This window comes from Anomalospiza imberbis, chromosome 2 (assembly GCF_031753505.1).
Source record: "Anomalospiza imberbis isolate Cuckoo-Finch-1a 21T00152 chromosome 2, ASM3175350v1, whole genome shotgun sequence".
In the NCBI taxonomy this organism is placed as follows: domain Eukaryota; kingdom Metazoa; phylum Chordata; class Aves; order Passeriformes; family Viduidae; genus Anomalospiza; species Anomalospiza imberbis.
This window is the reverse complement of record NC_089682.1, coordinates 18,198,619-18,478,291: the sequence shown is the minus strand read 5'-3', so window position 1 is coordinate 18,478,291 and position 279,673 is coordinate 18,198,619. Positions and strand designations below refer to the sequence as shown.

The 279,673-nt window shown below is 40.2% G+C and overlaps 6 protein-coding genes across 22 annotated transcripts; 3 read left to right on the top strand and 3 right to left on the bottom strand.

Annotated features, from left to right (window-relative positions):
• Positions 1 to 9,593: 9,593 nt before the first annotated feature.
• TCEANC (transcription elongation factor A N-terminal and central domain containing) lies at positions 9,594 to 23,249 on the top strand. 4 transcript variants are annotated; one of them, XM_068180037.1, is made up of 2 exons: positions 9,594 to 9,727; positions 21,688 to 23,249. In XM_068180037.1, the coding sequence occupies exons 1-2, from the start codon at positions 9,673 to 9,675 to the stop codon at positions 22,776 to 22,778; spliced, it is 1,146 nt and encodes a 381-aa protein (XP_068036138.1). In that variant the 5' UTR covers positions 9,594 to 9,672; the 3' UTR covers positions 22,779 to 23,249. The 4 variants fall into 4 exon arrangements, with proteins under 4 accessions (XP_068036138.1, XP_068036141.1, XP_068036142.1 ...); XM_068180040.1 differs by lacking the exon at positions 9,594 to 9,727 and adding an exon at positions 9,734 to 9,863; XM_068180041.1 differs by lacking the exon at positions 9,594 to 9,727 and adding an exon at positions 10,534 to 10,762.
• A 5,394-nt stretch (positions 23,250 to 28,643) lies between these two features.
• On the top strand, positions 28,644 to 37,859 carry RAB9A (RAB9A, member RAS oncogene family). 3 transcript variants are annotated; one of them, XM_068180050.1, is made up of 3 exons: positions 28,670 to 28,810; positions 32,028 to 32,115; positions 36,781 to 37,859. In XM_068180050.1, the coding sequence occupies exon 3, from the start codon at positions 36,815 to 36,817 to the stop codon at positions 37,418 to 37,420; it is 606 nt and encodes a 201-aa protein (XP_068036151.1). In that variant the 5' UTR covers positions 28,670 to 28,810; positions 32,028 to 32,115; positions 36,781 to 36,814; the 3' UTR covers positions 37,421 to 37,859. The 3 variants fall into 3 exon arrangements, with proteins under 3 accessions (XP_068036153.1, XP_068036151.1, XP_068036152.1); XM_068180052.1 differs by lacking the exon at positions 32,028 to 32,115 and having other exon boundaries at positions 28,644 to 28,810; XM_068180051.1 differs by lacking the exons at positions 28,670 to 28,810; positions 32,028 to 32,115 and adding an exon at positions 34,022 to 34,052.
• A 4,639-nt stretch (positions 37,860 to 42,498) lies between these two features.
• Positions 42,499 to 47,368, bottom strand: TRAPPC2 (trafficking protein particle complex subunit 2). The gene is made up of 5 exons (XM_068180053.1): positions 47,243 to 47,368; positions 46,276 to 46,386; positions 44,513 to 44,655; positions 43,674 to 43,761; positions 42,499 to 42,814 (listed from the first exon to the last, which is right to left on the bottom strand). Exons 2-5 carry the CDS (start codon positions 46,366 to 46,368, stop codon positions 42,716 to 42,718), a joined length of 423 nt encoding a protein of 140 aa, XP_068036154.1. The 5' UTR covers positions 46,369 to 46,386; positions 47,243 to 47,368; the 3' UTR covers positions 42,499 to 42,715.
• OFD1 (OFD1 centriole and centriolar satellite protein) lies at positions 46,698 to 84,817 on the top strand. Of its 3 annotated transcripts, XM_068180034.1 has the most exons (23): positions 46,698 to 46,832; positions 47,552 to 47,653; positions 49,474 to 49,674; positions 50,448 to 50,516; positions 50,602 to 50,629; positions 51,395 to 51,502; positions 52,259 to 52,395; positions 54,399 to 54,572; positions 56,502 to 56,608; positions 57,501 to 57,620; positions 59,878 to 59,951; positions 60,618 to 60,709; positions 60,855 to 61,044; positions 61,745 to 61,875; positions 62,243 to 62,354; positions 63,805 to 64,426; positions 66,657 to 66,779; positions 69,488 to 69,588; positions 72,947 to 73,066; positions 74,184 to 74,338; positions 74,922 to 75,092; positions 75,729 to 75,799; positions 76,786 to 76,967. In XM_068180034.1, the coding sequence occupies exons 2-23, from the start codon at positions 47,558 to 47,560 to the stop codon at positions 76,829 to 76,831; spliced, it is 3,048 nt and encodes a 1,015-aa protein (XP_068036135.1). In that variant the 5' UTR covers positions 46,698 to 46,832; positions 47,552 to 47,557; the 3' UTR covers positions 76,832 to 76,967. The 3 variants fall into 3 exon arrangements, with proteins under 3 accessions (XP_068036135.1, XP_068036136.1, XP_068036137.1); XM_068180035.1 differs by lacking the exons at positions 46,698 to 46,832; positions 76,786 to 76,967 and adding an exon at positions 81,723 to 84,817 and having other exon boundaries at positions 47,406 to 47,653; XM_068180036.1 differs by lacking the exons at positions 46,698 to 46,832; positions 47,552 to 47,653; positions 49,474 to 49,674 and adding an exon at positions 50,275 to 50,338.
• Positions 77,404 to 184,917, bottom strand: GPM6B (glycoprotein M6B). Of its 7 annotated transcripts, none has more exons than XM_068180043.1 (8): positions 184,717 to 184,917; positions 102,290 to 102,409; positions 91,451 to 91,637; positions 87,910 to 88,066; positions 84,645 to 84,816; positions 82,678 to 82,751; positions 82,304 to 82,369; positions 77,404 to 79,978 (listed from the first exon to the last, which is right to left on the bottom strand). In XM_068180043.1, the coding sequence occupies exons 1-8, from the start codon at positions 184,718 to 184,720 to the stop codon at positions 79,829 to 79,831; spliced, it is 930 nt and encodes a 309-aa protein (XP_068036144.1). In that variant the 5' UTR covers positions 184,721 to 184,917; the 3' UTR covers positions 77,404 to 79,828. The 7 variants fall into 7 exon arrangements, with proteins under 7 accessions (XP_068036144.1, XP_068036145.1, XP_068036143.1 ...); XM_068180044.1 differs by lacking the exon at positions 184,717 to 184,917 and adding an exon at positions 109,800 to 110,127 and having other exon boundaries at positions 77,404 to 81,609; XM_068180042.1 differs by lacking the exon at positions 184,717 to 184,917 and adding an exon at positions 109,800 to 110,117.
• Positions 184,918 to 193,286: 8,369 nt separating this feature from the next.
• GEMIN8 (gem nuclear organelle associated protein 8) lies at positions 193,287 to 227,798 on the bottom strand. Of its 4 annotated transcripts, XM_068180033.1 has the most exons (6): positions 227,705 to 227,798; positions 226,883 to 226,932; positions 223,661 to 223,700; positions 220,331 to 220,796; positions 201,768 to 202,014; positions 193,287 to 193,566 (listed from the first exon to the last, which is right to left on the bottom strand). In XM_068180033.1, the coding sequence occupies exons 3-6, from the start codon at positions 223,661 to 223,663 to the stop codon at positions 193,455 to 193,457; spliced, it is 828 nt and encodes a 275-aa protein (XP_068036134.1). In that variant the 5' UTR covers positions 223,664 to 223,700; positions 226,883 to 226,932; positions 227,705 to 227,798; the 3' UTR covers positions 193,287 to 193,454. The 4 variants fall into 4 exon arrangements, with proteins under 4 accessions (XP_068036134.1, XP_068036133.1, XP_068036132.1 ...); XM_068180032.1 differs by lacking the exons at positions 193,287 to 193,566; positions 227,705 to 227,798 and adding an exon at positions 227,510 to 227,597 and having other exon boundaries at positions 200,049 to 202,014; XM_068180031.1 differs by lacking the exons at positions 193,287 to 193,566; positions 227,705 to 227,798 and adding an exon at positions 227,272 to 227,320 and having other exon boundaries at positions 200,049 to 202,014.
• Positions 227,799 to 279,673: the final 51,875 nt, after the last annotated feature.

The following is a 279,673-nucleotide window of genomic DNA, read 5'->3' as shown; positions in this document are numbered from 1 at the left end:
AAATCCACAGAGTCAGCCCACCAAGCAGAAATGATGACCACTATTTATATGTTTTGAATCTTGATATATTCCACTTATCTAGAATATATTCAGTGTTTAATACTCCACTGTTGCTGAGTTGTGCTGAGCTGGCTTCTTATCTTGGGCAGCCTGGTGGCGTTCAGTGTTTACTATTGTATTATTGCTGAGCTGTGCTGATGTGGCTTAGTTAATTTCTTCTTATCTTGGATGTCCTGCAGTAGCCTTCCTCTCAAATTTTGTTACCCCTCTGGGTCTGTGATCTTTGAAGCATGTCAAGCCCTAAACTTTAATAAAGTAATTCTATTGACAAATAATTTATCTTAGCTATAAGGTAAATATTCAATCTATTGAACAAGTAGGAAGAAAGTGAAGACCTTCATTTCCTTTTTGATGGAGCTAAGCAAGTTGATTCATGTTTTTGAGGAATATTTTTGTTACCAATAAAATATGTAAAATTTCTTCATTGTCATCAGTGTCTTTGAGTCACACAAATCAATGTTAAGAAATGATCCCTTTATAGTTTTATAAGCATTGAATGTTCACCATTAACAGATGATGTTACCAACTGGCACAGAAATACAAGAGCAAAAAGAATGACCCATTATTAATGTTTAAGAATCTTCACATTATGTACTGAACAAAAGGCTCCTGCTGGATTGCAGGCCTACTTTACCCCATTAGAGGTGAGAAAGAATGATTTTCATTGTCCAGGACACAGTATGACCTAGTGGCCACAAAATAAGGCTCCTCTTACACAACTGAAAAAAATAATCTTTGTTGTGAGTTCCTTCATGACCCTTTAAACATCAACAAAAAGGGTGGGGATTATCTACCATCCCCAGGAACAGGAAGGTAAGCAGTACTTTCCCCCACAGAGTAGGAGCTGCCACCCTCTGCCATGCTTGCCCATGCACACAAGTGCATGTCAATGTACACATACATATTTGAGGGACCAGAATCCAGGTTACATCTTTTCTGAAAGGAAGTCAAATGACAATGCTGGGAAAGATAAGAACATTATTTTTGTCTTGTGATCTCTGTGGTATCAATGTACCTAATGGTCTGGATTCGAAGAGAACAGAGAAGCCCATGGAAAACCCCTGGTTCAGACAATGTTCTGTTAAATTCATGTGCATGTATTTTCCTCTTGGTTAGTTCTGTTTATCCCCTTCCACGCTGGCTGCTCACTGTTTATTATTAGTGGCCCTCTTATTTTAGTTTTTATATGAAGAAGGATACATCCAAAATGACTGAATGGAATTTTGAACTCTAACACTGAAGAATTTTGAAGAATTCAGCCTGTAAGAATCTAAGCTTTTTAACAAAAACACTACACCAGTTCAAACACCTTGAACTGCACCCATAAAGCAAGTCAGGAATGCTTCAGAGATTTCTTGTTGAAACACAGTATTTTTGCACTGTGCACACAGCTGAGGAAAGGGTAGGCAAAACTGAAATATCTGGCAAGTTTACAATGGCTATGCAACAAGAAAATGCAGCTTGTTAGAACTGGTTTGTGTTACAAAACAGATGCTCTGGGAAGTGTACACGGACTTTAGATTAGACATGGGAACCTGTTTCCTTGTGTCTTTGGAGTTGCTGTGGAAATTGCAGAAAAAGGACTTGGATAAAGTAAACTCTTTATTTTAAGGGCAAAGATTCTGGTACCTTCAAAATGAGGGCAAAGTTCCTCCAGTATCAAATTGGATGCTGACTGATTATATCAGGAGGCCTGAATAACCTGGTCACAGTGAGGCAGAAAAGTGAAACAAGTATTTTTCTGGATTCACTCCTCCTTGTCTGACTGAAGTTGAACTATTCTTACTGAAGATCAAAACAACCTGAAAGTTCAATTTTACTGAAGTAAAATTCTGTGTCCAGCTTCAAACAGCAATAACTTATGCAGCATCTATAAATACTAAGAAGCCTAAGAATCATTACAGTCTTGAGTGCTGCAGTGTTTGAGGAGCAAATGATGCATATATATAGAGAGAGAGAGCAAACTGAGTCCACCTAAAAAAGTGCATCTGGGCATTTCTTGCATGTGCAGTTACTGGGCACAGAAAGATAAATACTGCTTGTGGATGGCATGATACCTAAAGGGTATTCGCTCACTACACAAACAACAGAGAATAAACACAATAAATATGGAGCTAATATTTATTTATTGTTGGATGAATCATAGCCCACCATGAATCATTTCTGGGACCAATATTTTAGTGGTAGAATTCTATCCAAAAGTCAAGTCAAAAATATTTTTTATTTCATGGAACGAGTAAGAAAATTATTTGCACAGATCAGTACCAACTAACTGCAATAGCTGCCATAAGGCTTTCTGCAGTAGTAGTTTCCCATTTGTTTGCAATGGTTTATCATACACAAGATAACTTGCATCATAGCATAATTCTAGCATAATAAGATCTGAATAGAAAAACTGAAACTTTTTTTGTTGTGAATAAATTCAAACATAGCTTCTGCAGAAGCAACAAAATAAATCCATTCTGTACAGACAGTCATATAAACCATATCAGTGCATTAGCAAATTAACTGGTAGTGTTTGCAACATTCATTCTGAATGAACTGCTATGGGCAAAACCTACATGTTTCTCTTTCAGATAAAAAGAGTAAAAGGATGTATTATGCCTATAGTCATTAATGCCTCAAAATGTTCCTGACAGTTTTCCATTACTGTGAAATCCATTATCTGCTTGATTATTTTAGACAGCACAGAAACTGCACTGGGAGTATTTGAGGAAGATAAAGTTATGCTGTAATCAAGTGGCTTGAACTTTAATAATATCATTTGTAACTCTTAAGTCTGATAACACACTTTAGAGACTACCCTGCCTGCAAGTTAATGAAAAAAAAGAGCTTCTAGCTAATTGCCCAAATCTATACTGCATCCTTCAAAAGCTACTCAACAGATGTGATCACTTAATCTTGAATGTTGTAACAAAAGGTTTGAATCACTTTTCTTCAGCTGCCAAAAGAACTAACAGAGGCATTTCATTTTGACCACGGTGAATACATGGAAATGCTGAGGCATGTTCCCAAAAGATGGTTATCTTTTAACCTGCAGTTGAAAGGAACTTAAAACATTTTTCCAGCTATTAGATGTTATTTTATATATTAAAAAATTATTCCCAAATGCAATTTTTTTCAGGATCAAAAAGATCAAGATAATGAGGAGAGCTTTTCAATGACTGCTGCTCATATTTACTTCATAATTGGTATATTGTTAATGACAGATTCATACAACTGCATGTACTGGAGGTATTGTAACTCATGACAATATATCAATGAAAAGGTAAATAGCAATGAAGTGTGAGTAATTTACTTGGTCATATGTGCAACTGTTACACTAAATCTCATCACAGCAAAAGATTTTTAATAGAAAATAATTTCTAATTTTAACAGTTACTAACCTCTTAAATACCTGACTTTAAAGTTTGATTTCAACAAAATTAGACATACACTCTCTTGGACCCTCCCCAGTTCTTCAGGAAGGGTACACTATACAACTGTTGAGAGAACTGATTATTAATTTTTTATTTGGGAAATACTAAGCTGGGGAATATTTAGCCTTCTGTGATTCAGTGATTTTTTTTAAATAGCCTGATACCCTGAAAACCTCTCAATTTCTCAATATCTCTGTAATGCCTTATACCAATTTCTATTTCAGATACTCGTGAGCAGAAACTTTTCTTTCAATGGATTTGAGAAATCATTTTAAAAGTGATCCTTTTAGGTCCTCAGCTAAAAGCTAACTTCAATCACACATTTAGAGTGTTTTATTAATTAATCTAAAATGAAAGGGAAATATTTCAAAGTTAACACTATGTAAAATAATACAATAATTAATGTATATAAATAAACAATTAATGTAATAATCTATCAATGTATTTAATTCTAAAGGAAATAAGATCTGGGTTAAAGAAAACAGGATGTCCTTAGACATGCATTAAAACAGCATTTAATTCTTTTCTTTCATATGCTTCCTTTTTCTTCCATGAAAAGACAGTGCTTCTCCAAGATGTAGGATGGTTTGCAGAAGCAAATAGCTCCTCAGGTATGTTCTGTCAGGGCCCAAGCTGCAGCTCTCCCTCTAATGATTCCCATGAAGAGCTTGGGAGTCAAAATGCCCCAATAATCACTCCCTGAAGGCAGTTCATGTGCAGAAGTGCCACTTTTTTGTTGTGTAGAGGAGGTGCCGTGTTTATTTTTCTGCTGTTTGCTCTTTAGAAAGACAGTAGCAAAGTTAGCAGCTCATTCAGACACTTGAAATCTTTGTCCAGAGCTGACCGCCCTGCTCCATTGCTTTCTGCTGCTGTACAGTGCTTACATTTGATGCCCAAAATCTGCTTGCTGAACTGGACACCTCTGGGGAGCGCTCAGTAAATCTGACTTAGGCAGATAAAGCAATCAACCAGAGTCTGGCTTTGATTTCAGGCTGATAGCAGTTTAATGTTATATCCCTGGGGTTTGATTCACTGCAGGTTATTACAGTTATTGCAATCTCTGTGCTTTGACTCACTGCAGTATTATATTTTCTTGCTATATTTGATATCTTAATTCATGGTATTTTTGTGTACTGCACGAGGATTTGTCTTCCCACTTGAAAAATGACTCAATTTACAGTTATAAAATACCATAAAAAACAGAAGACATAAACATGATAAAATGGTACAAAAAATGATAAAAGCTTTTAGAAATACACACCATAAAGTAATCAGAAACAATGTATTTAAAAATCATACCCAAAAATCTATCATCCCCTCAAGCATTAATTTTATTCTAAACTAAATAATGTTAACTGCTGATTTTAAAAGTGCTAGAACAGATACTGTACTGAATAAAGCCACGTGTTCACTTACAGTGAGTTAATCATTAGCATCACCTTCCTGCCCAGGATGCAAATATATGGGAGTCCTAATTTTCTTTGAAATTGCCAGGATTTTAAAATAGTCACCCTTTGTAGAGGCAAGAGGGCATTTGTAGACTGGCTCAAGTATGTGCACTATTGAAAATGCATGTGAAGGTGTGAATAACAAGATAATAATGCTTGCCTTTATGGTTCAAGAGCGTTAAATTGATAGGTGGCTGCAAAGAGTCTTATGATACTGAGTGACTGTGCAAGCAAAAGGGATATGAAAATTAACTGCAGGTTTCCACAAGTAATGGAATAAGAAAAAAATAATCACTCTTCTTTACATTGATATAGTCAGTGGCTCCAAATTAGCTAATACCTCTAAGAAAAATGATCTGAGAATGACTGCATTTTCTTCTAGAAACTCACTTGCACTGAAAATGATCCAATATATTTTTCTCATCTTTCCTGTACTGGCATTGCAGTCCACCAAGCTGTGTAGTGGTGGAACACAGGATCACTTTGTAGTTGATCTACTTGCTGGTTCCTTCAGAAGTAACTGTTTCAAGAGCACTGTGTGTATATAAACACCCCAAGGGCTGCCACAACAAATTCATACTTGACTCATCAACACCAGACTGGTTCATTGCCTATGCATAGCAGAAAAGGAGACACAGAGAGAGCTCCTTATCTCAATTTCCCTCATATGAAGAATTCTTCAGTGCTTAACTAAGCAAGTTACTCAGATGGCTTCATAACACTCCACTGACTCTGGCAGAATTTCTTCATAATCCTCCTGGCAATTCAATTTCAGGTCTTCCAGGTGGTATGATACCTCTACCATGTACTGGAACTCCTGGCAGGAGGAAGAGCCAGGAAACACATGGGAAATATCTCTCATCAACACTACCCAGTTAACTTTATGTGCATCATCCTCATAATCCTAAATTCAACACATTCCAGTGTTAAAGAAAATGCACAGGAATCTCAAGACATGGAAATAAATAGTATGGACTGCCTTATCAGGAGAGCTGAGCAGCATCAGTGCCAAGCTCATCCACTGCTCAGTGATGGAGGCTTTATCTCATCACAAAGAAGCAGCATCAGTTCAACACCAGCCTAAGGAAATCCAGGGCCTCATCCACCTCCCTCTCAGAACTGGATCAGAGGCTGAAAATGTGAAAGTGTCTCTGGAAATGAACAGCCACCCCACTCGTTGTGTGTATCAACAAACTTCAAATGCTGTGATTGAAAGTGCTCTCACGGAATGAAATCTGAGTCCCAAAGTATGACCCAATTCTTGGATTTTCAGAGTCTATGAATATGACATTTATATAGGATTCCCTTCTGCATATCATTAAGGACAGAGGGAGATGACTGTTCAAAACACTTTGGTCCCAATTTAATTTAATTTAATTTAATTTAATTATAATGCTTTGCTTCATGGTTCATATTGTGGTTTTTGGGTTTTTTTTCCTCACTTGCTAGTAGAAGGTAGGGAGCCTTTTTAAGAACAGAAACACATTTCCACATTTTGGCTTTTTTTATAGGAACTCTAAAATCAATACAAATTCAGGCTTATTGACAGGATAACATTTAAACAAAGAAACATTAAACTGAAGAAAGCTCTTCAGGAAGAATTACAGTGGTGGACTACAAAATGAATGTCATGGATCCTATTATGACATTAAGATAGGACACAATTTTAAAAATAAAGTAAAAATATATTTTAAAAACTTATGAATAAATTATATCCATGCATTTGGTTTTGTTGGGGTTTTTTTCTTTAAAAATAGCAATTGTTTTAAAAAAAACCCAAATTACAGAGGCTTATTTGAAGCGTATAGTATTCTCTACAGAAACCTTATGACAGATCAACATTTTTCCAAATAGGTCTCTGCATACTGAATATTTTACCAGCCGGCAGAATATTTCCATCTTTTGAACAGAAGCCTATGTTTCTAGAAATGCAGATACTTATTACAGCCAATACTGAAGTTTCAAGGAAGTTATCACTGGTACAGTAGCACTGATACTATCCTGGAAAACCATTCAAACACAAAGACATACACATATATCATTACACATGTATACATGTATGTATGAATTTACCGAGTGTGTAATTTTAATTTTTTTTTAAATTTGCTTTAATTCAAAGGTAATTGAGAAAGAATTATTGCATCTGTTCTATAAATGGGAAACCAGAATAATGATCTCCTATTCATTAGATCAAAGACAATTTAATGGAGATGCCCAAACAGTCCTTTGAGTGAGAAACCAGTCTCCAGGAGGAGCACCCTCAGTTTTGATCCCATCTAAAAGGAGGGCAAATCACGAGGTAAAAGCCATGCTCCCTTTTTGCCTTCCTGCTAAGGGAGCTCTGTGCCTCTGTAGTAGGCACTTTCAGCTGAGGACTTAAGGAATCCAGTATGTACTGTTCTCACAATCACACAGGTACAGAAAGACTAAAGAAAAGTGGCATTTAAAGCCTTGGAGCCCCAAACTGAAATGAAACTGCAAACTCCTGGATATTGCAATGAGAGCTGCTGCTGAATTGCTGACATATGTAGCCTACAGAAATACTTCAAAATATGTAACACAGGCCCCTGCATGACATGCCACATTTGAATCTGGAAGGTTCTGATCCTGTTCTGCTAGTATGTTACTGTGCCATTTCTGGACAGTCATGCTTCAAACTCTTGATCTCATGTTTCATAAAACTCTTTGGCATAGGTTTTGTCCCACACTTTTTTTTTTTTTTTTTGCTGTGTGAGACACAAAGACAAGGCAGAATTGAAGCCTGATTTCAACTGTGGCATTCAGCAACTCATTGTATCACATGTTCAATCACTGATGAATTCATGAGTGTGGCACAAATACACTGTGAGTGAAGAATTTAACAGCATTAGCAATCAGTGTATAATGCAACCACTGCAGCACTAGCAAGGAAAGGTTTGAGATCTTTCAGTGACGAGCACTGATGAACTGGTTCACTATAATAATTTAATAAATTGTTTATCTAGTTTTTTACATCCTCTACAACAATGCAAAGATTTTTTCCCTGTGTGGTGAGTAATGGTGAGTCAAAATAAAGAAAAAGAGGTCTGCAGTACATGATATTCTTACCAAAACATATTTGGTGCCTTCAGGTAGGTAAAATCAGATTACTGACAGCAGAGGGCAACACAGGCCTCATTAGTGAATAAACCAAAAAACATGGATCAAAAAATCATACAGCTTTTTACTGTATTGGAGTATAAACCCCAGCATCATCTACAGATTTGCTGTAGAGCCAAAATTTTGGAAGCAGTAATCTCTTAAAAAATAATTTTGAACACCTATGTGAAGTACATGAAAAAGAAAATACATGTGAAAGAGGAAAGCACTACAACAATGGCAATGACAAATACCTTTACTTCCACTAAACTACATTCACTTTTAGACATTTACTGCATAACCAGGCATGTCCAGCAGACTTTTGATCATATCAAAAAGCTGTTACCTTATGAAATTTTATATTTATTTTCTTTAACTCTGTGTATACCAATAGCTCCATTTAGTATCCAAAATATTAGTTGGTTATAGCAAAAGTAACACAGTACTATATTTAAAAAAGGAAGTTTTACAACTTTTTGCTGTTGTTCTCTGTTAGCCTTGGGTCTGATACTCATTTACCTTGTGTGTCAGACTGCCTTTCCAAGCCATGTTTGCTGGAGAAGGACCATATCATGACTGAGGTTAAAGTTTAAAATCACATGAATGTCATTTATTTTTCATTCATTTTAGGGCTGAGAGGACATGGTGTGGCTCCCTCAGCCATGCAGACAGATACCAAAGGAGGGCCATGCCCTGCACAGGGGCCACAGGGCAGCATCATGGTGTCCCTTTCGCCCCACAGCCACGTCATGTACCAGACCATGCCCGAAAGAGCCGGCAGCCTCAGCAGAAACTGTGCCCTCACACCTGAGGCTGCATGGGACAGCAAGTTATTTCCACGGCTGCTGCCCTCTCGGGAGTGCTTCCACCCTGCAGTAGCCACGGGGACAGCACAGGAGCCCAGAGGGAATGCACCTGCCACAGTCATCCCACAGCAGATTCACAGGATCAGTTAGCTTGGAAAAGACCTCCGAGAGCAGCAAGTCCAGCCCCTGACCCAACACCACCCTGTCAGCCAGACCACGGCACTGAGTGCCACGTCCAGACTTTCCTTAAACACCTCCAGGGACGGTGACTCTGCCACCTGCTTGGGCAGTCCATTCCAGCATCTAATCACTCCTTCTGGGAAGAAATTCCCCCTAATGTCCACTCTGAACCTCTGCTGGCACAGCTTGACGCTCTATCCGCTCATCCTGTCGCTAGCTGCGTGGGAGAAGAGGCCGACCCACAGCTGGCTACCATCTCCTGTCAGGTGGTTGTAGACACAGATGAGGTCACCCCTAAGCCTCCTCTTCTCTCGGCTAAACAACCCCCGCTCCCTCGGCCGCTTCTCATGGGACATATGCTCCCAACCCTTCTCTGGACACGCTCCAGCACCTCAGTGTCCTCCCTGGAGAGAGGCGCCCAGAAGTGGGCACAGTACTCGAGGCGGCCTTAGCGGTGCTGAGTACAGGGGAAGAATCGCTTCCCTAGTCCTGCTGGCCACACTGTTTCTGGTACAACGAGACGTGGTTTCTCTTTCCTGAGACACCCCGCGCCGGCAGCGGCGCTGCCCAAGCCGGGCGTCCGCCAGCGCCCCGGCGGCCACAGGAGCAGCGCGCAGCCGCCTGGGCCGCAGCCGCGCGGAGATGGCGCCGGAGCAGGAAGCGGGCGGGCGGCGCCACGGCGGGCCCCGCTGCGCAGGTGAGGGCGCCAGCCCGGCTGCCGGGGCTCGGGGCGTGCGGGAGCAGCGCTGTGTGTTTCACCGGGGGCAGCAGGAGTGTGGCTTCTCCGCCTCACTAGTGTCCAGGGAGCCGCCGCCCTTGCCTTGGCGCTGGCGGTGAGGCCGGAGGGGGAAATCGCAGGAGGCACGAACCGCCCAGCTGCTCCGCAGCCCTGGTTTGCCCTTCAGCGCGGTGCAAGCCCCGGCTGGCCCTCGGGACCGAGGGGAACGGGGAACAGCGCCCTGAGAAGTGGGGTTTGGTAGGTAGGGCTGTGCTTGCTTTTCCTCCTGCCCCGGCTGTGCGGGACAGCATTTCGCCCCTGAGCAGGACAGCAGTGGGGCAGAATTAAGCTAGATTGGTCCGGGGATGTGTCGTGGGAACGGATATGAGGAGCCAGGGGAGGTTTGAGTTGGACATTAGAAAGAATTTGTTCATCAAGGTGATTAGATGCTGGGATGGACTGCCCAGGGAGGTGGTGGAGTCACCGTTCCTGCAGGTGTTTGAGGACGTGGCGCTCAGTGCCGTGGTCTGGTTGACATGGCAGGTGATGTTCAGTCATAGGTTGGACTCCATGATCTCAGATCTTTTCCAGCCTAATTAGTGCTATGGTTTTGTGAAGTTTTAATGGAGAATTTGGAGAAAACCCCACAGAGTTAGCGTGCCCCTGGCAGTCTGGATCACGGTTAGAGCGTGCGCGGGCCCACCCGTTTCCTGGGAAGCGAACACAGGCGGCTTTGCAGGCTGATCTCCCCCAAGTTTCGTGGGCTGGTGACCGAGAGGAAGGTTCCAGTGGCGATTCTCAGCCGCTGGTGGCATGAGCCTGACCCCAAATCTCGGCCAGACAAGCTGTCACCTGTGGCTGGCTTCGACGCCACGCGAATGTGAGCTGCTTCCAAATGCACACGGCTGGGCTACTGCTCCCGGCTGCCGTAACTTCCCTTCTGACTTCTGTCGAAAGTGGCTGTGCTTCCACTCGCAGAAGAGGCTGACCTTGGAAGCTGCAGGAGGGATGTCTGTAATGGTGCTGTTATGGGAATTCTTTATGTGTTTTTTATATTGGTCTCCATGCAGCATTGATGTCTTGAAATAAGATATCTGTGGGTATAAATATAGAAAGGAGCTAGAGCTCACGCTTTTAAATGTAGTATTATTTTAATAGTTAAATATATAAAAATCTATTTCATTTCAAGTGTATTTCACCCTTTGCTTAAACCAGTACATCACGGGTCTTTGATCAAGACTCTAAAGTATTAAGAAATTATGTACTTTCACTTTTAAGTGTTCATATTTTAGCATAAGGAATGTCAGCAGACATTCCTGACTAATAATATTTTACAAATACCATTTGTTTAAATCATATTCTTTATCCATTCAGAATGGATGGCCTTTTCAGGAGCATATGCACTCTCCTGCATACTAAGGATTTATTTTTAAAGGAAAAAAGTTTTATAATTTTTCAGTGGAAAACCTGTAAAACAACAACAAAGTGATACCTAATCTAAGTATGGCCCTGGCAATGGAATGACAAATAGTATACAGCCAAGACTTAACTAAAAAAAAGAAAGTTAAAGCAATGAAAAGACAGTGTTCATCTGACAAATGATGAAAAGCTTGCAGAAGTTCATAAAGCATGTTTTTATTACTTACATGTTCCATTTTTATATTAATTTGTCAGCACAATTTTCCATAAAAAGACTTTGGAAACTAAACATTTACCTTTGCTTGGAGTGTGCTAGAATTTAATTCCTTGGTAGCTGTGTATGATTAAGAATAATCTTTAAAGCTATTTTGTCAAGGAAATGTGTTCAAGAGAAAGCATTGCTTATTTCTCTCCAAAATTATTCATATTTTCATTCTGAAATATTAAGTTAACAAATGTACTTTGGATAGATATGTCTTAAGTACATTTTTACTTACTGATTTAGGCTTCTGTTTTCAAGACAGTCTTTTTTGTTGGACTGCTGTGCCAATGCAGAGCTCAGTGAAAGAAGGAAATGTGATTCACCTCAGGAAAGATTTGTTTAGATTGAGGTTGTCCAGGTTTCAAATGGGTACATCTGCAAAAGGATATAAACAGTATTTGTGGAGACTGAAAAATAGATGGACACATAAGAAAATATGATGAGATCTTTCACTTAAAAGCCAATGTTATACCTGCAGCTCACAACATGTTCTTCTTTTCTGTATGTTTAAAAAGTTCTAGTTCTCCTTGGGTAAATGAACAAGAAATTTAAGATGAAATTACAAAATAGTGGAGGAAAGCTGTAAAACCAAGAATGAGCATGAAAGGTAACATCTTTACCAGTGAACAGGGAAAGAATTTTCAGTCTTTTGTAGTTTTGTAGAAGACAATTTATTTATACATAATTTTTTAGTTATAATAGAACATGCAAAAGTCTGAATTTTTTTTTTCAAGTACTGGCTGCTGGACCCATGTTGTGCATAATACTGTAACCTTTCCTTTTTAAAAGAGGTGTAAATTCCCAATCATTCTGTCTGAGGTGGAAAGATGGGAAGACTAGAGGCTTACAACTTCAAAAGAAATGCAGAACAATTCCCATTTTTTTACTTCTAAGAGCATTGTAGTGTATAAGCCAATCTCAATGTACCAAGGATTTTGAATTATGATTTCCCAGTCTTTGGGGGACAGTGTTATGAATGCTTCTTGTGCACAGAGATTGAGTAGAGGGAGGAGAGCCACTGATACAATCCCAGTGGTATTGAAACAGCACCAAAACATAAAATGAACTGAAACTGTTACCTGTATAAGGCAATACAGTTAAACTGTGTTGAAGAAACTGGCTTCTACTTGGAGATACCACAGCCTTCCTGATTTTTTTTTTTTTGGCTGGTTTGCTGTCTGAAGTGATTGGAAATATGAATATGAACATTTGCATCCATCCAGATGAACAGTTAGGAGACTAAACTACATTGCATAAAAGTAGATATTTAATAAACGATGACACTAATCCACTTAGAACATATTTCTATTGCCAGGTATGTTTCTTGAGTGAGGGAGAATGTTTATAATATCCTCTTGCTGTGGGAAAATATTGAAACATTGTTCATGTTGTCTGTCAGATGTAACAGCAGTTCTTTTTTGTTATAAAATCTGTTACTGTTGAGAAAAAAGAATGTTAAGAAATGAAGCAGTAATTTCACAAAGTGCAAAAACCTCTTTTTCACACAGTGAAGTTTTGGTTCAGTACTGAGGCAGGTGATGTTAAAGGATTGATATTAGCATTTTCTGCTTGGCTCAGCTTAAGTTTTGCTCTTCATGATAGAGACGTGTTGGGAAAATGCCAGATGTATTTCTAACCAGCTTGGATTTTAATGCCATAATAAGCTGTACTCTTTAGCTAGCAGGAGACTCTGTTAATATATAATCACAAAAGTTACTGTATGGTTTGTGGAAAACTGTGTGCAGGTGCACCAAAAGCCTGAATCTCATTATAAACTTTACTGTAGCAGCTTTAAGTCATGTCTGAGTCATCTGCTGAAGTTCCGTTCAACGCTCTTCTTATTCTATGTATTGTCACTTGAGGCCAAAATGGGAGTTCATGTTTAGAAAATGTGCCCTGCATGTCAAAAGCCTGACTTTTGACCTGCTTGAAGCCCCAGCTAGTACCTCATACTGACAAGTAGTGGAAAGTGGCTGAGAGAAAAGAGATTACTCTTCCAGCTTTGACAAGGCTTTGTCATGAAAATTTGAAAAACCATAGAGTCCATGGAACATTTCTGTGACCTTGTGTCCAAACTAGGAAGTGGATTTTAGAATAAAATTAGTTAATGTTGAAAAAATAATCTGGTCATACCTTAGAGAAACCCCACAAGTGTTTCTTTATGTGAAATGGTACAAATTTTAAAGCAAGTAGACACCTACTTTATTTATACATAATTGCCAATAAAACTGTTGATGACAATTCTCTCAGAACATCTCTCAGCAAACATTTTATTATTGCCCCCTGAATCATAATGTATTAGAATGTATTGTGAGTCTGTATATCTGTCCAATTGTGGAAGAGATTAGCTAATATCTCCACTTGACACTTGTAACCTGTAACTTGTTAAAAGTAAATTTCGTAATTTTTTTAAACTCCATAAAATTATTTTATTAACAAGGTCAACAATATCAGTAAAAATAAAAGATTTCCTATCAGTGGAATAATGCATTACTTATAACATTTCAGTGTTTCGAGTAGTTAATTACTTCAGTAGAAAAATTTGCCTGGTTAAGGAAGACAGGATATAGGAAAAGCTGAAATATCTTCCAGTGTGAATCAGTTTGACTGTAAATGAAGTTATTAAAAGGAGCCATTAGCAAGGTAATGTCTCTGCTGGGATGTGCATCCTCTCTAACATCAGCGGAGCATCCTAGAATTCGAAACAGCTGTAGCTGTTGAATTTGTAAAGTATTTTCTTATTTTGTTTTTGCCATGGAACAAGTCAGGGTTTACTTTATCTGGTGTAGCTGTAATGTATTGAACCTTTTCATGAGCTCTGGCTTACATACTGCTATCAAACGAAGCCAGTGGCTAAGCAGTCTGGTAAGGACAACAGCTTTTCCTGTCTCATTAAATCCATGCGTGTTTGATCTTAGAAAAATTTGCTGACAGCTCTAGATTGAGATTGATCCCTGAGGCTTGAGAATTTCATTATGTGCTCTATTGATTGGTTTTGTTTATTTTTTTTAAAGAATATAAGAATTCTATTTTAATTAAAAATTGAGGGGTCTAGTAGAAGCAACTCCAAATAAGGATTAAAAATTGCCCTTGTAAAAGAGGATACTCTATGCATCTTCACATGAATGTAATACACTCTGCCATCTCTCCTCTTCAAACTTGCTAATTTGGGAAGAAAGTTGTGGGAGAATGATTTCACTGGGAGAAGCATAGGGTTGAGACAGTATTGCTCCAGATTATTTGAGTGCTGTAGTTCAAGCAGTCACTGATGTAAAAGATGCAGAACAAAGCTACTTCTCCATATTAGTACTGGCTACTCCAGTGCTTCTGGATCTGTGACTGAGAGGTGACTCTTGGTCAGTGAGGTGTCAGCGGTCATGGACAACTGGAAATTATACTGTTGTATTGGCTCAGTTCTCATTGCATTCATTTAGCTTTGTTCATGTGGCTCTTTGAAGATGAACTTCTGTCTAGTTCTGAATTTTTTAGGTGTGGGAGGCAGTCCTGTGGAGAGGCAGGAAGAGCTCTGTTTTTTGCCAAGGTAAAATAAAAGCTCCAGTAAATGGTTTCTTGATGACATCATTGATATCTGCTCTGTCACTGTAGATAGGATGAAGAAATGTTTTTGGGGTTGGAGACTGGCTGTGAGAATTCTGATTTCTGCTTAGGCTCTTGAACTTAAAATAGCATTTGGTAATTTTCATTGTTTATATGGGATTTAGGTTGCCCAAAGAAAGCTGTGTTTCCAGGACTATGCTGTGCACCACCTCTGCTATAGCATTAACATTTTTTAACACAACATTTGCAGAACATTTATTACCCTGTGTCATTGTTTAACCCCAAGCCTCACGGAGCCTCTCACTCAGGGCCTCAGCAGCAGGACTGGGGAGAGAATCAGAAGGATAAAAACCAGAAAACTCATGGGTTGAGACAAACACAGTTTAACAGGAAAAGTAAAAGCTGCACACATAAGCAAAGCAAAACTAGGAGTTCATTCACTGCTTCCCATGGGCAGGCAAGTGTTCAGACATCTCCAGGAGAGCGTACCATATGTCACAATGACTTGGGAAGACAAACTCCACTCTGAATGTCCCCCCCTTCCTTTTTCTTCCCCCCACTTTATATACTGAGCATGATGTCAGATGGTCTGAAACGTCCTTCAGTCAGTTGGAGTCACCTGTCCTGGCTGTGTCTCTCCTCCCAGTCTCCCCTGCACCCCCAACTTCCTTGCCAGCATGGCAGTAGGAAAGGCAGGGCTCTGTGTAAGCCCTGCTCAGCAATAATAAAAACATCTCCATATTTTCAGCCTGTGTTCAGCACAAATCCAGAACACAGCCCCATACCAGCCACTGTGAGGGAAATTAACTCTACCCCAAATGAAACCAGGACACAATCTTAGGAGTATTTGACTTCTGATCCTTGTCTGGGCTGTGGTCTGGATTTTTTTTCCAGTTACATAGAATTTCTTGGAGAAAAGTTCACCCACAATGGAGGTTGGGATGAGGGAGAAAAGGACAAGTATTCACCCTTGGAAGACATTCATACACTCTTGCTTGGAGTCATTCTGAGTTTGTCTTGGTTTTTCAGGGTTAAGACAAAATGGACTAATGGCTTTGTACAAGATAAGGTGTAAAGCAAAGACAAAGCATTTATCCCAAATGCTTTTGGGGAGGGCAGTGTTTTTCCTGGGGACTGAATTTGCACTTAATAGCAAGTGTCTCAGGCTGGGTTTTTTTTTGTTTTTTTAGTGGGGGGGAGGGTTTTGTTTGTTGGTTTTCTCTTACTTAGTCATTTTACTGTTTAAAAATTTTCTGATTCAACTTGGCATTATTACAGGATGACCATATTTTAAACCTGAGATAGCCTGAAGTTTAGGGGTTTTTTTGGAAGCAGACTGGCTTGCAAGGTTTTTATTGATTGTCATCATTTATTCTTGTACACACAAGTGACTCATTAGAGCTTGTAATGATTTGGCAAGAAAGTGCCTCATCAGCACAGCATTACAGAGTCTCATTGTAAATACGAGCCTTGTAACCTTCAGTGTACGCTTGGAATTCAAACAGATGTTCTCATGTATATTTGGAAAGTCATGGTGGTTGGGTGAAGTCCCTGCTGACTGGAAAAAGGGAAACATCACTTCCATTTTTAAAAGGAAGAGAAAGAAAGATCCAGGGAACTACAGACCAGTGAGGCTCGCCTCTGTGCCTCAGAAGAGCCTCCTAGAAGATGTGCTATGGCACATAAGAGACAGGAGGGTAATTCAAGGTAGGCAGCATGGCTTGACTAATGGCAAGTCATCTGGTGGCATTCTATGATAGAGTGACAGCAGGGTTGACAAGGGAAGACTGACCAGTGAAATCTGTCTAGACTTCTGTAAGGCCTTTATTATAGTCCCACATGACATCCTTATCTCCAGATTGGAGAGACATGGGTTTGATGGATGGACTCATTCAGTGAATAAGGAGTTTGCTGAATGGATGCAGCCAGAGAGTTGTGGTCAGTGGCTCTGTGTCCAGGTAGAAGCTGGTGGTGAGTGATGACTCTTGTGGGACTGGCACCCTTTAGCATCTTCATCAGTGACATGGGCAGTGGGATCAGTGCACCCTCAGCAAGTTTGCAGATGACACCACAGCAAGACAAGATGCCATCCAGGGGGCTCTGGACAAACTTGAGTAGTGGGCCCATGAACACCTCCTGAGGTACAACAAATCCAAGTGCAAGGTGCTGCACCTGAGTCAGGGCGATCCCAGACATGAGCACAGACTGGAAGAAGAAGTCACTGAGAGCGACCCTGCAGAGAAGGACTTGGGGGCTCCTGTGGATGAAAAGCTGGACATGAGCCCACAGTGTGCGCTTGCAGCCCAGAAGGCCCATGACACCCTGGGCTGCATCCAAAGCAGCCCAGCCAGCGGGTCAAGGGAGGGGATTCTCCCCCTCTACTTTGCCCTCATGAGACCCCAGCAGGAGTGCTGCATCCAGCTGTGGGGTCCTCAGCACCAGAAAAACTTGGACTTGTTAGAGCAGGTGCAGAGGAGGACCACAAAGGTGCTCAGAGAGCTGAAGCACCTCTCCCATGAAGACAGGCTGAGAGAGCTGGACTTGTTCAGCCTGGAGAAGAGGAGGCTTTAGAGAGGCCTTACTGTGGTCTTCCAGTACCTTAGGGTGCTTATAAAAAGGAAGGAGAGAGACTTCTTGTATGAGCAGATCGTTCCAGACCAAATGTCAGTGGAGTTAGATTGAAAGAGGGCAGGTTTATATTAGATGTTAGGAAGAAATTCTTTACACAGAGGGTGGTGAGGCACTAGAACAGGTTGCCCTGAGAAGTTTTGGCTGCCCCATTCTTGGGAGTATTCAAGGTCAGGTTAGATGGGTCTCTGAGCAACCAAGTCTAGTAAAAGACATCCCTGCCCATTGCAGGGGGGTTGGAATTAGGTGTTCTTTAAGGTCTCTTCCAGTCCAAACCATTCTGTGATTCTGTCATTGCTAAACTGAAATGCCCTGTGCAGTTGTGGGAGGGTTGAGGATGTTTGTTTTCTATTGCACAAAATTGTGACACTATCATTTGTTCATTCTTTTTCTTACAGCTCCACCTTAACAAAGATGCACGATTCATTTTGTAACTTAAGAAAAAAACTAGTCTGTCTCAGATTTCTTGTCTCTTAGAATTAGGAACACAGCTGAACAGTGCTGACTGAGTTCGATTCAGTTAATTTTATAAATATTTGCTCAGCAGCATTTGTCAAATTGCATTAAATCAGGTAGAAAAGCGGTCAAATTCCAAATAAAAAAAAAAGCGCAGTGTACAGACAATAACTGGATAAGGGATATACTCTTTCCCTCCTGCGTGTATCCCAGCATCTATGGACTCTGCAGGGTTTGTTTGCCAAAATTAGGCAAATATGTACCTTAAAAATTTGAAGTCTCCTAAAGTTCATAGCATAATTATTTTATCTTTTTTCTTCACAGCTGGAGTTTCTCGTGCACTTTTAAAAACATTCCATGAGTTTGCTATGCCACAGCTCCCTCAAGTGGTAGAATAATTTTCCATTTGGAATTGCAGCTTGATTTCTGTGACACATTTGCATTCTCTTCAAAAGGTTTTGGGTCTTCTCCCAACTTACTGTTCTATCTTATTTATAACAGAAACATCAAAGAACAGGAGTCTGAGCAGGGAAGAACTTAGTCTTGCTATACTTGGGTTCCCAGTGAACTTTGGCTAGAAAATACACTGCAGTATTACCATGGCATCAGTAATTTCAAGTTTCTCCCTACAAGAATATGAAAAACATGTTTTCTACAGTTGTCTGACATAATCATGTTGTGCCTTGATTAGGAAGGCAGAAAAGGTGCTTGGCATTCAGACTTGATATGAATGCAACGCAGATTCCCCAGTATTAATGGGCTTTGCTTCATCCTTTGAAAGATACCATGGTAGTAAAATGAAATGTTGAATTACTTTATTTGTTCCTTATAAGTTTAGGAATCTCAATTTCTGCTTGTGTAAAACCATGGGGTCTGTGTCAACCTTGGTGATAAATCTGGTCCTTACTTAATTTATAGGGCAACAAACATACAAACAACTTTTTATTGTTTTCATCACACTTCTTTTTAATTTGGAAACCGAGATTAAATTTATGCTTGAGTAGCTAGTGTAATATTTCAGTAGTTAGTGTAGTATTTCAGAAGTATATGTTGCTTTTCACCTTGAAAGATTTTGAAATTTATTGCAAACTAGGCACACACAAAGCCAGGACCATTTCAAGACCATTTTGCCCTGCAGAAACCTCTCTGATGTCACTGATTATTACCTTTATTCAGCGTTTTTTTTAATGCTTTTTCTTATGCTTCTCCCAATTACCAGTGAATATCTGTCTCCATTAAAATATTTAAGTACTTTTCCTGTTATTTTTGCCTAACTTTGCTTGTTACATTTGAAGGGAGTCATTCCATCCTGCCTCGTCGCTATAACTTGTACATATTGAGAAAAGCATATCCTTAGAAGTGATTGTTTTGACTTAAATATTAGTAGTCTATTAGGTGGTTTAATTTCCAAAATTATTTTAAAATAACCGTATATAATTTGATGTCCATATTGTGATTTCAGTTTGTTTATTTAACTGCTGCCAAAACATTTACAAACTTGAAATTAATGTTGCATGAACTTGAAAAAGTCAGTGCAGGACTGAGAAAATTTTAAATTTTCTAACTTATTTATTGCCTTAGTGTAACTAAGTTACTAAGATAACTAAGCTAACTAAGATACTAAGATAACTAAATTACTAAGATAACTAAGTAAACTAAGATTACTAATTTATTGCCTTAGTGTAAGAGTCCTAAGGTAGAGCCTTACCATGCTGGGGGGCTGGGTAGGGTCAGCTTGATAATGATGAGCAAGGACCTCTAGCATGAAGCTGGTGATACCCACAGACTCTGTGTACAGTTCTTGCATACAGATTTCTTACACACAGATCTTCAACCCGCAGTATTAGAGAGGGAGCCTTCTATGATGCATAATCCTAAATGAAAATACCTCACTTTTGCCACAGGATAGAAGTATATGCACTGACAAATTAGCAGCGGAGGTTTGTGTATGATAATTTCTTTGTATGTCCATGGTCCTATAAGCTAAATGTTGAGAGTTCATGATTTCATCTTGCATTTAGATACATTTATTTTATGGCGTGTGAGCATAATACAACACATACATAGACACAAGATCTGAAGAAAATGTGGAGTATGCTGGAAGAAGCAGAACTGATTCTAAGGCATAGGACAGTCATACTGGCTTAACATACAGCTGTCGCCAACTCTGCCCTGGATTGCAAACAGTAAATCGGCAGATAATAATTTTCTAAGGTCCACTTCTTGGTATTCTGGAGACAGGGAAGTGTTCTTGCTTTGTGATGGCTCTCCTACATGACAAAGCTCTTCTTTCTGTTCACAGCCTCTGTGTTCCTGTAGAAGAAAAGAGGAGTGGATGCACTCACATTCTTTTTAGTATGATGATGCAGAGGGCTCAACTGAAGTATGTGAAAACTGCATCCTTTTTCTCTGAGTTTGAAACTTCTTGAGTAATAAATTGGTTTCTGAAATCGCAATTATTGAGGTTTTGCAGGACTTCAAAATGTAAGACAAGAGTATTCAAATACAGCTTAAGGGAATGCTAAGAACATTTTTTGTGGAGGATGGGTTGGTTCTGTTTCTATAGAAAAAAGTAAAGTCTTATACTCTCTGTCCTTTTCTTTTGTGGAGCTCTGGGGTCCTACCTAAAATTTGAACTTGTTTCTGTCATGTAAAAGACAAGTTAGTGGGTGGTGGTCATAGAAACAGTAGGGTGCAAATTACCCAGCTGTATCTTTTGTCCCTTCTCTGCCCCTGTTCTCTGCAAGAAACCAGCTTATGACTTCTTCCCATACGGATGTGTGTAGCCAGCCTTGTCTCTGTCAGGTAGAGGAGTTTTTGTGGAGTAGAATCAGGATGGTTGCAATTTCAGACAAAACACTGATTTTGTGCATAAACTTAGAAGGCTAACAGCAGAAATTAAGAACACAACACAACATACCATTCATTTCTGCATTCTACATTTAATTCTCCTTTTCAGCAAGAATAATGTTAAGAATATATTTTTTTTGCATGTGAATTTGCAATAATGATGCACTGAACATTTTCTGATCAAAGGGCTTAATGAAAAGGAATCAAAAGGAAATACTATTGAAACCATGAGATTCTGCATTCCGAAGACCCCCTTTGATTTTCCTTTATGCCTGAGAATATATGGGAGCATGCTTTAATAATGCTACAGCTGCAAGAAAATATAGAGGGATCTGTCTTTAACCTTTGAGAATTTTCAAAATTTGTAAATGTCAGTGTTTTGAAACACTGCAGGTGTCATTGTTTTTGAGCTGCCCCATCTTGATAATCCATCTGTAATACGATGCCAGAGCTAGCAAGGAGAAGGGCAACAGTGGGACCTCAGGTAAAAGTCATGACTCTGACTGGCTTCTCTGATAGCTGTAAGGAGAAACTTCTGAAAGAGATGCAGCATGATCTCTTGTATAGCAAGTGAAAAGCTGAGGGTCATGTAGGAACCAGAATGGTGTTTTGGGCTTCTGTACACCATTTCAAGAAAATGGTGGGAAACCCAGTGATATATACAAATAAAATAACATAAAAGGAAAAGAAGACCTTGTGTGAGTATACAGAAGATTGAATTAATGTCATAACTGGGAAAGGTGATGATCTTTTCTTTTGTTTCCAGGTTTAAAAATGTCTGATCTGAAAAATATTGTACACAGAACCCATTGTATTGAAAAACTGCTGTCTGAGAACAATTTGCAAGATATTGAGGATCATCTTAAAGAACTTGAAGATGTTGATATTACTGTAGAATATCTTCAGGAGACAGAAGTTACCAAGGCTGTATATAGAGTACTCAAGAACTGCCCTTCAGGAGGGTTGAAAAAGAAAGCAAAGCAGTTATTGTCAAGGTGGAAAACACTTTACAAGAATAACTGTGCTCAGTCAATGCCAGTTAAAAAGTCAGTTTCTGTGTGTGTGAAAGAAGAAATTGAGCATCTCAGTGTAGTTCCTAGAGAGCAATCGCTGTCTGAAGAACCATGTCAGCAGGAGGCATTAGATGGTACTAGTTCCAACAGTTTGATCCCATCACAAACTGTTAAAAATGTGGTATGTAACAATGCAGAAGACAGTATGAATCAGCTTTCTTCTTTTGAGGAACAACACACTGTTCATGAAGATTCTAAATCTGCTGTTAGCGAAGCAAGTCTGCAACAGGATCTGATGGGAGCTCTGAGGTGTAAATGTGTGGATCTTCTTTACAAAGCTTTGATTGATTCTGGCAAAGATGAAGAAGAAACTGTTAAATGGCTAGAGTTAGCTAAAGAAATTGAAGAACATATTTTTGCTCTTCATGCTAAAAATGGTAAAAAGTATAAAAATTGTATCAGAAGTAAAATCTCTAACCTTAAGAACCCTAAAAGTTGCCACTTAAAGCATAACCTTTTTTCAGGAACTTTGAGCCCAAAGGCTTTTGCTGAGATGACAGTGATGGAAATGGCCAGCGATGAACTGAAACAGCTCAGGGCCCTGTACACAAAATCATCTGTTCAGGAACATCAGCTTCCACAGGTTATTAATGGCACACATACAAAGAAAATAAAGTGCAGACGCTGTGAAAAATTTGATTGCACTGTCACTATGATTGCCAGAGGAACTCTCTTTCTTCCAGCTTGGGTGCGAAACACAAATCCGGATGAACAAATGTTGACGTACGTTATTTGTAATGAATGTGGAGAACAGTGGTATCACAGCAGATGGATTTGTTTGTAAAGTGATCCCTGTAGAATAAGGGACTTGGAAACGTGTATGAGAACTTACCTCTGTTGAAACTCTGTAATTTTAAATTCTATGCTGATATTATGTGGGTGCTGCCACTAAAAACTGCAAAATCAGTTTTTAAAAACTGCTAATGTATTTTTAAAGATGGCTTGAATGAATCTTACATGTTTTTAAATAACGTCAATATGTAAAGAAATAAAGGGTAAAAGGAAAAAATAGTTACACTATCTGAGTGGAATGTTTGCTAGTAAATCCGTTAAAATTATTCCAAGTGCTGAGTTTTTTCCTGAAGGGACTGGATACTTGGAAATTTTTTTTAGCTTCAGGCGGAGTTCTTTCACAGAATATAAGTTTCATTTACATTAAACAAACTGTTTCCAAAACTGCAGTTCACGTACTTGTGTGCATTGCAGAATGTTCAGCATGGATTCACTCCTTAATTAAATCACTTTTTGCAAGCAAGTGTTAGATTATTAAGTTGGTTTGAGAGGTGATTTCTAACAGGGAAAAAGAAACTAAAAGTAGAGCATTAAAGGGGTTAGAAGGCAGCTAGCAAAGGAAAGCAAGAATGAGATTCTGCTTTATGTTTTTAGCTATTAGAAGGAAAACAGGACTTGTGACAGTCTATCAGTATGCTGGCCAGATTTACAATGTAAGATGGTGTGTCCTGCTACTGCAAAGAAATTAATGCAGGATCAGACAATGGGTTCAGAAAATTATGTAAATATATTCTTGGGTGTATGTTTATTTAATAAATAAAATTAATAGGAGTTAATAACTTTCTTGAGTGGATATCCTCTCTGGAACTGGGACATCTGTCCTGAACTGAGAAAACTAATGTTTCTATATAGTGCACATTGCCCACAAACAATGAATAGAAGGAAATCCAATAGCAGAAGTTTTTATACATATTTTTGTTCCAGAGTCAACAGCATTCTCACTCATTGTTCACTAGAATTATTTATTAAAAAAAAAAAAAAAAAAACTTCTCACTAAAGTAAGTGACCTGTATCTTTTACAAATGCACAACAGGCATTTAGCACTTCAAGGTTAAAATATATCAGCAGAGTAGAGAAACCTGCTGAGTATTTGCTGGAGGAATTGAGGACAGTTCTGTACCCATCTGACTGTGACACAGCTGGGGCTGGTCAGCTCCTCTGGGCTGAGCTGCATGACCTCTCAGAGAAAGGAATTGGGGGCATGAGATGAGAAAATAGGTATTGGTGAACTAAATGCCAGCCAGGACTGAAAGACAGGCCTTTATCTGTATATGGGGAAATTTATGTGTAACCTGATCTTGCAAAGAGACACTTAAACTATTCTACTGAAAAAAAAGAAAAATCTTTCTGTTCTGTGAAAGGCTAACAATTACCTTTCAGCAGTATTACTTAGATTTTTAACATGTAAAAATGTGTGTTTTAGGGGAATTGCACTGATGTAAAATAGACATTAAGGTTTTCAGCCAGACCCCCAGTGTTCAGCTGTGTAACCATGGAGTTACTATCTGGCCTTCCTTCCCAGCCCTTCCTTGTGTGCTGGAATTGATGCTCATGAGTAGTCCTGCTTAAGTACTTTTGTGTAAAGTATTATTGTTACCTTTCAGTGAAACTACAGGAAAGCAAACACTCCTCCGTTAGTGGATCACAGCAAGCACAGGACTGTGTGCAGTCATTTTGAAGGTCACAGTCCTGTTGAGGAGAGCTTTATGCCAGCGTTGTGCTGTGTCAGAACACCATGTAGCAGAAGACTTTATTTTAGCTCTGAACAACTTATAAATAATTTCTGCTTACAGTTGGTTTTGAAGCCATTCCAGTAATGTACAGTTCATCCAAGTTTTATCTTGGCAAAGGGAAATATTACACGGCATGAAGGGTGTTTCTGACAGGATATATTTAAAGGGTAAAATTTGTATCTGTAACACTGACCACATTTGTGACATTATATGTAACATCTTTTTTTTTTTTTAACTGCCCATCACTAGATGTGTAACTGTGCAGGCTTAAAATATTTGGCTGGCTAAGATGATATGCTATATTATATGCTTTGTCTTGAAATGTCTTTAAAAAGCCAACTTGCAACTACACAGTGTGTACAACAGCAGGAGGGTGTAGATCACTGGAATACAGGAAGTAGAGTCCAGAAACAAAAGCTTTGAAAAATTAGATTCTTTTATATTGTTGAAGTTTTTTTTTCAGTTCATTCTGGGTGAGAAAAAGATCTCTGAACTTTTTTAAGCAGAGACCATTAATTAGAGTATGATGTTTAGCATGTCTGTGCTGCTACTCCTACAAGGAGTGTGTTGGTAGAGGTGATCCCCACAAACACAGGACAAATATATTCTGAGCAAGGCTAAAGTCTGTATTTATCTCTATGAAGTTTTCCAGAAATGCTATAAATTCAACTCCTTGAATCCTGTGATTTAACAGCAGCAATAATGTCTTAAACATAAATTGCTCTCAAAGATCAAGCAGCCTGTAGCTGCAGAACTTGTGATACATATCTTAAGAAGATGAGAGCTGAATTAACAAAGAATTTCACACAATTTTCAAAGTAAAAACAAAGACACTATCTATCAGAAGTACTTTATTAATTGTAGTCGATGTCGCTCCCTTAAGACCAGTAACAAAACTCCTTCTGGTTCCTGGAGATCCACTGCCAGATCCACTTCTATGTGTTCTGTCGAGTGCTTTTTCTATCTCTGTCATATTCCTCTTACTGTGCACTTTTTAGGGAGGTACTCAGCTGCCATTTGTTGTTTATAACTCTTTCTTCTTTTCAAAACCAAAAGGAAATTTGTGCTGTTTATTTTGCATTTAAAGTGTATTCCTTTCCATCTGCTGTGCTATCTACATTTGCTACTAAAGCAAAGAGCTGCAGCTCTTTAAACAAAAAACAGCTATTTTTTTGTGCCAAGAAGGAAAGTTAGCTGGAAACAGGCTGTGGTTAAGGAGCAAATATGTTGAATTACAGTCCTTCAGGGAATCTTCAGGGTGTAATGGTCCAATTCACTGACTGCCTAGAAGATAAGGAAAGAAACAAGAGCACTTTGATAATTTCTTGGATTGCTTGGGAGCTGGCTTGCTGCATTCTGGTATTAAGAGAGCCATAAATGACTTCATATCCCCTTATTTTGAACTGTTGTAATTCAGCCAAGAGGTGACAAAGTCATGTTTTACTGAGGCCATGTCATCTCTTGCCAGGATGGGACATAGTCTCCTTGCCAGCTACAGATGGTAAAAAGTATTATTCACAAGCTCTTATTATTAGAGAGCTTTCCTAATACAGAATTTCCTCCTATTCACAAAAAAGTTGCCCTTTATTTGCCATTGCATGTTTTTTGTGCTGTTCTCTCTGACATAGCATAACAACTTGAATACACCTCTGTGAACAAAATCCTTTGAAGTGCAAAGTCAGCTTTCAGATGAAGGTGCATGCAAGGGAGCAGCAAGGGTGGGTTGTTGCACAGGGGACCAGCAAGGGTGGGTTGCTGCACAGGGGGAGGCGAGCCAGGGGAGGATGGTGGGTGACAAGGCATGCAGGGACAGTGGCTTCAGTTGTAAGGGTCACTGTCCAGCAGCACCCAGACAAGAGCAAGGCAGGTCTGGTGACAATGGTCTGCCAAAACTCCAGTGAGAACTGGGCAAGTCTGGGGACATCCTGTCAGATGGATTGGTGCACAAGGTGGGGCGCAGGAACGGGGCCACCAGGCTTGTACAGTGAGTCAAAATGAGCTATCTGCACAAGCTGAAGAACTGGGTTCAAGTGGATCCTCATGAGGCTCAATGAGGCCAGGTACAAGATGCTGTACCGGGGTCAGGGCAACCCCTGGTGTCAATACAGGCTGGGAATTGAATGGATTGAGAACAGCCCTGAGGAGAAGGACTTGGGGGTGCTGGTGGATGAGAGGCTGGACATGAGCTGGCAATGTGAACTTGCAGCCCAGAAAGAATCAAAAGCAGCGTGGGCAGCAGGTTGAGGGAGTTGGTTCTGCTCCAGAACTTTGCGCTCAGGAGATTCTACCTGCATCCAGCTCTGGGGTGTCCAGCACAGGAAGGACATGGACCTGTTGGAATAGGTCCAGAGGAGGCCACCAAGATGATCAGAGGGCTGGAGAACCTCTTCTATGGGGAAAGGATGAGACAGCTAGGGTGGTCAGCCTGGAGAAGAGAGGACTGTGAAGACCTCATTGAAGCCTTCCAGGACCTAAAAAGGGGCTTATATGAAAGATGGGTCAGACTTCTTAGCAGGGCCTGTTCCAGTAGGATGAGAAAGGAGCACAGGTCCAGACTGGTCAGACTGACTATAGTCAGGCTAGGAATTGGTTTTTTACAAGGGTGATGAAACCTTGTAACAGGTTGCCCAGATTGATGGTGGCAGGGCTCTGAGCAATCTGATCTAGTTGAAGATGTCCCTGCTCATTGCAGGTGATTGGACTAGATGACGTTTAAAGATCACTTCCAAGCCAAACTATCCTGCAATTCTAAATTTCCTCACATGTATCCAATGTGTTTCAAAAGAAAATCCAGTGTTTTTTCAAAAGAAAAACATGGTAGCTTCTCCCCAAAAGGTATTAAGTGCAAAATAGAGTAATTATTTCCTCCAATTCTAAATGCAGCTTTTTCTTTATAAATAATAAAATAATGATTCTTTTAGAATTATCATAATTTAAAGTCCACTTTCCTACCCCTCCAAGCACTTGCTTGTATTTTATTCTAGAATTGGATGAAAGCAGATTCCAGGAAAAAAGCACTTAAAAATTTTTGAAATCCAGCTTTGTTAGATAAAAATGGGTCTGGTATCATCAAATTTGCCTCTAGCATGGCCTGCCTTTAATCCTGTTCCTGTCAGTAGAAGACATCTTCTTTTGATGATACTGAGATCTTGTTTTGCATTCCTTGGGCCGTGTTGATGTCTGATCCAAAACAAGACAACTCTACAAGTGGCAATTCCAGTCTGGTTGCATCTGCCTTATGATCAGAAGCATGTGATGACTGCTTGAGCAAATGGGTGTGCTTATGCCTGTCATCACCTATTCCTCCTGATGGTGTGGGAACCTCTTTAGTTTTTTGGTTTTTTTTCATTTTAATGATACTTTGCCCTTGTGAGGAGGTTGTAAGAGCACAGAAAAGACTCTTATCGCTGTCTCCTTTAGCTTTTTATCCTGTGATCTTGTTTTAACAGTCAAGTTGGTGTTATTCTGAATTAGTACAGGAAAAAAGTGCCTGGCTACTTTTAAAAGATAGCGTGCTTTGTATTTCGATGAATTTCTTCATTGACACATTAAACGTTTCTACTTGTAAAGTGAAGCTGCTTTACAATTGTGAGTTGGCATACCTGGGGCCCTTAGTGTGGAGCACGGTGAGACTACTGCCTTTAATAAATATCTCTGACCGGCAGATACTTTATAAAGGCATTTTCGGGCTTAATAATGCAGGGCAGTCTAGAGCAAGTAGAAGTGTTATCTTTTCCGGTGGAACGCTCTCAGACGGCGCACGATAGTGCTCGATGAGAGATGGCCCCCGCTGGGCCTTTCCGGCCCTGGTTTGGCTGTGGGCACAGTCTTTCCCGTTGCCGGCTGTCCCGCTGTTCCCGCTGTCCCGCTGCTCCCGCTGCTCCCGCTGCTCCCGCTGCTCCCGCTGCTCCCGCTGCTCCCGCTGCTCCCGCTGCTCCCGCTGCTCCCGCTGCTCCCGCTGCTCCCGCTGCTCCCGCTGCTCCCGCTGCTCCCGCTGCTCCCGCTGCTCCCGCTGCTCCGTTCCGCAGCTCCGGGCTGAGCGCCTGCCCCCGTTCCCGTCGGGGCGTGGCCTCTGCCCGGTGGGCGGGGCCAGGCTCACGTGGTGCCCGGTCCCGCCCCCGGCCTGTCCGCCATGTTCGTTCCTTCCGCAGCGCCTGGCGGCGGTGGCGCAGCCCGGGACCGACACCGGCGGCAGGAGCGGCCACAGCCCCTTCCCGCGGGCAGGGATCGGCTTCCCCAGCGCGCCCGGGAACGGCGACAGTTCCCTTCCCGCGGCCTGGAGCCGAGTCAGGTTGCGTTATTTTCCTTTCCCTGGTTGGCGCGTTCCCCGCTCGCTCCCCCGCCGCTGTCCGAGATCCCAGGCGCGCTCCCCGGCGTTCCCTGGCGCAGCCTCCAGGGAGCGGGAGGGCAGCCCCGGCCGGGCCCGCGGTGGGAAGGGGCCCCGGGCGCTCCCCAGAGCCGGTGCGGGTGGCGGGGAATGTGGCGTGATCCGGGATCCCGTGACTCCGGGGCAGGCGGCGGCTCCTTTGGGAAGCGGCTCCAGCTGGCGTGTGGCCGGTCGCCGAGCCCGGAGCGCTTCCTCACGTCTGAAGAGATCACTGGTCTGTCAGGGTGAAACGCGGCTTCGTATCTGTGTCCTCAGCGCGTTTCAGACTGGGAGCGGAGGAAGTAGAAAAGCTCCTTTTATCTCCTTTTCCTCGTTGCTTTGTGCTTGGGACGGGCTGCCCAGGGTGGAGTGGACTCGCCGTCCCCGGAGGTGTTAAAGGAAAGACTGGACGTGGCACTCGGTGCCGTGGGCTGCTTCACAGGGTGCTGCTGTTCGGCCCTAGGTTGGTCTCGCTGATCTCAGCGGTCTTTTCCAGCCCAGTGGGTTCTGTGCTGGAGCGGGGCCGCCTGCCCAGCACGCCCTGGGTTTCAGTTCTTCTTTTTTGAAGCAGACACTGGGCTCAGCCCCTCTGCAGGGCCGGGGGAGTTCCCCGTGGCGGCAGGTGGCTCTGCGGGCTCAGGTGTGGGCAGGGGTAGGGATGGGCCAGGACTGGGAATTCCTTACGTCTGGGTGGTTAATGGGGTGATCTCGGTGTAAGTAAAGCCGTGTTACATATAACTTCTTCAAAACAATTTAGTGGATAACAGGATTAAAAAACCTCCATTAGTGCCTTTATAGCAAGGTTACATATAATTAGATACATGGAGAGTATTTAAGTTTTATTAACTTGGGTGGGACAGTTAAGTAGGGAACTTGGCTAAGTTTTGTTCAGGAATTGAAATACTTGTCTGGAGATAGCTGTCATGCAGCCTCCCATCCTACGTGTTGTTTTCTTGTCCATAATAATTTACAGCTACACTAAATAAGCATGTGGGTTTTATTTGTCTTTACTTTTAATGCGTTGTGCAACACTGAAGTTGACAGTGCTAGCTTTTTTTAGAGCAAGGGTGGCTGTGTGTGACTGGGGTTTTTTTGGTTCTTTTGTTTGTTTGTTTTTTCAGAGTGTTTTTCCATTACTTTTAGTAGCTTTGAAGATAACAAGCTGTAATGGTAGACTGGAGGGAGAGCGCACATACCCAAAATAAATCCGAAACATTTTTTTTTCTTAGCACTTTTATTTTCAGAGAAACCTAACCAAAGGATGGTACAGCTCTATCTGTCTTTCATACCAACATCAAATTTATAATGAACTGTTACTTTTCTCTGTCTTCATTCAGGTTGTATGGAGCTGTCTTTGCTGTCTTAATTTTAGTAAAGCCTTTTCCATAAAGTTAAAAAGAGACAGTGTGTATTAACAAAAACCAAAAAAAAAACTGCTCTAGCAGTCCTTGTTTTACTTTTGAGTGCTCAAACACCATCAGTTTCCTTAAATTGAAAGTATGTGTAAAAAAAGAATTGCAGAGGGTCAAAATAAGATATTTAGATTTCAAGTTTTGTTTTATTTTGTGTCTATTTGGTAATAAAATATGGGAAACAGATCTTCCAGCTCCTTAGGATTGGAATTTTACATAAATGTTTCGCAATGAATAAAAACTTCCCAGCAAAAAGGCTTGTTAGAAGTCCTTAAGGTTTGATGTTTTGTTTTTTTTTTTTTTAATAGTGTTCATTCTCCTCTGTGTTTTGTTTTTGTTTTCATTCTGAGCACAGCAGACAAGTGTGTTAGCCTGGTACAGTGTAACCCACTTAATGCCTTAGGGATGGGCTTTCATCACAAGGGTTACGCTGGGAAGAATATGAATGTACAAGGTAGCCTTGAACCAATAGAGGCTGCTATTACTAAGACTCCCTGAAGGGAAGCTAATGCAAGGAAGAAGGATGAGCACATTTGGGCAGAAATTATTGCTGGATAAGTTATTGAAAGGGTGGAAGCAGTAATAGAGAAGTAGGTTGCAAGGAGAATGTCAACTAGCTCAGGCATTGTCAGCAGTGTTGGACCAGGAGCAGCAGCACCAAAGGGTTTTTTAAAGTTGGCTGAAAGTAATAGAATATCTAAGCTGGAAGATGTTTAACTGTGAACTGCTGAGAAATGTCAACTCTGATTAAATTGGAACAAATAAGTTTGCTCATTCTGCTTGAATTTGGGGAATGAGGTTGGAGGTGAAGGTTAGGCTTATGCAAGATGAAACTGGGAGAGATAAAAATGTAGGTGTTTCTTCTGACAAATTTTGCTAATTGACTTTGTGTCTAGCTAGAAGTTAGAATAAACGAAGTGATTCTGGCAGTAGGTACTGAAATGATTTAATAATCCAAGAGGTATGTGAACTTCAGGATTCATTCCCTTGGCCACTGATTCTTTCATAGTCCTGAATCATGCCAGGCAACTGTTTGAACTAGAATCCTGAGCTTCAAAGGAGTCAAAAACAACCTTACAAAGAAATCTTCAAATAAAACTTTTTTGGTATCCAAATGAGTGGCAACAGCTGAATGACAGTTCATTTTGGGTTGGGTTCATATAAGAAATTACAAGTAAATTCTAGTGATATTCTGGTTTTAGATCAAGGCTGCTTACAACTAGAGGCAATTTCAAATAGTCTGTTTTCTTTTGGATACATGTTTAATAATTCGCTGACAGGTTATCTTCTAATAGTGCAGTGGTGAAATCACAGATACAGGAAGGAAGACTTGGGAGGAGATTAGGACTTTGGTAGGTCGAGCTGTATGACTGAAGGGCTTTGAGGCAGCTGACAAGAGACTATCAGTAAAGGGGTGTTCCTGATCCACAGCTCTTATGTCAGTGCCCCATGGAGGGGAGGGTCAGTTTGGAGGCTGACTGATGTCTCTGCTTGTTACACGTTCGAGAGTACAAAGCCTGTAGCATCTTGGCTTCATATCTGGCTGTTTTCCTTTGAATTGAGAAAGAAGTCTTTCAAGGTCAAACATGTTTGTGGCCTCTTATGCACTAAAAAAGCATTCTTGTGCCACTTAATTGACCAGGGTATAAACCACTAGCTCCCAAATACAAGAACAAGGATTGACTAAGGGGAGAAAAGTGAGAAAATGTGCTTCTGTCCTTTCTTTTCAGCTTTTTGGAAACTTGCAGATCTGCTATAGGCAACAAGTTTAACCACTGTAGTGATTGAGGGCTGAGAAATGTAAATCCTCCACAAACAGTAAGTGTTGAAAACTATGTAGTTTTGGATTCTGCCCTTTCTGCTGCAACTCTTGTAGTTCTTGGGACTTCTTTTCAGACCATTCACAGAGAAGCAATTAATGTAATTCTTTGATGTAACTAACAAATTACGCTATGCTAGCCTGGTAATTATTGTCAAATGCTTTGTTTGTGTGAAAAAAAACCCAACTACTAATGAGAGAGGGAGTTTACATTTCTGTTGAAAGGCAAGTGTTTTTTTCAGTCAAAATACTTGCAATGGCGTGCCTTTTAAATCTTCTAATTTGATACCAGTGGCGTAACAAAATACGGTGACTTAGTAAATAAAATTGTGGATAAGCTGAAATGGATGTGCTTATATGTGTAAATTTGAAGCTAAGAAGTTGTGAAACATGGTCAGTGTTATGCTCTTAGAACTGCTAATTCTGCTTGTCCATAACTTTATTGTGTTTTCTTAAATCAAAGATGGGCCCTTTTTGGCTGATGGCTTACTAGGTTGTAAGTAAACATGATTACTTACACGATGGGAACAAACTTGAGTCTGTTTTACATTTAACAGCTTCACTTAAAGAACAGTGTATTACATATCCTCAAGAAAACCTTTAGCTTTAGTCTTGGTTTTGTATAGCAGGTGGTTCACCAGTGACCACTGAATGATAGTGATAAGTGAAATAAATTTTCTTGCCTGTTTACAAGTTAGAAAGTAAATACAAGTGGAGAAGCAATTGTCTGGAAATTAGAAGTGTCCCTTACATCTGTTTCTTCAAAATTGCTAAGGCAGTTCAGTGGTGGTATTACAATAGGTCCAGGTTTTGGTGCCCTATTAAAAACGGGGAGTGGAGGTGAGATTTCAGTTGCTGTGTGTGTTTTTTTTGTTTGGGTTTTTAATGGTGTGCTGCAGTGGCTGGTGTCAGCATGGGAAAAATGAAACTGTACATAGGTCCAATTGCCTTGGTTTGCTGAATAGTTTACGTGGGGTTTGCAGCTTGCTGACATTATAGATGCAGTGCAGTTACTGTGTTGCCTAGCACTGCTTATCCCATAGAACTTGAGTTAGCATTTGTCTTCAGCATTCAGTACACTGGTGTGAGTGGGTCCTCCTTAATCTTTGAAATTATTTTTATAGGAAAAAAGGACAGATTCCTAGACTTGAGTTCACATGTTGCTGCTATGATTTTCTAGACCAAAAATCTTACTTTTCTTTGGGTGCTGCCTCAGTACCTAAGCAAGAGAGGTCTTTGCTCTCAAAAAAAAAGACAGGTATTAAGCTGACATATGGAAGTGAGACAATCTAGATGGATAGTCTGGACAAGGCAGTGGTATTTCATTAAGCTTTGCAGGACTGGATTTTGTAATACAAACTGATTTTTCTGAGGTTGCTTAGCTGTTTGTCTTTCGTTGTGACAGCAAATATTTGGACTGATAGTGGAAACATTTGACTTGCAATTCATTTTACTGTTTAAAAGGGACATCCTGAAAGGTAACAATAAATTTACTTTTTTGTGTTATGGTATATGATCATGTTATAAATTATATTTAGTAGAAAACGTTCCCTGCTTTCAACAGGAATATTTAAGTCAGTGATTTAAGCACTATAATCCTTTTAAGTTAGGGGAAGCAATTCAGAAATGGCTATCAAAATGAACCAGAGTGGGGCTGCTTTTTATTTATTTGCTCTGACTTTACTTGAATATTGAAATTCTTGAAGAACATGAGGAAAATTATTCTTGTTACAGGCTCTTTGTCTACTAGGTTGAGATTATTTTTATGTTAACTAATTCTGTAGCTCACTAAGAAATAACTAGAGCAAACAGTTACATGTAATTCTATACTGTCTTGTAATTCCTGATGCTGGGTAAAACAATTAGATGCACATTAGGAATTAAGCTTTTGTTTTGTTTTCAGATGATGAATGATGATTTAAACTGAAAAATTAAGGTAATAAATCTTCGGAAACATCATATTGTATGTTAACCATCCCTTCCAAAAACACTCAAAATGCACATTATACAGATAAATTGTATAATAGGAGAAATGACATTAATTCTTGTGGTGTCTTAAGTATTTTATCATTGTATTATTTCTTGGAGTGTTAAGGCTTCATAACTTTAGAAAAAACAATTACAAAAATTGAGTTCTTTAAAAGTCTTAACTTATTTAAAGATGCACAATCAGAAAATAAATGCAGCAGTCTGCTGTCCTGAAAAATACAACTCTGATTCAGCAGATACTCTAAATCACATTATCAGTGTGGCTGCAGATGAGTCCCTTATATAGTAATAAAACTGTAAATGTATAAAGTTTTAGCTGCTTTCAAACAAAAATACTTATTAATATTTTCAGACATGCTTCTTTGGTGCTTCAGATACAGCTTGTCAGCGTCTATTTAAATGATTGAACATATATTGCATTATTTTGGATTAAAAACTTTACAGAAACTTAATTCTAGCCTTGCATGGCAGCTGTGGAAACTGAATGTCCTGAAAAGCAATATTGCCTGCAACATCATGGAAGACTTTCTGTAGCTTTTGTGTGAAAGGACCAGTTTGGGCTGCTTTTGATAGTTTGTGGTTGGTCTGTAATTGTCTTCCCAGTAAAACTAATTTTATGGTCATCAGTCTCTTAGACCTCACTGGAACGGCCCACATAGTTGAGATTGTGCAAATTAACTTAGCAGGTTCTAGATGCACAAAGTAGTAGATACTGTTAACACTTTCCCTATGTGTATTTTGTTTAAAATGTGGCCTTGTGGACAATTTCATGATAATAACTGCCATTGATAAAAATGCAGATGCTCAAGAAACAAGTGCATAGTACCAGTCAGAACTACTTAAGCCAGTTATTTATGCACATTGTGTCTTTCTCGGAACTTCCAATTTCTGCAGGACTGGAAAAATAAATTATAACTTGTTCCCTGCAGTGGTAGGGAAGAACAGGAGAACATTCAGTACCCTGTGTTCCCACGAAAGCATTATTTATTAAGAAGCAGCTCCTATCTATTGATGTAGAAACTGGAGACATAGATAATTACCCTGGACCATTTTCAGAGTTAAGCATAAACCTGCAACTCTTATGCAAGTACTCCAGTGACTCTAATGAGGCTTTTCACATGCACTAAAATGTATGTGTTCATAACCTGAGCCAAAGCCATTATCCTGTAGCTCTCTGAAGGGTAAATGAACTATCTTATTGTAGCTTCTAAGAAGTTTATTATCATACAAACCTGTACAGAATTAAGGTTTTATAAATATTGCTGTTAATGATGCAGTCTGAATGAATTAAATTACTTGCTCTGAAAAAAATTTTAATGGAAGCAGTCAGTTCCTTGTATTTTGACTTTTTTTGTATTGAGGCTTCAAACTACTCCTTCTGTCTTACTGTAGATTGTGTCTAGCAAGTAAATATTCAAAGATGGAAAGTACTGATAAAAAAAAATTCCTGAAATTTCTTGCTCCTACTGTAGGCCTTGATTGTAAGGCAGCACAGAGTCATATGACTCTCACACCAGCTTGTATCAGGTACTAATTCTGCAGCCACACTGTGGGTGATGTATATGCCAGTAATGCTAATTACAACTAGCAAGACCACATTCCTTCCTTCAAAGAAAGAGAGGGACTAGGCAACTTATGACCCATTTCCATTTTAAATAGATGCTATTTTCAGAGAAGCCTGTTAGGGCTGAAGCCCAAACTGTCAGGCAGGTTTAGGAATACAGTTCTCCTCATACAGAAACTTCAGTTTGGGCTTGATAACATGAAACTTTACTCCCAAGCAATTAAAACACCATTTTACAGTATTAGATGACACTACAGTTGCGAGGGCAAAGGTTGGGTACAAAGCACTAATGAACAAACTACTTTAGTGCTAAAGGATTTTTTTTTAAATTTCTTTTTAAGTCTAACAGTTAAAAAGCCTTCTTTGGTGTCACTAATTTGCCATCCCCATGCTGGTAGCCAGACTATTCACTAGCACTTCCAGTATTTTTGACAGTTTTACTATGGGAAGTTGACACCTGCTAACTGAACTATCATTGTAAGCTTGGGCTCAGTATGTGACATTTTGAGTATCATTGAAGTAGCAACAGCAAATTTTCTTTTGTGGTAGTTTTAATAGTATTCTGTTCATCAATGCTGTTCTGCAAGGAGTAAACTATAAACTATTGAATGCTCATCTAAATAAAATTACAGCATTTGCATTTGTTCCATAGATAACTGTGTTCCTAGTCCTTTGAAAGGTTTAAAAAATAACTTTGGTAATAAAATACAGCACTGAAGTGACTAGTTCAAGGCACATGCTCTGTAAAATTCTCTCACTACGCTTTTTTCCATGAACCTTTTCCAGTGAACATAAATGAATTATAGCACTTGTTGAATGTGATGTGATAGCCCTTCAGTACAAAGTGGGGGGGTTTAAAATAGTTCTGAGTGACAGACTAATAATTTATGCAGCATACTGCTTAGATGCAGACTGCAGTCTGTGGAAGAGACACCTCTTAAATTTTATATTCTTGAGTGGGTACTCATACTCGAATGTATCTACAGTTTGCCTGTTTAGTGGAGTCCTGTTTTTGTACATTAAATTTGATGTTGGTGGAATTTAAAACACATTCTAGATATTTATGTGTGCAAAAGTTGGTGCTCACAACTATTTTCCTTAATCTTTACAGGTCTAGGAAAACAGGAGGATCTTTTCCTGTAACAATGGCAGCAAAATCATCACTCCTTAAAGTAATACTGCTAGGAGATGGTGGAGTTGGGAAGAGTTCCCTTATGAACAGATACGTCACCAACAAGTTCGATGCACAGCTGTTTCATACAATAGGTGTGGAATTCTTAAATAAAGAGTTGGAAGTTGATGGACATTTTGTTACAATGCAGATATGGGACACAGCAGGTCAGGAACGGTTTAGGAGCTTGCGGACTCCTTTCTATAGAGGTTCTGACTGTTGCCTGCTAACCTTCAGCGTGGATGACTCTCAAAGCTTCCAAAACTTAAGCAACTGGAAGAAAGAATTCATTTATTATGCAGATGTCAAGGAGCCTGAAAGTTTTCCATTTGTGATACTGGGTAACAAAGTTGATATTGATGAAAGGCAAGTGTCTACAGAAGAAGCCCAAGACTGGTGCAGGAATAATGGCAACCATCCCTATTTTGAAACCAGTGCAAAAGATGCCACTAACGTTGCAGCAGCCTTTGAAGAAGCTGTTAGAAGAGTTCTAGCCTCTGAAGATAGATCAGATCACTTTATTCAAACAGATACAGTAAACCTTCATCGGAAACCGAAGCCCAGCTCATCTTGTTGTTGACTTAAATTTCTTTTTGCCAAATCACTGTCGACTAGCTTGCTCTATAAAAGAATGGAGAAGGTGTAGTAGATAGAATAACAAATGGGTTTCATTCTAATATTAAAATCGTAATATTCTGCTGCTTTCATGGGGGAGAAAAAGAAAAATCTCCATTCATGAGGGACCTGTTATTGAATTAGTGATGCTTTCTGTTCAGGAAGATATCAAGGAAGAAAATAATATAAGAATGTAATTTGCCAACTTTATTGAAATGATAAATACTTTGAATATAATTAAAACTTGAAAGTTCTAGAAGCACTACTTTGGAGAAGCTGTTCTGGAATTCAGGCACAAAGATACTTTTATATGTGTATATTTTTATGAAATCGGCATTCCACTTTTGTTTTGTTAGATGTCAGTTTCTTAACAATGCTAGATATTAAACTTCAGTCTCACTACATTCCTTTTGCTGTGAGTGGTACTTCATCTCTAATGTGGTTATTATAAGTTAATATAAATAACATCCAGGTCTTCTAATTGCCTAATGTTGCTGTAAATTGTGTAGGTTTGTAAGTAGGAAGTAAATTTCCTATGTATTTAATGTCCATTTTCCCCAAATACTATTCTAATGCTGCACTAATTTTTCCAGTGGTTTAATGCAAAATACTGATCATTTTTAAAATTGTGTGTCCTTGCCTTAAGTCCATTCTAGCATGTTTCTGATCAATAAGGTGAGAAATCTGAGTAACTGAAGTATAACCATTTTTTAAAAAATAAATGCTTTATTCAGTCAGCTTTAAAAGCACTTGAAAGGATCCACATTGTGACATTTTTTTAAGGAAAACTCCTTGTGTACAGCCTTAGAAGTTCCAAACTTCTTGTTCCTCTTAAGCTGATTTACAAATGTGTTTACCAGTAATATCTGCACTGTGATATTAAGGATTGGCAATACGTAGAGAACTCAGGAATCTCTTGACTTACAGTAGATTTGACAGCTTTCAGCCCTAATACAGGTATATAACTATAGATGGTGTTTGAGCTGAATTTGATCATTATTAAAACTGCTGTTTTAGGATATGGACTTGTACCTTTAAGAGATAATGTCTTTTATATTACTGAATTCATTTCATAATTATGAACCAGAGCAAATTCTGTATTTGTTGGACAGTTTTTTGCAGTCAGGCAGACAAAACTACAGGTGTTTTTGAGGCTTTCATGTGCAGTTTAAGTGGTAGAATACTTGTATGAGAAGTTGTTCATTATTGGCTCTCAGAGTAACCACTGTCCTTGCAATAGCAAAATTGCTAGTGCACTAGCAATTGCTTCCATCAGTAATTGCTAACAGGCACACCATGTGCATGTGGTCTGAGAGAAGTCATCTGATGCTGCAGGACAGGCCATGTTATTCATTAAACAACTGCTTTCTGTACAGAAATTTTTTTGTTTCAATGGAAAAGCCTTTCTTGAGAGTACATTACCAGCAAGCACTTTATCTTAAAAGTATCTACTCAATCTGTCCCAGGTGTAATTATTTGGAAGTAAAGCTTGCAAAAACAAACCCTTCTTGTTGCTCTTAGTACACTTTTCTGAATGTAATTTACTCTTGCTTGAACCTGTCTAGGATAACGTTAGTCTGCAGATCTGCTACTTCTGCTGAAAATGTCCATATTTTTATCTTTTGTGCATTCCTAAGTCTGATTCATTCCTGCAGTCTTGCATCTACACCAACAGAACTGTATTTTAAACTTCAGTCTCTAAGCAGTTAAATACAGGTTGAACTGCTAATTATGTTTAATTTCTAGTCAATGAATGAAAAGATCTGTGAAGAAAATCTTAGCTAAATTCCTCCTAATCTTAGGATGAGAGAGCAAAAAACTTTAGAAATTAAGATTGCTTGTGTTAGGGGCTCCTAAGCTAGTGACATGAAATTGTTGTAAAACTACTACCTTACTACTTTAAACTTCCTTTAACATTCATTTTAGCAGAGATTAAGGCTGAAACAAAACAGGAGCTGAAGATACTGTGACTAGAATACTATAGATACCATTCAAGTAAGATTGCTAAAAAGGAAAAATGAAGGATGAGAACCACTGTGGTCTTTCTTCTGTGCAGGCATCTGTGTTTTCCCATCTGTCCCCTTTCCATTTAACATCATCAGAAGTAGGTTTAATAAAGTTAAAACATAATCCCATAGAAGTGTATTACTCATGCCCTGGGAGCTGCTGTACCACAACTGTACACTAATCACAAAAGTGGCCAGTAAAGATAAACAGGTGTGTACATGCTGTAGTAAATAAGACAGTATAGGAATTAGGTTTAGGTCAGGAATTGGTCTCAGAGAGAAACTACTGAGTGCCTACAGAATCAAAAATCTTTTGACAAGCAATTATAGGTGACAGGTGTAAAATCATAATGCTTAATAGCACACATTAATTTTGTATTTTGTAAAGCTAGGTATCATTCCATATGGATGTAAGGTAGGCATTTGTAGCCTACGTTTTAATTCACTGATTGTTTCAAGAGCTAACACACCCCAAATATTACAGGGTCCTGCTAGCAGTAGATTGACAGAGCATACTGTGTAACGTGCATGCAAAGTTCCATGTGTCCTTTAAAGAGGAAAAAAACCTACTGTTGTGGCAGGTTGGTGGGACTGCTGAAAGCTGCGCTTGTTAGAGAGCAGAATGGGAAGGGGCAGAAGAAGCTACCTAGGACAGCTGACAGCTCATGTCACAACAAACACTATCAATGCTTACATAAGCTGCTTTAATAGCTGCTCCATACCTCAAGTGGATCTTACTTTAAGTCACCTGACAGGTTACCTAAACAGTAATAGAACCTTGTAGAAAGTGGAGTCTGAGTTGCATTTCCAGCCCGGATTTACTGAGGTTGATTGATGTTAGCTTGTGCTAATGTTCTCATCTCCTTATGCTTGATTTCTGAATGACTTAGGGTTATTCTAGTCCCTTTAGCTCATAAACTTTTTATTGCCTTTATTGCATAATGCAGATGATCTCTGTTTTGTTGTACTGCAACAGACTTTATTTTGAATTCTTACTGTTAAGCCCCTGAGAGGGTAGGAACATAATCCTTGCAAAGGAGGTGTCTCTTCACTGAGAAACTGTTCACTGAAGCATGCTAGAACTGCAGCCTTCAGGCCTAAAGCAGATTTGTGACTTTAGTTGACCACAAGATAATTTTTACCCATCACTTCAGCTAGTGGTCTTTCAACTGACTGTGAAGAGTCACAAACTAAAGCATAAACAAGTGTTTGTCCATATACAGAGAACTTGGAGCTACCTTGCCAAGGCCTTCAAAGTTCTGTCACAAGACAATGCTCCTGAACCACAAACTCCAGGACAAAGGTGATGAGTTAGGACATAATTCTTCCATTCCTGTGGCCAGTAACAATCTTTACATAAAGCCTAGGTGGACCTGAGTCTGCATTTCCCATCTACAATTCCTATATTCAGAGGAAAAAGGGAAAGATGTAGGGGAGGCATAAGAACGGGCACCATTTGGCTGACTGCCTTAAGAAATCAGGCAAGAAAGAAAATGCTTTCATTTTACTTAATGTCCTACTGCAGCAGCAAATGCAGTTTTAAAAAATGTAGCTTCTAAAAGTGGTAGAAACTGTTAGCATTAATCCTTCATATTTGCCAAGCCTTTTCTTCCTGCTAAGTACATGATGATTTAATTAAAGTATTTCCTCAGTGAATCTTAACTGTTAGGATTTTTCTAGCCATCATGCTACAGGGGAGGAGGTGGAAAACTGCAGCTCAGTGGCTCCTTATCACATGATCAAGAATGATTTACCTCAAGTGTGTTTGTTATTTCCATGTATACAGAAAAGAAATTGATTTATATAAAATTACATGACAATATTGAAGTGCTGTACAATGCAGGTTGTATGCAAAGACAGATATTCCCATCTTCATTGGCCACCCCACCAGGTATACTGTTACTGTGGTTATCTAGTTTTCTTCTAAATCACTTCAAGTATACTCAACAGGCATCCATACTACAACATTTCATGTTTTATTTAAGGTAAATATTGCAACCTCTTATCATGTTCCTTTTTCTCATGGAACATTTTACAGTGACAGCTTAGCAGTAAGTGCAGAAATAATGACTGACTTTACAGAACATAAACACGTGGTCCCCTTAATTATACAGACTATGCAAAATACTTCTTAGAACAGCACGCCACTTCCTTTGGAAATTACTTTTCAGACATTGAAAAAAAAAAGTACAAGATAGCTTATACAGATTTGCTGCATAAAGAAACAGAATACCTAAGATTTTAAACCCAAGCAAAGCATTAGGTACATATATGCCAAATGATCTATTTAAAAATTACTGGTTTGGAATGATGTTAAGTTTTGCAAAATGGTTCCTAAAAGATTTTACAGTGGAATAGGAGCCAGGTGAAATAATGCCTTTCTGAAACCTCAACAAATACAGTTTCATGGTTCAAAGATCCTCCTCTAAATTTATTTACAATAAGAAAGTTTCAGCAGTTCCAGAAATAATGGGAAAAAACCCATGGGTTTAAACATGTAAATTTAGTTTGGGTTTTTTTCATGTGTGAATTAGAATTAATGTCAGGGCAGATCTGGCTGTTCTGGTCTACTTCATTCATTGATGCAACACTGCAGCTAAATGTGTATTGCACTAAATGCACAGAAAATTTGAAATTACACACTTTTAAACTTCAGGGGTTTTCCTCAAAATTTCTTGAAGTACTGGAGACAGCTTTTCTATCAATTTTTTTATTGAGTACTTTATTTATATACAATTACACATTAATAAATAGAGGCTTGATTTACTACCACAGAGTGTAATGTTAGTCTGGTTAGTCTGCAGAGTGAGTTCTCTACTGAAGGAATACAACTAGGAAAGTTTGTCATAAAATTAAGCAGTTAGGCCAAACAGTCAAGAATTCCCTTTTGCTCATATTAAGCCAGATGACTGGTGACATCTTTTGCACTTAGGTCTGATTTCCTCCCACCTTACGTCATTACACTTTGCATATGCATTAACACATAATGCCCCAGTTTCTTCTTTTGTACCTCTGTAGCCTGTGACAGTTTAAAACATCATATCACATAAAAGGAAACTTCTTGAGAAAGACCTTTTTAACTAGAGAAGCTTGGCTGTTCTTATCTTTATCAGCAAAAGAAAAAGCTGCTTCAGCATCCAATTAGTCAGTCTTCAGAAGATCAATGTAAAACATGTAGGGGACTAACCAGACGAAGTACAGTTCAAACAATCAGGAAAGCAGGGAAAAAGCACTCACTCAGGAGATATATTTATTCAGCTTAAAAGGTGTTTCTTCCCAAGGAACTGGACTTTCCTTTCAAAGGCAGTGGATCGAATAGGAGTATTGAGTTCATAAAATGGATTCATTGCAAACTGGGGAAAGAACAAATATGTATCAATAAGCACAATACCCAGCCCTGGAAAATGTCACTTCAAGTGACATCTACTACTAGCTTTCAGCCTATTTAGAGCCACTAAGAGCACAGACCCCCTGAACAGACCTTGCTTTCCAGGCCCTTGCATTCTCCCCATACATGTGCAGAGCCATCCCAGAGCACCAGTTCCTCAGAACAAACCCCTCACACTGGTGGAAATTAGGATCATTTGAGTGCCTGTGGGAGGCTGAAATGGTGATGCTTCCCATGACTGTTTGCCATGACCCTGTCTAGTGGAAGTACTACCAGGATTTGAGAACAAGGGCTATGTGTTCCAAGAGCAAAGCTACTGGGCACTATAGAACAGTCCTTTCATTATCATCATTAATAATACCAAACTACCACAAAATGCATCAGAAGAAGTTGCCCCACAAGTTTTCTGTTGCCCAGAGAAACTGTTGATGCCTCACCCCTGGAGTTGTTCAAGGCCAGGTTGGATGGGGCTTTGACCAATCTGGTCTAGTTGAAGGTTTCCCTGCCTGTGGCAGGGTAGTTGTAACTAGATGATTTTTAAGGTCCTTTCCTACCTAAACCATTCTAATCTATTCTACAAAAAAATCACTGGACTAAAGTGAAGAAGTCTAAAAGAGCGCAGTTTATAACAATTTCAAAAAATCTATTCTGTTTAATGAAAATACAGCCTTTGTGTCACACATTACCAGCTCTGGCTGATGTGGACTGCACAGGTGCTTATACAGGCGTCCAAAAGAAAACATGCTAATACAGCTGTGCCTGGGCACAAACAGCAGAACATGCTTAAAAGTAGTGCAGCAAGACCATAAAAAATGACTTCTTACCTTTATATACAACTCATATACATCAGTAAAGAAGTTCTTAATTCCATCTTCTTGCCTTACATCATGAAGCATTATAAATCTCATATGTACAGTAATTAAGGACAAAAAAACTTTTACAAAGAAAAGAGACATTATCCTGAGATAAGCATTTACACCTAATTCAACATATAGCAAAAACGTTTAGCTGTACACGACACAGCAGTGACTCATAGGAGAAAGCATTTAAAAAAATAATTGAGGCAATGACATTTGGAAAGCATTACATTTATATTTTAACATGTCCCTACTTGAAAATAATCACCTCTCTATCCAAGGTTTCTTTTTTAAAACAAGGTAATTCCGAACGTGGATGATACCCCCTGCACTTCAGCCATGTACCCCTAAAGTTAAAATGTCATTCAATGTTACTTGCTATGTGTAACAAATGTTTCTCAACAAACAGTTCTAGGACTACCTGTACATAGTATCAAGCCTCACTGCACTTTCACCATTGGAGTGACTGACACCAGGCACGTTCACTGCCACTTCTCCTCTCCAGCAAGGTCAAAGGGGTGGGAACAGACAATCATAAAAGCTTGCTCAGAGCCTCTCATGGCTCTTTACTCCATGCACCACATTTCATTATGCTGTTTTGGCTCCTACAAAGGTAAAAATCCATCTTTCCAACTGTTCCCAGCTGCTGTGCCTCCCAATACAGTTTTTCCTGAAGCTGATGACTCTAACAATAACAGCAAATAGCCAGAGAAATCTGTTCCGAACTCAGTTTATCTAACTTACCTCTTTCTGGGAAAGGGGTTTTCTTATATAATCATAAGGAAAGAGAAAAGGGAAGGATATGTCCAGCTGTGACAAAAGCAGAAACAAACCATTCATTAAACTTGTCCACAGTCTTCAAATACATGTTGTTAGAAAGCCACATGTTCTCATCTACGAGGTCAAGAGCAGCATGGGCAATGAACTGGTTGAGATGGCGATGATCATCCTAATGCATTTCCAGAAGACAGCAGGTTAGTAATTCAGTGAAAGGAATGAAATATAAACAGTCATTTGCTCAAGTTGCTACAGAACCAGTGTTCAAGTTACATAATGTTACAAATACCCTGCTTTTCTGTCACATGTGCCATCCTGTAATTAAATGAAACTAGCATATGTTTTCATGATATCTGGTTTCAAAGGAGAAAAGATCATCATCAAAAGATCATCACAAAACCAATCCTGAGAGCAACTAAATCAGTAAAGTCTGTATTACACCTCAGGAATGAACTCAAGCATAAATTCTTTTGTTTACTGATGGGCAAACTCCCACTGCTAATTTATTCCACAATAGAGGCCCTCATATGTCTTTTTCTGTTTTTTCCAGACATCTGTTTTTGCAATATTTACATAGCATACATAAAATGTAGCATTTTCTGGACTAAAACATTTCAGTCAAATTTGGCAGAAATTGACCCATAGGTTACAATGTGTAAAAGCTGGGGGACAGATGTGGAAAGCAGAAATACAGAGGATAGGTATGCTGATAAAATCACCTTTTCTCACGTTGTTTACCTAGAAACAGGATTGTTTTGGGGTCTTCTTTTTACTAAAACCTAGTGCAGAAAAACATTCAGCATCTAGTATTAAATATATGCCTGCAGATGTAAACTGCATCTCCTCCTGTAATAAACACGAGATCACAGTGTTTGGCCGGTGTACTTTGTAGGCAACCTATAACACCAGAGGACATCTACCAAGAAGAGATACAGGACAAAACCACACTGGAAGCTTTTATTAGCCTGGAAGAATAAGTAGTTTTGTGCTGTTTCTCATAATAACGGGATGCTGTTACTGCCACTCTCACCTCTCAGGTTTTCCGTGCAATCAGCTTTTACACATTCTCACACAAGGTCTAGTCCGAGTAGCTTTATTTATGATCTTTTATGGGCCATTAGTTCAAAATACAGGTGATGCCATGCAGTTCCAATCAGTGACAGCATATACTTCCATTTTTGGATACACTCACACATACACGTCCTTTTATTCTGAAGTCTATTGTTTTCTTTGATGTAATGCCACTTACAGATAGATTTGTTCTTTTCCCACTGGAAACAATACTTATTGAGTAGGATTGCATTTATCACGTTTTCAAAGTCTTTTTTTTGTCAATATAAGTTTTTAGCTTTCCTTACTTAAAAGCAAGTATGACTAATGAAGATGAGACAAAGAACAAAGGACTGAATAGAGCTTTCAATTTCATGTTTCTTACTTTACCTTATTACTGTATATAAATGTCTTTAAAGTAAGTGGCATTAAACAATGAACGGCTATTATAAAACCTCTGCACAATAAGAGAAACTACCAAAGCAAAACCAAGATATATATTCTATAACATACAGCAGGGAATATATAAGGAATGTGTGTTTTGTGAAGAACTAGTATAATCTGGCAAGGAATTTTTAAGAGACTTGGAAAATCCAGAGTTCTATTCCCTATGACAAAATTTCTGTTCAATAAACCCCAGAAAACAGTAGATACTTCTTTTAACAACAATGCTGGTCATGCTTCTAATACACTGTAAAATTATAAAAGAATCACAGGAGTGTCACAGGGGGAAAATCCACACCTTTGACTCTACTTTTCCAGGAGGCAGAAATTCCATTTCAAATATGGGATTATCATGATGACCAACTATCACAAAGTAGAAACTTCCAGACATTCTTCAAAACAATGCTCCCTACAAGAAAACACAAAAATCCTGATGAGTCTATAAACAAACTCTTAATCCGTGTAAAAGAGCTCCTAAAAATCAGCCAACATGCTCCCATTCATATTTACCAGAGGCTGAAGAGAGATAAACATTTAGGTATGCACATCAAGAGGATGGTGCCGAGCTCTTCTTGGTGCAGCCACCCACCAGGATGAGAAACAACGGACAGAAACTGATGCCCGGGATGTTCCACCTGGACACGAGGAAGAACTTATTTGCTGTGCATGCGACTGAGCACTGGTACAGCCTGCCCAGAGAGGCTAGAGTTATTCCAGAACCGACTGAACATAAACCTGCGTCCTGTGCTCCCTGCTTGAGCAGGCTGGCCCAGATGCCTGTGTTCCCTCCCAGCCTGGCAGATTCCGGGGAAGCCGGAGAATACCCTTGGAAAGTGGACCTGGAAGTGAACCTAGGTACCTAAAACCAACTCCTGCCCCGCTCACCGATGATTTACCCCCCGGGAGCCCGAGTCACCCGGACACAGCGACCCCAGGCCATAACGCGCAGCACCCGCCGCCGAGGAAGCTCCTCGCCGGTCTCTCCCCGGGCCCTGCTCACAGGCAGCAGAAGGGGAAGGGGGGCGGGCGGCGGATGCCTCCTCCCTGGCACACGGCGGCCGTGGGACAATCCCACGGCTCCGTCCCCGCGCACTCCAGAGGCGCCCGGAAAGGCCGGCCCGTCCCGCCGCCCCCGGCCTCCCCGGGAGAAGGCCCGGACTCCGCGGGGCTATACCGTCCCCAGGGGTCCCGCGGCACAGGGGGAGAGGGAGGCGCGGAGGGAGAAGGGGCCCGGCCCGCAGGGTCCGCCCGGGCCCGCCGCCTACCCTGCGCCGCGCCCCGTCCGCCGCCCGCCCGCCCGCCGGAAGCGCCGCGCCGCGCCCGCCCCATCCGGCGCCGCCGTGACGGCTCAGCCGCCGCCGCGCCCGTAGCCCAGAGCGGCCCTGCCCTGCGCTGCCCCGCCGCGCTCCCAGCCCTGCTCCCGGCCACGGCCCTCTCCCGTGGGTAGCGGGAGGCTGCCCCGGGAAAGCCCGAGCGGGCTGAGGGGAGGCGAGGGCGGCGAGAGTGCTCGGCGTCTCGCTGGCTGTGGGTCGAGCTGCGAGTCAGTAATGCCCCGTTTTGTTTCGGTGTTGTAGGTCAGGATGGCATCGGTTGAAAGGGAGACACTGTCCCAAGAGGAGCTGCGGAAAAGGCTGTATCAGACTTTTAAGAGCCGAGGCGTACTGGACACACTTAAGGTGTGCTTTGTTCTCAGCAGGTGCTACCTGTGATCCTCTGTGCTGCTTTAACATAGAGAGCCCTAAAAGCCATGCCGAGTACAAGTGTCTCACTCTCCACGAAGTATTATTTTTGCCACGACTTCGTTAGTATTCGAGGGGGGGAGGTGGTGGTGGGGTGTGTTTGGGGGTTTTTCCCCCATTTGCGAGGTTCTCTCTAAACAGAATGGCTGTTCATTATGCCTTGGCCTCGGAGTGTTTTTCAGGAAGGTTAAAAGCCTGCTTTAGGTCTTCGAAAATACCCGTGCTTGAAAAAAGGCGTCAAGCAATAAACAATAAATTAGAATATAAAATAGGAAAGGATCTCTCAGGTTACAGGGTGTGTTTATTACCCATAATAAGTAAGCATGTTATATGAATAATACTTCTGAAATACTACAATCCTGTTTTAAAACTGCTTGAGCTGTTTTGTCCCAGTCTGCTCATTCAGAAGAAGGTATAGGAAAAAAGATCAATATTTCAAAAATATCGTTGATAATCCTATAGGTTAGAATTTCCTGTTCAGGACAATTTGTTTTTGCATTACTGATTTCCATACCAAGCTTGCAATGCTCAAACCATTTCTTTTTTGACTTAACTGATATTCTATCAGATTACTTCCTGTTTAAGTCATTTTTCTGCTTTAACTTGTCTAGAAAGTTATTTCTGCCTTCCTTTTTTGTACTAGGGATAGGGATTTAGCCCTGCGCTTTCCACCTTCACTTTGCCACAAGATATATTTATATAACATATATAAACAACCACTGTTCTTGGTTGTTTTTGTGACAACATCATATGTGTTGAAGTTGGTTAAAACTGAATGAGTTCTGAAATTAATAAGGAAAACAGTTTCTTTTTCAGTTGTGTTTGAAAGTTGGACTCAGTGATCCTTTCCAACTCAGAATATTCTGTAGTTCTGTAATTTTGTTGTCAGCCTATTTTCTCTTGAAAACCATGCTAAAATATCAGGCTAGTCTGATGATCTGGCTTTGTTAAGTTTTGGTAATTATTTTGTCACATTTTTGGTAACACACCATCTCTTTATTCAGTTGTGTCACTAATGCATACCTGCTGTTGAAAGCTTAAAACAGTGCTTCTGCCATGATTTTTCCTATAAACAATTAGTATGAACAATTTGAATAACTGTATAATGAAAATAATTCCTTCTTCCTTTCATGGAAGGGAGATCTTCTGATTTTAGGTTACTTTTTTCCCCTCTATTGTAACTCACAGAATGCAAATAAGTAATTTTAAAATGTCATTTAATTATTATTAGTGCCTGTAGGTCTCTTTGGTTAGTACTCTTTTGTTTCCGTACAAAATAATTGATACTAAAGACATTGAATTTTTTGTTTATTTTGCCATCTACTTTTGTGATGGCATGAGCAGCTTTTTGATATGAGACTCAAAAGAGGACCAGTGTGAGTTCCAAGAACACCTGAGATGGAGGCCACATCAGGAAGGCTTTATTTAAGCCAAAGGGAGGGAAAACAGGAAAGCAGTGATGTGAAAATGATGGTACAAGAGTGGTGTTTATGTGAACTCTTGACTGGGAACTTCTTTTTAGTCCTACATTTGATACATTTTGGGGGAAAGTCAGAGTTCATTGTATCCACCATTAGAGGGTTTTGAAGAAGGGCAGGATGTTCATAGTGCACTTCCAGATTTTCCCAGAATTAGTCTGCCTTGTTCTGTTTGTAGGTTGTACAAGTAAAATGATGCTCCCTGTGGATTTTGAAAAATTAAAACTTTCATTGAATAGCATGTAAACTGATAATGCAATGAGTTTTTTTCTGTATCAGACACAGCTCCGAAACCAGCTAATCCAGGAGCTAATGCACCCAATTTTGAGTGGAGAGCTTCAGCCACAGGTGGTTCCAAGTGAAGACAGTTCACTTTTGATAACTGCTTCCAACAGTTTGGTGGCAAATCATCTAGAGAGATGTGGCTACGAGTATTCACTTTCTGTTTTCTTTCCAGAAAGTGGATTAGAAAAGAAGAAGGTAAGTTCAATATTTTGGCTGTTCCACGATGTCTAGGAGCTTTGTTCTCTGGAGGTTGTCATATTCTAACAACTGAAAAAATCTTTTTTTGTGATAGGAAATACAAACATAAGTACAGCTTCTGATCATCTCCACAAAACATTCTGTCATTCAGGGTCATTTTCATGAATACTTAAAACTGGCAATAAGCTAATGATGCTGTTCTGGAGAGGTGCAGCCACAGTCTGTCTGTGTGGCAGAGCACTTGGGAGCTGAACCTGATAAAAAGTTTGTTTGCCCATTCAATTCCCTGAAAATGTGGCTCCTGGTCAGTTCAAGCTGTTCTAACTACAAAGTGTGGCTGAAAAGGGCAGTCCTTGCCTTCCCTTTGCTCCTCTGTAAGTTTGTTAGAGGGTGAAGTTGTTTCTAACTGAAAATTAGTTTTTTGACCTGGTGAGTAGTTAATAATCATTTGGGTTAGTGAGCTCATCTGATTTGGATGATAATCAAGAAAACAGACAAGGAAATTAGCAAGCATGTGTTGACAGTGGGGAGAGAAAAAAACTCTTTTCACAGCTTCAGCTGATGGTGAAGCTACATGCTGGCTGCTGTATGTCTGAAGTAGTGAAGATAAGTAAATGTAGAACAGCAGGCCTCTGAAGATGATTTTACAGGGAGTAAATAGATCTTTCACAAATAGAAAACATTTACAAATGTGAAATAATGCCATTTGCATTCTTGAAATTATTTTAAATTTGTTAACCTTTTCTAATTGATCTTTCTTTTCCCCACAGCTGTGGACTGTGCAAGATCTTCTTCAATTAATGAGGATCAATCCAGAATCCAGTCTTTACAAATCACTGGTAAAGTGATTTTGATTTTGAAAAGAAGCTTAAATTACAGTGGTGATGAAAATAGACTGGCTAAAACTTCTTTTCTTTCTTACAGACTTCAGGAACTCGGAAGGAAAATAAAGGTATAAAATGTTTGCATGTAATGCAGACAGGGATAATTGTGTTAGCTTCATTTTTATTAAGATGTGAGCAATAAAAAAGCAGATTTCCTAAATGTCTGTTGGTATGGAGTAATTTGGATTTAGCTGGATCTTGAAACTTGCAGTACACCAGTATGATTAATGTTATATTTCAGGATTATCCAACTCGTATTTGTGGATTAACTGTTGACATTTACTTATAAAATAAATGACTTGTACATTAGAAATATGAGAAAAATCTGTAATCACGTATTACATATAATGCTCTTTGGAGGCTTTTCATACTTACTTTGGAAAACTCAGGTTTTGGGTTGTCTTTATAACACTGCATTAGCTTGCAAAATATACTTCAGAAACTAGTTACAGATGTAATTGATTTTCCATTGTATTATATTAGAACTAATTCTTATATCTGCAAAGCAAAACCCATCTATACTGTATAATGTAAAAGAGCCTGATCTTCAAAACTTGCTTAAAGGCCTCATAATTAAGTACTAATAATCTACACTCTCAATGGACCTTGGGAGTCAAGAGACATGTATGGGAGGAAAAGTTGCAAAAGAACAGGTTTTGCTGACTGAGATGGACTGGATTATGCTTATAATAAAACCATAATTGTTCACTAGTATTGATTTTTACTGACATACTTGTTCTTTTCTTGTACATTGAAAAATGCTTTGTTAATTACAGGCTCGAGTTCCATTTAGGTATGACATCAGAATTAACTAATCTGTTGGCTCTTGCTAGGTTTCCTTATGCAAATTTTAATCGGACTTACCGAACATCATCTAAACAGGGAAACTCACAGCACAGAAACTCAGACCACCTCAGTGCCTCCTTACAGAGAGTCTCTTGGTAAGTGCAACCTGTGCAAACAACTCTCCCCAGATATTTTCATACTGGTATATGGTATGGCTTTATATATATTGCATGAATGGTGTTATTTTGTTACTTACTCAAATGCAGCCTAAAGTTACAATGAGCAAATTGCACTGTCTATCACTAGAACATGGAATTTCTAAATTTTCTTAAAATAAGGCATAATCAGGATAGGATTTATTTTTAAATCACTCATATGTTTCCTTAGGCATTTAGCTAAGACCTATGACAAATGGACTGTAAATGTTAATGTGTTGAAATATGTTCTGGAGAACAGAATTGTAAATGCATTCCCTCTTTCTGTAAGCAAGTTAAGCAGAGACTGGGAGTTCTTGAATGTATAATATGCATGCTGTTATTAATGTATTAATACAAAAAAGCTAAAGGTTGCACAATTAATACATTAATACCAAAAAAGCTACAAGTTGCATACAAAGGGAAATTCTTGTCTACCCATGGTAAAGAGGAGGAATGACTATGTAATACCACAGATAGTATCTAAACTGCCAAGTGCCTCCTCCTAGGTATATGTTGTGTTCATATATATATATATGTGCATATATAAATGGCATTTCTGTGCTGCCTCTGCTTTTGTGCCACACAAGTCTTTCTAGGATAGTGCTGCTTGAATAAGCTGAGGAATGTCCTGCAAAGTGAGGTTCCTGCAGTCTTTGGTAAGGTAACTGCAGTGAATGTTTTTAAATTATGATGGATGTGTTGCTTTTTTTTTAGCTGAGAAGCTTCAGCTGATTGATGAACAGTTTGCAGACTGCTATCCTCTGCATCAGAAATATGAATCTTTAGAAGTAAAACTTAATGAATATAGAAAAGAAATAGAGAAGCAGCTTCAAGAAGAAATGCATCAAAAGGTATAACTCTGGTTTATGAATTTGCGAGAGACATTAATTTTGACTTTACACATTGTAAACTTTTCATCCTTAGGGCAAATTGAAAAAATCTAGTAGTTGAAATAAGCACAGAAGACTAAATTAATCCAATATCTGTTGTTAATTTGATGATACAGCATGTATGTTTGTCATCCCCCTTTTATGTTAAATCTGCACAGAATGTTAAGTTTTTTATTCTGATGTTAATTTGTAACATAACATTTGCTTACTCTGGTTGTCTTAATTTGGTAAATTTTATCTGCTATTTGATGATTTTGTTTTATGGACAAATGTTTATACCACAACTTTAATTTTCCTTCCCAGTTAAGATTTTGATGCTTGAATTTCAGTATGGTGCATAGCAACTGAGAGGTGTGAATTATTGTTGTGTAGCTCGACAGATAATTAACTTTTAATACTGATGAGAATTTGCATTCTATTTCAAAACATTGCACAGAAACACTAAAGTCATGAGACAGTATAACCTTTTTTCTTCCCATAATTGAAGACAGCTCTTCTAGAGAATTTCCCTTCATTTTGGAAATAAGATTAAAATTTTGTCGCATAATCCTTTGATAATCCTTCTGTCTAAAAAATGGAGCAGAGGGAATTTACTGTATTTTATTTAAATACATATTCTTTCTTTTCCATAAATTTCAGTCACGATCATCAGTTTATTTAGGTAGAAAAAAGTAAGTCAACCGTATTTAATTTCAATATATTTTTCATTAATTTCTGTCAAGATCAACCGTTCATTGGGATATAAAAATGATAATGTAATAATCAGAATTCTTCCACACACTTTTATAGGCATTCAATGTAGTCATCATTTATTTAGCCAGACAAGGAGAAAGATGGAGAGTTAAACCTCTCTTTTACCTTCATTCTCTCTTTATTCCCCAACTGGCTCTGTCTTTTTTAGTATGTAAAACATGTTAATTTGTGTGTTGTTAGGTTTTTATCAGTTTAAGCAAGCCAGTTGTAAAACAGGAGATGGGATTCTCTTCTAAATTCAATTATCTTTACATTAATTCCTTAGCAACATGATGTGAATTATTGTAAGACATTTCTAAACAATTTGGATATATACAAGTGATGCTGTATTGTCTCACTATTCCTTTTTCTCAAAATTTGTGCCCACAGACCTGAATTACTTGATCAGACATTCCTACTGTGCCTTTTCCACTCTTTAATCTTTTCTCACAATTTTTCTGTCATTCTCTTCTGATTCTTTTGTTCAGTTTTTCCTCACATTTTTGTCTTGTATGCTTGCTTTCAATTTTCTTCTAAATTTTTCTTGTAATTCTTTATAATCCCATTTGTTCTCACATATATTGTCCTTCACACCCTGTATGGAGTCATGTTCCCAAATGATTCTTTTATGCAGTTGCAAGATTTGTGCTTTCCTGTTTGTGTGCATTTCCTTTTTTTCAGTTGTGCTTAGAAGTCAGTGAATTGGGACTTCTCTGTCTGTAAACCTCTTCAGATGAAGTTACATGTTTTGCATTTTTTACATTTCTGGCATTTCTTCTGTGTCCAGGTGAATTACTGTGGTTTCTGAGCAATTCAGGGTGTGGGTCTGTTTCTGCCATTTCTTGAATCGCTAGTCAAAACTGGTTCTTTGGGAAAGGGACAAGAATAAAGACTGTTGGAAGAGGAGTAAAAGACTGTGACCGTTCCTTAATTCCAAGCAGAGTATCACTCCTGCAGTGCATTTTTCTTCATAGGCTTCTGTTCTGCTCTTGTCTAAAGCTGATAGTTTTGTGTAAGATCTGCTTTGGGCTGCCACATAAACACATGAAAACTATGTGAGATGTGCAGGTAGTATGTACTGCTAAGATACTTCTATCATGGTAAATATTTATTATCAATTTATCGTTTCCTAACATGAATTTCAAGGTGAAATTTTGAATTGTCTTAGAAGGAACTGTCTTTTTTGATTTGAAGATGGCCCTATTTAACTCTCTTCCTCCTTTATGTAAAAGCTTGAACATTTTAAAGAAGTTGAAATAGCAAAGATTAAAATGGAGGAGAAAGTGCAGACCCAGAAAGAAATCTCTGAGCTGCGTCATGAGTTAGAGAAGACACATCAAGCAAAATCTGAAGCCTTGATTTCTCGTGAAAAGAATGCCATTGAGAGGCTTCAAAGGCAACAAGAGGTAAAGTTCCAAATATTTTTTTCCGAATCTATTGCAAAATGATTCAGTGAGTTGGTTAGACTGTTCTTTTATCTTTGGGAGATTTACCTTCAAATCTTGGCTGATTAGGGAAGACTTAGAATTCACGTTTGTTCTTATAAATAGGGGAATGCCTTTAGCAACTGCAAGAATGAGTATGATTAAACATCTAAGTAGACATGACTGGAAAAGGAACAGTTCTGCAAGATGGGATGTAAATGTAATAAATATTTTTAAATCTGTTTTAATAATTTGCTGAATTCAGATCACTGGGGTTTTTTTTTCACAGAAAGTTGAACATAGCTTTTAGTTACACTCTTAAGTTCTTTTAGCTGCTCAGAAGACTCTGTTTATTCTTAAACTGAATAAATAGCTCATATGGTACAGATATGCTGTTTCTGTTTGTTTTTATATATTGACTGTTACGAATAACCACCGTCTTTACTGTAAGCTAGCATCTCATTTCATTTTTCTGAACACTTTCGTGTTGATGAGTTACTCCTCTGGGCTGTTAAATCTTGGTGTTTTGCCCAGGTAGTAACTGTTACTACAGCACACAATCATTCGTGTGTAGTTCTCAACTGCTTATCCCGATCTCAAGCTGTTACTTCTCAGTTTTTGAAAGAATAGTTTGTTTGCTCTTCTCTTGCCTGTTTACCTTGCCACCTCCCTGCTATCTGCAGTAGACCTTCATAGCCAAATAGTAATCATCCATAAATGTTAACTGTTTTTGCTTTGGTGTGGTGGCATTATGGTTTGTTTGTCTTGTTTTTTTCTCTGAGAACATGTGGTATTGGCTAACAAAGCAGTTGTGCAGGTCTCTATATTAATTAATATAATATTAAACAATTTATCACCATGCCATGAATTTATTTCAGGGTTGTGTGCTTTGAAGCTGAAAAGAAAACATCTTTGTTATGCTATCAGTCTTCTTCTCTGGGCATGAAATTAATTCAGTAATTAAAAAAACCCCTACCAATCACTAGATCAACAATCAAGTATTGTGTATAAATATTTGATTTCTCTTGTCAGCTTCTGCACTCACTGAGAACTTTGTTTCATTTACCTTGGGATTCTTTAAACAGAGTTCAGGTACATTTACATTAAAGATGTCTGGTCATTTAACCCTTCACTATAATGACATTATGTCTAGGAAATGTGGCTTGAGAAACTGGTCTATTGTTTGTACCAGGAGCAGCCGCTAAATCTGTCAGCGCCGTCAAATGCACATGGCTTTCAAAGTTAATATAGGGGTCCATATGGCAAAACCATAACTTTCTTCTTAGAGTTTTTTTTTTTTTTTTTTTTTTTTTTTTGAGACAAATAATGTCTTTTGTGCTTAAGGGCAAAAAAAGCCATTTTTATTAAGAGGAAGATATGTGGGTTTTGATGTTAATATGTTCAGCACTTGGAGAACCCTGTTTACAATTTTTTATGAGTTCTGTAAATTAAACTGCAAAAACTGAAAGGCTGTTGTTTTACTCAGTTTTAGTTTTAAGTCATGTTTTATCAGTGGGTTTTGCTGTTTGTTTTTTCAACTACATTTTTGTGAAGAACATACAAAACTTGTTTATTTTTAAAAAGTCAAGTGTTTGAACATGTTTATTCTGCAATTAAAAAAAATTCCTTTTACTTGAGTTTTAATCAGTGCTATTTCTTAAAGGAAGTATGTTTATGGGTAGGCGGAAGTGACTCCATCTAAAACATTTTTATTCTGAGTGAAAGTAGAAAGGGAATTAAAAAAAGATACTTAAAATTGATTCCAGATGTTGTTTCATATAATGACTATATAAATAGTATTTATGGGAGTAAGATCAGTCCCTGAAGAAGATCCTTCAAATTTAGAGTGTGTTAAACAGTAAATGAAGTTTTACAGTGAAGTAAAACTAAGGATAATGTTTTGTGATTCAGATAGAAGCAAAGGAAGTGTATGCTCAGAGACAAAGTCTGTTGAAAGATATTGAAGCCATAAGGACCAGGGAGGCAGAACTGAAGCAAAGGATGGAGGCATTTGAAATGTAAGTTGCTGAAGGATATATGCAATGCTGAATGATGCTTCTGCAAAACCTGCCTCAAGATGTTTCTGTTTTGTTTCTGCTTCTGCGATGTTGAAATAGATAATATATCCCAGAATTTTACATTTTGAGCAGTATTGTATACTGTCTCTATTAGCAGGGATACCCCATACAAAAAGATGTTTCTGTTTTTTTTCTATTCCACCTCATCCAACCAAAACAGTTCAGCATTGCTTTGCAGGCAAGGAACCAGATGTTTACTTCAAGTGCTTAAATTAAAAAAGCCCAACCTCCAAACAGCACAGTATGTAACCCTAACACACATGAGATATGCACATTAATGTTTTGCCTTATTAACCCTATGTTTTGGGGTTGATTTTTTTTTTATTATTTGTCCTTAATAAGATCCATTTTCTTTAGTTAAATAAAAAAAGTAACTAATCCATTTTTGGCAAAACTTTCAATACTACTTAATGTTGTTACTTTGTCATCTGTTTTTCATAGCGAAATGAGTATCCTGCTAACAAAAACTTGGTTTTTTTTATCAACCCAGTAGAGGGTGCTGATAGAATAGCAAGCTCAGCTATTCTAGCTATTCAGCTCTTTCCTCTGAAGTGTGTTTGGTGTGGGAAACTGAGCCAGGGTTAACCCGGGATAGCTGCATAATTGATTGGTACTGAATTTTAAATAGGGCAATTTAGTTTGTGTCACATCACCATGTTCTTAATGAACTACAATGACAGAGTCTGATTATGATTTCAACTTGCAGCAGCATTCAAAACAAGCACATTGCCCTTTGATGTTTATAAATGTTATTGTGAAAAAGAAACAGAATCCCAGACTAAAACTTTGACTTTATAACTGGTCACTGTCTGTGTATTTCTGGATATTTCAGCACCCAGAAAGTTCAGGAGGAGAAAAATAAAGCTATAGAAGATGCACTTCGGCGTCGTGAGGTTGCCGTGAAGAACATAGAGGAGACATATGACCAAAAGCTGAAGACAGAACTCTTAAAGTAAATTTTTTTTTGTCTCTTATAGGACACATAATATTTCATATGAAAACAGAATAATAAATACTATAGGATTTATTTTGAAAAATGTAGCAAAGCAAGGACTTTGAAAATGTTCACTTATGTTTTTGTTTTAGTGAGATTGAATCTTTTGCATTACTGCTTAGCTATTTGCTAGTACTATAGAAAATAATTCTATTACTATAGAAAATAATTCTCTTTTGGTTATAGGTTATATTATTGCTGTAGTTTAAATTCTGTGTCAATATCTGGAAAAGACATCTGACATTAGCTTGTATATTTAGACAAGAGGATCTGAAGCAGTATTAATTACTTCCTTTGACCACAGTTAAAAGAACTGAGCATTTTGTGAATGCAGAAGAAGCATAAGGGGAAATCAGCATTAAAGAGATGTTCCCTTGGAAAAGGGGTGAGAGACATACTAGTCCATTATACAGACGAATTGGCTCTTACCTTCACCCCTTCCCAGTTTTGAAGAGAGATTCTGTGATATGGATCTCCCTCTTATTGGTTATCTTCTCTTTGAACCTGGTCTTAAGGAATTGGCAGTCATCTGTGATTTCTTATGGAGTATTGCAGTGGGTATATCCTAACTTTGCTATTGTGCTTCCTTGTAGTACCTTGGTCGCTTGAAGGGTTCCTCGATACTTCAGTGCAGACAAGAGCTCTTGGCATGTCATGAACCTGTCTCAGTTAGGCAGCTAAAGCAAGTGACTGATAAATCATTACTTTTTATTGCAAGCCAGTGAGCAGGATTATCTGTATTTTTAGGTCTTTAAATTAAAGAGCAAAGGTGTTGATGGTAGGTTTTGGTAAAAACAATCCCTCAGCATTTGATGATTTTGTTAGAGAACAGTGAAATGCAACTAATTAATTGACTCACCTTACAGCTAGCTACAAATAGTGGTTGCAAAGTCCTTTCAGTACAGGAAGAGAAGCAAAGCATTTTAAGGATAAACTGTTGCTTTGCTTATTTTATCAACATACAAGATATTTTAAGGCATGCTGCAGGTGCTCAGAAAGACAAAATCCATGTCCTTTTGTCCCAAATCATTGATGAAAGTATTAAAGAACTACTGTTGCTTATACAGAAGTAGTGACGCTTGCTAGCAAATCAATCTTTCTATATTTGCATAAACATTAAATGCCATTTTTGGGAGAAGGATCTGAGTGATCTGGACCATTTGCAGAAATGCAGGATGATGGATTTGGCTATGTCTGAAACCATTTATAATTATGTCCCAGTCATGTAGAATGCTGAGCTTTCTTAGCTCCAGTAAATTCCAGTTCAATGGAATGGCACTGTTGGATAACTACTGGGCTATGAATGGTGGTGGACCTGGGCAGTGCTCAGTGTCTGGCTGGTGACTGGTGGTGTGCAGAGAATCCCTGGGGCCAGTTCTGGGGCCCTTATTGTCCAACACCTTCATCTGGATATGGGCACAGGGCATCCTCAGCTTTGAACACGAGGCTCAATTAAGAGGAATCATTTCCACAGTGAATGACAGAGTTTCAGTTCAGGCAGATTTTGACAAGGTTGGGAATCGTGCCAGTGCAAATCTTAGGAATTTTAACAAGGCAAATGGCAAAGCTCAGTGCTTGGGGCAGAATAGCCCTATGAGGTTGTATAAATGGGAAAAAGAGTTGACTGAGGAGCTGCATTTCTGAAGAGGAGGTGGATGAGTTACAGTGAATGCCAGGTTGATTATGAGCCAGCAGCATGCTCTGACAAATAAGGCAAAACAGTATGATGGGTAAGATTAGAAGCAGCATGGCCAGCAGACTGAGGGAACTTATTGTCCCTTGAAAGGTACTGGGGAAAGCTATGCTGGGAATGCCATGCCCAGGTTTGGGCTCCCCAGTTCAAAAAAGTGATGAAGAAACTGGAAAGGGCTTGGTAAAGTCTGCCAGGATAGTCCATTTGAGTTGGACTCTCAAATGTGACCTCTCAGTTCATATGGAAGGGGCTGGAAGTTGTGACTTAGGAGATTTAGCTTGGACTTAAGGAGAAAATCTACTGGGAGAGTAATGCAGCATTGGTACAGATCATCCAGGGAGATGATGAATAGATGATTGGCAGGGCCCTTTCCAGCCATTTTGGTGGCTCTGTGATAGTTAATTTTGTTAATAAATAATTGTGGGATTATAGTTTAGTTTGGCAAAGAATGGAATTAGCACAAATGCCTGTGCTTGTGTGTACTCACATCCTTTGGGAGTACGTAATCCTTTTTGTCTCTAGATACCAGCTTGAATTAAAAGAAGAACACATAGCCAGAACCAATAAAGTTACTGAAGATGAGAAAAAAAATAAAGGTAATCATCTGTCTGAGATTGATAAAGTACCTGTTTATCTCTAGAGCTTTTACTGTCATATGCCAGACCACTGCTGTTCCTGAACAGTCTTGATGTTCAATGGTATAAGGGACAGAAGAGCCATCAGGACAGGTAACATTCAGCAACAGTGAACGTTCAGCAACTTGTTCCTGTTCAGAATGCAGTGGAAATCATAAACTGCTGCTTTGCACAGAGGCTGCAAAGCATTCCTGGTTTTTCAGTGTCCCATTTCCTTTGGAAGTCCTAATGGCTCATTCAGGCTTTAACTGAACTCTGGTACTGTACCCTGGCACAGTTGCCAGTTTCTACATTTATTTTGCACAAAATGTTTAATTGGAGCTCACAGAAGAGAGCAGAACAGAAAACAGGGTTAGACTTTAAAGTCAGGGATGTGTATGAAATGATACATCACAGGCATAGGAATTTGATTTGCTTAATTCTAAATGTGTGTATGCATATGTATACATTTGTATATACAGCATGATTTAGTTAATTTTGAAGGCATGTGTATGGCATTCAGTCATGTTAATGTCTTAAATTAAATTGAATTTTGGGCTTAGCAGCTTAAAACTGTTTTCTGCTGATACAGTTTTTTACTGTAATACTCTACTAATTTTAATTCAGCATTTGTAATCCTCCCTGCAGAGAAAGCTATGCTTTTGCAAGAAGAAGCCATTGCTGTGAATTCAAAAAAGGAGGAACTCAAGCAAGCTGTATCACGCACCAAAGAGCTTGAGGTAATTGTAAATATGAATTTAAAGAAGCCTCTATTCTAGTTGGTGCAGTTCAGGTATGTTACAAATAAAAAAGAAAATGTGAAATAAAAATAATTGTTGAGTAGTACAGCAATTCATAAGCTTCTAAACTGTTCTTTGTCTGCAGCTGGACTTGGAGTCAATGAAGGCCCAGGTTCTGTTGGTAAATAAACAGAATCAGTTGTTGACAGAAAAGCTGAAAGAGGTATCGGACTATCCTTTGCTAAAGGAGGAAAAATTGGAGCTCCAAGTGCAGAATAAACTACTTAGGCAACAGTTGGATGAGACTCGGAGTGAGAACCAGCATCTTCGAGACAGTCAGTGTGAATGATTTAGTTATTTTCTTGTTTATGTTTCTCTACAAGTATTTGTTTAGAAGTAAATTTTCATTAAAATGCTTTCTTTGAATTATGTTTGCTAGTAGTTTGCATGAAGCCCAAGCTAGTGATGCATATAATTGAGCAGTCCTTGGCATAAGTATATTTTCTTTTATATGTCTGTATGGGAGAAATTCTCAATTAAATGGTAGCTGTAATTTGGAAGGATATCCCTTTCACCCTCTGAAAAAAGCAGCACAATAATCCATTTGTTTTGTTTCTAGATACCAGCTTGAATTAAAAGAATATTTCTAACCTTGCATTAGTATGGTTAGTAATGGTAAAAGAACATGGCATTATTATTGAAGTGCTTGCCTGACTACAGTAATAAATACAAAGTATTTCTAATGTGCATTTCAGATTACAGGACTGTAGAGATGTATTGCAGTTATGTAAGATAAGGATATGTATTTTTCTTCTAGTGTAGCATAGTCTGGGTCTAGTTCTTAAAGGACTACACCAACAAAGATTTTGGTTCTTTGTAAAAGGAAGAAGAAAAATATCTCCAAGTACTTATTCAGAGAAAGCCTTGTTATGTTCCTAAAATCAAATCAGCTTTACATGTTCATGGACTATTGTGTAGAAAAGTGTACACTTGTTATTCTTTGTCTGAGTGTCTGGTGTTTCCCTTTTGGGGCAGAGCTGTCCCAGCCCTCGGCGGAGTACCTGGCCTGCCAAGTGGAGCTGAGGAGAGTGGAGCATTCTAAGAAGCTGGTGCTGGATGAATTTGAAAGTCATAAGCAAATGTTGGAAAAACAGCTACAAAGTGAGGTAAATTAATATTTTGAAATTATTTTAATCTTTTCTTCTTCCTGTCATCTCTTTCACAATTACCCATCTGTCTGTGTGCCGTTTGCTGTGAAGTTACAAGGATTGTTTGTACTGTGCTTATTTTTATGTATACAACTCCAAAGAAAAAAAACCATCACCACACCAAAAAACTACCAAAACCAACCCAACATTACCAAGTAAGTCTTACTGAGTCACCAAATTGTCAGTGCTGACTTCGGTAGGATACTAGGTATATATGGTCTGACCGGACCTGAAAAACATTTAAAAACCAAGTATTCAGCCAGTTGAGATTATTCTTCTTGTTTGAATTATGCTGGTTTTTATTTTTTTTCTTGATTTCCTATAGATTGAGCGTTGTGCCCAATTAAAGGCCCAACTGTTAGACTCTGAAGCTACTGTCAGGAAGTTAAATGTGCAGGTTGAAGAACTGAAACTGCAAGTGAAGCAAACACAAGCAGGTTTGTATCTTACACCAGAGCAGTCCTTTATGAAGGACAAGTGTAAGAAGTTCCAGAAGCTTAAAAAAACTGCATTTGTGTAGAACTAATATATCACCAGCGAGTAGATTTTAAATTTTAAAATCAAAATCTATTTAAAGCCCAGTTTAAAAATGAGACTCATTACAACCTCCTCTCAGAAAACAAACCTATAGGAGGAAATAAAATACTCCTCCCTGAGCATTTGCATATTTTTGTCTGTTTTTCCTCAGTATAAGGACATTAATGTTTTCTGATAACATAAACATTTTCCAGCAGGCAACTTGTGTTTCAATGTGTTTTGATTCTTGAATGTTCATAATAAAAATAATCAATTTGAAATTTTATTTTGTACCTCAGAATTTAAGTCTAGCTCTTAAACAGATTTAGTCAAATCTAATAACTTTTGCCTAAGTTATGCTTAACTTGTCTCGTATGGGCATTAGAAACATAGGGGCACTTACATAAAGAAATTCAGTCTGCTGAAGAAATGTTCTTTTAAAGATGTCTATCAGTTTGTTAATATCAAGTATTATAAATAAAAGGGTTAGTATGTGTATTTAATGTAAAAATACAGAATTCAATTCTGCAATGATTATACATTACATACAATGTGTTGTCTCATAGTTCAGTATATGCAATATTTTACATTTTATACTATGCTCTAGGCATACACGTATAGTTATGGTACACGTATTGGTACCATTTGAAATGGGAAATTTGTTATATGAAACTAGCAAATATATATTTTAATTAAATGACTGAAAGTACTGTAGGAGCTTTCATTTTACATCAGAGTTAATGAAGTCTTTGAAGAACCATTTGTGTAGAATAAAAACAAGGTTGTAAATGTGCTGAAAGATACAGCATCATATTGGTCTTTTGGGCTTGTTGAGGCATTCAAGTCCCTAGAAGCAGACTGCCCCAAAACATTCAGTTTAACTGACAATTTTAGAGTACTTTTAACGAAAAACAAAACAAAACATTTTCTATGTGCTGTTGTTTTTCTTCAAAATTATTTTTTTATTAAATAAAGGGAAACTCTTAAGCCTTGTGGCATGCCCTGTGTTCCTTAGACTTTACCAGCATGATTAGACATAACATGTCCAAAGTGGTAATGTTTTAATGTTTATTTATTTACTTGAACATAGGTATGTACTCTACAATGTTATTTTTTAAATTAATGGTGGTTTTACATGGAAGAATTATATATTTAAAAAATAGCAGTGGTAATTTGCAGCTTTGAAGCTGCATTAAAAATGCATTTAAATGAATTTCAATTAAATTATTAAATTCTCAAAATGTAAGCCAATTCCATGGTAGAATGATTTTGATCAAATTGGAATTTAAATGCCATGTTTTATTATTTTTGCTTTGCTGTGGGTCTCCCTCTCTCTCTTAATGTCACTCACTTTCTCTTGCTGCCATTTAGCTCTGGAGAATGAGGTGTATCGGAACCCAAAGCCGTCGCTCGTCGACCGCTCCGTCCTCGACTTCCTTGGGGACAGGAGGGTGCCCCACGACATTTACGTGGATGGCGCGTTCCCGAGGAAGCCGCTCCTGCCCGAGGTGGGGATGGCCAGTGCTGTGCCGGGGCCCGGCTGTCAGCTGCAGCCGCAGCCACGCGGCGCTTCCCCGGACTCTGACCTGGAGTGCGTCGCGCAGGCCCGGGCCAGGGTGAAGGAGCTGGAAAAGGAGGCTGAGTACTTGGAAGAAGCCTACAGGAGTTACCAACACAGAGTCATGCTGAATGCAGCTGCAAGCAGAACACCAAGGAAGATGCAGCCTCCTGGAATTCTGCAGTGTCCTCTTAGTAGACACCCTTTGACTATCCAGCAGGAACTGCTAGAGGATAATCCCAGCTGCCCACATTCACCTCTGAGCAGTCCAAGAGGTGAGGAACACATCAAAAGAACTGAGCAGGTTGATATCTTTAAAACTCCCTTCACGCCACCACACAGAGGAGCATCTTCAAGGCGCCTTTCTTCTACTCCCATTTCCAAACCAAAGAAAGACCTCAGTAACAAGAAAATTCCAGATGGTAAGTCACAATTGTTAATGGGGTGCAGTCATGGGTTTTACTCACTCTTCCTCTTGAGCTCTGGCAACAGAAAGATTTAGCAGTGTTAGTGTTTGACTTGTTATTTGCTAAGGTGCAGGAAAAATCAGGAGATGTCGTTTTGCAGGAGACAGAATATACCAGCTGCTTGGAGTATTGCTTCTTCCTGGAAACAAGTACTGGAGAAGTATGTTGAGGGAAATTAAACATGCTCTAGGGAGCTTTCAAGAGAAGATTATACGATATAAATCTCTACAGCTGTAACTTTATGATATACAGAGTTTAATTCAAAACTTGCTATTAAGTATAACTACTTTGAACATTGATTGTAGTTTCTTAACCCTCCTATATTTCTAACCTTTCATTTAACTGTTGTAGTTAGAGTGTGGCAGAAGATGTCTTTGGCTTGTCTTAAATTGAGCTTTCCAGCCTGAAAGGTCCAGATTTCCTTTTGTTTGTTCTTTTTGCTGTGACATCTTTATAAAATACTCCTCGGCAATGGTAAGGAAGAAGGACCTAGTTTTGAAAAATTTTAATTTGCTATGAATATTACAGTTTCTAATAATTGCTTAGTCTTTTTTTTTTAAGGACACTACTCAGAAAAGCAAGCAAAATAGAAACAAAATGTAAAAAAATAATCTGTTGTTTCAAATCTGCAGTACATCTGCTTCTTGAGTGACTCAATTTTTTTTATCCTGGCTCCAAGTGGATTTAATAGGATAAAAAAGACAGTAACAAAAAAAAAAAAGATAATGATCAGCTGCTCCATGAAGGAAGGTTAAATTTGAGGGCAGCTTAGTTTGGAAGAAAGATGGCTGTGGGAAATCTGGAAAACAATGAGAAATGTGACGAAGGTGAAAAGGGATCAACTGATTATTATTTCTCAGACCCCAGTATCCCATGACATTGAAAGGAAATAAAATTAAACACTTTTTTCATACCATGAGTAAGTTGTGTAATTCATTGCTTCTGTGAGAACAAGTATAGATGCAGGAATACAACTTCTCTGTCGGGATGATCCAAAAAAGTATTGATTGGAGAAAGGTTGGGATGGGTGTTGCCAGAAGTAAGATATAAGTATTCTCCTTTTTCAATTTTAGTTTAGTTTTGTTTGGTAATGGCAACTGTTAGAAACAGGTTACAAACTCTGATTGATTGTGGCTCTCCCTGTGTTTCTGCATGTAGAGCATCATACAGTTACTAAAAACATCTTTGAAACTTGAACTTTCAAAGCAATCTTTCATATTGTAAGTTCTCTCTGTCAGCTTCTATATAAAATACCCACAGACTATTTGTTTAGCACTGCACATGGACAAAATCTTTCATAATACTAGGGTTTTGTTGAAAAATTAGGAAATGTTAAAACTGTAGTTGTGTGCATAACTTGAATAATCCATCCTGTCTTTGTACTTTTCAGAAGCTAGTTACAGGATGGCAGATCTCTTTTTTCCAGTTGGATCTGTTCTCTGCTTAATGCACAAAACTGACTGGTTCTGGAGAGGGGTAAGAATTGAATAACAAAGGAGTGCATTACCTGAGTCCAGAGTTACAGAAATGGAGTGGTGTAGAGTGTAGGACAATTGCTGCAGCTGGGTGATAGGATATAAGGTTAGCTTCAGTGCTAACTGTGCTGTTAGTGGGATTTGTCAGCTCGCACTTAGGTTGCTTCCCCACTGAAATGTCACTTCTCTCATGAGTCTTCTGAGGAGTGCTTTTATACTGGTGTATATATATTATTCTTTTCTGCTAGAGATGGCTGAAGCACCAGGTGTAGTTTTGCTAGAAAACTCTTAAGTCATTCTGGAAGCTTCTGTGGAGCTTTTTGGTGCTGTTGGAAATACCAGTCTGAACAACTCAGGGTAAATTTAAAGAGGTAGAAGATACCATGCATGTGAGTCTGAGATTTATTTTTTCCTTTAAGTGAGGTTAAGTGCAGCTCAGTTGTCAGCACCTGTCTCTGGAGAACAAAATGAAGTTGTCCTCTTCTAAAATACTTACAGTTGGCAGATCCAACAGCTGTTTTACTGCATAATCTGCAAGTGGAAGGATTATGCAGTTTTTGATTTTCCTTTAAATTAGCTCGTGCATTTGACTGTTTTCCTTCCTAAGTCCTCCATGCACATTGAACCAATAATGCATGTGTTGTACAAGCAGCCTTGTCTGAGAAATAGTAGGACAAATAGCTAACACAAATTGTGGGATTTTTATTCTGCAGACATCAAGAGCTCATCCCTTACCTCTTCACAGCAGAGTGTTGACCAGGTTCTTTCTCCAATTTCAAAGCCATGTTTGCTTTCATCTTCTGAGTCTGTTCCCTCCTCACCATCCAGTCATGGCCAGAAAACCAGGTAACATTGTTTACAATGCAACATTTTTAACCTTTTTAAAGAAACATTTATCTAATTGCTCACAGTGATAGCTGCTTTTACCAACCAAGGAAGCCATTGATTTTATAAGTGAAAACTTTTCTAAAGATGAATAAGAATTTCCATTTTAAATATCATGCCTCAAGTGGAACCTAGTTATAAAAAAACCAAGACACTTTGGTTTGCTCTGAGCAAAGCCATGTCTCTTTATTGTGTCTCTATTTTTCACATCTGTGACCTGACTGATGAGCTTTTGCTAATTGAAGCATTTGAATTTCTGCTTCCTGTTTGAGAATTTAAATCAAGGCAATTGTACATTCTCAGTTCATTCATGAACAAGCTGTAATGCTAAATTTATTACTTCTTTTTTCTCTCTGAAGAGCTTGTTCACGTGCCTGTTTTCAAAGTAGGATTTTCCAGTCTCCTTTGCATGTGGGAATGGGATGGGTAGCAGAATTCTTTTCTTGTTGTTTTTCTAAAGATCTTTTTAAGGTAAATGAATAACTTGACAAAATTAGGCTGCATTAAAATGGCTACTCTTTCATCTCTGCATCTCCTATTTCCATGTTCTTATTGTCCTTAAGAACAGTTCTTCTGTTCTTTAATGTCCAGTGTTGCCTCCACTCTCCAAAACTAAGAATCCTGAATATGTGTCTTCAGAAGCAGCTCTAGGATTTAACTTTCAATATTTTTTTTTCCTCAGAAGACACAGCTGAATTGTCCTTAACCTGCTAGCCATCATTCCTGGTTTGATGGCTGAAGAAAGACAGCCTGTGCTGGGGCAGCTCTAGCAGGCATTTGTAGGCCTTTCTTATTTTGTTATCAAGGCCTCAACATACATTTAATGCAGAGAGGGTCTCTTATCTGGTTAGAATTTTGGTAGAGCCTTTATGTTTTTATCTTCAAAATGAGCTGTTGAGATATTTAGGGACTGTAAGGTCAGTTTCCTTTAAGTATACCCTTGAGGCTGTGTCTCCTTTTCCTACCCATTCACATTTTCTGTGGTATGTCTCAGATTTCTTGTACTTCTCTGGCAGATCTTAAAAAGTGGAGGTTGAATGTTAACCTGCATGTTAATGTGATAGGGGAAAATGCTCTAATCCTGTGAGGGACTGTACTTCTTTGAAGGATTTTGTAGATTCCATCCTGCTTGAAGGGTGAACAGTATGAGCAAGTTATGTTGCAGAGGACAGACCTGGGTCTGGGAAGGCATCTCTAGTTTGTTGTTGCTTTCTTGGGTTTCTTATGACAAAGCAAGGGTATAAGGTCCCAAAAATTGTCTTGAACTTGCTGCTTTCCCCAGACTTTCTCAAAGGAAACACATTCTTTTGTTGCGTATTTTCTAATTTCATGTGCCTTGGACTGTTTTCTGTTACATGAAATATTTGAGAAATGCATGTGTGGGCTTTTCCAGTTATTTACTCTTATTATTAAGCAAATGCCACATCACTGATGTGTATTGTGGGACTAGTTCATGACCTGTAGATTTTAAGTGGCAATGGGAACTTCTTTGAAAAGGCAAGGAAAGCGAATATGATGCTGTAACATCCGTGACAAGAAGACTAGAGTGATAAGGCAGATTATTACCTAACTTTTTGTCTGTTTGTTTGTTTGTTCGTTTAGGCCAGAAGAAAGCAGTTGAGGGTTGTTACTGAGGCAGTGAGTTCTCTGTCTTTCTAGCAGTGTTGCAGGACACAGCATTGAAGAAAGTGACATGTGTGTCCTTGAACTTCGCACCCTTAAGAATTATTTAGCACTTAACCATTTCTATGAAGGAAAGACTCAAAGCATGAAATAGATTTCCAAAACTTAAAATTTCATTTACTCTGTCCTATTTAATTTACAGGGTATTTTTCCCCCACTGACATCACTGACCTATCCTTCTGGCAATGCAGATTTATTTGTCTGTGCCCAGATTCACTTTTTGCTTATGAACAAATCTCATTGCTGGGGCTATGTTTTGTATTGTTTGTATTGTTTGTTCTCCACTTTTGCCCCATGGAAGATGTGTATTCCTTAGAAACTGTAAGCACAAACAGGCTGTGATGAAGAGCACCAGCTGGTGTGAAGTAAGCTCCTTTATGAATTGCTCATGCTGAATTTCATTAGTGACCTGCACTCCTTTTGCTGTTCTGGTTCTGGTCAGAGTTTAGTAGCTGGGTCACGTGGGAGACATTGTTCTTTCACATTATCTTTCTGATGAGATAAATGGGGATTTAGAATGAGGGCACTATCCCCATTTTGATAGAACCCAGATTTTCACCTCTGCATCTCTTGTTTTGCCAGACATCTAATCCTAGTACATTTCAAACACATCTGTTAAGATGACATCAAAATGGGAATTAAGCTGTAACACAAAGCTTGAAAAGGCAAATTTCCTAATTTCAGTTGACAGTCACGATTCATTGTATTTCTCCTTTTTTATGTTGTTTCTTCCTCCTTTTATTTTGTTTTCATGTAATAAAACTATGTGATGCAGACCTTAGGGAAAGGCTGAAGGGTAATGGAGTGGACTTTTGGTAAAAGTTAGAGAACTGGATTGAAATACATTAAATTTGAGTCAGAAAGCTTCATGGATTTTATGTTTGGTTTAGTCTGTTGCTTAGCATGTGAGTGAATTTCACGTGGCTATTTACTTAGAAGTTTGGCATTTATATTTACTAACTTATTTATATTCTTATTTTTTTCAGACTTCAGAGTCAACAAACAGATAAACAGGATCTCAGTGATATCCACAAACCAGAGAAACTAAGGTATGAGGATCTTGAAGAACACATTTATACTCTTGAAGGTAAGTTTTAGTGCATTTCAGACAATTTGTTTAACACCTTAGGGCTTAACAGTCTTCATAGTTTTAAGACTGTAATTAGAGAGAAAAATTTCTGACTGATTTTGGAATTAGGGAAAACAAATGTCTCAGATGATGACATATTTTCTTCATTCTTGCATCTTTAGGTAAGTGTATATAGTAATAAGCAGACATTAAATTGAGTTGGTTCTGACATTTGTAACATAAATTTATTCAGAAATCTTGCATAATCTTGTTCTGATTAAAGCTGTAGGTCTGATGGTTGCTTTGGAATGTTTTAAACTGGTGTAGAATATTTTTTAAACAGAAGAGTGTATTAGTATGTTAACTAAATTGAGGCTTTATTATATTTGCTGCATAAATTAGAACCAGGTTATAAGTCTAAAGATAGGTTTCTGTAGCTATTACATGCACTCTTGATTTTTCCTTCAGTAACTGAGACTTAAATAGTAGTATGAATTAGAATTTGCTTTAGGTTGCATGTAAATGTGGGAAGAAAGAACTCTTGCAGTTATGCTGTCATCAGTCAGTATCTCTGAGTAGTTTTGGAACATGTGGTTCAGTTACTGAAACCTAAATTTTGTCTTAACTTTTTTTTTCTCTGAGGTCAGTATTTCATTTATTTGCATTTCTTCTCTCTGTTGATTGCAGGCTATAAAATGTTTCCTTCTTTCTGTATGCTGCAGGGTCAGTTTTCAAAAATCTTTGGTGTAACTAAGGTAGTGTAGAAAGAAGAGGGTAATCAAACTTGATGTCCTTTATAGCCATTTGTGTATGGAGTGGGAAATAGAAGCAGTTACTGGCCTTGCTTAGTTTTGAATGACATCCTAATGTTGAACCTTAGCAGCCTTGTCTCCCATGAAACTGTGGGTTTAACGTAGATGAAGTTGTCAATGAGGAAGATGCGAACAGCCAGCTAACCCTTCCTGTTTCCAGATTGCGTGAGGTCTGTCAAGTCCTGAGGCTCGGTGGACATGTGGCATTGTGTGGTGTAACTAAACTCATAGGTGGTGAAGAGATTGTGGTTGTTGTCTGGGAGAGTTAGGGGTATTTTCTTTGGAACCAGTGATTCTGTCTGGTAAGAGTGTTTTCTTGGGTCCCAGACTGGCTTATTCTTTTGGTTGTGGTTAGGTCATATGGAAGATGGAGTGGAGACCTTGCTCACTCTCCTGACCCTGTGAGAATATAGCTTTCAGTATTCTAAAAGCAAGGAACCAAAAAAGATGTTTGTTTAAATAGCAGATGTGCTGATAGTGTTTTGTGATAACTGGCAGAAGATAATGCCTCATCTGTGCATTTCTTTGTGAAGCTTTACTCATTACTCAGCTGGTTTTATTTATCTCATTTATTTCTTTTATTAGCTTTAAATGAATTATTTGAATGTGAACCAAGCCTATAGCCACTAATGGTTTCTACTCATCTCACATTTAAATTAGACTTATATTTACTTCTTTAATTTTGTATGGGAGACCTTTGGGAATACATTGCATATTTCACTTCTATTTTATTACATGTGACAGCAGGCTGACATTTTCTTGGCAATTAGGCCTGAGTAGATGCTGTGCCCGAGTAAGGTACTAATGAATCATTTGGTGATGTGTGGTGGTCAGTAATTTTAAGAGTTCACATATGCTGATGATTTCTCTATCAACAGTACTTCAGTTGGGTGAGCCTGCATCAAAAGACAATCTCAGTATGTAAGAGGAAATCAGATTGTCTGAAAAGGGGAGGAGGTGGCTCAGGAGAAATTGCAGGGAGAGGTGGGTAAGAAAGTAAAATCTAAGAAATAAATACAGAAAAAGATATAGTGAAGGATGAAGTTGACAACAGTAAAAACTACAGTGAATTAAAGGAGATACGAGAAAATATGGAAGTCTTTTAGTCCTACTGTGAGTGAATTCCAGAAAGAAAAGATCAGCAGATTATCTTGGCAGCAAGTGCTTTTGGGTGATGTTCTCATCTTAAGGGAATAATGCCTCTCTTGCTGTCCTCCCTTAAAAAGGGAGTGAAAGTATACAGAGTTACCTTTTTTCTCCTCTGCAGAGTAGTTAATTTAAGATGTTTTTTACTATTAATGGTTCTGGTTTGGGTTTCTTTGTTTATGTTATTAGCAGTTATTTTGAAGTTAGAAGTAATATTTAACTGTGACAAATTTATGAAAGGAATTTTTTAATTTAAATACACCTGATGCTTATTGGTGCCTCATATGGAAATAATGTTGTTGTTGATAGTGTTATAATTAAGAGAGAGCAACAAAACAGAACAGATTTTCTTTTGAGTTTGATAGTCCATTATTTTGGTCTTACAAAACATCCCATATATAGAATTTATTTTCCTAGGGGAAACTGGTAGGAATTCCTCTTGTTTTGGTAAGAAACTGAAATCATTCTCCTAACTTAGAATGACAGCTTGACAGAATTTTTTCTTTCATCTACAGTTCCTTTAAAAGAGTTTTAATTTAAAGAAATCCAACCATTCAGAGAGAGGCTGATCAGTTTGGTTGACTTTTTTTCATGTAAAATATTTCAGTTTTATTATTATGTGAAAAAGAAAAAAGCTTGAGACATTGCTAGTATATGAAGGATGAAAATTGATGTTTTCTAAAGCTTTACCCAAAACCAAAAGAGTTACATGGAGTATCTGTGCTGTGTTACACAAAGTGCTTGAAAAAATAGTCCTGTGTATTTCAGGCTGGCTATCTAGAGGTAATGGCCACATCTTGTTTTATCTCTTTTTTTTTCTGTCTCCCATCAAATTAGATAATAGCAGTCTGCATATTTCAAATAAGTAATTTAAAAGCAGTTCAATATCACAGCAATCATCAGAGGAAGGACACTAATTGTATTTTTGTGAATTCAGAGCCAACCTTACACAGGGAAAAGATAGTATAATGTAGCATACCTGAGTTAGCAGCCTCCATCCTGTGAAGAAGAAGGCAAGGAACCCATTAAAGAGTGACCAAATAGTTAAAGATTATTTTTATATGCATAAAAACAATGAGCTGAACTTGGATATACAATTTTTCTGTTACTTGTATCTTGATTATGTAACAAAATGAAAATATCTTGGGTTTCTGTTGTATATTTCTACAGTTTTGGCTTTATAAACAAATGTGTTCCAATAGCTAATTTCAAAACTAACAATTCTGTAATTAAGGAAGCAAGTACAGCCTATGATAATTCTTAATTCTCAGGGAGATGATCGAGTTGAAGTGAAAATGCTCAATTAGTGCTGATATTTTTGTGTTCTAATTTAGCCATTCCCACACTCTCTGTCTGTTGCTGTGCTCCACTTTTGCAATTACAAAATAATGAAGCCATTGTTCAAATTTCTTCTCCAGATCAGGGGGACATACCAGAGGAGTGTGAAAGTGATGTCTTGCATCCATCTGGGGACATTGTCGATGGAAACTGTGTCACAGCCCCTGTGCCAGCAACAGCCACTTCACTGCAGGACTTAAGTGAGTTCTCAGCTCAGACACAAAAGAAAGTACCCTTTTAAATGTCAAATGTATAACACAGAAAGCCAAATGTTTAAGAATCTGTAGGTATGTAGGCTGGTGTAGTTGAAAAATTTTCCAGAAAGTACCATTTCTGTGATATAGAGAAAGGAGTGTTTTCCTTTGCTTTTCTGTATGAGGATGACTTTTTTCATCCTGGTTTTAGTTCAATTTGCTTTTAATTCAAACATTCTTGCCACCCATCCTACTCCCCCATCCAACCTCTTGTGAGATGATTATTTTTTTCTTTAGGATAATTATTAAATATAATTTCTGCTCTTGATATGAATGAGACATTAAATGTTTTGAAGTATTTTATGTACTGCTTGTCTGGATTTTTTAAAATTTATACTTGACTCTGTTGTTGAACTGTATTATTAAAACAAAACATTAATTAAACATTAACATTAACAATTAAAAGCATTAAAACAATGTAGATTTAATTCTTTGGCTAGAAGAGAATAATATCTTGTATATAGTCAGCATATGCTGCTATTCTAATTGTTCTAGATGGAAACAAAATGATTCTTTTTATTTAGAGAAGAGCTTTCTAGCTTCTCATGATTCCCACTCCTTAGTTTGCCCATCTCATTGCTATCTAATGCTGTCCTTTGTACACAACTTTTTTAATACATTGCTTATATCAGCAGTGTGTCCTGCAATAATTTTCCAAGGGGTTTTAAAAACTTTGCTTTATAAATATAAAGAATTGTATCCAACCACATTGCAGAGGGGTGAAAAATACAGTAACATGAACTTTGGGATAATAAAGGTTTGTTTTATAAGAATTCCCATGAAAGGAATGAGAAGTGCACAGATCTGTCAAATCTCTGGCCCGTACTTTGGCTCTACTCCTTAACTCTTGGTGAGTCATTTATCAGATGAAAAAATGTTTAGAGGTGGGAAAACACATTACCCCATACCTAAGAATAAGTTTGGTGTATGTGCAAACAGTATATCCAGTTGGTTTTCATTTGCTGTTAATGTTATACAGGAACCTGGTACTGATTTGTATGCTCTTGTAGTGATTACTGTACTACATAAATCTAATTACAGATGTTGAAATAATTTTTCACAGAAGTGCTGGATCAAGGGCAGATTGAAGAACAGAACAGAGAAGTTAAGAAAAACTTAGAAGAAGAAAGGAAAGCAGGAGAAGAAAGGAAAGAGAAAGAACAACACAAAGCTTTGGAAAACAAGCAAAAAGAAGTGGAAAAGCTTAATGAAGAGGCGGTAATTTAATCTCTGACAGTAATGCAGCTTTGTAGTGGCTTGCATTTTAGGATTGTTATATGTGTAACTTGGTTAAAAGTAGATTTTTATTCTGTGAAGTGAAAGTAGTAGAGGCTAAGTTATTTTATGTACTTGTGTGATTAACCAGAGTCTCACTAGAGTGTCTCCTTATGCCAAGTGCCTTTTTCACTGGAAACAGATGCCTTTCCTTCCCTGCCTCATGTAACTGGAAGCTACAATTTCATGGCCACTGTCACCATGCTGTTGGAACAAGCTGAACATTTGCTGTCTCTGTGGTGTGGCCACTGCAGGTGGGGACACCACCAGAATATGTTCACATCCATCTGTCAGGACTTCCAGGGTACTCAGCGAAGCAGAGGGTATAAGGAGACCTTGAGTTTGTTTAAAGCCCTTTGAGCTTAAACACTTAGTGTGTAGTGTTCTGGATTTTTAGGTCCTGTTTAATACTGTTTAGACTGGTGTGTTTTACTGAGTTTAACGTGAAATTCTGCATGTATTGCAGGTAGTAAGGTATAAATGTATTTTTCTAATCAGTATTTATTTTTATTTTTCTGTCTTAAAGTATATCCAAGACTCAATGAAAACAGATGAAGAAATAGAAGATAAAGAGGGAGTAAAATCTGAGCATAGTAACACTGCTGCTGAAAATAATGTAAAGGATCCTCCTTCCAATCCATTAGAAAAATACATGAGAATAATTCAGCAGAGCAGAGAGCAGGAACTGGCAAACAAGGTGATTATTCTCAAAACACGGTCCCAAAAATATTATTGACCAAATTTGTGTCTTGCTAGGCATGCTTAGAATGAAAACAGTATTCACATTTAATTTTTTCTTCATTTATAAACTTTATGTAACAACCTGCAGAGCAGAGTGTTTGGATTTGTATTGGAAAAGTGTGATGATCCAAAAGAAAAAGCGCGGAAAACTTTGTTCTGTAAGGGTTGCTGGTATCCTCTGGGTGGGGGGTTTGTTAGTTTGCTTTATAAGGCACTAGGACAGTATTTAAAGTCCTCAATTTTTAGTTTAAACTACATTTAAATACAGTTTGAACCTACACATGTCAGGTTGTGTTCCTCTAACACAACAGAATTTATTCTGGCAAAATGGAAAATTGGACTTTTAAAGAAGAGGTATGGGTAGACATTACTTCAGTGAAGGAATGCAGGATGCTTTTCTTCAGACATGATCCCAGCCTAAATTTCCAAAGTGTTACTATTCTAGATCCAGTGTAGCATTTGTAGAAATAGGGTTGGTCCTTCTGAAGATTTATTTTTTTCAGTTATGAGCCTTAAAAATCCAGGTACTATTATTAGGTCACTTTGACATTAGAACTGGTTAGAGAAAGTGTATTTTCCTCTTGGTTACCAGGATTCAAAAAAAGAAGAAATAAGAGAAGGGTCACCTTCAGAAGGACTTCTATCTACTGAAAATGATGACAGGTAAGGCTCATGTATTGATCACTTCTAATACTCCATATTAATAAGATAATAATACTAATAACTCTAATATATAGTCGTAATAGATTTAGTATGAATGTTAAGAGACATCTGCCTCCTTAGAAAACAAAACAAATTATTAATCAAAAGCAATTGTGTCAGAAAAAATGAGGATCCTTCCAATTCTTGTACATGCAAGTTAAGCACTGTAGTTAACTCACATCTGAGAGCTGCACTTTATGATCTCTTCAGTAGTTGTGGCACTCAAAACTTTTTATCTGTAATTGAGCAGCATCCAACTTTCTTCACAAAGAGCTGAGTTTGAGGGATTGTTCTTAGGTGATGACACCCTGGGTGAAGGTTTGTCGGTGATGCACCTCACCCACAGTCTGTTCCTAGCTTTGATTTTAAAATAGCATTGTGGACTTTTAAGACACTTTATTCAGAGATTCTGTCTGCTTGCACCGAGTTACAAAAACCCAGGGATTTCCTCTGGTTCTCTCTAGGCATTGATAAATACAGATGTCTTTTTAAGTTGCTTACAAGAGAAAAACCAAAAAATCCTCCTCCAAATCTTTCAGTTTATTCCAAGATGTAGAATTGAAAATATGCAAAAAATGTGAAGCAGTTAGCAAAAAATCCCCATAAAGTCTCACTATAACCATAGTAATGATTCACTATTATCTGTGCTGTTAAACATAACAGACCCTACCCTGCTACTCCTGAATTGGCACCACTTGTGTCGTTTTAACTTGGTGAGCACTATAGAATAGTTCTGCTTTTGAGGTATAGGTGATGGCTTTCAGTTAATGAAGGCCCAAATTCTCCTCCTTCAGGGTTGATTTTATTGCCAGCAGTTCACTGAAACAGCAAGAGAATTGCAGCAAAGGCAGTCTCTTAACTTCTGTTTTAAAATGAGTATTAAGTTTTAAGATAAACTACATTGGACTCATACCACTTTATTTTCCTCCCTCCTGTAATCAATATAGTGTTGCAGACATTTCTCATGGAGACCTGGATGAAAGCTTCTGGTGAACAATAGCTACTGCTTTTTAAATTATTGTTATTATTATGAGAAAGATATTTTTAAGTAGTTTTGTGCCTTTAATAAATGTTAGGCACCAACACTGCAGGCTGTGTAATTATAAATTAATAAAGTGGATTTTGATCTGTTTCATCACTTCAGTCATTCATTTCAGACAGGGAGTCCTGATGTGTTACTAATCCAGAAGGGAGCCCTTGGGTGGGGTGAGAGAAAGAACAAAGCAGGGAACAGAAACTGACCAGTATATTTGGGTAGATTTGTGTTGGCACTGAATTCCTCTAAACTTTGTCAACTTTGCCAACCCCCGCCCCCCAACCCCTTCTTCAAATGGTTCAAAGTGTGGATGAAAGGAACAAAAAATTCCCTCATCATCACCTGCTTTTAAAGGTGTTCTGTGGAGGCACTTGGCTCACACAGCTTCAGAGCATTGAGTGTGACAGACCCAAAACAAGGTGTCCCTTCTGCTGCACAGCAGGGGCAGGAGCCACTTTCAAAAGCAGCTCCTCTCGTGTATCACCTCGTTGTTATTAACCAGCCCAGAATGGAGAGATTAAAATAAAAATGCTATTTAACTCATCTTTATTTAAGCTTTGTATTTTGTTGGTAGATTATAGGCAAGATCATTAAACTTTATTTACAGTATAAAATACAGTAGTTTTTATCAATGAAGTAATTTTGGGTGGCAGCATATATTACAACTTGCACTGCATTTGAGGCTGCTCATCTTGACCTAACTACAAGAACATGAAGCCAAGTTTGACAGAATTTAGGGGCAAAATACCAAAGTTCTGTCTTAAATTTGCTGGATGTTTAAACACAATGTACCAAAACTGTGACAGATACAAACTTCACTTTTTGAAATGGAGCTAAAATGTGATGTGGTGGTTACTCTGATTTTGCATGCTGCTTAATTTGCTGTTGCAGCCACTCTGGCCTTTACAGAATTTCTGAGTGACTGCTCCAGTTGGATGTTGGGAAGGGGTAGTGCTTGTTGCATTATGCTGGCCTGGAAAAACTACCACTACTGCATGCTGCACACAACTGCTGCTGCAGCTGCACCTGCAGAGCAGCCCTGCCCCATGCAGGAGGGCAGGGAACTCTGGAACAGAACATGTTTCACCTCAGATAGAGACATTAAGCCTAGAGATGCACTGCCATGGAGCAGCTGTAGGTCTGGGTTCAAATAAGCATACACAAGTGTTGTCTATTATCTACAAATATTTATTTTAACACTTGGATGTAACTACAGGAAGCCCTTGGCACTGATAGAAAATATTGATTCACTGTTAGGTTACAAAAATTTATACATAGCAAAATTTAATGCTCTTTACATAAAAATATTAGACTACTTAAACAAAACTTCAAAAACTCCCAGTAATAGCTACACTGAATTAGAAAAGAATTAGGCTTTAAGACACTGCCTCCATTATTACCCTTATGCAAACACTGGGCTAGAACATCACCTGCATTGCTGTAGAAATGTCTCCTTCATGCAACAGGTAAGAACATACACTAGGCTATTTTGTCATATTTGCTCTACATCAATCAACTTTGCCCCTTTTTTGAAACTGTCAAATTAGACTTCAGTAGTTAACAAAAGAAATTTATATTTGAAGTTAATACCCCCAAAAAAATGCCTTTTCTCTTAATACTGATTTGAAGGAATTTGTGCTTCCTTTGATGTATATTCAGCAAACAGTCAAAACTACCAAACCATACGTCAGCTTAGCAGGGGTATGACTTGAATATTTAATTTTTTCAAATGAATGATGTATTTTTACTCTTCCCCCCCAACATTTATATATATATATATATATATATATCATATAGAACAAACACCAAATATACCATCACTAATACTCAAGATAATCACTGAATGCTTCTGAAAAAAAAACATTAATTAGAAGGCAGACCTCTATGGGAAATGACTTTAAAATGGCACCAGTTTGTTTGTTGTTGTTTTTTTTTTTTTCTGAACACCACGTTTTCTTAGTGTGCTAATTAATTTGTAAAAAGGAAAACACGTAAGCACTGACTATAAATTTGCTAAGCACCAAGATAGAGAAAGGTGGACATCCTGTATTATTTTTATGGCTGCAAATTTTATTGTTTGTGTAAAACTCTGCAAACTTTCTCATCCGCTCATTTGGAATTGTCAGATCAGTGTCATTTTAATAAGGTAACACTTTCACTTACTTAAAATGTAGGATAATGGTCTCCTGCCACTATATAAATGCTACAACATTTATAGAAAATAAATATTAAGGCAAAGCTGACATTTATTTTCAAAGAAGGGGATCATTATCCAGATCCAGGGATCTACATTCCATTAAATAGTTAATAAAAAGATTAGAACTTGGGAGATCTGCTCGACACTCAGGTGAGCACAGGGATGCGACGGCTTCATCGTGGCAGCGTGTGGCACAGGAGTGGAGCTGCTCCCATGGCCCCAGTGTGGGGTATTCCCAAACAGCCCCCCTGCAGCCTGGGAGGTGCTGCAGCTGTGCCATCACACACACACACACACACACACACACACACACACACACACTCGAGCTCCTCTCAGAAATCCCAGCTGGGCACTGGTTCCTTTGGGAGGTGCTCAATCACACACCATGCACATGCCTGAGGTCTGCACAGATCTACTGCCTGCTCGGCTGCGGCACCTGCCACTGTTTTGTGCAGGGCGTCATGCTCTAGAACAAGTCAAATACTAAATACCAAGTTTCAAAGAAGAATAATTTGGTCACTTTTTGTAAAGTGTTGCCTTTTAAAATGCCTGGAATAAACCCTCCATTCTCTTTTAGAAAGGATGGAAGATTACCAATGGGACAATTTCCCTAAAAAAGTTTTCCAGGAGCTGGAATGTGAAGCTTTTACACTTCTGTCTAATTTTGTTTGCTAGACACACATCTGTACTGCAGAGCAGCTATTTGCTGATTTGTCAGAGCTACAGAACTCTTCTGCTGAATTATTGTGGCAAACATTTATGTGTAAGAATTGAGTTGCTCTTTTGATCGAGACTGGATATCCTGAAGCTCCTGCTCTTCTTTTGCTTTGATATCTTGGTAGGCCTGCATTTTGCTTGCATCCTTTAAGTAGGCCCAGTTAGAAGACAGTATCATGAGGAAGTGGATCTGGAAGAGAAGGGTGAGCATGATGGCGAGTGAGCATGTCAAGAGGCAAAGCAAGCTGCTAGTCAGATTAATAGACGCTCTTTAAAATAACGACCAAAAAAAATAGTTATTCTACGTTAATAAGCATTCTGTTATTAAAACAAGCACAGAGGCTATTTTTCAAAGATCTCTAGAATTTGGCATGCTTAATAATTCAGTTGGTTATTCACAATTTCGGGAAAGTTAGTACAACAATATTAAATTGAGCTACAGAATTGTACAGGTCAAGTAAAATGCAGAATGGGGGGAAGCAGGAAAACAGTTTTGTATGTGGCGATATACGGAATCTGTAAACTACGAGGTGCTCAGAAGAACTGCTCTCTAAGGTCGTGGTGTTTATGCATATCCAAGCCCAGAGCCCGGCAGGTCTTTTCCCCCAACAAGCAGATGAGAATTCTACCCTCCCCCTGGAAGAAAACCTGAAACTGTGAACTGTTTTATTCACGCGAACAAGGCTACATTAACACATCGAAAAATTAAACATCAAAACATGAGTCCAAAACTAAGCAAAAGCATGCAATGTCTGGGTTAAGAAGTCTTAATCCTGTATTTTTATAGCTACATTTTAAACTTCCATTGTCCAGCCTCAGGTGAAGAGTTGTATATAGCAAATGGTTCTCTTTTTTAAATTATTATGTGTTTGTGTTTCTAGTTCGTGCATTCGTCTCTTGCCAGCTTCTTTTGCCCATACTTCATGCAAAAACACCTACATCTGAAAACACTGATTCACTTCTCCTTCTTTTTACCCCCCAACACTGTGAAAAGGTCCCTGTGATCTATGCATGGTTTTGCTTCCTGTGCAGTCCTACTTACATTTTTGAGATCTGGCTACTGAGAAATCAGTTACTAAAGTGCAGCCGTACAAGAGCAGAAGCTATTTATATGCTGTTTCTTACTAGTTCAGGGTCCAAAAGAAATAATGTGATTGTTTTACGCAGAGCTAAGACAAGGATTTATTTTCTTAGAGAAAGAGTATCATTTGGCATGCACTTAAGAGTAAGAGAAAATAATTGATTTAATCATCCATGGAATCACTTGGAAATACAAGCAAATTAATTCATAATACCTGAGCTCTGCCAACATAGACTGGCACTACTTTATTATTCCTTTTCTTTCACACCATGTATATTTTGCATGCTATGGGGCATTTGTATTTGGTGTTCATGGCGAAGAATAAATTAATGCATCTGACCCTGAACTGTTCCAGTATTTGTTTGAGATGACTGTTAGAAATCAAGTGGAGACCTGAAGTGAAAACATCCCCTTTTCAGAAGGATGCTTTATAAACACCCCTACAGTAACTGAATCCTCTCAACATGAAAAAATAGCCAGATCTCATCCACATCAAAGTTCATATACAAGAAGTCATTTCATTAATCTGATAAGCTAAACGATGCTTACTGAAGCTATTTACAATTACTGTAACAAAATTCAAAAAGCTAGACTTTTAGTCTAGGGTGTCAGTGGTATTTCAAGCTACGCAATGCAGCTTTTTACTGGGCTTATACAATTTAGAATTTAGTGCAGCAATCTTCCCGACTCTTAAACTTCAAAACAGCATAGTTATATGTAGTAGCCATCATGTAGATCAGCTGGTGGAAGAGAACAAAATACAGGAGAGTAAGATACAACAAGGTGACGGCTCAAGCCCACTTGGGCAACTCTCGATACTTTTAAAACAGATGTTACTCTGAGCTCCTTCCAGGGTGAAGATGCAAATAAATAACCTGCCATTTCTCTGGGGAGGATAACCCAGTACAAGCCCTAAGGCCATTTTTCAGCCAGTTATGAGCATTACACCAGGGCTTGGCTGGCAAAAGGTTAGAAGCTGGCCACTAAAGGAAGCGTTAGACATAGGAACAAGTTAATGTCCCTTTTCCCCGCCGCTACCTGGAATGGGCACTGCAGGGTTGGACCAGTCAATCTGCCTGGCTCCAGGCAAAGGAAACCAAGAGGTTATAAGCAGCTGATCAAATAAACTACAAAAATGAAAATAAATAGTGGAAATAAAAGCAGAAATAGTGGATAGAAGTAGGATTTTGAAAGGACATGCAAATCATTTTTTCCTAAATATAGGGGAGGCGGGTTAAGATGACTTCCTAAAGCAAAAGTTGGGGACCTGCTGACTTGTGATGACCAAACCATAGCAGCAAATAATGGTGATTACAGCTCACCCCCCTTCATGTCTAGTATTGCTAGCTTTAATATATACAAAATTTAATCTTAAAGCATCTTAAGCGTAAAACGAACATTTTTAATTATAAAACAACAAAAAGTACTACCCACCAATGCTATGACAGTGGCACCAGCTCCAGCACAAGCCACAATGAACAGGTGATAAGACATGTAGAACTAGAGAAAAAAACATGTTAAAAACATTGAAGTAATTCATTAGGAATAGTACAAAATGCATTTCAAGTGTTTTAGAGAATAAGGATAACACAACCATTTTTGTAGCATGGTAGCAAAGCTTTAGAAAATAAAAATGTGAAAATAATTTTTTTTGATGATGTAACAATTACTTCATTGTTACAGTTAAAGCAGTCTCTTTATACTACTAGCATGAGTTCTCTCCAAAAACTTTCATCTAGTATTTATTTTATTACATGGTGCCCAAGTGACTTGTAGGCAAAAGCTGCACACAGGTTACACTTCTGTACCTCATTCGTGTTGCAGATGTTCTCTAAAATTGGGCCACAGGCTTTGCCAGGTACAGCATTCCAAGGGATAATACCTGAAACACCACAGAAAAGAAACCACTAATTTTAGCAATCAACACATGCTTTTCATTCCTCTCATCTTTTTCACCCACTTGCCAGTTGTGTTCTCATTCTGGGCATCTGTGCATTGACCAGTACAGCTTGGAGCTGGCAGCAGGAATTCAAACAACTCCCTCAGGTTATGCTTTCTCCTCTCACTGAGGGCTGCTGCTAAGGCATGTTCTCAGATGTGGTTTTCCCATCTGGCAGCCAAACAGTTGGTTGGGTTTTTGCACTTCAGGTCCAGTTGCACACTCTGCCTACTCCCCCACTCAGCACAGAAGAGAGAATCTGCATCTCAGAGGTACTTGGCACCTTTCAGGGTAGCACTTACTAGATGAGGTTCTACTTGAACAAGAAACTACTGTGGAAGGGTGTGAATACAGAGATAGAGGGAAGAATTTCAGGATTTTTTTTCTGGTTTAGTTCCAGTAGGTAAAAAGCATCAAGTGAACACTGCTACAAGAAAGTTCAGTCTTCTGCATCTCATATACTCCCAATGACTTTTCTTACATGACTGCAAGTCTGAAAAGTCAACAGAATCTAGCAAATTTAAAATAACATAAACTGTTAGGCCAGTAACAAATGTAAAGCTTAAGCAAAAACCTATTTGAATTAAGAGAAACCCAGTTGGTTTTCCCATACAGCTTTGCATTTCAACCCAGCTGGTTGGAATTAGCAACTTTATATGGGGCAGGTCATTGAAATAATCTCAGGATGGCATGGCTTTCAAAAAGATTTTATAGGATTTTCTTCCAAGTCAGCTTCTTCTCTGCAACTGCTATGTACAATTCCAGCCTTTTAGTTACTGCTTCCACCCAAAAATGTGAGGAAAGTTCAGTGACATGTGTTGTCTGTTAGGGAGCTGCTGTCTCCCATCACGCACTGAAACCCAAATGGTTTTACTGAACAGGGGAACAATAGAGCCCTATACAGCACTAATACAGCTGCAGAACAACCAGGAGAAGCAGGAAGGTGGAGGAGCACATCTCCCTTCACTCCTAGGCTTTGCTGCTGAAGAAAATGTCTTCCCAGCCTCTTGCTGTGAGCTGCTAAAATAGAATGCATATGTTTAACTGATTTGAAGACTTGCTTTTAAAATTAGTGTATCTTTTCTTCTACTGCACTTACCTGGACAGGAGAGCAAAGCCAAGCTTTCTTACTTTTTCAACTTTGAATCCATTTTCTCAGCTTTGAATGACTTAGTCTAAAGAAAGAAACATTCCTAGAAAATGCTAGCTAGAATGAAGCCAAAAGTAATGGTGACAAAAGATCTTCTGCTCAAGGGAAGCGGAAAAGATTAACTTCAGGAAAAACTCACCTTAAGAAATGAAAAGTCTGACCTTATTTTAAGTTATTGTCCCAGCTCTCTCAGATTTCTGTGTGTCATCAGAAAGCAGTAGTAATTCATTATTAGTTATGGCAGACTTTTAATTGCATGTTGTTGGTTTTTTAACTGAAAGTAACTGTCAGAGTAACATTCAGACATTTACTTCATCTTTAAATGTAAAACAGCTTTCTGAAAGAACAGAATATATATGCATATGGGTTCAAAACTCACAATCTGGTTATCTATTTCTCAGCATTGTTTCCAAGCAGTTTATTTTGAGACTGATCTATTTTCAGACCTAATATTACAATATTGGAAACCACTACAAAATCATTTCACATAAGTGACTTGTCAGTTCAGTTAAATTGATTGCATCTGGAAAGAGATCAGTGTAATGTGAATTAATTAGAAAAGTAATAGCACATTCAGAGATAGAAGATGCTTTTGCATTTGATTCATCTGATAAGGCTGAGACAAAACTACCGAAGACAGATCGAGGAGGATGGATAATGCATTTAATCAGGATTAAAATGAGTACCATATTGCCTGATGTCCACGCAGATCTGGTCCCCTGGAACTGTCACATTGGTCTGAAAAGATTTGATGACTTCACAAGTTGACCAGATGTTATAGAACATAAAGACAGGCACAGCAGAGAAGCCGAAGACCCCGAGCCAGGCCACTCCAAGCACATAAGTGAGGAAAACAAACTGGGCAGAGAAAACACAAACACTTTGTTTATTCTTTGAAAAGACTATTTAAATTTTCCTTTAAAATGCTTCAAAATAACCTTAAGCATACTTTCAGAATTCAAGTAAGAGAGCATCTGATTTTCAAGCACACAAAATCAGTATTCTCATTGCTTACAAATACTTTGGTAGTTTAAATGCTACACAGAAAGTAATTCAGACATTTCCTTTTTCATCAGCCTGCTTGAGTAAACAGATTGCCCTCATGAAAGAGCAGCCCTCTGATTTCTCAAGATTCTCAGCAAAGCAGGGATGCTGGTTGTAGGCTAAAACCAATAAATTCCAACAAAAATCAATTTAAGTTTTTTTTTTAATTAACTATAACATACTAGCATTTCTATACAACTTGCAAATCAAAACTATGCAGTGAATCAATGCTCACAGAGCTCTCCCACACTCCCTGATGTATTGAAATCAATTTGGAATGTAACATTTGAAAATACCTATTTTTGCAAACATACCATGACTGTTAACAGCAGATCAGAAGGATTCAATTGGTCTAATACACACTGCCAAGCAGAAAATTAATTACTTCACCTTAGAAAATCATGGATTTATCCACTAAAATATGCTGGTTTGGGTTTGCTCTTTAAAAAAAACCACTACATTGCATGTGGTTTTTTTGGTTAGATTAAAAGATGTGGCACTGATTGCTTTGAAAATTTCCAGCTTCCTCCTCCTTCCCTTTTCCCTCCTCTTCAAAGTGTTATGGTGAAACAGTAGCTCTGGCATCAGTTCTTGGCTCCCTCCTCCAGGTGAAACCAGGATTTGGGTCCCCCTTGGAAGGTGGGGGAATGCTGTTACATCTCCTGGGCTCTCTTTTCACCATTAGCTGTGGCTGTTCTCTCTGCAGGTGGACTGGAAAGGCTTTACTTTCAGTAAAGCACTGGTGCCCTACTATCTTAAAATTTGTGTGCCAGAGGACAGCAACAAGGATGGGGAAAGGCTCTTAGGGAGGAGGATTCTCAGCCTGACCCAGAACCAAGGGATTGAGCTGCTGCTGCTGCAGTGGTGGAAGTTTGCATCCCTACAGTTTTTTTCCAGAATAACCCTACAAGTATTCGAGCAAAAGCTGAACAACTGGTTAGGTTTCAGTCAAGGGAGGTGGTGTGTGGGGAGGTCGAAGTTCTTGCAAAACTATGGCCCAAAGAACCCCAGCTAGACTTTAATTTATAGACAACTCCACTGGAATACCCTATTTCATATTAGATAGCGCCATACACCAGACCTGTATGTTTTGTGTGAGAATTGAAAATCCTCTCTTTGGATTTTGGGAAGGACCAAGTGGTCCAGGTTAAAGGATTTCTGTAGATACACTACCAATAAAACATGAGTTTGCATATGTGTATGTGGAAGTGTGCATGAGAGGAAGTGCACAAAGCCTTTAAATCCTAAATTAGCTGGAAAAAATACATTCAGTCTCACATTTAATGTAATACCTGTGGGAAATGGCTATTCTGCATTACCAGAGCCAACACAAATTATTTAGGGAAGATGGAAGTCTGTCTTCTGTAACAACTTTATGCAAGATGGGACTGCCTTTCAGGACTTTGCTCAGTAACGTAATGAAAGAAGTAGTAGAGGAGCTCTTGATCAAAGTGGCAAAAGGTCACTGTATGTACAGAAGCCTGTTGCCTGTACCCAGCTGCAGTCTGTTAAACATTTTATCTCCTCACAAACCTTGTTCTAGCCCTAAGGTTTTACACAGCAGCATACAGGCACTTTTCCTGTCACCACCAAACATGAATGCAGCTTACCAGAGCTCCAAGCCATTCCTCAGCTGGTAAATTCTCTCCTTCATTGTATGGACAAACATGAAAATACATTTTTCTGCCCTATTTCCATGTGTCGCACTGGTATTTGACAATCATGTGCCTGCAAGTACTCAACTGCACAAGCAATTGTCTGCACTGATGATATGCACTGATGTTTATGCTCCTACTGTATTTTGGATCTTTTGAAAACACTGCTTTAGATCTAAATTCACTCCTTGGTGAAGACCATACTTGACAGAAAAAAAACTGAGCTAATAGCTGCTTAACTGGAAAATTATCAAATGCCTTATTTTTATTAGCTCTTGAAAAATTCAGTAAGTACCCAACAGCACAGTGGAAATTTGCTAACTCTCATGAAAATAAACATGCATCTCTTTTGTATTTAACCAGCTGAAAGTACATATTTTTTAAGTTCAGGATATAGACTGTATATTAAAACGCAACAATCACATCAAAAGCCTCTTCTCTTTTCACCCACACTTTCCCGTGGGCGATCTGTCATACTGCTTAGCTTCCTCCATAACTACGAGCTTTGAATTCAGATTTTCAGTAATAGCTTTGAAATCTTCTCTCAGAAACATAGTTATGGCTGTTCTTGCAGAGTGTGCCCTTGGGGACAATGTGGGTGAGAATCTGAAGTTTTATTTTTAGCTAAACTTTGCTTACAATTTTGTTCTAATACAACAAGAACAAAGCTGAAGACAACATGGCTGGTAACTTTAGGGCTTTGCGAAAAAGCCGCACTATTCTGTCTGCCTTTTGCCATCTGCAAATCAATACTTGATTCAAGTGCAAAAATGTTGTGAAGCTTCATTCATTCATTACTGTTTGTTGAAGGATCCAGACACTCAAGCACAACTAACTATGAAAGTCAGAGCCATTACAGTTTGATATTTAAATAGCTCTGCAAACCACAGCCATTTTACAGTCTTCCTTTAAGCATCACTCAAGTGTTCCATGTTTAAAAGCACGACTTTCATTTTAGCTCACATTAAATGTTTTAAAATTAGCAGTCTCCTCAGTTTAGTTTAGACCAGTGGGTTCAGCTTTATGACAAGGGAGGCCATGGCAGCCCCCACCCAGCCCATCTGCAGCATTTTGATTTAATCAAGCACTCTTGAAGTTCAGAGAAGAACCAAGACATGGATTGACCCTGATCACCTACAAGGAGTTAAACAAAGAAGGCAGCAACATTCTGTCATTCAAAACCCAGGAATAAACTGAGCCCAACAGGTTTTAGCCAGCAAAGCGAGATGTTCCCATTTCTGATCCCACTCACCATTCCACTGATGCAGCGGCCACAGGCTGTTGTTTTGAACTCTCCATGCAGCTCCTTCACAGCACTTGTCGTATAAAAACCTTCCGCCAAAAGGATTATGCCATATAAGAAGAAAAATGATGCAATGCCATAAATTACATACTGCATTAGCTGTATTCTAAAATGGAAAAGAAAGAAATTATATAATTAGATTTCAGTCCTGTAAAAACAAAGTCAGTCCTCTCAAATTATAATAAATGAGAGACAACTCCTAGAAACAAAGTTCAAGGCTCCCTAGCATTTTAAGCAAGCAGAGTGCAGGAAAACACTGTTACAACTGTGCCCCTTCCCAGGAAAGCAATCCTGATGTGCATTACTCCTGCACCCACCTGAGCATGCCCTGTTGGTGCTGCAGTCCTTGCACTGACTGGTGTTAGTCACCATGTTAAAGCTGCAATTTCATGCCTCCACTGTGGAGGTTTTCCTTTTTCCTCTTACTATTCCCGACACCTAACTTGGGAATGGCTGACAGGGACAATGCAGGGCTTTGAAGTGGCAAAGCCTGGAGCTGCACCCCTGACTGAACTACCAAGCTCTGTGGTCATTCCTTTGGCTTAGGGAAAGGAAGCAGTCCCTGAAATTCACCATTTCCACCTGTGAAATCTGATTAACTTAAGTTAGCAAAAATTTCTGAATTCAGCAATATTCGTCTGATACAAAACTCAGCAAACATGCAGTGACTTCTGAGGCTGCTGTATAGCCTGGAAGGGTAGTTCCAAGTGAGCTGGGAGTTTCAGTGCTTTAAGTCACAGCAGTGTTGAGTGCTTCAAAATGGTTTTTTTTGGGGTTTTTTTTTGGTTTTTTTTAATGGAAGAGTTATTTAGGAAATGCTTCCGTTTTAGGTACTCTGGAACCACTCAGAGGAAGATCATCTTAGGGCACATGGTATAAGCACTTCCTTCAGATGTTATTTGAGAAAGTTCTTGATTTCTTAAAAATCTGCCATCTGCTATGACACTCTAACAGTATTTTTCCTTTAGCTAGAATAGATAGATAGATGAAAAGAATAATTTCTAATTATTACCAATCAGATTCTGTATCCAAAGCTAATTGTTTTGGAGGACCAGAAGTCCAGATCTTCCATACAACACTTCTGGTCTTCAAAAGTCATATTTTGTTATTAGCATGATTTCCCTGGAACTTCTTAAAATGGATTTGATTGTTGGGATGGTTATTTTCGACGAAGTTATTCACAGAACCAAGAGGTTAATTTCATACATCCACACTACCAGTTTTCTGAGGATAAATATGCTTTGCTCAAGATATTTTTTTCTGATTCTTGCCACTCTCTACCAAGTAGCTGCTGGCATAGATCTCCAAAGAGCATCTGAATGTTTTAGCTTAAAGAAAATTGATGACTACCATTTACATATTTAAATGTTACCCTTGTATCAAAATAGGATATTGCTCATTTAAAATTTTATGTGGGAAGTATTATCTTTGTTTTCCAGACTGATTAAAAATAACTGGATAAATCTGTTCCATCTATGCTGTAAAGAACAAAAAAATTAACTCAGGATTTGAGAGAGTATAGAAGAAATCATTTCACCATCATTAATAGTCCAGGAGAGACCCAATGCATGGTACCAGAAATTAGTAATAGGAAAACTGGTTAAAAAAGTCTATTCCAAAGGGTGTGTTACTAACATTTTTTTTCCTTTTTCATGTTGCTGTAGCCTCAAATTTGCCCCTTTCTAACACCTCTTCTCCCTTCTCACCCCCTTGGCTCCACAGTGGCAAGCCCTGAGCTGCTTTGGTAGGAATTATGCATTTCCCCAGCTGCTGGTGCTGACATGACAAGAAACATTGTCAACAGCTCTCCAAAACATAAAACTTGCTGCCTGTGACTGCTGCTTTTGCAGTTTCTTCTATTTTGCTCAAATGGAGACTGATGCAAGCACAGGGTGTTTTGTTACCCAGTTGCTGAAGAACAGCTGCTCACATTTTCTCCCTAAATTTTGTGTCTAACTGCAGGGTCCTGGTAGCTCATGCCCTGGAGCTGGGGACACACTGCCGGCCACAGCCAGGGACTGAGTGTGGGCAGTGCTGAAAGGGGGGACCCCCGAGCAGGTGAGGGTACAGAGGGTCCTGTGGACAGGGGAAGCCCTGAAATGGTGCTGTGGGACTGGCACCAGTGCTCAGAGGGCATGCAGCAAACTGGCAGGTCTATGCCTACAAGCATATACAGGGAGTCAGTGACAACAGAAATTAAAGAGAAAATAAGAATTAAGTGTGCTGCATAGGGCCCTGATACCAGTGTCTTCAAGTATCACCTGTCTGGCTTGCTGCCCTTGCACTCCTGTATGTGCCATGCCCACTGTGCTCATCACAGGGGCCCCTCATCACAGCCACACATGGCCAGGCTGGCTGCTGGACATGGGACCCGAGGCAGCACTCCAGGTCTTCCTCTGACCTCACAGAGAAGCACTGGGAACATAAAAGACCCAAATATTTAACCTGTGGTTAGTTATATCTAAAGACTACATTTGCAGATCTTTCCAGTTTTGTCTCTCTTTTTTCTCATATACCAGTCCAGCCTCTTCTGAAGAGGGATGGTCAGAACCAAGCTTCTTTGTTATTCCTGACATACCCTCCAACTGTATGTCATCAACAAAAACTAAATCTACTCTTAAAATAAAATTGTTACCCCTTGTTCTGTTACAACAGGCCCTGCTACAAGTCGCTCTTCAGCTCTCTTGTGGGTCCCTTTAGGTATTGGAAGGCTGTTCTAAAGTCTCCCCAGAGCTTTGTCTTCTCCAGGCTAAACAGCCCCAACTCTCAGCCTGTCTTCACAGAAGAGGTGCTCCAGCCCTCTGATCATCTTGGTGGCCTCCTTTGGAGTCACTCCAACAAGTCCATGTCCTTGCTGTTTGAGCAGACCCAGAGCTGGATGCAGCACTCTCGGTAGGGTCTCACCAGAGTAGAGGGGCAGAAACACCTCCCTCACCCTGCTGGTCACGCTGCTTTGGATGCAGCCCAGGATATAATTGGCTTCCTAGGCTGCGAGTGCACATTTCCAGCTCATGTTCAGTTCTTCATCCAACAGCACCCCCAAGTCCTTCTTGGCAGGGCTGCTCTCAATCCCTTCATCTGTCACCATGTACTGATACATTGTCCTTGATATATTACCCTGACCCCTGACCTTGCACTTGCTGCTGGTGAACATCATGAGGTTCACACAGTCCCACTCCTCAAGGCTTTCTGGGTGGCATCCTTCCTTTTAGGTAAGCAAACTGCACCATTCAGCTTGGGTGTCGTCTGCAAAGCAGCTGGGGGTGCACTCAATTCCACTGTCTGTGATCCCGATGAAGATATTAAAGAGTGCTGGTCCCAGTATAAGCAGGTGCACCAGGATGCACACTTTGGCTCTTTGTATGTGAACACCAGTAAATGACAAAAACGCAACCTAATGCTCAGGGATGGAGACTGAGGTTTGAATCCATCTCTACTCATTTAGCATGAGGGTGTTATGATGAATAATGGGAATGGGAGGCATACTTACACTTCACTCAGCAAAGCATGGTCACTGGCAGTCGTGGAGAAGTGCTGCTCGAGGATAGACACGGTTCCCGTGAGCGCCACGTGGCCACAGCCACAAAACAACGCTACCCCCGAGAAGCAGAGAATGGTTGCCACGAGTGAAGCATATGGCACTCCTCCTAGGCACTTAATGCAACATTCAAAGCAACCTAAGCAGAAGAGAGAAAGCAAAAGAAATGTCATGAGCAAAAAGCAAATTATGAGGAAAAGAATATTTGTCCTCCACTTGGTAAAAGCCAGAGGGAATAAAAGGCCCAGGCATTGACATGCTAAGCAAAAAATCTATAGGTGGTACAAGACAGCATCACCCTCTAAAGCAGTGACCTACAGATCTGTTGGTATGGACTCAAAGCCCAGAAAGTCGGCTGAGTGCTCCTGTCTTTACAGGATCAAGAGGAGATCGATGAGACAGCCTATGAAATGGAAAAAGCAAAAAAATCACTGTCTAAAGTGATCCATTGCAATTCAGCTGCTCATCCAGAGCTCACCATGTTTCAGCTTTACTAATGGCAGGAGCACCAGCTATGCTGGCAACACTCTGGGAGCCAGAGAGGCAACTACTCAAGACAATGAAGCCTTTTGGAAAAGCAGGAGATACTTTGCACTTTCATTGGAAGATGAATATATTTAAGTCCACAAAACTTAACTACCCCACACTCTCCCAGTACTCCCAGGTTATCTTTTTATATAAATCTACATGAGGTTATAGGGATACAAATACTTTTACAATAGAAAAATTGAATGGGGTCCAAAGAGTAACAATTTTTGTCGAGGACAGCTGTATGAAGCTGTTTTACACAGACAGTACATTTACAGCTTTTTATAGGATACACTGGATTTACAGTGATCCCTGAATACAGTTTGCAGTATCATGATCAACTGAAAAGCATTGTTTAACTGGTCTGAGTTAACAAAACACCCCCCCAGAGCTGCTATTTGTATGAACACTGTAATAAGGAGGTTGCAGCTGAATTGCCAGGTTTGTTCCAACTGCGTGGCCTGAAAACCCATCTGCTTACAAAGCTGGGAAATGTAAATCGGAAACAAACACAGCTTTTAACTGCACTATAATGGTAATGGCAATCCATACCAATTCATTACTTCAGGGTGATGGCATTAAGCTGTCTCCATTAATGTGCATTTCATACAACTGTGCAGAACACAAGCCATTAAGACAACGCTTAATGGAGCGGCCAGCGTTGCTGCTATGGCAAGACACTACATGGACAAAGCATTTGAAGGCAAGGAGACAGTTGGCAAATGAGGACATCACATCTTCCCACCCAAAAAACTCCTCACAAAGATCAGCAAGTCTCCAGCCACCACATGAGGCAAGTTTATTTTTCTCTCCCTCCCTTTCCCACTAATGAATGAGTTGCAGAGCAGGCACTTCTGTGAGGCACTGAGGAATAATATGCATCCAATAACTGAAACATTTCCCATTTCATAAGTAAGAAACTCTTCTTTTACAGAGTCACTAGCAAATGCCATAGTCAGGCTTAAGCAGCTATCACCATCAAAATTACTTACTTCACTAACTGCAGACAAGATTTGACTTTATAGAAACAAGCCTGGGAAGGTTTTATAGTCTAGTCCACAGCTGGAGTCCACTCAGTAGGAACTATCTTCATGACAAAAATACTGCCAAGTGAACAAACACTGCAGCTCAGCAGCGACGGGCCAAACAAAATCCAAATGCACACTACCAGAGGAAATCATCTCTGGATTTCATTTTATCACAGAGGTCCAGAGCTGAGTTCTGACAACAAACTTTGCAGAGCAATCCTCTGCTTTGGGGAATCTGCCTGAGATCAGCTCACATGCAAAAGGAGCCACACACGTGTGCCTGGCTCTCCTCTGCAGCATCCGCTCCCAGGCCAGGTCCAAACCTCCCAGAGTTAATCCAAGAAATGCATGCACCTGGGTGCAGGACTAGCCATGAAAGATTATCCAAAAGTAACCATGCTCTGACCAAGCAGACAACACACTTGTGGTCACAACCCAGCACAAAACAAACCACCTTTTGAGCCAGACCCAACACCTGATCATTGCTTAGTGTGGAAAGGTTGATCACTTAAATTGTGCTGCTCCCACAGATTGCTTTGCAGAAGGATCCTATCAAAGACAGAAAATAAAAGCAGCTGGAAGCAAAACCAAGAGATAGACAAGATCCAAAAGAAAAGCTGTTGGTTTCAGAAAATGGGAGCAGCCTGACAAAGCTAAAAACTGGTGTAGACCCAGGATTGATGTTTAATACCCCATACCACCAAGCCAGCTTTCCAGGCCACTGGCAGAACATTTGCCCTGAGGAGTTTGTTGGATCCCTTGCCCAAACACGACAGTATCTGCCACTAATCCACAGACCCCTGAATGCAAGGCAACAGTGGCAGACCCCCTCTCACGTCTCAGCAACTGGCAGCTGCAAAGATTGTCACTGTGGCCATACTCTTTGTTTTCCTCTGCAGTCCAAGTAAAAAGGCATCGCAGAATTTGGGTGGCCTTCATTTTCTCAGTGCAGAACAAAACCAAGGGACACCCTCAAAGGTGTCTAAAGCAACCACATTATTGTGAGCAGAGAAAAGTGCCCAAATGTGGAACTGCAGGAGCTACTCACCTTGACTCCAGGACTAAAGCAGGAATCAGAGAGACTTTGGTACACCTGGAAACAGCATGCAGCCAGCTTGCAAGCACATGAAGCATCCCAAACCAGCATGTTTCCAAGAGACAGCATCCATCCATACATAGTCATTCTGCACCCAAATTGACAGCAGAGCTGCACAGCCTCCTGCCAGAGGGTAACTAGTAACTAACTGCAGGATGCAACCTCATCTCAGTGCTGGGACTGCCAGACCTCCCCCCCCAGATCCCACTGTGAGCACTTTTTATGAGCAGATTAAAGTCATGCCTAGCCTGAGCAATACAGCCGATTTTATAATTTTAACACAAGCCTAAAACAGTACTGCTAAGAGCAGCTTTCAAAACCAACTAAATTTGAAGCTCATCAAGAACTCAGATATGCTTACCAAGCTTCCCAAAGAAGCACTGCAACAAAGCAGAGGATTTCTGAAAACAATTAGAAAGCTTTCCAGGAAACCTTTATGTTTTCTCTCTGCAACTCTTAAGTCAGCAACTATCTTCACACAGTACAATTGAAACCCCAGGAAGATGTTTGCCTAGTTCATGTTCACAAAATAACTTGCTAACACTCTGATGACAACTGCAGGCTGAAGGCCTGTGAACTCAAGCTGACAAAAATAAGTAGTATTAAAATAAGTTCAGCTCCAATTTTCTGCTAGTTTTTATTTTCCATATGGCCAAAATGCTGAACTGTTCAGCTGTATATCCACTTCCAAGAAAACAGTGTAAAACTATTTAAATATGAAACTGTACAGCACAAACACACATCACTGCATCTTCCCTTTCAATGGCCATTTTGTGCAAGGCATCGCTAGAACCTTTTGTGCAACTCAGCAGAATAAAAACATTTTTTGTCCTCAGGCTGGTGAGCAGCAGTTGCCATGGAGGCAGGTTAATAACAGCCCAATGATTTGCCCAGAGCTGCCTGTGATCTTGGCTACAGATTTAACACACTCTCAGAAGGAGGCCAGCTAAAACAAAGACTGAGATTATTCTCTAGGGAATGAATGCTATTAAACACACGCACACACACAAATATTCTTGCTAAAGGACAAAAATAAAGAGAAGAGAAAGAAACAGGAACTGGCTATTCTTTTAATCTCCTGGCAGCTATCAGTCACAGGAAATTGGTAAAGGATGAACCTACATATGTACATAAATCGGCAATTGGTTGCTTAATGTATGATGAACAATTATACAATCTGCTCAGCAGTGTACAGCCTACTGCATTTATGCAGGGGCTTAGCCATTCAATTTCCCATGCCAAATGGTGATTGTGTGGCTAAACCTCCTTTGGTACTTTAAGTACAGCTTTAAGATTTAAACTCAGAATGGCAAGGTAATAGAGAATTAATGGAAAATGGTCTTAAAATAAAAAGAAAATAGAAAAAGAGGCAGTTCTCACACACTACCTCATCCTACTAATGTCAAATCTGTGTTTTGGAAATGACAAAAAATAATGCAATAGGATCAGGTAGCTTCAGCTTCCTTGAGTATTCCTAGGGCTTGCTCCAGGAAGATCATACATCAATTCTTGAAGCCCAGACTTGAAAAGCTGAGACAGGCTGATGTTCACAAAGTCATCCCTCAAGGCAAAGCATGGAAAACATGCTGTAAAGAAGGAATATTCACACCTCTTGGACAGAAAACCAGCTAATTGTCTAATGTTCCAAACACCTCCTAGGTTGAACTAGTGCCTCAATGCATCTCAGGTTCTAACCACTGGCCCATAGTCAAGGTCACTGTGGAACAAAAAATCATGGAATCAAGAAAACCTGAAAAGAGCTTTGTAAAGTTTTCCATTTCAGGGAACTAAACCTCCAGGATCCTGTGGCTGTCTTTGAGTTAGTTCCCACTTTCTTTTCCTTAGAAGTTTGGTTTCTTCCCCTCCCAGGAAAGATAAAGCAATGGGCATCATTTTCTCCTCGTCACATCACTTACTTCCTGTAATTGAGTAACACATTGTACGAAATGCTGGCCTGTCAGACACCAGCCCAGTTAATACACGGCAGAAATTGCACATCATGTTCCACCACAGAACCACAATCTCCGTTGGCTTCAGCATCACAGCTCAGGGAGCACGTGGGGAGGAAATGTTTTAACAAAAGGAAGGTTGCAAGAAATCCAAAGGAAAAAAAGCACTAGATAACACCTAAAATTAAAGCACTAGATAACATCTTAAATACAGCCATCGAAGGTAAATCGGGCTTATTACTACACATCCACAGGAGCCTAGTGTTGGTAGCATCACTCCCAATTCATAAATAAATATAAGAGGACAACTCAGTACTCGACATACTCAATGTACTTTACATTTACCTCCTGCTTTCCCCAGTGCTGAAGACTACCCAATATACAAGCATGAATAGTAACCTTGAAGGCCTAAACCACCGTGGATTTTTGTCAGAAAATGAACTTTATGTCAATGAAAGGAACTGCCAATTTTACTGTCTGCCACCCACCGTATGTTTGAAAATTTCCATTCTGAATGGTTTATGCATGCTAGGATGTACATTTTCCTACCTGCTGCATGATTGGCAGCCACAGGAGAAGCAGTGAGGGATATGGGAACAGGCTAATACCTCAGAAGTAAAATTGGAATTTACCTCTTTCTTCTCTGCATGAGACTAAGCCAGTACCTGGCAGTAAGGTAACTCCTCACATCTGTCACCCACACCTACAGCCAAGGGTCAGTGGTAACAACATAATAAGATAAAATATTTAACCTTACGAGCGTAAGTTTAAAGCGTATGACAAATTTCTTTCCACGCTTTAGTAAGGGACTAAAATAAAAAGGGTCTGCATTAAATCACATTAAAATCTTTGTTCAAGCTCTTACTTACTCATTCCTGTTCATCTTAAATTTTGCTGATTTACAAAACATGACACAAAGCAAAAACTGCTATTAGTACTTAGAATAAATGTTCACTCACCACTGGACTAACATTAAACAGATTAAATAAGTGATGAACTCCAATAGAGAAAATCCTTTCTTCTCCTCCCACAAACCACTTAAGGCTCTTCCACAGAAACTTCCTTTCAGTATTTCCTAATTTTGCCTTTTTGTCCTACACAAATAAGAAGTTGTGAAATTAACTTATATTGAAAATTAACTTGTAAGAGCCAGAAAACTTAATGTAAATGCACTTTAGTCTAGCGAGATTGCTAATCTCCCCAGTGTATTTGCATTCCTCTCTTCCAGGGTTCTTAATCAGTAACCCTTTCCTGGCCAGCAGAGTCCCTGTGATGGAGGGGACATGACCTTTGGAGAACACTGCCATCAGGGCCGCCGCAAAGGATCAGACCTGAAATGCAGCAACACCACCTCTGTTATCCTTCCAAGTGGCCAGCACAAGATGCTTTTTTCAAGTAAAAACCTGTGAGATCTGGGGTAGTCTGATCCATCCAGTAAACCTCACCCCAACCTCTACTATTTAAGAGCTACATGAAGAACAAGAAGCTCCTTTCTGAAGGTCGTCAGCTCTAATTGTAACTTCTCCAGTTATTCTTGATACAGATACAAGATACTTAGTTTCAGGTCTGTCATACAGCTAGTTCCCCTCTTCTGAGGGGAATTTATTAAAGGTATTTATTCTCTGTTATCAGTTAGATGCTTCCATATTCTTGTGCAGAGGAGAACTAAGTCCTCACACCTCCTGTGCTGGAAACCAACACAGAGAGTGCAGGAGAATTTGCCCACACTAAGAACAAGCATCTCACAGCCTGGAGGAACCATTAGCAGACCCTTCTTCAAATCCACAAAGCACTGAGTATCGCTATAGTACTGTATGAGTAATGACAATAAGTGGCTCCTGAATTTGTCTGCAAAAATACAGTAAGCACAAGTTTAAAATCAAGTACTTTTTTTTTTCTTCTACCACGAGTAACAAAAAAGCCCCACAAACAAACAAACACAAAAGCTCAAAAAAACCAAACAGCCTTTCAGAGGATATCAATGTTCATCCACAGCAAATGCTATTTTATTTTTTCTCTCACTAAGGAAAAAAATATGTTCAAATTGGAGAAAAGGCTGTTTCACCAAGGCAAGATTTATTTCTTCTGGATGGTGTTAAATGATGCAGAGAAGACTCTAAGAACAGATAGCAGCAATCATAACTCTCTCTTTTTTTTTTTTTTCCCCCTTCCAAATCTCTTCTTCCCAAATCAGCAGTACTTACAGGAAAAAACTGCACTCCCATTGCAGGAAGCAAACCTGTTTCATGCAAAGATAGATGATCTGAATGCATTTTTTACATGCCTGATCTAGTTTACCTTCTTCAAATTTAGTGAAATACACACACTCCCCATCTATATCATTCCAACCTCTGCAAGGCTCATTAAGCTCACAGGTGTTCTGAAGTCATCTTTTTCAGACAGTAAAATCTATGGAATAGGAATCACTACATCCATACCTATTGCAAGTGCCCATCCCAGGTGTTTGCTGCATGAGAGAAAGGAGTCAGACCTGCACAGGAACAACACTGCTGTCCCATGAGATGGTGGGATGAGAGAATTGCTCTTGTCCAGCTTTATTGCTTTTGGACAAAGGTCAGGCAGAACTTCATTTTACTTCATGTCTTCTCTGTTTCACTTTTGGCCTATGAAACAGTGGAATCCATAGCAGAAGAAAAATACCTAATTTATACTTTGGAAAAGGCCTTACTTCAAACAGGTTTCAGTGGGAATTCTCAAGGGATATTTCTTAGCTATAAGCTACTTCTCCAGGAAAAAAAATTAAGCTGGTGATTTCAAAAAGAGACTTCTCACATAAGGGACAGATCAGGCATTATTGATAAAAGCTTTGGCATTATTGCTCCTGGAGACTTGTTCTGGTATTTACTATTTCCAAAATAACCCTTGGGATTCAGTGCAGCCTGAGCATGTGGAAATGCTCATTGGCATGCAGAGCTCGAAGTTCAAACACATTGCACCAGCAAGGGCAGCTTCTGGTTCAAACTGGGGCTGTAACTATCAGCTGAAACATCAACAACTCACTGCTCAACAGGCTTGAAGACCCTCCTTCCTTTCTGCCCTTGCCCTGGCCTTCCTCCCCTCACTTCTCTTATTTTTTCCTCCTTGAAGAAACACTTGGGAAATTCAACATGCTGGAACTGCTGCTTCAGTAGGTGCCAGCCCACGTGATAATTTTGGACAAACTCAAGGTAAGAAAGGTAAAAGAGATAAAACAATGGGCAAACTGCCAAAGATATCCAAATGCCTGAAGGTCTAGACAAGGTCAGTGTGGAAATACAAAGGCATCCAAGCATTTTGGTTTCATGGGCGACTTCCATAGCTCTGTGAAAATCTGTAAGGACATTTGAGTTTCCTTGATCCAACCATCCTCCAGACCCACCTGTATCTTGGCTGACATGATTTTGAAAGCTGACTTTTATGTTAATCAAAGGTGAATATCTTACCTGGAAGAATGGAGTTGAAACTCTTAGCTCCACCTTTTTGCCAGCTGTAACTCACCTCACCCTCCACCAGCCTTCAGCACTCAGCAGGAGAGCAAGACTTTAGCCACACTGGATTTCAGCCACCGCTATTGACCGCTTCCCCAGCTGACTCCTCCCTAAGCTATAAAGAAGCAAACAAGACACACAACCTCTCTCTCCCTAGAGCTGAAAACAGGGCCAAACCCTGTGTGTGTGTATGTGTGTGTGTGTGTATGTATTCCAGCTTGGCAGATCTCAGATTCAGAAGGTAAATTCTTAATTTAAGAGATAACTGAAGATGCAAAGATCTTCCTAGACATTTACCCAACTATGGAACAAGAGGAATAATGAAAAGACTTAACAGTAACTGTGGAAGTCCTTTGCCCTGCAACAGCTTTCATGCAATTATTTCCCAGCTGAATCCCCACCACATCATTTCCAAAACTGGAGCTTGTTTCAGCAAAGGAGCAGTAAGACTGTTTCAGTGAGATAGTGAGATACTCCACCTTCACATGCCCTTATGTGCTCACAGAGCAGCTGAAACACCTCCCAGCATCTGGGGGAAGCAAGTTTAAAAAAAAAAAAAAAAAAGATTCCCATAAAGCAAACAACACCCACCCAACCTGGAATAATGCCTACAGCTAAGCTCATGTTAAACAACTATTGCAAAGTTTCTCCTTATAGAGAAAAAGATGGTACTTTGCTTTCTGGGAAAAAAATTGTTTTAGCTTTTTGAAAGGCTCATTAAGCTTGCAGGTGTTCTGGGGATGTCTTGGCACCAGCACTGCAGTGGCTCTCCCACACTGACTCTTCCCCAGTTGCTCAAGAGCTGGATTCAAGCTTAAATTAGGGAAGTGAGATCATGTTGCACGTAGAGACCCTGGGAGAAGAGGTGGATGCCATGAGGACTGCCACAGAGGTGCCCTCATAGTGATGCCTATTTGGACACTGACAGGGGAGACAAAGGCACCCAAGAAATCCTGTGGTTTGTCGAAGGAGCAGAGAGGCTATCTCAGCACAGCAGCCAGTGCCAGCCAGCAGTGGGGAGCTGTAGGCCAGTGGTGAAGGAAGGCATCTTATAGCAGGGATTTGTGTTGGGACTGAAGTGACATCTTCCCTGCAAGCTAAGGGACAAGAGAAAAGACCACATTTTCACAGTGGCTAATCCATCATTGGCAGGCTGGTTTTACTCAAGACCTGTTCAAAGAGGTTTCATTTTTGCCTAAAAGACTTTTAATTTTTTTTAAATGCAGCCATTTAAAACATCTTCCCTTGAGCTGGCATTTCTGGGCTCTGGTGGGGGGATAATGCCATCAACAAGAACCCTTTCATCCTCAACTCCTTCATGACAGGCATATTTACCTACATGCTAGATCAGAAAGATTCCCAAGGCAGACTGCAAAGGGTTCAGTTGCCTCAACAAGGGTTTCTAGCACCATTTTAGGTGCCAGACTCCCAGCTGCTGTAACAGAAGGCTGTGCATCTCCATGTCCTGGCTCATCTGTGCCAGAACATATGGACATATCTCATCACTGGGGACAGCTGAAGGGGCCCAAGACCCTGATAACCAGGGTCTAGTCTGCTCCTTCCATGTCCTTCACAGCCCAGGGAGGCAGCATTCATAATCTACCACTACTCCCTGAAGCATTTCTTTTATGTGTAAAATATCCCATGTGTACTAAACGTGAAGTTTGGAAATGTCTTCTAGCAGCCCCAAACCTGTCACCAGGTAACATGTCATAAAATATGGTCAAATTAATATTGATACTGAAGACAGAGATCATAATTTGTGACCTAAGTATTTTTTGGGGAAAAAAAGCCATTTGAAATAGATAAACGTTTGAATCCTAAAGCACAAGAGTAGGAAAATATAATGGAAAGGAGAAGGATGAGGCAGCAAGCTTTGGTGAATATTTCCCTGTGTTGCTATTAAAGTCTCTGATGCGGAGGCAGGCCTCTCCAGCAAACGAGCTGTCAAGCAGGCTTCAGTCACTCAACTCCATAAAGAGAAGAGAATTCTGGATAGAGCTAGCTGCAAAGGCTGTCTCTGAGCGTACACATCCCTTGCTGTGCTATCCATCAGTCAGACTGGAATTCTCGAATGTAATCAATCATAGGCTTGATTTCTGGTACCTTTCTGAGATGCTTCAAAACTCAATTCCCCCACACACCCTCAAAATAAAGCTTCATGAAAAGTAAATAGGATCTTCTTGAGGTCTCAAGCCAGACATCGAAAGGACAGGCATGTAGACTCACCAAACCATTTTTACAGCCTCACTGGAAATCCTCCTCTAGACTCTCACTCTTCTAGCAAGGGAAAAATGCAAACCAAACCATAGAATATTGTCTAGGAAGCATATTGTAGGATAGCAGTGAGTCAGATATGCTGTCACTGCTTTAGTGTCACTTCTGCATTTGTGGCTGATAAGTCTGATAGATTAATCCGCATAAACCCCAAACAATTTCATCTCATCCATAAACAATTTTGAAACAATTGGGAGCACAGTTAAAAGGAAGCTGTCCCTCACACCACGCATTATTGTCTTTCAAGCATTAACAAGAAAATTCAAATTTATGTCAAGTATTCATACAAAAGAAGACTCCTTAAATAAAACAAGAAAAACAGAGGATCGTTTATCTTAAGTTGTTAGGACTACTGCAAAGCATTAAGTTTATGCTACTACCATTTCTGAACTCTTCATTTCCCTTTCACCCAGCCCTTTATTTACCTTGAATCCCCAAAGGACTAATATTGCCTCTCAATGCTGGCACATGATGGTACCGGTGTGGCCTTGAACTCCTGTACATCCAGTGGTACCTGCCAATTTCCATTTCTGGTCTGGTGATCACTGCCAATTTTAGGTGGTAAAAAGTCAGTGTCACCAGCAAGTTTTAGTTCAGTACTTTCAGTCATTTAACTTTAAAAACAAGAGCCCAGAAAAACACAGTGTAGTTTCAGAACTGAAACAACATAACCTTACAGACTAAGGGAAGAGATTAGGAGGGATGATCAAGAGGGAAATGCTCACACAGGTGTTAAGAAAGGTTGAATAGCTGAAACTCTACCTAAGATTTGAGTTAAGACACATAAGGAAGGGCTCTCTATTCCTTACCCCCACCCACTCTTATGTCTCACTCTCTTTGTCCATGACAAAAAAGCTCTGCTCCAGCAGAAAAGGAAGGTAAAGTCACGGAAAATCACATTACCTGTTTTTTAAAAAGACTTTAATGCTGTCAAAGAAAAAGGTTATTGCTTCATGTCAAGGTAAGACAAACACAAAGGTTTGCTCTGACACTTTCTTACATTAAAAAAATAAAAGTTTGTGGACTTTATTTTACCTAGGCTCTGCTCACATCCAAAAATCTGGACCAAGTGTGTTAAAAACTATTTGTTCCAGGTTCATGTCCAAGAAGAGCAGTTCTGCTTCTCCTTATCTTTTCAGAGGAAGCTCAGCAACAATACCCCACATGCGGTAACTCACCTCACCCATTCACACACTCATGACACACTCACTGGCACAGGGTTTCTGTGCCCCTGAAGAGGTGGGAAACAGCATCAAACCACTTTTGAGCCTACATGTCCCCATTGGTACCACCATGGCCTTGTCAAAGCTGTCAGGGTGAGACTGACAGACCTTTATTCAAAATGCACCAGAGTTCCCCTCTGCAGTGGCTAATTGAGAAAGCAACCATCATTTCTGGCTGAAGCAAATCCAATTCAGCAGTGTTTGGGCATGTGGAGAAAGTAAAGGTTGTGAAGATGAAAACCCCATCAACTGTAGACTAAATTAGAGACAAATTTCAGGGAGCAGGAGAAGAAGAAATGCCATAAATTTCTAGCCTAAGACAGGCTCAGAAGGTCCTGGACCCAGTCCCTCTTATATGGTTTTGCTGCTTGTGCAATAAGGAGTTTGGCACAGCCACATTTGCATATGTCAAGAAGAGAAAAAAATCTTGGCCTTGAATCCAAATGCTGGATCTAGAGATTTAAACCAAGAATTTGTTGGTCTTTATCAGCAAACAAACTCCAATACTAAGAGTCTTTTGGGTTTTGTACATGAATTTAGCATCAATGGCTCTCTAAAGGATACTTTGTGGCTTGGTAATTTTCCCCTCTGCATTTCACACACAAACCAGCAAGCAAGTATCAGTAAATCTTCCATAGAAGACATTATTCTGTATTGTATGGCTCACACTTCCTCTTAGGAAAGACAAGTTCCACATTTTATGAGCATAACAAAATGCAAAATATGTTGAAAGTACTGTTCCAAAATGACTGCACAGTCTCAGGATGGTATCATCTCCTTCTGCTCAAAGAGGAACAATCCTGCTTGGGAGATCACAAGGAAAGCCATAAATTGAATTGGATACAAAATGGAAAACAAAATTCTTTGCCAGTACAGCATACCTCCCCTTCTCTGCCTCCCCAGTGTCTGCCCCCTGCCTTTTTGAGGCTACTTACTGGACACTGGTAAAAGAGTCCGTTATAAAAAAAAAATAAAATTAAAAATAACCAGCTGCAAAGACTTCTAAAAAGAAAATAATTATTCATTTGTACTGCAGCAGCATCTAAGCCAAACCTTCGACATCAAGAAGATTTTATCCTACTAGCTTGAACCCACAGTTTGAGATTCCTCCTGCAGTGGCCACAAAAAGCATTTGTTTAGAGCAGCAGACCAGGCAGATCCTTTTCTCCCTTAAGCTGGGGAATGCTGGTGAAGTCACCTGTCTGCTGCAGTACAAACATCAAACCCTTGAAACACAGAGACATCATGTAAACTTTGTAGCATCATTTCTGTAAGTGAAAATATTCTATGGAGTTGGGTTCTTTAATTAGCAATTTCTGGTTTTGCAGTAACAGGGCTCCTTTCATTAGCAGGCAGTTCAAACTCCAGAAGGAATCTCAGTTTTTCCACTGCTCTGGAAAGAGCCACTTAGCAATGGCTGTTTGGTAGCCCTTAGTGCATGCCTGGCACAACCTCTGAAGCTGAAGAGTATCTCTGGGCAACTTTGCTGGGACCCACCCAGGCCCACTCACGTAAAACCAACACCAGGTCAAAAGCTCCCCAGGCTTCAGTGGCATAACTACTGCTGCACACAGTCCATATCCATTGGAATTTAACTCTGTACCCTGAATAGTTGGGAGAGGAAACAGGTTTAGAGTGTCTTTACCTTTTGCTTTTTGAATAACTAACTGCATTAATTGCATTCCCTGGTCTGGGTTACAATACCCTCCCACCCACAGCCAAGCTCGAGGCCTCTTGTCAGAACCAGGCTGTCCTCAATCCTGCACAGACACAGCAGCTACAGAACTGACAATGTTTTCATGTCACACCACACAGGCACACGGATAGCAACTGTGGCGTTCAATATTCATTGGAATGAATCATCTTGCACGCCTGTAATCAAACTCACAGTGCTCAACATCTTCATGCTTGCTGCCTTTATCATATGGTTTTAGAGGAAACACAGTTTTGATATTCATCTGTCTCAGCTGATGAAGCAGTCCATGGGAGCAAAGAGAGGGTGTTGTTTGGTCATTGATGGTCTGGTGATGAATAATGGACAAGGAGCAAGGCTGGGCAAAAAATGGGGAAGGGTCAGAGTAACTAAAGGAGACCTTTCCCCCTCTTTGCCCCCTTTGCTCCTGCTGCAAAATCCATTGTGCACGTACAGTGCCATCTGGGTTTCCCCCACCCCCGTTACCATATCCCATGGCACATATGTCTAGGTTTTCTGCTTTCACGACGTTGTTCAGACCAGTATGAGTACATTCTCTGAGTATTTTTCAACCCCCTCCTATTTAGAAACCAAATCCTATTCATTAAAACCTAAATCACTAAGCCTGCCAAATTATTATCCCCAGAATATCGTGTGTCCCAGATTCTCCCAGGGCTGGACCTCTCTTCCTACAGTCGTATTCTTCAGGGACTTAGAGCAGTTATTGTTGTCAGTGGATCTGAAACATCAATCAACTGCTTAAAATGGGGGAAAGTATGCAGCGTACTAAAAATCTTTGAATGGCTTGACAGCTCTCATACCACTGAGAACCTAGCATTAGGTGGGTACTTTTGAAATTTTGATTGATGATCGTAATACATATTTTTAAAAATACTTCTTTTTTCAATTTGTTGTAATGAAAAATACATCTGTGATGCATCAAAATGTCATAAGCTCACTGTGTAAAAATAACTTTACTAAAACTAAAATAAACTGCACAACAATCACATTGTCACAATTTTTCTTTGTGAAATCTTTTCTCCTTTCTCACATTGCACTTTACACCTTGATTTAAACACAACTGTACAACTGTGTGCAATAGTATAAGACAAGCAAAGTATTTTCTTTCTATTTTTGACTAGTATATACTTGTCTATTTAGAGCTTAAAAGCGGAAACATGGCTTCGTATACCATAAAAATAATAAAGCTCACATCTCTTACTGAGCACAAGGTCTTCTTTTATCAAGAGAACATAAGCAGGGAAGAGCTAATTAAAAGGGACCTTTGGTACAGCTGCTCAAACTGGTCTTCATTATTCCTCAGCAGAGCATAGGCAATTTGAACATCATATGTGTTCATATAAGGAACCTAAACCCTAGTATCATGTCTTTATTCCATCCTCTGTGTAATTGGTGAATTCACCATGGTCATACACAGTTGGGGTTTATTTTCTTTTTTTTTTCTTTTTTTTTTTTTTTTAATTTTTGCAACTTGGTAGTATTTCTGAGTTAAATGAAAAGGGAAACTTTTTGTCTCTGTTAATATGTATCAGGATCCATATCCTTCACTGCTGATGCAAAATGGCATTTCGTTTTTCTTATTTATTCCACCTCAGTAAATCTGCCTGCCCAGTCCTCACGTTTTGATTTAATTTAATGCCTGCAAGATAAACCCTGTCATTTGTAATAATTTGTAAACCTTCATCTTTAAAATGCATCCAATCTGTCCTGCAGCCCTGCAAAGTATCTGTTAAACATTTTGCTTCAGCTTTCATGGTGTTTTCCTCTGATAAGGGCTGCTGATACACAGCATAAAGCGGACTTATTTCTTATCTCCATCAACATGAGGGTTGTTCCAATTCCAATTTAAAAAACTGGGACAGCAGCCACTCATCTGGGTGCAGAGAAACAAATGTCAGATAAACACTGAATCCATCAGCTGGGTAGTATCACTGCCTGAATCAGGCAGGGGATTCATGAAAATTATTAAAAGATAGCACAGGAATTCTATACAGTTTAGGAAATTTAGAAGTCTAAATAATTTTCAGTAATTTTCATTTATCAATCTGTAATTATTCATAAAGCGCTTTAGCTTGTGCAAATTGTCTCAGCTACACTGCAGCCCAAAATAGCTGGCTGTCCACACTTGCCACAGAGATGGGGAACACAAACCAATACCTGTGTGGCACCAGTGCTCACGTATGACTGCTTTAGGTGCTCAAACTGAAAATAGACCTCTGTGGCTGTTCATGCCACGTGCTCCAGCAGCATGGCTCTCCAGGGTTCTCCCAAGTATTGGGAGACCTGTACACAGACAGCATGTAGACCTAGCCCAACTTCCTCCAAGTGTTTATTCCACAAAACTGCAGCACGTCATCAAGAAGGTCTTTGCTTTGAAAGCACATCCCAGAAACATGCACCTTAAAATTCTGGCTAAGGGAAAATACCTCTTAGCTTAAAAACATGATTTTCTATTAGTTAAATGCAGATACTTTCCCAGAACTTGGCAGGAAAAGCATACTGAGTGTGAACTTGAGTACCCAAAGCAGAATGCTCATGATCTTCCCTTGCTCAGTCTTAGCAATAGCAGCATCTCCCAAACCCCTTCAGATGATGGTTTATCTCCTTAGGCTTTGTAATTAATTTCTAGGAGGAAGAGTTAAAAGACCCTGTGATAGGACTTCAACTGCTTCAAGCTGTGGCAGTTGCCTTGAAATCACTTGATCTAGGGCATCTCATAAAGGATGGCCATTACTAAGTCCAGGTAGGATCCTAGAGGAAGAAGAAAATGTTGCAAGGCTGGCAAGCATGTGAGGCTTAACAAGTAAGAGATGTGGTCCAGAGAGTAAATGAAGGAGTCCCCTCTGTTCTGTACCCCAAAATAAAGCAGCAGCATTTTCCTGTGAGTTTCTTTACACAGAGAAAAAGCCCATATTCCTCCACAGGAACTGTTGAAAGAGCCCTGTTGAAAAATTCTGACATTTGAGAGGTACATGATGCCTGCTGAGCCCATCTGAAAACCCAACTGGACTCGACAGATTTAGCACTTTGGAAAATCTGCCCCTCAAAACCAAATATGTCTCCTCCATGACCACTTCACAGCAGTAACTTTGCAGGGGGATCTGGTCTGTTTGTTTTGCCATAGAAATTAGGAGTAGGACTGTTTCAGCTTTCTGCATTTTAATTTGCTGTGAAGCATATTGAGAATTTAAGTGAAGAGAAATACAGAGCATAATGTGAGAGGCCATGTGTTACTTTCAGGAATTGGAGAAGGGGCAAGAACAAAGCCTACAAGTGTTACATACATATACTTATGTAACAGATCCAAAGTATAAAATTATCAGAGGAAAAATTAAGAAATGGTGGTAACATTGGGTTAGGAGGCTCCCTGCTTGCATTTGATGAAAGCAACAGATCAACCTCCCTGACTTGGAAGCAGATTTACTGTTCTACATGTTGTTCTTTCATCCTTGCCAAAACAAAAGGGAAGCCATAAACTCATCATAAACACACTCAGCAACACATTTTGTTTTGCGCAGCTGCTAATGCATACGGATAACTTTCTTTAGTGTTCATTGTAACATGAATTCCATTGGCTTAAAAGAAGCTCATCAATCAGAAGAAAGAATTGCTGTAATTTTTGAAGAATAATCTACCAATTCAAGGTGGTTTTATAGTCAATCTATTCAAGACATTTTGTACATTAATTACTCAAAATCTGCAGTGTGGTGGGTTATTGTCCACATACACTAATGGCTTTCAGAGTTTAATCTCTCATCAGTGGACCTCCTTTTGTGAAATCCCTAAGGGATTATGTAGTACTATGTCTAATCACTTGACAAATTTCATTTACTTGAAACTGAAGCTTGTTTTATATGAAGTGTGAAGCAGGAGTCAGATTCAAAGTAGGAAAACAAAATCTGATACTGGACACTACCGGGATTTATCATGTTTATATCTGACATGCTTAACAATCGAAGAAAGAATTCTGCTTGGAGAAATGCATTATTTGTTTATCAGCTGCTTAAGCCTATGAGATACTCAGATGCGATACGCAGATTGCTTATAAACGATACACAACAGGTTAAAAATGTACTATGACTTAAGTAAAAAGACAGTGGAAATTTAAATAATTCTGTTGCTGCTGTACCATTCTGTTAAAAAAAACCCCAACAAACTGCTATGATCTGTAGTCTGCTACACTGAAGAGGAATGGTTATTTGACACGAATTATGCAACACAGAAAGAAAATATCCCTTGCGAATTGAATTTATGCTCTGAAGTTCAGCACTCGAGACCAAACAGAATCAACCTGTAAAGCTGGGGTGGATGAAGCACCTCTCTTTCATCGCTGCCATCTCCCTACAACAGAACTATTACCATGGAATTGTTCTCTCCATTAAGCAGCAATTCTCAGTGATTAACACATCCTGAAACCTAATGTTGCAAAAGTCACTGCATTGTTCCCCCTTATCATAGTGCAGGCAGATAGCTACAAAAGTAAAATTTGCCAGATGATACCACAGAAAAGGAATTTTAAAAATAAGAGTAGCATTTGGCATCGAGCTCACTACACGAAGGTTGTGTGACATTATAATCTATTATATGTTGTTATAACCGAGGTCTCCCACACTGCATTGCAAAGCCTTGCTACATGGCTAGTCTCGATGAAAACACCAGATTACGGCTCCGAAAACAACATGCAAACACACAGGCACACGCTACCTCTGTAAACCAAATTAACCAAAATCTGTCCGAGACGCAGCAATAACAGGACTTCTTTTGCAAGCATCATTTCGGGTAGGGTTAGGACAGATTCAGAGCAAATACAGACACAGACAGAAAGGTTGATGCTCTATTAATTTGTTGTCAAGCCATGCAGGAAAGGACGGCTGAAAGCCCGAAGACGCAGTAATGATTGTTTAAGAGCTATTTGAAAAAGTGACAAAACTGGCCTAAACCTCTTTAAGCCCCCTGAATGAAAAGATTTAAACAGGCTATTGTTAGACCCCTGGGTACCTTTTTTCTCTTGGCTTTGTTCTGCATTTTCCTCCGCTGCAGTTTCCATGGCTGGCTTCATACCATCCACCAAAAATGCCGCCCCCCCCTCCCCCCCACAGCAAGCACTTTTTCTCTTCGCCTCCTTTCTCACTCCCTTCCGTCTCCTATTTACAGCGGCGGTGATTGAGCGGCTCTGTTCTCCCCTACAGTAGATTACAGTCCTTTCCAAAATGCCAGAAAAGTCTTGTCAGCTTCAATTTCGCTCCGCTGACTGGTCCACGAGGAGCTGTGCCAGCTCGATCAGCTATACGTCACCAGGGTCCCCAGCTATAAAATAGCCACCCTGTGACTCGGCTTGCCACACCGTGGGGACCAGCATCGCGCCCCCTTCCTCCTGCCCTCCGCTCTTCCCCTCTTTCCCCGTCTCCCCACAAATGTTAATCAATTCTCCGGGCGGTGAATGGATTGGTGACATCGGGAGGGGAGATGCAAGGGAGAAAGAAAGGAGCCCCCGGCCGCCGTCTCTAAGGGGAGTGCACGCCGGCACACAATCACAAGGCTCCCTTTCCCATGGGACCTCGTTATTATGCTTTGCATTTTGATTTATTCCACATGCCCTCTGCTCTTTCAAGGGCTGGGGGGTGATGGGTCTGCTCTCTCTGTTTGCTTTCTTTGCTGAGAGTTCCGCTCACCCACGGTAAAAGACTGTGTGAGAGAAGCATAAAAGCAAAAGCGGGCATATATATGTATGTACATGGAAAATTTTAATTCTTTCTTTGACTTGTGAGCATAATGGAAAAAAAAAAAAAGAAAAAAAAATATCCAAGCAAGGAGACAGGAAGCCAGTTCAAGTAATCTAAAATGCACGTGCAACACTAAAGCATAAAATGTTTAAGAAAACACAACTTGGGCTTTAAAAGGAGGTCTGCCACTAGGGACCTAAAGCCATGCTTGGGAGTGAGCACAGAGTTGCTGTTCAGCACGTTTGATCACTCCTCTAAATGCAGACAGACTGCAGCATGATCAAATAAGCTGCACTTGGGAGCAACAAACTCAAGACATGCCAGCGTTGTATGCACCAGGACTTTAGCTGTCCCCAGCCCACTCTTGTGCTGGGGAGCCACAGAGCACAGGGGTATTGTTCCTCTCCCAATACCCAGGACAGCTGACACATTTAAGGCTGTACTGAGGCTAATTAACCTTGCCTGTCACTTTGCTTGTCTCAATGCCTTACAGTGCAACACACTGCACAGGGTACAAGTGCCCAAAGGCACCCCTTTGTGCGTGTAGGATGGTGGAGCAAGCATGGAGCAATGGCATTTGTGGTCCAGCCACTGCAGCCAGTTCTGCAGCCTGCAAAGATGCCCAGCAGATGCAGCAAATGCTGGGGATGTTAAAACCGACACCCTGCATGTTGCCTATAACAGATTCAAACAGGAGAGTGGGAAGAGGCAAGCAGTCCAAAGACTTGTAGCTGCAATTTAATCTCTTCTGGTTGAAATTACTACAACCCACAATTTTGCTGTGCATTTTTATTTCTAGATGTCAAGTGAAAAGCACAAAAGCCCTCAGACACAACCATTAGAGAAAGTTCCCATCTCTTTCAAGAAATTAGTGCACAAACCCTCTTCTCCCACCACAGCCAACACAGATGTTACTTAGCTGTGGGCATTACTGCTCAGACTTCAGGCTCAGCACAGCTGCCGGGAGGTCTTGGTCATATCCTAAGGTTTTGTATCACAGCATCAAAACTCGATGTCAAGCATTTGCCTAAAATGCTTCTTTGAAGCTCCCACTTCAGCAGACCTCGATGTAAGCAGGAGGATGCTAATTTGTAGATGGCATGAAGTATCCTCAGGAGCCAATGTGGGGCAAGGGGTTGGGTTCCTGAAGGTAATCAAATCAGTAGGCACAGCAGAGACCTCAACCCAGGTGGCAAGGCATATTTTCCCAATCTTCTTCTCTAGGGCTAAGACAGCAATCCACACACAGATTGAAATCCCTCCCCAGCAAGACCATGCACTGCAGACACACTCCCTGAAATAATCAGTTGAAAGGTGAAAGCATGGGTGATGTGTTTGCTATATTCTTTTAACCATTACTAAAAGCTGTTGGTATAATGATTATACAAAGAAAAGGTTCTTCAAAGAGTGGGGCTTTTTCTTTGTTTAACATCAGTAAGACTGAAAATACATACCAAATACACCCTCCTTGCTGAAAGTCACACAGATTTTAGTAATTGGTCAAAGCACTTGATTGCTTCTGACATAAGCACTTGATTGCTTCTCTTCTTGGAATGCCTCATTGTGCAGTTGGTACTTCTGTCACAGTCTAGATCTCTCTTTCTTAATGATCTTTGCTTTTAGACAGGAAGGTCTAAAATTTTAAAAGGCTGAAACCTCCCTTCAGACTATCCTAAGTTACAAAAGGCCTGTTCATAACCTAATTCAAGTGGTGCAATATCAATGCACTTATCAGTATAAATACACAGAAAATACAAACATAATCTGGAATTTCCTTTATTTAAACAGAAAATACATTAGACATAACCTCTGGTTACAGACTGACCCTGGAGGAAACCCATGACTGTAGCCCTCACCTCTTTACCAGTGAGACCTACTCCTTCAAACAACTGCACGCTTTCCTACTGGTGAGTAGAATTTTAGGCAGGCTCAGGACTTCAGAGTTTCTGATGTTTCAGAAACCCAAAACCAACACGCTGGGAAACTATTCCCTCAACTGTTTCCCCAGAATAACCCCTTCCCCAAACAGGCAATGAAAAATCAGTCCACAATACCAGAATCAACTTCACAAGAACTTGAACTGAACACTTCAAAAATCATCAAGCCCAACTATTCAAAATCATGAATCCTACCAACTAAATCATCCTCTAAAAGCTTCAAGTGATATAAGAGTGTAAAATTCTCTCCCCTCCCTTGTTAATATTTTCTGGATTGCTGCAATATATGATAGGTTTTAAGCACTTATCATCCTAAGTAATTTATTGATTTTCAAACTTTTACACACCATCATTGATAAATACAGCAAATAAAACAAACTATACTATTTCCTCCAGTGCTAATATGGGTGCTGATCTTGTGGTTCAAGCATTAATCTCAGCTAGCAAGTTGTCTCATTCAATGTTTCCTCCCTTAAACAGATACATCCTTGTGATGAGACTGGGAGACATCAAGTTTATGCCTATGACAACACAGCACAAGATTAAGCCACAAAGGGAAAAAATTTAAAAAATAAAAATCTTTTAAGACTGATATTCAGCAAAAACCTGCTTATACAGACCAAGCTGATTTAGATAACCAGCAACCAGGGCAGCCAGCTACTTACATTTGTAAGTTCAGCCCAGCATTTTGTTTTTTCAGAACAAGATAAAAGTGAAAATGGGGAGAGGGGCTGAGCAGCAAGGGTTTCTGCTGCTAAAGCACAGCTCTGAGCCTACTGCCAAACCTCAGGATGAATAGCAGTGGAGGAAAGTATGTGAAGGCACTGCAGACCAAGTCACATTTACTGCAAAATAATTTTTAAAAAAAGGCTTAAATCTATTTTATCTAGGTATTAGAAAAACCCCAAACCACACATTTAATAATTTTGCTTAGACAATTAAAATAGCACAATTGCAGAAGTTAAAAAATACATTAGAATCCCTATTCTGTTCATGTGCCAGTTCCTTTTGAACATCTATCTTTAATGTCACTGAATCTAGTTTACATTCCTGCAGGCTGAGAAGCTCTACCATAAGCTACAGCAAATTCTTCACAAGCTTTCAGGAGATGAATACACACTTGCCATTTCTACAAAGACTTCACAGAGCTGTAATAAAGAGTGTTCTCTCATAGCTGAAGAGCAATTTGAGATTATCTATGAGATCCAAGACTCAGAAGTTAAAATACAGAGACTGTCCCTCAAACAAGACTGACACATAGTCCAAACAACTAATTTTAAAGACAACTTGTAGAATACTTTTTTTTTAATATTTAATAGAAAGTACAAATATATGTGAAGCCACTTGGTGCAATGTAATTGCTCGTGTTCAGCTTTAAACCAGTTACCAAAGACTTGCTTATAAAATCCAATCCAAATACTTATGCAAAAGCAGGCAAACTTTTCATATGGATAGAATCAAAGCATGACAAGTTTTCAGTTGTGCAGCAGTCATATATCTTGCAAGTACTTCACAAAAAATTAAAAATTTGGGTTCATTCTTTCAGATATACTAGGTTACTAGGAAAATGGAATCCAAATTAACAAATAACAATGGAAAATCCCTGCACTTATACCACTGTATAAAACACAGACATGAGTCTGCACTTCACTTAGGGGTCTCAGTCTCAAATTTCTGTAAGAAAGAGCAAAAATAAAGGCTTAAGCATGGATAGTGGTTATCTCTGCAGCCAAAGAAAATCATTGAGTTAACCAATGGAGCTAAGTCCAGGAGGGTAAGCAAACCTTAACAGTGTGAAGATGCCAGTGCTATGACTCCCTTAAAAAAACTTCGTGAAGATGTCAATGACTGCTGCCATGCTAAATGCCTGGTGATAAGCAGCAGGCAAAGGAGATGTCACTCAGTTGTTGGGGTACATACACTTCTTTGTCCATCCTGCCTGTTTCCAGCTGGACCACTACAGTTACAGCCACGGCTGAGAATCAAAGGTAATAAACAGCCCAGACCCAGAACATACACCAACAGCTACCATTTAGTTGGAACACAAAAGGAAAAAACAAATCCCTTAGAAAGTGAGCAGATGGTTCTGCATGGTTTTACCAGTAGTTAGGTCTCATCAAGTTCTAGTCTCAAAGACGGCTGCAGAGATGTGAAGTCTACCAAAGAAAACAGCCTGAAGAACTATAATGAAAGTCAAAATGAAAGAAAAAGTTGATGTCTTCGTAAGCAGGTGGGAGCTCCATTTACGCTTATGAAAGGCATTTAACAGCACAGAAGGAAATAAATGATTTTTTAGAGTGATGAATTTTATTTATCTATTCTAATCTAAGAGCCTTAGTAACACTTTCCTGGGTTTTAGAAACATGTATTTAAAAAAGAAAAAATCTGGGGACAATAATTCAAAACTCTTGACAGACAAAATGCAGGACTCTCAACCATTCCAAAGACTTCTAAGAAAAGACAATAAAAATCAAAACAAAATAGGATACATTTGAAACTAAGCTGGAATCAACATCACCTCTGTGAGGTTGCCTGGAGTAGCACCATGCTTTCGGCAAGCCAGAAAGAAATATGGTGACAAACTAGAGCCCATTTAGACTACAGTAGAAAGAGCATGGAAATACAGAAAATGAAAGCAAAGACTTCCTAGCAACTCCCCTGGAAGGAACTTTCATTAGGCAAGTGCTCCAGCTTCAGGGGCTGTCCTCAGCTTCTACTCTAGCTCCACAATTTTATGGCATCGTTTTCTACAAGTGTACTGCAGGGCAGGTTTCAAATGCTTTAACTTTACAATGAAGCAGCAAAACAAGGCTTTGAGTTACCCAATCTCCATAAATTTTTCTCTTCATCAGTGGCAAGATCCTCACATATCTGACTAATACATGAAGCCTTCAACAGTACTTCAAATGCTCCTCCAAAATTTTAAGGGCTTTAATTTTAATGTTTTTGACTTTGGCACACATAACCACCTTTTTTTTACTCCCTCTGTCCATCACAACTGAAGGGAGATTCTCAGCTATCCTGCCTCTGCCTTGTAGTCCAGCAGAAAAAAAATATGCTCAAGTCTTTTGTCTTTGTTGCCTTAATTCTTTACTTTGAAGACAATCCAACATACCTAGCTTTTGTTGTGAATCCTCTTCTCCAATACTGCTGTTAAAGCTTACTGCCATCTCAGAAAACTAACTGGAGCTTCTGAATATATGGACATACTGAAATAGCATCCTAGATATTTATGTCACACTTGCCAGCACTCAAGTAGAAGTGCCTCTTGTACTTGCAGAAGAGCTATTTCTGCCAGCAATTTAAAAGGCAGCAAAGGTATCATTAGAATATACTCCTGTTAATACAGCTGTTCCATCTCAAAACACAAGAGCTTGGCACAGGACTGGTATTGGGAGGCTACCTGTTGATTTTTTTTCCCTCTGTCTATAAATAAATGTCACTGAGTTCAGTCTTGACACAAACTTAGCCTCTTTTGCTGCACAAAGTCAGATTTAATCAGACAATTCTCTGTTAACTTTACATCCAGTTCTGACTTTCAAAATTGCCCTCCCACTCTTCACATAGACTTCAGCATCCCACCTACAATCTCTCATCTATTCAGTGCTCGTTTTGTTCTTCAGTCTTGGCTTCAGTCCAGTCTTCTCACAAAGTGTAGAAACAAGCAGGGAAATAAAAAGAAGTGCAAAAGCCTACAGCTCCCCAAAAAGAAAACAGGGGTACTCATTATAGAAGGGTACCTCACACTGCGTACTGGGGGTACAAAGGGAGGGACAAGGATGAAGAATCCTCCTAGAATGTCACAAAGGATTCCACGCATAAACCACAGATGTAGATATGTGTGTATGTACACATGCAGAAAACATGTATGTATGCATATTCATATTTATATGAAGAAAATGCATACAATTATATATGTATTTTTATTGAACAGTAAACCATATGAGCATCATTGGAACTGCTATGAGGAATGCATACTAATTTACAGTCATGCAGCAGGTATTCAGTTTGATAGTGAATGCACAGCCATCCCAGTGTACAGACTGCTACAGACTCCTGCAGCTCAAGGGCCAGGAACCAAGTAAACCAAGATCAGACTGGAGTTTGCAGCACAGCTAAGCCACACCTTGGGAGCACTGTTACCTGTTTATCTCAGTATCCTGGGTTGGAAAACCAGCACCACCAGCCCCAGGCTCTGCCATACATTGCTTCTAGAATCACTCATGGATTGTTGGGCAGTTGTGCATCAACTTTTTGGAAAGTCCACTGAATTCAAAAGTCAAAATGTTGAGATAAAAAAGAAGCATCACAATAATGATTGGTATGAGGTATTGAAATTCACTGTTTGAGGTTTCAGCACCTTGTAAGTCATGACAACTGTAGCTGTCTCCCCAAGACAGAAAATTCTCATTCCAGTGTAATTAAACTATACTTTGGAAAGATCCCGGACCAGTTCTGTCATGCAATGCTGGACTGCCTGTTGAATTGCAAATGTAGTCTCTGTTCACACATAAGACACTAGTCATGAAATCCTCAGTTAAGACACTAACAAAACGGTCCCCAATTAATCACTGTATTCTTTGCAACAGCAGATATCCTCATTAGGAAAGCAGCAGGACACTAAACAAGTCCCACGTTGAGAGTGTCCAATTAACTCATCGACTAAATATGTGCCAAGCAACTTCTCCAGTCTAGCTTTTCCAGTCCCCTCTTCCCAGCTGCAGCGATTGGGATCCCAGTCATGTTGAAAGTAGTGGTTCTTTTGCGCTTTGAGAGAGCCTTTGAGAGAGCCGCTGTGAGCAACAAACAAGGGCTGCTCAAGTGTTCTACAGGTCTTTCACTTATGCCCACAGAAAGCTAAGTGTGCACTCAAGGAGTTCAGCGCAATTAAGAAAAAAACCCCACCCCTCTACCTTTGTAAACAAGGAATGACTTAACCTGCTAACAACAAGTATGGTTGGAGCTCTGTCTGGATCATGTCATGCTTCAATTTTTGCTGAACCTCAGCAGTGGGTGATCCTGCATACAAAGTGAGCTGTGAGACAAAAGTGCTATAGGGTGAGTTAAGGACAAAGTAGCAGCTTTCAGCCTGGGTTCCCAGATAGGCTGTCAAGTAAAATCCCTTGCCAGGGCAGGATTAATCCCTAGAGTATGTATTTCCAACACTTTGTCTTGTCTAATTTTCTAAGAGTCTGAACCTTGGAGCCTTTCAGTGTTTAGCTAGAAGAGCCATTCTATGGCCCGGCAGGTTTTGAGGCTTGGCACAAAGGAGGGCTAGCACAATGGCCAGGGCCCCACTGCAGTCAGTGCAGGAGAGGCTTCTCCAGAAGGAGCAGGGTCCCAGCCTCTGAAATGCCCTCCAGTCCTGCTGCCTGAAAACCACCCAGACTCTCTTTTGAGTGATGCCTAGTTACATCTCCTTTCCAAACGTGACATTCACTTGTTTTAAACAGCTGAAAGGCATAATTTCTGCACTTTGTCATGACTCAGAGTGAAATTCATTCAGCATCTACTTTTCTTCATCTGTTCCTTGTATCATTCCCATCCCATTTTATTTCTACTCTCTGGTTTTCAGCACATTTCTAACCATTGCTCTTGCACTCGGAGCTTCCCAGGTGTAAACACTAAGCATTCTCATTATGTGTTTCCTCTGGAAACCCTCACATAAGTTATTGAAAATGCCCCAGGCATTTTTGATTTCAGTGGTACTACAGACACATCTTCCCTATATCTCACTGCTACAGATTCCTGAAGTACAATTACTTGCTCCCCCTTTCTGCACCATTTGGAGGGGAAAAGAAAGGAGCTAAGGGACCAGGGAAAGGGAAAAGGGATGCATATATTGAAAAAAAATCCCTAAAATTAAAACAAGAGAAAAGCACAAGGCAGAAACAACCCCCAAGATTCCGGCTAAGGTTTTTAATTTGGTCTGTAAGAAGAACTCTATGTAGAAAAAAACTACTACGCCAAGTGTAGGTGGATGTGACCAAAGGCATGTTGCTCAGCATGGGACATTGTAGCTCACAGACTTGTCCACAGGTTGCAGAAAAAGACCACATTTGTCATGCTCAGCCACAATCACCCAGCCCAAACCGCTTGTTCACAAGTTCATTAGTACAGGGAAGAAACTGAAGACCAGCCACAGCTTTAAAAGTATTTATAAGCACTTACTTCCAGCCATGGTCCTCAGAAACTAGTTGTGCGTTCAAGTGTAGTACATACTTCTATTGCAGACAGAACATCACCAGATTGCAAACACAATCAAAAGCCCATTTTCTTAGTTTAATTTGCCATTAGTACACTGCAGGTTTATAGAGCCAAACAAACTATAACTAATTTTTCACTGCCATTTCAAACTGTTTCCAAGCAAATATCATAGCAACGTTATCAGATCGTCTATTTCACTAAAGCCCAAATTCTCTACAATAAAACAACACACACATGTTTAAAGGAAGACAGAAAATGTATTCCTGAGTAAACGGAGCATCTCCCTAGTTCTGGACCAACGGGGTCCTGGGACAAACCCCATTATTTAAAGGCCTTTTCACAGATTTAAGAGAGAAGGGGAAAAAACTCCAAACTCCAGGCTTTTATACATATCAGTCAGTATTTAAAGACTAGTGTTTAGAGATTTTTAATACATACCAAGCACTGATGAATGCATTTATTTCAACCTCAAATACAATTATATAGATATGGTAACAGACTGAGTTGCATTTCACAGACTCCCTTCTGTTGCACAACTGAGAAGAAAAAAGTCTTGCCAGTTGCAGCATCCCCCGTTTCCCAAGTTGAAGGCGTCTCTTTACAGAGGGAGCTTAGCGCCACTGCCCTGCACGAATCAGCAACTTGGAAAAGAACCGATGGAGGCCTTGCCACGAAAAATCTGTTATTTCAGCTTAAACTGCACTAAAGTGAAGAGAAAGTAGCGGCGTTACCCAGACAGAAACCCCGGGTGACGGGGCTGCCCCACGGCGGCCGGTGCTTGCAGGCCGTGGCCGCAGCCCCTCGGCCGCCCGCGAGGCCGCCCCGCGCCGGGGCAGGCGGCGCCCATGGGAACCCGGCCGGGCCGGGCCGGGCCTGCACGGGTGAGCGGGCCCGTCAGCCGCGTCCAGCGCACAATGCCCGCGCTCCCGCAGCACGGGCCCCCTGCTCCCCGCTTTTATCACCCTTCATATCTCAGCGATGACAGGCCTGAAAGGGCTTCTGATGGGAAATGTGCTTCGAATTAGCATATTTCCCCCTGCATACAATGGAGCCATTAAGCTGCTGCGTTTTGCAAGTCCAAACAAAAGCAGCCCAGGCTGTTTTTAGCAGCACTGTTTGAAGTTTTATTCCTCCTCTCCTTCCCGAGATGCAAGCATATTTAACAAATTTTCAGTCTTTCTGTAAAGAAGGAAGCACGACCGATAAAATCTTATAATTTGACCGGTTTCAGACTTTAAAAGAGAATCTTTCGACACTGCAAAGAGCAACACGGTGTCTGTGCGCTGCTTCCACTGAAGTGCAGCCCAGGGTCCACCCCCAGAGAGCTGGCCTGGCTGCCTCAACACTCGCAGGAACCCTGTCATCGAGGATTTCAGAACTCGAACACATTCATGGCAATCCAGTAGAAAGGGTCCTGTATTCAAAGCTCAGTTTTACCCCTGTATCCTGGGCACTTTGTTGAAAATACCCGTTTTGAAAATGAGAAACTAAAACACTGTGCTTTAGGGAGGAGCAAAAAACAAAAAACAAAAAAAAAAAAAAAAAAAAAAAAAAAAAAAAAAAAAAAGCCTTCCATCCATCCCGGAATTACCCTTTGGTTTAACAGGAGAGATACTCATTAGTATGACCTTTATGAAATGGATTCAACCTAGAAAGTGAATTTCTGTTTACCCAGGAAAAGAGGGCAAGAGGAAGGAGATGGAAATGAGCTCAACACTGAAGAGGAGGAAAAAGCACTGCTGCATCAAACCATCTTTGGGCAACAGCTGCCAGGAGAATAAATCTACCTCAGCTCAGTGTGTTTGTCTGTAATTGCTCATTAACACAGTTGGACCATTAGGAAGCCAGTTTGTGGTTTTCTCAGTAAAGAGGCATGTCTGCCTTCCTCCAACAGAATTTCCTCTGCGAGGAAGACATAAGATTACAAAGTGAAAACACTTCTTAGAGGAAGGGTTTGGTGGTTTGGGTTTGGTTTTTCTTCTTCTTCTTCTTCTTCTTCTTCTTCTTCTTCTTCTTCTTCTTCTTCGTTCTCCCTCTCCCAAAATTTCCACAGTATTTATGTAATCTTCTATATGTGGCACAGCTAAGAAGAAAAATCACACTCCTTAACAACATGAGATTACAGCAGAAAAGCAGAATGCCAATGAGATCCTAGGCAGGCAGCTTGCAAGTGAGGTGGATATAAAAGCTCTTCTGAAAAAAGCCTGGGTTGCAGCCTGCAGAAGGAGTCTTGTAAGAGAAATGTCTGCTTTGTTCAGACTCTTCTGTTCAGTTTCAGGAAACTGTCCTGAGGATGAGGATCCATCTCTCCTCCTTGATTTCTTTTGCAGCAAAGCTCAAGATTCTCAACAGTGTCTGCTGTGCACAAACACTTTGCTCTCAACGATCTCCTGCCACGTGCCAAGTGGCCCACACAGCACCGTGCTGTCTCCCGCAGAACGCAGCCTGTGCAGATCTGCACGACCTGGCAGGAGAGGCATTCCACTCACTGGTCCCCACTGCAATGACAGAGCTGCTGGCACTGGCACAGCACGGTGTCCATATGGCAACTGCGCAGCAGCGACTGAGGTCTGACCGTAGACATCCTCCTCCCTCCGGCAGGGACCCTCCCTTCTCACCACAAGGTCCTCTGTAACACTGAGCATCTACAGCCCAAGGGTCTGACTCCTAGTGACTCACACTCTTCTCTGATGCACCAGCCCTACCAACTTGACTCCCAGGAAAGCTTTTTTGTAGTCTCCAGTAGCCACAGGTTCACTTTTAATGAGTTTGTTCAGGGGCACTAAGGAATCTGGTTGGAGAGGACTACACATTATTTGGCAGTATTTCTCTACCACCACAGCCTTTAAAGGCTGGACAAGTGTTTTCCCATGCTCTGAGGCATTTCACAGCTTGGTACCAAAACTGTAGGCAAGGCCGCCATGTTACCACAGGAAGGTCTAATGTCAAAGCAAAAGGAGAAGGGACTTAAGAAATCCTTCAGAGCCTCCATTAGGTCATAAACAGACGGCTGAGAGTAACAAAATAGTCTAGGCAGGAGAAAAGAGGAATTAAAGACCAAAATGGAGACTGGTTTTCTCATTCACACTGGAGTGAGAACTTCACTTTGTAAGCACTCCTTCTGAGAGGAGTCCTTTGGAATCAAATGCCACAACAGCTTGACACAGAAAATGAAATAAAACAGATCTCAGCTCCATTCTTCACATATACTTTTCCTTATCTCAACCCATGAGACTTGTGCTACATTTTCTCTGCATTACCCAGTTGAGGAGGGCAGTGGTTTTGGTGGGTACCTAATGTCCAGCCAGGGTCAACCCACCACAGGTGGTAAGAGATATCCCCAGTAAACTCAGCAATGAGATTTTAGGATTCGCAGGAGTGAAGGTCTATCAAAAGAAACTTCAGGTAAAACAGTGTCATAACTTTGAATTTAAAACAAGGAAAGCAAAAGCTGAGAAAAAAAGCCTTCCATGTATTTAGAAATACTATGTGTCACCTGCAGAATTTCTCTTCAGCATCTTGGGGTGTGAAGAAGCAAGGAAGTGAACGAACTCAGACCAGGGTAAAGTAGTACCTTTCATGTTGCTGACACCCAATGGGATCTGATCACAGCTCTCCCTGATCCAGGAAATATTCTCAAATTTCATTTATTCTTCAGAATCACTGGATTCAGACCAACGATGAATACAGAGCACATGCCGCCATCCGCTGTGGTGTTCTGGCACAGGGCAGCACCCTGCCAACAAAGGCACCACTCTTCCTTTCAAAGCGCCCCAGAAAGAGCGCTCTGTGCTCTCATGTGATGAGGCAGGCTTTTACAACTTGGATCACTACAGGGTATTGAACTCTGACAGTATGCTTACTGAGGGTTTGCTTGCTTTATCTCAGACCTCAACAGGTATGCATGATATCTAAGCTAAAATAACCAGCCTCATCACATTCATTTTGGTATCAAGAGTCACTATCTTGCTGAAACACAACTACCTTCTCACCTCCACATCGAGTAAGTACTATTAACTTTTCCAATATCCCACCTACTACTGTTTTCTGTTGTGCAAGTGCACAGCACAGAAACATCTCAGAATATGGTTCACGCTTCAGCATTCAGTGAGAGGAGGAAGACACAGAGAATGCAGGATATACTATGCCTGCTCCTGTAGGCAGGAATAGTTTCTGGCCTTCTATATTAATCTCATAAAAAAAAACAAACCCCAAAACTACTGGCACTCACACAAGAGATTGATATCCTATGAAGCAGGACAAGCTCCACACATTTCCTTTCCTGTCCTTTTAACTCAGTCTAAAAAAACCAATTTCAAGGATCATTACTATTTTTGCTACTTTCTAAACACTGCCCTGACTTGGGGAATCTTGCTGCAGGTATCAAGGAAGAAGTGATTTTCAGTCTTTTCAGGAAATGGTAGAAATTTGCTAGTCTCAATTTTCTGCTCCAAATGCAAGAGTCCCAGAACTTATTCAGACACACAAATGTTAAAGAAAAAAGTACTATGGCTTTCAAGTTTGCCCTTGGAGAGAGGAACAGGATCATAAAACAGAAAATTCTTTTCAGATTGAGGTTGGAAAGCAGAGAATGCCAAATACTGAAGAGCTGGGTCACCAGCTGCATCACAACCAAGATAAGGAAAGTGATGTAAGCAGGCATAGAGCAGAGTGAGAGGAGAAGTAAATGCTTCCCCACATCATCATGTGCATCCTACTGCATCCTAGTTGGAGTGCACTGGCTGGACAGAACCCATGATTTTACAGCACTGCAGATTGCACAGGCATCCTGCATGGTCCCAGACATGCTGCACAAGCTGATCCCAAACCAGGGAGAAACAGCCTGTGTTCTTCTACAGAGGGGCTTCCTCACAGAGTTGTACCACTGAAGCCAAGAACCCCAGAAACCCTCAAGGGCTTGGATACTTATAAACCCTTTTCTCCCCCAAAAATACATTCCTCCTTTCTTTCTGCCTATTTTCTATCTGCAATGTAACATTACTACAGATGTTGACAGAACTCTATCTCTTTTCTAAATAGATCAAAGAGAAAAAAAAATGTTTATATATGTGGATATATATATGTGTGTATGTATATATATATGTATATGTAAAAGAATCCCAAGTAAACCAGGACATAGCAACCAAGTATGTGGGATGCCCTACCGAAGTGAAATTTGCATCTTAAAATATTTTTTAATTTCTATTTCACAGATCAACATTTTATTTTAAAAAATACTGCTTCTCAGTGCTGGTGTAAGCCCTAAATTTAGAGACATGGGGAAAGAATTTCTGTTCCTCTACAGTAATAATTACAGAAGGTGTTTCTGCCTCCATTTCTCCTTTGGGCCACATTTCAGTCTGAATTTAACCACTTTGCTATACCAAATAGTTGATGTATATGTAAGTGAATGAGATTAAAGAGGAAAGTATGCTTTTGTTTGGAAACATGCCATTACAACACAGTGTTAAAAAAGTAAGTACCTAAACTGAATAGACTATCCTTCTGTGTTTGCTGAGGTACTTCATAAACATAGGACAGGTGTATTATCCTTTTTGAGGCATAAACTAAGCCATGGAAATTGCTTTCACAAACAGTAAAATCACTTTATTGATCTTCCTCAGTATGTGCCTAGATTTCCAGATGGACTCTTAGCTACAGCAGTCAATTAGATACTACAGATATCTTTAAACTTAACAAATTATCTGAACAGAAAATGTTAACAAATAAAATAGTTTACCGTTCATGTGAGCTACATCTTTAAGGAGCAGGAAAGCTACTTTCAAGTTATGCTCAGAGGAACATTTCAGTAATTCTTCTCTGAATTTTTAGCTAAGTTATTTCTTTCACATTATTTTTGAAACTTTATAAAAGTTTTCTAAACTCTGCATGCTAATCAGATTCTAATCTAATTCACCAGATGTGGGCAGTCATCAGTACTCTTCACAAGACTGGTGATTCAAAAAAAAAAGAAAAAAATCGAAGTTGCTTCAGTTCCTCCTTGCAAGGGAGAACTCTTCAGCATTTTGCTCTTAACAATGTATCAACCAGGGCCAGAAGTGAGTAGCACAGGTTACATTTCTACCTCACACAGAGTTTCTCCTCTCAACAGTTTTTATATGATTTCCTGTTTATTTTTGTTTCTGCCTAAATGCAACATCAAAAGCATGAACTATGTTCAGCTACAACAGCAGTATTTTAATTCTTACCAATTTATTTGACAATGCTCCTTTTTAGAGACAATTTTACAGAAAGAGAGGCAAATGGAAATAGAGTTTAAAATGTGATTTGGTTAAGACTCACACTGCACTTAGGAAATATCCATACAGCAGGGACAACTAGCAACTATGACATTACATTTAAACACTGGCACCCAGTACTTAATCATTAGCATCCCTCTGGAATTCGGCTCCTTTTAAGAAGTTTCATTCTTTTGCTTTTAAAACAGCTTTGATTTCCTAATACATGATATGCCTGAAATGTCCTCTGACAAGCTCTACCAACACAGTCAGAATTTTCCTACTTGCACTTTCACTTCGTTTGAATGCATGCATTGTCAGCCTCCTCTGCCTCCACCTCTCCTTTCCTACGTTATGTGCAGCACCCATTTGTTTCAGATTATAAAAAGCACTAGGATTCTGAAGCCACTAAAAAGAAAATACCAGCATATGGGATCTGTGGGAAATTTGATCCAGTAGGTGAAATAAGACTTAACTTTAGAACTGATAAATAGAAGTTTCAGATATTATTACTATAGAATCGGCTGCATTTTAACTTTTACAATTATGCAGAAGAACTGTGGCCATTGCCCTTGCAGAAAACTGCAAGAAACCTTGTTTTTTTTTTTTTTTTTTTTTTTAGCATTGAGACAGATGGCCCAGGCTTCAAATATAGAAGACCTTCCTACACAAAACAGAGGTGCTGGCACATGATACGTGGGTGAAGGATATTCTGGATACTTGCCTGGGAATGTGTGTACCCAAGAGGTGAAATAGTAGGATAAGAGAGAAAAAGGAGATAAAAAAGAAAGCTAAGAAGGAAGAGGGAAGAAGAAGCACCAAAGCATTGGGTTTAGAAGGCATGGTGAAACATGTCAGTGACAGAAGAAAATGCAAAAAGCATCACTTTCTGAGCAGATGGGGAGTACATATGTACCTTTATATGGGGGCTCAGATTACTGCATTGATCACTATTTCTGAATACTAAATGGGGCTTGAGATTAAGAGCAAAAAATTACTTTAGTCCAGATGCAGGAGGTGGCAGAGCCCTTCAGACTCCATCCACCTCCTGCATGAGTGGAAAGCAACACTTCAAATCCTGCAATAGGCAAGGTCATGCCAGACCCTCAGTGGGTTTCACCCCACAACTGGACCACTTCAGGATCCCTAAGTGGACGCTCTTCCATCCAAGCAGCAACTCCCAGCAGTCCTGTTCTTGCTCACAGTCTTCTGCCCCTGTTGCCTGTCACAGCCCTGAGCTCACGGTCTTTGTCTCCCTCCTGAATAACTCCTCCTGCTTTCAGCCTGTGCTTAATCCTCCAGGAAACCTCATTCTCCAGAGAAGAAGAGTGCTTCTGTACATAATCTCCAGACAGCAGCTGTGACCTCGGCACCCAGAAAGGCGATCATTGTGCAGAACTGTGGTAGCAGGGGTGAACTTCCCCTCTCCCCCCCACCATGCATTTAAGGGCTGCTGGAAGTGCGCTGTCACTTTATACACACACACTGCCAGCAGTGATTTTCCCTGGCAGCTGTGGGTACTTGTCCCTTCATCCTCATTGCAGGCTACCCTCAGAATCTGCACAACCATCTATTTTATTATTTTTTATTTTGCTTTTTAAGGGATCGAACTTCCCACCTACCAACAGAAGGAGCACTTGTTTTTTGCATTTGGTCCTCGAGGCTATGGCAGTATTAATGAAAAGTGACTCTGTCCATTTTTAATATCCAAAAATACAGAACAGCTGTGCTTTCTTGGAAGTCCTTTTGTATAAGAGTGGCTCTGAGACAATACTAAATTCAAGGCTGCCAAAGCTCAGACCTGAACGGCCTGAAAAATTGCCTTTTTTTCTACTAGTTCTCAATACACACTATACTACCAGCATGTCAGTAATGCAACAGGTGTTATTTTAAGACAGAAAATTTTGAACCATTTTGTAATTCTTCATGGCAGGCTTATCAGCCTTTTAGTACACTCAGCTTTTATTATTCTGACACAAGGCAAACTTACATAACAGCACAGTGCGTACTAATTTACGGGATAACAACATGGATGTTGAGTTTGGAACACTGCACTTTTGTTTCAGACTGTGGATATTTCCCATACTCCTAAGAAAGGCATATGCTGTGCAAACACTTTTAAAAGCATCCAAGTGGAATTCAATATATTGAAAGAAGTTAAAGTACTCTGGAGAGATTAACAAACATGCTTCGGCAGAATGGCACAAAAGGATAATTAAGAACTAAACCCATAGAGATACTGAGACAACTAAAATCTCTCCAATTTCTTCTGCAATTGATCAGAAATGCCCACTTGCCCACTGACGGTGTATAGACAAGTGTAAAAGTGGTTCCAGATCACTGCCAAGTAACTACAAATCTTCCCATCTTCTAATGCAAATCCTCATTTTTGGAGAATTTAAAGGCTCCTGTACAGAGATAGTGAGGATATGTGTGGCCACAAAGCTGAACAATATCCCTTCTCTGACTCAGCCTGATGTTTCTTCTTCACAGGCAGAAGAGCACTGGAAGCCATCTACCCAGAATTCTGGTCTCTGGCAGAATAAGAGCCAGAAGAAAAGAAAAGACAGAACTGTCTGAAATGGCAAAAACACCAGGGAAAAATGATGTGACTTCTTAGTTTTTCGAAATTAGCCTGTTTGACTTATCCTTCATCCCACGGGACAAATACAAAACTCCTCAAGGACAAAGAAATGTCTTTCTCCTCTAGCTCAATAGAATTTTCCAGACTCTGCCTATGCAATCCAAGCCATCATGTCCCCACTGAGACAACACAACTCTGGTGAAAGGTAAATGGTCACCATTCATCTTAGCAAAATGGATCACAGCAAAATTATTTTCTTTCCTCTGGCCCTTCCCAAAGTCTCCTCTTCTTAAAACATTATTGATATCATTGCCCTCCACCAGAAAAGAAAAACAACTAAAAATCACTCTCAGTGCCTTCTCAAAGGCTGAGAGAGATTTCCAGGATGGATTTTACATTGAACTACTATTTGAACACCTTTAAAACACACGTTCCCTTCCCTCATTGGCTAGAAATATACTTAACAGAAATACATGCACACACACATTCCTGCTAGCTATAGCACACATCTTCAGGACTAGTGGACCTGATGATGAAAGACAGGCTGGAGAAAAGCTCTCAGCTGTAAATCCACATAGGTGAGCCATTCCCACTCATGCCTGCTCCCCTTCTCTCTTTAAAAACAAACAGTTGTACACCACCTGCCACATTAGTGCCCACACACAGGTTTCCCTGAGTATCCGAACATTTATATCACAACCCTTCCACAGATGAGGTACCTCCAGCCAATCAGCATGCTGAGGACTCCATCCCATAGTGACAAAAGACTGCAGGCAGCAACATGCCATGAAAATTCACATATTGTCATGTACAATCCGTGAGTATCAGTGCTACTTCAGGCAGTTGGCATCAGCAGTGCCTTCCTCATCAAGAGCCTCGCAGTGAGTAAGCAGCTCTGGGGCAGATCTGTAATCTCTGCAGATGCTGTTTGCCTGTCTTCATCATGTCTACACAAATGAACATATGGCCTTCTAGCACAAGGCCAGCTTACACAGTCATTAATTAGATATAATTTCAGCCTGTTCGATGTGTCTGATACAAAAATCTGTCCTCTGGCAGGAATGCCCTTGTGATATAGAAACTTTGTCTCTTTCTGAACTGACTCATCTGATGAGGAAAAGCAACATTTTTGCCTGTGACTAGGGAAATACCTGTTTATTACAAATGCAGGTACAGCAGTGTAAACATACCTGAACTTGCCAGTGGGTTTCTTCTTGCCCTCCCTAATTCTCATTACAAGTAGAAGATGGGCACTCTCCTCTGTCCATCCAGCATGTGATAGCCAAGATATTCTCCAAAAGCACCATCACAGCTCAGCAAGGCATTACAATGGCAGTAATTCAGTCCTGCTGCCTGGCCAGAGAGCTAGTCACAAAACTCCTGGGAAAGTACATGGAAGCAATCATCCTATATGTAGATACGCCTCATGGCTCTATGTACATAAGCAGACTTTGTGAATTGTTGCACTTCGCTCATTTTTAAGTGAATAATCAAGAAAAATGATTAATTAAGGCTGAAGACTCAGACAAGTTGGTATGAAAAAATACATTTTTGGTAAAAGATGGTAAATTTTTGTTCAGCTCTTGCTACATTCCTTAATTTTCTCATACAGCAGCACAAAACAACATCAGGCACATATACAGCCCCAGATGGGGGGCTGCTACTAAAATTGCCCCCAACATGATTGCCCAAGGGAGAACTTTGAGCTGTGCTCTCTTCCTTCATCATGCACAGCACCATGCAGGAGTTTGCAATGCAGCAATGTTTGCAGAAATACATAAAAAATTAAAGAAGTTAATTAAAAGAAGTTTGTAACAACTTGCCAATAACATATGAGGTGCAAACTGCCAGTTTATGAGGAGAGAGACCTGACCTACAGGCACAGCCTGGAGTTAGTAGGGGAGAGGACCTTCTGTGTGAAATGCAAGGAATCTTCAGCAAAGGAAAGCAGATACTTTACAGAAAGAAGTGAAGATTTAACAAAAACAACAGAATAAGGATTTGAGGGATAGCATCCAGATTTGTCTTTGATGGTACTGAACTACTCATGAATTACTGTAAAAGAATTTTTAAATTTCTCTTAGTAGTTCTTGATTATACACCAGTTACAGAACAAATTGCCCTATAATAGTGGCCCTTCAAAATATGGTAATGGATAGAGGTGCTTTCCTGTGGAAACAGTCTGTCAGTAAGATCTTTCCTAGGTGGTTCACTGATTTTCCCTTGAACCCTATAATCTTTGCACATGCTCATTTTTGGCTGAGCAAATAAATGTACTTTAAAGTGCATTGATCCCCACTTATATGTGAACCTTGATGACTTTCTTTATTTTTTTTCTAGAGATCTAAGACTCTCACAGAACTATTATATATAAATATTATTATGATATAAAGTTAATTATTATATATATATGATTATTATTATATAAAATTAATAAAAACTTATTTGCTGTGTTTCATTGCAATTGATTATGTTTTAAGACTGACTTCCAGCAGATTCTCAGTACTAGCAGGAAAGTTATATTTTAAACATCTATGCTATATGAACAATGTTGTGCTTATGTAGTATATTCATCCTTCCTTAGTTCCTGATTTCCAATTGGTTAGAATTAACTTAGCAGTCACTATTTTAATGTAAATCTTCACTATCAGCTTATGAAGTTGGGAATGGCTGACAGTTATCTCTGTTGACAAGCACTGGTATCTTCCTCATGCCTCTCTCAAGATGAGGCACCTTCAAGCAGGAGCAAAACAGCACTCAGTGGTGTCTGTACAATCTAGGGTTCCTTATTGTTACCCATTTTATGTCCATAGACTGCATCACTGTTTCTATAAACTGAGGAACTGAGGAACTCCAGGTTTGTTCAATGTCTTTGCCATCTCTATCCCCTTCTCATAAGAAAGTTGAGAAGAGTGATAACAGCAAGCTGGTAACAAAGAATTACTGAATATAGTTGATATTCTCATGGAAGACTCTAGAGAAAGATTTGGCACCTGGAGACCTCAGCCTGTCCTAATAGGCAGAAGACAAACCACTGCACCAGCCCAACACCTGCTAGTGATACAGTACTAGAACAGGCCAGAGTGTCACAAGACAGGTACGGGGACAAGACTGACTTGCATCAGAAGATGGCTTTCTTATTGGAATTTAACTGGAGGTAGTATGTCCACATAAAGAGCCATCAAGCTAGACTGAGTCTGGTATTCCTTTCAAAACCCACAGGACACATGCTTAAATGATACTGCAGTCACAAAGAAAGGGTTTGGAGTACAAGAAATTTCAGTTTCCCTCTCAACATTTCCATGGTCTACATTTTGCAGCTCAAATCATGTGCATCATGAGAGGAGTAAAGCCTCCAGGAGGCTGGGTTTGAGAAAATGGGCAGCTAAATCAGCAGAAAGTTAGCATCCATTTGGGTGTAAAGCACAACATTCACATCTGACACTTGTGAAAGGGCAGTAGCTCCAAACTGGCACAATCTAAGCAAAGAGAAGAAAGGCTTGCTGGACAATATGAACATAAAAGCAGACAAATTTCCCATCTCTAACCTTGGTGAGTCCAGTAGAAGCTATTCTAAAGCAATGATGTATAACAGCTTCAAACAAGTCAGAACTGTCAGCGGAAAGTACTACATGATTTAGTGATCTGCTACTAAAAGTTATCTGAAGAGTGAAACTTATCTGCACGTAAAAGCCTCCAAGACCTGGTCTTACTCTCTCCACAGGGCACTGATCTGGATTTTTGTCCTGTATTTTCTTTTGTTGCCTCTGGTGCCCAAACAAATGCTCTGCTAGAAGAGATTATAATGTGCATCATCCCTTCCTGTGGTGAAAAGACTATGAAGCAAGCCCACATTTCCTTCCACTGCCAAAATCACTTAGACATTCTGGCAATGCAGGACACATTCTTTATGTTATCTGGCAGCTAGTGTCTGACAGCTGTTCAGCAGCCTATCTGAAAAAAACATGATGGCCTCATTCCAGCTCCTGACAGACTTATTCCAGATCACAAAGCTTCCAGATTATTATAGCCCACAAGACTTCTTCCAGTGAGTCCTCCATCACCTCACTGTCTTCCACCTTTCCTACAAGGCTATGACATTTCTTCTGGAGAAAGACACCTAATCTGGTATCTTGGAAGAACTGGCCAGATGAGGAACTTACTAAATTTATGGCTTAGTTCTTTCATAGATGAATCATCAGCATAATAAAGAGTATTACTTATTAGTAGCATGCATTTTTTGTTCCAGCTTCCAGACATTGGAACTTGTTATGCCACTGCTTTATAATCCAAACTCTGTCCGCTAGTAGAAATATTCCCCCATACAGACTGACCTGCTCTTGGATCACAGCAAAACCTCACTCCCTCACAGCTTTTCTACAATTACTGTTCTCCTTGCAACTCATGTGCATCAAACCCTTTCACACAGTATTGAATCTTCATCACTCCTGTAACTGGGGATCAGCTACGTCCCTTTCTCAAGTGTTCTACACCAGGAGCTTGTGTTCCATTATCCATCACTCTTTGGGCCTCAAACTGCTATTTATTCCTGTGGTGGATTGTGACCTGCACTTGGGTTCTAGATTCAATCCCTTTTTCAACTATATCATACTCTATCTTCATCACCTACAGCTTGTTAAATTAATTAAAAACCAGATAATCTTTCTCTTCTATCCATGCACTGTTTCCTCTGCTTCAACATCTACTTGAAGCCCATTGTATTTTTGTGAAGACATTTTATGTCATCTGTAATTTATTCACAATAGCATTTCTTTACTGTTTAAATAGTGTGACACCAAAATTTTCTTATGTATTTTTTCCCTTATTGGTTAATAAGAATATAATAATCACCCTTAATTAGACTGGTTGGACTGTGCAGCTTGGGTACTTCACAAACAACTAATATTAAAGGAATTACTTTATCACTTCTAAGGGTGGTGGGAAAGACAAAAATAAAATCCAAGGATTTATTTTTGAGTTGCAGCTAACAGCCACAAAGACTTTCATCTCAGGTCTGCTGTGTGACAGTTTTAAATAGCTTCTGTAACTTATACAGCATAGAAGGTACATCTCAATACTATTTGAGTTTTCAGAAAAAAAAGATTTCTTCAGATCTATCTGAAAATGAAACAGTTCGTCTTTCAGGAACACTATGTAGTGCTTCCTGAGGTTTGCATTCCTCCTTGTATCCAACCACCTTAGAAAATAAGCATTAAGGACACAATGTGAAGAATGTGAACAGAAATTAAGTTGTCTTACCTATCTCCTTCCAGCCTGGACCACACACCTCATTGATATAGAATTTCTTTGATGTTTAGAGCTCAAAATTTCTATGGACTTGCAACAGGACAGCACTGATGCATCCATGTTAAAAACAAAGATAGCCTCAATTAATTAACTACTTCTGAATAGCAAGGAAGTAAACATAGAACAGAGAATACAACATTTTCTGGAAACCATAATGGTTTTTCTGCTGAAATATTTAAACATAGTTAATGCCAAAGAATTTTCCCTTTTTGATCTACTGGGTTAGGAAGTAATACATAATACATGCCTTTTTGATCATCTTGAATCTCTCCAGCAACAGGCAATCAATAGCCTTCCCAACAACCACAGGGTAATAAAAAATATTACAGAGGATTAAAACTGAATATCCTTGATACTTTGAATGTTTAGTGTAAGTCATGTGAAAATTTAACATTTAAACATGGTTTGAAGCACATACTCACTTGGAAAACAGTCCTGGAGTTTTGCTGGGAGAAGACATATTAGAAAGTATTTGTTTTTCCCATCATACAGGGCCTAGTGGTATGAGACAGGATTCTCCTACATTGGTCCTGGCAAAGGGTCTGTATTAGGAAAAGTAAAGCTATACAGTACTTTAAACTTACCATTTCCATTCACCAACATATTTTTATGTGCATAATGAAAATTGAGGCTGAGCATACTTGTTCAGAGTAGTTACAACATGACAGTCCTCACAAAGTGGCCAAGGAGTGCTGGCACACCCACCCCATCAATCCATGATCCATGGCTGCAGGATAATATCCTGAACGAGCAGCAGCCGACTGCACTGGACTCCTGACTCGAGCTGCTCACCAGCTCTCTGCTGCTGGAGACTTCTCACTTCTACCAAGACTCCCCTTCTTCATTTCTCTGCAGTTCTAAGCAATCATGCAGAAAATACAACTGTATAATAGAACAGCGAATTCATCCAATACCATAGATATTGCACATACAAACAAGATTAATATCACAGAATAATTTAGGTTGTAGGGATTCCTGGTAGTTTCCAGTTCAATGCCCAGGCCAAAGCACAGTCAGTTACAGCAGATTGCTCATGGTTTTGTCCAGTTTTACACTGAGTATCTCTAAGGATGTTCTTAGCCTCCCAGGACAATGTCTTCCAATGCTTAACCACTATCACAGGGAAAAGAAAATATTTCCTTGGATCTCACTGGCAATTCTTGTGTTCTGGCTTGAGGACAAGTTTTTTCATCCTAACATTATATATCTCCAAGATGAACCTGGTGTCTTCTTCAAACTCTTCCAAATACAGCATGACATATTATCCACAAAAAAACCCACAAACAAACAAACACAACAACAAACTTGTTTTCTTTCCCCTATTTAAACCATTTCAGCCAAATCTGAAACTGATATACTCTTTGAAGCATTTTGCAATCATATGTTTTTTATGGAGGACTGGAAACACTTTGGGGGAAAAAAAAACTTTAAGAATAAGTACAGAAAGAGCCTGTTGAAGATCTTATTCTGCATATTCACCAATTTCAATAGAAAACTGACTACTCTGTATTTAAAAAAATGAAAGGAAAAATTTCCTTTGTTAGTACCAAAATCTTCAAGTCTTAAAAAAAAAATTAAAAAAAAATCAAGGCAATCACATCCTGTAGTTCTAAAAGCTACTGCAAGAATCAACAGAGTATTTTTTCTCCCAGGAAGAAGAAAGTTAGTTTCCCATCAGGCGATCACAACTGAAACAATTCATCCGCATTGTGATTAAATGAAACTTTCAAAATGTACTCAAAAGCTACATTCATTGCTGTAAGGAGGAATGACCTCCCTCATAATGAACTCTGAGACTAACAGCCAGCTTACAGAGGTTTTATAATGGCTAGTTTTGGCTTCAGAGTAACTGGTAGCTTCATTTTGCAAGTTGCATAGCAGATTTAGGACCTACTGAGGCATTGAAGAACTGGACTCAGAAGTCTGCACTGAGGCTGGAATATGTTATTTTTATATTAAATGTACTATAAACCTGACATTTAGCTTTTATTTTTATTTTGTATTTTGAGAAGCATTAGAACTGGATTACTTAAGGCAATTTCAAATGCTATGTTTTAAAGAAGTGAAAAGATGTTTTAAATGAATGAGAAGCTCTTGATGTACTAAAGAACATGAGATGGATCATAGGATGGGCAACACTACTGAATGCAGTTTGCCTCCTAAGATTCTAATCCATGTAAGAGCCAAAAGACATCTTATCTGCACCAGAAACACATAACATATGAAGGAAAGCTGAGGAAAAGCTAGGGTGATGAACTACAGAACCAGAGGGTTGGACAGATCAGCTGCAGAATGGACCTACCATGAGAGGCGCACTCCACAACTGCGCATCACACAATTAAATGTTAAGAATGGCCCTTCCTGTAGATAGATGCACAACTGGCAAAATTGAGATAGTAGTTTACTAGTGAAAGATGTCTCTGAACCACACCTTTTGGGGTCAACACCAAACTAATGATCCTATTCCGGAGACCTGATTATATCTCAATCATCGAGAAGGCATTCCATTAGTCAAAAGATCTTTTCAACACTCAATGTTTAATTTTGCAGGAGTCCTGACTAGAACAATCTAATTAACCAAAAAATTAGTCAAGTGGGAGTAGGGATGGCTGAAGTATTCACAGTGACCTGTACAGTTTCCATACATTTTTCTCCAGCACACACACATTATTTTCAGAGGTGCAGTGGTAGAACAGGAGGACATGCACAAATTAGATTCTCTCTAGCTTGTGTTGTTATTAACCACAAGCCAAGTCAGAAGGAAAGAGATGCAAGAACAGCTGCATGAATTCGTTTCATCTGAAATGAAGGGTGAAACACCACAATTTCACTGCAGCCCCCATGAAACCAAATCTGCTTTAATGAGTCTGACTTGATGCCCCTCATTCTTGCCTGCACTTTCTCTTCAGGCATATCCAGCAACAGGGATTGCCACAGCCCTTCAGGCATGAGAGTCTCCCCTCCACTGGCCTGTATCTGCATCTGTGTTACTACTGTTTGTAGCACAGTAATGGAGATAAGCAAGACATTTGCCATGTTCTTTCCTCTGTAATTTAAATCTACTTTCTGGCTGCAGAAGCAAGTGCATATTAAACACATAAGCATCATAAAAGCCTTAAGACTTAGGCATGATGAACTCGAGGGAAGAATGTGGTTCTGCACTAGCATGAAGTACAGTATGCAATTACAATGACTACAAATATTTCATGTAGAAGATTTATTGGCAAACCTCCACAGAGCCTGTAATCCCTAGCACAATTTCCTGTGCTCTTATTAGAGGAAGATAACCTTATGGCAATTGTTTGTATAAGATGACAGTAATTGCTCATGATAAAGACCATAATTAGTGGAAGATAAAGTATTACATTAAAGGAAGTGACAGCAAAATAGATTCTGTATCATTCTCATTTTTTAAAATAGTTGATAAAACCAAAAAAGTCTTATAATTGAAAAGAGCACAAGAAAATATTTAACAAAACAGAGGATGGGGATTGCAAAAACACTTTCCAACAGCTGCAGATAGCTGGACAGAACATTTGACTTTCCCTTGGGTTGTTAGTGGGTTTCTTATTGGAAATGGAAGCAACTGTGGTATACACAGGCTTGTAATGAAAAGTTGCAATGGAATCCTTTGTTACCGTGTGACTGGGACACTGCATGACCACGTGCTTTGCTTCACTCAGAAAAGAAGCCTGAGGAATTTTAATCAAACACAATCACAAAACAAAACACAGCGTGACCAAAAGTAATCCATGACATCTTGTCTTAGACTAACACCCTCCTGAAAATTTAGCAGCTTCTAGCCTTGGTCAAAAGAAACCTGAAGTCCTAAAACATGTGATAAACAGAGAGGCACAGAAATATGAGGATTATGAAGCATGATGGCAAGGATAGGCAACAACTCCATGCCTGTAGGTGCTCCGAGTTGCCACAGCAACAGAGATAGGCTGGAGGAGGCAGGAAGCAGCAAGGAGATATCTAGGACTGCATCGCACCCCCCCACCCCGCAGCTCATACACACCACTAAGTGTTGGCAGCTCCAAGACATCTAAATTGCAGAGGGAAGACCACCAGGAAATATGCAGACAGACCCCAAAAATATCCACCCAGTATTAAGTGGACTTTGCACTGGCTTGAGTTCTGCAAGTGCTCCTGGATTGATTTCTAGACACTTCTACCCATCAAAAGAAAAGCACAGGCTTTAGAAACAGGGACTGAACAGCACACCTCAGCTAGCAGTTAAGTGCTGATCCCAGCTCTGCCTCAGGTTGAGCTTTTCCTACCAAACCACACCAGTTTGCACACATGTACTGTCAGGAGCACACTTACCCTGGAGGAGATGAAGCTGCACCAGAGCAGCTCCCAAACTCTCCCTCAACAACAAAGACCAAGACGGATGCTTTAAACAAGCATCTACCAGGCAGCCAGAGACAGAACACAAAGTCACAGCTTGCCACTGTTCTGGCCTGCCCTTTAATTACATGTCAACAGCACACACTAACCAAACACTTACAACACTTAAAGCTCAATTCCTTTACAGCTATTCCCAACTGCTGCTCCAGGGTAGAAAAACAGAGTAAAGCCAATCCGTGTTTGGAAGCAGAAAACTAGGTTTAAACAAAAACATGCAACCATATTGTTCATTTGGCTGCGGGGAAAAATTTAAGAAGAAAAACTCTTTTCAAAGCAAGAAGGAAAGTGAGGAACAGCAAAAGGCTAACTCAATCCCAGAACAGGAGATGACATGTAAGAGCTCCCCACAGCTGATGACTACCTGCACAGCTGGAAAAGAAAGTGCAACTGGGAAACATGGGAAAGCAACAAACTTCAGGGAACTGAAGTTATACCGATGCAGCTGAGCTCTGTTTTTCATTATTTAGATCCTGAATTGGCAAGGTGCAAAGGCACAAGAAGAGAACTTGGACATTTAGGTCAGGCATGTGCATACACTTCAGCAGTGTAGTTCATGCAGTAGTTTCTGCAACACTTAATCGCAAATAGAAACACCACCACATTCAGTGCAACACTTCTCTGGTTGACCAGAAAAATCCACCTGGGTATGCCCAGGGGTAGAAGATGCAGACAAAGGTTCCTTCCTGGGTCCCACTAAGAAGAGGCTCACCTGGCTGCCCTGAAGCACCCATCACCCCATGTGTAAGCAGGAGGGTGCTGCTCCCCCAGCTCTGCCACCACAACCCCCGCGGGCACCAGGAGCTCAGACAAGCAGCTGAGCAGAGCATAACAAACATCCGGGTGCGGGGACGTGGCCTGTGTGCAGGGTCCACATCTGCCTCTGCCCAAAGGGAATAAGCATTTCATGGAAGCATTGTCTCCAGATGTAAAACTGGTTTCTAAAGCCAAAGAGAACCGGGAAATGTATCTCTCAGCTTGGCCTGGCCTCAGAGCCTAATGCGAGACACTCATGGCAAAGCTGGGCTCGTGCCAGCAGTAGTTTGAACATGGAGCTTTCTTCCTCCTTTACATAGCAACAGGCTTGAGGTTTACATTCATGATCCTAAGCATGCACAGACACAAAAAAAGGAACAAGGAAACCAACCTAGTTAAAGAAAGTGGTAGAAAGAACTGGAATTCCATCCCTCCTCCTGTATGGAGTCACCAGGTCTCTGAGAAAACAAACTGGCAATCTAAAGCAACACACAACCCTTGAGACAACACTTGTATTGAGCACATACACAGAAACAATGCTGTCAAAGGGCCAAACCCAAGCCCTGCTGAAGCCCAGGTGATTCCTGTAAGGCTACTGAAAGTTCATTTTGCAAACCTGTGAAAAACTTCAAGGTCTAGCAAGATTTTGATCTACAACAAACAAAATAAATCCTGCTCATCTCTGTGTGTCAGTAAGGGCAGCCAGTCATATAAAGCACAATATTGTGTATATGGACAGCTAATTTTCATTCAGCTGCTTTGCTCCAACTGAATACATTTTTTGTTCATTGGAAACCATCCAGAAAACAAGTCATAGATGAGCACTGTTATTACAAATCACAAGAACAAGTTACTTCTGAAATACAGGATAAACATTTCAAAGCTGGTCATAGCACATGTGTATGTACATGTACATATATAGAGAAATCATTTGTTCAGGGACTAACCAGAAGTGGTAAGTAATACCTATGCACCACTGAGCTGTACTGAGCACTTTCCAATCCCCCGGTTTTCCTCTCCTCCAGCCAAGAATATGTTCAGAGCAATTCACTGACAGGGATACCAGTTGAAAAAGCTCTCTCCTCTCTATAGTGCATCCTTAAGCACTACTCTTGAATCACACTCTAAATGCTTTTGCCACTTCAGAGGCAAACCAGGCAGCAAAGGACAGCGACATCCTCAGTCTGCATATGACATCAGCTGGGTAACATATGGATCCAGTGTGGAAAGTCAGTAGTGCAGAAATTATTTGCACCATCTCCTGTGCACCTGAAGAATTTGCAAGTTGGGCTCCTGTGAATGCACCTCCACTGGGAGGAACTTTGAAACAAAGCTACAGGAGGTTGCAGAGATGGTTTTACAAGCCCTGCTTGCCTGATTGGAAACACAAGGATATTTTTCTTAGCAACTGACATCTCCAGAGACTCGCTGCTCTCTGAAGTACAAAGCATGTGTGCAGGGAAACTCGAGGTGTCTCATATGACCTTCATGTCTTTCATAATCGTTCCTGAGAAAAAAATGCATCAGCCTGTGGCACATCTTTTTCTGATTAAGATGGGATGTCTGTTTTGTTTTCTTTTAACAACTGAAAATCATCATCTTTCCAAGCAATTGGAAAAAAACCATTTTTTCAGTGTCCTTGTCTCTTGTGTCTTTAGTCTCTACAGTGGTAAAGCAATGGCAGTTAAGTTATGGAAATATTAAATCCATTGCTATCCCCAACCCAAAACAGTTGACTGAGCTCAGCTCTCTTCCTCAGAAAATTTAAACCAGCAGTTTAAATTAACATGAATCATCATAATTTATACTGTGCTATTTGTCACAAGCGCTACCACATTTCTTTTTTAAACATTGCCCTGTAAACTGCAAGTGGTTGAATGAAGTATTTTACATGCACAACTCCCAGTCTTAGATTAACACTTAATGGCCATACTCCTCCACTGTTCATATAATGTGTGTGAGGGAATGCCTGTCATAACATGGTCCACACTTCAGGCAAAGCATAAATAAAATGGCTGTAAATTTAAATGATGTTCTAACTGTGCCATTTAAGATAGGTTGTTTATGAGTCTTCACTGAAGAAATAGGCCATGGTTTTAAATACTGAAAAAAAACAGAGAGATCCGCTTAAGAAACATATTTGCCTTATTTTAAGGTCAGCATTTAAATATCTGCATCTGGTGAACATTTTATTTCCATGGTCCTGCACACAAAACACTAAAGACAGATCCAGTTGCTATTTTAATTCACTTCAGGGCCCTATTTTGACACAATAATATGTAGTCACGTTTGTTAAGAAAAACATTAGCAAGGCTAAGGGAGTATTTCTATGGTTCTAAAGCAATAGTTGAAACTCTTCAAAGCAGGTAAGACATGTAATACACTGAGCTGTTTATCTTCATATAATATTATTATAGTAACCTATAATATTACATAAAAATATTATATTAATCTATAATATTCTTCAGTAGCTACCATACAACTTAACCACCCTTAGTTTAATCCTGTAGAGGACAAATCTCTTGAACTCCTTGATACCAGAGTCAGACTTTTTACTTATGCCACCATGATCTATTGCCTTCATCACTACAGTATTCCAATCTTCTGGAGATGACAGCGAGTACAGCTGTAGTCTTGCAAGTCCTTTGACTTACTCCAATGGAGGCTGGGACTCCCACAGACAGTGGGTGAGGATACCTCCACCTCAGGTACTCTCAGCATCACTTCAGAAGACCAAACCACCCAGGCAGCAGATGAGTGGTGGGAATGTGCACTAGCAGAGACTGGGAATTAGGCTGCTGGGAGACCACTGAGTGTTACTCACACTTGCTCTTGTCCCTGCTGTTCCTTGCCAGGCCCCCCAGGCCAGCTGATGCTGCACTAACCACACAGGGCTGGCAGCAGCACAGGGTGCTGGGTCGAGAGCTGCACCTGCTCAGAGGCAAGCAGGGGTGTGAGAGACCTTTGCACATAAATGAAATCTGCATGCACACACCTGGGGACTGAAACACCTTGGCATCCCTGTGCTGGACATCTGTTTGTTAAAACCATAAGGAAGACATGTCACTGTTCAGCCATTTGTTCCTCAAGTTAGGAGAGGAGGAGGTGAGCTATCTTCACTTTCCTTACATTAACTTAGCACTTTTATAATGCATCAAGTCAATACAGGACACAGAACATTACCATGTGCAAATGTGGCTCACACTGTTGAGTAATACCGCTATTTTAAACCCTCTGCTGCTAAGCAACACTGACAGTATGGTTAGAACATTTTGGATATACCGAATGCTTCAATTCTTCCCCCCCACACACGTGTAAAAAAGCTGCTCCCGCACTGCACATATATCCAGAAGCTATTCAAAGATTGGGGCTTCAGTTTTTGTCAGGTTAATTCTCCTCAGCATTGAAAGGACCCTGGTCATATTTGTGCAGAAGCAGCCCCTTAAGAGATAAACAAATGTGGCCTCTTGGTTTATATTTAAGCACCCAAAGACACCATTCCTGGAAAGCTTAGCCATCGGCTTCTTGTACTGGATACTTGCAGCTACCAAGGAAATGGAGAAAAAATTACCAGTTCCCTTAATTCAAGAAAAATGTCCAAGGCTGGAATGCTCTCCAAATATAATACTTACCTGAATTGTCTAAAACAGGGCAGGTTATGTCCCTTCCTGTGAGAGCTAAAAGGGTATTTGAGACAAGCACTACAACCCAAAGAGTAGTTGCTAACAGCTAGCATGAAAAATTTCCAGGGGTTGCAGAGCAACAAGGACAGAAGAGAGCATGGGGAAAGCATAACATTTAATGTCTTAAGAGGAAGATTTTGGTGAAAGAATTCTGTGAAACTGCATTTACTACATTGAGGAACACATTTAAAACCTTTCTATTTACTTACACTTCAGTAAGAGAAGGGGTGAAACCGAGCTTTGAAGTCTCCTGCCCAAGGGCTGTCAGCATTTAGTCCCTTAAAACTGATCTCACTTTGTGGAGGAATTTTGCATTTTTCTGCACCAAGCAAGCACTGCAAAATGGCACATTAACTGGGTTTCCTCTTGGATGGATTGTTTCACAAGGCTTGACTGTGTTTTCTCAGGCACAAGTGTACCTCTGAGATGCAACTAATTGAGAAATGCTGCCCAATTCTGATAGAATATACTTCAAACTTTTCATAAGCTTACTCCTCTCATTGTTATTCTAATTTATTCCAGAATACTTCATTTTGCCGCAGACATTGGCGAGGTTAGAAATGTTCATGTCTCTTCAGCTATTAATTCTATGGCATTTTTCACTTCATTGTATATTTACCCGTCTATTAACCTACATGGATGATTTCATAGCTAATCATTTCTACTAACACCCTTTTAGACACTTGTGACTTCAACCCTGAAGATGTAGGTGGCTGGAAAGACTTGCTTGTCTTCCTCCTCCCTCCTGTGATCTAAAATTAAAATGATGTGACCAGGACAACATATCTCATATCCTATACTTCTTTGACAGACAGCACAGGTCTAGACCCAATTTCCACACAAAAAAGTGAATCATTGAAGAATGGCAAGGCAAAGCATCTCTTAAGTAAGCACATTACAGCCTCCTGGGGAGAGAGCAAGTGAAGACAGATGTAGAATACACATTTGGGTATCAAATAGGTACTGTTTAGTAAAATGCTTTGGAAAAAAATAAATTGCTTATCTTCCAGTTGACTGTTTTTTACTGGAACAGACCCTAAGTCAGATGAGAACTGCAGTACTGCATGATTATACAGCAGCGGAAAGAGGTGGTCTTATTTACAGAAAAAGCATTTAGAATAGAGTCTCTTTGGACCATTCTCTGCTTACTCACAAATAAGATTCAGCACTTTCTGCAATCAACAGGAGTTGGTAATGCTAATCCCATCACGTATGTCTCCTTTGATCTGCAAGACAACTGTCTCAATGATCAAACACAGTAGAAAAAAACATTGTTCAAGCACAGCAGCCTTCAACCTGCAGTATTTAAAAGCCCTCTGCAGCTATCGCAAGGCAACTCTTTTTTCTCATTTCATCATGACAAACTGCAAAACAAGAGACTACAGCATGACTAATGAATTCCTCAATTCCCATCTGCCAACACAAGTCAGTCAGTGTTTCACCCGCTCGCCTCCAACCCTTTGCGCTCTGGAGCTTCTGTTGAGCCCTGCACCTGATCCACCTCAAAACAGGATGGCAGCACACGCCACACAGCCAAATCTTCCTGCCAGGGCACCGGTCACTCTCCCTTGCTTACACTGGTAGACAAAAGGGCATTTCTGATAGCTTTCTGTTCTCCTATTCCATTGTCAAGTTTCATTGGCTGTAAATAACAAAGACTGCAAGGAGTTCATCTTTATTTCCATGTCCAATATCAAGGTTTACCTTCAGGATGGTATGAGACAGGCACAGATCATTAGCTAGAATGTAATTTAATGATTTCCTTGCAATTTTTCTATTTTCATTAGAAATCTCTTTTTTTACATTAAAACCGTCAATGTCAAAAAAAAAAAAGGCAGCTTCTTTCTGAAGCATTTCCTGCCAAACTGAAGGATGAAAAATTTATCAAATAATTTAGAAATGCTTAAAACAAAGTACCCTCAAAGGTCGAAACTACTGAAAGGGGAAGACAGAGTGAGAATGATGCAGTTGATTCTCTGCCTATTTCAGCTGTCACTCAAGGACCTGATTTGTGAACCCTGTAAGTCAAAATGATCCTCTGTTCCCTCTCCCTTTTCCTCAGTTTGTTTGCAGTGGGTTCCACCAAATCTGAACTCAAACACCGCTACAGTTTTGCTGACAGGTAGATCCCAGAACACAGATACTCAATAACCAAAGGATGAAAATCAACTGACGGTACCAAGAAGGGGAATCCACAGCCATTTTGATGCAAGTTTGCTCCAGCTGGTGAAATGCAAAAATGCAACCGATCTGCCCACCCTGCAGCTCTGCTGTGTGAGGGCATTCTTGTTCTGCTGAGAAGCAGCCGTATGTTGTCAGCTGTCATGATCAGCAAAGATATTACTGCATTAGCACCTACAAGGCTCAGTTAGGGTGAAGGCTCCTGCTGCACGGGGCGTAGAAAACAGACTGCTGTCATCATAGACTGAACCCTCTGCCATACAGATAAGTGAAGCTGAACACAAAAAAACCCAAACTAAACAGATGGGAGGGAATAGCCCTTGACTAAAAGGACAAAGCAATAGTGAAACCAGGGCACATTTTATCAAAACCTGAGACTTTAGAAGTTTGAGAACATGGCCTGATAAGGAAAGGGATATTTAGCTAAATATCACCTTTCCAGACAGGAAGCTCTTTCCACATACACATTATGAAGAATCAGAAAATCTGTGCAAAAAAAAATGCACAATGAAAGTCAACAGAATTGTCTGAGTAGCAATCCAGCTCATATCAGAATACCTTGTTTCACAGAATATTCTAAGTTAGAAGGGACCCATATGGATCATCACAGTCCAGCTCTCAGGCCTGCGCAAGCCAGCCCCAAGAATCACACCATGAGACTGTGATTTGGTGCCTGAGAGCATTGTCCAAGTGATTTGTGTGCTCTGTCAGGTTTGGTGCTGTGACCACTTTCTGCAACACCTGGGTGGTCTCTCCAGTGCTCAGCCACTCTCTGAATGAAAAACATTTTTCTAATATCCAACCTAAACCTCCCCTGACACAGCTTCCTGTCATTCCCTTGGGTCCTGTCACTGGTCACCAGAGAGATGAGATTGGTTCCCTCTGCTTCCCCCTGTGAGGAAGATGTAGATTTCTCTCAATCGCCTCTTCTCTAGGCTGATCAAATTAAGTGACCTTAGGCATCCTTAATAAGCTTTTCCTCCAGACCCTTCACTATGCATAAAAAAGGTTTTCATGCATAAAAAAACATGCATTGTTCACATACATAAAAAAAAGAGAAACAATTTAATAGACTTTAGTGCTTTTGGGAACATACTAAGTAACAATACAGCAGCAATTTAGCTAAGAGCAAGCAAAAGTTGGCATTGTGCCACCATAAATCCCACTAGTGCATGCACAGGATACCACAGTTAGGAAAGGGATTGTTTTTTCCATTCATCACTTCCTGTTCACAATGATGCAAAGGACTGGTTGGTGAGAAAATGGTGCTAATAATGCCAGGGATGTGGATTTGCTACCTGTTGGGCTATTCACTTAAGAGCTGGACTCGATGATCCTTGTGGGTCTCTTCCAACTCAGAATATTCTGTGATTCTGTGAAATAAGTAGTGGCTGCCCAGTGCTGGCATAGAAAAAGTCAATGGGAACACACTAGTCATACTGTCATGAAGGTACAAAGGACAAGCGAAAGACAATGGCAGTCATTCATTTTCTAAAATGACGTGTTGCTGCAAGACTTTTGGGCAGTGCTTCCCTTAACAGAATGCAGCAAATATGATTGAATACTCATCCCCCACCTCTTTCACTTGATTTTCCAAACAGAACAACCACCAAATGCTGGGCAGCATCTCACATCATCCAAAAACTCTTCCAAAAGCACCTGGTTATAGAGAACAATGCCTGGACTCCCAATTTTTGATGCATCATAACCAAATCACAGAAAAAGTAAATATTCTTCCTATGAAACTGGGAACAATTTGTTTCCATAGCAGCAAAGACAGTGATGAGCAACTTGGGCAAACAGCTTGAGAATTACTAGGAGCACAACGTGGATCAGATGATTTACATACAACATAAATAGTGCAGAAGGTGACAAGAACAAGCAATAGCCTTTGAAGTATGAGAATTATACAGCCAATCATTAGATCTAGACTTTATCTTTCCCTTTCTCCCTGCACAGAGTCAGGAGAAAACTGTCAGCGCAGATGGATAAACAGCACTGGAGGAGATAGGATGGCACCTCTGAGTCATAACGCTGTAATCCCAAAGCACCCTTGCAACAGCCAACATCTGCATGAGAACAGCAGCAATTCTAACAATTTTCAAAGTCAGGAGTAACCCTTGTTTAATCTACGCTCTGCGACACTGTCAACTGTTACCTGAAACAGTCTGACAGACATTGTACTGATCTGCTTGTGGAAACTGCACATCAAAAACAACATCCTTTCAAAGCTCCTTTTCACCAGTAACACAAGCGTTATCCATCCTCAGCTTTGAGGGGACTGACACTTAAGTTCAACATGACACAAACCCATGAGGTGAACCCGAGTCGGGCTCCCAGTCATTTGTCCTTAGCACAGAATTTCACAGCCCCCCTCCCCCAGTTTGCTCATAAATGCCTGAAGTTATCAGAGGATGCCACTTTAACATTGCTGTGTCTTGGCTCTTTAAAACCTTGAACTACAATTTTGGTTCCAAAACTAACTGAACCAAACACATTGACTGTAAACCAGCTGCAACAGTTTCTGAAACAGGGCATTTGCTAAAAAAACCCCAGAAGTCCACAACACTTAAAGCACAAAAAGTTAGGTATCAGCTAGTTATCTAATGTGATAAACTCCCTGTAAAGTTTTCCTACATTAATTCACTTCATTTTGTTTATCATTAATGCTGAAAATGTCTAACAGGTGCATTTTGAGAGCAATATTGCTAAAGCCATTATGAAAGCGCAACCTTGAAGGCACCTTGAAGACTGAGTAGCATTGCAGCTATGCCAGGGCTAATCCACTTAAGAAAATCAAGATGAAACTCCTCACTTGACATTTCTGAGAACAAGGTGACAAAGTTTTAACAAACCCCTCATTGAAGGTACTCTGTGTAAGACAAAGTTTTCATGGAGATTATATCCAGCTTACAGTACAGATTGTATCCACACAGCCTGATGCAAACATCTAACTGAAAAAATGAGGTGGGGCAACTTGGACAAAATTATTTTCTTTTATGTAGAGCAACAAAATATTCTGCTGTCCCCTTCAGGTTTCTCAACCTCATAATACAAAGCAAGAAACCTCCCCTTTAACTAATGAGCATTGGGCCTGAAACAAGCTTAGAAAGAAGCTAGACCTGGTATCTTCCTCTTTGGGCAATTATCTTTTGCAGTCATCAACTAATCTTGAAATAACAGCATGGGAAAATAAGCACTATGAGAGTCCAGCCATCCCCTAGGAAATAAACATGTCCATATGTATATACAGAAAAAATATCTATAGCATGATGTTTGTGGGAACACAGGAAGAGGAATTTCATGTTGCTTAAAAACTTAAGTAATGATACCCAGCTGTGTCAGAGGAATAACCTGGTATTCTGACTCAGTGACAAAAGCAGATGTTAGAAAGTGAATCTGGCCATTTTTTGTATGTCTTTCCCCTTATATTCCCTGAGGGTTTGGAATTGCTGTATTAAAGCTCTTAGTGGGTACTCGGAACATATATCCCTGAAATTTTCCCTGAAATCCTGAATCCTTTCTTAGCTGTAAATTACAGCCTTCCAAAATTAACCCTCACCATGACAGCTCTTACAGACCTTGAACAGCTGCACACAAGTTTCAGTGACACAAAAAAGCCCCAATACAAGACACAGGCAAGTATCTGCAATTCATTCATATCTATAAAGGATGTTTCTTTTGTTATCTCTGTCTTTCAAAGGCAAAAGAGTCCTTTAAATTAATTCAACTCCTGTTTGCTCATTTGGAAGCGCTTGAGGTTGAATTCTATTAAAAATTACTGAAGCCAAGCCAATGTGCACTGAGGATCTTGGCAGAAGAACGCAGGCACAGGCACATCTCTTTTCCCTTCTAAATGGCATGAAGGCCCTTTCCAGGAAGGAATATTTTTCCATTCCATTGCTCTATTTCAACCCTCCATTTTTGTACTTGCTCCTCCTGAGTTCACACTGGTAGGCCACGTTTCATTGCTTCCACAGTCCCACGGCACTGCAAAGGACCAAGAGGCCGCCACCTGAATTTCACACAGCCAAGCTCAGCCACCTGAGTTTGCCGTAGCTCTGAAGCAGCTGCCACCACTATGCTCAGCCACAGCCAATTCTTCTTCTCTAGGACATACTCATGTTGATTTCCATGCAAAGATTCCATATATTGAAGTTCCCATCCTCGAATTCCCTGGAGAAGGCTGCCCGCACAGCATGCAAGCTGTTTAAAAGCTTATCCCTGTGCCAGTTTGGTTTGCTGTCTAGCCAGGAAATGCTTCTGCCTCCCCCTGCTCAAAGGACATCAATGTTATTCAAGTGCAGCAAGAGCAGCCATTATTCCAGCTGAAAGGGAAAAAACGTCACCCTTTGAGGATACAAACTGCAGGAAAGCTCTGGGGCAAGAAGAAAAGGCCCGGGGAAATAGATTCCCAAGTGCCTAAAGGGCATGGTCACTCTTTGATGCACAGAGAAAGATCTTGCTGAGGACTGGATCCTGTTTAAAGGGCTGCATAAGTAAGCTGAGACCTTTTGCAAGCTCAATATGGAAGCACTGCAGTGTTACTACAGTGCCGGCAGACCGCAGTAAGCAAGCAGCATGTGACACTGACTTCACAGAAACCTCTTCTGGTGGCAAATGTTAGCTGAGTCTCGACGTACCTGGCAAGCCCAAGGAGGCAGGGTCTTACACATTTAAGTCTCAAACACTTACAAGACAAACTGATAAAGCACTGCCTGCCAGATCAAGGGTACCCTCATACCCACTGGCAATGCCCTCCTTCAAAGCATGCCTAAATAGACTCAGGCTAAAAGCTAAAGACAGAAGCAGGCGGAAGGAGTTTAAGGATCACTTGACCTTGTACTGGAAAGCTCTCTGGTTTCTCTTAGGCCAACAATGCCCTTGTGGTCGAAATGGGTTGGATTAAATTGAAGCACATCAGTCAAGGGCGCTCTTGACAGCCAGCGCTGCCAGAGCACGGCAGCATGGCAGAGCTCCCTCCTGCCACCCCACACGGTTACAGAGAGACTCCTCAGCTACAAGGCTAAAGTTAGCTGGTAACATGGAAACCTGTTCTCACTACCCACATCCCCAGATGTCAGATTAATTTAAATACATTTAACCATATTCAAAATCTATGTGCTGCCAGGAAAACAAGTGCACTAATTTGTGCCTGTGAGAAATTCAACTGACAAATCCAGAAGCAACACAAAAGTGATAAACAGGTTAGATAGTGGAAATAATCATGCATTTAGCCTTGGCTGAAATTTGTCAATACAAGGCTTTTAGCAAGCAAAAAGCATTTGCACGGAGACCTAGAAAATGAAACACTGCCAAAGAGATCAGCTGCTAGAAGCAACACTGCCATCTCATGATTTTATTTCAAGTTTCATGATATTCAGTGCTTTTAACAGGGCTTCAGCTTTTCAACCATTAAACATGAGCTATAAGTTGCTTAAAACAAAATACAAACCCAAATTTTCTAGCCTGGATTTTATTTCTGATAAAAAGCCTACATATGGAACCTTCAACTATTGACCAAGAGGCAAAATTGATAAACTCAAAACACAATATTCAAAACCAAACCATGTGCTTTTGGGTCACGACTTTGCAACAGCCTGGCTTTCTGCACCAGACTGCCATCCTCCTGAGCTAGATAAGCATAGCAGCTCAGTTCACAGACAGATTTGAGAAGGTCTGACCCCCTGCTCTAACAGCACGAGAGTCAACTTTTGGCTGTCCAAGGGGAAAAAAAACCAAACAAAGAAAAAAGCCTACACCTTCCCTGGACTACAACTCACTAGGAGGGACCAGAGCATCCCATGCAGGGTCTGTTGCTGTCGGGCCTCACTCCCTGATTGGGGTGGCCTGGAAAGGTGGAAAAGTCTCTCCTCCAACCTGAGCTTCCAAAGAAAAACTCAGTAGTCTTCAGTCGTCCGGTCTCAGGGTAGTTTATTGTATATTATCTAAAAGATTTCTCCCTGTGCTACTGCGGTCCGTTCAGCAGTCAGGCAAAGGCACACTCCAACACCCAGGGGGCTGGTGCCTTCTTTAATATCATACATTAGGTGTTAAATGTTTATGGGTTTTCCCCAATGCCCATCACCTATTTTGAACAGTGACTTTCTACTCTAAACCAATCTGTGAGCATCACCAAGAACATGGAGGTTAGGAAGGAGAAAGAAAGAGGACAGGGCACACCCAAATCCCTCCATCTTAGAACTCCTGACCCCCATATACAAAACTCAGACCCCTCTGTACAAGGCCTAAAACCCCCCTGTACAGCACTCAAAAATTCTTCCTTTCACTTTGTGACTACTTCTACTATAATATCTAAACTTTTGTGATTTCTTGTTCTTCCTGCAAAGTTGGTAAATTGTTCCATGGATCAGATTCAAAGCCACAGCGGTCTATGGCTGCATTCCAGGGTCTCAAATGCTTCTGACCTGGGCCCAGAACATCCAAGAGTGTCCAAGGGACATTCTGGGTTCCGACAATCCCAGAGCTTGGAAACTTTTCTAGTTCCTAGAAAAAATTAAATACACCTGATGGACAAACCACCCATAGATCCCCTCTCCCTCACTGACAATTTACTGACAAAAGGTTACAAACAGGTCCTAGCGTGATGTTCACAAGCACATGAAGAGTCATTAAAACCTAAAGCAGCCTTTTGCTGCTCACAGCAATGCCTTGCTCTTCAGCTGAGAAGGATGGAGACACAACCTAGACAACTCCTCTCAGTGATGTTTCTTGCCCCAGCTCCAAGTTCTCCCACCATGCTTCCCTTGGTGTGCAAACCCACTGTCATGCTTTCTCTGGCCTAGCAGGAGCGGAAGAGCCCTGTACTCACATCAATTCAAAGCATCCTCTCACTGACACATGCCCATGGCCTTTCTTGATTTTATTAATTTTATTTCATCCACAACAGCTGGAAGGCTTCTAAGTAGCTTTAATGACCTGTGGGATTGAATTATTCTGGAGGGGCCTGAGTGCGGATACTTGTGATCCAAAGCAAGTAAGGCTCACTGAGGAGCACACAGGGCAGAGCACCCCAACTCCCCCAGCTGCCTGACCCCAGCTGGCTTGCAGGAGCCAGCACCAAAGCTGGAAGGAGCTGCTTTGAGGCTCGAGTTTCTCCCAGCCCACATCTGATCTTGGAGGCAACAAAGCCATAATGGTCAGCAGAAGAACACTCAGCTTTGAGAGCTGCACTCTTGGTAGCAGGTTCAAAGGGGCACAACAGTAGATGCACTAGAAGAGCTTGTCTCATCTTCACTCTCTATAACTTCACTTAACAAGGAGAGATTTTCTGGACTATTATGTTTTCAAAGGAGCAAACTAGAACAGCTGGGCTTGTGACTTTTTTCCCTTGCAGAGGAGCACCAGTAGAGGCCACCACAAACCCAACTGAGCAGGCTTTCAGCCACAGAGGCAGGTGTGTGGGTTCACCCACACCAAGGGGAAAAGGGACTGGAGAGAAGATCAGGGTTTCAATTATGTCTTGACCAGTGTTTGAACAAGGCATCAAAGCGAGCTACATCACTGGCAGCCTTCAGGATCTCTTCATGTATTATTCAGTTTTGTTTTAACTCCTCTCTTCAGTCTGAAGTTCATTGTTATACTCAGAAGAGCACGAGTGAAAAATCAATAAATAATATGACAGTATTTCCTGGGCGTCATGTAAAGTGCTGTGGATTCAGCAAACAGAAATCCCACTGAATCTTCACTAAGAGCCTGGGGTTAAGCTGTCATCCCTACATCCTCTTGCAGTTCACAATAAAGCCTCATCTACTGATGTCAAATCCCATTTCTGATAGGAGAAACTAACAGAGGCCAGCTGTTTTTCCTCTGTTTTCTCCACAGTTAAATCATCACCTCAAACTCCTATATATACAAAGGCCCCATCCTTATACCCACTGCCTCCTTAGAAAACTACTGGCTGATGAAAGTATGCAGAAAACATGCAAGAGCCACATCTGTACCCCCAAACAAAATTCTTTCAATTTAAGAGTTATAATTTGTCACTGGACTAACAAATGCAGCTCAAGCCAAGACTCATTTCAGAGCTTATACACATCAACTCCACTCTGAATTGGATTAAGCTTTTGCTTAATCCAAAAGAAGGTTTCATTAAGAAGCCATTTTTATTTCCTGAGCAGGAAGCTTTTCAACAATCTCTAGAACTTCTGTAGGCAGTCTGCACTGTCCACCTCATTAATATACTTTTTAAAGAAACCATAAAACCACAAATACTCAAGCCAGGCTCTCTGGCACTGTTTCTGGATCTTGGATGGGGATGCTTACCTCTTTTTGCCGTCTGCACTCCATAAAAATGACAACAGCAGCTTCAAGCAAGGCCAGATTAAAATCCCCCACTCTGGTACCAGCAGAAGCATTTCATTGCAGGTGTTGTGGAGAATAACTCAGGCATGAAGAGCTGCTCAGGTCTGGGCTGGGTGCACAGCCACAAACCCCAGCTATTGCAAAGTAAGCCCACCTTCTCAATTCACCTACAGGCAGTGCTTGGACTGGATAGGCAAGAATAAACAAGCAACTGTAAGAAATTACTGCTCCCAGCTGTTCCTAAGTCATTTTTTTCTCTCAAGTTATGTGTTATTGAGCATTATAGGTCACTAATTAACCATCATAGATAAAGGCCATGTAAATCAAGGTAAGAGTGGTCAACAGGAAGAAAGTGTACGCGCTTTTTCCCAACTGCTTATGCTACATATTGGTAACTGAACACACCCGTGAGCTCACAGATATCTTCACTTTTTAGACTCTGATAGACCTCCCTCTGTCACTAGATTGAAAGTCTATAAAGAAAAAGAAGCATGACAAAAGATTTTGATGTTTGAAAGGTTTCTGCAAAGAGGATCAGAGTGTAACATCCTCCCTATTCACCGGGGACAGACAGTACAGTTGGCTTTAAGTGATGATGAAAATAAATTTAGACTGGTTATTAGAAAACTGTGAGGAGGTGGTGACTGAGGGAAGAGGAATAAAAGAAAAAACAAAGACAAATGCCCAGCTCAGGTGTAAGGACTAGAATAGGTCACCTAGAGCTGCCCCCAGTGTCAGTCCCTGGAGGTTTTCCAGGAGGAGCAACACAAATGTGTGCTGGAATTGCACAGAGACTGCAAGGAGCTGGGGGGGAATGAAGGGGATGATAGATATCAGTGTGTTTTCTCAAGGTGACATGATTACCAGATTTAATTCATCTTGTTTTGTTTTACAACTATTTTCACCAACAGCCATGTATCTATTAGAGAGCTGACAGGAGATTAGCACTTAAAGGAAATGCATTCACAAAGGTGAATAGCAATTTAAGACATTTTCAAAGGTCTGAAGAGAGGAGGAGAAGCTCTTAGCCTCAACAATTCACCCCTGCCCCACCCCTGCCCCATCTCATGACTTGAACTACCACCGTGAAGCAAAGACCCATTCAAAGGCATTTAACGGGGTTTTAGGAACAGCAACATTGCAATTTCCTTTTTGATCCAAAGAGTTGGTGGGAATAAATGCTTTCTCCACCAATTTCAGCTACCCAGATACATTTTACTGGATGGTACATGACAGGAAAAGGTAATTCCTTTGGCATTTTGTTGTTCAGCTGTAAAGAACTGCATTTTGAAAGCACAACAATTATTTTTCATCAGTTCTGTAAAATAAGGTCGATCATGCTAGGGTTTTTATTGACTCAAGAATAGTACAACTAAACTCTTTTTTTCCCTGTTTTATGTTCATATATGCTAGTTCTTTAAAATGAAATTTTGTAGAAGTTACTTTTCTTTGTCTAACTGTGAAGTTAAAGAAACGATACCGTAATGCTCTGGATAATGCATAACAGCTTTTGTCCACGGATTTTTTGGCATCTCTGTCCCTAAAGTTGTCACAGAAAGCAATAAAAAAATATATACAAAAAAGACCAGGAATTTCTGAAAATCTTTTATAGTTCATTAGTGACCAGATCTTTCCAGTATCTCCTAAGACTTATGCAATTCTTTCCACACATTGGTAATGGCTGCACTCCATAAATGTAACTATTCAACATACATATTTGCTCTGTTTGGTCATCAGTTTCTTAAAAGCAATTTTTCCATTCAGGAAAAGTCCAGTTCTGAACCTATAATACAATAACCTTAACCACAAAACAGTGGTAAATTTCAGTGACAGTTGTGTAAAACCCAACAGATATATTTTAGACACACCTTCACAAGATGTGAAAACACAGTCTCAATGGTTCAAAACACTCAGTAGCGTCCTTCTAAATGTCAGAAAACACTTCAATGAGTGTCTATGAAAACACTTCAAAAATACAAACATCTCTTAATCCAGTAACAAGGAATAATATTTTCAAATATTTTGTGTGTCTATGAAATCAGTGACATCACACAATTCATACATGAAGTAGCTGAAGAGTTGGGCCATTCTGTAGTGACACAGAGCATTGAGGTGTACCATGGCTCCCTGGTTTCTCACCCTATTAGTGAGCTAATGTGCCTAATGAGAGACTGGTGGCACTGAAAACTTTGATATAGATCCTTTATGTGATTGAGCAGGGAGAACAAGCTCTCAGCTATCAATAAGGACTGTAGTATGCATCCTGTTTATTTTTGTTTTCTTTTTCTGTTTAATTGAAACACAAGAGTCACTGATTATTCCAAGTGGCGGAGAATGTAAAAAAACCTTAGCTTAAACACAATAGTTTTTCAAACAAATAGTTTTTCAATACCTAATACTGGCTATACTTATATACTTATTCTGGCTGCTTAAAATAGTGACCTGATCCTTAAGCAGAGGTGGTCACAGGTAAAGCAATTACTTTGACTAGCTAATGTACAGAGAAATGATTAAATTTTCATCAACCCTTTAAAATAAATGTTTGTTATTTCAAGGTGAAAATGGAAAATTGTCTTGTGTTGACTGATGCCATCTCCATCATCCATCTATGGTTGCCTAGTTTCAGCATTATGCAGTGATCATGTGAATGAATACTCATAAAATGGCCTGACTCATTACATAATGCTTCAACCACAAGCACTTGGACTAAATCTTATATTAATGAAGTATTTGAAGGTGTTGGCCATCACCAAAATTAGTAACAGGCTCTAAGTCTGTATGATAAGGGGGGATGAGACACCAAATCTGTATTAAATGAGAGCTGAAACTTGACCTCATTGCAGTCTTCACCTCACAGCAGGACACTGCAAAAAGTTGTGCATGACAAGTTATATATGACTACAAGGTCACATAAAGCTATTAAGAGTTGTAGGAACATGTGCTCACTAATACTTACCATCTATTTAGTATTGATTTAAAATCTGACTTGCATCTCTGTCATCTAGAGTGTGGTGACAAATCACAGAATTAAGTTTCCCTGTGAAGTTTGGCAGCAGTTTGAAAAACCTGTTGTCTGAAAGGACCTTCTCAAGTACTTGATAATAAACCTACAAATTCTTTTTCGTGCCAGGGATTTCTCTCCCACAGTTGTGTGTCCATATTTCCCTGGAGGGGATGCAGGAGAAATGGGGGAAGAAACACCCCACAAAAGGTGTGTTATGAACTGTGCTAATTAAGCCAGAGTCATTTAGAAGGGGCTTCAGGAGGTGAATAAATCCAATCTCTTGCTTACAAAAGGGACAGTTTTGAAGTTAGACTAGGTTGCCAGGCCTTGACCAGTTGAGTTTTGAAAATATCCAACATCAAAGTTTCCGTAACCTGAATGACTTCCAGCACTTAACCCTCTCACTACAGTTTTTATTTCTTGTGTCCAATATAAAAATTGCTTTTATTGCAACAAGTGACAACTGTCCCCTGTCCTTGTGGTGTGCACATATAAGAAGTATTTACCTCCACTTTCTCACACTCACACATTATGATTTGGGGATTAGAGCAGCCCCTCAACCCCAGCCTTCCTCCTTCCCTGTGACTCCTTCCTCATATGCTCCAGTCCCCTAAATATTTCACTGGGTTTCTGCTGGATTTCCCTCTCTGATCTCTCAATAAAGCAGTTACAAAGAAGCGACAGATCAAGGAGCAAAAGTCATTATTAATCTGCTTTGAACATTTTAGTGGTTTTCACACTGACAGAACAGAGCAGCACCAGCGAATCCTTCTCTGAACAAGCAGTGATCATAACAAAGCACCCCAAAAGGTGTGCTCTTCTTTTCCTGCAACAGAGAGGTTTTTTAATAACTTCCGTTTCATTGCCCTCTTGCTAAGAGCCACCACACTTGTCAAAAATCTTCTACCATAACAGAGAAAAAAAAATTAATTGCACTGTAAAAACAACCAAGAGCCTTCAAGATAGCATTTGGATTAAAACCAAACTTGCTGGACATGAAGAGTTGATTTCTTTTTATTAGGAGCTGCAACAGACACCTAGCAAGTTCAACAGCAATTCACACAAAATATTCCAGCAAATCTAACATATGCATTTCACGGTAAAACAGAAGGATTACAATACTAGATAAATACTCTGACCATGTAGAAGAGATTTTTTCTATTTATATGCATGTATATATGTGCCAATGCACATATGTGCCCTAAGCATTTTCAAAGGCTTAGAAGAGGGAAAATCCAAAGACTTTCTTCTGACTGATTTTACAGGAGTAGTAATCTGTTACAAATAAATACAATTTAACTGCCCAAGCCCTGACTCCGCTCCATAAAACCATCTGAGAAACACCTTTCTGCCTCCCTCCATATAAACAAAACATTGGTTGTTAGACTTCCACATTGGTGTAGAATTCTTTCAGCTCAAATAAAAAAAAAAAAAATTTAAAATAAGATAAAAAAAGAAGACATTTCTCAGGAAGTGCTTCTCTTCATATGAACCACCTCCCTGTCAAGAGTATGCAAAAAGCATGAGGCTTCAAACTGAACTACACCAAATGAAAATCATGTAGTAATCATTTATAGTTCAAGAGTAAAATACTTTTGAGTGATTTACTCAGTAAGTGCATTTTAATGATTTTAAGTTAGCAGTGTGCTAACTTGGCTAAATTCAGTTGGCAAAGAGAGCACACAGGAGTGTATAATGCTAAAGATATCACAGTCAATGCACTCATGCTGTTTTTCAGCCTGTACAAGTAGAAAGGTTGTCAAGAGATTACAGAGCACTGTAATATGTGTCCAGAGAGGAATTAAAATATGCAGCTTCCACCATCAACTGCCAGATCAGTTTGGCTCATGAAGGTACAAAGCAAACACCTCTGTTTGCCCTTCATGGGTTTCCATTTCCCAATGGAAACCAACCACCCATCTTCCCAATGGTTCAACCAACAAACAGGTAAGTGGCTTGCCCTTTTCTGGAACTGGATGAGGTATTTTTCAAAGTTATTTTACAAAGCAGAATAAAATTGAGAGGGTTTTAGGATAAGACTACAGATACTTGCAGCAAGTTCTTCTCTGCACGTCAAGCAAAAAGAAGCAATAATGTACAATAATTCAGGTCAGGTGACAAACAGCAAGTTATCACCACCCACACTTCCCATGGTCTCTCTGTCTAACACTTAGCACCTGTTTTGACTGGTCCTGGAAACATCACATCACTTTCTTGAACATTCTATCCCAAGAACTGCTAAAGCAGCTAAGTGGTAACAGCTCACAGCAGCTGGTTCTAGCAACAATGAAGATAGAAATTGCTGGGAGGAGGTGGGACAAAAAGCATTCTCAACAGTCAACTGGGAACTGAAGAAGGAAACAAAGTCCAACAACTCACTGTAAAACTCACTGTACCTTAAAAAACCCGGAAAGTTTACACCTCCATAGCACAGGTAACTGTAAATATTCAAGTTCTTTGCTCAAATTTAATACATAAACGTTACTTCTCTCTTACAATGATTTATAACCAAATTATTATGGATTGATCATTATTAATGAAAAACTAAGTGGACTGATCCTCCTAGAAACTACAAAAGATATAACAGGTACATCTTCACTCAGAGAAGATGCAAGAGGCAAAGACACTATCAGTGACAAGGTGAAAATCTGAGCAGAGATAAAGATGCAATTGTGGCCAAAAGGCACCCTCCATTTCTCCTCCTTTACATATTACTTAGAAAGAAATACCAAGATCTAAGCCTACAAGGGAAAATAAATACTTTCAGTTTATTATTTTAAGTCTTTAAAACAGAACTCTGCTGAATCTGAGCATCACTGAGACCTACACCAGACCAGTAATTATCTATGCACACACTCCCCTCTGAAAAATGGCTTTACGAATTGAAACACATCCAAGTGATAATCCATTAGAAAAAAAAAAATCTAATTTTGCTTTTCCTGAATGAATTTCTGGCTCTCCCAGACAGTGAAAGTCCCTTTTCCTAGTTTTATTTTAAGAGTATTGAAACAGATTACAAAAATGATCCTTGAGTGCAGCACAGAGAAATTGCTGGTACTCATGGGCTAAAGTTCAATTTTTTGAACTTTGCAGATGCAAAGACTAACACGCAAGTTGCAGGATGTCAGACTTTGGGTAAGTGACAGAAGAAGGGGAAGAAACATATCAAGATACAGAGTATTGCCATAAATCTTTCTCACAAAGTAGTCACAAAGAAAGCATTTATCTGAAGCGGAGTAATTCAGCACTGTGCCTGTCTGCTTTACAGCTGCAAATTGAACTCTAGCACAGAAAAGAATGTACTAAACCTGTTCCAAAATAACCAGATGTGCACACTCAAAAACCATTCACACCACTCTGGTGAACAGCTGGAGCCAAGTTTTGACAAGGGCAACGCTGCAGTTTAGTAATGACAGGCAATATCATGTGAATTATAACTAAGTGATATGCTTCAGCCAAAACCAAACAAAAATCTAGGGACACTGCAGTGATCTTTTCAATAGCCAGGGAGCACTAATGCTAAATTCAACAGGCAAAATCAGCACTGACTTCTTACAACAACACACAGAGACTGAACAGCTGGGGAGCAAAAACCCCTAACAATTACTACTTAGACGAAGAGATAAGTGCACTTCTGACACATCTCCCAGTCATCCCCCTTGCCACTCCTCTTGTCCCACATTGTGGTGTAGCCTTGGAGCACACCCACTTGATTTCCTTTTTAGTGCAACTGAACCCAGACATGTGCTCCAGGAGCACACAAAGCACCCCAACCAGAGCTAATCTGACATGACTCTCCAGCCTCCAGTAAACTGTTCAGCAGGGACACTGGGACCTTATGAACAGTGGTTTCACTCCACAGAACCAGCCCTAATGAGCCACAGTACTGAAGACACAGCCACCTCTGGCTTCACCTACTGGTGTGCATAGCCCTGCCCCATGCAGAGGAGCCACAGCTCCCACCAGACCCAGCAAGAGATGCTGGTTTCCACTGCTGGGCTGCAACAACCCATGGTACATCTCCACTTTGACTAAAAGTATCATAGAATCATAGAATGGTTTGGGTTGGAAGGGACCTTTAAGATAAATTAGTTCCAACCCCACTACTGTGGACAGGGACACCTTCCACTAGACAAGGCTGCTCAGAGCTCCAGTCTGGCCTTGAGCACTTCCAGAGATGGGACATCCACAACTTCTCTGGGCAACCTGTTCCAGTGCCTCACCACCTGCATGGTAAAGATTTTTTTCTAATATCTAATCTAAACCTACTCTCAGTTTGAAGTCATTCCCCCTTGTCCTGTCACTACATGCTCTTGTAAAAAGCCTCTCTCCATCTTTCTTGTAGGCTCACTTCAAGTACTGGAAGGTCACAATTAGGTCACCCCAAAGCCTACTTGTTACCAAGTACCAATTCTGTCAGCCTTTCTTCACAGCAGAGTTACTCTATCCCTCTGATCAACTTGGTGGCCCTTCTACCTGAATAAACTCTCTAGAATCTCAGCTGTGCTACAGCCTATTCAACACCACCATTTCAGCATCACTTGATTGTTTTACTTGCTCATCAAGTCTGCTCTGCCAAACTAAAACACAGCTAAAGAGAGAACTATAGAAACTAATTAAAATCAAAAAAAGCATCAGATCTAAAGGCCAGAATGAAATGAGTCACGATAACTTGACTCCCTTATGACATAACTTTTACCTCCTGATATTTTCACATGCACCATTTCCTTGGCACAGATAGCTACTCTGAACCCTGATCAGCTATTCAAGAACAGCTGGGGAGCTATGGTGGGTGGAAAGGGATGTGCCATAAAAGCAAATAAAAAACTAAGTAAAATGCTTTCTTAAGCTTTCCTCATAAGCAAAACTACCTATGAAACTTTGAAAACCTATGCTGAGGTTTACATAGATTCATCACCTACATGATTATTGTGTGCAGCATATACTCAAGTAGCATGCTTTTGGTTAGATTTCAAAGAAAAAACAAATCAGATTAGCAGCAGTCACTAGCCAAGCACCCAGAATTAGAGATTACTGAAATGACTTTTTGTTTTTAAAGTCTCATTTTCCTGCTCATTTTATTTATTTGCTAGTCCAGTTGCTTAGAGAGAGTAATTCAGATTTGGAAAAAAAACCCAACCATAGCCACCACCTTAACTCATGGGGCCAAGAAGCGCTTTCCCAGAGCTGGCCCTGCACACCCCCTGCCAAAGCAGCACATAGCCAGGCTGCACCAGACAGCCCAAGTACACGTGCTCTGACTTCATCAACCCTGCAGGATTCCTCAGGATGCTGCTGAAGGCAGCCAGGTGAGCCCATGGCTGCCCTGGCACCTACAACCCACCCTCACTGCAGAGAGAGGGACAGGTATGAGGTCCCCAGACCTCCCAGTTCCTCAGAAGGGCTCCCCACTCTCCAGCTTCCCTCACAAAGACTTGTACCAAAACAAGTGTGGATTGCTGGCAGCATGTGGCAGATCACGTGCAGGTTTAAAATACAGCATGCACATGGTCAAGAGTGATCAGATGCAACTATTTCTGCTTGCTAGCTCCACACGTGCTGGCAGATTTGGTATACAGTTGTTTTAGTTAACTGATAAATACTGAAGGTGTTGGAGTGCATTAAAATGATGGGCTCTTCATTCAAACCAAGTACAACTTTAAACTGATTTATTATTTATCCTCCATCTTTTAATAAATTAAAAAACTTAAGATTATGCATCTTCTGAAAATAGACCTGCATATTGTATGCATGACAAAACCACGTGCAAAGTCACCATAAAAACTATCTATAACTTAGTCAACATGTTTTAAGTAGTCACTGGAGATTCAACAGAAAAGTAAACTTGCAAAGCAATAGCAGCAGATTTGCAGGGGGAACAGTCACTGCTGAGGTCTCAGTACCCATGCACTTTCAGAAGAGAGGAGATGACTTCAAACCAACTCTAACCTGATCCCATGAACTGAGCAACCCTCAGTGGTGGGAACTTCCCAAGTGCCCTCCTGGAGGGCAAGTTTCAGGCCATTTTCATCCAAAAGGAAACCAGGTCATGGGCTCCAGGACTGCTCTGAGATTTGAACCAAAGCACAGTGCATAAGGATAAATGAGATTTGCTCCAGAGCCTCATTCCTGGGTCAAAAATAAAATGCAAATGCAGAAAACACCCGCCATCTGTTATGGTCATTTATTTGACTATAGATTTCCCTTTGCTCTCTGCACTGAAATTATTTGGGCTTATACATTGCTCTGGTACAATTTTCACTGTCAAATAATTTTGCCTGCAGTTCAAAAGAATTACAAAAATTCCGTTCAGCTTCACAGCTCTCAGTTTTCAGCTTTGTCTGGTGACTCCAGCTCCCATGAGTTTAGCCCAGCTGGGGAGCACAGAGGGCCACCTCCTCATTATTATCCTCTCTCATTAAAGGGTTGGCTTATTTGCACACTTGTTCACAATTCCTTCCTCTTTGGAGTACAGTACTGGATGCAGCTACTGCAAGGCAACTGATTTTACGAACATATCCTCATTTAAATCTGAAATTTTCTCTGCAGGTAGGCTGAAATGACACACTGCATTAAACGTACCAGGCAAACATTTTTTTCAGGTGAGTAAAAATAGTACCTTAATGGTGATTTGCAATCATTCACACTGCTTGACCAAAGTAAATCAGGGTACCAGGGGGTCAGAAGGGGCTCTTCACCTACCATTTTGTCAATGAACTTGCCAACAGTAGGACAGTACTTTTCTTCATGTGTAACTGTCTTTCAAGGCCATCAGATAAATACTTTCACAGATCTCTTTTAAGAAGAATAATCCTTTGAGCTTGACACTTCCATTTATTTATCCTTCAGAAAATTAAGAAGAAAAGCAGCACAAACAATAATATTTAATAAAATGCTGTTTTGAAATGTACCTCAAAGTCTGCCAAACCCTGACTTCAGTACTATGCTCAATAACCTATATTCCTCACCACAACACACGTTCAACTGCATATGCAAAAAAAGAATCCCAGAATCAGCGGATCAATTAGAAAAAGACCTCTGAGATCACAGAGTTCAACCTATGAACATCACCTTGCAAACCAGACCATGGCACTGAGTGCCATGTCCAGTCTTTCCTTAAACACCTCCAGGGATGGTGACTCCACCACTTCCTGGGAAATCCATTCCAACACCTAACAAATTTTTCCATGCAGAAATTCCTCCTGATGTCCAACTTGAACCTCCACTGGCACAGACTGAGGCTATGACCTCTCATCCTGTCACTGGTTACCTGGGAGAAGAGGCCCACCCTCACCTGGCTACAGCCTCCTGTCAGGTGGTTGCAGAGAGCAGTCAGGTTTCCCCTGAGCCTCCTTTTCTCCAGGCTGAACACCCCCAGCCCTTCAATCACTCCTCATATGACTCGCTCTCTAGAGCCTTTATCAGCTTCAGTGCCCTTCCCTGAAAGAACTCGAGTGTCAAATTTTCACATGCTCATGCCTGGGTACAAAGTCCTGGTAAATGAGCATTCAAATATCCTGATGAAAACTGAGCTGCATTCTGTACAAAAAGTTGTGCTGCATCTACACTGTTCCTAACGTAAAAAATTTTTTTTTTGAATTACACATAGGTAATCAGATACTCAGGAGTGTGACTAACTTAAAATGTCCAGCTCTCCAGCTCTTTTGACAAATTTGACAGCTGTTCTGGCATACATTTTTTCTGCCCTTTTCATCCCTTCTTTCTTCCCCACTTTCACTCCAACAGATGCTTTTATTCTGTTTGGGTTTTTTTTTTTTTTTTGTTTCTCCTCCTCTCTTCAGTGGCAGCACTGGGGGGAGGGAGGAAGCGTAGGGTGCTAATGCACAAAGCAGTGCTTGTTAAAAACTGGACATATCCAGGCAATTCGCCAGCTTTAATTCCAAAGACCCTGCTTGTGATTCGATGCTAAAGCGGAATATAGCATTGTTCTATCTGTCTGTAGGACACCGCGTCTTCTGTGGAAGAGGAGTTCAAAACAAAAGGACAAAAACCAGCTTGACACTCCCCCCAGCCTCCAAACACACACTTCATTCCAGAAAATACCATATTCATTGGCCTTCAGAGTTGTTAGAAATAAATCAAGCAGAAAAAAAAGGGATTATGTCACAAACATGATGAAAAAGCATTCTTCAAGTTCACAGTGGACATGGTAAAAGCCGAAATGAGTAAAATTCTGCTGCTTTTATTAGAGCTGCTACATTCAACCTTTGGATTTGGACCTTTCTGCAGTGAAAACTGTTGATGAAGAAGAGATATCAGAATCTGGCTTGAAAATACCGTGATGACCTGTGTCCTTGAGAAATGTAAAGCATTGACACAGCTTCTCAGATTCTTTTAAACCAGACTGTGAATTCCATATTAAATTAATGAGGAAATCTTCCATAAGGCTAGAGAACAGGCTGCTCTGGTGAGAAACTGCTCATACATGTAAAACAGTGGCTCTAAAGACAAGATTGAGATTAGTTTATGAAATGAGGGAGGGAGAAAGACAAAGAGGAATTAGCTACACTTAAAATTGTAATGAGTAATAGTCACATACACTTTCCTTCTCACAATTTGCCATGTAGCCCAATTTGTCCCAACAGATGTTAAACCATAACTCAATTTAACAGTGGAAAGAAGTACTAAATTGTGAAATGGGCACAACATGAGTTTAAATTCCAGATGATTTATGCCACATTGCATTACTAGCATTACGTATCCAAAATAAAATGCATATACTGACATCTATGGCAGTAATAATATATTGAACTACATACAGAAGTTGTGTGAAGAGATAAATCAAGATTTAACTGACAGGGTCCTAAGCACAAATTTTAACTCACTTCCCGTTTAGACAATATTTTTTTCTCTATTAACTTCATATGCAAGTGCTTCTTTTCCCACGATTTTCAACTTTTCCATGTGCAGCCTTTCCCATCTCTAAGTGTAATCCCCCTGCTCATCACCCGCTCCCTCTCCTCTTTAACCCAGGTCACGCAGTCACCAGTGGAGCAGGGACTAGGGCCTCACAGCAGATGTACCTCTTCCCTGCTCCAGCTGTGGGCTCTCTCCCTTCCTTTGGATGGCCACTGACAGACTACACTAACTTTACTTGCTGAACACAAGGGAAAACTCAATCTTTAAAGATGGGTAAACAAAGAGGAAGGGACTGCATGTCTCAAGACCAGGAAGGAGTACAAGAATTTCACCATTCAAGAGTAGCCAAGCATACAGACTCCAGGAAATGCAGCTACTCTTTTCAAAACCCTAAACCCTGTCTGCCACCTCTTCTCAGTCACGTAACAGAGGCTGAGGTCCCTCTGTTGTCTGAATGACCATGGGACTCAGCCTTCCCATGCAAACACAGAAACCAATAACAGGCTGGCTGGCAGCTGGGACATGCTTCATATTTATGAAACTCCAGAGGTGGAAGAACCCCAAGAGAGTTTCAAGTCAAAATTCTGAAGTGGCAGTGGACTTCCCTATGTTTTTTTCTTGCTTAGTTTTTGGGGGTTATTTTGTCATTTGTTTGTCTATCTCCTCTAAAATGATAAAAAACTGTAAGTCTTTCATATTTAGACAAGCACACATAGAAAGAGAGAACAGTGCCATGAGAATGCTGGAAAGAAACTAAACTACAGGAAAAATCTGCCATTGGTTTCTTAAAGGCAAGAAATGCCTTTCTCAGATACAGCTCATTTTGCCTTCCAGTCTTCCACTTCATGGTTGCAACAGAAGAAACCAAACAGATGTGATTTATGAGCCTTCTCAGACATCACTCTTTTGGAGAGTGCAAACACACACACAAGCTGATAACGCTAAGAACAAGCATGAATCAAATCTGCAACTCTCAGTCACGTGTCCATAGAGAAACTTCTTCAGCATCACCCTCCATTTAGGCACTGAAGCATTTTGAAGACAATAATTGCCCATAAAGCACCTTGAATACATAAACAAATAAATGAGAAGTGGGCTAAAAGAATTCAACTCACTTGCTCAAAGCCTTAAACCCAAGAAACAGGTACAGCTATGACTTCAAATTCATGTAAATCACTTGACTCTGGCAGCTAGAGGTTATTGCCTTAATGAACAGCTTAGCATTTTGCTAAGTCAATATGCTTGTTCTTATAAAGAAAAGCTCTTGGGAAGATTCTCAAGAACATTTTAATCAGACAGCACTTTCTGTAGTCAAAAACATAATGCTCTCTCAATAATGTTAATGTGTAAAACTGACATTAAAAATCAAGAGTGACTGGAAGGGCTTTACAGTAACCCTACAAATTATTCAACTGCCATGTAAGACTTGTGTTCCTCGATGTTCAATACGTGTAAAATACACTAATCCCTCTCACTGCCCTTTAGGACACCCTGCTCTTGACAATTTCAGCTATGAGGAAAACTTGCATGTTGTCTTCTGAGTCTAGCAATGTTATACACTCCTATTTAGTGTCCCATTTAATGAAGGTTAAACATCAGACAAATGAGCCACCTCGCAGCTCATGTATTGCAAATTCTAACCAACCTGGCTATTAAGAAATTAAGCTTCTTGGAAAGCCAAGAGTTAAGAGAGCTGTTGCACATGAAGTGTTCATTCAGAGAGGTCAGAAGTTCTGCATCCTCAAGCACTTTCTTAAATACCACATTTTGTAACAAGGCACTTAATTTCCCAACCTAACACCCAAAATAACTTAGTCATCCTTCAGTAAGTCTACTGGACTCTTAAACTAACTTGTGCAACTTTGATAAGATGGTGCACGCTAAAATATTATTTGCTGTTGCCACAGCACAGGTAGCTCAAAGATTAGACAGCACCTTCACACATTGCTGGGCCAACGTTTTATGCAGAGGAAAAACCCAGCAGACTGGGCCATCATTGATACACAAACCCATGAAACAGTCCCTGCTTAAAACAGTTAACACCCTAGGCTTCTGTTCTCCAGGGGCACACTCACATGTTTAATTGTTGTATGCATATAGGTGTGCAAGGTATAACAGGTAAATGACGCAGCAGACACTGAAAATGCCACAGTTATAAAAGCACAAGGTGACATCTCAGCTATTTTTCTTTTATAACCACACAGATGGCAGGTATGCAACAGAAGAATGTATTTCTGACCATTCAGACACTCAGAGAAAAGATACCATTCATAAAACTGAAGGGAATTGCGTACTGTTGTCTTCTCAAAGGATACATTTCTGGCAGTACAAAGGTATCACAATTTTTTTTTTAAAGAAACTGAACAGTCACTACAAAGCAACAGATGCAGTTATAGTACCACTTCATTTTAAAAAGGCACAGTTTCTGCCACCTAGCTGCTACATGTAGGTTTAAGTATGGCTGTAGCTAAATGAGTTTCAGCATTTCAGAGATGAAAGTTTATTCACAATGTAATGCAGTTTTGAAATAGTGTATTATAGCATTAATTGATACTATTAGATGCACATACAAGGGGAGTTATCTATAGAAGAATTATTACCAAGGAAGGCTGCAGAAGTAATTGCTAGCACTTCATTACTGAAAAATTAACTCACATCTGGGGGGTGTTTTTACAAAAGACTGAAAAATGCAACTCAGAAAAGCCTTCTCTCCTGCAGTCCTTGTAATTTGTAATCAATACAGTAATTCCCAATAGATACGTGACTGTTAGAAGCCCTGGTTTTTATTAATGTATTTTGCAACTATGAAACAGCATAACATTTGAAATTATACTACAATTTCTACCACAGATCAAGTTTTTTTCTTATTACAATTGGCTGCTAGATAGAAACCAGTGGTAACAACAGAGTTGGAAAAACAAAGTGTTGTGTGTTTCTGAAAAAAAAAAAAAAAAGAATTCCAAGTCAAAGTTTGTAGGCACATTGCCCCATTTTTAGCCTGAAACATCTGTTAGGGGCCAGTAATCATTATTTCACAAATAATTTCTCTGCATAAGCTTAATGATTTGTATCCAAATTGCACTGTACTTCATTTCCGTGGTGGTGATCTTCAATCACATTTCCAAGATTGCGCTCATAGCATAAATCATGTTTCGTAGATTTCATTATAATCAGTTTTTTCTGGATTATCACATACCAATGCATATTTCTGTAATTACTTACCCGAAAAACGAAACTAAGGAAGTCTTTCATTTGGTCTTTAATGCAATGTTTCAGCCAAATAAAAATTATTCCAAGTCATGCTTTATACACTGTTCCAAACAATTTTTTTCCTGCTTCTAAGCATGACTCAAAGTATGACTTTTCCTGTCCATTAAAGCAAGCAAGCATTTGCAATAGCAATAAATCACTACTGCAAAGTCCCAAATCAGCTAAATTCTGCCTGCTGTGCACAGGTGTTTTCCAACATGTCTTTTAACACAAGCATGCACACAGAGACCCTGAGCAAGCAGACTCCTTGTATGTTCTGCTGCCAAGTACACCAAGTATTGCCTCTCAAGCTCTCAAGGCTGCTTGTTGGTGCATCTGAGGAGACCTGTCTATCAGTGCATTGCTGAACTGGGACAAATTTTCATACTAATCAGGATGTGACGCTAACAGATTGTACCCTGAAACACAGCTCTCCTCTGAGAGTCAGTCATTTAAATAAATGTGCATTTGGTTTTGTGCTCTAGCATATTTGAGTTTTTGGGTTTTATACATTTGTTTATATGCATTTTATATTTCCACTTGCACCCACTGCCTGCCATATAATGGGAAAGGAGAGGCCAACGCTGAGCATTATGAGAAGACAACTAGTCCAGGCTTTCCAGAGAGGAGTTACCCACTTCAATCTTTATTACCTTTAAAACTGTTTGGTTTTGGACCTTTCAGAGCAAAGTCATCCACTGCCACAATATTTTGTAGAAAACCACCCCCTAAAAAAAATTACTGCCTTTATTTTTAAGCTCTCCACTCAAAACAAGGCAAAAGCAGGTTAACTCTCCTGTTCTTTGCAACAGTAAAGCTACGGCAGCCTACAGCTTCCTCATGAAGGAAAGCACGGGGCAGGCTGTGATCGCTCATGACTGGTGATAGGACACGAGGGAACAACATGAAATTGTGTCAGGGAAGTTTAGACATGATATTAGGAAAAGGTTTTTCACCCAAAGGGTGGTTAGGCACTGGAACAGCCTCTCCAGGGAAGTGGTCACAGCACCAGCCTGATGGAGCTCAAGAAGCGATTGGACAACACTGTCATGCACATGGTGTGACTCTTGGGGCTGTCCTGTGAAGGGCCAGGAGCTGGACTTCAGTCATCCTTGTGAGTCCCTTCAAAGTAGATCCTCATATTTCTTCTCATGGAAGAGTGAATTACTTCAGAACTTTAAAAAGAAAATTACCTGGTTTTGCTCTTATGTTCCTTTGCAGCAGCCACCAATAAGTAGCCAGTAAATCGTGATTCTTAGCTTAAAATATAGCACAGACTCAGCCTGGTTTGGGTGATGAATTTAATAAATTCCCATTAATTGGAAGAAATTCAGCTGAACTTAAAAACTTCCAATCAAAGATGCCCGCACTATATGTTCACTGAGGGTTTTTTACTGCAATGAACTTTTAAAAGTTAAATTGGCCTTCATGGAGCCTTTTGTTAAAAAAGGCCTGTACCAAACCAAATTGAAACTTACCAGGATAACCCAATTAACACATAGTCTGTGGTGGAGAATACATAAACCCTCTAGACAAGAGAGGCCAAAGCCTCTGTCATTCCTACCATCACATTAATTACGTTTACTGGAGACTGAGCAGGTGGCAGCAGAGAGATCTGACAAAACAATTCCTTAGTGTGAAGCAGCCTAACACCTAAGGAAGCTGAACAGGGCAAAAAGAAATCTATGCAATGATTTCACAGCACTGCAAATTAATTGCACTTCCAATATTCATGACACAGTTTTATTGGAATATTGCAATTGTTGTAAAAATGCAGCACAAAATCTGAAAGGAAATTCTCCTTTTCCTTCTAAATTGGGGTTTGAGGACTGCACACAGATTTCCATCGACAGCTGCTAGTCCCAGACTGCCAAAGCCACAGTGGTGAAAAGATGCTCTAACAGTAGCTATAGGCAGCTTCTCCTCCCTCACTGGAGTACCTCCCTAACTGATTTAGTAAAGGACAGATGTTGTGCATGACCCAATTGAACACCCTTTTTTTTTGTTATGGCTTTGGGGAAGGAAGAGAATGTTGCACACAAAATTCTGTGTTGATTAAAAAGCACTAACATTTGGCTGAGCAAACCCCAATTTAGCCCCCTGGGCCTGTCTGACCCACTAACCACTGCTTCCTAACTGCTCTGTTATGGCAAAGTTTGCCTGAAAAATGCAGAGCTTGCAGAGCAAAAGAATATGACCCTTACATCAGTCTTGAAACACTTCCTTAATGGCATATTATGAAAATCCCCATTCTCACACTCTCAAATTTATTGATATTAAACTACACATTTGTAACAAAGATGTAACAACTGATGGAGCCTCTTTAATGACCAAACAGGGAATGCACTAAAGTATCAGAGAGACAAATGACATCACTCAGATGAAGAAAATAAATAGCAAGATCTTGTCTGACTAGGTGGAAGAGACAGGGGAAGAAACCCATTTCAAGTATTTTCAGAATTTAAAATGTACTGTCCCTGTCGTATACCACAGTACTTCTCCTCCAGACAGCAAACAGGTACCACCTACCACAAGAAGAGATCGCTGTTTTGTTTCCACAATTTCCTTTTAGATATACTTCCTTAAAACATAAGTCTTTCACAAGCTCTGGAGGCTCAGTGTTTGCCTAGCTTTGTGCTTTCCTATAGATCTGCAACAGTAATCCCTGTACAAAAGAGAAGAGCATAAAAAGCAGGGGCAGGTAGAGTGGAAGACATTGAGCCTTTTTTCCCCAAAGCAATAGCAAAGGTACTAGAGTTATGTAAGAAGAAACATGCTAGTTACACTTGAGCTGCCTCTTCAATACCATCAGCAAGTGTATCAAGATCTGGTGCCCAGCTCAAGTCCCAGTTCTAAAGCATACATGAAAGCCTTCATCTTCTATTATGAAAAAAAAAAATAATTCCATTCATCACCATGGAAGAAGGAAAATTTGAAGTAAGTACCAGCCACTAAATGCTCAGAAAACAAACAGCAAACAAAAGCCTCCAAAATAATAGCAAGTCTTGTGATTTTTTTTTCAGCATTCAAGGACTACAACAGACAATGGCTGGATAGGAGCAGGAATCAAGAGCAAAGATTTTGCAGTGTTAACGAACTAGGCATCTGCAGCTCTCTGAAGGACACTGATCCTTGCACAGAAAGCAAGGAGACATCAAAGAGATGCTCTAGAGAACATGAGACACCTTACAGCTAGTGGGGGTTAATGGTATCTTGCAAAAATGTGATTCTTCAAAAAGGGAGAAGGGACTGGCAATGTTTAGGTATTATCAGTGGTTAATGATTTTGTAGGAGCACAGAAAATTATGTTTAGTGACCTCTAATATCTCATGTTTTCTAAAGATAAATTAGAACTTCAAAGGGAGAATCAGGGAAAACCAGAGCCAAAAACACAGCCTCTCTGTACAACTCACTCATTTGCTTTCCTTTTCAATTGTTCCCAACCTGAAGGAATATCCAATACAAGCCTTCAAACTAAGGATCAATCTGTAAAGACAATTCTTCCAGAGGGAAAAAAAAAAGGCAGCATAACACAGTGTATATATTAAGCATTTTTTTCCCAAAAATATTTCAGTTTTTTGAGAGAAAGACCTTTCTAATTCAAATATCCTGTTTGCTTGGATCAGAAAATAATCCTACTGGTTTTTGTTTTTCTGCCAACATCAACTTTTTAACTGCTGTCAAAACAAACAAATGGTGAAAAAAGAATATTCACTACATCACCAGACATCAGTCATGGAGGACCTTACCACACCACTGTAAGGCACAGCAGAACAAGGCAGGAGCATCAGGGCATCCAGGCACTACACCAGGGAAGAATTTGGGAAAACACTTCAGCAGCTCCCAAGGGCTCCTGTCTGAAAAATTCCTTGAAAAACAAGCAGCATAGCTATCATATGAGAGACCTTGAAACTGTCACTCTGTAGTTGTGACCTGATTGAAAGACAACATGCAAAACGCTCCTTTTCAAAAAGGCTTTACTGCATTTTTTTATAAAAACTCCTGTTCACCTATTATCCAGCCATCAAAGAGGGCTTGAAGACACATTAAAATGTTGTCATCTACATATAAAGAAAAAATAGGCACATCATCTAGCTCATGGGAATGACAACCACAAGCAAGGGACTTTGAGCCTTCAAGCTGATGAAGCTTCCATGGTTTGAGATTAAAACTCTGTTGCACTCTTGCTTTTCTTGAATTTCCCACACACAGATATAAAAGGCAATGCCCTTAAAGCTCAGAGGACTTGGATTTAATGCAGTAAACTCCAAGCAGCCCAATTATGTTAACTATTTTAGACACCCATGAGAAGAACAGCATTCAGGTTAGTTATGCATACAAAGTTATCTTGTCACTCGCCGTTTTCTGCTCCCATAGTGCTGGCATTCTGGAGATGGGACAACACGAGACAGCCACCGAGCTGTGTGCCCTGACAGAGTCCCACCAAGGCTTGTGCTTAGTGTTAGGCAAGCCTTGGTCTCCTCCACAGAGATGAGGGGTCTCATATAAACAGATACTACCCCAGTTACTGAGCTGATAGAATGGCAGGAAATGAACGATGTGCAAGCAAAGGGAAAGATTTAGCAGAGCCAAATACTGCTAGAGTTAATAATCATGCCCTAATTCAAACCAGGCTCCTCTAAAGCAGGTCAGGTTAATTTTAATTACTATGCATTTTTTTTTCTTGGCATGAACCAAAGAGGTTCACATCAGAACCACAGGAACCACTTGGGAGGCAGGAAGCTGCTGCACTTATCCTGTGAGTACCATGACCCGAATCAATTAGTATGCAGTGCTGCACATTTCCTTAAATCATCTCCAGTGCATACATTCCTGGTCTCACATCCAGGGTCACCATAGCTATGAGGGAAAAAACGACAGTGGTGATGCTTGCTGGCAACTGCTGCCCTGCCTCTTCCACGTGTCTGCAGGGGAACACAGCTGCTGGGGCTAACATTTGGGAAGGTGATTCTTGAGCAAATTCCTACTATGCAAATGCAGGTAAGCCCACACACAGCTTCATTAAAAGAGACCGAAGAGTTGGCGTTCCCAAGCAAAACTGGAAATGAAAAAGTCTGCATGTGTGATTGAGTTAATGACCAATTAAAATTATGTGAACAGAGGTTAATTTTAGGTTACTACATAACCTTGAGAAGAGAGAAGCTACACAGCTAGGCAGAACACTACCAGATTTCCACACTCTGCAACTTGTGCCATGGCACATACAAGGGCATTGTCATTACCCTCTGATTCGAAGCCATCTACTCCACAGGGCTTGATGTAACCAGAGTATGTCAGCAGCCTCCACAAACTCAAGGAGGACCTTCTTATGCAATGTTACTGTTACATCTGAAGAGCTTATTTTCCTTTGTACTTCATTAATAAAACAAACAAATAAAAGAACAAACAACAAAAAGACACCAGGAGAAAAAAGAAAGCTTGTCTTCTTTCACACTAAGCCCAGAAAGGCCATATGAGGACCGTCCTCAAAGGCCACTGCAGAAAGCATCACAGATGTCCAAGCCACAGCCTACGCTTTGTCCTGCAGCCACAAAATCTCCTGATCATTCTAGTCTCCCATAGAAGGGACGCTGACAGTGAGTACACAGCTAAGAAGTGCTGGAATCCTGATCTCCTCCTCTCAAGCTTCATGTTTTGTATCATTAACTTCAGTGCTTAAGAGAAACACAGCTGGGCTTGGCAGGTCACGCTCAAGGAAGAAAGGCAGTTTCTGAGTAAGTGCAAAAGCTCCTTAAAGTCATGATGACCTAGGGGAAGGATTTTAAATTAATTGCCAGTATCTCCTAGCAGGAAGCACTGGCACTGTACATCCCAAGTGCTGTGGAAGGCCTGAGATGAATGCTGTCACTAGGGTGCCCTTCCCAGCTGTCCCCTTCAGGACAAAGCAGGGCACACAACAGCTGTCAAGCCTGATGGCTTTAAGTGTCACAGTTCCATCCGTGTCTGCCACAGAAGAGCACAGGTTACTGCTACAAGTCCACTCATGACGTAGAAGTCACTTAAGTGCACAAAATGTCTATACTGAATGTCTCTGGGACCACATGCAACAGCTCAGGATAAATTAAATTTTGGGATACTGCTGTGATGTCAGTGATTTAGCCTGATACAAGAAAATGGTGTTAAAATGGCAAATAAAGGCAAGCTTAACAAGGCCAAATGTAAGGTCCTGCACCTGAGTCATGGCAATCTCAACCATGCATACAGGCCAGGTGATGAGTGGACTGAAAGCAGCTCTGCCAAGAATGACCTGAGCTGTTGGTGGATGAAAAACTGACTTTGAACCAGCAGTGTGCACTTGCAGCCCAGAAAGCCATCTCTACTCTGGGCTGAATCAAAAGCAGTGTGGCCAGCAGGCTGAGGGAGGCGATTCTGCCCCTCTACTCTGCCAGTGTGATACCCCAGCTGGAGCACTGCATCCAGCTCTGGGGTGCAGCATCCTCAACGCAGGATGGACATCAACCTTTTGGAGCAGGTCCAGAGGAGGTTACAAAGATGATCAGAGGGCTGGAGCATCCTATGAAGACAGGCTGAAAGATGAGGTGGATCAGCTTGGAGAAAAGAAAGTCTGGGGAGATCTTGTAGCACCACCTAGTACCTGAAGGGAGCCTACAGAAAAGATATGGAGGGGCCCTTTACCAAGGAGTACAGTGATAGTACAAGGGGTAATGCTTTAAACTGAAAAGAGAGCAGATTTAGATTAGATACTAGGATGAAATTATTTACTGTGTGGGTGGCGAGACGCTGTAACCCAAGGTCTCCCAAGGAAGTTGTGGGTGCTACATCCTTGGAAGTGTTCAATGTCAGGTTGGATAGAGCTCTGGTCTAGTGGAAGATGTCCCTGCCCACAGCAGGAGAATTGGGACTGGATAATCGTTAAGGCACCTTCCAATCCAAATCATCCTACAATTCCATGATTTTTCTCCTATTTTTACACTTGGACAGGGAGAATAAATCTCTCTCCATAGAGATCTAAGAACCATATACAAATGCAAAGCTCAAGTGTCGGAGCAATGAAGCATATGTAACAAAAAGCTTGACATATTTTCTGAGTAAGGCAATAGAAAACTATTTACAAGGTACAGGAGCCAACATAAGGGATGTTTCACACATGCAGAAGAAGACAGACTACTGACCATGTGGGAAGTGGGCACAGCAGTCACGCTCACGAACACATATGGAAGGAAAAAGGCATGCTTCCCTCCTACTAATCTTACCAGTCTCTTCCCTAAAAAACAAGAGTTTTAAGGATCACATATTTTTAAAAGGATTACAGTAGACAAGAAGTTAAACAAGTATGATGGCATTTTCTGAATTGATAAACCTGCCTTATATGATGGGAAAGAGGAAGGAGTGCTTTAGGAACTCACATTTTGGCTGGAGAACTGCTTTTCCCCTTCTGTGTTATGGACTGTCTTACGAAGTCCACTGTCCTGGTTTAGGAAGGGCACTCCCCAATATAGTGACCCAAATTAAAAGAAAACAAGCCACTCCCCTCCTCCCCCACTCTGGTGGGAAACAAAAGGCAGAGATTATGGGTTGAGATAAGAACAAGTTACTAGAAACAGCAATGAGATAAGAAAATGAACAGTACCAGTAACAACACTAATAAAAAAAGTGTATAAAGGGAGGGTGATTTACAGGCAAAAATGCTCACCAAGCCCAGGGCAGTGAAAAACAGTGGCAGACACCCTCCACATGCTACGCTTCCCCACCCCACAAGCCATGCCCTCGTTCCTCCCAGAAGCAGGAGTCCCTTACTTCCATCCCTGGCAGTGATGTGGGTGGTATAGAATAGCAACCCAGATGTACACACACGACTCCAGGCTCTGCCCCCTCATAGCTACTGCAAATAAAATACCTCTGTCCTGGCCAAAACCAGGACATCCTCGTCAGTCTCTTCTCAGGAGTCCTGCACAGAGAGCCCCATTAGCAGGCCAGAGGAACAACTAATGAACAAAGATGCTACACTTCCAAGTAACTGGTTTCTTTGGGTTTTTTTCAAGAGAAACTCAGGGATTGTTTCCATTCTCATCCCTCAATTAAACCCTAATAACGCTGTGGTAAATAAGGAACGTTTCTAATTTTCTAACCACTTTGAACATAATTCTTTCTAAGAGGGTAGGTAATCTTCAGAAAGTAGATAGCTATCCTACAGCCATCATACTGACCAATTTTGTGGGTGTCTCTACAGCCAAAAAATACCAATGCTATGTAAGATCAACTAATCAAACATGAAACAAAGCATTTTTATCAACTAAATGCGTTTTTGTATGGGGGAAAAGTAGTGCTGACTGTAACTACCCTGGCATTTTCCTGAACCTTTTTTTTTTGTATGTTCTTATAGGAACGGAAGACTCGGTGGGCAGTAATTAACAGTTATATGTCAGGCTTTAACAGCAGCTGGGACATTTCCATTTGCCTTGGCAACAAAACTTAATATTCCACATGTACCATGCCTGTTTGTTACTGTAGAAATAGAAATCTAAAACTCCAACCTTCCTCCAGTAAAGCACCTAATTTTGCTTTAAGAAAGTGTCTCTTGACTTTCTGTTTCTTTTAAAGCTGTTTCTTTTAAAGTCTCCCCTGTTTTCTGTCTCTCAGAGAGGTACATCACTTGGAAGCACAAGTCACAGTCACAGCTGTGCTCATCTACCATGTGTGAATCGCACGTGTGCAAAACCAGCAAGCGCTTCTGGACATCACTCATGGAGAAAGTCTTCAGTGGAGGATCAAATGCCAACAGGAATAAGGGGGGCAGGGAACTGTCTACCCACACACATCCCCTGCCCACAAAACCTAAAACAGCCTAGAGGGAGAGAAGGACAAGGTTTGACCGTGATATCCAGCACTTCCTCTCTGTGAGGATAATGGACAGAGCCTAAACCATTCTGGACAAGCTGGAAAGCTGATGGTTATGGGAAAACATTCAGCAGATTTTATGATGACAGCCATAGGACACATCAAAAAATCCACAAATAAAGTTTTAAAGGAAAATAAAATAATTTTAATGATATCTGCAGACTGTTTAAGGATTAAACCAATTGAGTCTTGACTTGTGCTGCCTACCTCATTTGTGTTTTGTTTCAGTTCCACCCACGCCTTGAATACTTACCTTCAGTCTGCCACAGCTACTTTAAATCAGTATTTTCAAGAGTTTTTTTACTCCTTCCTTGTTCTTTTTTTTTTTTTTTTTTTTTTTTTCCTGAGGTTTCCACTGAGGAATAAGAGGAATTTAGTATGTGGTGGATTACAACAATTTCTCAAGCATGGTGTTGCAAGCATATCAGTGGCAGATAACATGAATAAAGTCAAAGAGTTTCAGGAGAAGGTCAAATATTAAGTATCTATTGTATGCTTCTCATTGATAAAGTGTGAGGAGAAAAGCAGGTATATTCAAACTGTTTAAAAATAATTCAAAGGCAGAAACAAAAAATTGCAGGCTAAACCCAGCAAAAATTACTTAACTGGATATTTTTTATTCCACATCATTATTTCTTTAAGTCTCCAGACATAATCTGAATTGAGGGATTTTCATCAGACAACTAGCAAGCATGAGAAATCACCATTTCAATTTCAGCACAGTATGGGGGAAATGTCTATGAAGTGAAGGTATACATTGCATAAGGGAAATAATTACTAACACGGGCTACATCAGTCACACATAGCAAAGCCCCCTCTGCACTGCATTCCTCACATTCGCTTATGCAAAACTTTGGCTCAATGTAACTGTTATCAGCTTTAGTACCTAATAACTTCACTGGCTGGAGAGCAGGCAGTAACAGACAATTATATGGACTGGATTCTGTTACATTCCCTTGACATGGCATGACAAATATCTCAGAGATTTCCAGACTTTTGTACCTGTGCCCATCACAGAGCATGAGCAGATGTTGCATTGAGTGTTCTTGTTTTTACACCTTGCAAGTCGTGGGTTCTCGACAGATGTGCTGGAGCAGATCCCTGTGCTTCACCAAAAGGACTCCAAAATACTCCCACTAGACATCTCTATTTCCTCATGACTTTTTTTTTTTTTTTTTTTTTTAATGCATGCCTAAACAGCTCAAGAAAAGCATTTAATTTCCCACAAGGGAAGTTTCATGTGGCAAACTTATTTTCAGCTGTGTGCTTAACAAATACAAAAACTCATTTTATGCTTTTGTTTGGGAAAGTGCATGACATTTATGTCAACACAGTTTTGGTAACAAAAGCGCAAGTTTAGACACAAGTAGCAATCACTTAAAACCCTCCAAAAGTTATTCCTTTAAAAAAAAAAAAAAAAAAACAAAGAAAAAGGGAAGTACAAATATAAGATACAGAAAACACAGAGAACAAGAAAATTAAAACTGCTTTAGTAAAGAGTTTACAAAAAAAGTATTGAAGATCCAGCCAGTGTTCTGCACTATTTCAGACTTGCACAGGGTTTGTTGGCATGGTGTGTGCCAAGGAGTCTATTCCAGAAAATCCTTACTGATATTCGCTGAACTTTGAACTTCAGAAATTTTAAAAAGAAGTCTTAGGTTGATGAAAGCACTTATGCCATGAAACATTTGTGCCCAATCAGAAAACACATATAAACACACAAAATTAAAAAAAAAAAAAAAAAGCAGTGAAACTTCTCTTGAAGCGATAGCTAAGACACAACAGCAGCCATGTGCCAAGTGGGCTCCCAAAGGGTGTCAAAGGGTGTCAGCAGGTGACTGCAGGCAAACAGTGCTCACCTGCACCCAGCAGCTTACTGATACACCCTCAGCATTAGGACTGAGAAGCCTCAATGAATGTGTTAGCATGTAAGCTGGCAAAAACACAGACCAAAGGGTAAAGCCAGACATTGGAGAGCCCCAGTTAGCCACCAGCATGAGGGAGTCAGATTCCTCCCCAGTTAGCCACCAGCATGAGGGAGTCAGATTCCTCCCCAGTTAGCCACCAGGGGCAGGCTCCACTGCCCCAGCTCAGCAAAACAACCAAGGAGCCCAAGTGTATGTTTCCAATATTGAGAAAACCAGCGCGCTACTCAAAACATAAACCTCCTCTGGCTGAACTCCCATCATTTACTCTGGATTTGGATCTCCTGACCAGCTGCATTGTTAACACAAGGTGTCCTTTCTCTCTGTTTATCCACAAACCAGCACCTGGAAGGTAAGCCAGCTGCTTCCTTACTGCTGCAAAACTTTTGCCCTGTTTGCCTTCAGTGCAATCCAGCTCTGATTTATGGATGGTTTACACCAAGGCAATTCTTGTATTTCCTCTGGCATTGAAGGAGTGTATTCAAAGACAGGAGCTTTAGGCTGCAATATGCAACGATTCCTCTATGCACTTAACAGACATAAAAAAACCCCAACCAAAATTATGAAGGCTGTATCTTACATTGGATACTTCAAATCAGTTGAAAAAGTCCAGTCTTGCTCATGACCCAAGTCCCAGCTAGCTTTGAATCACAGTCCTTTTCAACCTCTCCCCACAGGAGAAAAAAAAAAAATCCCAAATATTAAAGTACAAACACATTTCTGAAAGTCCTTTTCTGTACGTATAAATCTAGGCTAAAATTTCCAAGTGTGACATGCACACAACTATGAAAGCATTAAACAAATATGCCCAAAAGTGATGCAGGGAAAGGGACTGAGGTTTGTACCTATCAACAGCTCTATGGCTGGCACATCCTTCTGTTAATGAAACGTAAGCTCCATTCACATTTTGAAAATTGCTGCTAGTTAAAGAGCTTCAAAACTAGGGAGAAGAGAACAAAAGACGTTGAATTCTCATAGTTCTTTGTGTTGCTTGTAAATGTTTCCCAAGCCACAACTCTCCATGCAAGCTTTTGAGCCTAAAACCCAAGAGACAAATAATTATGGAGAGGAAGACTGCCAGAGCACCAAGACAGAGCAGCAATTGAAAGCAACAATCAGCTAAGAACTAAGTGGTACACAGGATGCTACCTATTTGTTACACTGAATGGTGACATCTCTACTGATGCCCACTGTGTTTACAGGGGAGGGGTGACTGGATTTTGAGGATTTTGACTGGCACAGCTATCCCTGCACCAAAGCTATCTCAAGTTCACACCTGCCTGCAGAATAAAGGCTGGGAAAGAATCAGGAGACGTGGATTCCTCTCTGGGTACTGTCAAGCCAAGTTTGCTTCCTTTGGGCTACAGGCTACATTGCACATGACCTGGAAGAAGCCAACTTATGAGATGGACGTGACGGGCTCTCTTTTGCCCTTTGACCACTGTGGGTATTTACCCAGTAATCCTCCCCACACAGGATTCAGCACCTCTACAGAGAGAAGTTTGCAGACTCAGCTGGGACCCATGTCTTTAATACAACCATCTTTGATGTTCCACACGGAAACTAAACTATCCTTCCTTACATTTGCTCACACCAATGCAAACCCAGAGGCACTTGTACACAAATGGATTTTAAGAAACCAGCCAGATGAACAGAAAGAATCTTGATTTCTATCAAACCAATGCAGCCACAAGCATGCTTAAGCAAACCCTGGAAAATGACCTCCCAAATGTCTCACCACACACCTCACTAGACTGGAACCCCAGTAAGATGCCACGTGCTACATCATCTTCCAAAACATTAAGACTGTGGGGCCACAAAGAGATTGCATTTTTCACAGGTGGGCTCGAGGAAGGCAGCTCCCCTGGCTTGGCGCAAGCACTCAGCGGGAACGGTGCGAGGAGCTGCACTCAGCAAGGTGCTGTGCTGCCTGGGCAGGTGCAGGGCAGGCACTCATGGGGACCAGGTGTGGGCATGTCTGAGGAAAGGCAAAGGGCACACACAGCTGGGGTGCCCCTGGGGGAGGTCAAACAGAAGAGAAATCCATCAGTGGGAAGAGCAGCCACTGTGAGGAGTGAGGTAACACAGCAACACACAGCAGTTCCCTCAGCAAATGCTCTACTTCAGTGGAATTTCAGCAGATACAATGTTCTCCCTCTTCTGAAAAGACAACAACACATTTCTAACCAAAAACTATCAGTGGAAATACAATAAGAGGAGTTATTTTGCATCTGCCTTCAATAACTGTGTACCTCAGAGACAAGAAAATCCTCACTAATGAAAACGTGCACCACTCAGATAACATGATACTGCTGTATGAGGAAAAAAAGTGACACCGGGAAGTGGGCTTCACTGGGTTTGGTTTCAAGTTTTTTTTCACCTTATCCTGAAATGGACACTGGACTTATTTTTTTAGAGTAAGGACTTTAGATATTACTAAATATTGTTAAAAGAAGTTGTGGATGCCCAATCCCTGGATACTCCTTCCCTGAAGTGTTCAAGATCAGACTAGGCAGGGCTTTGAGCAAGTGAAAAGATGTCCCTGCACATAGCAGAGGAGTTGGATTAATAGAGCTTTAAAGGGCAAACCAAAATATTCTATGATTAGAAGACACCTGGAGACTTCAACTGGTTTTAAAAACTCTATAAACACCCCGAAAAAGACAGGCAATCAGGCACTGACAATCCAGACCTCCCAGGGATGCAATTTATCAGCCAGTATGTTCTTCTGAAATGTAACAATTCAAGATCTATCAGATGTAGAATTAATACACAGGATGGAAGATATCCTGTATTACAGAACCACACACTTAAAAAGAGAGGATGAGGAAGAACCTGTAAATATAGTGAAAACACAGATTGTTTAAGATATACAACATTTTCTCCTCCACCTCCTTCTCAGACAAGAGGGATTACAGAGAGAAGACAAATTAAGTACCTTTTAACAGCACAGACGGGTGCTGTGGAGATAGAGGAAGGGCAGCAGTGTAACATTTTGTACTTCACAGGTTTTATAAGAAGATAAATTGAATATTAGTTTATTTTCTTTTAATAAGAATAAGGTTAAATATGTTTAAGAGGTGTACGATTTAAGAAAATATGGACTACACCACTTGGCAATTGAAATCCAGCCGCCACTAATGATCAAAGCTAATCAGATTTTACTATTAATGTTAGACATGAAAGATTTCAGCTCCTACCTGAATGAAATGTATAGCTGAATAGAAAGACAGAAGACTGATTCTCTTTCAGGATTTGTCCCTAGCTGTCTATAAGAAGAAAGCCTGGTTTACAGAATATTTGAACCTACTTCAGACACATTTAGTGTAAAAGCAAGGACCATTTCTCTGGGTGGCAAGAGCCCCTAAGCTGGAACTCCTGAAGATAATGCCTACAAGAAAGGGATGGTCTGCTCTGGGATGCAGGGAGGAACTACAGGGACACAGAAGCAAGTACTGCTGATGGAGCTGGATGGGCTGGAGAAGGTGTGAAGGACAGGAGATGGCCCCAGTGTGATATCTCTGGGAATTCCCAGGCCTATAGGCTCCACAAGGCAGCAGTTCCTGCACTGGGGCTTCAGAGAAATGGGACTAGAACCCACATAAAGACAGGCAAAATTTCATTCTCTGCTGCAGACAGTGTTCTCCTCAATATCTCTTTTCAAAAAATGAACCAACCCAAATACAATATATGTACCCACACTGCTCCACTTTTTTTTTTCTTTTAAGTAAAAAGCAACAGTTTGGAGAGTACAAAGAAGAAAAAGTGTAAAATTATAAAATCACACAGTTCCCAAGAAATTACATTGTATCATGCTTTCCAAACTTCTAGGAACCAAAACTTTTTGCATTTTTTTGTTCATTTTGTAAAATAACAGCCCCCCTCCCCACCTTCTAAGTGAAACACTATGTTTTAGAGAGTGTGTGCCACAGTGGGCCACGGTGCCATGGGTGGGACTTCTCACAGGAGATGCACAAAGCAATGCACTGGTCATTACTGAGGACCCTCCATCCAGCCAGTGCAAACCCTACCCAGTTCTGGGAATAGGGTACCCAAGTTTCAGAAGTGCTGAGGGAGCCAAAAGCCCAAAGAACAGCAATGGCTTCAGAGGGCTCTCAGCCCCCAAAAAGGAAAACAAAAACCAGCCTGGGTAAGCCAGGCCACAAAAGTTTTGTGTGATCAAGGACAACTTGAACTGTCTTAATGAGAGGCTGTCCAACACATCCCTGCCATCCGATCAGGAAGCTCAATAACAACACTGGGGCTCCACACAAAGCCTGGTGAGACAATCACATCAGCCTCAGTCTACCTAATGCCAAGGCAACAGTTATGCAATGACAGAAACAAAACGTTGTATTCATGGGGGACTGGATCACCAGCTGACAAAGGCCTCTTTTTGAGACTTCTTTTTGAAGTACTTCATATGAAATTTCTGCTCCAAGTCCCCTCTCCTGACTGACCAAACTGCCATCAATTCAAGCACAGCTTGGTCATCCAACAATGCTTCTAAGCAAAGAAACTGGCAGACCTTGGAATTTTGTGTTGTTATTATCATCATTATGAGCAAAATGTTCAAGCAAAGTTTTCTTGTCTTTACTCCCCTTTTCCCAACTGCTACATTCAGGACAACACCTTCTATATGGACATAAATTATATACTTCACACACTGTTGCAGACCCACAATGTGCAAGACTAACTTTAGTGGTTTTTTAAGATTTTAGGACTGAAATAAAGATGGGCTTCTCCTTAAAGTGAACCACTCATGAAAATTTAAAAGAGCATTTTGATTTCAAACTGCTAGCAGCGTAATTCACTGAAGGAAAACCAATTTCATACACTTAGCAGCAAAGACATTTAAGAACAATTTTACATGAAAATCAATACTCTTCCCTTAGTAAGACAGTAAAAACATTCCTTTGTTTCTATCCCTCTTCCCTCCCCATTCCAAGATTTACTGGACATTAACCCATGCCAGTAATAGTGTAAGTTAAGAGGAAGATAGTAAGATATAGACAAGAGGAGGGGCTGCCCACTTTGCAGTTTCATTTAATATCAAAAGTTCACACAGGAAAAGAATAATCTAAAAAATGAGTATCAGAATATGGACACAAAAAATAAGCTTTCTGATGCTGCTAATACAGCTGGCTCGTTTGTTTCAATCATCAGAACTGCTAAGGCTACAGGAATCAGTACTTCACCATGCACTGAAAGGGGTGTAGAAAACGTCTAAAAAGCTTAGTAAAAAGACATTAATACTAGAGGAGCCTGATCTTCACTAAGCTATGGAACAAACCAGTTAATAAGCATTTGGAAATTAGGGAATTAGGTGATGCGAATTAATTTAACAAAGTAGCAACCATAGGAATTCTGTCAGCTTTCTTTAGCTTTGGCTGAGTAATTAATTTTTTTTCTTCTTAATTAAAACCAGAGACAGTGCCAGCATCAGTGTGTGCATAACATTAACACTCAGGCACGCACTGATAGCTCTGCTTTTGCAGTTTCAACCTCTAAGCAATAATATGCCAGTGGCAAACCAGACCAAAGATACAGCTTTATTTTTCTATCTTTTCTTTTTTCCAACCTCCTAACTTTCATTACTGCTTAATTAATTTGGATGTATTGTTGCTTGAAAGAGAGTTCGCGGGAAGCAGCCCATATACTAAAAGTCCCACGCTGAAAGGATGGGAATGCTGAAGATGAGTGCTGACTGCCCACGGACCCATGTGCACTACGGATCTTCCCCTCCCCAGGGCCCCATTTCTGCTCCTGTTAACACGCTCACGCAAGCGCTACCCTCCCCGTAAGTTTGGGAACAGAAGTCGCCACTTTCCACCCACACCCAACTCCCTCCACCGCTGCCGAGGGAACAGCGCACCACGTTATCCCAATGGCCCGCAGGATTCCCTAACGCTCACACCGAAATGCATCACGCCCGGCACACGGGAGTACTCAGCACTGCCCGCTCCACTCTCCTCAGCACCTCCCTCTCCTGCCTGTGTCCCGAGGCCATTCCCGACCAAATTCACACCCCGGCAAAAGCTGACCCGCACCTCCGGGGACGCGGATCTGGCGGAGAGGGGCTGCGCGCCCCCCGCTCCGCCGTATGCCGGGGGGAAGCCGGGCGAGACCGAGCCAGTCCCCAGCGCCGGGCGGCGGCACCGGGACCCGCGGAGAGCCCCGGGACCCGCGGAGAGCCCCCCCGACTGCGCCTCTTCCTCGGCTTCTGAGGGATGGACCACGGGATGGAGAAGCTCCGGGCCGGCTGCGTACAACCGCCTCCAAAACTACAGAACCCGCATTCTGCATTATTATCATCATCCACATCAATGATTTCTTTTCAGAGGAAGGGAGCGCTCTGCAGCTGGCGAGCAAGGTCCCGTTGTCCCGCCGGACAGGGCGTCCCTGCGCTGAGTTTCTGCGGCAGCGGCGCCGAGCGAGGCGGGCGGAGGGGCGGCCGCTCTCCCTCCCCGCGCTGCCGGGGCGCTCAACAGGCGGCTGCCGCTGCCCCCGCCGGGGCTGCCCCCGCCGGGGCTGCCCCGCACCTGCCCCCGCGCCCACCCTCCCCGCAGCCGCGGCTCCCCTGCGGCCCCGGGCCGCGGGCTCTGCCGCAGCCGCGCTCGCTTACCCATGGCTGGCTCGCGTGGTCCGGGCTGTGCGGGGCGCGCAGGGCAGGGGCTCGCTGTGCCGTGCCGTGCCGGGCTGTGCTGGGCTGTGCCGTGCCGGGCTGTGCTGTGCCGGGTGAGCGGGCTGGCGGAGGGCAGCGGCCGCAGCTCTCGCACTGGCGGGCTCGCCGGGGCTCGCCTGCGGCGGGAGCGAGGGGCGGGAGGGGCGGGGCGGCCCCGCCTGCGCCGCCCCGGGGCCCGGCCCGGCCCGGCCGCGCGGGGCAGGGGGCACAGCGCCCCCCCGCGGCCGCTGCCGCCGCCCGGGGACTCGCGCTCGGTTCCGCCGCCGGCCCGTCCTCCGCCCCCGTGACTTCAGCCGGCCTCGGGGGCTGCCGGGGACCAGCGGCCGCGGGCGGGCGGCACCCCTGAGCCTCTCGCCTGGGAAAGCTTGGGAACCTGAGCTGCGGGCACCCTTCACCTTCAGGGACACCTGCCCCTTAATGTTTCTCTGTGACAGTGGCAAGGGCACTGTGCGCTCAAACACAACATCATTTCATTCATTTCTGTCTATACCCGTGCTCGGCAATGCGATTCTTATCTTCAGAGCCCCTTCTGAAGCGTCTCGGGCCGCTTTCCAGCGTCACGCAGCACTGCGGGAGCTGCCACGAGCGGCGTTCCAGCCACACGGCCGAGTACGACGATGCTCGCAGGGACTTGGTCATTCTTAAAGCACTGCGAGGAATGTGTCTTGGCTTTGGGAAAATTCGGTGAACGGGGCCCTGGAAGTAACAGACACCGGGTAGTTCGGGGGCATGTGGGTGGTTCTAACCCTTAGGAGATTACCAGTAGCCCCTTTCCTATACCTAGAGATGCTGGAGGTAAAAATAACAGTGTCACACAGGAATGATCCTTCACAGACACTGAAGACAGGTATGGAAGGGAGTGTCAAAGTCAGCTTTTTAGTTTAGTTGCTTTCCTGAATTGGACTTTTACTATTAGAACAATTTGCTTCAGTTGCAAAGGCCAGTGCTTTAGACAGAGTAAGTGCATTTACAGTGACTAATATCAATCAGATTGTGCTGATTTACATTAACTGGGTACTTGGCATGCATTTCCATTGTCTTTGCCACAATAATAATACACTAATTTTCTGTTATTTATGTGCAGTGTAAGGATATATTTCATTTCCTCCTATGATCATTAACACATCAATCTATTCAATTATGTAACAATATTTTTCACCTCAAATTGAGATCAATTGCTTAAGAACATATTAATAATGTTTAAAAGCAAAAGAGTGACAGAAGTGTGAACACTGATTTTTAGGGAAATTAGTTCATATTTCAGAAATTCAGGCCCCTGCTCCCAAAATAGTGTGTGCACTCATTATTAAAGTTGGAATGTTAATGTGTGGTTTCTTTTCCATTAACAAAAAAAAAAAAAACAAACAAACAAAACAAACCAACAAAAAAAAAAAAACCACAGTCTACTGGGCCATAATGATCTGAGGCTTTTGCACTGATTAATGAACATATATGTTTTTCCAGTAAGATCTGTGGGCTCAACACCATGCAAGCACCGTGGGATCAGGGAGTAAATACCTCTCCTCTAACAGGCAATAAGTGGATTGATGGAGTAAGCCATTTTATAAAGACAGAAAAAAGAAATCATAGCTAAGCTGATCACTAGCAAGCTGCTTCCAGACCCCACTGGGAATTAAAGTAGATGAGCTATGCACCTTTGAAAAATTAGATTAATTATGGAAATAGCGCATGACCCTTAACTAGAGTGGCGCTAAATAGCACTAAAATATGGCAGGAACAATAGGCAAATGGTAAGAGCAACCCACAGTGTGCAGCACTATGTGCTAGTGAAGGTATTCGTTTCTATTTTTAAAATAAAAATTAGTTGAAATTTACATTCTTTGAAGTCGGTACAGCATACTGCTTGATTTATAATAGAATCAGCTGAAAAATGTCCCTTAATTCTGACTGTACTTGCACTTACGGGTAACTCTACATCACTGAAATCCATAGGATGAGTTCTTCAAGGGAAGTTGGTCAGTGCTGTCCAGGCTGGGTTTACACACTTACACTGAAGTACAAGGCAGATATTCCTAAGGCACTGCAGAAGAAGTTGTCCATGTCAACACATTTGCCATGAGAGGAGGGACTCGCTGCCATTGTCAGAAATGTTGGTCATTTTCCTCTCCAAAGGGCAAAGCAAAGAACAGCTGTCCAAATATTGGTTATGGCTCCGCAGTCAGTGGGGATTTGCACTCACAGAGGTGCCAAGTCTCTGACAAGTGAAGAGAAAAGTTGACAGAAGTTTTGGTTCCTTAAGCAAAACTATATTGTAATATTTAATTGAGGTCAAGGAGACAGGAATACTTGAAATTTTTGTTAGGAATAGAAACTAATGGATTTAATTTGAAAACCAAGATGTCTGGAGAAACAGGTATTTCCCTGTTTGGGAAAGGCTTATGACTGGATTCTGGTCCATGCTCTTGCTCTGGTATCTGGCACACCATGTAGAGGACAAAGGCTGAAGCGTGCAGCATTTCAGCAAGTCTCCCTGTTTGAATGGTTCCTTGGGTGATATAGCTGGTAGCTGTAAGGAAGGGATGTAAATGCTGCTGTAAATGCCTGCTGTAAATGATGCTGGAAGCTAGACTGATCCAAACAATCTCTTATCAAAGGATTATAAAACAACTTTTTCAGATTTGATCTACAAAAGAGAAAGCGAAGGTTAGAATTCTGCATTGATTAATGTCATTGTCTATGTTGGGTGCTTAAAACCTTTTCCATAGTTTAGGTGACAACCTGCAAACATTTTTCTATACGCAGAGTCACCCTAGTACTAACATCATGACACCAGGTGTTTCAAGAGACACCTTCACTCCCTGTAGCAATATGCCTGGATTACCTCCTAACTTATTCTGGAGCAGTATGTTCCTCTCTGGAGATGTATTTAAGGAGGCCGTTTGATGTTCAGAAGAAGATTTAACTTCAGTCTCAAGGTTAGTCAAGAAGAGGCAAGCTGGAATGTGGGGCATTCCACACGTAATCGAGGGCATGGCATCAGTATGAAATATTATATTCTACTGTATTTGACCATTTCCAGCAATTAGTGGTGAAACAGATTTCTAGATTAAGGGAAGGCTCATTGCATATAATTATTTTTTTGTTGTTTTAGTTTACCAGACTCCATCTGTTTCTCCACTTCTCCACCGCAGAACATCCTAGCTTTAAAACAATCCCTTTTTTGTGGATGGAATGGTGTGATAACTGCTGTTACCTGTTTGTCTCTGTTTTCCACTCCCACTCTTTCCTCAGGCTATCTAACTAGACAGATTGCCCTAGGTAGGAAACCTTCCCAGTTAAAAACAGAATCAAAGACAGTGTGTTTCCACTTAATGTTTCAGCTTTGACTAAACATTCTCGTGCATTAAAGACCGTGGTTAAATAAAAATATGTGCTAATGGGTTGTGTGTTTCAGTGGGTTCTCAGCTCCCTCATCAGCTGTATGTGAGGCTCTATCCCAAGGTTCCCTCTGCTAACAGTGAAGCTAATGGTTAATCGTGATATTCCTTCCTCTGACCACTACATAGGCAGTGTCAGTGGGTAGCAGTCATGGCCACTTTCCAGACGATTAGAGTGAGTGTATGGGGTGCTACTCTGCTTTTGCAAAAATCCTGCACATTTCCAAAACCTTATAAAATCAGGGACCCATAAACCAGCCTCCTTTTGAATGTTAGCATGAATGTATTTTAGCTTTAAGGAAATCAGAAGTGATAAAAACTAGTTTTAGTTGCAGTGAGTGTTCTCTGAGGCCTTTCTGTGATTCCATGTACACTTGAGGCATACTGTGGTTTTCTCTCCCATGTGATCTTCTGTTCACAGAGGCCGTGGATGTTAAAGAGAAGTAAGGTGACAGTTGGATCCCTTTGTACACTTTGTGCACCTTATATCTGTGTGTAAAGGAGAGGTGACCTGTGTGGTCACCTCTCAGCATCTCAAGGTAGATCTTGGGGAATGACTCATGCTTTCCTCTGTCTTTTGTACCTATTATGTGAAGCTGATCCACTGTAGACTCCAACTGCTGCTACCAAAACCACTTTTTAGTGCTCACTGCAGAGAGCTGTTTGAAAAGCTCATCCAGCAAAATGCTGAACAGAATGGTTCACATCATTGGCACTGTTTAGTCCAGGGGAAAAGAGAGAAAGGGAAAGATAAAAATGAGAAGCAATTTGATGCAGTTTAGCCAACATGTAAATACTCCTCCTGGAATTTAACATTCAGGTATGATAGTATAAGAAATAAATAGTCTTCAAAATGAAAACTGCTTCTTATTACCAAGTAGGTCACATTTCCAACAACTGTTTCTCAGTATGTAAATATAAGCAGTGATTGCTTGGAAAAATATATAATTATATATTCAACAAAATGCATTTTTCCCCAATGCAGCACAGTTAATTTTATCTGAAAATTAGTGATTACCATTTTGGTGTTAATTATGGAGTACTAAATACATCTTCAGTGTTAAAAGACTCATCTCTATTTCATATACCCCTTGTGGAACTCACTTGTGGAACAATGTTGCTCTGTGATTTTAGAGGCACAAAAAAATTAGGAGGTATCACTGGAAACAAAGGCTCAATATATTGATTAGGACCTCTGCTTTTACTTAGGCCTACATAAGGGACCTTACCCCAAGCACAGAATTTTTCACTTACATGCAAGGATAGTCTGTGAGTGTCCCTGAGAGATCCAGGTCTGAGGGGCACCTTGTATCATGGTATAAGCTGTTTTTATTCTGGATACATGCAATTGCTTCTGTGCCTTTCTTTATCTGCATGCTGCATATATAACCCACACCTGGTAGGGAAGCATGTAGGAAATAATATGTGGTCTGAGAGAGCACGAGCGGTTTCAGTAAAGCAGTATATAGAGCAGAAAGCTTGCGAGTGAATGAGCGCACCAACAATCTGAAAACAGAAGAGTGTTATACAGAAAAAATCACAAGTGGATACAACCTTTCCTTTCATGTGCAGCCCATCTCATTTCATCCTCTTGAATGGATCTGTGAAATGTAGAAATGCTGACAACCCTTTCTCCTAGGGAGAGAGAGAGAGAAAAGTCTTACCTCCTGCTATGTGAATCATGATACAATAATCCTATGAAGGCATTCTTCCACATACCTCATTCTAAAACATTTGGGCTCAGAAATTCACTTGAGATTGATCAGAGATGATGAGTTCAGTCTAGAAGTCTTGGATATAAACACTTACTGAAGTGCTTTGCTAAGTTCCTATTGTGAGGTATGATCATGTGGGCTAGAGAGGCCAGCCTAAGGTCTTTAGGGGGAGCTGACTCAAATGTATGGATTATCCAACATTTTCATTAGTACCACTGGGGAGATCTGATTGTGGAATAATTTGCGAATGAAGAAATGAGAGGGGGGCAAAATGCATGCCCAAGGAATATTAATATTCAACTTCAGAGCAACCTTTGTGTGAGCATATATGCACTCATTGCAATATTCTGAAAATAATTGCATACATATGTATGTTAGCCCCACCCTCCAGTGGCATCAATAGGTTTAACCTCAGTTTTCTGTTGCACTGCAAATTAAGGGAAAATACTTTATGTTGAGAGTGTTGAACACATGGCTGCCATCCAACAACTTCAGCATGGCAACCTCCCAAGAAAGTGCTCCAAGGCAGCCTAATCAGGACAGAATTCCTGGCAAAGTACATTTTGAGACAAGGCTCTCTCTCTTTTTCCAAGTAGAAAACTCCTTTGATGGCAGGCACAGAGAGCATTTAAGAACATTCTCAGGTGCTTTTTTTGCAAACTGAAAAATCAAACTCAAAAAACTGGGGAGGAAAATTGCAGGAGTCATTTTAACACTTCTCCTGCTTTAGTTGGGCAGTAGAGACTGAGAAACAGCCAGCTGATTTCACTTTAGTTCTCATTTTTTTTACTTCTGTCAATAGGTAACTGATTACAGAAGGTTTTAATGCTGCTCTGTAAACATGAATGGTGCCTTCAACTGTATCACAAAGCTGAGTTAAATTCTGTCCTAAAGGGCCACTCAGCTTTAGTTTTCTGCTAACACACATTCCAAAATGCTGGTTTGGGTTTTGTGTTGGGATTTTCCCTCCCCACACACAGTATGTTTTATTGCTTTTGTACTGCTCTTCCTGCTTTGCACAGTCCAGTTCTGGCAAGTGGCTATACCCAGAGCTGTGGTTTGTGGCAAAAATGTGATGTGTTGGAGGATAGATGGGAAAGACTCCATTAGCCAGCAATAATGTAACATCCTTGCTGTGCCCACAGTGCTAACAGCCTGCAGAGGATGGGTGTCCTGGGCTGTGGGAGCTACAGGAGCTGGCACAGCCCTGCAGGCTTTTCACTAAGAGGTAACAGAAGCGGCTCTAAGACACAACATCCTCCATCAGCTCTGTGAGATGTGGTTTTGGGAGGAAGGTGTGGCTTCAGATCTGCTGACATCATGGAAATGCTTCACCTCCTTCTGACTTCACAGAAAGCCAAACACATTAGACCTGCCAGAAATGTGACACTCAGGAGTAAAAAAGCTCAAGCCACTCTGGTCAGATGAGCCAGAGCCCTCCCAGAAAGCCCAGCCTGATAAATGAAACTGAGGAACTTGAAAAATAACAAGATGACATTTTGATATTAAATGTTGAGTTTGGAAGATTAATGTAACTTCTCATTCCCTAGACTAATAAACCTGGTGATTTTTTCCTAAAAAAATCCAAACACCAATTCTAAACAAGAGCATTTTCCTCCTACTTTCAGTACAGACAGCTAATTTTTTGCAAATGCACAAGTACATGATTAAAACATAAAAGCAGAACACACTAGTCACCCATACGTATCCATTCTTCAATTAGGAGAGATAAAAAAGTAAATGAAAGTGTCAAGTATCTTACATTGATAATATTTTTATCCTTTATTTATAGCATATATAAGAAAGAAGTGCCTGTATTTTTCAAATAAAGAACATTTTTTAAGACTCTTGTTATTTGATTCTTGTTCTCCTGGATATCATGTTCAGCAAATAGAAAAATAATATTCCAAGTCAGAAATGTAATAAAGCTTTTTATTAAAACTATATTAAACACGATATACTGTCATAGGTGAATCGGGATTCTTACTTTTTATACTTCTTTTTTTTTTTAAATAAAGTTCAGGCTGAAAATTAGTGTTTTGTAACTGCCTAGAATATTAATTCTGCCATCCAATATTCCAAGGAAATAGCTTCTTTGTGTTTAAAAGATGAAAGGGTCACAGGAAAACCAAACATCACAAGAACCTGGCAGACAAAATGACCCAAGGCCGTTAAAGAAGCTACAGAAACTGCCGCTTGTAAAATTATTCCCAAAAGACAACATTACTTCTAACACCCATTGGGCTGTTAGAAGTGACACTGTTTGAAGTTCACCTTGAAAAGGAAGCAGAAGTGCATGCCCAGGCCTTGAAAGAGTGTGTCAAGGCTCATGCATATGAAGTATCAACAAGGTGATGCTGTGATGAGCTCAGAGGTGACTGCCCAGAGCCCTGGTGGCAGAAGATGTGCAGGAGGAACCGGAGACAACACCTACCAGGGCTTATCAGAGCATTTCCTGCAGTTCTGTAGGAGAACAGTGGTTGAGGCAGAGGTAAATGAGCCTGGCAGGATGGCAATTAAGGGAACAAACCACGCAGGAGCCAGGGAAAGGTACAAAGAGGGAGGCAAAGCTCTGCAGGCAAGCTCGTTGAGGGAAATAGGGAGAGGAAGTGATGAGGAAAACAGGAGACAATGTCTTTCAGAAAGCAGGGGAAAAAGGTCCTACTACAGCAATTTCCTAAGGCACCAGGTGCTGCTCTATCTGCAGTTTCATCTAGACACATCTCTGAGGCAACTGGGTAGTTTGGCTCATGTTCTTTCTTTCCTATCACTCCCACAGGTTTTGAACCCTACTGTTACAGACTTTCAGGCTGAAAAATTCCAGTGGTTAAGTTAGAAATCTGTAGTCATTAGAATAATGGGAGACCCATAGAGAGAGCCAAATTTTCTGCTATGCAGAAAATTTATTAGCAGCAGGAACAGAGGCCTGTATCAGCACTTTACTGGTGGATAAATCAGTGGGTTTGCTAATGATGTTTCGGTTCTCTTGATTGAATTGGATTTGTAAGAGAAATGCAGCTGCAGACTGAATTGCTTTATATGACAAGAGAATAATGAATAGCCAATCCTGAACACCCAGGGTTTCTGTATATATGGGATGATTTAGCTTCCGTTCTTGTTGTTATTATTTTATATGCAAATGAAATTATCAATGCCTTTAAATAATAACTTCCTGGATCACATTTATTCTAGAGCTTTTGCCTGTTTGTGTGCAAGAGAAATTTCTTTCCCTCATTTTAGCCAGGGTTTAATACTAAATCCAGCTCCTGACGGAGCCTGTGGGAGTTTTATTGTGTTACAGATATGACCCATCCAGAGGACATTCAAAGTGAACAGAAAATATTGAAACTGCCTGTGGTTATAAGGGTGCTATTATTTATTTGGCGATAGGGCCCATTGCCTTATTCTATTATCTGCATCTTACATGTACTGGGTTTTGCATATTTGATGTTAACTTAACATGCATATCAGGTTCTTTTAACAATAGTGTTTCAGAGATGGTCTGGCTAAGTGCCCTCATCAGCCTCTTGCTAGGTTGCTCCCTGGGGTTCCAGCCAGTCAGTCTTTATGTGTTTGAAGCTCTAAATAGTCTACTGCTCCCACTCTGAAGGATCATGCCAAACTGAACCAATGCCTGCTGGAAAAGTAAAAAACGGGATTCCAGCTGGCCAAGAGGGCTGAAAAGAAAGAAAAAAAGAGATAAAATAATTCTTACATTGAGAAACTGCCTTAGCAACATCCTCATCTGCTGGGTGGTAATAGATCACAGTGGCCTGGTTGGTCTTCCAAATGGCTGAGCTCCTGAGTTACAGTTACTCCTTGCCCTTGGAGGTGCAGTTGACTGAGATGTACTGTTGAGACACATAAATTTAACAGATGGATTGTGCAGGCCAGGCACTGTATCCAGTAATTGTTTCTCCCACTAGGGGAAAGTCTTACAAAAGCTTTTCCTGGTGTTCAACAGGATTGAGGTGGTTCATGGCACTGCAACTTTAGAAAGGTTTTGGGTGATTGGCTGCAGTGGAGAGAAATAAACTGGCAGTGACACAGTTCCCACCATTTGCACAACAGTGAGGAAACTTTCTTTTAGGTAGGAAAAGAGGAGAGAAAAATCTTCCCTTACCCACTGACAGGCGAGGGGCAATGCTGTGAGAAGGGTCTTGGTACTTTCTGCTTTCAGCATTTATGGTGCCACACACATTGACCAGAAAATCTGGTCATTTCCATTCGTCCTTCCCATGTGCTCTGCTGGCAACTGAGTGTCCAGGCAGCAGTTTTTGCCCTCCCTGTGTGAGGCAGACAGGAGTGCAGGAACTAAGAGAGCATCATCAGGCTACAGAACTGTGTGTGCTGGGGTGGAATGAGTCTTTGTGGAAAAGAACATGAGGGAGCAAGAAGAGAGGTGTGCTGAAAAGAACTGAGGGAATGATAAGCTCAGGAAACTGCTCAGTATATGAAGTGTCACAGATATGGCCAGAAAAATGCATCACAGTGCATATTCATTTAATTCCAGGTAGCTTCATGGGGGTGGCAGTGGTGGGAGAGGCAGTGTAGGTGTTTTTCCTACATTCAGTATACATTCAGATGGTATTTCAGGCCTTGAAAGTGCAGCTGCTAAGCCACTCAACATTTTAAAGGTTGCTTGGCTAAGAAATATATTTTAAAAAGCCTTAAATTTTAATCCTGCAAACCAGGAAATCAAAATAATGGAAAATCAAGAAACACAACACAATTTTTGGACACATTTTCTTTACAATTATTATGATATTTTTCGGCACCCTACTAGAATGAAAAAAATCTGCATTGTACTTGAGAATCTGCTGAATTTTTTTTAGCATTTTAATGGTTTTACATAAATTCAGACTTCAAAAGCCTGTCATGAAGGAAGTTGAACTAGCAAAACAAAATTGTTTAATTACAGGCTTTTAGTGGGTATTTAAATATTTCCAACAATAAAAGCAGTCGGTATGTTTTATTCCACTAGGATGTCCTATCTTCTTGGATTGAGGTGAAAAATTCTGTCATGCTGATGGGGACTACTATCACACTGCAGGCTGTGCCTGGAATGACAGTTTCCAAAAGTAACACAAATCACTAGTGCTACTAATCATTATCAATGTATTTGCCATAAAAGAGCTTTAGCTCTAACCATGCCAGTTTTCATTTTGTTAGACTTGAAAATGCAAGTAACAGAGCTAGACAAAAAGAGCTATTGAAGGGGAGAGACAGAAAGGCAGCTCTTTTTCTGCTTTTAAATAAGATTTAACTGTTGTTGATAGAGAAAGTATAGGACAACTTTCTAAAGCAGGTCTGCATAGTAAAACACACTCAGGAAGGGCAAATAATTAATCTTGTTAACAGGTTCTCTATAAAGCACTTTTGCACTCTGGAGATACATATTTATGCTCTCACACTGGAGCTGTGGGTGACTTGAAGAGGGATCTGCTCAACACAAAAAGCAAAGGAGGAAAAATTTAGTCTGCCATTTTCTCTCTTTTCTGTGGTGATAGAGAAGAGCAGTTCTGGAGTAAGGATTTTCTATAGCACAACACAGCTGTTCTTTCTGATGTGTTCCTGAAAGAATTCACCATCTGGCATTGATGATATCACAGCCTGTTGCCATGGGACCATCATGTCATCACACATATTCCACACTCAGCATCCTTTCAGAGCCAGATAGTACAGCTGGCACATCCAAGTCCAGCATCCAGCAGAAAAAGGTGACAAGGACCACAGGACCAGGATATAATGACAAAAACAGCTGCCATGAGCATGCTCAGTTACAGGGATTCTCTGAGGAGGTGCCTAGGAAGGACTTCGTGTGTGCCCTCAACACCTAGGGCAGTTACATCAAAACAGGACAGCAAACCAGCTGTGGCACTGCTGACACAACTCTGTTGCAGAGCAGTATCAATGAAAATGTCATGTTTTGCTCAAAAAATATTTTCTTGTCTCTAGTGCACTGTGGTCTGGCATTACTGGAAATCCTAAATTCATCAACACATGTAGAGAAAAATTGATAAAAAGTAGTGAATACTACTACCTTCCCATTACGCAGTCTATTATTCATTTGACTGCTATTGGTTTAAAGTGCATTTCAGATTTATATTCTGCAGTCATGTAAGAATTATTGTTTGGAGAAACTGACATAATATTTCAAGTGCATTGCAGCATAACCGGCTGAAGTTTTATCTCAACCTCACCACTTTTCAGGAAAGGACAGTGGAAGGGGAACCTTCAGCTATTACTCAGCCACTTCATGGAATATGCTACAGACCAGAAGCATGGCCTTTGATGAGTTATTGCTTAAGTAAAAACATACTTCAAGCATTTATTTCTGTGAAGTCCCTGCCTTCTGTCCACATAGAAGATATTACAGGAACTTAATTCTAAAAAAGCCCAATATACATAATCTGTAACCACATTTACATTTTTTGCAACTCTCTGACAAAGGACAACTTAAATTTCCTGGTATTTTATTATACTTTGCAAGTGAGAAGCAGGCCTTGCAGTCTTAACAAGCAGACATGGAGGTGACAGGAAACGGAATTTCCTAATTAGTTTTTGAAATGTATGAGATGATGTTGTTGCTGGAGGTAGCAGAAACCAGACATGATGACCGAGATCTTTTCCTGTCCAATGCAAAGGATGCAAGTAACACAGCTATGTGAGTATCAAAATTGCTGAAATACAATGCAGAGAATTCTTCATGCTGGCTACTTGTACAAGCCTAGACCAAAAGAGTTTACTGAATCTCGGGCCAAATAACAAGTAAATGGGATTACATTAAACATCTTAGCACTAGGTGTCTTTCAACTTGACTCCTTTTGACCTCAGTAACAGTAAACTTTGGTGGAGCTGAGTCACCAAATAGGAGGGTTTGCTGGAACTAGAAAATGCATGAGATAGCTGAAAGCTGAACCTCAGGACTGGGATTGTAATCTTCATCTTCAGTAGAAGTGTGTGGAAAAAATCTAAACATCCCTATAAACAGATCAGAAATCTGGTTATCTTCCTGTGCCAACACCTGATGGCAGCTGACTAGGGGACAAGAATAAAACACTATTTTTTTTACCCCTCTCCAGCTATTAGTAAGGTCCAGATTTTGGACTTCCAAAGACAGTGTGTAATTTATTTTTAATAGCTCCTCATAGACTTTTGCCCCACTTCTTATTGAGTCAAGAAATTGTTGCTTTTATTTAAAACAAACTCTTAAAGTTAAGGAGGACCACTTGTAACTCTATTTAGAAGAAATCCCCACCAATCCTTTCCTCTTTTCTCATTCTTTCCTCCCCACAAATATATGTCTTTGGGATGGCTGGAAACAGTCATGGGGATAGCAGTTATGTGTATTTTGTTTTTTTCAAAAGGCTTTGTAGGCAAAAGATCTCAATGCAGTTTAGGGAACCAGCAGTGGTATTGGCATAATTAGGCTGAAAAGTATTTTCTTTTCAAAAACTACGTATGTTTGCATTTATTCTGCTTACTTGCCTTCTTAGAAGAAAAGGATTCATGACTGAAAACATTTCTTCTGTGACTGTGTAATGAAATCCATGCACAGAGAATCTCCATTACTCCCTGCAAGCTCAAGAAAAGCAAGTCTTTCTCCAATTTTGGCCAAGCAAGACCATGCCATTCCTGGCCTGTTGATATTAATAGTTGAGGCTGATGCCTGTATGACCAATTCCAAAGAATGGACTGAGTCCAAGCAATCCCTCTGCCATGATAGCCAGGCCTCCAAGGCAACACCCAAATGGCAACGTCTGTCACCCACCCACCCTGAGCTCCTCTGCAGGTGTCACTGTGTGCCAGCTCAGCAATTCCAGCTAGGTGAGAATACAGGAAGAAGTGTGAAGCCTTGAACACCCTCTGGCTATAACCACCCTTCAGAAGCAGCTGAGACTCCTTTACAGGCTGCTATTCCACCTAGAAAAGAGCCCATAAGAATCAGTGTCCTTTGGACTATCCATGCAGGAACACAGGAGACAACAGGTTAGACAGGGAGGACAGCTGATTGATTAGCACACAAGCATGAAAAAATATTTTTGTCACAGCATGAATGTATTATTTATAAAATAATACATTTTCCAGGAGCTTATACTTTTAAGAAACCAGAGGAAAAGAGTTGGGATGTTTCCTTTTGACAGACTGTATTTCACATTTTGGGCAATAACCTTGGCTCCTCTCTAATTCTTTCAGCCAAAATGTTCAGTCCAGCATGCCAAAAATCACACTTAAAACTCAAAATTCAAGCAGCTGAATCTGTGTCTTGCTTTTCTCAATTTCTACACCAAGAGCTAGACTGCTATTAATGCAACAAGAGATGAAGATACCAGTATTTACAGCACATTTCACTGAAATATGAATGAGAAGCTTTTACTAAGAGAAAGACACGAGTGACCAAATCTGTATGTGGTGTATATGTGATGTTTGTCCTTCATAAAGGCTGTTACTGAAATTTAGATGGCTTTTTATTAATGCTTTTTACAAGTGTGAGACATTTGCAGCCAGCCATTAATGTGACCCCTGTCAAAAAGGATGAATACTTACCCGTAATGTTGATTGAGAAAATGATGCTCAACAAAAGGGTTGAATCTCTTCTCTGTACATACAGGCACACTGAGCTGTCAGCTGCTGTATGGGGAAATAATTCTAAAAGAACAAGAGCTCTTGACAATGTCACCAATGCATAAAAGTAAGTAATTTACTTACAGTAGGAAACAGATCTTTGCTTAATTTCTATGTTAATTTATATCACACCCATTCTGAAAGGGTCTTTTTCTCATTTAAGAATGCCTTTAGTAGAAAAGACCTATTACATTTTTCTCCTATCTTCAAAGCATCTTCAACCAATCACAAACTCTTCTCCTGAAAATAAGGCTGATTTGCATGTAACAAATGAGGAAACCAGTTTTTGAAATCAAGACTGATTGGATGACAACTTTTGACTTCAGGGTATAGCTCTTTCTACTGGAGCTGGGAAAAGCTCATGAGAAACAATACCACCAGCAAGCAAAGAATTCCCTTTAGGCAGGACTATATCATCAGTTGGCATAACTGAAAGCAAATGTGCAACCTTCTGGAGAAGGAAGAATAAAGTCTGCAGTACCACAGTGGCATTCTAGTAAAGGAACATTGTATCTTTGGGCAAAAAAGTGTGTATGTTCCCATGACTGAAGACTGCAGCATAACACATGTATGCAAGAAAGGTGAATGTTATAGATGATTCAAGTGCTATTTTTTGAGTTGTTGCTGAATTTCCTCCATGATCATATGCTTTTATGCGAGATATTTATCAGAAATGTAAAATGACATGGAAGAGAGAGTAAAAGAAGTGCAACACAGAATTTTCAAGTTCTGCTGAATTTCCAGCAAAATGGAACATCTAGGGGTAGTTGGCTAGATATGCCATTTTGCTGGCCCATGCCCTGAAATGAGATTATTTGGCAGCAACTCCTAAGTCTGCAGTAGGGTATTTCAGGAGTTAGTACATAGTTCCTAAAGGACAATTTATCCAGTTCTCTCTTCTTCTAACCTCATAGCATATTTAAGCATATTAAACCCTCTTAAAAATACTTAAAAGAACCAAAGGCAAGGTAATTTCCTTTATATATTTCTTTTTATAGATTTATTTTACATTTTATGTGAAGTAGAAAAGGAATTCAATGTTTGCCTTATATGAGGTCTCCACAAATACTTTTTGAGACCAGAATTTCTGCTTCTGCTAGCAGAACTGGTTGGATGAAAACTCAACCACAGCAAGAACTGGAACTTGTGTTGAAAAGTAAGAACAGTCCAGTCCTACCCTACCCATTCCTTCTTTTTTTTCTGAATTGAACTGCACAAGGAAAACACCATCACCACACTGGAAACATTTCAAATAGGAACAGAGTATGTTAATCTGCGAGAGGGTTTCCCTCCAGTGCATACAGCAACCCTCCCATTCATTTTGCACCACACCATGCATGTGTGGTATTGCCTGACATTGCTGTGAAAGTCCTGTCAACACTTCTCATGCTTCTCCATATGTTAAAACCACTCCTGCTCTAAGTTCAATCTTTCTTAAACAATACAGCAGCTAAAATAAAGCTTTACCATCTAAGAACTGAAGTGTTCTAAGCAGGGAAGTTTGTTTATTTAAAAAAAGTAAAAGTAAATGACAAGGTGTTAAGAAGAAAATTTATTTGGTCAAAGGAAGGAAACCCAAACAGAACAACAAAACACTGAATTTTTGACAAAACCCGCCAAAAACAAGAGTGACAACAAATGCAGGACTGTTAATAATCCTTTTCTCTCTCCTGTGTCACTGAAGTGTTTCAGATTAATCACACCATAAGTAAGTCTTGGAAACTGGGGGCTTTTTTAATTTCAGTGTTCAATTTAACTTCATCTGTGGAAGAGGTGGAACTGACATGGAAATTCTGCTTTGAAGAAACAGTAACTACTATGGAAAGCAAAGATATTCCAAACTGCACTGCAGACTTGTTCTGTTGCAACTGGCTGCTGCAGAGGGCACAGCAACTGCTGACTGTATTACAAACTACACATGCTACAGAGAAACTCTGGACACTCAGTCAGCGTGAAGTTACAATTTTAATTGTAACCATCCTCTGCTGCCAGGAAGGCAGTTGAGTATGTCACTATGAAACCAGCAGATGATTCCTTTGCCCTGGCATGGAAATGCAGCAATGTCACAAACGATTGCCCTTCAATACACATTGATATTTATCAGCAGAGCTTAACAGAGAGTCCTTTTAAGCATTCAGGGTACCATTTTCTAAGGAGCCACAGGTTTTGAGGGGCCAGTTCGGCCTCTCTTACACAAACCACAGTGTGCCTCACTTGGTGTGGGGCAAGTACAACTGGCCCAAAGTAGAGTGACAAAAGTAGAACCAAAACAGCTAGTGCAGATGGATGAGAACACGTCTACTTGCTTATGTTTAAATTTTGTGCATGTCCTATACACTTGGCCATTGGAAACCTGCACCTAAAACAGACATTGGTCAGATACAGTCTATCGCTCTAATAAGCCTTCTTTAAAGCATCAAGCCTTCAAGCTCATTGCTGCTTTTTATTAGAATGGCAAAAATCACTGTAGGCACTGGCACCAATAGCACTGTGTCCTCTTACATTTCTCTTCTGCTAAACAGATCTCTAACAGACAGGACCACATCAGGCTTCTGCCCGATCCTCCTATCCCTTCATTAAAACATTTTTCTATATGTTGCTTTAGAGTCAAACTCCTGCCAGACAAGTATCAGTCTGGAAGAAAAACTTCCTGCTTTATTATAAACCTTTGAAAAAGAATTCCAGTGTCTGGGCTATGGTAACTTGATAAGTTGTATCTTGGCCAGTGGGCTCCTGATTCTCAAAAAAATCCAAGATTAGCAGACATAACACTTCAAGTTATGCTGTGTGAAACAAGATCCTAATATTACTATGATACTAATACTACATAAGACTAGAAAATGGGAATGGGATCACTCAAATTCCTAAACAGTAAGAGCAGACCATTCGTAAAGTCTTTTTCTTCTCTGCATTGCTTTAAGTTTTCCCAGTTCACTGGGTATAGATGTTGTTATGTTTCTTGTGCATGTGGTCAAGGCAAGCGGGTACCAAATGAATGAATTTTAGACAGGTTGATATTACTGTCCCTCCGATTACTACTTGACAACTGTATGTGGGCTGAATGGACTCTTAACATCACTGACAGACACTGTAAAAGAAAAAAAGGCCTAAGAAAAAATACATGCTGTCCTTGCCAGACTCTCCCTTGAAGCCCAAAACTGAAACTTGCCGTTTGTTCTTTCAGCATCCCAACCTGAGGCACCTGACCCTGTAGCACTGTGCCACATCAGAGCACCGTCCAGGTACTCACAGGTTAAGGGGAATAATGGGCCAGTATTTGGGCTGCTTTTTGTCACAGTTCCTATCAAAGGTAAGCTGCATGGCAGCCTCCATTGCCTGGATTTTGGCAGCTTCAGCACCATACAGTTTCTTCATTTCTGCCATGCGCCTCTCCCCAGGTCTTTCTGTGGGTGGCTCCACAGAACGCTCCACCCTCCTGTGCAGGTCTTGATCAGCCTCCACGTATGGGTCCTCAGCTTCCAGCTGCTGCTGCCTCCCTAGACAAATAAACCATAAGAGATGTAAATTACGGGGCTATCAACCAATCATGTTTTATTTAAACTTTTAAAAATATTATATATTCATATTTTTGCCAGGTCTAAAAGAAAAAAAAATCCACATGTTCTAGGGTGCAGCGGCACTCATTTTGCATAAAGAAATTCCTACTAAATATAATGATAAAGCCAGGCTGGAATAAATGGGGAGAAATTAAGATCCTGGAACTGAATCCTAGAACTGCAGGAAACCTCTGAAATAGTACTACTAAGCAAAAATCATCATTGCTCCATTTCTCCTCAAAACACACATGGTCCTGAAAAAAACTCAAACAACAAAACAACAGAAACCCAAAACACAACCCCACTCTCCCTCCCAAGAAAACTGAAACAACCCAACCAAAAAATCCCAAACCACTCCCCATACCAAAAAAATCCAAATAAAAAGGAGAGTTGTTTCCAAAATAATGACTTAGCAGCTGAGAAAGGAAACAATGCACAGGACAATGCAACTTTAGCTGAATGATAGCCAAGAGAAAATGTAATCAGTTACTACTCTGTGAAAATGAACAAATGGGTCTGTCATGCCTGCCATTAAGCGCATTCAATGAAACACAGCTGTAAGCATCGTGTTTAGATAAACTGTCCAAACTCAGCCATTTCTCAAGAGCTACAAAGCTCAAAGCTGGCAGCCTTACTCTATTGCTTTGAAAACAAACAAAACAGCAACAACATAAAGGCATGCATCAGGTCTTTTAAAAAGGATTGAAAACAATTCAAGAGGTGAAACATTTGGACCAATCGGTCAACAAAAATGCTCCGTGGTAAGCCTGACTGGAAGCAAGAACTTGGTTGTGCATGTCCAAATTTACCTCTGCTTCCTGGGTACTGCTCTGATGAAAGAAACAATGCTGTGTGCAGTTAAAACATCTAAGTGCTACACAAAACTCCCCTCTTATTTCTTGTAGAAATGTCCCTCTTGGGGACATTTCTACAAGAGAGAGAAAATCACCCAGCAGCTGAACTCCTCAATAACAAATGACCATCCTAAAACTGTGTAACAGGCACAATTCACTACTACTGACAGCAGGTGGGTTTTTTTAAACATCAAAAAGGACAGAGTGTCCACAGGTCAGGATGCATTGGTCACACACAAGACATGCTTCTCTTCTCTCTTTCACCCTAATGCAGAGATTTAGCTTCCACAATACACATGACATCTACAAACCCTAACCCAAAGTTAAATATCCTGACATTTTTGTGTCAAACATCTGTAGTTTATTTTTACACTGGAAAGTACTGTACTGAGCAGCCAACTGACTGTCAGCCGTCCTAAAGGAATTATCCCCTGAACGGCATTCACAGAAAACAGATACTTTAAACTATATGATCAGAACCTTCAATTTTGGGATGTTTGTCTGACACACACAGAAAGCTTTTGTCCTGTCATTTGAAACACCATTTGTGTTGGTCATAGAAGGGCTTGAGGAGTTATTAGCAATCTATTCCAGAAAGCCATTTCTGTGATTCTGCTTTAAGGGCACACCCTTGCATTAGGCTGCCCTGCCAGAATTCACAAGGAAATATACATTAGAGTCCATATGTGTTTTTGGAAGAGTCAGATTTATTTGGTGTTGGGCCATTTTAACCAGAAGGTCTGAATTAAAGAAACTAACATTGCGTAGAGAGGGCTTAGCCCTTCAAGGGCAAGGTAAAGCACCCAGGCTATGCCTTGCACCCCAGTGAAACCAACTTACTGGGACACCACGCTGCCCACAACTACAAAACACACTTTCAAGCACAAACTTCATGCAAATTACACTGAATAGTTTTAGAAAGATAAAACCAAACGAGACTATGCTGGCAAACTAGTGTCTCCCACTGTAAATTACACAGCAAATTGGCAAAGCAATGAATTGCACCCATATTTGTTAACTCTCTTGGGACACTAGATAATTCCTTGCACTTCTGTATTGCCCATGGAAATTTTTAATTCTTTAGTTCCATAGCTGCATGCTAGAGACAGCTGCTTCCTCGCTTGTTTGCTGTAGAATGCTGTCTGATAGGTCACTGCACACGCTAATCCTTAAGAAAAAAAATTTCTCTGGAGATAGATAATGAATTCTTCTGTTTGGAAATTAAATGGATCTCTAGCAGAAGCCTCATGATGGATGAGTGGATTACAGTTTAGTGTGCATCAATCTCCATTTCTCAACAGAGAGTAGTTCATAAATCTGTAGATCCTAATTGTAACAATCAAAATTATAACACCAATTTAAATTCTGTTTGCAGAATTACCTGATGTATGTCTGGAGTGTTTTACTTTACACTAATCAGATATAGTGCCTGAAACTTTCTGACTTTTTTTCTGCTATTCCATAGCTACTGGTTAAAAAAAAATCCCAGAGTGATTGTATTACAGAGTTTTAGACACATAAATCAGGTCTACAATCCAGGCAGAGGCTCAGGACAGAAATGTGCTATAGGGACCCACAGTTTTTTGCACCAAAGGCTGAATTTGAGCACAGAACATGACAGCTGTTGCTGGTAATACCACTGCAGTTGCGTGGAATATGCTGCAGTTTCAAATCAGTAATCTGTGCAGAGATACCACTGTAACCAACTCCAGAGTCATAGACAGAATCATAGAATGGCTTAGGCTAGAAGGGACCTTAAAGATCATCTTATTCCAATCCCCCTGCCACAGGGAGGGACAGTGTCCACCAGATCAGTTGCTCAGAACCCCATCCAGCCTGGTCATGAAGACTGCCAGGAATGGGACATCCACAGCTTCTCTGGGCAACCTGTTCCAGTGTTTCACCACCCTCACAGTAGGCAGCATTATTTCCTTTTACAGACTATCAAGGAAAGAAGTCATGAAACTAAATGAGCATGTAAACTACTGCTTTTCCAAAAACAGTATGTCCAAAAATAGACATAAGGAATAGATAACAGAGAAAGTGCTGTCCTGTTCAGATGCACATTAAACTTTCTTTGGTGGGGCATGGGCTGGAAAGCAGAAGTGCTGTCATTTCCAGCAGTCTGGGTTCTATCCATTACCTCAGAGTTTAGTTTAAAAACAATACAAAGCAGTACAACTTGAGCTAAATGTGCAACTACCGCTCCATCAAAAAGCTGACAACTAGAATCTGACAATGGAAATACAAACAAAATTATAAGCTGTCTATAACCACAAGTCTATGGAGACAACCAGAATTTCTCTGAAGCAAGTAATACATACTCATCAATGGAGCAGATAGCATGTTTTATCAAAATACTAATTCTCAGTCTGCAGCAATGAAGTCCCCAGCTCACTCTCAGACCAGTTTCACATTCCAAATTCTCAAGTCATTGGGCTGCCAAGTTATAAATGTAAAACAAGTAATTTTTACACAATTCTAAGTAGTTCCTCCTTCTACTTCACACAGACTAAAATAAACATGCTTTCTTTTACAGCATTCATCTTCAACTACTGGCAAGCTTCCCCCAATCAAGGAACAGTATTTTGCAAATGTTCACAAGGCAGGCAGGCAGCTGCAGTGGTGGCTGGTTCCCGTACAAAGGAAAAGCATTGCTGACATTTTCCCAGTTGGTCAGCTCCATTTCTTTTCAAAGGTGCTCTTTCTCTCTCTTGAAGCTCTTTTCAAAATTAACTTATTCCTACCAAGTCCAGCTCTGCTGGGAAGTCATTGTTACCTGGCCAAAACTAGCTGGGGCATCTTTTTCCAAACACAGTAAGTAGAATTCTTTAACCACAAAGAAAAAAAGTCCAGATCTGTCATGCACCCAGTGTCCTGGGTTACCGAAAAGATTATTGTATTCCATATCTATCTGTGCCCAGAATGGGAAGTGTCTCTTTAAGACGACAGATCTGGAAATGGAACCTTGGGGCCAGCAGGTGCCAGCCCTTTTGAAGTGGGGGTTGTGCAGGCAGAGCTCTCTCTTGCCCGTGGCTCTTGCTCTTTGCCTTCATTCTCGCAGGCAGAGAGCTGAGGCAGCACCGGTGGAGGCTCCCCTCTGGTTTTCTTCTGGTTTTTTTTTTTTTTTTTTTTTAATGAGGCAGGAAGGTGTTCAGCCATGTCCAGGAGAGTAGGGCTCCATCACATGTAACAGTGACTTGGGAAGACAAATGTCATCACTCCAAATGTCCCTGCCTTCCTTCTTCTTCCCCCCCTTTTTATACTGAGCATGACATCAGATGGTCTGGAATATCCCTTTGTTAAATTGGGTCACCTGTCCTGGCTGTGTCTCCTCCCATTCTCCCATGCATCACCAAGGTCCTCACCAGCATGGCAGCAGGAAAAGCAGAAAAGGCCTTGGGTCTGTGTAAGCCCTGCTCAGCAATAACAAAAACATTTCTATATTATCGACCCTGTGTTGAGTGTAGATTCAAAACACAGCCCCATACCAGTCGCTGTGAAGGAACTAAACTCTACCCCAGCCAAAACCAGCACATCTACCTAACTCATGCTACATTCCTGGGCCCATCACTAATAATTCTAGGCCTTATGAAAGTAAGTTTCAGATTACTGTTTCTCCCTTCACCACTTTGCCCACTTTTTATGAATGACTTTTAATCTGGTGTGTACTAGCTGAAAAGAAAAGTGAACAAATACAGACAACTACCTCCATGATCAGGAACTGCCAAAAGAGGAGACAGGAACTACTGTATTAGCCATTCACTGCATTTGGGCCTTCATATACACACAAATGACCTCTTACTTACTTTCAGTAAGACTATGACCTAAGACATAAGCTATTTTCCCCCTAGCTCCTTAGAAACTCAGATGCCTTGTTTCTCTTATTTTATAAAAGGGAAAATGTCTCACACTTTTTCTAAGTTTGATCCACTTTATATTTCTTTCTTTGTAATATCCTTTGAGAAGCTTAAGTAGTAATAATAAAAAAAAAATCCTGTCTAGAACTTATCCTCTTCTTATTAAAAGAAAAAAAAAACCCAGCAAAACAAACCAAGGAAAAGAAACAACTTCAAAACCAAAACCCAAATAAATTCCCTTATTTAGGAAGAAGTCTCCATGGAGAAACTTTGCAACATTAAAAGGAGATAGATAATTACCCTCCCTACTTCTATGTCAGATTTTTAAAGAAAGATTCATACCCAGCATTGTGTGGTTGCTTGTACCATTTTTAGCTCTTGGTATTTATATATCCAACCCTCATCTCACTGCAGCCAGTGATAATATTCCATCTGACAACATTTCTTATACAGACATTCTTCCCCAGAGGTCTGTAGGTGCCCACACTCAGCAGCCTGCCATGTGCTGCCCCACACAATGGTAGGTATGGTAAAAGACCAAGGGCTTGCTCCTCCCGAATGGTAAATGCCATTACTGACTTTCAGTTGCTTGCTTAGTCAGCACATTATTTTTCAAGGAAATACTGCACTTTCTCCAGTCTTAATGTGTTTTTAATTTTCCATGATTTCAGACTGTGTGTTCACCTATTTCTCTGCATATTTCAAATGATGAATTATTTTGTGTTACTCCTGTGTGTGCTCACTTAGTGAGCTTTTCATCTTAAATGCTACCTGAGCTGATCTTGAGCAGCCCACACTAACAGTTAAAACCACTACCCATTTCTACTGATTAAAAACACTTAGTTCTCTCTTTGAATGCCACTTCCCACGAACATATCTGCTATGTTAAGTGTTCTGCCCACACAGGCTTCTCCATGCAAAATGCTGGCTTCTTCATCTTCCTAGAAAAGCTAAATACCTTCACCATAAACCTACATAAGAGGTTTTTTTAAATGTGATAGAATCAGACCATTTTATTGTCCCCATACTTGCACGAACTGGGCATAACATGGGGAAAATCAAAATCTTTGCCTCAAGGAATTCCACCATAACAGGAATTTAAATCAGGATTTGTACACAGGATATTCAAAGAGTTTAATTTTTGCAGAGCTCTGGATTTCCACAGGGCTGGAATCCCAAGTACTACTCTTTATCAAGTGCAAAGTTGTGCAGAACAAGTTTCCATCAGTGGGAGTCTACAAGATACAAGATACAAACAATTGTGACTTACCCCCACATCTGTAAAGATAAAATATTCTTCGTTGCTAAAAACAGAGTGGTTCTGCTTGCTGGAAGGTTACTATGGAACACTTAATAACTTACTGAAATTGTGGAAACATACTGAAAGAGAATGATGATTTTATAGCAGAATGAACAGCCTTGTTCTAGCTGTAAGCTGGGCTGGGGGAAATAGACTTCTTCAAAAACTTTTTAAATTTAAAACTCTGTGCTTCAAAAGACGTGACAAAGGGCTTCCTCATGACACCGCGTAACTTTCCCCTTCCCATTTTTAGCAGAAGTCTGATCTCCAAGGACAGCTAGGCCCTATCTTACTATGCAACCAGTCTCATCTATACAGAAAAATTAAATACTGAGTGGAAAAAATTAATTTGGAATAAAAATTACTTTTGTTGTGAGTAATTGCCTGCAATGTTAAGCTTTCAGTTACCACAATCGTGAAAGAGAGCTACCAAAAATCCTGAGGATAAAACCCCAAATATCTACACCGACAAAGTTTCCATCTGCTAGTTGAGAAAATGAGTTAAAAGAAATTGACTATTTCATCATATTTATCTACAAGAAACGCAATATTCTCAAGAAAAAAGAAAATGCTCCCTTACAGGCTTTGAAGTAAGAGCAGATGTGATTCCTTGGCAAGCTTATGGCAGCCCAAAACCATGGATCCATGGACATTTTTCCTTCCTGAGCTGCAAAACCAGCTTATGCAATTTCTGCTCTTCTCCCTTAGCTGCATGCGCCAGCTCCCAGGTCCCTCATGCTACAGTTGTCTAAGGGGCAACAGAAAGAATCCTACAAAAAACAAAAAACCTCCCACAAAAACAAAATTTCAACACATTATATTTAGTTCTAGTACAGTTCAGTGCCCTGGCAACACCAGACCAAGAGTGAATGTCTAGGAAGAAGAATGGCTTAGCCTGGCTTTGGCACCAAGATGTGTTTACTGAAGCACAACAGAAACCCATTGCTAAGAGCAGGAAATAATCTCAGGTAAGAGAGTGCACTGCCTCAGACACAGTTGCAACAGGCTGTCTAAACAGACAGCAAACAGATTTTGCACATCTGACATACTCCAACACCTTCTTTCACTGTAATTCAATTTTTCTACACAGTTTCAAGAGGACAGCTCTGTAGAAACAGGGCAAAACTATTTACCAAGACAGCAAATGGAGAAAAATTACCTTTGAAATAAAAATGATTAGAAACCAAGGAAGTAAGATTAGAACTAAGGTGTTCCACTTTCAGGTTTGTTACTCAATGGTATGTGTCACTCTCAAATTAATTAATCACATGCCTCACTGTAAATCTGTAAAATTTATCTAACACTTTAAAGAATTAATTATTTCACATTATTTTGTTATTTGGGTTAAGGGACTGGCACAAAGTTAAACAGCTAACTGGAGAATAAAGAAGCCATTTTCTGTTTTAGAAATATGATTAAAAACCAAGGATTGTTCTGTGGTCTCCAAAACAAACTGCCAAGGATCCTACACAGAAACAATACAAGCCTACATGTCCATGTTTACATTAGCATTAGGCTACACTGGTTACTGCCCAGCTAAACATCAAAACACCTTTATTTTCCTATATTAACTTACACAATGAAAAGGAGTATTTTTAGTTCAACCAGAAAATGCACTGAAACAATTAAACCCCATGAATATGAAACAATCAATGAGTCAACGGAACCTCAAGTGAAAGCCTGATCTAGAATTTGATTGCTCTAAATGTAATTCATAATCAGGGATTTGCTGACGAAGACAAGAAAACTCAGAAGTGAGCCCTGTGCAGTCAGGGGTCTGTAGCACATGAGAGGCACCAAGGTGCCTGCACCCTGGTGCCATCTGACACAATTAAACTGAGACGAAGTTGCTGAATGACCACTGCTAAGAAATTAGAACAGGATCAGGCACTGGCAGCTGCCTCTAGTAAGGATCAAGCCTACTTCAATAAGATTAAATACAGACCAGCTGACTCTGCATTCCCATCCCCCAAAACAACTCCAATCTGTCACTGATGGCAACAATGCTGACACCAGACAAAGACAACACTGCTAGAGTAAACAGAAGGATTACTTAAATCTATATATAACTGTGCCTTCACATACATTTATGGCACAGTCTGAGGAGACTGAACAAGGAAATATTAAAATTTAAAAGTGCTACTTTAAAAGCAAACCAGAACAGAGAAGAAACATGAGTTTCACAATAGTTTTTTATGTGTGCCCTGAATAGAAATTAAACACATGCTCTTGGAAGAACATGTTTCATGATGCACTGAGCCGCTAGACAGCTAAATAATACTGAATTTCGTGCTTTCAGGAGAAAAAAGAAAGGAAGTAGCCTGTGTCAGTCTTCTAGATCAAACTCACACATCTGAACTTCACACTGAAATTTCTTTCTTGACTCCAGACACACTACAGTGCTGAATTCAAGTCTGGCTTATTGCTTGATATGAGAGAGTTACTTTATCAAAAACACTTGAAAAACATTTTGGAGACCAACCTGCAGCCATGTTGTTGATTTTCTGGGAGGAAGTATAGTCAGGCTATGAACTGACCTTTCAATTATTTGGCAGGTCCAAAATTCAGTATTACCACAGACATGCAGAATTAAATAACAAGGTCTAATCCATAGAAAATTAATTTCAGCAAGTAAATATGCATTTTCTCCATGCTGCTAGTAAACTGTATGTGCTGCCTGACCAAGCATTTGGAAAGAGACATCCAGAAAAAGGGTCAAACTAAAGGAATTGGTGAAACATATCACAGTTTTTGGAAGGAAGGGTTGAAGGTTAACTTTGGAAATATAAGTTTACCTCTGACCTTCTGAATTTCTCATTGCTCACTTCAGCACTCTAGTAAATCAAATGAAATATACTTGAACCCATGAGGGTAACTGCTATGCCCACTATTAAAAACACAACAAACAACATTGGGGACATACGCCAGAAGAAACCTGCAGATGTGCATCCATTGTACTTTTCACAAAATGGGAATGTTTGACTTCAAAAGTAGTTCCAGGATTTGCTGCTGGAGCACAAATCTGAGCACTCTTTTTTAAGAGAGACAGCTGGCATCCCACTTGTCAGAAAGTTAAGTTGTACTTCTTAGCACTTGGAAATTTCCTGTCTCCTCTCTGTCCCTTCAGCGGAATAATTCCTTCATAAAATATTTCAGTGACCTGATGAAGACTTTACACAAGGAGAGCCACCAGACTAAAAGCCTATCTAGTCTGACAGCCTGCTCATGACAGAGGTCAGTACCTAATGCCAAAGAAAGGATGCAAAAGCAGAGAATGTAAATGTCTACATGTCACCAGCATCACCTAGTGAGAAACAGAGAGAACAGTAAAATGCAGATGCTTCTCCAAAGCCAGCCAGCTGCTCTGCAATCTACCACCTCAACACCTCCTCCATCAGCATGTTGCACATGATGCAATCTTCACAGTCTGGACACTTCTACATTTACCAGTGGCCAAAAATCCCAAGGAAATGACAACTGATGAATTTTAGAGTGATTCTGCCAATGCTCTGTTCAGCAACCACATCAGAAACTGCAGACCTTCTAGAAATCAAGGTATTCTCCAAGGTTCATACAAAGTGAGAACAGCAGCATTAGTTTCAGCATTTGAACAGCCACAGAAAAATTGAGGTCCAGCACGCTCTTTGGAGACCTACATTCCTTGGCAAAGTTTCTACAACTTCTGTGAATACAGAGCTGACTTTTAGAGCAACAATCACTCCAGCAACTACAAATGAAATTAAACTCAGGAGATTGTTATACAGCTAAATGTGAACAACAACACTCAGTGGTGTAACACCCATGTTATTTATTTCAGTAAAAATATCCATTTAGTATATAGCCTTCATTTTTTTACTTTATCTCTATGATTTCAGTGTACTAGAGCAGTGATCTGACAAATTCAGACATGTGTCCTTGAAAATATTGTAGGAAATTTCGACAGCCACATAAACAGTTTTGGCTGTTTGGAGGCCAATTGTAAAAATTGTAACAGAGATGAACAGCTGGATTGCTCTTCATAGGGTTAGAGCACAAGTGTTTCTCAGTATGTTGTTATATCAACCTTCTCTATTTCTCTGAGCAACAGGGAAGCACTATCACCCCTGTACTAAAGGTCTAAATAAACAGAAAATGGACACAAATTCCTATAGCAAGAGACATTCTAGATTCTTTGGAATGAACTTCACAGCAGATGACATCATATGGTGCCATAGGTGCTCAACCCTGTCACTAGAAAAGACAAGAAGGACAATGCTCCCTTGTATCCTTAGGGTTTAAGATGCATCATCCTTTGGGTATAAATGACTATCTTTTTTCTTCCTGGAAGGCATCTGTGGAAGACTATAATTTGGATATAAAGACTATAATTTAGGATATTTGTTTCTGAATTCTACCTACATTGAAAGCTTTTATGGATCTAGTCACAACTGGCACTCCCAAGGCTATGATGGGAAGTCTGTACAGGCCACCCAAGTCTGACATGGGTGGCCTAACAAACTCTGCCTGCCTCTCTCACTTGATTTTTAGCATCCAAGGAAATGAGTTTTGAAAAGACCCAGGCAGATGGAAGTGTCTGAACCGTCAGTTTCTGCCACGCCAGCACCCACATCTCCCTAATGACAAAGGATATGAACTCCATCTGGATGCTTCTGATAAAACTGAGACACACTGAGAGATGCTGAAAAGCAAATGGAGCCTCTGAAGTATTGGCATTAACAATACCCCATTAAAATTAGCTGGGGTAAATTACCTGTCTCCAAGCAAATCTGTCTATATAGGGGATTTGCTTTATAACACAGAGACCTAAAATGTGTTACACTCGAGCTATTTTGCTGCCATGCTCTGTTGCAGCTTCTGAGCAGATTTTGTACATCATGAGTGTAGAAAGAAGACATCATCATTACATCCATTTCTACCTTCCTCTCTGGCATTTGCTTTTCACTATTACTCCAGTGCTGAAACTTTAAACATTCTTTCTACAACAAAAGCTCCCCCAGTAGATCCCAAAATGGCTTGTGTTAGAAAACACTTCACAGTCCACAATGTCACTGTCCACTTACAAGGTTGAAAGTATCACACTAAAGGCAGATGAATTCAGATTTATCATCAGAGAACTGAGACACAGCTCTTCCCTTAGATCATTTAGAGATCCAGAAATGCTGCATGTAGCACTCAGATGGAGCCAGTAATCAAGGAATTTTAGGGAAAAGTGCATAAACTGTGAAGACAGACTGCCCAAGCTGAGTGATTATCACAGAGATGCTTTTATGCCACTTTTCCCTAGAGCTGTGTCTATCAGCATGGTCTCACCTGCTCTTTTCCACAGCAGCTGCAGCTGCTTTAAAAGCCTTCCCTGCAAGGACAAAGAATGAAGAGGAGACTAGAGGAGGCACTCAGAGCAGCTGCAGATGCTAATGGAATAACCAAGCAGGCAAACCTGACTTCAAAAAATTAGCAGCACCAGTTCTGAGCGTAAGTAGTGTCTGCATCCTCCCACACCAAACTGTTCCCATATGAAGCAATCTTCTGTAACAGCATTTTGAAAAGAATTTTTGCTCTTGCAAGATTGGGGAAGGATTCCTTGTTGCAAACGTGGCCTCAGCCCTGGGGACCACCTGTTAGTTCTTTGCCAAAACTCTGCAGAGCCCAACGGACACAAAACAGATCACACTCTGTGTGATCTAAAACTGAATTACCACATGTATTCTCTCTGTCAAGAGAAAGTTCCAGTGACTGATCCATCAGAGCAAGCTACTGACTGGTTTCCATGGGATCCTTCTGCAACCAGCAACTACCAAAACCAGGTACCAAATGGATCTCAGATACTGAGGGACAAAGCTGCTGAGAGGAGTAATGACCTGTCTCTCCTGTTTTTATTCCTGTATCCTCAGGACAAGTCCAGTCAGAAGGAATTTTACCACATTACTGATTTACCAGAGCAGCAACAATACAAGATTACAAGACTTCTCTTACTGGGTCACAAATAACTCAGGGATAATAGCTTTCTGGGAGAAAGAGTACATCAAATTCTGTATTTGTTTAGCAAAAATGTTGTCAATAAGATACATCTGGGTCACAGAGATGACATCTAAGATAATTGTTAAGCAAAAGATCTATAAAGAACACTTAGATCAGATTGTTCATTATTCTAGCATTCAAGGCTTTTGCTTTCTTCCTGCTGAGGTCCTCAAAATCGCTTATAAAGATAAATAAACTGAACCTCTCAACAAGTCCCCTAGTGTATGTACTGTCTCACTACAGTAAGAGGAACACATCAGGCCGACGAAGGATGACAAATTCAAACACAGGTTCCTGAAGTTTAATACATATGTTCATATTAAGACAGCATTATTCATTTTCATCAAATTTAAGAGGAAGTAGAGGTGTTCAACATCTTGGCATTCCTCTTAAAGTGACATCTTCACTACAGTCATACTGAACCACATGAGCTTTTCCCACACTCCCAGCTATTAACCTGCTGTAACTCAAATACCAGTACTCCACAGCAGCCTTAGAAAAAACTAATACCAGTACAGCCACTAGCAGATAGGGAACTGGCATTCCAGGGCCCAGCTCCACCCAGCTGTCCAGGCTGCATCCATGGGAGCCTGGTCCACAGAAGCCCCAGGTGCCATGTAGGAACTGAAGCCTGTGGCATCCCTTAGCAGAAAACAAGAAGCCTGGCCTTGCTCTTCTGTACTTTCAGGGGTTGCCAACACTGTCAAAAATACTCAGCCTGTGGCACATACACATAAGAAAGACTTTATATATAATTTCTAGGTACATGTATTAACTCCTCTGCAACTCTCCAGAGCTCACAGCTCAGTTTACTCAGCAGTACCTTGAGCTTTCCAATGTCTCTCTTCCATTATTTCCTGCAGCAGCAAGCCATAGGTTCAGAAAGCAAAGATACACATTCTCCTAAGCTCAAATTCTGTCTTTAGCATAGGACCCAAGGGCATTTTCTTGACAATATTTTACAAATTCATACGCTTTGTATAAAGATAACCTTGTCTGTCATGAAACAGATCTAAAACTGTGCTCAACTCTTGCTCTTCAGACTCTCTAATTTTGCAAGTAGAGATTAGTTTTCAAAATTAAAGCAGTGAAAATTGTGGCACTTTTCCTTGTTCCTCTAGTAAGGAGGCATTTTCTCAATTATTGGCTTCCAGTACCAAATAACACAGCTTCTATGGAGGACACAGTGTGTGCACTTGAGAAGATTCTGCTGCTACACAACAAAAGGTTCAATCATCAGGATCAGAGATGTAGTACAAAAGGAGTAACTTTCACATTTCTTCTTCAGTTAACAAAATAACATGTTTCAAAAGCATCTCTCAAGCACCCACACATATTGCAGAGAGCACTCTTATTTCACAGGCATTTCTCTGAAGCTTTAGCATCTCAGCTTCTACAGACTGTAGCTAAAGTTCATGCCAAACAAGGCTTTTTGGTTTGTCAAAAAGTTTGTCAACAAAGGCTGTTAAAGGCAGGGAAGCTGAGCAGATATTTATAAGTTCACCATCCACACTGCTTGGACAGTTTATGGTAGGGAAAAAGAAAGAAAAAGAAACAGTGGGGAGCCTGTAGTTCCAAGAATTTGAGCAACAGTCTTATGAAGAAAAAGGCAGATAAAATCCAGGGAAAAGCATTTACCAAAAATGAAAGAAAGAAGGAAAACATGGTGGCAAAAACCATGAATCAAAGTCTATTTTCCAAGAGGCGTGCGAGCCTTAAACAAAATCAAAAGCTTCCTGGATCTGGTACGATTCAAACAAGTTACAAAACATGGAAAATTCCATTACTTCCTCTTCACAGAAGACGCAGTGGCAACTATCATCTTTCAGAGAAGAAGAAACCTGAGGGGGAAAGCCTACAGACTGCAGTTTTGAAACAAACATCTTCATTCACCATTTTTGTTCATTTCTAAAAAAAATATTTTCCATCTAGCATAAAAAAAATTAAGTTGAGACATTATTTTTGGGAAAAGCTGGAGGCTATGTGTGGGCAATAGAAACAGAGGCTTTGATGGAAAAAATTAGTCAGAGCATTAACAAATGATAGAGTATTATCCTTTGGTAATGAACTGACATGATGGTACTTCCCCTTGCTTTTCTTTGTTTTTAAATAAAGCATTCTGTCTGTGTCCTGTTAACTACTACAGAATGATTCTCAATGTACTTGCAATGCTGTACTCACTCAATTTTAGCAGTGATTTTCTCTTATATGCAAAAGGAAACAAAGAAAAATTGTGTAAGGACAAACTACATGTTTCAAAGGCTAAATTTAAAAGTGTAATAAATATGTGCAATTACACAATTTACAGAACTGTTAGGCTTGTGAATCTTCCTTTCCTAATTTTTACCCTTTTAATTCTTGCAAATGTAAAAAGGCAACTTACTGCATTCTATCCTTTACATCTAGGATGCCTGGAGAATCTGCTAACCACACTTAGGTCTGACAGGTATGGTAACCCAGGAAAAGAACTTCATGCTTTTCAGCTGCCAGAGGGAAAACTTAAATGCAACCATAAACATTCCCAAGATGCATAGTATGCTTGGATCACCAGCTACATGAAGAACCAGAATGACCGACTAGCCTGACAAGAAAAACCCTCTAAAAAAGAGAATCACTATATAATTACGATTGCATATGAAGAAACAAATGAAGAGGAATTAAAACTGTCTGTAAAGGTTTTAACTAAATGCCATTTATCTAAAACATGAGATAAGTTTTAGTGTATTAGTATGTCTCAGTTCATGCAGCCTCAGCCAAACTTTACTCATAATTACTTCTGGGCATTCCAGGAACATGTAATTAACTACAACACATGATACAAATACAAAAACTAGTAAGAAATTGATGTAACTTCAAAGACAAAAAAAAAAAGATTGTTTTAAAAGAGGTTGGTTGTGAACTGTATCACTGCAGAAGTGTTAAATCATGCAGCAAGTTTGCCAGTTTCAAAGCCCTTACTTTGCAAGACAGCCAATCACTGCAAATGCCCACTTAGAAAACAAAACCAAAAATCCTACAGAAGTTAGACATCTGCTTGTTCTTCAAGTTTGTGTCAGATACAAAGAAATTAAATAAATCTTAAGTTTTCTTCTTTGGCTAGTCTGGCACAATATCTTTCTTATCTGTGGTGCTTTTCTCTTTGCAATTAGCATTAAGACTTGTATGTTACCATCTAGGCGCAAATGCCTTTCACAGAGCCACAGAATCACAGAATCATTAAGGTTGGAAAAGACCTCCAAGATTGAGTCACCTCATTCCCACCTACCTCAGACCTATTCAAGTCTTTCACAGTTAAAGTTAGCAAGATCTTATCCTCTGATGTCTATGATAATTTATGTCCAGCAAGCTCTAGATCAGGCATTTTAATTGAAGAGTCTGACATCAGGTAGGATTCTTTTTAATCCATTTGATTATCCTTCTACATGCCTATGAGACATCTGTGGATCAGGTGTGGGAACCAGCTATATCCCACATGAAAAATCAAGACTCACTACACATGTCCAAAATAGATGCATTAATGCTGTGTAGTATTTCCTAAGTTTAGAAAGGTAGAAAAACACCAAACCAATGGAGGTCATACTTCACAAAGATTGGTATCCCCTTCCTTATGCGCCAAATTCCCATTCCTATTTGCCCCATTGATGCTCTGCTCCCTTGTGATTCCCACCTCATTCAGTTGCCCGTAAGCGTTTATCTACCTCTTGCCAACTCTGCTTTTAGAAGAAGAGCAAGCTGTGTGTCTTCTCCCAAGTGAATATCAAGGTGCAGGGGTCAGAGGCTGTGAATTCCACCCGGAGCCCCTTACTGATGCCAGAGGAAGAAAATATGAGACACAGCCTTCCCCTTAATGTTCCCTAACGACTGGCTTTTGCTTTAACTGATCGTCAGGGTCCCTATTGGTATTCCACCGTGGCACATCCAAACAGTCTCATTCACTTTAAATGCTATGTAAAACTCCTGCCTCACCTTTACAAATGTCTCTCTCTGAAGTGGAGATGTAAATTTCAGGCATTACTGAGGTTTATGTTACCCAAGTTTCTCTATAAATCTGCTCCTAAGGACATGCAGTTTGGGATTAAAAGTAAAGTCATTAAAGATAAAATACTCAAGTAACTGAGGGTTTATTTTGAGGATGCATTATCTCAATCTTCTCAGGCATCAATACAGCATGACAACTGTTAAACAGTATGAAAGATGTAACATGATATAGCATCATTATGGATCACAGCTTAATGAACATCTAAATTAAATTTTGTTCATAAACAGCAATCAGGAAAATTAATAAAACTACCTCTTAAAATAGAGTACTACTGCCTTCAACACGGTCTCCATACCAGCTCATTTCCAAACCATTACAGAAACAATGATTTTCCCCTCCTCCTGCTGCTTATGCTTCTTCTTTTGAGAAATTTTAACAGACTAAAAAATGTCTTCTATTTTCCTTTTCCCTCACCATGCAAGAAACAATTATTTCCAAACAAGATCACACTGTGTTTTTAATTACTCACAATATTAACATTTAGAAAGCAACATTCACCCTAGATTTCTATGTTACTTTAAAATTTCATTTAAGTCAGGTACTCGTTTACTTTTTCATGCTTTGAGGAATTATAGATGCTTACTCAGCGCTAGCCTCACTTTATCAGGAAAGCTACTAAAGAAACTGAGGCATGCAGTAGCAAAAGACCACAGCCTGCTTGAGTTTGCATGAAGATCTGCAATAGTGCCACTGAAGCACATGGAGTTACACTCATCCAGAGCTAGGTTACTACACAGCGCAGAGCAGAGACCAAACCATTCCAAAAGGCTCTGAGTACTGCTGTGGTGGAAGGAACAAAAGTAAAATCTGTACTCTGAGTCATAAACTTCTTCCCAATTCACCTGCTCATCATAAAGAACAAATCATATTTTTAGCAAGCACAACCAGTGAGGGGTCAGGAAGAGACTAAATAGCTACACCAAGGTCATACAGGATATCTGCAACATAGAACATCTCTAAGACCCGATTTCCAAATTTCCAGGATACCACCTTTATTCACTCACATACCTTTAAATACCACTAATCATATTAGTCAAAATAAATCCAAAGAAAATGTTCTGCACTCCCAGAAGCAGCCCAGTGTCTTAAAGCACCATGCATCTCATCAAAGGAACATTTTAACAGAGAACACCAAGCTGATTCTGCAAAAGCACAATGAGAAAGGGATTCATATCAGGCACTTCCACAGAACTCCTTAACTCACTTTTCTCTGCCAACTAGATCAACTGTGCATCACATTGATGAGAAGTCTGAAGTTAAGCTGAGTTATCAGCTCACCCTCTGATACCTGCTGATCAAAGAACTTAAAATACTTTTTCTTTCCCTTTCAATCATGACCTTTATTATACATTTTTAGAATGTTTTCTCTTTCAGAGAAGCAGAAAAAGCTCTATTAAGCATTCATTACATGTATTTTCTACTGGAGTCATATGAGAAAAGTTATTTTTATTATTCTGCTTTCTTAAAACAGATAACAAATTTGTCTGCAACATCTGAGTAAAGTGTCAATAAAGTACAGAATAATCATTTACTCTTTTAAGAATTTCACAGAAACAAAGATGACCAATACCTCTGAGGATCAAGACCTGAGAAAAATCTGAAGACTTACATTACCTATCAAAGGACTTGGGTCCAGATCAAGATGCTCAACAAAGAGAAACTTGTGATATAGTACAGAATGAAGAGGATGGAGGGGGAGGAGAAAAGGGTCATGAAATTTTGCTGTCAGGTTAGCCAAAGAACAGCAAACAAAATGGCTGCTCCATGTTATAAAATACACTGAGGCTTACTCTACGGTTCAGTGATGTATTCAAGCATTTCCTGTGGGCTCCCCTCTAAGACATATAGCACATTAACTAGACTTAACCATAAAAAATCTGGAGCTTTTTTCCTCAGCACTGATGATTAATACTGTCTTCTGGACAAAAGTGTTATTCTCCTCTTTGCAGTCAATTTTTTTTTCTCTGTCTCTCTCACCAAAAACTTTCAAACATTTTCTGAAACTTATTTCTAACGAGTGGTACTTAAGTGCACCCATCAGTTTTGACTATTTCAGTCAGCTGGCTTGCTCACTTGCAATGCCTATTTCTGTGAATTCTTACAAAACCTGTAAATGTTGAAGCCATCCAGCACTCAGTGTTATAGCCACCAAATACCACAAAACACAGAACAAGCACGGACTTACGCAGCTCTTCTCGGTGCCTCTCTGTCTCTGCAAAAAACTGGCGAAGCTCCTCTGTGATCTCCATGTTACTCAAGTCATATTCTATCTCTCCTTCAGACTCAGAGTCTTCCTCCATTTCAGAGTCCCTTTCAACATCCTCTTCCATTTCAGAGTCCTCATCAGCATCCTCCCTCTCCTGGTAGGCACCTGAGTACTGCTGAGCTCCCCTGTGATATGGAACTCTGACATCTGGTCTATAGCTGGAAGAATAGTTTTGGTTATGTGGGAGATCACTCCCATCCCAGTATGAGTAATGGCTGCTTGGAGAGGCTGCAGCAGGATGCCACGGATGCCACGGCACGCGATAAAAGGACTCCATGGCTTTCCTGTAGGCTTTCTGGTGCCTGCGCATCCAGCGCATGGCTAAGTCATAGTGCCTCCAGTACCTCGCATACACCTTCCGAGAGTACCACGGCTCGGCGTCCTCCTGCGGCCAAAACACACGGGGAGAGGGAAAGAACACAACAGCATCAACCACACACCACAGCACTAATGCTTCCCTCCAGAAAGAAGGTATAAAGAGAGAAAGAAATTAAAAGCAATTGAAGGGAGCAACTAAATGCAAGCACAATGCTGCCTTTTATTCTTTAGTCATCCTTTGGCTATGATGGAACACGGAGATTTGAAAAACAACATGTATGAGCACAGTGCACTTGCACCACACCTCATTACTCCTACAAGAGACTCTTTTTGCATCAACACAACCACCACTGAAGAAATATCAACAAAGAAGTTGTAGCATCCAGAAGGTATGTGTCCAGAAGGAACACTTTCCCAAGTGTTCATGCTACTACAGTAGGAATCAGGTTTTTTTAGGAAATATGCCATGTGGATATAATCCACAATTCCTTAGATACTCATACGAGCTGTAAGAACTGAGTAATTCCAAAGTGTAGATACTACAACCTGCACCTGATTTCCAAATCCACAGACAGAAAACACAAGAGATTAAGATTCTTCTGCATGAAACAAATGCATTGATTTTATCCAGTAACGTATTTCCTCCAGTAATGTATTTCCTCCATCTGCCTGCCAAAGTTTCTCAGAAAAGGTCAAACAGCAATTCAGACAAGTTCATATATCCACCATGGCCACAATCTGTACAAGACAAGACTGTATTTAGTGAAATGCAAGCTGCCAGTAAATCTTCCTTTTGTATCCATCACCAGCCAAAACATGAAAAGAGGCAATAAAGTGCCACTGATAAAGTACAGAGAAAAACAGTTCTATAGAGAGAAACATAGTGTAACACACCTTCTCCTGTCTTCCAGCTAATCTTAGTTTTCCTTAAAGAAGTTTTGTGCTGTTTAGATTTCACTGCAACTACAAAGCCCCACAGTCCCTGCAGCCTTAAGCTCCCTTCATAAAAGCCATTTCATTTCTCCCCTCATCCAACTCTCTCAAAAAGCAGGATAACAGATGATCTTAAAAAAACAAAGCCATAAAGTGGACTACAGCCTAGAACAAGTAAACTAAATAGCAAGTATTTTCTCCCTTTCCCTGATGTCTTAATTTCCATAGAAAATACTTTATCTGGAGTAAAACAGAATGCCTCCACTTTAAATAGGAAAATTTTAATTAAGCCGTGTTCTGTCAAACATTCAAAACTATGGCAAAACTAGCTGATGTTTTCAGAGACGAACGTGACATTTACAGTCCTTTTTTAAAGTGGTTTCTTTTCTTTTTTTTTTTTTTTTTTCCTTTTAAGGACATACAGGACAAAAATCTTTAAGTCTGTTTTCTTGATCTGCTCTGACACCATTTGGTTCCCTTAAAATACTGATTTTGTAGGGAAAAGAAATCCAAAGGCAAAACAGAAAAGTCAAACCTAAAAAATACTTTCCATTTCACACTATCCAGAGAGGTTCATTTAGTTTACTTACATTTGTTTTCACTTTCTGGTTCTCAGACAATAGAGAACAATAGAATAGTGAGCTTGGAATAATAAGTGCAACTCTCATGCTGCCTATCTTTCTGGAAAATTGAGCCCATTATTCTATAAAAAAAAAATATCAATGCTATATCTTTTTTAGGTCATTGGTAAGTGGTTTCAGAAACAAAGTATCTTCAGCTAACAGAGTACACAAAGAAAACCACCACAAAACTGCATTCCTTAAGGTATTCCTGATCAAAAACTGCAGCCTATTTGTGAAGGCTGTGTAGCTCAGCTATGTGACTTAAAAGTGCAGACAACTTATCTTTCCTGAAAGGAAAGAATTCATGGAGTTGAAACATCACTGTTATTCCCCTCTTGGTCTAACACTGCACTGCTACAAGATCATGCATTTGGAGTTCCCAAAATGCATCATTCCCAAGATGAGTGGGTAGGAGGAAAGCATCTGCCTTCCATATGGAATTTCTTCATCCTTAATCATCCAACTACCTAATAGCTAGGATGAACAATGCTTTATTTACCATTTCCCTTTGATTAAGAATGTCATGCTGGCTCCTCTTCCTTCAGCACACAGATGAGAATATCCTATTATCAAACCTGATACATTAACAAGTTACTTTTAAAACATTTTGACTACTCTTTTCTTTAAATATTAAAATATTTTAAAATCCAGTTTTGAAAGACCATGAAGCTTGACAAAAGCAGGTATCTCCTACATGCAATATATCTGCAAAAAAGACAATATAGTCTTTCAAAGCTCAAAAATTATCTCCAGCTCTTATAAAATGTTTCTAAAAAGGAACTTGATGACTTTACTGAAAGCTCTGCAATCAAGCTGGTTGATTTGTCTGGCTGACTAGCTCCAGTTGTTAATTTAGGGGAAAGGAAGACAAAAAGCCAGTTCATGTAGACAGAACTGTGATGCTGGTGCTTGTCCAACTACTTTTTGTGAGGGTTTTTTTGTTGAAAGTGACCCTGGAAAACCACTCTTACATTTGAATTTTAAAAATACATCTGTTAAAAAAGAAATTACAGAAATGTTTTACATTTGGGTGGAAAAAGGAAAAGAACACTTTTAGTCTCACTTAATTCTGTGTCTGTGCTTTTTCAGCTGTGGAATAAATGGAAATAAGAGATTTCCTCAAGGAAACAAAAGCTATAAATCTAAGGCAAATGATCAGAGTCCTCTGTTATTCTCCTGTTATTTCTCTGGAGTCTTCCCAGGAGTAGACAAATCACTCATTGTTATAATCTGAATTCTATTTTCAAAGCAATTTAGCGACTTTTACATCTAATTTTTACATGTCTGCACTCATAGTTCACTTAAAGTGTTTATATGTATTTTATATATAAAATGTAACTAAGGTATTCCACAGAAACCTGTGAAGACCTCTTACCATCTCTTGTGGAGTTTGTTCTGGTGATGATCAAGGTGAACTAGAAAAGAAAAGAGTAGCTTTTTAATTCATAAAAAGATATGTATTAAGGTGATCACAGGCACTGAATATATTTTTTGTTATATTTGAGTACCATGACCTACATCTGTTAAGCATCCCTTTTCTGTTGGGGCTAGTTGAAGTCTCCTACTGATAGATTTTGATTAGCAGCAGTAAAAATCCCATTCCTTAAAATTCCCCACTACAGTAAGAAAGTTAAAAGAGAACCTTCTACAAAATGCAGCCTGAAATGCTGGAACGGAACATTTCTCCCATTGCTCTTTTCTTTCTTCATGCTTCCCCAACTTTTATTCTCCAAATTAATGCTAAACAAAAACCATAAACTTAAAAGAAACAAACTGTTCTCACTTTTTAGCTGTGTCTGCACAGAAACTTGTATAAAATAAGCAACTGCCATAAAATGTTTAAACCCATCCCAATTCCACTCATGCAGTGAGGTTTAACCTGTGGTGCACTTTTGACAACATACAATCCCTTTTTTCTCTTTGCCTCTCTTTTTTTTTTTCTCCTCTTCAGCATCTGATCCTGCTTCCCATGAAGAAAACACATGTCAGTTCAAGTTGCAACCACAATTTTTAAATGTGAGGAAAAGGCATAAGGAAGAGGGGCAATTGGACGGGGAAAAAAAATAAAAAAGGAAAAAATGGTTGTGGGTGTAGAAAGGGAGAACAAGAGCTCTATAATCACCAGGCAGGATTTATAATTACCAACATATCCAGGGTGGTTTACCAGTATATCACAATGAGAAATAGTCTTACTCTCCTCTCATCTGACAATTATTTTATTACACTAATAGGTTAGCTGCTTCTTTCACATATTTCTCTTGACATTCTCACCCTCAGCCTGAACTTTATTTTAGGTGACAGTGAAAGGTAACAGAAATAGAGAAAACTACCTATTGCTACTCTTAAGATATGGACAAATGCTATTCCCAGAAACAGTGGCATATAGCCAAGACAGCACTTAAAACTGCTGTAGATTCATACCAGGATAAAGCCAGGGTTTTTCAAAATGCACATCAATACAGTACAGTTGTGTTCTGCCTCATATTTAACAATACTCATTAAAGAGCAACTTTTTGTCACTTAAGCCATACTGCATGAAAGAACGGAATGGTCAACCAAAATGCAAATCATGCAGCAGTACAAAAGCAAATGACAGTCCTTTTGGATGTGTCCAAAGCCCAAACTAAGCTCAAAGCCATCAACCCCTGGTAACACCATAACCCCGTGTCTGCAAGAAGCTCTACATACAGGAGCAGCCCTACTGCAGTTGATGGAACAACTCATGCCAACAAAGGCTGCAGATTCCAGCATTAGGCAACTAAAGCATGTGAGTCACTGGATTCTCTCCTGCCTGCTTGGAGGAAGAAGCAACTGATAAAGTCTGATACTTTATTATTAACACACAGCATGCACGTACACTTTCTCAAAGGGAAGAAGGGGGAAAACCCTGGCAAAACCATCCAACTATATTAGTTTACCAAATATGAAAAACCTGTTTTGCCAAACACAGAAACTTTAATTATTTTCATAAATGAGTTATGAAACATTAGACTACAAATATAAAGCAGAGCATAAAAATGCTGCAAGCAAGGAAACTAAATTAAAAAGTGAGCTTGTTTTATTTTCAGTTGAATTAGTCTTCCAACACAAACTACATCAAATATGAAACAGGACAAGCAGCAGAAAAATAAATGTAATACTTCTACTTCTATAAATCACACTTAAAAAAATTAAATATGTAACCAATTGAATATATGAAACTCGTGAGCGAATGTACAATTTAAAATGGGAAAGAGATCTGTTTGCTTATACTGATCATTAATGATGGACATTTTTTCTACTTTCTTTTCCCAGTTTTAAAATATTTATCCCCTGATAATGAACCAGGGATGTACTCCCTTTCATCAAAACATGTCTGTCCCCCTTACCAGCTTGAGAAAGGTGAGCATTAGAGAAAATAAATAAATCCCATCAATGCTGTGACAGCATTTAATTTCCTTGGAGTCAACAGAAATGGAGACAATGTCTGTCATACCTCAGACTCAACTTCACTGCACTGGGGTTTATAACTTGGTAAGTAAATCCCACTCTGGGACTAGTGGTGTGTTGGATACAGCGTGGCCCCATGGAGGAAACAGGGACAACTGCAAGCCCAGTGCAGCATCAGTGAGGGTTCCATTATTCACAATATCCATCAACACGAGATGAACTAACCTATTACACAATATTATGGTAAAAACATCATATGTTACTAACTTTAGGTGGAATTTCAGTAAGTTCAGCAGGTTTCAACAAAACACATTTATACAAAGCTTTCATGAAAAAGCCAACTACATTTGAATTGGAAATGTCCCTAAGAGCAGAGAGCTGACCAGCCCCTCTGCCCACTGCTGCTTTTGTCCCTGCTGTGAAAAGTGTCTTCAGTCAGGCCAGAGCTGCCCTAACTCAGTATCCAGTTTCTGGCAATGGTTAGTAGGAGATACTCAGTAAAATGTGACACTAATATAATCATAAAGGAATTACTTTTCCAGGTACATTTCTCCTGATTTCAGCAAGTGGTCGATCAGGTACTTTCCTTTTTTTTTTATCTCCAAAACTGGTTTTGGCATGTAAAGCCAAAGCCCCCACGAATAACAGGTGTTTCCAATAAATCCCCTGGCAGTAAGTTTCACAGTTTAAGAGATTAAACATAATTTTGTGCTGTATATTTTGAACTCACCTTAGTACATACTAGCTAAAAAAATGCGAACATAACAACATCAATAACGCGCATCCTCCCATGAACACTATTTCATTTTATACTTCTGATGCTTACTCTGATGCAGAATTACCACCAGAAGAGGGAAATGTCTGAAAAGTGGTCTGACATTCTGTGCTTCAGATTAATGCTGCGCATTGCTGTGACGTTAACTTTAATACCGAAGTGCCCTAGTTACAGTCACATAGAAACACAAGCCTGAGATTGCTGGGACAGTTGGCAGCAAAATTTTTTCTCTTATTTCTCAGAGTCTCTTTCTCTTAAAAAGAAGGGGTAAAAATTCCCAACACTATATCCTGCATTCTGGTTTGTGAATGGCTGTAAATACAAGACTTGCCCAGCACTTGGGATACAGTTACAGCTGCTTCTCATGCCAACAGGAATGCTATGAAGACCCACCTATCACTATGATGTTCACATCAATGTCCTTAAAACAACAGCAGCAACTCCTGTGAATGGAAGGGAAACAAATTAGCATAACACAAAATAATGTTCTCAGACTTTAGCGTATGTATTACCGATCTTTTGGCCCTATCAGAAGTCGAGGCAGTGTAATCCACTGTGGCTCCCCAGAAGAGGATCTTTATTCTCCGAGCTTCAGCACATAAACCCAAAAGCTATTTCGGCCAAAAATCAGAGGGAAGAAATGAAGTGCTGAAAGCTGTACAATTACCAGTAGCCTAGTTAGCTTATGCTTCATATATATCTGGTCAATTCAGTAATAAACAAGGAACAGGATGGAACTGCTCCTACAGCTTTTGAAGGCGTAAGTAATTTCCTGGTCTCACAGATCTCGTGCCCAGACTCCGGCAAGTGACTGAAAGCCTCGCCGCAGCGATGAGCAGCTCCCGCCTCTGCTCACAGGGCACACAATTACATCCAGGGGCTGGCAGGAGCACAGGCCTTGTGCCCCGGCTGCCCCCGGCCCCAGCGCGCAGAGCGCCGCTCTCGCCCGAGCTCGCTCGTGGCCGCCTCAGGCCGCGGGCCGACAAACTGTAGAGAAACGGCCAAGCCCCGCGCCCGTACCGGTACCACAACCACCGCCTGGTGCCACAATCACCGCCCTTGGCCCCGCCAGGCGCCCGGGCTCCCACATCTCCCTCCTGAGCCCTTCGCTTTCCCGCTCCCGCCGCCGTTTCGCTCCGGCTGCCATCTCCCTCAGCCCGGTCCCCTCCCCGGGCAGGAGGCCGCAGCCTGCGCGGGGGCCGTCCCCGCACCCACCCGGGCAGCCCGGGGCTCCGGCGGACGCGGAGAGCCGGGCAAAGCCGCCTCCAGCGCTCCCTCGCCCCGTTCCGGCGGGGCGCGGCGCGGCTTCCCCCGCCGCTTCCGCCCGGCGCTCCCCGGGCCCGCGGCGCCATCTCGTGGTGTTGTGGGGAGGCGCGGCCGGGGCCCCGCTCTCCGCAGCCGCCCCAAGGAGCTGCCGGCCCCTCGCGGGGACGGCGCTGCGAGCCCGCAGAAGGTTTGGGAAAGACCTGAGACATCATCGAGTTCAACCTGTGGCCGAACAACTAAACCATGGCACCGAGTGCCACGTCCAGTCCTTCCTTAACCACCTCCTGGGCAGTTTATTCCAATGTCTAATTACCCTTTCCGTGAAAAACATCGTCTTAATGTCCAACCTAAAACTCCCGTGGCACACCTTAACATTATCTCTTCTCATCCTGTCACTTGTCATCCGGGAAAGGAGACCAAGAAGAGACCTCACTAGAGCCTCCTTTCAGGGAGTTGCAGGAAGTGGCAAGGTCTCCACTGAGCCTCCTTTTCTCCAGGCTACAGCCCCCGGCTCCCTCAGCCGCTCCTCACAGGCCGTGTGCTCCAGAGCCTTCACCAGCTTCTTTGCCCTTCTCTGGCAAGTTCTGAGTTCCTGCTGTCCCACCTGGCCCCTGGGCACCATCTCCAGTCCCAGAGCACACACAGTGCTCACCAAGCTGACACGTTGCTCAAAACATGCATGCGCTGCGGTGGTGGTGCTGTGGCACTGCCATACTTTACCCTCCGGTTATTATATTTTCCATAGTTAATACCTTAATTTTCTGTTTAGGTTCTGCACTGAGCCAGTATTTTCACAGGACTGTGAATGAGCAGCCCCTCAGGGACTTGTCACAGCTGGCAGAGCAGGGATTGCATTTCCCCCTGTGTAGCATTTTACACTCTTGGTATTAAATTTGCCAGCTATTACCTGGTGCCATAATGTTGTTGTGTGTTTCTTCATGGTCAATAAGCCACTCAGCTGTACCATACTGAATAGCCCAGTACCCTCAGCAGGCCGTGCCACCCCATTGTCTGTGTCTTTCTCCGCCAGCTCACGGATGGGCTGTAACACACAGCTATGGCTCACGCAACTGATCCTGGCCAGAAGGACTCCCTTAGGGCTTCTCTCCACTAAGGCTATTTCTCCTCTCTACTTTCCATGCTTTTAGTTGATACTTCTGGCACAAGAAATCCACCCGTTATTCTTGTTTCTCAGCTCTCCTGGTGTGCTTACTGCTCTGAAAATTTCAGCAGATCAGATTGAGACAACTTCCCCTTGTTACCTGCCTTAATTTAAAAAGCCCATTGTGAAATTAAATTTCATATTGAGTCTCATTCATATAGCAGACTTCTACATTTATTTCCCATATATCTACTAAACTTATTTAAAAAAAAATGCAACTAACTTGCCTAGTATGGGCATCACATTTATTAGTTCACAAGATCTTCTTTAAAAATGGTAGGATGTAAATATATTTTCAGCATATTAAGAGCACAAGTCACCACTTCTAAAATGCTAGTGGTTTCTCCATCATCTATGTATTCTTTTCTTCCAGCTACTGTGTCACTGTATAGTTTCCTATGGAAGTCAGGCATCTGTGCAGAGCTGAGAAGTCTAGATACTGCAGTGGATTTTAATTGTGGTCCTGTTCAGCCCCTGCATCCCAAGTGTTTTGTGATTTCCTTGTATATGGCCAAAAATTCATAGAGAGGCTCTGTCTTCATGAAAGAAGTGTTTTATACAATTACCAGACTGCTTTGTCTGATGGGCACCCAATGCACTCAGGGACTCTTCCAGCTTTTCTTGCTCTGGTCTCTGTATTCCTAGAGGCAGATTTGGGTTGCTTTATGCTCACACGTTGATATCTGCTTTTACACATGGCACACTGACAACAGAAGGCTGTGGACAGCAGCACATCAAGGTTGTCTTGCAGAGTCAGTAGGTGAAAAAAGGAATCAGGCAAATCATAATAGTGTATCTATTGGACATCAAGACACAGTTTTGACTTAAGAAGTCCTGGTGCACTAAGAAAGAGCTCCTCTATGCTTGTCCTGTTAATTCCTGAGGATAATGATATGGGCCACTCTCAGAAAAAGTGGTGATGGACTGTGCAGTTCTTTAGTTGGAGTAAATTATGTTAATAGGTGATTATGTTACATATATATTAAAATCAAGGCATGCTTTATTGCTGAACTGCTGCCCTTTGTATGGGAGAAAGGCATGAGGGCAACCTGCACAAAGGTATGGCATATGTGTTGGTTTTGTGAAACTTACCAGTCTCAGGCAAAGACTTCAAGGAATGTCTTACTGTTGGTGCCATGTAGATTTTGAAAATGCAGTCATTTTGTAATGTTTTGTAGTTTTGTAATATTTCCATTTGAAATATTACTTTTTTGGGTAGTCTTACTTATAAAATGTATATTCTCCTGATTCACTGCTTCTTGCTTATTTCCATCTATCTGCCTTACTTATGTATATTTGCACTTCTACAATTATTGTCTGGAAGCACAGAAAAAGTTTTGTTATGGAATCTACAGAAATGTCACATTAAATAAACCTCTGATTATATACATTTTTAAAACAGTGAAATCAGTAATTCTTGTCTGCTGAAAACCAATTTCTCCCTCACTGTTTCACCTGATCACTTTCCCTAGATCTCTTCTGAATCTTTCACTTCACAAGATATCTGCTGCTGTATGAGCTGTGTTTTCCTTGGGAGGCCATGTAGATATTTAATTAGTTTAAAATCTATCTTATCAGAGGAGAAGGAGCACCCTGGTAAGGTTTGCTTTTAAAGGAAGTCCATTTACATGGTCTCTCCCACAGCCCAACAGTAGAAAAGGTCTCACAGTAGAAAAGGTCTCACATTAATTTTGATTAGTAAATAAATTTTTTCTACACCCATAAAACATAAAAAAAAATATAAACTGAGTCCAGAATGAAGTGAATACCCCTGCAATTTCTTTCTCAAAAATAATGATTTGGTGGTGAAAGCATAGCTCCTATTGATTCCAGCATGAGATCTGTCACAGGCTGAGGGCCAGAAGCATCACAAGGGAGCCTTGGTTTTATTGATCAGTTTTGTCAATGGTGTCCCATAATGCAGCACATCCCTCTTGAACTACTTTCTTCCATGACTGTGTTCCTTGCAGCTTTCAGTGTTGCTCCAATAGGCTAAAAATAAGGACACTCATTGCTGGGAAATATTTCCTGGCAAGAAAACAAAATGTTGGATGAGACTACCTATTAGAATACACAAATTTCTTCTTAAGAAACAGCATTTGCAGTTGTCAAGTCTTACAGAACATTTGTCGGCGACTCAGATTCATTAATTAGCCAATTAATTTCATTAACATTCTTTAAGAAGCTATGAGCTTACTGACTGGAAGTTTGTAAAAAGAAAGAGGTGTAGAAAGTTTAAATTCGCAGCACAGTTGCATAAGCAGAGAAAATATTCTGGGCATCAGATCTGAAGGGGATGTTGTTTCCAGCACACAGTGGCAATGACTGGAAGTTGGAAAGTAGGCAGTAACCTATTTTTCTTATTCCACTGTTCAAGAATCATACATCTGTTGCACAAAGGCGTGTGATTCTGCAAAAGTTGTGCAAATTTGTGTGTAGACCATTATTTTGAAAAGATTGTGTTGTTAAACTGAGCTAAATGTAATTCAAAATAAGTCATATTTAGAACTGCAGATTGTCCAAGGTGTTGCAATTACTGACTCCACTTGTTCTTTACTAAGACAAAATCATATTTTACATTGTTTCTAGCAGATTTTCAATCATTATATAAAACATTTGTTTGGATTAAAATAAATCATTCTTGGGTCTAGTTCCTGTATAATGTGAATCTACAATTCATAAAATTTACAGGAAAAGATGCCCCTTGGGGGGCAGTGGGGGAGGAGGAAGGTGTGTGGCGTGTTTGTGTGTAGGAAGCTACATGTGAGACTTCTCTTACCTCTGGCTTTCTGAGGGACAGGCTACCAGAGGCAGAGCTGGGGAGAGGTAAAATATCTTTTAAGACAATTTTACAGCCAAAGAAAATATGAAGTGAGGTAGCCTTCTAGACCAAATGCCAATACTTTTATTCGAAGTTAGATGTAGCTCATATTTCTCTTCTTTAACTCCTGTGGCCCCATTGTACATGGATACATGTTGATAAATTAAATATCAGGAGTACCTCTAAAAACTTCCCGCACTGTGACAGGGGATAATATTCCTTTTGCCGTCTTTCTGTGCTCACTTACAGTCTGACAGTGATCCCTACACCTGAGCTAGTCACTCTTCAGATATCATTGTAGCCACGAGCAAAGCACAGTAATGCATTTTGGGTGCTCTTCATCCGGTATATGTTGGTTATCTACTTTGGGTAGACGTGAATCACACCCTAGAAGTGCTTTTTTCTTCCAGTGATTTTCAAGGAAGCCTGGGGCTATTCTTACGTGGTGCTGTTTTTGCAGGTGTGTTTAGTCAGATAAATCCCATCGAGAAAAATACAAGTGCAAATACAAGCGGAAAAAGTTACTAAAGGAAAATACTGCCACGGATCGTGAGGTAAGCCCACCGACGTCAATAGATGGCAGCATTGTAAATGGTAAAGCAGAGCATTCTGTCTGAAACAGCAGCACAACGGAGTCTGAACTCTTTGCTCTGGAGGAGTAAAAAAGAGCTGCCAAATAGCCCTGCCTCATACCTCTGGCTTACTAAAATGTGCTACCCCCTCTCACCTTTGAGATGGTACAAAGTCTACCTTTTTCTTGAGAGCTAACAAAAGAATCTTGAACCATGCAGATTTCCAGAGTCTGAAAAGCAGAAGAAAACTGAATATTCAGCTAACTCTTAAATGTCTGTTCCTGGACACTTAACACTGGAACATGTAGCATAGCAGCTTATGATGATTTAGATGAGAATTTTGTGGGGTAATTGTATTAAGTATGTACACACAAACGTTATAATCCTACATTTTCATCTTTGAATTTAATTCTTTTAAATTAGACTTATTTCATGTGTCATTGTTATTTTGGCATTATTATACAAGAGCATTTAGCAGTTTTTATTAGGAAATACAGATGGCATAATACTGTTTCATTTATATGAAAAAAATGTGTTTCACATTTGTCATTATTTTTAACTGGGAAAACATTAATAATGCCAGAAGTGCTTTCAGTTCAGGCAGTCAGCAGGTAGCATGTGAAAAGGTCATTGTAAGACTGAAGACTGTGAAGACGTCAGGCCAGGTTTTGTGTTCTTTGCCCCCAGAGAGACTCTGCCTTGGATCAGGTAAGAGTCGTGTAGCCAAATGGCTATGACCATGACAGTGGAGGATGGGATTGGATCTCCTGGTAAATCCTGTTGTTCTGTCTAGCTTCCACACCTTCAGCAATTCTCCTGGCTTAAGTGCTACTGCATACAAAGTGTCTGATATCAGCTTCTCCTGCCAGAATGTAGCCCCAAGAAGGAGTGCTGAATCATACTGCACGATACCTGTCTTCATTATTCCCTTCTCCTTCAATTTTTGTAACATTACAAACTCTAAAAAGGTTCCCAAGTGCATATAGGAGGCACACATGCTGAAATACCACCTCTCCTAATTACTAGAATCTACTCCACAGAACCCATACAGGTTAATTCCCCAGACTAATATTTAGTCCACTCAGTTGTCTGTTATTGTTGTAAGAATTTTCAAATTACTTAACCAATAATGACTATATAAACTTCAGCATTTTAATACAGCATTGGTCAGGTTTTTTTTTTGTTTGTTTGTTTGTTTGTTTTGGTTTTGTTTGTTTGTTTTCCTCTCTGCTTTGATAAACATGGCATATTAGGGATACAACTGGCTTCTTAAAAAAATTTACAGATTTTTATTAGTTTTATTTGTGCATAAATAATATGCACAAATATTATTTGTCTTCATTGGTTTTTGATATATCATGAACTGCCTAAGAGGTAGGGATAAGCAGATTCCATCAAAATGAATAGACATCTATGTGTGCAAAGTGTTTGTACAAGTCCTATGCCTTGGGATCAGTTTTGTCCATTATTATGCAAGTGTTAACTTCTGCATAACCTCAAAAATAAGCCTGTGATTGGTGAGGTTAGTCACAGAAGAGCTGAATAACACCTTGAATACAATTAAAATCTCTCAGTTACGTACTTTGTCAGGTCTTGTAAGTGCTTGATTCATTAGCATTGCCCTCCATCTTTCCTCTTTTCTTCCTTTCTTCTGTTATTTCTTGTAGCTATCTGTTGTGTCGACAGCTATTAACGATGGCTGCTTGTTTGTGAGCCACAGCTCGCTCTCACCATGAGTGGTTATTGCAGACTGCCTCATCGATGGTGTTTCCATGACCCTTTGAATTTCCACAATTGTAAATGGCTGTTCTCAGTACAGTGGGTGATAGTAATCCTACACAAAGCTGCACAGAGGTCCAGAAGCAGACCACAGCATGCTGACTGATCTCCCTGCTACAGGAGCTCTTTCACAAGGTGTTAATCTATATCCTCGGCTATCAGTGCCTTTAGTCACAGAAGCTTTGAACTGACACTAGAAGTGCACTGGGAAGGAGTGCAGAATATAGATTGGGTGTGTACTCATGTTCACCTGCTCCAAATGAGGGGAGGCTGCCTGAGCCTGCATTGCTCTCAGACTGAGAACAAGATGCCTATTACACTGCTCCAAAAGCTACAGAATGTTCTGGACACAATGACAAGAGAAGATGGCAATGGCTCTTGAGTTGAATGCAAAGGTGGATAGTAACCCAGCAAAGTCAGTTTCAGCAGCTTCTTCTAGCAGACAAGGATTTAGATAACCCATTGGCTGTGGGGCCAGCACAGCCCTGGGAGGCACAGCTTTCATGTAAGAGTGACTTCTGGACTGCTCATCAGTATCCTGTAGCTGAGGAGCTACACGTGGCTCGTTAGTATCAGGGATCTTGAGGTTTTCCAGGGCAGTTGTCTAGGGATCAACATTAGATCTGTGAAACTTGAAGCTGACTGAGGAGCTGATTAACAGGGAGGAGAGGAGAAAAAAAGACAGATGTAGTAGAAGACAGGTGCATGTCTTTTAAGTCCTTAATTCACAAGGTGGGATCCAAAGCTGAAAACCATGTCTGTGGTTTTCTGTTCAAACCAGGAAGGCAGTTGGGTGTCCCAGGGAGTTACCTGAAAAACGTTTGTACTGCTACCTGTGTTTATTCTATCAACTTTAGCCTTCCAGCTGTAGTGCCTGTACTTCCTTTATATCATTGAAGTCCTGCATCTCCAGGAGACAGAGATCATATCTAGCCTCAGAGCTAAGCTCTCTGGCTGCTTCCAGTGACCTTTGAGCAGACATAGATACAAGTTTGGGTACTTCTGCTGTGTATTTAAAGGTAGGTGAGAACAAGTGAAGAAATTGCTGCATGGAGGGATCTTTATCTGCATCTGTTCTCTCAAAAAACGACACATCTCTCTTTTTTTTTTTAGTGATGAAATTAATGTGCCCCCTCTGATTATTGAATAGCTTGCTTAGTACATCACTTCCTTAGAAAATGAAATGTCTGGGCTTAATTCCCTTCAAAGCCTCAGAGGCTTAATACTTAGCCCCATGAGAACAAACAAATCACTTACCTCTTGCTGACCTTGAAAACCTGAGTCCTGTTTATAGGCCAGTATCAACATTTTATTTTTAATTCCAGCTTTTGTATGTGTCCACAGACCTTATTTGGCAAGCCATTCTACTGGCTTAGCCAGGGATACTACAGTGCTCCAAACAAAAATATTTTGGCCAACATAGAGGAAAAAAAAACAATTTAGGGGAACAAATAACATGCTTGTTGCAATAAGAATGACTAATAGAAAAAAAAGTTAAGTATTTTGAGCATCATCAGTTTGTTTGACTTCATTTTTCTAGTCATGAATTGAACTCAGCTCCTCTGTATAATTACCTCCTTTATGTCATTTCAGTGAGAATGATCTGCTGGGTTGTTGTTTGCATGGAAACATTGGTTAATTGCTCCCTCAGTGTAGTTTGTCCTTGTGCAGATGTACCTGAGGACCTACCACAGTGATGGTCTCCCTAGGAATGAGGGCATAAGAAGGGAAACAACTTTTCTGAAAAAAACCTATGTGAGTGCTGAGGGAAGTGAATCATGTCGGCCTTGCCTTCAGTATATTCTCAACTCTTAGCCATGGAATCTAACTGTTGGTGATCTATGGGAAGCTGATTTCTGCTTCTAGGCAGGAGAGGTGAAATCTTAGTCTTGGAAATGTCAGAAGTATTTGTTTATGCATCACATGGTAAATGTGCAGGAAGGTCTCTGCTGTTGAGGTCTACTCAGGTTGGATCAACTGTTTATGGGGATACTGATGATTTATTTGTGTATAGAAACACCAAGGCAGCTTGGAAATATAGGATTTGCACTACAGCAGATCTCCAGCAGCCTATCTAGTTCTAGAGTTGGCTAAGCCAGTGCTCTGGAGTTGGGTTATGCATAGACAGCAACACCTCAGGAACCTTTGTACTTACAGCAGTACAGAAACTCCAGAACAATGGATCTATCCTCAGATTTCCTCCACCAAAAATTCCCAAATCAGAAAAAAAGAGCTTTTCTGGGAGATCCTAGCTGCATGCAAGCCCAAAGGAGTGGCCTACATGTAACAGGTAGATCCTGATGATTTGTGAGGCCTAAGTTCCCACAAATCCTGAAGGCTTCACTTAATCTTTCTCTTTTAGATCTGAATAAAAGTTGCATGAGAACCTCAGATATGGAAAATACTAGTATAGAATAGTGTTGGAAACTCTCAAAATATTTTGGCATATCTAAATTAAATGTCTTTTTACAGAAGCTGGTTTTATAACACTAGAAGCAAATGTATTTTCCTTTGAGAATTCATTAATTGCTGCTTCTGGGTCTCATTATCTGGGTTGCATTTCACTGAGATATTCTAAGGATCCTTGAAAGATGGAAAAATGTGAACTTTTAAAGAAGCTGGATATATGTCACACTGCTGGGATGGCTGCTGTTGATTCTCTGTCTTTTTAAGCTTTCTGCCACTTGAATAATTCTGGTATTGTTTCCTTGGTCTCTGATAAACATTGTCTATGAAACCTTGGCATCTTTCTCAGAAACAAGTCTTAAATGTCTAGAAGCCTGAACTAGCCAGGAACAATGATGATCCCTTGGTATCCCTCAAACACTGTTGCTCACTCCTTCTCAAAGTTCTGGCTGTGTGGAGATGCAAGTGGCAAGTGGTCTAGAAAATGGTAATGCTTTGTTACCATGCACAAGAAATCAGAACCAGAATGTCTTCATAAATACACATACTCCAGTTTTCTCTTTTGGAACTGTCCTTGGGCTTGGAGTGCCCAGAATTCTCTTTCTGCAGCAATGATATCTCTTTTCCTTCAGGGTCAGTATCTATCTTTCTGCCTCCTCTTCTGGATTCATCTCTAGCTCTATACTTAGACCAAAATTTTCTATGTCAATTAAAACTTGTATTAGCCTTTCAAGGTTCTCTAGATCCCTACTCAATACTTGCCTGCTTGGTTACTTCTCTCTTGATATTCAGATCTAGGAAAGCAGCTGACCAGTGTGTTAATGAACATTTTGGACCATGAAATGTCCATGCGAACAGAGGATGAAAAAACATGTAATGACTAGAAGAGTTCAACGATTCTGTGGTTTTCATACTGACTCCTTTTATGGAGTTAGCCTGGAGATGGGGAAGGTCTGGAGTTGACTGGATTAATTGCTCTGGGAGCTCATAACCTCTTCCCTAACATTCTCCTTTCTGAAGATTCAGTGGGCTCTTCCATCATTAGACTGTGAATGAAATGTATGTATTGCAGCTGACATGCTCAGGATATCCTTGCTGTGGTGAGATGTGTGTGAGAAGTCGCTTAGAAGACCTGATGCACAGTCCCACCACATGGCCAGAAGTGATGTCTGTGATGGTGCACATAATGACCCTGGTAGAGGAAGGGCCTTGGTAATGCTCCTAATGCTGCATGTGTGGTTTTATGAGTAACAAAGCAGGGAATGTCTCCCAATGTCTCCATAACAGGTTATGTGACACATGCTGACAGAAAGATGGCATCCCTGCTCAGCTATTAGCCCTGAATCACCATCCTTGAGAATTTCAGTACAAAATAAAAATGAAGAGATAGAACAACCAGTGGTGAGCAAAGGAGAACTCTGCATGTGAAATGAAATCGCAGTCTTCATGACTTAAACACAGGGAATTTATAATATCAACTACTTTCAAATTGTACCTACAAAGATTACACAAATCATTGCATAACAATTTACAGCCAGTCACACTGAAATAATAGATAGGCACAAAGTTTTAATTTCCTGGTCCTTTTATCCACGAAGAACTGAACATTTAACTGATTACTGATGTCATCCTTCATACAATTTCTGCAGAGCAGTCAACAAATACCTAATACCTTGATTACATCTGTTATACTGTATTGGATTGGGCCAGCATTCAGTAGTGACCCTAAAGACTGTAAAGACTGTAAAAGGCATACAAGTGCATGTATTGTCTTTGCAAATGTTTGATGATAAATTGAGGTGGCATTAATTCCTAAATAATCATTTATGAATTGTTCATTCATTCTCTTAATTAAAAAGTTCTTCACAAGATTTATCTTGCCTGTTTGGTATCCTATGATTTACTGCTGAAGCATCTCCCTGTTAAAAGAGAGCTTACTATTTCCAGAGAGAGTAATATAGAATGAATAATGAAGCAGTTTTTATTAAATGACTGTGAAAGTCAAAAGCTCACTACCAAAGCTCACTACCAGTATTTTATGGAGGGTTTATCTTCTCAGATAAACCCTCTTTCCCTTTCCTTAGAAGAAAGGAGATGCACATGGGATTGAACCAGTGTGACAAGAAATCTTCAGCAGTAGAGATGATAATCTGCCTCTACAAAATGAGAGACGTGCTGGTGTGATAAATAACACTTGCTTTGAAAAGCAAATGCAATACTTGCCCATTCAATTTTCCAGGCTTGAATGTACACACAGTCTTACCGAAAAAAACACTTGCTTCACTTCTGTTATTTCTTATTGTACTTATCATAGGTTGTACCCAGAAACAGCATCAAGCTGCCATACACACTATACAGACACGAGATACACAAACCAACCATGAATATGATCACTGCCCTACTGTAGAAAAGGAGACAGAGATTATTATTTGTACTGAAAGTAGTTGGAAGGTGTTCAAATGCTGCAGTAATGGATGCAATATGACATAAGTAGATAGATCCAGAGGCAGTTCCAGAGATTTATTCCTGAGAACATAATTCCAGTCTACACAATCAGCATTCTGTGATACACGTTAAAAAAAGAAAAAAAAAAGCTTCTGCATTTGCATTGTTATTTTACAAGTTTATGGGGACATTTAAAACTCCTTCTTCAAGACTTTTTTTGGCTGTATTTAGAATACTATTCCTAGGAAATAACAATTTATGAGAGTACAAACAGTGAAAATCCTCTCAGAATATTTCTGGCTGGCTTAGCTTGTACAGAATTATACAGGCTTATTTTATTACTATTGATTTAATGGTGTTAGGTTTTCAGAAGGTAGTTTCATGAATGAATGCAACCATGTTTATAGGTTTTATCCTTTTTCAGAACAGCTAGGGACTGTTCTTTCTTTGAACAATATGGAGGCCATGCTGTCATCACCTAAAATTATGACAGATTCCATAGAATCTTTGTAGTACTGTGCTAATCCTCCGGTAAGATAACACCTTTCATTCCAGCTGCAGTTACTCTGACCTCATGTTATTTACTCTCCCTGTTTCAGAAGGTGTATGGGTCAGGCGGCCCTGAGGATTGGTCAGGAGAAAGCAAAGAGGAGCAGCATGTCTACTTGCAAGTGTGAGTGTGAGAGGAGGAAAAGGCAGCATATTTATAGGGCAGCAGTAGAAGATGGCAACTGTTGGTGCTGTGTGCCAAGGTCTGAGTTATTTGAGTATGAGATGAGCCTCAGAACAGTTTGTGCTACCACACAGAGCTGCTTGCTTGGAAAGAAATATTTTTTGATGCATCAGTCTAGTTCCAGCCCTGTGGGTTGTTAACAGGATACAGCCTGCACTACATACTTTCATTATCTTTGTATCCAGGAGTTTCAGGAGCTGTGGCCTAAGGGTACCTCTGATCACTTTGTTGGCTAGAAGAAAGACTGCCACTTTCACATCCTTTGGTGCCATTACAAAGGATGGGTGCAGCTGCAGTGAAGATGGGGTAGTGATGGTCACTGTGATGATCACACTCACTATGCTGAGCATGATGCACAGGGCTGCTACCTCTCCCTGGCCATCAATCCAGCCTGGAGGTGGGCAGTCCTACTGCTTCCAAAGGACTTTTTACAGCTCTCAAAGGCACCCTGACCACTCTTTCTGGAAATAGTGGGATGTGAAAGTGGCCAAGAGAAGCTTACATCTTGTTGTGTGAGGTTGTTCAAGTGAGGCAGTGCTTCTGCTAGAGCATTTCCTATGGTCACAATGGAGCCCCCAAAGCTGAGTTTCAAAAGCAGAGTTCTAGGATGCTACTCTGACTTCCCTGTAGGCATGTGTTGCATCCCAGCATGTTCTTCCTAAAGTCTGTATGGCAGCAAGCCTTTCTAAGTGCTGTGTAGATTATGTAACATCTTCACATAATTCCTTAAACTTTTCCAACAAAAGTGCTGGTAAAACCAGAAAAACTACATGCAAATCATTGTATCATAAAGTTTTAAGAGATTAATTTCTTTCCCTTTCACTCCTTTCTTCTCATTTATCTCATTACTATTCTCAATGCTCTAGCATTTACAGAAATATGTGATTTGATATTTTTCATTTTGAAATAGAATGCTCTGTCTTTTCTTGGCATCTAAATACTACTCAAAATTCATTGTATTACATTGTCTGGGCATTGCTTGTAAGACATTACATTTTTCAAACTCTCAAGACACATAGCTTTCAGATTTTTTCGTTTAGATGAATTTTGGCTCATTATTTCTTCCTAAAATAGATTTAACTGAGATCACAATGTCTTCATTATCTTGTAATGATTATAGAAGTCTTTCCTTAGCACATTAATACAAGTTACAGTCTTTGACACATTTATAAGAGTTATCAACTAATGAGATGCAGTTTTCACATGTATACAACTGGGCCACATTTCATCAACCTTCATTAAAAAAGAAAAACAGGAGCACAAATCTAGTTGGGTTATGCTGATGCACAGCCAGAATTTCTTCTCTTAATATTTCTTCCCTCTGCTACTTCAGGAATTTTGATGACAGAACTTAGAAGACAATAATATAGAGTATATAAAATGATAAACCTTTAAAAATAATTGTGAATACCAGTTCTATTTAAATTGTCCAAGATGTTAATGGGGCCATGAGGGGCAGCACAAGTGTAGGGTGTTGGTGGCAAGGGCACATTTCTGCTGGGGGATGTTGGTGCAGCTGGTAGGGTACACCAGGAATGGAAGCAGAAAGGGATAAGCCCCAATGATATGTGGAAAAGAGTGGGTTTTTTGAGTGATCTGAATAGATGTAGAGGGAGCTGGCTAAAAAGTGAGATGGTGTTAAGACCTGGGTGAGGAGAAGTGCCAGGAACTCCTCCAGGAAATTGCAGCCCTGATAGGGATGCAGAGAGTTGGGATGGACAGGGTTGGCACGGCTTGAACTGTAAGGATTTCTTTGGAGAAAGAGAGGTAAGAGTTACTACATTTGAGAGGGCAGAGAGAGTCCAGAAGTTTGGAGGGGCAGAAGCACAAGCCTGAATAAAGATAACTATATTCATAAAGGAGGTGGAAGTAGGAAGGTAGACAAGCTAACACAAGAAAAGAGGAAAGGGACCCTGATGTAAATACTGCATAACTTTGGAAATGCAGGTGTCACCTCTTCAAAGCTTTTGCTATAGCTGCAAAAATAATAGCATGCTATCTTTCATCACATCTTTTTTGAGACACAATTTGACAACAACTAATTTCAGAGGTTTAATTTCTTTAAACTGGGAATTTCACTACTATCTTTTTGTACCTTTCTAAAATGTCCAGTCCTGATGTAGGCTACTATAGGTCAAAGTATCTTTCAACTCACATTGACAAGAGAAAATTTTCAGCTCTGATGGTCATTCAAACCAATTATTGTATGACCCTGCAACAAGAATGAGCATAAAATATTCCATCTGTTCACAGCTGTTTCCTTGACTATGAACAAGACAGCTTTCATGATCATGCTCCAAAACATAACAAATAAGCTGCACAGGAAACTACAAAAAACAATGACATCAAAGAAGGAAAGCTGTAAAAAAAAGTCTTTATTTCAAAGCCTTTTTGTATGAAATCTGCTGCTCAAGTGCTTGAAACCTGTGCAATATATAGCTAATGTTTAAATACCCTCAAACTCAGCCATCTCTGAGAAATGCATCAATGTGTGCTCCTGCATCAAATTCAATGACTCTCACAAACAGACAAAAAACCCAAGATGATTCTGCATCTAACTAGCTGGGGGGAAAGGTTTTTCAAAATATCCGTGGGAACAGCTTCCAGTCTGGGTACAGAGGAAGAAGACATTGATGCAATTATCATTTGATTTTCTCTGGGTTCTGCCTTCTGCTTTCTAAAGGTCTTCTTTGCAACTGAGATATTCCTGGGGCAGAATTGATAAAGTCCAACTGTTTCAAAGCAAACAAACATGGAGAATTTCTGTCACAAAAGTTTTTGTGGGTGTTTTTTGTTTCTTATGTTTTTCTTCTAGTAAAGGGATTTCAGACTAAAATGGCATGATTCCTTTTTGTGGATTAAAAAACCCATAACAATTCAATGAAATTATTACAGTTCCCAGCAAGAACAGGCTGGTGGGTTTTTTTGTGTTACAATCGGGCACAATCATATCTTGCAGCAAACACTTGCAAGATAATCTGCTGGAGAGCAGTAAAACAAAGCAGAAATCATCCCCATCAGAATATTGTGCAACACAACCTGTTTTATTGGCACTACCTATAGCAGTGGTTGCAGCTTATTTAGAAGTGTAAATGGGAAGCTGAGCTATGTTAGATATCAAATGTTGGAATACCTGGGTTATTTCCAAATGTTGCAGTGCAGAGGAATTGCTCTGAGTATGCTCTGTCAAGGTCTGGGTTTTACTTTTGTTTATAGTGTGGGTTTATTAAAAAAGAATAAATCTCCATTTGCTCCAGGTAAACACATCATTGGTTTTGAAGAGCTCCAATTTTTCACCCAAGCAAACGATTTCTTTAATAAATATTTTGTTTACCTTGGCAAACACCAACATTTAAATGGCAATCCCTCTACATCTATAAAAAGCGCAGCAACCCAAGTCTTGTTTTTCTCCTATGTCCCCTCCTGGACCTATCCTACTTTTTTCCTCTGCTCTTGCCATGCTTCTCTTAGCAATAACTTCTCTAACTTCTAGATCCTCAGAAAATCAGGCTTATTCCACAGATGTTTCTCTCTGCTCTATAAAGAGGGAGTAGAGACCATGGTCAGCACAATATATAGCATCCTCTTGAGCAAACTGCCTTGACTGCAAACTGTCCCCTGGAGCATGGAGGCATTTGAGAACAGAGATGCTGATGAAAACAGAACAGCTGAATGCTTTCTTGGAAGTGGGAGCACTGAAAACTGGCTGGATCAGTCTGGTAGGAAATAAGGTTAACATCCCCAAGGACATCAGTCCCCACTCTTTTGTGGTGTAGTTTACACAGGGTGTAGAAGAATGTAGAATACTGAGGACCTGACTTTCTTCTTACTTGTGGCATTGGAGTCCCTGGACAGGGACCTTCACCTTTCACATTGCCTCCTGAGCTGCAGACACCTCACTGGTCAGGAGCTGGGCTGTGTGAGAATCAGACCAATGAGCTGTTTACACCTGGGAGTTTTGAATTCCCTATATAAGAAGGCTCTCAACAATACAATAGGCTGTTTGTCACATGAAGCACTGGTGTGTGTGTGTGTTGTCTCTGTCTCCAACCACCCACCCCATGGAACACATGAATTTATTAACACTATACTTACTAATACTGATGAATATCACAAAATCAGAATCAGACCTTTATTACTTTATCACATTAGATAAACCATTGTGTTCTGAACCATTTTTTGCTATGCTTTCTGGTGATAATTACAGTAAGAAGAAGGTGATGGAAAACTTTGCCTGAAGCATTTTTCTCCTTTTCTTTTTCTTCCTTCTCTTTATTTGACACCTTTCTACAAACACTGAGTATTGCATGGTGAATTTTAAACAGCCAAAGAAAGGCTTATTTAGCTAGGAAATGTCAATAGAACAGTATTTATGTGGCAGCATAACATATAATAAACACTCAACCAAGGGTCTTGTCTGCATGTGGAAGAGCAGTAGATGGAGACACTCAGAGTTCCAAAATCAAAAAAGATCCTCTGAAGGCTGCAGAGCACAGCTTACTGAAAAACAAGGAATGTTTTCTCCCCAGCTCTGCACAACAACTGTAAGAGTGGTGGTGACCCTAATAAAATATTTCTAAAATGCAATTTGAGAGAGAACGTGAGGAGCTATGTTTACCCACTGTGCATTTTTAATAGCATTTCTCTTTTCCCATGGGAACAGAAATGTGTAATTCCCTTTCTTTCTTGGTGTTGGATTTCATTTTGTGTACTCCCTAAAGAGGGAATTCAATTTTATCTTAATAAAATTTTGACTTGAGGACTCCATACGGAGTCCAAAGTACTTAATGTTGCCAAGAGCTGATCTGAAATAAACCAAATGAAATAAAGATGACCACACAAATAGTCTTGTGACACATTCAGCCGACATTTTTTCTGGTTTTGATTTAATTTCTTGTAAAAATGTTGACCATACACCCAGAACTCAACACTGCAATAAATGCCAGTATCTTGCACTCTCAGTGTCTTGGGGCAGAAATTCATCACCTCTTGCTGTCTTTCTTCAGGAGCAGAAATGAGGCCAGGTTCAACTCTTAGGACTGGAGCAGTAGAGATGGAGCTTCCAGCTATGTCTACATCAGTTAATGGAACTGTCTGCGAGTGCTGCCAGGTGTTGCTGCATGATGTGGGGCATTGCATCCACCTCCTCTCTAAGCCAAGCTGCTGTGTGCCACCTGATTAACCCTGCTGACTTTTGAACCATAACTGAAAACTTTTGGATAGCCTTAGCTGAAATGCTCCTGAGCTGTACCAGAGATCACTAACAATTTAATGGGGCAAAGAATGGAGCCTAGCAGTGTTAAACCTAAAATGTGCCTTGGTGCTGTTTGATTTAGAAGAATAGGCATGGCCTTTCTGATTTTCTGCTCTCCACCATTAAACGCCTCATCAGTTAAATGTTGGATTTATTTGGTCATGCTTTACTTCTAAACTCAGGAACTTTCTGCTCTGTTTCTTTTCTCATAGACATGGCTCTTTTTCTTGTACACTCTAACCCCAGTTCACCTGTTCTTTTTCTACTTTGACAACTTATTTAGCAATTGTTGAAGTAAGAAAATAATTTTTCCCACATCCCTTAAAATATTGCCATGAGCCATGGATAGAGCTGAACTCTGCTCTTCATTCACCAACAGTTGCCTGGTTCTCAGTATATGAGAATGTTGCAAAACTCGTATTTTTCCTTTCTTCTCTGGTGCTAGTACAGGGCAGGCTGAAAAAGGCAGAGACATATCTTTTATTTAGGCTAACATTTTTTAATGCTGATTAGAATCATCCAGAGTGAAAGAGAAGCTCCCTTTTAGGTCTTTAAATAAATAATGGCACGCAGTGGCCCAGCCCATCATCATTAAACACACTTTCATAGAGGGTCATGAACTCCATACTGGCCTCATTAAAGCTGTGAAAACTCTATCAATGCTTATGTTTCTGTGTAATGATTTAATTAAATTTTCTTATTGCTGGAGCTTGTCATTATGCCAGTGATTTTCATGCTGACTTCCTAAATTCACAGAGTTTTGCTCAAGTCTAAATAGTCCAAAATTGGTTATATCAGTGTGTAGTCTGCTGGCAATGTACAAGGCCTGAATAAGCAAGTGATTATTTGGAGGGCTGGGGGAATTTTCTTAGTTTTGTCTTTTTACTTAAAGATTTAATTTTCCACTCTGTTTCTTTTATTCTTTCTTTTGAGCGGAATACACAGTAGACTTTCCAACCTGTGATGTTAGCCTTAGAAAGCTCCTGACATGTAAACAGGAGAAGCTTGGACTCATTAGTATGTACTAGATAAAGCTGGACTTAATTTTGCAAAAAAAAAAAGCGCATGTGACAAGAAGCTGAGCAACACTGAAGTGTTAAACTCTAATCTAACATTGTTCTGGGAAGGCACAAACCTATTCAAGACGCAATAATTTCTACATTAACATGGGATTGTGACTGAGAATTTAAATACCGCAGAGCCAGAGGAATTTCCACAACAATCAAATTTTAGACCTCTGTGGCACTGAAGATTAATATTAGTCTGGGCAATGTTTTTCTGTGATGAACCCATTAAAAGCTTGGATGAGGAAAGACAGCTGTGAGGTGGAATAATTGAAAGATTTGGTGGTTACTTGTGAGCAAGTACATGCCTTGGCACAAAGTATGCAACAATGAGGATGTGATCCCCAGAAATACGGTGATTCATGCCTCAGCTGGGCATGGCTGAAGAGGCAAATCAGTGAGCCTACAGGCGGAATAGAATTCACAATATTTTATGTCGTGTAGTACGAGCTGTGCATTTCAACTGACTCTGAAATGACCAGATCTTCACCTAACCTCAGCCCAACTGCTGCATACAGCTTTGAACACCCGTGATGCCTTATAGATGATGGAGGAATAAATAGCAGTTGCCAATCTTAGATATATGACTTAATTTTCAAATGTAATTTTCTCTATTTACCACCTCTCTAATTTGAATGATTTTAGAAGTTATAGCCTTCTCTCTGCAGTAGATGGATTATATTTTGAGGGCAAAACAACTTGTGCCACTAAGCAGGCGCACAGCTAAATTTTGTAGCATCTTGATTTTTCTTCCTGACTTCTGGTTCTTGCATACAGATACAGTGAATTTTATTTATGGTGCCTAGAAGACATTGAGTCCACAAATGATTATGGCCACATCTCTGGGATGTCTGTATTTGACAAACAGACATTTATGACATCTGGGCATTTGGGAATTTTTGTATTTGCTGATGAGGCCGGAGACAAGCAAGTAGCTGCCTACGAGAGAACATAACCTATGGCTGAAAACCATAAAATCCTACAAAACAACTTTGATACTGAAACAGATGTTCTGATATTTTTTTCTGGAAAAAAAAAACCAACTTTGCAGGGGAAGAAAGGGATATTTCATGGGAAGATAGAAATAAGAAGACAAGTTCTAGAAAAGATGCAGTGAGTGATTGTAAGAGGACTTACCCAGGACAGAGAATATAAGGTCACATTTTGCATACTTAACTTTTGAAGAAAATGTCTATAAATTCCATAGTCTTCTCTTTTTGTCATGCTGACAGCAACCCGAAAAATGTTTATGACTTCATCAAATGAGCAAAATACTGCTAAAGCTTAATAACATTAGGTGTTCATCCACATTCTCTACTTTCTGGTGATGATATAAGCTTGGAGTATCCACTGATTCCAGTAAATTTTTTTCTGTATTTGCCTATACTAACAGAGTGCAATTCACATTGATATTTACAGGCTAATATTTGGCAGAGCAGCTTAGCTTTAGCGTGACTTGTTAACTATGAATGAATTTTTTTGTACATTTTACAAATTTTTAATTTACTGTGCCAGAACATTGCACTGAATAAGATTAGCAATACTGGGAAAACCAAAGGAAAGTTACAAAATGAAACAAATTAAATCAAAAAGTAGAAAGATGGGATTGCAGATGCTGCAAGACTTATGGTTGTTCTACATTTATGTTACATTTATCCATGCTTAAAAATGCAAGCAGAGGAAGTAGAAGTTCAGTTTAACTAATTGCTTTACATTATTCCAACTCTTGATGAAATTTTCACTGCAAGGCTATATTTTATTGAAGCCCATTATTAAATTTATTGATCCCATTCTAGGGGGGGGTGGGGGGTGGGATCAAGGTTTTCTTGAAGTGTCATGTGCTTTAAAGAATACAGCCCAGAAAGTCTGAAAGCAATTTCAAATTATTATTTTTTGGAATTAGTAAGAATTCAGTTATATTGCAAATATATAATACATAAATATTTATAATGAATGCAACAGTTTGTAACATGTATGACATAATGTTTAATCGACATTTTATATTTTGTATAACTATATAGTGCATAGACTTGTATTTTATGGTGTGTATATATAGCTGTAGACACATATATGTTATGGGATGTATCAAAACAAGTTTTCATTGTGCTGCCAGGAGTGCATCAGCTCCTGGTTTGCAGCAGGGGCTCTGATACTGTGTACTTCACTTACCTAATTGCTCAAGGAAATGTGTCTGCTCTTCTGCTGTGGTGTGTGGGACGGTGTGAAAACAGGCTCTGCTGGAGGACCTCTTAGGAGGTAACAAATAGCACCCCCCTGGGAAAAGAGAGCTTTCTGAGTGCCTGCAGACAACAAACAATGCAAAACTTCCGGAGAAGCACCTGCTGGGAGTGCACCTTCTCCTCTCCTTCAGACAATTGTCTGTTCAGCTACACAGCAGTAGTCCCAAGGAAACTTTCAGGATTGTTTCTTCATTGCTTAGGGCCTTCATGGCCCCAGGGGGAGGTTGGCATCCTCTTTAGTGCTTTGAAGCATTCTCCAGGAGCCATCTTTCAGGCCTGCCTTTTTCTACTGGCTAAGTAGCCCTAATCTGGGTACTCTGAGTTATCTTTTTAATGATGCCTTCTGTGGACAGGCATCCGGTTTTGCTATGTTCAGCACTTGTGTTAGGCAAGTAAAGTAGGCAGTCTGAATAGATGCCATTGTGCCTGAGGACTACAGGGACAGCAAGTGCCAAGTTTAAGATTATATTCTACAAACAGGAAGCTTATTGCTGCTCTCTAACTGAGCAAGCCAATTGAAAGCCAATCCCTTGAGCCAAAAGTGAACCAGTTCTACTTATTTCTAATTGCAAGTCCAAGCACAGAAGGGAAGTAATTTGTTTTGGATTTGGATTTGGAGATGGGAAAACTGACATGCTGCATCTGGATGTTTACTTTACATATTTGTAATTTTATTTATGAAAAGTCATGGAATTTGAACAACCAGTTAGGGAATTGCTTGCAAAACTTGCTTTCCAATTTGTATGTATTTTATCTAAGTACTGAAGTATGGGTTTCAGCATGTTCCTTTTTTCCATTTTCATTGCTTTGATTTATTCTGTAAAAACTTCTCTGCCTGTCCTGTAAAATCATACACTTGGAAATGGTTTATATGCATGCTTTCAAAATTAACCTTTTGTTTTCTGTTTTGTATACTTATGACTGTTAGTGCACTTCGTGAAAATAAGTGGTCTTCTTCAAAAGAGTCTCTCCTATTTCCATCCACAGTGTATGCTTGACACTTCTGGGAAAGAGGAAAGGATGAAGGAAGTTAAACTGGAGTACACAATAATAAAGTTACTTTAACTCCTTTCCCCTTCTTCAGCAGGCTGAATAATTTTTAGCCAAACACCGGATAATCAGTAAGAGGGGTCACATGCTTTTGAATAAAACTGGTGTTAGCTGGCCTTCCTCAGCTCTTCCTCTCAGTGCTGCAAGGCGTCTGCTATGGCATGTGGGGAGTGTTGCAATGTGAGCTCAGCACTGAATCCAGTTCTGCACAGCAGCATCTGGTATGGAGGTGACAGCTCCAGACTTTCTTACCCTTTTTTCCCCTGCCTTTAAGTGCAAAAACTGCAGTCCTTTCTCTCCTATTCAGAACTGTTCCAAAAGCTTAGTTTTGGTTTCCATGGACATCCATGTCTTTATTCTTGTGCAAATGATGTAACTAGGGTTATCTGCCCTCTCTCTTTGCAGGTGACATAGACACATGCTTGCAAAGGTGGGTTGGCAGGAAAATTGTCCAAAAACATCTGACACATTGAAGAAGAAGGTGAGAAGGCATTCACTGTGGCATCTGGACAGCTACATAAAAAATTTGAAGGAATAATGGTCCTGGTGGAAGGGGTTTTTCTGATGGTGCAGAGGATTCCCCATTTTCACGGACATGTTATCACTGTGGTAACTGTGGTATGTTCCTGCAACTGTGTAGCTATGCTATGAGAAGACAAGGGCTATTCAGGAATAACTTTCCCACCTTGACCTGAGGGTTTGGTGAATGCGACTCACAACTGAATTTGTATGACTGAATGGAGAGCTGGTTAAGGCAGAAGAACTCTAAAGGGCAAATCAGGCCTCTGACATAATCAAGAAATTATTTCCAAATGGAAAAAAAAGTCTATTTTTTCAATGGTTTGCTGTAAAATTAAACATCAATAGCTTTCTTGCTCAATTTTCTAGACCTTTGCAAACCTTTCAAAAGCAATATAGACATGAACTGTTGCAAGAGAGTTTGAGGTGAAATAGGTTCCATTGTGGAATCAATAGCTGGGCATTATATTGTTTGCTTTCTATGCAACAATTAAAAAAGTTTGCCCTGTGGTTACTCTAGTGTTCTGCTGCCTTTCTAATTTGCTGTTGTGGGAACACAAAATTACTTGTCCAGTTTGTCACTCAATGTGTAGCAAAAAGCTTGAAATTACTTCTATTGAAAAAGCAATTACTTATCAAGCAGAAAAAAACCCCAAAAACATGTAGATGTCGTGGCCTTTTTTCAGAAAAAGCTGCTTAATGACACAGGACATGTACATTAAAAGAACCCAAAAACAATAAGTCTATTTTACAGCCTTGTTGTACATTGGACTTCTCACATTTCAGAATTCTTACTCCTGAGGAGCTTTTGTGTATGTGTGGGCGTGTGTGTGTGGGTGTGTGTGAGAATCAAAGGAACATGGTGTCCTTTGCTTTAATAGTTAATTTTATGTTATTGCTTTGTGTTTTGCAGTCCCTCTAGCCAATCTGCATTTACAAACTGAAGAGAATAGGAGCCAGGGGCCTAATATTACAGTAAATTAGGTCCTGGATTTCTACTCAAGTGATTTAGTTTTGAATTTAGCCTTTATTATAACTGCTTAATGTACAAAGATATCACATTGGGAGTTAGAATGTTTGCCTCTTTCCTCAGCAACAAGAAAATGGTAGTCACAGAGTGAAGAAGAATGCTTCCCTTTTAAACTGTTTGATCGGGGCTTTTGGGATGTCTCTCAGATCTTTATATGGTCTGCCTAAGACTTTCAGTAGTCCTTACTAGGGCTTCTGGGATCTTTAATTCTGCATAGAGAGGAGGAGAATTATTTCTATCTGAGGAGAGGAAAAAACAGTGGCTGTGCTTTTCACATTCATTTGGAGCAAGAGACTGTTTATGTTACCAATATTAAAAAGATGTCATTCTTTTATAATTCTATTTTCTAGAGTTGCTAAAAACAAACTGGGTTAGCAGAGAGGAAATTCATGGAGTTTACCTTTTTCTGTTTCACAGTTTATGAGACACTCTGTGTTGGTAATATGATTAGATCAGACTGCTTCTTCTGTTCTTTTTTCAGCAAATATAATAACATGTTTATGGGCCTGTGTTTATTCAGATTCCTAGGAATACAGCCTATTTTAAGGAAAACTCTGCTCTCATGTGACTGAGAGGGATTGGACCAATCTAAATAATTGCCTTCTCTTTTTATACTAAAAATATTGTAAAATTAGCTCTATCAAAAATTCACTACTTTTGATTTTTCAGTGGCATTGTGCAGCCAGATCCAAATTTTCACAATAAATTGTTATGGTTATTCCATATAAAAAATTCACCCTCTCATTCTTACTGCTAGAGGTCATGTTAGCAGGATTTTTAATTGTATGAGATTTTCAGGAATTGCAGTAACACATTTCTGCTGGGATGATCAATGACTTTGGGTAAATAGATAGTCTTGTCCCATGTAATGACAGAAACCTCCAGGTGCACTCTCAGGAACACAGTCCCAGACTCAAAATTAACTGCTTAGGTAAGAGCAGCGCTTTTTTCTGGAGCGAATGCAGGTGTCCCTGCTAACAAATCCCCAGGATCTGTCCCAGGACATCCATCATCTGGAAATCAGAGAATGGCTTAAGCACTTGGATGTTTGGACTTCCGCTTTTTTTCAATTGACTTTCCTTGGTGTTGGTCTGTTCCAGTGGTCAGGACATCAGGGAGGTGAAATCACCCCACAGTTTTTTGATGTGGAGGCTCCACACAAAGTTCTTAGGACACAGACATCTACATCTACAATACCTTTATAACTTCCACTGGCTTAAATGCAGCCTTGATCCAGCACACTTCAGGTAATAGTTGTGCATTCACTATGTATCACTGTATTGTTCCATTTTGTAGTTATTTCAGCTGACACAAGTCAATCTGTCCACAGATACCAGTGGCCTGAGACCAGCCCCACATTTTGCAGACATTATCTAAGGTCATGGCTGTATTACTGATTTCAGAAACACTTCCTATATCCTGGATCCAGTTGAATCTTCAGGCCCCATCCCACATGCCATGGTGGCAAGTTTTCATCAGTCCCTTTACACTCAAACATTTTAATCCTTCTGTGGAGGAAGACAAACTCTGAAGGGTAAGCTGTAACCTAAACAACTGTAATTTGTGAATGCAAATGAACGAGAATGAGGAAAAGGTCCAAACAAAGGTTTTTCCCACCTTTCATTGGAGCAAGTTAAAGACTATCTCTGAGACAAGCTGCTGAAGATGTGTACTTAGATGTATACATGTGTACATCCATGCTGCCTTCCTCAGACGATGGTTGGCAGTGGAGACTGCTGGAGTGAAGACTTTTCTAACAGGAGGTTTGAGTCAAACTGTCCAGAGTGTGATGGATGTGAGGCTGGGGTCAGTGACGAGTGATGAGGGTCAGCCCTCAGGTGCCGAGGAGCTTGGAACCCCAGTCTGAAGATGGCTGACAAGGAGTTGAGGCCCATGGCATGTGCCTCATCTGTGGAGGCTTAACAGTGAGAGTGTTGTGAGGCAAATGAGGCTGGCGAATTCCTCAGGGCTGCCTATTTCCTTCCAGACAGAAACAGAGGGACAGACACAAAAGAGTTGCATTTGAATCTCACATTGGGAACTGGTCTATGCATGGTTTCCTTGCATATTAAAAAAAATAAATTAATGTAATTTAAATATTTCTGGTTTAGTTCATTACAATTCTTAAAAGAAGACTCTTGACGAAAAAGTTGGATTTTATCCAGTGACCTACAAAAAGTAATTGCTGTCTTCCCAGACATTCATTAAAAATTAATGATCAGAGTACTCCAGTAACAAAACTATTTGTTAAAAAGTAGGTAATTTTTGAAAAGTGCACACCATAGATACTTACACTGTTACTCAGGAGGAAAACAAGACACCTGTTTTGAGAACTGCACTAAGAAATGTAAATTGCCATAAACAGTGCAGTCCCTCCTGTAAGTCTGCTTCTGTTTTTTTTTTTTTTTTTTTTGCTGCAGTACACCAAGGTCCCAGGTGCTCCCTCCCTGCTCCCTGACAAGCCTCTGCCACCTGGAAAAGTGGTTCCTTGGTGTCCAAGCTCCCTTGGTCCCACTGCCTGCCTGGGGGCAGCTGTTCCCATGTGGTGGCTGCACACTGCAACCTGGCAAAAGGGCACACGTCGCAGGCTTGAGCAGAACTGTGCTTCTCAGCAGAAAAGTATTTATACCTTTTTATAAATCAAAAGCCAGATACCAAAGCTCTTGTTTGTGCTGGAGTAAGCCCCAGCAGCTCAGAAGGGCATGGAGGCACTCGATCTCCACGCATGGACAGGTTTGCCTCTGACCCCTGGGCACAAGCTGCTGCTTGTAGGGGACCACGCCATCCCTGCTTCCTCCTCCAGTGCCCCAGCAGGCTCCAGCAGCACTTTCCAGCGCTCCATCAACTTGGGACCAGGCAAAGGTGGTTTGTTTTCCTGCATGGCCCACAGGGGAGGGGGTCAGTGGTGCTGGAAGCAGCAGCTGTGCTACCAGCATGAGCCCTGCTGGCGCTGCTTGCAGCGAGTTTCCTCTGGCCCCCGGCGCAGCCCTGCATGCGCTGTGGCACACTCCTGCAGCCCTGCTGCAAGGGCACAGCAGTCCAGGGCCATCTGTGCTTTCTCTGGGCTAATAAGGGATCAGCAGCTGGCCATGTCAGCTGTGTCTCCTCTAATAAATTAAGCAGTGCCAGGGCACATCACTGGACCTGATTATTTATATTGCTGAATTATTGAAATGCCCTTTGGGTTACTTTTGGCCAAGTAGTACTCTCCCAGATGATTCTCAGGCACAGTCCAAGAAGCTGGCTTAGGCCAGGGACTGCTCCCAACTGTGATGTAGCTGCAGACACCCTATTTTAGAGAGTAAGAGAGTTTAATAGTATGGACCCTGGCTGTTCCATGCCATTTGGTCTCAGTGTCAGAGAGCAGCTTCAGGAAAGCTTCATTCAGAAATCTAGGCTTGGCTTTTGGGTACAGATATTCTTTTTGCCAATAGTGGAGCATGAGCTTGAATATCCAGTCCTGAAAAATAAATCTATCTCATGCAAACCACTGGGGGTGTTTTTTCCTCATTTCTGTTTGTTCCTGGAATATCTGTCCTATTTACTTTGAATATTATTTTTTCTAGCTGATCGTATTGCTATTCTGTTTGCAACAGTCACATGGAGGCATTAGCTTTTGCTCTTAATGTTTTAGGGGGCCCCTTTTAGAAAGGAAAAGTAAACACTAAAGTTGCAAAAAGAATTTAGGTGTTTTCTTCCATCTGAGTAAAAATCCATAAATAATAGCTCTTTGAAAGTCCTGTTTCAAGCACATTATGTATTTATACCCCCATTTTATATATATATATATATATATATATATATATATATATATATGCATGCACACATAACATTAGTTCCCAGAAAGTTGAAAAACATCTTATGGATTCAATATTCTAATGAGCCCCTTAATGTGCTTACAGATAGTCACAGATCTAAGTTTTTCTTGGATTTCCTTCTGCTTTTTATTTCTCTGTTAATTCCTTTTTCCAAAGGCATAAATATTTCCCTGCAACACAGATATTTTTTATAAAAAATACATTTAATTTATTCTCTGTTGAATCAACCTAAATGTTCAAGCTTTTCTTTCTTGGTTACTGTTTCAAGTCTAAAATAATCTGTGAAAACAGAAGACTTAACACCCACTGTTTCTTGGACAAACTTAATATATTTCTGTATTCCCATCCAGGAATAACAAAGGAAGAGCAAACAGTTCTGCTTGTGTCCTTACTCCCAGCTGGAGGCACAGAAGTGTGCATGTTTGGGCTGTGAATATTTTGATAGGGATTTCATCCTTATTTTAGGCATACATTTAGAAAACTTTCAACAGTGGGAGGGACTGCATCTTGTCGAGCCAGAGCAGAGCATTCTCTTGATACTCATATCTAAGCTTCTTCTTCTGCCCTGACCCAGAGGAAAAGGTTCATTGCAAAACCCTGATGAAATCATCAAATGACAAACATGAGCTCAGTTTTGGTTTGCTACGTTCCGTCAGGGGAAACTTGAGTCTGAATAACAATTCTGGGGTGAAAGAAGTCACTTCCTTAAGTTTCCTCAGGTTCATTTGGGAAGCATAAGGCTTCTAAACCTCCCCTCTTGCTCCTGGAGTTCATCAGCAGCTACAGAAAGAATTTTCAACAGATTGTCAAAAGTTTTCATAATTTTTACCAGGAAGAAATATTGCTTTTCAAGGATGGAATCAAATGTCTAATTTTAGCTTTAGATCTTTACTTATTTTTATTTAATATCGTATATCTTACTTCCATTATAAGAGTGATGTTTGAGACCTTCAGAAAGTACTCTCAGCTCTGTGGATTTGGATTTCATCTTGTAGTGCTTCTGCTCTTGGCCATGGCAGCAGTGGAGTGCTGAAGAACAGGACTGCTGGCAGCAATGCTGAGCTTGAGAATGAGGTTCCATACAGCTCAAAAGAGAAAAGCAAATCTGTGGATCTCCTTGATAGTGCACTGGAGAGTGAAAAATACCATAGGAGACAAGAAGAAGTTTAAGATCTATGATTGCATGATGCTTTGTATCATGTTTTGTATTTGCTTTGAACAAACAGCCATTTTAGAATGAAGTGCTTGGAGGGAAAACAAACAAACAAACAAACAAAAGCAAATTTTGGCTTCAAATATTGAGTCATGCTGTGGAAAAAAATGTTATGCCTCTGATGACAGAGGGGAAGAGAAAGAAAGAGACACAGAAGGCAGAGTAGGGGATTAAGGAGGAGTCATGCTCAACAGAAAATTATGAAGTCAAATCAGAGAGTAAATTCCAAATCATAGAATATGGTGAGTTGAAAGGGACATTTAGCTCTCTGTGGAAAGCTCAGTGTTTGCAAAGAGGCTTCCAGGTGGATTATGGGAGGAGAAAAGAGGAAATATAGATAATTCTAGTATAGATAATTCTGAGTATATGAAACAGGTGTATGGATGATTTAGGCTGGAGAGAGCAGCAGAGCTTTTGGGAGGCTTGGAAAAGGAACAGTAGTTTTGGAGAGCAAAGATGGGTACAGGAGCTGGAATTTTTTTCTTCTTCCTCCTATTTTCTCCTTAAATACAGGGCTTCCACTTCTCCCTGAGACCTGACAGGCAGCAGAGTATGTTCTCTGCCTCATGTGGTGACCTGCTGCTTCTCCAGTCCCTTTACAGGGGTGCCCCACTGCTCACCTGACTGTGCCTCGACCTCCTGGGCAGGGAAAGGGTGGGGCCAGGCAGAGATGCCAGAGGAGGGGCTGGGGAGCCACAGCTTTCTGCTTCTCCTGCTGGAAAAGGCCACCTTCTCCACCCTGTAACTCCTCCCAGAGGACCAGCTGGAGATGTCATACCTTCAACATCTCATTTCCATGCCACTGGCTGCCAGTGTGCCTTTGTCTGGATCTGAGTGCACCAGGGCAAAGGGAGTCATCATCAACTTGAGCAAGATCTGCCACTTTTTAATGTGTAGGTGTGGGGGGTTGTTGGTTTGGTTTTTTGTTAGTTTCTTTTCCTATCAGCAAGAGTTAGACTGCAGTTTGATGCTCAGGTGTTGAGAAATTTATTTAATCTTAGAATAATGTAAATAGTTCCAAGATTCAGAGGAACACAGAATATGTGCTACAGAAAACTTTGTGATTAAGTTTTGCGGATCAACAGGAATAACTGACCAGGGTGCTTTGGAGACTTAGAATCACTTTATTGTCCAAAGTAAAATCAAAGAACAAGATGGTATTATCAGAAAACAGAAAATGTACTGCTTTTCTCTTTGCTTTACCTTTACTTTATAATTTTACTATTTCTTTTAAATTTACAAAATAACAGAGACAGTGACTATTGGAGACAATGAACTAACCCAGTTAGACATACATCAAGCTAATATAAAGCATCTGATGGTATTTTCATGCCCTGCAATGTGGGTTTGGAAATATTTGAGTTTGATTTGACATATGGCTTAAAAATAATACCATCCTTCTGTGTAAAAACTCTGTCCACCTTAATCTTGTTTTGATTCTTTTGAAATCCTTGGTTCAGTGTTGTTACCAACTTTAGATAATAAGGCCTTTTTCAATTGCTTTTGACAGCTTTCATGACTCCAGCTTAACAAAACATCATGGTTTGGTCATTTGTCCTGAGTTCCCTTTGATTTGAGGTAATATGAGGCATCTATTTCTCCTTTAGTATTTCTAGGTTTCTGTAAAAAGCATTGTCAGTCTTTGTATTTCTGGGGTTTTTTTTCTATTTGGTTATGCTTCTGTGCTTTTAGAAATAATAATTAATTTGTTCTTTACAAAGATTGAAAACCTCTTTCAACTAAGATCTAAAAGCCAGATTATTATTTGCACCAGGAACTAAGTCATGGACCAAGATGCTATTGTACTTGGTGTTTTAAGGGTAGGCATAAAAATGGTCTTTGACCATAAGAGTTTATGACCCAAATGCAGAAGGAGGGGCAGTAGATAAAAAAAATTGCCTGGGCAGCATGGGGAACTGATAAAATCCCATTGGTCATCATGGTAACACCTTTATGCAGAAAGGAACCTTTGTTTTCCCTGAGACTGTGCGCTTACAAAATCTTATGCAAGGGGATTAAAAAATCACAAATACAGTTCCAGAACAAGTATGCATAGTCAGAAGCATATTTGCAAATATTTCAAATATCTCTATTATTAAGTTATAAACCCTCCAAACTAGGAGACTATATTATTATGAGGATGGAATCATGGCACATTCAGTTTTCTTTTCAGTGCAACTTTTTCTTATTCATCCTGTACCTTTGATGAGAAGTGCAAGCTCCTAATCAACATTTGCAATGGGTAGCTAAGAGCTGAAATCTTTAACTGAATCTGGCTTTTGATGGACTAGTGATTTCACAGTCCAGTGTGGTAGACACTGTGTACAATCGGATTAATGCCTCTTCTAATTGTCTGACTAGAGGAAAGTTCTTAAAAGTGATGATGTCCTTTGTCTCTCAATTAGTTCTTTTAGTACAACCTGTAAGCTAGTGAGAAATGTGATCTAACTAAATACTAAGACAATGCAAGACATGGCCTGGACTCATGACTTTTGATAATTTGCCATTTTCCAGAGTGAACTACATGTCTGAAAGTTGGTGTTACATGTCACACTGGTAATAAAGCTCAAATGAGAGAGATCTAGTCAAGTATTCAAAAAGACCAAAGTAGAGTTCAGCTGTTTTTCAGAGAAAGATGCCAGACAAAAATGCCAAAGCCAACATTAGTCAGTCAAATCAGTTGATTGATGCTTCCCTGCTTTATGTGGGTTTGTTGTTGCTCCCTTGAGAATGATATCATCTGCCCTGCCTGGGCCACTTGGCTGATGCTGTCTGTCTCAGGCTCTTGCAGACCAAATGTATCTGGTGTGGTGATGATGGGGCCAAGGTCCTTTTGAACTGCGCTGGGCAATAAATCCACCACAGCTGCAATGCAGCAATAGTGAAAGGAAAGCTAATACCCTCTAAAAATTAGAAAACCTGACTCTTCTGGAGCAGTATCCAAGAACCAAGCATAAAATTACCTAAAGATTAGATATGATAATAGTTTTATGGGTTAGTCTAGAAAAAAAAGTTTGGAATAAACGTAGAAAGATTTGCTATATTGTTTCTAATGACTAGAGGGAAAGAAATGTTTATATGTTTACATGGGATTAGTGGCAAATTTAGAGTGACATCTTTACTTCAGCTTGCAACTGTTTGGGTGTAACTAAAGGAAACAGCTATGATTCTAATATTTTTGCAAGTATACATTGTGATTTTTATTATCTTAGCTATAGGATTGACATCTCCCAAGATAAAAAATCCTGAATAAATTAGTCAAGGTTATGAAACTGGCTCACAGGTAATGACATCTTAGCTATACTTCTAGATATTTTTCTCATCTCTAACTGTTAAGGAACACAGGCAATATTCTTTGAGGTACTCAATAAACCCAAGAGCTTGATTTTGTTCTGGTTAAAAGCTGTACCCTGATGCAACAAGCTGGCTCTATTGTCAGACTTGCAAGACTCACAATCAAGTCTTTTAACTCCCTTTGAATTGGGAGACTGACATCTTTCAGAATGAGATGTGCTGATCAAAGTTCTGGGGTGCAGGCAGATACAATTATTGCATTTTTTCCAATGCTTTTGTAGATCTTGTCTACAGAGGGAAGGTGACAGAGCATTTTCCATTTGAATTTTTCAAACAGGAAAGGGAAGCCATCATTCTCTGAACAGCAATGGTGGTTTTGTTTCTCTTAGCAAAGTCCCTCATGTGTGTAGGTCTTTGTCTGCCAGAGGTCCACAAGGTTACAACGAGAGGCAGAGCAGTGATAGAACAAACAGCCTGAGTTTGTCTTGGTGGTATATCTGACATGTCACATACTGTGGTGATTTATTAATGTTGCAGCACACACTGAAACAATAAAGTAGACATCTGAAAAGACAAGATTTAGTTGGTTGACAATATCCTCTTGGAAACAGAGGTTCTAGAAGTGAGGCCAAGCTGTTTATGGATTGGCAGAGGCTAGTCTAATTATATATTCATTTTTGATCTTGTCTTCTGTGGTGACTTGATCTACTTTGTCTACTTGGTGGTGGCATAGAGTAGTTCCAGTTCTTGATGCAACATAGAAGAGTGTAATTTGTGTGGTTTATGGACCTGGATTACATAAAGAACATCAGTTTTTTAATGTGCCTAGAAGGCACAGATTCTGCAGTGACAATTTACTGAACTGCTGAACCTTCACAATAGTTTCATTTCCATCAAATGATGCTGAAAGCTTCTAGCTTTTTTTACTTTTCTACTGCATCCTTCCCCCAAGACTAATATTCATGAAGAGGACTTGACAGAACATGAAAATGGAGCATCTGTGATAGCTGATCCTGAAGTCAGCAACCAAAAAGAAAATGAGGCTATCTCATATGAAGTGGACTCAGCTGATAGAGCAGAATGATTTTTTTTTTTTAATATTATAGCAGGTAATATTTTTCTTTAAGACAACTTTTCACAATGTAGTAGTTATGGAACTATAGGTATCTAGTAATTTCCAGAAAGATGAAAATTTAAAAACAGGCAGATTGCATGCTTTCCATTTCAACTTGAATGCTTCTGGTTTCCTGGTTATGATCGCAGGCTATAAAGGATATATTTATCACTGGTATTTTTGGGAAGTGTAAAAGAGAAATGAGCCCCTCCTCAGTGTCTTTGGTTTGCACAGTGCTTTTGAAGAGCAAACAGGGAAGTTCTTATGTCTGAAAAAGTCAGGGACAGTTGTGAGTTACTTGACATCACAGATTTGAAGACTCCACTGAAAAAGACACCAGGAAAAACAGGGAGGCATCAAAAATTTATGAATCAGTATGAAGGAGCAATACCCAGAGTGCTTAGGAAAATATGCTTACTCAATACCTTACTGGGGGCTTTTATTATAGGCCAAGACCCCAGAGAATTTCAGTGTGATTGAACTTCTGGAAAACTGTGTCACTCTGCATCTGAGCAAGTCAGTCCTTCGAGTGCTTTATTATAGGAAAAGGCTTGGGAAAAGCTCTCAGAGAGCCAACATCCCAGTGATTTGGCTCCTGATTTATGATGTGCCAGCTCCATCTAAATAAGGCTGAAGACATGCTGACCTGTGATGTCCACAGAATCACTTAGGATGCATGTGATTGACTGCTCCCTAGGCTGGTGTCTTTGAAAGGCTCTGTAGGGAATTTAACCTGGGAAAATCCTTCTGAGGACATCTCTATGTTGACAATTCTCTGCACAAATATTTAATTTTGCTTACTGCTGTCCAAAGAAATCTAGCTTTTCACAGATGGTTCCTTTCCTTTGGGAGAAACCTATCCACGTAGGAAACAGTGTTCTTGGGTGGGTATAGGAGCATGAAGTCTGCCCTACTGGACTGAACTGGGTAGGATGAAAGGACAAGGCAGGCACATATTCTCTGCATCACTTACGAGCTGGTGCCTACAGCAGTGAGTTATCCAGTAAGGAGCTAAATAAAGAAAGGGAGTGTATCTTTGCTCATTACTTTGAAGCAATTGAAATTAATTTTGCTAATAAACTAAATATGTGTAAGTGTTGAAAGCCTAGGAGAGCAGAGAATGACAAGTAATTGTGGAAGTCTTATGAAAAATGTGGGGATTTTCCCAATGGAAGTGGATCTAAACATCTTAGTAGTGCAAGAAAACTATACTGGGGGAAAATCTATGGCTACAGTCTTCTTTCTCGATGCCAACTCTTCTACAGAAACTCCGTTTTTTACTTCTCACTGTGCTATGTGAGGCTTAGTGTCTCAGTCATTAATATCATCCTCACTGATTATTCTTCTTGTAGGGATATTTTTATTCAGAACCTGTCTTGCTTTCCCCTCAGCAAGTCAGTCTGGGTCAAGATGAGATGGTATAAGAGGGAACATGCCCTTATACTTTCCTCCAAGAAATACTATGGGGGAAGAAATTCCCCACCTCTCTCTGCTTTTCCCACCAACTCTCTGACCTGGTTCATAAAGTGGTCCATGACCACTTGGCTGGACACACATGTGGGTCATGCCACAGAGAGTGTGGCATTTCATTAGTGGCATTTGTCCCAAGAGTCTGCAAAACTAAAGTAGGTCTCAGTTACCTAAATCCCCTCCCTTGAGACATTTGACCCTTCCAGAAGCATTCTCTCTCTTTTCTGTACTTATTTTTGCCCATTGATCAATAGTTATAATGTGTCACTGATTTCTCATCATTAAATGCTGAAGGACACTACAACTCTGTCTTTCCCTCATTATTTTTCATTTGTACCATTTTGTTCTCTTCTATCCCTCTGCCACCTTAATTTTCTTTCTCTTCTCCTCCTGTGAGTTTCCTCTTTCCAAATGCTGCCTGACTTATCAGTGCAGTGTCTGTAGCCAACAATACTATTTGGATATCCTTTGTTCTTTACAGACACCTCCTCTCTGATCTCCAGACTGGTGTTCTTGTTGCCCTCTTCCCTGTTGTGCTTGGCAGACTACAGCAAAACTCCAGCTGGGAGCCTGATTTAAGTTTAACACCATGCTTTTTCGTTATTCTTTCACTCTGGCTGCAACTCTAACATTGTACTCACTGTTGCCTTTTTTTTTTTTTTTTTGTAGCTACTGTGAGCCTGAGAGATAGAAGTGGGGTGTTTCTACACAATAATCCTATTATCTACTGAAGTTTTATAAGCCCAGCATGTTTTTGTTGAACAACCTTTCTCTCCATCTCTTTCCTGGCTGTTCAGGAATGCTTCAGATCTCTTCTGTGCTTAATGTCTGCTGCGTGCTTAACCTGGGAATGGGGCTGCCAGAGGGCACAGAGAGACTGGAGATGTCCAGGTGCTTCTTCTCAAACTGAGTTAAATTAAAATACAAAGGATGTGTATGGAAATGGCATATAAATCATTCAGACCCTTATCAAAGCCTGCACCCCCACTGCAGTTAATTACAGAAAAAAAAAAAAAAAAAAAAGATAGGTCTAACAAAGCAAGCTCTTGATTAAACCTAATTACACCTCTGCTCCTTGGTAGATGTAACGCACAGGAATTCTGAAATTTGCCTAATTGCATTTGGATTCAGATGTGTCTTGTTCCCCTCCACCCTTAGTTTAACTGCTACATGAGTTCTAAACCCAGAAAACTTGTTCATGGGTGGAATGTGGCTTCTGAGGGCATTCTGAAGCTAAGGAACAGGTAGAGGAACATGTGCCTTTCAAGTGCAGAAACATGCATTTGTATTTATAAGTATCTATACAAATGTCCATAAGTGTGCTTGTCAATATATGTCTGTAGGGACTGAGTGCAGCACAGGAAAATGGATGCCAACGTTAGTTTCAGCCAGGTGGGGTTGGTGGCAATCCGATGGTTATTTTGTTTATGTAATTATTGTTTATTGTAATTATTTTGTTTATGTTTACAGACTGTCTCAGTTTCTCTGCTACCTGTTGCTCCCAGACACTGAGAAGAGTGGCCTACATCTTTTTCTGGTGCAGAAATGACAAGTGAGGTAGGGGTCAGAAAGGTTGATAAGAAGGTGTCACAGTCTCCAAAAGACTTGTGACTGTTGAAACACATGTCCTTATTTAGAAGATTAAATAAAAAACTTGCTGGGATCTGTAATGAGAGCTTTGCTTTTTCATAATCTGAAAGAGGATCATGGCCATGAATGGTTGATTTGAAATGATGCCAATATAAAGAATAAATTAATATTGATACTGGCATTATTGTTAGCAATACTGACAGCGACAATAATAATAATAACAACAACAACATTATTATAGTAGTAAACTTGTGACAAGGACTTTGTGTGAATGTTACAGGAATTGATGCAGGAATTGTCCTTGTAAAAGGCCATGTAAGTATTTAAATGTCAACATGATTTTCAAACTAATGTGACCAGAAAGAGGAATGTTCACTTGATACAGTAGGCAAAGTTGATAATGATAATAAATACAGAGACCTGTTTGCAAAATGTTGACAACAGTAAGCAATATTAACCCTCAACTCCATTTCTTTATTGTTACCTTAGGTGTAATGAATGCTGTGTAACAGCAATGATAAACTCTTCTTTAAAATGATCTGCCTGTAAAAATGCAGTTTTGCTATGCCAAAGAAATAAACCTAATTCATGTTTAAAAGCTTGCTTTTGGTAAAAATATAGTTTGGGTGAAGTCTCTAATTGCAATTTGACTACCTTTTTGTGTTCATTGGTGTAATCCAGTCACATTTTCCCAATTTTTTTAAATTAACAAAAGCAGGATGGTGGCATTGTTTTGTCAATTCTTCATGGCTTTTGAGGTTTAAAAATTATAACAAGAACAAAAAGAAATTCCATGGGAATGTGCTCCTAACAAGAATTAGACTGAGTTAAAATAACTGTTGGTATTGGTTTGACACACCTTGCTAGAAGACACACAGGTTTCTAGCAAGATAAAGAAACAATTTGGTACTTTAGCATAAGAATACCCATTGTCTTGATTTAGATGATAAATTAGCCATCAAAATGATAAATTAACTATCTTCTGTCTATGCAGTAGCACTCTGTTAACTCTTCCTTTAGTAAAAGTGAATATTGTGTCAAGATAACAGGTACAGACTTCCTGAGACAGAGCAAGGTACATTGTTCAAATGTCTGTATACTTTAAACAAGGTCTTTGCGAAGCAAGATGGCCTATTCCTCACATTATCATCTGCTCCATCCCAATGAAAGAAAATTCTGTAAAATGGAAAATGAAGGGCAATTATAATGTTTAAAAAGAAGCAGTTGGAAGGCAAAAACCTTAATTACTTAAACTCACATTAATACCAGGAAGAGGAAAGAACTATTACTTTGTCTATTGCTTTGGAGCACATGGAAAATCTCCAGAGATGAGTGAGTTAAATTTCTGCAGGGAAAGTGTCATTTGTCACTGTTTCTGACCTTTTTCCCCTTCTTTCTTGAAATCCCTTTTTAATATCCCATTAAAAAGCATAAAGGGTTTGCTCCTCATGGTAGCAGACCAGTCTGCACTCAGTACAGCCCCACAGGACTCAGAAGAGCACCTTGAAGTACACAGGGCTTTAGTCATTCATTTGCTATTGGCAGGCAAAATTGATGGTTTTGTTTTACAAAGAAAAATGTTTTTCTTGATGCATGCCATAAATATACCACTGCTGGAACAGTGCAGTCCTCTTAGGAACAGAAAATATTTGGCTCATCTTAATTGCAAGAATGTGATATTTTTCCTTGAGATACAAATAGGACTTGGGCCTCAGTATCCCATTACAAGCTATAAAAACCACAGCTTTAAGCAGATCAATTTCTCTGCATCTTAAAATATAACCTTCTGACAGAAAGGTGGCTGCTTCTACAGACCTGGAAACAAGCCTACCCAATTTTTATAACTGCCTGTACGTGTATAATGCTTCTGTTTTAATGTGCTGCCCCAGGCCTTGGGGTTCATTTTCTGCTTATAGACTTATTTTTCTAATTGCTGAATCGCAGAAACTTTCTGTGATTCACTTGGAGTGGGTAAATGCTCTCAGAATAGGTTTTTGTTATGAGTAATGCTTTTAGTGCTGCACTTAAGACAGCAGCCACATTGGGTATATAATTGCTTAACTCTTTATATTTTTTATTTTTTGATAGCATAAATTTTCATAAACTTTGAGTAAGTTCAGGGGAAAATCAGGAAAAAAAAAACCCAAACCAAACCCCAACCCTTTCTCTGGACTATGTGAAAAGTAAAATTCTTGAGAGCCTTTATGGCTGTTTGCAATAATGGGCTTTGAATATGAATGCCATTGGTAAGCATTCTGTATTTGCTTTGTAAATGTATTTTGCTTAGAAATAGGTAAGAAATAAGTTTTGAACTGTAAGTCTTCCTTTTTTGCAAGATCTTGAAGAGTGAGCTGCCCCCGCAGGAGATACCATCCTGAAAGGCAATCCTGACTTCTTTCCAGTAAAGCATTTAAAAGGAGGGCAAAGAAATCCTTACGTCTGCAAGCAAGGCCAAAATATAAAGGGAATCCCCCCAGCTTGTTTCAATGTATACCATTTGCATCCATGCCTTCAGGAATATGTGTAGGTTTAAATTCTTAGAAACTTGAAACAAAACACTTCTTCATCTGGGCTGTTGTAGCTGACAGACTGACAAGTAGCCAACTTATATGGTGCTCTGAACCTTCACACACTGAACACACAGAGCTGCTGAGGAGGGGGAGTGTTCTGCGGGGTTTGCGGAGTTTTTGGTGGAAAATGCACAGTCACTGAATTTAATAACTTTCTTTGGATGTGGATTTTGTTTTGTGTCTTTTCTTTTCTTTTCTTTTCTTTTCTTTTCTTTTCTTTTCTTTTCTTTTCTTTTCTTCTCTTTTCTTTTGTTTGTGTTTTGGATTTTTGTTTGTTTTTGTTCTTAATAATAAGTGTACTTTTTACTCTAAAGCAGAATGACCTGCTGGAAACAGTATATGGTCTTCTTTATATCAGACACAAGATGTGGCTTATTACCTCTGAAGATAAGGAGTATACCATCAGCACTGTTTGGGAACATAAGTGAAAGTCTTCTATGATAGCAGGAGATAGAGTGCTGAAGTTTTTTTTTTTTTGTTTTTTTTTTTTTTTTTTGTTTTTTTTTTTTAATCAAAACCCATCTGCCATTGCTTTTGAAGTATAGGGATGATCTTTTCTTGTGACAAGAGCAGAGAACTGTCCCTTTCCATAACAAAACTAAACTTACATGAGAAATGCATGCTTATACTTTTCTGATATTAGGTTTTCACCTTGGACAGAAATTATTTATATATATGTCTATATCTATCTATCCATCTGTCTACATATATATATGTATGTATTTATGCATAGACATATACATATGTGTACACAGATTTGAACTGTACATGGGAATATTTTGAAACTAAAGGAAGCCACAGTGAAACACATTATTAAATTACATTTCATTTTCTGTAGCTGTCTCTTTCTTCCCTTTGACCTTTAATGTCATCAACACAATGCTTGCCATGACTTAATGTGTATCTGTGCCTCATTCAGTGGTGTTTACAGAAAGATTTTCTTCCATGACTTGGCCACACTTGTGGCAGACACCATTGGCCAAAACTTTCTGGCTCCTGCCAGTCCAGGATCTTTGGCTTTGATTTCTTTTTTCCAAGAAAACGCTGGTCCAGGAGACTCCTCAGTCTGATGTACCATTTTCTTTGCAGTGCTCTGAAAGTCTCAGAACAAATTCCTGTATCTCACTGTCTGCCAGAGAAACCCACATTTCCATCTTTCTGAGACCCAGTAAGCTCAGAATAACTTTTTCCCCTTTTTCCCTCATTGTAAAGAGGCAACAGACTCTTGTGATCAGGCTGCTCTGCGTGAGTCAGCATCCACTGCCAGCATGTGACTGCCCAGCAGAGCCATGACCACTTTCCTGGGAGTCACCTTGCTTCTCTAGGAAACTCCAGTCAGGGGACATTTTATCAGGTTTTAAAAACTATGCTGGAGGTAGTTCTGATGACTTGAATCTCAATATAAAATGCTTATCAGGGGGCAGACTGAAAGTCAGATTACTTGTTGATTAATTAATTTTCCTTAATTCAATTAATTAATTGCAATAGGAACAGCTGCTAGACTTCACAAGGGCTGGAGTTATTGTAGTACTGGAATATATTGGAGTATGAACCCTTTGCTCTAGCACAGGACAGAGAGTATTTAAATACATCCTGTGAAAATAAAAATGTACTGCATGCAAGACACACAGTTTCCAAAGAAGAAATTTTTGGAAATTCCCAGAAGCAGGACATGAAAAAAGTTGAAACAAACTAAGAATGCAGCACTTAAAACTCCTTGCATTACTGAGGCAGTGTTCTCCTACCTCTGTAAGGATCTGCATTTTCCTGCTCACCCCTCTTTTCCGGAAACAACCATTGGGCAAAATAAATCACAGAATCCCAGAATTAACTACGTTGGAAATGTCCTTGGAGATCATCAAGTCCAGCCTATAACCTAACACCACCTCATCAACTGAACTATGGCACTGAGTGCCACGTCCAGTCTTTTTTAAACACCTCCAGTGACAGTGACTCCACCATCTCCCTGGGCAACCCATTCCAATGCCCGATCACTCTTTCTATGAAAAACCTTTTCCTAATGTCCAGTCTAATCTTCTCCTGGCACAGCTTGAGGCTGTGTCCTCTCATCCTGTTGCTGTTGCCTGGGAGAAGAGACTGACCTGCCCCTGACTACAGCCACCTTTCAGGTAATTGTAGAAAGTGATGAGGTCCCCCTGGAGCCTCTTTTTTTTCCATTCTAAACAACCCCAGCTCCCTCAGTCATTCCTCATAAGGTTTGTGTTCCAAGCCCCTCACCAGCCTTGTTGCCTCCTCTGGACACGCTTGAGTGTCTCAACCTCCTTCCCAAACTGAGGGGCCAGAACTGGACACAGCACTCAAGGTGTGGCCACACCAGTGCCAAGTACAGGGGAAGAATGACCTCCCTGCTCCTGCTGGCCACACCATTCCTGATACAGGCCAGGATGCCATTGGCCTTCTTGGCCACCAGGGCACACTGCTGGCTCATGTTCAACTGCTGTCTGCCAGCACCCCAGGTCCCTTTTGCTGTCCAGCTACTCAGTCCCCAACCTGTAGTGCTGCATGGGGCTGTTGCAGCCAAAGTGTAGGACCCAGCACCTGGACTTGTTAAACTTCATATTGTTGGATTCAGCTCATCAATCCAGCCTGTGCAGGTCTCGCTGCAGAGCCCTCCTACCCTCCAGCAGATTGACACTTGCTTCCAGCTTGGTGTCATCTGCAAATTTACTGATGATGGACTCAATCCCCTCAACCAGATCATCAATAAAGGTATTAAACAGCATGGGCCCAACACTGATCCCTGGGGGACACCACTAGTGACTGGCTGCCAACTGGATGTGACACCATTCACCACCTGGATGCTGTCTCCAACATGCCTCCATGTGGCGGGGAGCTGGCTACTTTCTCTTGGATTCCTTATTCCAGTAGTCATCCAGGATGAGATAAAACACAGATTCCAGCCCCTTGCCTCTTTTCTCCTGGTGTCACAGCACTTGTCAGTGCCCATCTTGCTCCTCATCCTTCTCTCACCTCCTCAATCCCTGTCCCTCCAACTGCAAAGTGCTCAGGAAGCCTCCTCAGGTCCCTACATGTGAACTCATGTACCTTAATCCTGGTGCAGGAGCAAAGGAGGGATCATCTTTGGGTTCAATTTGGCCTCTCTTCTGCAAGGACTCCCCCAGCAAATAGGGGTTTCTCCTTACGATTGGTTTCCCAAATCTCTGTTCTGTGTGGGTTCTCTGTTTCCAACAAAACAGTCTCCATCAGAAAGGTTTGGTGTTCATCACCTCAGTATGGGGTCTGTGATTCAGCAAGGACAGATTTTGGATGGCTTTTCATCTCTCACAGGTCATTGATCTGTGTTTCTCCTGCATGGACCCTTGTTTTTATTTCACCAGAGATCTGTGACTTTGCCTGCTGCCCAGCCAGGGGAGCCTGGCATATTCCTTATGTCTGAGACAGTTCATGTGTTAAGCTTTTCTTGCATTTCAAATATTTATACAGCATCTCTCAGGTGAATTTGTTCATGCCGTCTTGGGTAACATCTCCACCTCCTCTACAAAGGCTGTTTATGCAAAATTCCTCCTTGGGGAAAATCCCCCTATGCTGAGAAAATTCTGAGCTCCCTCTGCAGGTTTCACTTCAGTTATAATATGGATTTGATCCATCTCCTGTGCAATGGCTGTCGTGATCAGGGATGCCCTTGTGAATGCTTTTCATGCTCAACTGTTTTATCTGATTTCTCCTTGGAGAGCATCTTTGCTGCTCCTCAAAGCTGTATTCACTCTGACAGTCTTCCCAATACCATACCCTGGGAATTTTAATTCTCAATTGTCTCGGTAATCTGTGCATGTGTCTTTTAATTGCATGAAAATTTCCTCTTGTACATCCCAGTTCTTTGTGCTCAGTGTGTGCACACAGTGAAGAACCCGGATTTCCATCAAGTGCCAGTCAAAGGAACTGCAAAAAACATATGCATCCTGAAAATTTTCCTCCAGTCCCTGCACACCTACTCATCCAAATCCACATAGGCTTCATCGATGCTCAAAATACTCCAGAAAAATAAGCAAATGCGTTAAGAAGAAACAGGATGTACTTCTAGTTTCCAGATGAAGTCTCGGGGAGAAAAAATGGCATGGTTACTTCTAGAAGTATTTATGATCATTAAAAAAACAGTAGGAGGCTGAATAAATCTGACTGAGTTTATGCTGCAAGAGGAGAAGCAGCCATAAGCAACCCAGAAGTCCTTTCTTACCTCATCAGGGTATCACTTTCATGGTCCACAAATTCTGTATTCAGATTCTGGGGATCTAATGTTCCTAGTCAAATGTCACAACTAATTTATCCCCACAACTTCACTTTTAATCCAATGCCTCAGGAGCCAAACAGTGCAATTTGAGCTTGGTTTGCATTCTGTTAAAGGGATATAGGCTGGTTTTGGTAATTTGCTGAGATCACTGACATGGGGGCAGAGCTGATGAGGGACAGATTTCTTTGGGTTTCCAGAAGGAGAAGAGGAGGTCCCAAAATACAGAAGCAGGGCTGGATCCATTACCAGCACTTATTCTGTAGTGCTGTTTATGCAGCCTGATCAGCTGTAAAATTTTGGGCAGTGGCTTTTTGAGACTATTAACCTTTGGTATCTAAAATGAGAACTTGAGCTAAGTGTTTAAATGCCTTTGATGATCAATGGAGGAAACAGGCATAACTGGGTCAAAATTAAAAGTCCACTGCAAATGTCCAAGGACTTTTGGATAAATCCCTCTTGCTGCTCTTTTCACACATAGAGAGTCCATCTTTGGTTTGGAAGTAAAAAGCCCACCCTGGCTGTGAAGTAGCCCATGTCTATTTATAATTACATCTATTTTACAAAGACGTCAGAGAATGAATGCCCTGCTCCCTGGACTTTTGGTGTAGCTGTTGTGCATGACTGGTCATATGACCAACTTTGAGTGATCACTCAAGCATTTAAAAGAACAGTTTATGGAAAATGAGATGCTCTGATGAAGAATACCCTTAGGACAGAGAGTTGACATAAACTGAACAAGCAGCCCCGCTCAGTCTCACCAAGCTGTGCCAGTCCCATTTAACCCCAGAGGGTTGTTAAACTTGGGATCAGGAGAACTGTGGCTGGGGGTTGTTAACCAAAGCTGATGCAAGGTGAAGGGTGGTGTCAAAACCAGGAATCCAGAACACAGTAAGAAGATTGTGTTAGAGAGACAGAGACAGATCCACTTCTGCCCTTCTTTCACTGTTTTGCCAAATGTTAACATTGGGCTGAAATTTTTCTTAGTTTCTCAGCTCTTCACTCTCTGCTATTTCTTACCCCCACTTTGCTTCCCCATCCTTCTCTTTCACTGGTTTCTTTCTGTGGTACATAAAGATCACAGAGGGGCTGAACAGATGGAAATCATCTCAGCTTTTCTGGTCTGTTCAGTCCTTTTGTGGTTTTTAAACAGGCCTTCAATAAGGCTTCTTGAGGAACCTGATGTAGACCACCTATCAAAGCCAGGTTTCTGTGTAATTCAGACAGATCCTCGTCTACACCGCCCTGCCCATACCCAAATCCCACACTTGGTTGGGTGTCTCTCTCTGAGCTGCCTGTCTCACTCCCCTTTAGTCCCTGCTCCTGGACACAGGCCTGGGCAGTAGTCACAGGAGTAATTTCTAAGGCACCTTCATTTGAGGTTGTCCCAGTTAGTGCAGCCACCTTTGGTACAGCTGCCAAAATTCAGCAGACAAGGAGAAAGTAACACTGACTGCCTTAAATGTCATGGGAGACAAACCCATAGGGCGATTTTTTGATAAATCTTGATTCTGACTTTTGTATTACCCTCTCTGAACCTGATGAGAAGTACATGCATTCTGCTCAATTTAAAACCAGGCCACTGGATTTTAGTCTATAGACACAAGGGTTGGAATATATGCCTTTACATTCTTAATAAATCTAAACCCTTTTGCATTCAATGAAAGTGTTCTTGTTGACTTTTTTGTAAAAAGCAGTTGCAAAAAACATGCAGACATTAGAACCACAATATAGGAATATAAATACTTTACCCAAAAAGATTTTTTTTGTTTTTTTTTCTTTTTTTCAAATTTGCTTTGACAAAAATATTAGTGTTTTATTGCTATTTAATAAGTCTAAGTTAAGATCTTTACATAAAGTGAGGTTTCATGGAGCTCAAGTGAAGCTCTTTCCATTTTAAGAGACTTAGCCTACTGGCTGTCAGCTTCAGGCAAGTTCCTATTCCTCTTGGATTTTTTGCCACTTTCTCTAAATCTTCTCTTTAAGCAATTTGTCCTTTTCCTAGTCCTCCTGGTCCTTCATAGCCCATAATGTAAAAGATTCTTTGTCTATTTCCTACACTGATCATTAAAAGCACCTAAATATTTAGCTCAAGTATGTGTTTTGTATCCCAAAAGTTAATACAGTTAATAAATCTGTTGACAACGCCTGTGTTTCACCTTTTCCTGGGCAGCTTTATTTTGGCTACCATCTCCGTCATCCATAGGTTCATATGACACTTAGTCTGCTGCAGCTGAACCAGTGTGGTACCTTCAGCACCAACATTGAGACAAATCCCTCTCTGCACACTTTCAAGTGATTTCTCCTTTTCTCTTTCCTTCTTTGTGGTGTTTCACAGCTCTTTTCTACTCCTGACTTGGAAACTGATTACCTCCTAATTCACCCATGGCAAAAAGGAGAAAGAGAATAGATTAGCTCAGTTGGTTGAAGTTTGGTTCCTCTTAATTGCAGAGGGAAAAGCAGTGTTTGTTTTGTTTGAAATGTAGTTCCAGGTTAAAGACTGTTCCTTGACAGCTGAAGGGGAGCTCAGCTGACTTGGATGAGCTTTCTGTATCAGTGCTCGTTGTCCAACCCTCTGTGGTCAAAGGAGTAAGCAATTCTCCTAATCTTGAAGGAAATATATAAAACAGATGATGAAGGCCCCCAAATTAAACTCATGTTAAAGTCTTAAGTTATGTGAGATCATATCACCTCAGCAGTCTTTGACTGTCTTACAGAGGGGTTGTATTCTAGAGGAAATTTTAAAAATAGTAACTTCAACAGCATCTCATCAGGTACAAATTACTTCTTGCTGGTTACCCTATTGCTCAGTGTTTGAATTTCTCTTGGGCTAGACAAGCTGCTTCATTTTGCCCAAGGTAAATCTCTCTGTGCAGCTCTGCTAGTGCTGTGCTGTAATGCCACCTAGACGATGTTGATGATTTTCCTCTCAGCACATTGAGTTTATTTCCTTCACCCTCTGTCTGAACTTTGTCCAGACTGAATCAGAGTTCTGTCTGTGTGGTTTGTTTTTACCATCTATGGTTCCTACAGAAATGATATTTTGAGCCAAAGTTCACTCAAAATGTGACACTCGGAAGTTTTTATGGAAATTGTCAAAACCACTATGGAGCTCTTCCCTAGAGGACTTGGCCTAAATGCTCATGTTAGATTGGAGCCTTTCGGACAAGTGCTTCTCATGCATAGTGCTGCTTGCTGAAGGGACGTCAGAGTTGCTAGAGGAAAGGGAAAAACTGAACCAAATTCTGTCTGGGTGGAGTATGAAGGAGCCCCACTGATTTTATATGTTTTAAATAGGATTTAGTTGAATACTGCTGAAAGAAATGGTGGAATAAAAGATTCCTCAGAATGGTGGAATAAAATCAAGGTGAAATCTAATCCTCTGGATGAAGGGGCAGTAGGAAATAACCTGGTACTGATGGCAGAGAAAAGAAAATACAGATGAACCTGGGTTATCCTTTTGCCTTAAAATTTGAAGCTGGGTGTTTTACACTTGCCTTTTCTATTATTTGGATTTCCCTATAATTAACTGGCTCTCAAAAAAAAAAAAATCAGTTTATTTTTGCTAGGCATGAAGAGCATCTACAGGGAGCTATGAAAGTAACACCTGTATTCCTGGCAAAGTCTGAAGCCAACAAGAAATATATTTTCCAGCTCAGCCACCAGGTTGTTGAAGAAGCATGGGGAAATGGAGCTGAAGAGAGGTTAAGTAGGGATACAAGATATTTCTAAAGCACTTCATAGGTGTCTAAATGCTAATAGCAGATTGCTGCATGGCCTGTGGCTTAGGTGGCTTCCTCTTGCTTTCTGCCTGGCACCACCCTGTCTTGTCTCTACTCAGGGGGCAGTCAATAACCTCTTGCCTCCAGATGCTTTTTTCTGCCTTGAGTGTTGAGACTGGAAAAGTAGAAAACTTTTGTGCCTTTTGGACAGGAGAACTTATCTCTTGCCAGCAGCTCATGAAATGCATTACCTGACTGGCCCAGTACAGCGATCTTCTCTAGAGGAGCAGGGGAAGTTGTTTAACCTAAAGCTGAGCAGAGGGAGAAAGGTTTCTCAGATTCTGCAAGGGTCTGTATTGCTCCTGGCTCTGTCTGTGCACAGCTGTAACCATTTGTTTTTTAGAAAGGCTGCTGTAGTTTAGAGGGGTGAGATTGGGAAATCACATGACAGTGTAGACCCAGATATGGACTGACAAATTCTGAGGTCTGTTTTACTTTACCCTGTCTGTGTCCTTCTTGAGTATGATCCTGCCCAGCTTGGATGAGCCAAAGACATTTGTGTTTGTTTCTCTCTTCAACACACACAGAAAACTCATAGCAAGCCACAGAGCTGGCACACTGTGAGCACTGAAGGCCTATCCTCCTATTTTTCAGGCAGGACTTTGGAAGAGTTTGTAGATTTGTCCAGACTGGCATATATCTGGTGAGCTGCAGACCCACCTTGAGCACACATGCTGGATGGGTGTGCTCTGTAAGGACAGCAAAGCTAAAACTTGCAGTTGCCATCAGACAGTCTCTGAGTGTGTGAGCTGCTGGGCTTGAACCCCCACGTCCTGAAAGCACAGGCTCAGTGTGCATGCACAGACCACCTACAGGGTAGAACAGCCTCATCCCCAAAGCCTTTGATTTGTTGCATATGCTCTGCAAAGGGCTTATTCATAATTTCTTAGCAAATGTTTGCAGCACCTAGCAGTGAAGGAATACTGGCAGCATGAAATCGTGGGTAGGGCCAGCACACTGTGCTAGATGAGCTGTCAGTGCTGAGCAGCCTTTCTCAGGCATGCGCCCTTCTCAGATCCTAGAGTATATTAGCCAGAACACAGGGACTCCTGGATTAGGATGCAGATTCCAGCACAAATAATCTGCATATTTGTCCAAAACAAATATTTAGTTAAAGGAGTGTGAAAATAACTAATTAGAAGTGTGACTGTCTATTTTAGCACATGCCCATCACCAGTATAACGAGGACTAATGTTACTCAAGTATTTAAATTCCTCTGAGTTTTTGTTTCCCTTTAAAAAGCCTTTCTATATATTTATTTTTGGTGCTTTTGTTATCAAATTTTGTTTGCCAGCTCTAGGTAAAAGCACTCTCTTTAAAGATTATCTGTTTACAAAATCACATATTGATATTTCTGTATTCTTACCAGAAGAAGGGTACTGTGTATTTGCTCTACTTTATCAGCAGAATCACAAACCAGCAGCTGTTATTAAAGCTGAATAAATACACTGGGAGTGCTGCAGTTGGAAATCCAGACTTTAAAGTATTCAGCTGTTGGTTTTATTGCTGAGACCTCAGCTGAATAGAAATCTTTATGAAAATATCTATATAGAGAATTCTAGACTCAAGTTCACTGACACTTGGTGACAGAATCCTCTAATGCCTCTAACTTTCAGAGACAGTCAGCAAACATTGTCTATCATCTCATGGAAATTGAGTGTGTACCTAATTTCATTGTTAATTACTAACACTAAATTAGGTAGGATATATGGAGGAGAGCCAAAATTCACTTATGTTAATTTTATCATCAGCTTTTTGTTCTTCTGTCATTTAGAGATATCCTATCACACAGTACACCTTTTTCCATGAAGAAGAGTTAAGGAAAGAATTAGTAAAGTATCATTTCTATTTAGACAGGTCTTCTTTACCTTCAGGGATGCCACTGTTACCTGATTTTCTGCCCAGATTAAGGTCTCTCTAATCTTCCTTAAAGGTTTCTGTAACACTTATGTGTTACAGGTGTCCATTTATCCACTGATCTCTTGGAAACAGTCTTTTAGGAATCTCCTTATTCATTCAGGCTGTTCAAATAATTGCCTATACTAATAAATGGATTATCTAGATTGTATTACATTGCATGCTTGTGTCTCACATCCTTACAAACAAATCTGCTCTGACAGGAGAGAAGTCAGGAGGTTATTTTTAACACATCTGAGCAATTGACTCCCCATGGTACTTAGAGATTTTATTTATTTATTTATCTTTCAAGCAGCCAGGCTGCATGTAAATGTTGAGAACTAGGAGTGCTTCTCCATTTATGTATGGATACATATTCAGGTGATATCTCAGCTTCAACTGAAGATGATACTCAAATATAAATTACTTCCTTCTTTTTGTCTGAAGGTTATTTTGTAAGAAAAAGGCCATTTCTCTCTACAAGTGAAATTACCTGCACAATAGTTTTTGAAAGAAGTCTCTAATCTTCTACAGCCAAGGAAAAAATATCAGTAATGGGTAACAGTGCTTATAATTTTGTATTAGCATGATATATTTCATTCTATTGCAGTGACTGTTATTATTTTTTAAAAATTGAAGTATTTCTAAAGCCAAGCTGTTTATTTTGTATTTTTCAGACTAATTCTCCCTCACATAATAATGACATTGAGTTTATCCAGCTTGTATTCTGTAAAGGGATGGAAGTTTAGATCCTCAGGATTTTCTAAAATTAACCGAATGATGTTGTTTACTCTCTCCACAGACCTATACTGCTGTTTTTTTGGGTAGAAAAGAAAAGCCTAGAATTTAGCCCTAAGTCTAAAACCAGGGCAGTTGCTTTTTCCTGGAAGCTTCTGTATGTTTGCAAATATTATATACTGGCATGAAATGTAGAACAAAGCATGGAAACAGGTATTTATAACAAAGGATTTGCAAACCTTATAGGAAATAATATAAACAAATATAGGTAGGAAATGTGTTAACATGTGTAAGCAGCTTCCCTCCAGCCATACTAGCTTTGAAAGAATGTAAACAAAATTTAGATATTTAAGTCAAAGCTTTGTCTCACCTGTGTTGGATAAATAAGCATTTCATTTGGATGGAAATACCATAGCTTATATTTAGGGTGTGCACATTCCTCTCTTCTCCTCAGAGCTGGTAAGATTATAATTTATCTTTGACACTTTCAAATTTGACTTACTTGACAATCAAACAAAAAGCATCATTTACCAGCTTCTCACAGAACAAGAAAAATATGCAGAACCATTTAATGGTTTTAATCAGATAACATCAAGATATTATAATGTAAAATAGGTTTTCTTACTGTAACTTAATGGAATGGTAGTGTGCATATTTTACATAGCTAAGCAAAGTGAATCACACAAAGCAGATATGATTTTAATAATATCTGAAACAATATGCTCTAGCTCAGAAAGTACTGGATAGTTGAAATGATTCAAATTAATTTATGTGGTTTTTTGAAATCATGGTTTTTTTTAATTGACACATTTCTTTGTCCATTTGACACATACTTTGTTTTAGTCTAGTTAAAATTTTTAATGTAAATTTTGACCAGTGCACCTTGAAAAAAATCCACACCCGGTTCTTAACTGGTGGAAAACACTGCTGTGAAAGTCACATGAGAAACATTCAGTAATTTTCTTTGTAATCTTTTGTCATTGGAGGTATGTAAAGGGTAAGTTAAGTCATCCAGCAGATGAAAAGGCAATAATGATTTGGATTTCAAGCATATGTTTTATTATTTGCAGATATCCAGCTGAAAAACTGCCACCTCCTAGTACCAAGGAAGCCCTAGGCTCAGAGTTTCTGACTTGAAAACCTGTGGAAATTTGTGGAGGTCTATAGACTTCCATGCTGCCCTGTCTTCGGTGGAAGAGTCCTAGTCTGCCTGCATCTCCACAGGAATAACTTCCTATATCTGACTCATTTGAGAGAGAGAGAGAAAAAAATTAGATTCTTAAAATTCTGATTTGATTTCTCCACAAGATAGCTGTTCAACAGGAAGTTTTGGTTTGATAGCTGTTCAGCAGGAAGCTTCAAAATGTCTAAGTTATGTTCTTGTAAAGATCTTGAGAAGGGAGCTGCTGTTACTGGGATCTGAACTATAGCATTGCCAGACCTAAAATTTTCCGTGGTTTCTGTTGCTTGTTTTAGGCTGTTCAAAGTTGTAGAACAGTGGGCAGGTGCAGTGTTGAGCTGTGTGATTCAGTAATGCTGGAAGTTCCAGAAGAGACCTCTCCAGGTGTGAGGGTGGGCAGTCTGTAGCTCTGCTGCCTGCTCCTATCTGACAGCAGGCAGCTTGTTCAAAGCCAGGAAATGCAGAACATCTTTTGTTTCACTCAGAGCACTCAACATCTCATTATCTCAAGATAATAGAATCCCAGCAGCCGCAAATTTGGCTAAGGCAATCAGAAGTCTGTAGTAACTTTTCCTGAGAACTTCTGGAGGCTGAGTAAGCTCTGACAGATGAACAAACCTGATGTCTATCTTCCATCGATGTAAAATCAGGTCACAGTTTTAACTTTGTTTTTGGCAATAAGCAGTAAACAGAAAATGACCATGACTTTAAGAAGATCTCTGATGCTGCCATATCATATTCTTCTAACAGTATAATAGAGAAATGAAGGAAAGCTGACTTAGCTGGAACTACTGCATAGTGAAAGCAGAACTGCAGAGCATGCCACATCAAGAGAAAGCTCGTTCATTGTCATTCACTGTCACACCAGGGGACTGTGCAGAGTAAAGTACTTCAATGGAGTGAGGCTGTTCAGTATTTTCATGAATGACTTCAATGAAATAATAAGGGTGCACCTTGCAAGTCCAGAAATCACATTGAAGGATAGAATTAGAAACCCAAACTACCTTGATAAACTAGGGAAAAGTCTCACAAAACACATGAGGAAGTTGAGTGTACAAATGCTTCTAAAACTCAAAGAAATTTTTTGTTCCATGATTTAGTAGGAATAAATGCAAGACAGAGCAAGATGTTGGACTGAATAAAGGCAAGATGGGGATAACTGATGTAGAAAATCACCTTGTTATCTAGTAATGTATGTACTGAACGTGAGCCAGCAATGCTCTGCAACAAGCTGCAACTTGTAGCGAGATGTACAGCACAAAGCACATGGTCTGAGACACTAAAAAATACAGAAAGAATTGAGTTCAGAATATTTATAAATTAAATTTTTTGTTAAGTGTCCAAGATGAGAAAACCCATTTAGAGCATGTTAGCTCAGCACATTCAGGAGTTCCTGTGATACCTGTCATCTCAGAGTAGTCACTCATGGGCACAGGGAGAGCTGTAGTGACTTCATAGCTGCATAGGTTTTAATCCTGCAATGAAAGCACCATGAAAGAAGCAAATGAACCTCACTTTTTGTGTAGGGCAACCTCTGCACAATCAGCATTACAGCAAACACCTGCCAAGTCTGTGGATTTACCCATGTAAATGTGGCAGATATGACCTGCACAGATGCAGTGCAGCTTTCCAAAGGGTTTCACTGAAGCTTTGGAGGTTCCAGTACTTGGAGCATATTTGACAGAATGTTTTGAGAGAAATGCAAACTATGTGCACACAACACTTGTGAATATTTGAAGACAAAGGTCAAAATTTATTCTTGAGATTACTGTGTTTTCTCTGCCTGGTTTGGTCTGGCTGAGAAGAAATGATGGACATAAACAGAACATTCCAGAGGAGGTTCAGATTAAATCTTAGAAAAACTTCATCTTTAAAATGGGTGATCAAACACTGCATACCCAGGGAAGTGGT

Bases quoted from the DNA above. Each gene is read 5' to 3' on its own strand.
- RAB9A (XM_068180052.1), top strand. From the start codon at position 36,815: ATGGCAGCAAAATCATCACTCCTTAAAGTAATACTGCTAGGAGATGGT.
- TCEANC (XM_068180037.1), top strand. From the start codon at position 9,673: ATGGCGCCGGAGCAGGAAGCGGGCGGGCGGCGCCACGGCGGGCCCCGC. The intron at 9,728-21,687 runs GTGAGGGCGCCA...TTTTGTTTCCAG, and splicing joins CGGCGGGCCCCGCTGCGCAG to GTTTAAAAATGTCTGATCTG.
- OFD1 (XM_068180035.1), top strand. From the start codon at position 47,558: ATGGCATCGGTTGAAAGGGAGACACTGTCCCAAGAGGAGCTGCGGAAA. The intron at 59,952-60,617 runs GTAATCATCTGT...TCCTCCCTGCAG, and splicing joins AGATGAGAAAAAAAATAAAG to AGAAAGCTATGCTTTTGCAA. The intron at 66,780-69,487 runs GTAACATTGTTT...TATTTTTTTCAG, and splicing joins AGTCATGGCCAGAAAACCAG to ACTTCAGAGTCAACAAACAG.
- GEMIN8 (XM_068180033.1), bottom strand. The intron at 202,015-220,330 runs GTAAGTCCGTGC...TTATTTGTCTAG, and splicing joins GAGGCACCGAGAAGAGCTGC to GGAGGCAGCAGCAGCTGGAA. The intron at 193,567-201,767 runs GTGAGTACCTGG...CTTTCTTTTCAG, and splicing joins CCCATTATTCCCCTTAACCT to CCCTCTTGGCCAGCTGGAAT.
- TRAPPC2 (XM_068180053.1), bottom strand. From the start codon at position 46,368: ATGTCTGGAAGTTTCTACTTTGTGATAGTTGGTCATCATGATAATCCC. The intron at 43,762-44,512 runs ACATATCCTTCC...CTTAATTACTGT, and splicing joins TCTGCTTTTGTCACAGCTGG to ACATATGAGATTTATAATGC. The intron at 42,815-43,673 runs GTAAGAAGTCAT...TTCTTTCCCCAG, and splicing joins TATATGAGTTGTATATAAAG to TTTGCAATGAATCCATTTTA.
- GPM6B (XM_068180042.1), bottom strand. From the start codon at position 109,860: ATGAAGCCAGCCATGGAAACTGCAGCGGAGGAAAATGCAGAACAAAGC. The intron at 88,067-91,450 runs GTAAGTATGCCT...TTTCCATTTTAG, and splicing joins CATGCTTTGCTGAGTGAAGT to AATACAGCTAATGCAGTATG. The intron at 84,817-87,909 runs GTGAGTGGGATC...TTCTCTGCCCAG, and splicing joins GCCGCTGCATCAGTGGAATG to TTTGTTTTCCTCACTTATGT.